Genomic DNA, 268,270 nt, shown 5'->3' with positions numbered 1-268,270 from the left:
ATTTTGGCTCATTTTAAAATAGGTTTTTAAAAGGGACGCTTTCATGGCTGGAATTTAAAAATCTAACTGCAACAAGAGAGAAACCAGCCAGGTTATCAAAAAAGGTTAAAATTTGAGAGCAGCAGAACTTCAATTTTTTGTAATCGCTCTTTGAGGAAATTATCGGATGAGAATAATTTAAAGAGCGCCTTAATTAGTCAAGCGTCGCACGTGGTAATTTATTGCAAGCGACGCATAAAAAAATTGTTGTGTCAAAAGAAGCGCAATTTCTGGGTCACAGCAACAAACAAGGTCACATGCAGCGTATTGAATGTGTCTACGAAAAGTGTAAATTGAGCAACGCGCGGATTTAAAGTCATAGCAATATTGTTTGTAGCAAATTCGGAAACTGGAGCAAATGCTTTACATGTCATGAAATTTGATACCTTGAATAAGGCGGAGGATGTTATAGAAATATTCTTGTGTAACTGGAATTTTGGCGTGATGACGTCAGGGGCCGAGGAAAAGGCTTATAAGTAAGGGTGCTCGGGAATTTTCGGGGTAATTGGTGTGATGGCAGAGCAGATTCAACAAGTGCAGTGATTGTGCACGCATAAGGACATTCAAATTGGACATTACGTGTGCGTTTCCGAGCTCCCTAGGGTTGATCCGATTGCCTTTTCCTCTGCCACAGACGGGCTGCAGCCAGGATGTTCAAATCAGCAATATAGGTCAGGTTTATTTAATTTTCTTGGTTTTTGTCCAATCGTAACCCCCAGCTAGAGGGACTAGATCTTGGTTTTGGAAGAGTCGAGTTCAGTTGAGGTTAGTGATTGAATGGTCGGACATGGGAAGTCTGTGAAATTAAGCGCCAAAGCGCAATCAGAATGCCCTGTAGCAAAGCGGACGGAGAGCCACTAAGCGCGGACGGCTGAGGAGAGTTGATGAGCGGCACCAGCGGCAGCGTTGGCGACCAGAAGTTAGCAGCCACCATCGGCGGCACCTCACACACTTTCAAATTCTCATTCATGCAGACGTTCGATGACAGCTAAATTGTTCCATTGCCGGTAGCATTAAACTTAAGAGGTTTTTTGTGATTTCAACTCAGTACTTGAACCGGCGTTTTCGTTCGAAAAAAACTGGCCGATATGTATAGTCGACGCTGTGGTAGGACCCCACTGCATCAACTAAGGGGTGAATTGGATTGTTGGCCGCCAATCAGCTCCTTTTATTTTGAGAAACAACAAGATCTACTATCTACCATTAGATCTAGATTTATTAGCAGCACGTGTGACCTCTAAAAGTTAACGCACGCTGCCTTTATTTAGGATCGAATCAATAATTACAACGTTTTTGATTTAATTATGATTTGCCAATAGTGCAGTGGTCATCATTGCTCATATTCTCATTGGTAATTAAGTGTAAAAGATTGCGAACGATTCTTGGTACTGGCCAAAGAAATGATAGTATAAATAAAAAAAATAATTTTTATGGAAAATAAAAGTAAAATAAAACTTTTATTTATATATTCAATGACAGGAACCATAACAAAAATCATTCACTTTTTCTGTGATAAGCCTTTTCAGCAATCTTTTCAAAAAGTTTCGCTTCACCAGAATCATCAACCATTTTCCTGAACGCACCACCTTTCTTTTGTTGCAGCTCGTATGGATGACCATATTCCTAAAATGTTAATTGATAATTTCAATGCTGACGCAAATTAAATAAACGTACTGAAAGCTGTCCGTCAGCCATAACAAGCACCATATTTGAATCCATTATAGTATTCAATCTGTGAGCAATCGTCAGCACGGTACAGTCGTTGAACTGTTTCCGTATCGTTGCTTGTATCAGAGCGTCAGTTCTGTAAAGATTTATTTATTGCTTAAAAAGAGCATAGAAATGAATGGATTATTCTTACTTTGGATCTACATTAGCGGTCGCTTCGTCCAACACTAAAATTTTATTTCTCCTGATCAGCGTACGCGCTAGGCAGAGCAACTGCCTTTGGCCAACACTCCAATTCGTTCCCCCAGCAGCCACAGGACTGTCCAGCCCAGATAATTCAGCGACCGCGTCTTTCAATTCAACCTGCAATGAAATGTGTTCAAAAATAAGGAAAGTCAAGTGGGATTACTTCTATATTAAAATCAATGAGACTTGAAAATTTTTAATATAATGAATTTCAGCAAAGGAATATTTTATCTGCTAAATAAATTTAAAAATAATTTTCCAAGATATAATTTATGAGTACAGCTATTTGGTATTTTCTTAAATAAATTAAATTGCCCTTGTGTGAGGTTTCCTACAATATTAGAATTCAACTTACGTCTTCAAGGGCTTGCCAAAGTTGATGATCAGGATATTCACCAAAAGGGTCCAGATTATACCTGAGTGTTCCAGAAAAGAGAACTGGGTCTTGTGGAATGATGGAAATCTTTGAACGCAGGTTTTCCAGAGTAATCGTGCTTGTGTCAACGGAATCGATGTCGATGGTTCCCTCGGTAGGAGCCAAGCGAAAGAGCGCGTTGATCAGAGACGATTTTCCCGCGCCTGTTCGTCCCACGATGCCAACTTTGTGCCGCGGCGCGATTTGTACGTTGAGATTTTTCAGGACGTAAGGCTGTTCAGGATTGTATCGAAGACAGATATTTTTGAAGGTCACCTTTCCCTCTGAAGGCCAGGACTAGAAAATTTAATATTATAATATAAATTATACTATGGAGAATTGAATATATAGATTTCTCAAATCACCTCTTCTGGCACAAAGGCGTTTGAAGGGTCAGGCTGCTTTTCTTGCTCTAGTTTGGTATATTCAATCGATCTCTCCACGGAAGTCATCTGATTTTCCACCTCGGCAGATTGCCGCACGGCCCAGTTAAGGATTCCTGATTCAAATATTATTTTAAAATTTTTATCAATAAATAAATGGGATATGTAACGACAAAATTTGATTAAAAATATTGCCTGTGAACGTCATTGCTTGCGTGATCGCCAAACCAGCAGCAGCACCAGTAATTTGGGCACTTTCGGGCAGGAGAAGAACACCAAATGTAATGAAAGCGATGGAAAAGAGCACCAAAATGTCCAGCAAGAATCCAAACGCCTGTCCAGTGGAGAGAAACATGTACCACGCGGATGTGTGTGTGTCTTGGTAGTCCTCAACTTTGGCCCTCAGCATCGCTTCTGCTTTCAGTGCGCGGACTGTCGACAGGTCACTCAAGACATCAGCAAGGAGGGAAAATACGGGGCTCCTCGCTGCACTTTCCAGGCGTTTGATTCTCCGAGAGGTGATGAGGTATGTGTTCCGAATTTTTAAGAACACCAATCCAGTAATGACAAACGGTACGAGAAATATGGGATTCACGATGCCCACAAGGATGACGCTACCAAACATGTATGAAAAATACTGAAGCGCATCCAGCGTAGCTTTGGGCAAATTTTCATCAACTCCGCTGAGATCTCGTGCGAATCTGTAAAAATTAAATGTATTCAGCTGTGGGGAACGCAAATTTTACAAAAGATAAGACTTTAACTTATCATTTACATTTTTTAGGGCAGATTAAAATAGTTTTCCGCGAAGGGTTTGTCCCCTTGTCGGCAGCTCGCGGGCTTTACAACACGTTTTAACAGTCATCATTATTAATTTTAATCGGGGAAATAAAATGAATTGAATTTATGGCGTTACCTGTTTAAGATTCTGCCTGCTGGGTTCCACGAGAAGAAATGCATGGGTGCGTGTACGAGGGATTTAAACATTTTGTCGTGAATCCCTCTCGAGGATCTCATTGCTACGATGTAGAATGTAATTGATCGCAAATTTCCAACGATGAACAGAAAGACAAGGATTCCTGTGTAGATGGCCACGCAAGTGTCGGTCGAGAGCAAGTTTTCATATTCCTCGAACAAGACTAAATTTGATTTTTTAATTACAATAAACACTTTTAATTTCAAAATATACCTTCGTCCGAGGAGTCCTCTGTTTCGTTCAGATAGAGATTGATAGCTGTTCGCCTTTGTTCTGTCCTTGTCCAGAACGCGACCCAGTAGTCGGCGGCGCTCACAGCCACTTGAGTACAAATGAAGAGAGCGGTCATGCAGAATAGCATAAAGCAATTTCCGCCCATGAGGAAGTAGTTTTTGTACACGGAAATGTCGACCGAACCCATCATATTTTTCTCAGCTTCAAGTTTAGGCTTCGCATGGGCTTCATCATTAGCTTCCTCCTGGTTCAAGCTATGTTTGGAGCTGGTGGAATTTTGTCTGGACATTGAGTTGAGTGGCGTGCAAGCCCTATCACCATCTTCAGATTCCAAGTCGTCATTGGCCCGGTCTCTAGCAATTTCCGAAAATTTTCCCCTGCTATGCAGTTCCTCGTAAGTGCCCTTTTTAAAAATATGAATTAAAATTTTGGTGATAGACCAGATGGCGCATACTCACCATATCATTGATCTGTCCCTTGTCAAAATAGATGATTATGTCTGCACTCTCAATAAGGTCCGTTCGGTTGGTGACTAACACTCGAGTGGTTCCTTTCAGGAGTTTTTCCACACAACCCTCGTATACGTCTTTGGCAACTTTCACGTCTAAGGCGGCAAGCGGCTCGTCGAGGAGAAAAGCGTCGACTTGAGTGGCGTAAGCAGCCCTGGCAAGGGTGATTCGCGCCTTTTGGCCACCGCTCAGCGCACCGCCGCGCTCGCCGACCAATGTAGCATCACCGTCTGGCATCCTATCAAGGTCGGGTTGCAGACAGCATGCTTTCAGCACCTTTATAAACGATATTAAAAAATTAGACAAACTAATCAAATTTAAAAATAATCGTGGTATACTAAAATATTCATGTTTGATCTATCTCAATTTGTAAAGATTATTATTTTTATACTTTGTGGTAATGACGCCTGTCAAACGCTCGGCCAAACAAAATATTCTCGCGGATGCTGCCGGAGAAAATCCAAGGCTCCTGTGACGAGTAGGAGACGGCACGTGCCTCCACGCCGCCCTTCCCTGAGCTCCAGGGTAGCTCACCCAGCAGGGCCTGAATCAGGGACGATTTCCCTGCGCCGACCGCGCCGGTCACTGCCACTAGTGTCCCTGGCTTCACTTTCAAATTGATATTTCTCAGCGTAATATCGCCGCCTTGAACCCAACAAGCAGATGCGTTTTCTATGAGGATGCGGCCTGGCTGAGGCTCATTCGAGTTTGTTACTCCTTTCGTCGGATTGCGATCTGGAAAAAACGAATTTTTATTTAAAAAGAAATCGAATGCGCTTAGTAATCTACCTGCAATTAAGTTCAAATCATACTGGCTGTCATCGATTAGCGGTATATCCTTTAATGGGATGCCGTTTGACTCTTCAGGTAGCCCCTTCTCCTCGCATATAGAAGTGCGAAAGAATGACTTACCGTTCCCCTCAATTACACCTTCTTTGATCTCTACAACAAGTGCCATTTAGAGAAACATAAAATCAAGATTTTATCTCAATACCCGCGGGTCGTCCATCAAACTCATCTCGCAGCAGGAAAGTCTCTATTCTTTTCGTCGATACCCACGCCTCTAAAAACTCCGCAACTCCGCGCACAAAAACGCCGGACATTGTTTGTGACAAGAGTCCAAAGTAGGCGGAAATAACAAAAACGTCTTCTGGTGCCAAACTGTTGCCGGACAGTGCGTAGGAGAGGAGCGTGCAGAAGAGGGCCATTCTCGTTGTGAACAAGTTAAAAGTCATGTACAGGCCTCGCACAAAAGACGCGAGGCGTATCCACTTAATCTCCACTCTAAAACAGCCGTAAACAATTATCACGTTGCAACTTGAAAACGCAGTACTCACTTTCGAGCCGTTGAAATCAGGACCCCAAAAGGCTTTTCCCAAGCGTACAATTTAATGGCCAGGATTCCGTTGATCACTTCATTCATCAATCTTACTCTGTGGTCCGTTCTCAATGCTGTTTTGCCTCTGTACCTAGACGTCAAGGTGCCGGTGTATGCTGAAATTACGCATATAAAACAAATTATTAAAATAATCAATTTTTATAAACAGCATCCACTCGAGGTTGGCTAAATTCTTGTTAGTAAAATAAACAAAAACAAATGCTTCATTTGTTGATTAAAAGTTTTTTTTTCATTGATTTTTAGTCAGCGACGATGAAAACTTGTTATTTTTATCTCACTATCAGAATAATTAATATAAGCTCACATTGGAGCGGGCAGACGACCAAAACGACTGCGACTCCGTAAAGTCCGGCTGTTCCAATCTGTCTATAAATGAGTGCACTGGCGACCACAAAGACGACCACGGACGTCCACATCAAATTTGAGAACATTGAAATCATGTCAAATCGGCTGACGTCATTTGCGAGCAGGTTTACGATTTGTCCAGTGGCTGTTTGCCCAAGACTAGTTTTGCTAAGTCTCAACGCCTTGCATCGGCAGGATTGGAAATGTGTTAATTTATCGTTTTCTGCAAAAATTAATATAACTAAATACCTTTCTAAAAATCAGCGTGCACGTCGAAGCTTTCATTCTGGTTCCATTTTGCACAGCAATAAACAAATGGTGATTGAAAAGGAAAACGCTGAACGTCTGCAGCAAGACAATTATGCCAGCCAAGTACCACGCTTCCTCGTAAGTCACTTCCGGTGACCCGTCCTTCGGCGGCCCTTCACGGAAATACATGAGCAATTGGCCCAAGAATAACGGCTGAATCGTCCTGTTTATTTTGTACGTTAAAACAAATATGAACAAAGAGATCGGTGCAAGAAAAGTAAATAGACTGACCTTATCACTACGTCATTTGTGAAAATCACACAAGCTGCTAAGAGGAACTCTTTCCAAATGGTTTGCAGCAGAACAAACAAAATTCTCGGTGGATTATGAGGCCCTCTCTTTGCAACAGCTGCATTCCAGTTCCTAAATAAATTATTGTACTTCAATATAACTAATTGAAAAAATTATTTTTGAATATGCAAATTTAATTTATGTACTACCGTAAAATATATCAAACACTTTTATTATCTAAATACTATTTATTTTACCAACTTACCTTTCTAGTTTGTTGCCGAGATAGTTAGCCTCGTGCTCTGGCAGTGGAAGATACAAGTCTTCCAACTCCAGGACTTCCTTTTCTTGCACTCTTTTGAATATTGGCAGTGTCCACCAGTAGACGAGAGCAGAGAGAACGTTGGCGCCAAGCCTTGGCATCTCATCCCGCTTGCCCTTCTTCTCGTTCCTTTTTCCTTTCTTCTCATCTGGCTCCATTTCGTCGGTTGGTACGCGGGCCCTTCAAATAGTTGAATTTTAGATTTTGTGGAGAAGCATTGTAGTCGTGTGTGGGAGCAGCGTGAACCGTCTGCTTTTGATAGTGCGACTGGAGCAGCGAGATACATTTGTTTGACGACGAACTAACTAAAAGGCCGTGTCTTGTCTTGAGCAAACAAAATTGCTCCAGTCATAGGTTAAATGGAGCACCAATCTCTTCACGTCATAAATAATCAAGCGTGTCTTGATTAAAATGCATTGGGCATTTATTTTTAAATTTGAGCCTCTCTAGTTGCTTCTATTTATTTTGAAAGAAATTCTTTTTTATTGTGATACAAACTAATGACGATGAAGACAAAATTTATAAACTTTATTTTATAAAAGGTTTCACGAGAATATGTGATGTAGTGTTTGAAATAATGAGTACATTAAACTTGAAACGACCTTTTAATCCTTTCAATCAATAGAGGCCAGAAATTTGAAAAAAGATGTTGCGTTCTTATACTTAAAACAGTGGATTTCAGATGTTATTTTTGGATGGAATATTTTTAACCGTTTTTATAAACTTTTCTTTATTGGTTTTAGACTATATCTTTATCATCGATTTAGATGTTTGTTTACGCAATATTTGGAGACGATAGTTTGCCATTATAATTGATGCTTTTAATGGCAAATTTTATTCCGTAATTATTTTGAAAATTTAATTTCTCTCGGAGAAATGTCACGTTGGAAAAGTACCGGTAAATAAAAATATTTTGATGCATAATGGTGACAAACAATCTGCCTGACACTAACTTTTTATCAGTTTATTTCCTCTGAGATGGGCGCCTACTGATAACGATCAACTCGCAAAAACTCGCATCCCAATAAAATCCGTGGCCTCAGTTGGAGTCGCGAAGTTAATAAAAGGACCACCACGTTTGACCCTATATACACTAAGGTCTTTTATTGAAACGCTAGATACTTTTTCAAATGACATCAAGTTCCACAAGCTGGAAAGGCGCGAAACGGGCAAAATCCCCCGAAATCCTTCCAAATCTGATTGATCTAGTCATGGCACTTGAGTGAGCCAGAAACATAGGTATTTAGCCCCTAACATTGCTCAGATTCTCACATATTAACAAATATACTCCTTCCATGCTCTCAAAAGTGCTAGCCAAATGCTAAGTTCATATATAACTACAATTTTAAAAATCTTTAGATAACTTAATTTCAAAATTGGAATGTTAAAGAGAAGCTACAACAAGTAAGCTGCTTCTAATTTCAACTGAATTGATAAAGAGAGAAAGCACGTCTGAAATGAATGTATTCTGCTTAATACCTCACGCAGCCCTTGAGAATTAATTTTATTTGATTCCATTCAAGTCAACTTGGTGGTCTGCAGTTTTTCAAAAATTGTTGAAAGAAGAAAGGAACCTTTTTTTTCAAACTAAAAACTACAACATGCAATGGTTTCCTTATTATATGACTAAGAATGTGAAAGTCATATACTTGTAATATTGTGAAAATGTATTTTGTTTAAATATTTTTGGGCTGGAAAATATTCTCCTCGGCCAAAATGACATATGGCGTTCCCAGTTATTAATGCGGTCTATAACGTTTTTAGTCAATTTAGATTATTGTTTTGGGCTGTATTTAGACAGTTAAGCAGAGTTACGTATAATTTTTAAGAATGGTTAAAAAAATTCAAAAGTACACATCATTTCATGCTCGCTCATTTGAAGGTCCCATGATGATTAGAAGCATATGTAAAAAATTCAAGGCTAAAATTCAAAGCCCTCTATCTCAATATGTTTTGTGATTTGTCCCCTTGAATACCTTTTATAAACTAGAAACCTGAATTATTATAAACCCGGTTTTTCTCTTTCTTTAAAAAATTAAACCTATAAGACTACCGGAAAAAATTAATTTGAAAATTGGAACGCTAATATTTGCATCTTTAATATTTAAATTATATGGATTTGCGATTGAATTCTTGTTTGTGAGCAGAGCGATGAGCTTGAGATTTCGTGTAAAAATTAGCGGAAATAAAACAAAATGTAACCAAGCAAATAAATTAATTCATGAGGATTATATTTTCATTTAACTAAACCGAAACTCGTGTGCAATAGGCAAACTAAATAGTATAAGTTTTTAATACTATTATAGTCAGTTTCCAAAATTTTTTGCTTTACGAGCGCTGCCATTAATTGTGACTTACTATGGTGTTATTTTTTTGTAAATTTTAAATTTAAGTTGAAATGATTTTTAAAATATTTATAATTACGTGCTTGTCTGTTGGGATACTCCTTGGTTGTCTGAACTGTCTGAAGAGACTTAAACTATCATCTCTGCTCCAACTATCTCAGTGCTTGTAACGCATATTTTAAAGTGAAAGCCAAGGAATAAGTGGTTGTGGCATGCATTAGATTTTTTGTAAGTTCCATGGATTTACAAGTCATGCGTAATTCGCATTCTAGACGACCCAGGAAAGCATTCAATGAAATTGAACGCAGAGGAGGATAATATTTCGGTATTTAAGATGAATGGTCCGAAAATAGTTGTTAGAAATTCAGCATTGAACTTAGTGCGTTTTTTTAATAGATCTTTATTTAAACAATACATCTGCCAGACATAACGGCGTACATTCTGCCTGTCCCCTATAACCTTTCCAGCTGCATTCACGTGACAGCTTTTATTGCATCCTATGTTGCATACAGTAAAGAATAAAGGGAATTCAAAAAAAGAAATTATTTAAAATGGACCAGTTGACTGTGCAACTGTATACCATCATGAAACAAGATACATTGTTTATGCTGCTTCTCCAGTTAATTAGTGAAACAGCGCTCACTGTGGGGAACTAGAGTGTGTTTATTTTATCTCGGTGCTAACACAGATAATGACGTAATGCGAGTGGCAATGGCCTTGCAGCGCGAAAAATCAGTTGTGTCTTTCTGCTGGCACCAAGGCCATGTGCCAGGCGGCGCTTAGATTTGGGCCACAGCCAAGCAGTGAGAGACGGTGTGCGTGATCATATAAAATCCTAAACCCGCAGCGTTGCAATGAATTGCAATACAATTTTATCGGTACATATATAAAGCTTGAATAAATTTAAGCAGAAAATTAAGAGATGCGCATACCATTTTGTTCCATTTTTGTCCTGCATCGTAGCTGGCACTGTTTGTCACTTTTTGATGAGCGTGTTTAAAGATTTCATTCAGCTTTTTAAATAAGAAAAATGAGCTCCATGCGTGCTCACATGTTGAGCTGACAATTCGCACACAATGACGGAGCGACTGGTTTGCCGGCGAGATGAGCTCTGCAGAAGGCGTGCCGCGGAAAACCGCAAATCAGCATATAATCCCCACTTCACGCGTGCGTATTTATACCCGCGCCTGGTATTTTTTTCAGAGACACCGCGCGGCACTCTAATGATGAGGTGTGCCGCAGATGCTGCACCTAATCTCGACGCTCAATAAATATTTATTGCATTTTCGCAAGATTGGGCCCGCCGATATGTGTGCGTGCGGTGTTGGAAGAAGCCTCAATTTTTCGACTGCAGTAAGTTTTGTTTAATGAGACACCAGTTAATTGACATAATATAACATCTCCCTTATTCCACCGTTCCTTATCGCCACTATTTACTTTGTGGCTGGAAAATTTGTATCAGTCTTGTCATAATTATCACGGCGACAGCGAGCCTGTGTTGGCATCAGCACTTTCATTCACCAAATCTTTCTCGAATTTCTGTTGACATAAATAATCAGTCCATGTGCATAATTCAAGATTTCTAAGATCCACCTCTCTGGCTATTTTCTCCAAGGTCTTGGCCGAGTGAAAACCGGTTTCGTCAATCATGCGTCGGAACATTCCGTTTTCCACTTGCAATAGTTCATAGGGCGCCCCATACTCCTAAATTGTCACAAAATATTAAATTACACGTGTGTGGTGAGCTTGATCGCATTCTCACCATTAGTTTCCCATCAGCCATTACTAAAACCCTGTCTGAATCCATTATTGTGTTGAGACGATGAGCGACTGTCAGAACAGTACAGTCTTGAAATTGTTTCCTTATTGTTTTTTGGATGAGTGCGTCAGTTCTGGAATATTACATATAGTTAATATTACAGGAAATTTAATAAAAAAATTAATTTTAGAGCGTGCTGATATTCATAATCACGTAATTCTGAACACATTACGTCTCTAAAAAAGCGTATTATTGAGGAAAGAATATTTGATAATTAGTTTTTTTTTAGAAAATTTGACGATCTACAGAAGGAATAATAATTAAAAAATTATTAAAGAGACTCACTTAGGATCGACATTTGCAGTGGCCTCGTCCAGGACCAAAACTTTGTTTCTCCTCAAAATTGTTCTTGCGAGACACAAAAGTTGCCTTTGTCCTACACTCCAATTAGATCCACCAGCTGCGACTAGACTGTCAAGCCCAGCGATTTCAGTTACAACGTCTTTTAGCTCGACCTTCAAAGAAAATTTCAAACTAATTTCACACAAACGCACGTGCAGCTCATTACGTCTTCCAGTGCTCGCCACAAAAGGTAATCAGGGTACTCGCCAAAGGGATCAAGGTTGTATCTGAGCGTTCCTGAGAAAAGAACTGGATCTTGCGGAATGATTGAAATCTTGGAGCGCAAGTCCTCCAGTGTGAGGCTGCTCGTGTTGACCGCGTCGATTAAAACTGCACCCTCCAAGGGTGCCAATCTGAACAGGGCGTTTATCAGGGAGGATTTACCGGCGCCAGTCCTGCCCACGATCCCCACTTTGTAACCGGGCTCTATGTTCAGCACTAGATCTTTCAGCACCAGCGGTTGGTCAGGGGTGTATCTCAGACTTGTGCCATTGAAGTTCACCCCGCCTGCAAAGGGCCAGTTCTGGAAGATTTTTTTTAATGTATTAACTATCATTATATAGCTGTTAATAATTATGTTATCAAGAAAATGCTCATCCAATTGATTTATTTGAAATTAATATCACTTAATTTGTGTTACAAGAGCGCAAGTTTTCAGGGAGTCACCCCACTAAAAAAAGAAAATCAACACCTAATAAAATAAACAATACTAGTTATAATAATTGTATGCATATAAGTTTTATTTTAAGGTGTATTATTTTTTGTTTTAGCATGAAATCTAGAGATTAAATATGAATAACCAAATATTTAAATCTGCATTTTTATCGTAAGGCGGAAGTAATTGATTGTGGTGTCAAAGTAATAATAGCATTTATATATTGAGGTATCTTGTTATCTGTATAATTTTAACCTGCCTTATTCCCATGTAAAAATGATTGTCTCTTTTAGAGATAAACGCGATTGTGATTGCTGACAATGAGTATTCCTTTAACAAACCTTAGGCACAGGATCTGAAATCACGGGTTGCGGCTCTTGGTCCAGTTTAGTGTACTCAAGTGCCCGCTCCACTGAAGTCATTACATTCTCCACCTCAGCCGACTGGCGCATGGCCCAATTCAAAAGGGCAGTCATCATAATTATTTGAGTAATGGCCAAGCCGGCCATCGCACTTGTATTTTCATCGTTCTGGTCGGTTAGTAAAAAGCTGAACGTGATAAACGCGATGAACAAGACCACAAACAGGTCCAGCGTGAAGCCAAACGAATGGCTGATAGAGAAATACAGGTACCAGGCGGCACTGTGGGTATCCTGGTAGTCCTCCACCCGTTGAATTAACATTTTCTCTGCCTTCATTGATCTGTTTCAAAAATATAATTACAGCTTTGAAATCAAACTCGGGATTTTTACCTGACGGTGGGCAATGCATTTAAAACGTCAGCGAGCAGCGAGTAGACCGGACTTCTGGCCGTATTTTCCAGCCTTTTGATCTGTCGGGAGACGGTCAAATATCGCCTCCTCGACTTGTACGAAATAAAAGCCATCAGTGCGACGGGAATGAGGAAAATAATATTGACGTAAGCAGCCACCAGCATACACGCGGCCATTGCAATCGAGAACTGGATTGTGTCCAGCGATTCCTTGGGCAGTTTTTCATCTATGTTGCTCAAATCCCTCGCGAATCTGTCATTGTTATATTTGTATTTTAATTTACATTAATTAAAATGCAAACCTATTCAATATTCGGCCAGCGGGGTTCCAGGAGTAAAAGTACATCGGTGCCCGCACCAATGACGTGAACATTTTTTCATGGAGGCGAATTGACGATCGCATGGATAGAACGTAAAACAAAAATGACCTGCTCAACGCAGTAATAAATAGGATCACAATGATTGACCCGTAAATTAAAATGCTCGTGTCCGTGGTCATTAATCTAGCATCGGCTCCTTCTTCCTCCTCCGTCAGAGATGCTCTTTTTTGCTCCGTGGTGGTCCAGAAGGCTACCCACATGTCTGCTGCGCTGGCGGCAACTTGGGCCGCAATGAAAAGAAACACGACGAACCAAATCGCGAAGCAAGAGCCGCCCATTGAAAGATACTCTTTATACGTTGAGAAACTGACTGCACCCTCGTCCGTGATTTCTTCGTTCGCCTCCTCCTCTTTTTCCGTTTCGCTCGCCTGGTACAAGGACTCATCGTCCTTGATGGCCTGCAGACTCTGTTGGGATGAGCTGGAAATCTGTCTTAGAATGGACTTGAGCGGCGTTTGAGCCCTTCCCTCATCGTCGCAGCCCAAGTCGTCGCCGGCAGGCTCGCCAATCACTTCAGAAAATATTCCCTGGGACTTGATCAGTTGGTCAAAGGTGCCCTTAGTCAGGATGGCGCCGTTGTGGAGGACCAGAATGATATCGACCTTCCGCAAGAGGTGCAACTGGTTGGTTACCAGAATACGAGTCGTACCCCTTAGCAGCCCGTCAATGCAGTCCTCGAACACGTGTTTCGCAACGTTGACGTCCAAGGCAGCGAGTGGCTCGTCCAGCAGATAAGCGTCCACGTGAGTTGAGTACGCAGCCCTGGCCAAGGTGATTCGCGCCTTCTGACCACCGCTGAGGGCACCTCCCCGCTCGCCAACCAGAGTGGCGTCGCCGTTTCGCATGCGTTTGATGTCAGGGAGCAAGCAACATGCTTTCAACACCTGAAAAGGATTTTTTCTTGTTAAATAACAATGTTAATCGTTTGCGATTTTATTGGGACATGGAGTTTTCGCGAGTTGTTCGCTATCATGGGGTCGCTCTTCTCGAAAGAGGTAAACTGATTAAAAAATTTCATTTCAATCGTGAAAAAAATGCTAGCGTGAAAAATAAAAATTAACTCAAGTAGTTTTAGCCTCTTACATAAAAAAAAAATGTTAAATAAGGCTTGCCACAATTTCGTTGTATTTATAAATGCGTGAAACCTATCGCATGTCGCAAAATGAAAAGGCTTAATTGTAAGGTAATTCTTCTATAATTAATAATGGTACGATCTAGTTCTCTATCATTTAAATATCTGTTTTCTGCTATAATTTTTTAATTTAACCATAAATTAAAAAAATAAATTTTAATTTGGCTGTTAAATTTTACGCAGGGGCTTTTAATGCGATACCTGATTATAGCGGCGTCTGTCGAATGCACGGCCAAATAAAATATTTTCGCGGATAGTTCCAGAAAATATCCAAGGCTCTTGCGACGAGTATGACACGTCACGTGCCTCCACGCCGCCTCCACCTGAGCTCCAAGGCAGCTCGCCCAACAGGGCTTGGATTAGGGACGATTTTCCCGAGCCGACGGCGCCGATCACCGCCACCAGTGACCCTGGCTCCGCATGTAGGTTGATTTTGTTCAGCGTAACATCGCCTCCTTTTACCCAACTGGCTGATGCGTTTTCAATCAGCACTGTTCCAGGTTCAGGGTTTTCACTCGGTGTTTTGTCACCGTCATCTAGAATTCCGAGATCTTCATCTGTTAAAATTGCACTGTTGATGATTTTCTCCTCTTCAGGGCTGAGTTTCTCTTCACTGATCGAATTATGATTGAATGGTTTCTTCTCTATCTCAAAACGCATGGTGTGAGATAAGTCTGAAAGAATAAATGTCCGGTGTGAAACTACGTTTGCATCAAATTGGATTTTATTTTACCTGACGGACGTCCTTTAAATTCATCCCTAAGGAGAAACGTCTGGATTCTGTTTGTGGATACCCAGCATTCTGCAAATTCGGCCAACCCACGAACAAACACGCCCGACATGGCGTGTGCTAGTACTCCATATAGAGCCGAAACCACGAACACTCTATCAGCCGATAGTACGTTTCCAGCAAGCACAAAGGCCAGAAGTGTGCAAAACACTGCCATTCTCGTAGTGAACATAAGGAAAGTCATATACATTCCTCTAATGAATGAAGATCTTCGAATCCATTTGATCTCGTCTCTGTTTAAATTCGTGTTTTATTAAATACAGACAAAAATTGCCAAAACAATTATACCTTCTGGATTGTGCTATCAGTTCTCCAAAGGGCTTTTCCCAGGCGTACATTTTGATTGCCTGTATTCCGTCTATAATTTCACTCATCAGCCTGACACGATGATCCGTTCTGAAGGCTGTTTTTCCTCTGAACTTTGAAGTAAGCCTCGCAGTGTAAGCTAAATCCAAAATGAGTATCTGGTGCTTGGCCAGCAAGTTAATTTACACTGGATGGGGCACACAACCAACACCACCGCGACGCCGTATAGACCAGCCGTTCCCAGTTCTTCCACAACAATCCAACTAACGATGAAGAGGATCAACACGGAAGTCCACATGAGGTGAATGAAATAGGCAACGAGATCGAATCTGCTGACGTCATTTGCCAATAAATTGACTATTTGTCCAGTTGCCGTTTGTCCCAAGGCTGTTTTACTCAGCCGCAGAGCCTTAAACAAATACACGTGTAATTTAGGTGAATCAAATTAGAGGTAGGAATTAATTAAAACCTTTCGGAACATAAGAGAGCAAGCAGCGACTTTCATTTTCAATCCCGTGTGCCACGCTTTATGCGAATATTGATTGACGAGAATCGCGTTGGCAGCTTGCAAAAAAACAATCGCCGCTGCTAAAAACCACGCTTCTTCATAAGTTACTGTCGAGCCTTCTTTGAAATAAAGAAGCAGTCGGCCGAGAATCAAGGGCTGAATTATTCTGAAAATTATTTCAAAAAATTAATAGTGCTATTTTAACTTTTTTAAATAGGACTAACCTGATTACTGGTTCGCTTAGGAAATCCAAAACGCCAATTAAAATGAATTCTCGCCAAAACGTGCGGAACATCACGAAAATCAACCTTGGTGGCTTTTCTGGAGTGCTCTCTTCTACCTTTTTCGCCCAGTGCCTGAAATGCAATTATACAAATTAAGCGCAAAACAGAATTCAAAAGTTAATTTAATTTAAGAGCTAACGTTAATTTACTCAAAATCCTCAAATATTTTTAAGTAAAAAGGTGCGTTGGTATATATTTTCTCATCTCTATTTATTTTAAAGTATTTTATTTTTTATGTTCAAGATCTGCATAAAATACAAAAAAAAAAAAATATTTGTGCAGTAAAAGCTGGAGTTGAAATTTGTTTCTAAAGTTTTAGCGAATAACTAAAAATTAATTAGTTAGTCCAAATTTTCATGTACCTATCCAGTCTATCGCCCAGTGCCTTAGCTTCATCTTCCGTGAGCGGTGCGTACAAGTCTTTTAGTTCCAAATGCGTGTCTTCCTTCACCCTTCGAAATACAGCCAGTGTCCAAGCAAAAAACATGACGGACAACGGATTGGCATCTTGCCGAGGATTCGGTTCGCGAAGTTCGTCCTTCATTTTCTCCTTGGTTGGGACTTGCGTCCTGCAAGCATGACACAAGTTGCACGAGTGCTGAGGGTGTTGCTCTACCAGAGCATTTGAAAGTGTTTAAAGATTTGTTTTTACGCATTGCTATTTGGACGGGAGACCATAAATTTTGCCTGACGCGATTGTTTAAACAAAAACAGATTGCACACAAAGCTACGTGCTGAATGAATTGTTTGAGCTGGGCAAATATTTTTTGCAAAGACAATGATTTTGTTTGTTTGCTAAATATAACATTAATTTTTTTGATCATAGATTGGCAAAAAATTATTTTCCAAAGAGTCTGGGACACATTCCATAAGAAATATTTCAATTTTAATGCATGTTAAGTTTGTTGTTTAAATTTATCTAATACAATTTGACTAATTTAAAATAATTGAATATTTTTGTGTGATTTTACTCTTGCTAAATAACTTACTTTACGTTAAAATTTTTGAGTAAATAAATAAGCTGTATATTTATTGTAGATTAAAAAATGTTAGTTATTTAAATTCCAATATTTTATCCTTGCTAACAGGCTATTGATTTGCTCAAGCGAATGATATTAAAATAGAGACATCAAAAATGTAATCACTAGGTGTTGTCGACAAGAAAAAGATAAACGATCTCTGTGCACCGCTCAAGGTCTCGAGCCGTTGCGGCAGTGTGGCTTCTTTTCAGCATTTAACCCGCAAACTGACAAGTCGGATGATTAAAACCTCTTAATTACAGTCTAGGTGGGAATGACCACTCCTGTGTCAGATGCAAAATTTATGGATGTTACGTTATGGGTGATCTATGATAACGACAGGCGTGGAAACAAACGGAGCGAAACTGAACCCTAAATCAACGGCTCGTTAGCAACTCAATACGCACCATTTCTTTTCGTCTTTTTTCCTCTCCATTGCTCACAACTACTGCTTCTCCTCTGTATGCGGGCTGAGTGTTGAGATCACATTTAACTGGATATGGTTCGGCGATTAGCATCCGTCGCTGATCACTGATCACGTGCTCCAAAAAACAAAACAGCTCTCACAGGGTAACAAACATACACAAATACGCTGATCCTTCCGAGCACCGAATCAGCTGCTGGGAACGAACGCCGGCTTGGTGTGCCAAATACGCGTGCGTGATTACTTGCGAATTACCTATCGAGCGATTCAGCAGATAATAATGCCTTTAATTAAAAAGCATATTTTAAGATAATAATTATTATTCATCAAGCCGATAACTAGATATCACATAAATGCAGTTTCATTGAACTAAAAATAAAAATGTTAATAAAAACTTTTTATTTTTTTCGCATAATAGCATAAGATTTATGAATTTTAATTTTAAAAGAAATTTCTTCAAACAAATTATATTTTATCTTTTATCAAGCCCAGAGACTATTTTTATCGATTCCTACACAAGGCCGCATGTAGCCAAATATTTGGTTTGCGAGTCTCCGAAAGATGTCAGACCAGAATGCGTGCCCAGGAGACTCGTTTCGCGACTGCCAGAGAGAGGGCTGAAGGGGTAGCAGATCGCGAATAATATTTTTGGCAGTAGCACACTATAATTTTACGGTTGTCGCACTTTCACACCCTAATTATCGCCAGTTACTGAAAATCCTGATTCTGCTGAAAATTTTAATTTCAATATTCGTCTAATTTTTCCACAAAAAATCTGTTTCGTAATTTGCTGATGAGCTGAATTGAAATTTCAGATAAATCATCCATTTAACATTTTGTCAAAAAAATTACCGATAAAATAAATTTATTGAAAAGTCAACGAAATTCCGCTGACGATTGCACTTCGCACAACCCAATAGGGGCGAAGCAATCAGCGATTAATTGCGGTCGGCAGCAGATCATCTGACGACTGGATCAATTGGATATTGCACCATATTGCTGCTGGAATATATACGGTCCTATACTCATATTTGTTCCTGGGGCACGGAGCATGTGTCACTGCAGTAATGAAGCCTCATTAAAATGATGAGGAAACCTGCTCGGGAAAGGCGTGATTGATTTTAGGCGGCCCCAAACGTGACACGCCGAAACTGGTCGGCTGTCAGCGCAATTAACGCAGATCATCCGAAATTTGCTATGAAATTTATGAACACTGTATTATACATTTCTGTTCCTCATTAGTGGTTTTGCGGGCTTCCATATTGATTATTAATTAATGGAACGAAATAGCTTATAGAGATGATGATAAAAAACTAAAAGCCAAACATTTTACACGAAATATTAGTCACCGTGATAGTTTTAAATGTTCAAAAGATAATAGAAAACGTGGCTCTTTTGTAGCGTTCTGTTTAGTTATAAAACCTATTTCGTGGATTTTAACCATATTTTTTTTATTGAGATTTAGTAGCGAAGTATGAATTTCAATTTATTTTTTAAAGATATGCCTGGGCAGCCGTTGCATAACAAATATCCCGTGAGAAATTATTTTATCTTTATTTTTCCTATTAGTTGCCATTTACTATCAAAGAGAAAAATTGAATGCTACTCAAACACAAACTTTCTTGACCTTCGGCATTAGCAGGTCAATAGTGAGGTAGCGTGTGCTGCACAGATGAAACAACACAGTCAAAAATTTATTTATGAATATTCGAAAATGACAAGGAGCGAGTGTTTATTTTCCAAGTCGGCGATCACGATCAAACGGCATGCAAGCGAGACACAGCTGCCGCCCTCTCCCGCCCCAGCAGCTTATTTCCGAAAATCTGGATTTCGTGTTAGGAATATAAAAACAGTTTGAATAAATTAGGAGATATGCCGGAGATGATATAATTGAATATTAAATGAGTCTCGTTGGCCTTAGTCGCGGGTCAAACGCGTGTATGTGTGTGCTTTTTCGCTTTAATAATAAAAATAAACGCATTCTGAGATCATGGCTTTTGGACATGAAACAGCCAATTCCCGCTTTACACACTATGTAAATTGCGTCAGGAAATGACCACAAATGAAATCAGCCGGCCCTCTCGCGCGCGCTCTTGCTGTTTCGCCATCACGCGATTCCATTAAATTTGCTCACCAAAACGCCTCCCTCATTATAGGCACACACACTAACAAGCACTTGCCGACCGTTTATCAGCCCATTTCACTTAAAATTTTACGTTTCGAGCAATTAAACCGTATACTTAAGATATTATTTTATGTTGCATGTAGAGCAGAAGAAATTTTAAACCACAGATTGGTATATATAATCCACAAAAGCATTATTTTGTTGAAGGTACTATGTTGTGCTTACGTGCTACATTACGTCAAGTTGGATTTGACTTAAAATTTAAACAGAAAAATCAGACAGAAGAAGATACAGTTTTTTCAGTCGTCAAATTATAAAATTCGATATATTAAAAGACTATAAAACTAATCGTATGGTATAGAAGCAATTTGGTCTCATTTATCTCTGAATGATCTTAACAAGTTGGAATGTGCTAAATCTAGATTCTTTAAAAAAGCCCTCAGCGTAGACAAGAGAATGAAATCCAGATTTGTCTATGAATTGGTTCAGACTGATTATTTTGTTAATGACCTTAAATCTAAATACTCTCTTCCCTCTACAATTGCCTATGAGAAGTTTTTGAATAATATGAATGTTAAACGACAATCTATTGACCCAAAATTTTTTGAAGCCCCTGCTATGTGTAATTTGGATTGGACTAATACAAATTGTAAAGACAGGGCTATGTTAACTAGATATTCTTTTCATGGCTATCATTTCCTCGTCTGTTCACATAAATGTTTTCATCTCGAAGTCACCGCTAATTGTAAATGTATTTATTGTGATTCTTTGCTTTCTAGTATGTACCATTTACTAGACTGTGTCAAAAAACCTTTAACTTTATCACAAGCATTCCGTTATAATAAATAAAATTGTAATTGACTTTAGTTGTACACCGATGGTATCCAATAAAATGAATAATATAAAACTAATTGATAAATGATTTACACTTTTATTTTAAAATGAAAATTGTATATTGTGTCTACACCGTATTAGCATGAATCTATATAATATTGAACACTGAATTTTGCAACTCAGTGAAATGATAGGTAAACTCATTGTCAGATATATCATGTCACACACGGGAGTGCCACAAGATTTGATTATAGGACCAATTTTGTACAGTACATACGTGAAAGATATTCCGTTAAAAGTGATAGTAGTGACATTTATACTATTTGCGGATGATTCTTCAATCCTCCTTGTTAAAGGCTCCACTTTCGAGGAGGATATTCTTAAAACCGGCGACGAAGCGAATACAAAGATTAGAAACTTTTGCTAAAGAAAATTTCCTCCATTTAAATGCAACCCCACTTTATACAAATTCAAGAACAATCGGACTTTCCCCTAATTTTTTTTTTAAATAGTATAAAAATTAAATATGTTCAGTGTGCTAAATTAGTAGGTGTTCAAATAAGCAGTAATTTAACCTGGCAAGAACAATGTGAAAAGTTGCAAAAAAATTAAATTATGTTTTTATTCCACTGTAAGAGCCACCACAGGAAAAATGTAAGCGAATTTTAACTGAAGCAAGTTTATTTTTCTTATGCTCACAGTACACAAGAGCGTCTGATATTAATTTTATTTTACAATTTTTACATTTGTTCGCATTCAATGTCTATTTTTTGCTTGTGAGAGCAGTTTAGCCATTCTAAAATAATGTGAAACTCATAAACTTGTTCACATTGATCCACTTCATAGGATTTTCATAAATTTTCTGTGTACATTTATACTTCCAATAATAAAAATAAAAAAATTGACGAAATGTGGAGTTAATATTTGTGATAATGATATAAAAATAAATTGTACCGGGCTTTTTTAATTATAGAGGTTTAAAAGTCGTTTCTTGAAATTAGGCGCTATTTAAACCCAAAATCCCAAGATAATTGAATGAATAATGAGTTGATAAATATACTTTATGATTAACCCTCTGCCTAGATTATATCTTAATTCGATTTGAGAAAATCTAGGTGTAATTTTATGCGATAACCACCAAAACAACTCAAATCTGGGCTCATATTTTTACATATCCCACCATCTGTTCACCACACAAACATAAAATTATTATTTTTTAATTGCCTAAATAATCCTTTAAGATGCACATAGAGCTGTAGAGGTAAAGCTAGATTATTTGGATTTAAATCTTTACTCTGTGGCCCCTAGAGGAAAATTAAATAAACGAAATTGAGGCTAATTACGATTTCCTGAGCCTTACATACTTTGTAATGTCCGCCGCGCGTGTTTTAGCGATTGTAATAATCCGAGCGTATTAATTCAACTTTGCATTACTTCCTGGACCCTGCAGCTATCTGGCAAGAAAGTTTTGAATATTACAATAAATGAAGCAGTGAAGCCGCACACACGGGCTATGAGATAAGAGCGGCAATTTTCCGGGGGGGCTCTGCACCTGATTGCTCTCCGCACAAGCGGGGGCACGAGGAGGCACTTTGGACGGGATAAGCCAAGCGGCGGGCACAGCCAGGAGTTAAATTTTAGTGTGCGGACGAGTGGAGCATTGCAGTGGGCCATATAATACACGGGAGCAGTGAGAGCAGGCGGCGTTTTGCTCATTACACAGGCTGCTTCATGAATAATGAGCGAGAGAGCAGGCGGCTTCGAGTCCACCTTGTTTTCTGGACCGGGGGGCGTGTTGTTGCCGGGGTAATTAAGTGTAAGGAAGGAGCAAAAGCAGCCAGCCAACAGCTTAGTGCCGCCTAATTAACCGATATGTGCTGCAAAAGGAGCGAGTTGGCAAACAAAAACTATTATTAAGGGATTTATAATGAAGGAGAAGGCTGCGCGGCTGTTTGCTCTGCAGCTAGCTTTTGCTTGCGTGCGCGCCACTCTCTACCAGCGGGTCACTGATCAAAGGCATTAATTAATATGTGTTTTAACTTAATTTCGTGCGAAACTTTAGCCAGATGCAGATGTTTGTTATTAATTAATTCGCTTGTGCACACACGCTTTGCACGCCGGCAACGCTTCTCAATATAGGCTTCCTAGCATCGGGTAAATATCGATTTCAAGATTAAGACACGCTACAAAATCAAACTGTTTGTCATTTCAGCATCGCCCAAGTCCATCCACTCGACAAATACAAAAGCCGGAGCTAGGTTGGTGTGTGACCCTCATTCACTGCGCTGCAGAGGTCTAGCTTAATATTTTATAGCTTGAAATATTACTGTTAATTTTTCTGAATTCTAGTTTTAATTTACAAAAAAAAATCACTTTTGTCTTGTCTATGAATATTTAAAACATGAAATTTACCACGTTACCTTATTATGAGCATCAGATGCTTTTAAATTTATTTGACACATTCAAAAATTCATCTTAAAATAATCACTCATTTGATCAATAATTTATATTTGTAATTTCAAAATTTAACACTAATTGATTTTATAGGCAGATTATAGGAATGGAAGGTTACTAAATCGAAAATCACAAAAAAATATTCACCTCGTTTGGATTTATCATTTTTGATATTAATATTCAATTTAATAGAGCAAAATTTTAGAAAGAGTTCTCAGAAAAATGTTCCTCATTTAATTGGCAAAAAGAGAGCGTTGCCAAGGGCGAGCGGGCAGGAGCATCCAACGCCGGAGAATTAATGCAGAAGCGCATTAGTACTACTTTTTTTAAGTGTCGCTGCTCTTTAAAATTGTGTCACTCTCCCCAAAGAATACATTTCTCGGCAGAGATCTGCGCTTTTAAAGCTTTTCCCTGCGTGCTCAGCAATGTTTTCCTCTCTTTTCCAGAGGCAGCAGTCGGGCTAATGGCGGAAATAAAAAGTCCGAGCAGGATTAAGGAGATGTGCAGAGTTTTTATTGTAATCGCAGCAGCTGGCGTCGCAAAAAGGAGCAGAGCCGCCGCTCTTCAGGGACTCGCTGGCGAGACAATAATTCCACTTTTTTCTGCTGTGAAAATGCAAATTAGCGCGCGGCAATCGGTGGCCAGAAAGAGGCTAATCGGGCCGAAAAGGCGGAAAGCCGGCGGAGCGTCGCGCGCGCGAAAAGGCCAACTTTGGGGCCGCTTGAGGATTCGAAGTAAAAAGCTTGTTGATGTAGCGGCGTCATTCTCTCTCTCCGGGCGGAGAAGAAAGTTTAAAATGCAAAAGCTCTCGCCACGCTGATTAAAAGAGTGCTCTTTTTCGTAGGTAATGCATGTCCATTTATCCCGGGGCCGGCAGAAATGTCCGGAAACCACATGAGAGTGCGAGAGGAGAAACAAAAAGAAAAACTTTTAGCGCGCGCGAGCGAGCGAGTGAGCGAGCACTCTCTCTGAGTGAGTGCGAGCCAGTGTTGAGTGGGTTAAGGTTTTACATTAGGCCGGTAATTGAACCTTATTGCTAATTCCTGTTCCCTCAAGCGACGTCTAAAAGCAAAACCTAGTCGCACTTTGACGTCGCAGAACAAAGTATGATCAGCTTATTAATACCATTTGTTTTGAATCACTCAGCCGGCGCCTCACACTCTCTCCTCTCTCGGTGGCACACGCTGAGAGAGAGAGACCCTTTCGATTCGGAGGGAAGGAATGAATGCACCCCCGAAAAGCGAGACCAGTGAGGGATTGATTTACACTTTCTGGGGAACTGGTGGAATCCCACGGGTGGGATTTGTTATTCAGATGACCGTTGCAATCCTTTCGCCCCCTGATTTGAGTATTGTTCTAAGATTATTAATCAACATGTTTTTCAATAAAATCAAAATGTTACTTCTACGGTACAGATAGAAGGTGCACGTGAAGAAATCGCATAGAATACATTGTTATAGTGCAGTCGAACGCTGCAATCAAAGACAGTCTCAATTAGCCTACGTCTTTATTTGTCTTGAAACTATCAAATGAATTTTGTGTGAAATTGACAAAGAGTCAAAAATCTATGTCACATTAAAACGATTAGGGAACAAATTTAAAATCAATCAAATCACTATTTATGTGAAAATATTATGCTCTTTGATTTAAAGATGGTCTCGTAAGCCAATTTCGCTGCTTATTATTTATCTTTTTCATTTTGATGGCATAGATGTAAGGCAAAGAACAAAAAATATTCATTTAAAAGATATTAAAATATAACAGAAACCTTTCAGAATGATTATTGCGTAACAACAAGCGTGGAAATAATGTGAAAATCTAATTTAAATGATAGCCAAAGCAAAATAATAATAATATTCCAATGAAAAGAATAAATAAACAATGAAATTGTCTTACGAGACCAGCTTTAAATCAAAGAATATATTTGATTTTCAGATAAATAGAGATTTTTGGATCACTGTTCTTCTCTGAGATTGTTAAATTGGTAATTTTGCAGATCTGTTATTTTTCTTTCCAAAGTCATGAGAAGCTAACTCAAACAAAAAACTGAAATTTTATTGTTTCAAATTCCAGCATTTCTATAAAAGGCCACTGCTTTGCATAGCTATTTCGTCACATACCACGGTTACTTCTAAATAAAAAAGCTCAAATGAAATTATAAAATTATTAGCGCAACTAGAAAACTGTTGTTTCAGTGTTCTCAGATTAATTTACAGCTCAATGTGACAGGATATTACCCTCCAATTTTTGTTTTATTTTCTAATTTTTTGCTCGGTCTATTCTTCGTTTCGTGAATTTATTTTCTTCTAATTTGAAGAACACAAAAATCAGTACAATATTTGTAAAAAGCAACAAATTTCCATTATATGTGTGGAGACAAATATATATCGAAATTTATACCGGCACAAATTGGTGGAAATGTAGTGAAATTCGCTTTGGATTTATCGGCGAGGGCGTCGAAGAGGGAAGGGGGCGAATAGGCTGCGATAAGTGTGTGACAGGCTCTCCATTAACGCTAATGCACCTGAATCCATTCTTTCCGAAAAGGCGGCACACTCATTATGAATATTGATTTGGCGGAGTGCGCGGCAAATGTATTCGCTGCTTCTTTTGCACTTGCTAGAGCGCATTAGGCGCACACTCAGCATCGAAATTCCCCGCTTTTTCAATGAAATAGTGTGGCTAAGTAAAGATCCATGTCAAGCGTTGCGCTTTGCAAAACAACGCAGAAACTCTCTTTATGCGCGCGCGGAGAAGGCACGCGCGCGGCAATACTCTTGAGGCTTTTCCTTCCATATAAATTTATGCCGTCGTCGCAACGAGAAAGAGAGCGCCTAAAAATAAAGTTTTTTCACGTCAATTTTCATATCTGCAGCCGCGCGAGAGTGCTTTCACAGCGCGCGAAATAAGGAATTGCTTTTAGGCCGCAAATGAAAATAAATTAACCCGATATTGACGCCTGGCTGTGCAATTCTAATTGAATCAAAAGAGTGAGAGGGGAGAAAATTTCATGCCCCATGCATATTTTCGAGCATTTATTTATTAATTCTGCGTTAGAAAAAAAGCCCTTCAAAATTACACAAAATGCCATGGTCTATTTAAAAACATGGACTAAACAACACACATCATTTTCTCTTCTTTCGCCCGGGTAAAAATGTACTGATTGGTAAAAAAATGATTTTTTTTATTAAGATGTAACCTAAAAATATCAACAGTAGCGTAAAACGTGATTTATCTTTGCAAATAAATCCCTTGTAGTATCTTTGAAGGTCTCATAAAATGTATTTTTTTCATTGATTAAACTAAAAACTGCTTGAAAATTCATAATAAATATTTGAAATCATGATAAATAAACGACAACATAGATATCAACTGTAAAAAAAAAACATCAGAGCTAATTTATAGTTATAAGAAGCAACCTTACAACAAAATATATTATTCAATTTTTAATTTAAAACGGTACAAAGTAAGTGTATATTTATCCAACACTAAAAGTAAGTGAATATATAAATGTGATCTGATCCCCCAACCATGATCCAACAATTATTGCTCCCAGTATTGAGTGAATTCGGGTTGCAAAGGGGGCATTTTTGCTGCGGAATTTATCGACGGTGCGGTCAAATTTATGTATCCGCTGGCACCGAGGCAGCGAACGTGTTTGTGCAAATAACAATATTATGAATATTCAATTATAAAACAAGGCGCGAGTGATGGTTCTAATAAACGGACAACAACCAACACAGCTCGCACACATGTGTGTTTGGTTATTGCACGCCATTAAATTATGATAGACGTGTATTATACAAAACACGCTTTGCTGCCAACGAAGCTCAGCCGATATATCCACGATAAATATTCTATGTTAATGAGACCATCAGCCCCCAAACCGCCCAACAAAACATACACAAACATGCTCCCCTGCTTCTAATTTATTGCCGCGAAATATTTAAATCGGGGGAATCGACGGCACAGCGCGAAAAGTCGACCAGCAACTGCTGGCTGCATTGATTCCACGCACACGCGATAGTCCAAAATTATACTAGCTTCATAGTATACGAACAAATTGTTTACTAAACACAAAAATAAACAGAATAGATAATTCCAACATGACTTTAAAAAATAAAAGAAATTAAATCGGATGTTAAAAGTAGGATTTTTTTAGATTAATTAAAGAGCCAAAGAGGAGGGGATTTTTATTGATTAAACTGTCAACCAGTGTTTTTTTTAATTAAAAAATTCGAGCTTCAAAAATCGTCAAAAATAGGTTTGAGATTTAATTTGTCAAAATGGTATCTCAATTATTAACCGTACCAGTTCAATCGAGGTCAATTCTGGACCATTTTTTAAAGACCTATGTATTTTAAAAGAATTTCATCGTAATTTACAGGCGTGCTGCTTCATGAGTCAACTCAAATTTGCTTTTAAACCTGAGCACTTTTTAAAATTCAATGATTTTTTAGCAAAACTATTAATGAAAATGAACTTTGAAGACTGGTGAGTCATATATAAGATATCTTACATTTCAATAATATACCAATATTATATTCTACCAATATTGCAATGCACAAAATAAAAACACAGAAATTGTAAATCATTTAAAAAAAAATCAAAAAATTCGGCAGCATCGCCATCATAAAACGTTTTGAGGTACAAAAATTATTTCAAAACACTCTCGAATTGCTCATTCAATTTGTGTATAGATATTTAAAATTGGAATGACTTTATACATATAGATGCAAATTTTAATATCATCTGGAATTAGGCTGCAGCTAGGTCAATAAATAAATTGATGTGGAATATATCTGAATTTTGATTTTTGTTCTAATTAGTATTAAGGTATAATAGATGTTAATTTGTTCATATTATATATTGTATACATTTTTAAAACAATATTTAAACAAAAATTTCAAACGATTGTTTAATTATCTTAATTTCCCAATTTTAAAAAAATATGAGGAGTAATTTTAGCTTTTTTCGAATGAGATGAGATATAAGGATGAAAACTTTCCCAAGGTATTCATCATGCTTTTAGCACGAGATGAATGCAACGAGCGGCTGCTTATGCAGCACGCTGGTCGGCCGGACGGAGCGGGTTGCATGCCTGCTGGTCACGTCCTGAAATCCGGTGTAGCTCCCTCAACCCGGAATTATTTATTCAGAGAAATATGAGCGACGACGAAACACATCAAAAGCCGGCCTCTCTATTGTGGTAGTTTCGGCATCTGAAGGAGCGCGCGCACAAAGGCATCGCCAGTGCATTTGGGGCAGTTCGCGGCCCCCGAGGACGGCGGAGGGCCTTTGCATCTCGAGGCCGCTGACCGCACAATACATTAAACACAAGTGGCGTAATTCGGGTGACGCTGCGCCATTTATTCGGAATGCAAATAATATACCGAGAGCCGAGCGGCTCCGCTGCTAAATAATTCCCGGCGTGCCACATTGTTGCCTGCATACTTTCTGCCAGAGTGCGGTGGGGTGTGCATGTGCTCATTGCGCGGCCGCTATAGGTCTTACTCACAGAAAAGGGTTGCTTCTGCTTGCTCACGGTGACACTAACCCGTGCGGCATCAACTCCAAGTTTAATGGATTTGGATTTTCAATGAAAATTTTAAAATGTAAATTTATAGAAGACGTTAAATACTCAATGCAAAGTAGCATCGATGATTTATGCTTTTCGACTAGAGAAATCTGTGTTTTAAAGTGGATTGATAACGGACAAAAATAAAAAAATTATATAAATTATTGGATGCAGTTGATTGATAATTAATTTGTTCTAACAGTTTGCAATAACCCAAACAAAAATTCAAATTTTCTCCCAAATTTACAGCGCTTGACCACATTTTCTATTTGGCAGATTTCGATTTTCTCTTTGTTGTGAAATAAAATAATATTTCAAGTAAGGAGACAGTACGCACCATTGGAGACACATGCTAAACTTTGCACCTAACAAATTTACGGTGCTACTTGGGTCAATTTTGGCTTCAACTGGATCCTAAGGGATGATGAGTTCATGCACTGGCAGCAAGGATTTTCCAGGATAATCCTTATTAATTGCTGGTTAAAACGCAACTTTTTGTATCCCTAACTTATCTATCAATAATTAATTCACTCTATAATTAAGATGAAATTAAATGCAGCTTCCTTGGTGTATTTTTCCGTATTTCTACAGAATTGTGTTAAACAGCACTAATGAACAAGAAAGGAGAGAATGGAGGGAAGTACATTCAAAGAAGGCCATTAAACTTTTTAAAAATATTTTTTTTAGCCGCGAATTAAAAAGATGTTGTTGATGGGAAAAGTTTGTTTTGACTTTTTAGCATTTATTTTTCTCTCTGTTGCATAACATAGTCTTCAATATAAAAACACATAAAAATATCTGGGCGGGTAAAATGCGTTGTGAGTGCCAGAAAGAACTCCCTTTTCTATTACCTTTTTTAGGACTGATTATACTTTTTGCCCATCTCTATGCCCGAAACACATTACCACAAATTCCAAATGACCAACGGGAAAGTCGAGCAGCAAAACATGCATGCCTGGGGTTGATGTGTTCGTGCAAGCACTGCATGCACACAATTTCTGATCCCAGTGTGATTTATTTATTTTGAAATAGTATTGACCCCGCGCGCTCGCTCTCTGTTATTGGAAGAACAACATATTTACATAAAACATCATTTGTTATTGTTGTTATGCATGCAAATTTAATCAGCGCGCCGTTGTTTGCATTCAAAATAGAGCAATTATTTTTCATACAAACACGATATTTGAGCGAGTTATGGAAATTTAGCCAAGCGTGTCGCGCGCAGAAAAATCTAAATTAGGCATCAGAGAGGCAATTTTACAGCTCGCTGATCGGTTCCGCAGTTAAACGTTACAACAATTCCAGCTCTCTTGATGGTAATTTACTAAATTAATGCAAAAATGAGGTACACACTATGCAATTTTTGAAGCACAGAATCGATTGGAAGTATTGGTTTTAGCGATTAATATTATTTCAGAGTTGAGGAGAATTTGGTTCCGTGGGCTCGAAACTTTAAAGTAATGAAGCTATGAGAAGTGAAAACTATTTTAATGTTACTAATTTTTTATACATTTTGAAAAATTCACGAGGAACTGACAAAAGACAAAGAACAAAGATAAAATATTTTAAAATTTCTAAAAAATGAATTGCAAGCTACCAGGCTTTTTTGGAAAATGAAGTCACGACATTGTATAATAATATCAAAATAGTTAATTATATTTCTGATATTTTAAGTTGAACTGCTTACGATGATTAAATTACCAGTTAATGTTCGAATGAAATGGGCTTCTCACTGCAGAGCACCGCTCATTTCCAGACGTGTTTTGCGGGTTACCAGAAACTCGTACTTGCCTCCCGTGAATCGCAACAATAATTTAGGAAGCGAGACACAAAAGGCATTAAACCGCACAGGAATGAGCTATTAAATATTCCCACTGCAGTGTGAAAGAGGATGCCGCTTAAATAATTAAGCAAGACGGACCACGCATGCAGTGGCATAAACACACGCTCATTTTTCTTGGCAAAGAGAAATGCGCGTTCAGGTCGGCCCGCATACGCGGTGAGAGAGAGGGAGGAAGAGATGAGGCGGCACAGCATCCGACAAACACAATGCGAGAGAGCGAGGCGCTCGCCTGGCGCGCCAAGTCACCGAGTAATAAATGGCGTAACTGGCAGCAGCAATTAGTGTAATGATAGCAGGTGCTACTAAATGTAAGGACACCGAGTCTCTCTCTCTCTCTCGCTGGCTCTGACATCCCTCATGTGCTTCAAATTACTGCGTGTAAACAGTAATATACCTAAGTGCTCGCAATTACATCAAAATAATACAACGTGGGGATGACGCAACACCATGCAGTGCTTCGCAACACATCACACGCCGCGCGCGGCGCAAAGAGCGGCCCCGAGTGCGCGAAACGAGCCGACGCTGCGCTGCTAATTCCTTGTAGCTACCCGCCCTCGCGTCTTAAATATTAACAACGCCATTCGGAGTCATTAAACATATTGCAACCAGACGCGCAAAGCTTTGGCGCTTGACGCCGGTTTTTTTCTCCGACTTCAAAGAGTGCAGGTGAGAAATTCCTTCTGTACCGCCGCTACATTTACTTACTCATCTGATCAGATTTTTTTTAAAACATATTTGAGAACATTCTTATTTTGATATACATCTGCTTTTTTATTTTATTTTTTCACTTGGCCCTAGCAATAATTGTTTATGCGCTTATAACAATATTTACTGAAATGTTTTGAGTTTATAAACATGCTATCAGCTTTTTTGTTTAAAAACAAACAAAGTTTTCTGGCAAACAACTTGATAAAACGCTTTTAATCTCTTTTTAATTCCAAGATCGTTTCATTTCACTTTATTGACGATTACCCAGGTCCTTCACCACTCATATCCGCCCTTGAATTTTTATCTGAATCGGCTTTTGATTTTTTAATCAATTCAATTACCATAATTACCCTCGCTCTCAGCGACACGCTGCACTTGATCTGGCGGCGGGGGAAATAAAGATTCCTTTAACGTGGCGGAGATTTCGCCCGCCGCGTTTTACTTCCTTAATTATAGATATCTGGTGACGGAGATTAAGTAAGAAAAGCAGCTCGTAAAATTAAGCTTGAGTCTTTCCCTAATTTCATTTTCATCCAAGGGTAAAGTAAATTGAAAACTCACCAAGCTCATAACAAATTTGATATTTTAATACTTTTTGTAACAACAATGTACATTTTAACCATACGCTTATTAATGTTACTTATGTTTAATCAGAATCACTGGAGGAACTGCTGGAGGACGACGAGGACTTGTGTCCGTGCTTGTGTTTGTGGCCGTGTCCGTGCCCGTGGCCGTGTCCGTGCCCATGTCCGTGCCCATGTCCGTGCCCGTGTCCATGGCCGTGCTTCTTGTTTTTCTTTTTCCACTCCTTCACCTCCTTCTTGAACTTTTTGCACGTTTTGGTGGTGCCTCCGCAGTGGGTGCAAATTGCTCCGATCGTTGCGCCAACCGCCGTCCCTGCAACCGCGCCCTGGACGAATCCATGCTGCTGTCCACTCCCATGAGGATATCCGGGTTGAAATCCGTGCGTTTGAGTGGGGACAAATGCTCCTTGTTGGCCGACAAACCCGGCGTTCATACCTGCGACATGTCCAGGTTGGTAAGGAGCTCCGATCGGATATCCAGGTTGGGGCATGTACCCGGCTTGGGGTGCGGACGGCATCGGCACATGGGCAGGCGGGAACGGCACACCTGCTGGCTGCATTGGCACGTGTCCAGGGACGTAGTGCGGAACTCCGTCTGGTCTGAGGTTGCTCATCGCGGAAATCGAAGTGGCCTTAAATAGGAATTGCGACTTTTTGTTATTTTGCTGCCCGACACGACACAGGGAAAGGCGTTGCTGTGCGGCGTTATCGCGCTGCCGGACTTACACTAAGCCGCTCGCCGCTGGAGGTTTTTAGCTGCGGGCACAATAGGCGATAACGGTGAGAATGACGCCAAGGTGCTGGGCGAGTCATACACACGGGCAGTGACGTGTGCACTCGACTTATCGACGACGGTCGTATTGCGCACTAGTTTCCTCAGAATGGGTAGTGGGGGACGCTGAAAATATTTTTTGTTTTTTTATGCTTGATTGAAATAGTGGCATTTGTTTAAAATTATTTTTCACCTCTTCTCTGACTAAATATTACCCAACTTATAGATAACTAACAAAATTACAAAGGAAAATAATTTTCTGTAGATAATTTTTATTCGGAACTGAGCGAAAATGTAGTAAACTTTAAAGGCATTGACTTAGAAAATAATAAAGACGAAAAAATATGAAATCAGTCAGATCACCATGAGAATTTTTGGTACTAGCCGCCACCGCGGTAGCGGAAAGCGCCGGACAAAGGGAGCGCCTGCAGTACGTCTTTGACTCTTCATCAAGTGTCAGACTGAATAAGATTAGAACCTGTCACTCTGATTTGATTGTTATTCAAAAAATGTCTATTAACCTTTGATTTCCATTTATTATTACCAAACATACTAAACAAATACTCCAAATTAATTTGAGAAATCATAGCTCTATAATGTTTTTTCCTTTAACAAACCTTATCAAAAAAATCATATTTGTACGCAGCTAAGTAAAATACACATTATTTTGTGATATTTTACTAAGATGACGTTTTCCATCATTTTACGTGGTTTAATGTTAGCCAAATTACGTTTTTCATATCAAATGTAACAAAAGGGGTTTGTCAATACAACTGCATACCAGCTAGTCTGTTACCATGGTATACCTATTAATATCATATTTTAAAAATTGCTCGACACTTTTTAATAGAGGTGCGTGAGAATAATTAATAGAATAACGGGTATAAAATTAACAAATATTTTTATTTCAAATTATACAATGAGGAAACTTAATAGTTTTCACAGTGTCGTACTTTGAACAACAAAAATACTTTGACTTTTTCACTTCTGGAATTTTCTTCCATTTCTTTTCAGTGAATGACAACTATTTTTCCTCTTCGCTGTCTGACGAGCTGCTGCTGCTGCTGCTGCTGCTGCTCCGAGATCCAGGTTTTTTCAGCTTAGTCTTGATTTTTCCCACCAACGATCCGACCTGTTCTCCAAGCTTTTCTGTTTTCTTGATTTTCTTCTTCTCCTCGGGAGCATCTTTCTTGGAACTCTCCTGTTTCACGATTTTCTCTACCGCAACCTCATTTTGCTTCCTGATCTGCTCTGGAGTTTTCGCAGTTTTCGTGCCACACCAGTTCTCGATTTTCAAAACTTCGTGGTGTTGACCACCACTGCTAGCGACAAAGAGCTCTTCTCTAGTCGCGCTGGAGGACTTGCTGGAACTGCTGGAGCTGGTGGAGACAACCCTCTGGGTCACCTGCACCCCCGACTTGCTGCTCCTTTGGTAGCTGGACTCGACTTTCTTTCCGACGAACTGCGAGCTTCCGGACGAAGAGAAACTTTTGAATTCTTGGTTGGAGAAAGACGACGAGGAAAAGCTGTTGCTTGACACTTTGCTGCCTTGCTTGGTACTCAGGTTTTGGAAAGCTTCGCTCAGTTGCACTTGTTGAGTGGCTGCCGTCACCTTAGGCTTTGCCTCTTCATCGCTGCTACTGCTGCTGCTCGAGTTACGCCTCGGTTTGCCAATCTTTGCAGCACCAACAGGCGCCTTCCCTTGTTCAGGATGGCGGAGGTCCATGTTTAGAGAGGGCAGCGACAAAACTGTTGCACTGATGCGTTATCGCCGGCAATATCTGCACGAGTTTTAGGTGTGCGTGTGATCCAGTTTGGTATTATCTCGACGTTGAATTCCATGTACAAACAAAGATAGCGCGGACGCATCTGAGAGTCAATCCGTCTTTTTCTTTATTTTCCTTTATCAGTGCCTGCAAAAGAATGCAGTGGCCATCAGGAACATCAGGTGTCTCCTTAAATGCGGCTGCCACCCCCGTTTTCTCCGCCGGCGTAATGTTTTCCATCAAGTGGCATTATTTTAATGCGCGCCAGCCGTCGCTAATAGATGCGACGCGGCAATAATAAGAGCGAGCGAGCGAGCGAGCGAGGCAGTGTTTTAAGAAGTCATTTGCATAGCAGCTTCTTATCAGCATTGAAACCCAACTTTTTAACTCGAATGTTTTCGCTGCGAAGCAAAGTTTTGCATTGCTGTTCATGGAGGCACCATCTGCGCGCAATCCAGCATCCTGCCTGTGTCTCTGCTTAACTCCAAAAGTACACAGCGTGCCGCTTAAACGGTGCCACCCCCTTCTTAAATATACACTCGCTCTCTCACACACACATACAAAACAGCGCCGGCAGTTTAAGCTACCGACTTTATGGAAAACTTGTTTCAACTCGGTAATTTATTCCAAAAAGATTTTCTTGCCGAGCAAGGAGAGGGAATAAAGAGCGACGGAATCGCGAGAGATGTGCCTGGAAATTATACATACGAATAGAAGCTGTGTGCTTTTGTTTACACGGCGTCGTCGAGTGAGAATAATTTAAATTACAAAAATATGCTGCCTGCTTCCTGCTTGAATAATAGAGCTATTTAGTTGGTATAATATAACTGCAAAATAAATCTCAGCTTAACATACTCTCTTTGTTATATAATAAAATTGCACTACTATATTTTATTAAAATAGACTGGGAAAAAATAGGGAACTTTTTGTTGGCTGCCGATTCAAATATCAAAGAAAATACGGCGCTGTTTGAATTATTTTAATTTAAAATTGCAATGCTATGAGAGAGTACTAAAAGTTTTTAAATAATGTGACTATAAAACTACAATCCTTTGACCCCAAAATTATGAAGCCCCTCTACTTTGTCTAATTGTAAATTTGATCGGTGACTAATACAAATTGTAAAGATATAGGGCTATGTTAACAAGATATTCCTTTCGTGCGGCTGTCATTTCCTCGTCTGTTCATAAAAATGTTTTCTTCTTGAAGTTACAAAATTTTTTAATGTATTATATCTATTGTGATTCTCCGCTTACAGTCAGTATGTTTCATTTACTCTACAATATCAAAAAACCTTATCCCAAGCTGCCTGTTATAAGGCACAGAAATTGTAATTAAGTCGTACGCTGATAGGGTTCAATAAATAAATATATAATAGTAATGAGAGAGTAGCAACAGAGTCAGATTTAAGTCGTAAAATGTCACAAGAAAAGGAAAGGTCACAAGAACGAACTCATCCCCCAAAGTGCAGCTCTCGGGTTTCATAATTAATGCATTCCTAAGAGCGATGCAGATGGGGCGCGACCGCTCAGCTCTCTTTCACAGTTATACTCGGTGAACTTTTCCAGTCCCGCAGGAGTCAAAAAGAATCATGGACTCTCTTCTTCGCGTTTCACCTCGCTTGCCAAATGAAAAGCACACGCGCGCTGGGAAAAGCGCGAGTGTAAAAGATTTGTTACCAAATTAGCGACGACAAAATGCCCGGAAGGGTCTTTTCCAAAAGCAATTAAAGAAAACGCTTAATTTATGCAAATTAGATTCGGATTTTGTGCGCCACGAGAAACAAACAGCAATAAAACGGAGAGGCGTTTATTCCTCTCCGCTCTTTGCAGCACGCGGGAATTTTCGCAAGACGAGCTCCTCGCGTTTCATTAATGCAACCATATCTGCCGGGTGAATCAAAGATTTGCTCTCTCGCATAACTTGGTAAATTTTATTTACATGCAGCAGCGAGTCGTTAACAAGAAAGAGCCAGCCGTGCACGCGAGAGAACCGCACACACCCTCCGCGCGTGTAAAATAATAACGTTTATGCAGTCTTGCCGGGGTAATAAGGTTAAATTTAATGTTTATAACTCTTCGTGTGTTATTGCAGCCGGTGTTCAAACATACCTGCCAGCTCGTACAAGCGAGTGTAAATGTGTAGTTATTGTAATTCAGCTGATACGACTGCTCAGCACACACACTCGTCTCTCGCTGCGCCCCCAGACGTTCAGAGAAACGGAGCCGGTGCCCATTTCACTCCTGAGGAGCTCCGCTTGAATAATATCATCGCATACATAGCATGTAAGATGTTCTTGACTGCAATTTGAGCACGCACGCAGCTGAAATTTGCGTTCTGATTTTCCACGTCACGTGACAGAGAGGAACGTCTTACAAAACTTCGGCTCAAATCAACAAAGATTCATGAACTGAAATTTTCATTTAAAGAATCTGCAGATTAAAAAAAACATTACCGCATCATTTATCACATCACTGCATATTTTCAAATTTGCAGCTCCAAAAAAGTTATAAATTGTTCTACCATTGGGATTTAATTTGGTGCCTATAAATTGATTTTCTTGCTTTGATAAACACATTAACTTAATTTAAAGATTTTAATTTAAAAAAAAGTATACTATTATCACCTGTGTAAATAGCGCGGCAGAGCCAATCTGCATTTATTGTCCAAATTTTAAAATTAATTCTCATTGAAGGTGGACGTCCTCGGTTAGGTTTAGCCTTTGTGTCACTCACGCGTTTTGTCCGTTTTATTTAATTCCATTTTTGGTTTAAAAATTGAGTACCTCCCTTATCTGTACTCTCCCTTATTCACAAACATTACCTATTTTTACGGCATATGTATTTCCAATCTTATTATAGTCAATTACAAATAGTCGTCATTACAATTCAATTAATTATAACTTAGGACAGTAAATGCATATTGGCTCTTGCCGCGCAATTAACACTTGGAAATATTCAAATATACACGTTTTAAAAATATAGTTTATTTTCACCTGCTAATTTTTTAGATTTTACGTATTCACTATTGCAAGCAGACAAGCAGAGCCCAGAGTGAACAAATTGAAATACAATTTTGTATTAACAACTCACATTTTTATGAAATCATCAATTTTATTGATGATTTCCGCTCTAAAAATTATCTCTAACATTAAGATGACAAAAACTATTGGGTCGTACAGGCCGCAAATTTTTCCTGAGTTATCAAAAAGTAAATTATAATTGAATGTTTTTAATCCAACCTTTAAGTAAGCCGCCTTGTTGCAGGTGGCATTTAACGAAGGTATAAAACGTTCACTTCGGCCGCTGCAGGCGCATTTATCAGGCGATTAAACAGGCAGTTTGCTCCCTAAGCACCTCCGCTTTACGCTCTGCTTACTCGCGCGTCGAATTTTCTTCCTTTCCACTTTGATTGTTCCGCTGTGACATTTGGAAATGCCGCTGCTCTCTTTATACGTGATATTATTTTCCCTCCACCCACGACGCGAGCGAGCAACACTTTGTTACAAGAGCTCGGGGAAGGGCTTCGCAAGCTGCTGGCCCCCAATGAGGATATAATAGTGACAATGCCGAGTTTAATATCAGTCGGACCAAAATAATATCCCGGCATGTGCGGTGCATTTGGTCGAATCACAGGTCTAGCTAGCCAGCAGCGGCCAAACGATTTGCCCAGTCAAAGTCAATTAGGCAGAAATTTAATATCGCGACACGTCCTGCGTCTGACCGTGTTCGATTATTCACGCCAGTTCTCCTCCTTCGCCAGATGGCGCAAGCTGATCCTTGTCCGCGAGCGTGATTTGCACCAAGTGCTGTCATTTCGCTCCCTCCGCTTGACAGCAGGTGCACACGCAATTTTATCTCATATAGATCTGCCAAGCTCAGTTCCTATAGATTTAATAATTAATTTAGGCTATGAATATTGTCCTTGATATTTAAGTTTTTAGAACACTCTAATTGATTAAAACTAGGAACAGGAATCAAGAATGTAACGAATGATAGAACTATTGCTATGGAATATAACTGTCTGATTTGCAAACGATTGCAAAGGGCAATATATTTATGCAATTTTTTGGTGTTTTGCAAACAAGTATTTCAAGTAATAGTTTTCAAACATAATGAAAAAATAAAAGATATTTGAAAAAAATAATAAATAATAATTAAATTTAATACAAATTAAAAAAGATTACTGAAAAAACAAAGATGCTAATTTTTAATATAATTTTTTTTGACATTAATAGAACTAAATATAGTACATACAAAAATTAGTCTAGCCATTCACCAGAAGAAATAATACAATAGAAGAAGAATACACAACAGCTGGATTGAGTGCTCTAAAATCAAAAGTCTACGGCGGCGCCATCTGTTGGCGGCTTCGAACACTAAAGGGCTTATCCAATTGGTGATTAATTGAACTACGTGTTGTGTACTTATTCAAATCAAAGAGTAAATTTACGTTTTATACTCTCCTTTGTAATCTATTTTAAACATAATCAAAAATTCAAGTAAAAATCTGACCAATGCTGCAAAAGTTGGTACAAAATAGACGAGGGTTGAAGCTTTGTTGGCAAGCACCTGCACGCCGCAACCATTCAATGCTTTATTTGCTTCACCTGCAGCCACACAACAAACTCGCGGTCTGATTATTTGATTAATTAGTGAAATAATTAATGACCGCGCCGCATAGTCGTGTGTGTAGAATGAATCGGAAAACAAAATTTTTGCACCGCGCGACTGATGCATTGTTTACGGGCCAGTGAACGATTGCACGGCGGGTTGCATGCATCAGGCGCAGGCATTCATCCCTGCGTTCTCTCCGCTCTCACCCATCCATCTAGCCAGCCGGAGACTCGATGCTGCCTGCCTGCCTGCCTGTTCGTCGACGGTAGCAGCAACGGCAGCTTCAATATTGGCGTTGAGTCAACATCAATCAAAATATGTGCCTGATAATTGAGCCTTTCTAACGAACTTGTGTTTTATAAAGAGGCAATTATGAAAAGTAAACTCATTTGCTGTCCAAATATTGATCGAACCCACCCACCCCTTTTTGCAGTTTTCATATTACATATACACACACACACTCGCATCGCAACGCAGCGGCGGCGGCAGTCGAGGCATCTCACTTGCTCTCTCTCACCCGGCGCGTTCCCTCTGTGAATGTGTTCCTCATTATCTTTTTATCGGCAGTCCTCGCCTCAAAGAGCTCTTGCGCCAACGTTCTGCTTAATTAGCCTGAGCTGATAATTATGCAGCACATACACGACCCGCCGCGTCGACTCGGTTTATTGGAAATTTTGAGGGTTTACTCATTGCGTACTGCTCTGCTCAAAAAGCGAACTCTCGACGCACACTGAAATCCAGAATTGCAAATAATGTGTGTTACATCAAATCACGGTAAAGATATTTCAAATACTTTTAAAATCAATTTTATGCCAGCAATTTGTCGTCCCAAATGGATTCTCTTGCTCGTTTTGATTAGAAAATTCAAAATTCTTGCAAAAAAGTTAATTTTTACCATTAAATGGTCGGAATTTGGCACGAATTTGTAAATATCTATTGTTTTTTGGTTTGATTTTGATGAATTTAATCCCATATAACTTCTTTCCTGCTGCATAGTGACGATAAGCAGTGCCTGTGTTGCCAAAAGCGATTCTAAATTTTAAATACTGTCTAGAAAATAAACCATTAATGAATGCACCAAGTTGCCCAAACCTTTGCAATACAACTTTGGCAATTAAGACAATTATCCAACTGGTATAACTGTCTGCCAAAAATAGGAATAACTTGGATTAATTGAAATTTCAATATTTTCCCATAGTTTGTACAAACCGATCGCTAGAAAAATAAAAGCAAAAAGTATTTTTACATTTTTTTTTAACAAAGCCAACATAACTAAGAAATTTATTATTAATAAACTTATAGGAAAGTAACCATCGTCATAGATGGTTACCTATTTCATTAATTTATTAAATTAAGCGATAGAAAATTTCCCTAAATAAAAATAAAAATTTACTATTTGATTTTGCAATTAGGAAGTGAAATTAAAATATTATGCAACGAGAACGATAGCTGAAATGGATTTTATTGATTGATTGATTTACATTATTAAAAACCAACGGCGTACAACTATATATATATATATATATATATATATATATATATATATATATATATATATATATATATATATATATATATATATATATATATATATATATAAATTACAACTTTTTATTGGAGGCGGCCTTGGAAAGAGTCACAGGTTTTTTGTCACAGTCCAATAGGTGATACAGTGCTAGATAATGTTGAATTAAAATATGCACATTTACATTTATCACAAGCCTCTAGATGAAAACATTTGTAGGAACAGATTAGAAAGTGATATCCATGAAAAGAATATCTCATTAACATAGCTCGGTCCTTGCAATTGCTCTTTTAACGGATTTTATGAAATTACTTTTTAACTTCTAGGTTTTTTTACAAACTTGACCTCCCTTCCCTCGTCCTCATCCATGCGTTGGGGTTCGCGTGGCACTAAAGGCGGCGGGAAAAATTTCGTAACTGGCGCAATTAAGTCCCCAGGTCCGTGCGTAAAAGAGTTTTCCACGTTTGTAAGTCGCGCGTGGCAGCATCGCAGCTGAGCAAAATAAAAAGGGATTCCCGGCCTGCAGCGTGCACAAAAGCGCGAGCGGCGGCATTTCCTCCTTAAAACAAACAAAGGCGAGAGAGGGCTAAATTGCGGCCAACAATGCAGTCACAGATTAATGGAGGATTTAATCAGTAGGAGGAAATTTGCTGGCAAAATTAATGACCCGCATTGTTTCTGCCGCTCTGATTTGTGTGAATGCTGCCGAGCGGCAGGCTGCAAATGCATAATATAATAACGGCGCGGCGCACAAAGGAGCCAGGCCAAGCAACGCCGCGCGCGTCTCGCAGATATTATATAATTGCTCCGGCTCTTTTCATGTCAGCGCCGTTAATTGATCGGTTTTAATTTGGCTCCACCACCGCGGCAAGAGTATTATTTTTCCGCACAAAAGACGCGCTCTTTGAAATAAAAGCCCTCTTTGCTCGCGGTGGCGCGTTTCTAATTAAAATTCATTTGACGACACCCACAAATCATGCGAGCAGACACAATTTTCGCCAGCTACCGCAATACTCTGCAGCCACGACCAATTGCGGGTGCTCTTGGTCATGACTGAGTTAGTGGGAACAAAATGTTACTTGACTTTTGAGATTGAAGTCTTGTGAACATTAACTTGTTGAAGATTTTATCATTTTAAACCCTAAATTTGAAAGTTTGAAATTAAATAGATCCATGAAGACTATTGTGCTTTTTTAAAATGGCTTGTTATATGTTATAATGGTGTTATAATATAATTATTAGACATAATTTTGTAAAAAAACAAGCACTGACGAGGTTTCAATTTTTGGTTAATTTAGCCTTGGATGCTCAGTTTAAACTCATATTATGTTCTTATCACAATCCAAGGAAATAGTAGAAACTGATTACTTTATCACAGAACTAGCAGATACATTGGCTTAAATATTAAATTAGCTTATTAAACGCTATAAAATTATTTAGCATTGCTGAGTTTCGTAAGTCATTATATTAATGAAATCAATAATTAAAATAGAGTACTTGCAATAAGAATTAGCATAAAGAACTATATAGCAAAACACTGCCAAAATGATTGATTGCAGGGTAATTCCTTGCCCATTGAGCCTCCGTCTTTAATTTGAGACCAAAGTTTCCGTGTCAAGCGAAGTATTACAGATTAATCGTCGTTATGTGATTGCTGATCTCTCTATTATGTTTGTTTTAACATTCTATTATAATAAAAAAGCGCAGATGTACGATTATTTGACTAATGTATTTTAATGCTTCTCATAATCGAAAAAATTTACTGTACAAAATTACAATTTGTGCAAAGTGATCTATCTATAAATGTTAGCAGATTTTTTTATATAAATGTGTTTAACACGTGCTTTAAAAACTTATTTATTATCCATCTTAATAAAAAGCCATTAATTAAAAGTAAATTTTTATAAAAAAGAAAAACAAATAATAATAAAACTGCCAAATTTTGTAATCTGTAAAATTAATAAACTTGAAATATTTTTAACTAAATAATTGTTTATGGTAGACAGAAATCGTTACAAAACCTATTAAAACTGACAGAAAGGCAAAAAAGGTAGCATTCTAAACAAGCAACGGGATAAGGTTTTATCCAGAGGGGCAAAACAGATATGGCCCAGACTACATATAATAGGACATCCTAATACACTTTAAAAGCTGAACTTAGTTTTGTGGAAATCAATGATTTGCTGACATGCAACCTAACCCAAAAGCCAGCATCGCTAAAAAAAACAGCCAGTCTAATTTATATAAAAAGTACATCTAATTATAAGATGGGAATTGCTGCTATTGCATAATTATATATTCTTACAATCAAGTCGAAATACTATACATGTCGCTTCATATCGTATCAATGGTCAAAACTACAAAGCATTTGAGAAAAAGCGATACTTCTAGTTACTGTCTATTAACCTTTTTTCAGTTCATATCTTCTGAGAATGAGACTGGTGAGCCCATGAAAGTAACAATTAGTGGGAATGGAAGTAAACTGTTATTTAAATTTTCGTTTGCAGTTATCTGCTATAGTATATAGAAAGTTTTCCTGGGTTTTCCCTTGCCTTGTGCTTATTTACATTGAATAATTTTTAATTTGTCTGAACAAATTTGAATTTAGTCCCATATTTATGGAAAGGCATTCTCATGTAACAAACAGGAATAATAAAATATAGAAAAAAAAATCTTGACATCTTTAAAACCGAACCGGAAAAATTGGATTTTCTTTTTACGCGAGCACCCTGATTAATACAGTAGGTTTCAGGTAATTAACCCTCGTCATGCAGCTAGACTATTTTCCTACACAGATGATATGTATGCTTTTAGAAGAAAGAAAAGATTAAAAAAACATCCAATCAAATATTAAAATTTCCAGTTATTGTCTCTTTGATTTCTGCAGTGAATTTGAATCCTCTTTGTTTTACATGTGCTGATAATGCCTGGGGAATCAAAACATTTCGATTGCAAGACAACTTTTCACTTTTGCCGCCCATCCTGATTTAAAAGATAAATTACATAGAGCCATTTTTTAATATTGTGAACTCTTTTAGTAAGAGTTTGTTAGCTTTCAAGAAATACCTGCTGAACCGATCAAAAGGAAAATAACCACGCACCGCAGAGAAGGAAATAAGGTATTGTGTAGCGCGGAAGCAAAAACATAATGCAAGCGGCGTGCACCGACTTACTGCAGATGTCTCTGCCCAAGAAGACGCGAACGCACACACCGGCAGAGATAAAACCATAAATATTTTGCGAATCTCTATTATTCAGCGCGCGGCTATCTCGCCACAGCGAGCAGTGTGTCAGGGTGGGTGGCCGCCCGCCGGCCGCCCCGTTGCCCATTGTTGGCTGAAGGTACGCAGGCTCAGGGTGGGCGAACCTCCCACCGGGGCGTATCTCCGGCGCTCGGTCCGCCCAGCACCACTTATCCGTTGGAGAACACATGCACAGTCGAGCGTGGGACTCAACCACCGGCACCCCCTGTTCGCTCTGCCCGCTCCCGACCCTCTAGCACGTGGTCGTCGACAGGTGAGTGAGACGCGACGGGATATCGTCCGTCATCCCCCTTTGCCACTCACTGCGGATTGATATTATTAACCACAATCTGTATCGGACGTAAATCTTTTCCGCATGGAGACACGGTGGGGAATCCATTGGCCGTATTCTTCAGTCTATCTGTGGAAATATCCGCTGCACTATATTTCCAACGAATTGGCGTCAAATTTTTAATTGTTATTAATTTTGCCACCTATTTTCTCTAGTTCAAAATAAATAAAGTATGCGGTAGTTCATTTCTTATAAAGTTGAGCTGGCATTGCAGTGCAGTTGGTGGATTTTCAATTATTACATTAGCAAGAATAAACAAGCTCAAATAATTTAAGGAGTTTGCAACCACTTCAGTAAATTTTGTTGATGGAAAAACGTCTCTTAAGTTTGATGAACAAATTCTAAGTACTTTTGAGAGAATGAAATCAAATAGAAAGAAGTTCCATGGAAATATTGTTGATTAATTATGCACTAGAATTATTTTTATCTGATTATTATTTATTTTGTCCAAGTAGGAGTAGATTTCTGCTTGAAGCAAAATTTCTTTGAATAAAAATATCATGTCTGTAAAGCGTTTTTAAAATTTTTACTGGGAATAATTAACTCTTACATTCAGCATTTTATTTAGTGGTAGCAGAAGCAGTGTAAAATTGGCCCATTTACGTTGAAACGACCAATTAAATTGAAAATAAAAACAATTAGAAACTGGTTACTTCATTTCTATTTTGGAAATGTATGATTTGCAAGGTGGCAAAATTAACTTCATTCCCAAAATTAAATTATTTTTGAAAATTTACAATACCAAAATATTTTATAAAATATATAACCTATAATTTACCAGCGTCAATCAACATTTTAATAAAGGTTTTCAATATGAGTTAACAATAAATTAACGAGACGGCTATATTATTTCATTATCTTTTTCTAAACGGTGATCTGAAGACGCTTTATTTTCTAAATTAACAAACGATTCACGCCATTTTTCCATGCAATTGACAGTTTTCCTCTGTTACAAATAATGCTGAGTAACACCAAAGTAAGTCATTTCAAATATATTCCTAAAAATTTGTGGGACGAACATAATATGAAAACACACAAGGCACAAGGCTCAAAAAAGCTAGTTATTTTGACATGGATGATTGTTTACTAATTAATGCATCACCCATAATCCATAATGTATAAAAATTACTTAAGAATTTTTCAGCTAAAAATAATATAAAATGAAACAAAACATCATGACTTTTAGTCAAAACATAAAACTAAATTAATTTTTTGAATTATAAATTTTCACATAATTGAGTCAAGTTACTCCATTTTATTTCAACAAGTTTAAATCTTGTTGAACAGAAAAATCAAGTGCTAACAGCGTTCTCTCCCCCCTCTCTAAACGTTTCAAGAGATCATGAGATTATTGATTTAAAACAATTCGAGAGAATTGTGGCGTAATATACTCTCGAATTTTCAATCCCATTTTATTTGTTTAGCTGGCCATATTTGCGAAGGAACCGAAACATGACGCAAACTTGACACGCGTCGATATATATTCCGATTTCCACTGTCAGTCTCGCGCAATGACGAGTGACGAGCACGCAAAACGCTGAGCCGTGTGTGTGAAAGGTAAAGGCAATCAAATCAGAGCCTGCACACCCCCGAAACGCAAATCACCGCGAGCGCGGACGGCCGCGACGTCTGATAAAACAAACGCGAAAACTGGGCAAAAAACGAAATCAAAACAAACAGGGGTTGAAAACATGCGCTAGTGAGATATGATAGGATTCGCAATCGGCGCGGTTTGCGGCTTGTCGACTCATCAAAACGCACACAAGCTGACACGGAGAGGAAACGCGCGCGTGTTGCTGTCAGCGCGCGAGCGAAAAAGAATCAAACTGCCGGCGCTGCTTTGATGGCGGACGACGTGTATACGCGCGCGTCTGGCCGGAATATTTGCTCTTCATTTGCGAGAGAGAGAGCGAGAGAGACAGAGTGACAACCCAATTATCGAGTGTTTGCCTGCGCGCGTTATGTAATTCAATTAAGGGGCGCAGCGGCCCAAATGTGTACACAAACTGCCGCCGCGCTGTGCGATGGATGCACTTGCTGGAAGTAATGCGAAAAATAATTATTGTCCGTCCCGGACGACCCACCTCTCTCAGTCGGTCGGTCTGTATATGTGAAAGTGAGCGGCGGCGGCGGCAGTCGAGTTTACTTGCTAATTGAAACAAGTATCGTCATATGTATACGCACACACATTATTAATTCAGCAGACCCTCCAATTTTCCGCATCATCTTTCTGCCCCGTCGGGATTACTGTTTTGCCATTCGAAAGGGTCGCAAAAATGTAATGGAGCCGTTTGTATGTTTGTGCCGCGCAAAAAAGCCGGAAAATGCAAGATGGCGCCGTCTGTTTTATTCGGGCCGCTTTCCCCAGCGGCGATGAGAGAGGGGATTGATCTTAACGCAATTTTCATTAATGCATGACGTGCACTTTACATATTAGAGTTTGCAACTTGCATTGGCAAAGCTTGCATCGTTCAATCCCTCGTTGATAAAATAGGCTCATTAATTGAGAATTACACGTTTCTGGGCTTCTACATAAATCACAACTAATTCTGGCACATCTGATTGTGAGTTATGTGTTGAAAATAATCGTGTTAAAATTGTCCGCTCTCAATATAATATTCCTAGATGCGAAATCGGAAAAATTCATTTGCCACGCATTTATATCTTAATTTAATAGATTTAAATTCCTTCTGAGGAGAAGAAATTTTCATCGCGGAAAATAATTTTATAAGTTTTAAACATATATTGTAAAAATAAATTAATTGCTTCTGACAGCACTAGCGGAAATCGAAATTTCAAAGAATTTTATCGTTCTTTCAACAACTATAAACGAATAAATTGAGTTTTTGGTTGCGGATTAGTCGGTTGTTACCTCAAAAGTATAATTTGAATGGATCACAAGAAGCTGATTTTCGAATTAAGAATTAAATGACTCGCAAAGATTAGGAACCTTAGGAAAAATTGCTGATTAAATAAATTTCCCAAGTCTGAGGTTGTTTCAACGAGGAAAATTTGCTTCAAGTGATTATCACTTCTATTTTATTTTGCTGTTTAAATCAATAATAATTGTCACTATTTGTAATTCATCCTCTATTTAATTCGTTTTGGAGTATGCTATACTTTGGAGTAGAGTAAATACATTAAAACTGTTTACGAATGCTCTTTGCAGTCTTAAGTGATCACGATATTCACTCACGTGGTGCTCAGCGTTTTAGCAATTTATTTCACAAGGAGAAATATTGGAAAGAGGGGTAGCTTTGAATTTACACCAGCCGTTAATTCTTCTGAATTGGCTGGACTTCCAAACATTCTAAATAAATATTAAAAAATCCCATTGTTTGCGTTGCATTTGATAAAAAGGCCTGGAGTTGTGACAAAATTTTGGATTTATATCATTCTTTCCAGGTTAATTGCTTTTATGAATGTCAAAAGGACAAACAGGACACACCAGGTAATCGTTCCAGGCGCGAAAAGTAATTTGCAAATAGCCATGGGCTCAATGAGCCGTTGATTGGTTCGCTTTCACGCAAAGTGAATATAAAATTCGCTTTGTACGCATGAATATATATCGAATGAATCACAGCGAACAATTTTCAAAGGATAACAAAATAGAGAAAGCTTTCAGTTTATTGATACGAAACGGTTTCGAAATCGAGCCCGGCGAATTCGGCATGAAAGAGAGAGGGAAGCGACGACAGATGAGAAATGACCGCGACGAAAATGACACAGCCAGATTGGCGGTAATTATAAACGCAAAGCCAGATTACTGGGCAGGATGTTGCCATGGCTTAATATTGGCTAGGTCTATGTTTGGCCATGTGTTACTCTGTCGCCGAGTGCGCCCGGCCCGGCCCGGCGCGGCACCGCACTTTGTCTCTGCACTTCACCAGCACACGCCTGCTCTCATGCAAATGTGCAGCACGGGTCGAGGCGAGAGCTGGAGAATACGTATATATTTGTACACATGGCGCACAATCTGCGGAACTAATTAAATCTGAATTATCGCGTCGACATCGTTGGCAGCGGCATTTCATCGAAAAAGCGTGTGCAGACGGGAGCGTGAGAGGCTGTCATGTAAGGCAGGGGAAATTGAAAAGAGCTACTTATCTTTAGAAATTTACAGTAAATTGAGTTTAATTTGAAAGGGTTTCTGCATTTGACAGCAAATCTGCACGAGAGAGCTAAATTCGCCCGCGCTCGCTCTCAGCGCGAATATCTTGATTGAATAAGTAAGTAATGAATTAGCTGCTGACTGAGAGAGCGAGAGAGAGAGAGAGAAGGGCCTATTCATTCGAGCCGTAACAAGCAGCGGTAATTAGCATCTGTGAAAAGAACTTTGATGCCAATTATTGCCTTATAATGAGATCTCCATATTCATAACATGCACGCACCCCGCATGCTTCGCTCTCTCTCTCTCTGCTCTTTCGCTCACAATCAGCACAAGCAGACTAATCAAGAAGAGACTGCCTCTCGTCGCTTGTTTGTGAGTGAGAGAGAGCACAGCACAGCACTGTATTTACTGCCTCTTTCTGTGCGCACGCCAGCAAATCGCGGCGCGCGCTAATTACCTAATTAAAAACTCCATTGATTGCCACTTCTCCCGCCCTCCTATCCCAGTGCACACACAAAAGGCCGTTTGAATGCTTGGCAAGGAGTAAGAAAAGACGTAAAGACGTCAATAACACACTCAAAGTCTAAGCAGTTTAACATGCTTGTCCCAACGATCGAGTTTTTATGCAGCCTCAATTTCTGAAATCGGAGTCACTGGTGTACCAGTTCGAGAGTCATACGAATATGCTCGCTACCAGGATATGGGAAATTTGACTGTCAATGTTATTGCTAAAAAGTAACTCACCACATTTTTAATTAATACTTTTTTGGAGTTGTTGCAATAAATTGCACAACAATAAATAGCCATATATATTATGGGCTATATGTTATTTATATTTAATTATTTGAATTTTAAAATGAATAGCTAACGAATGAAATCACTCAGAAAACTTAAAACGAAGCATGGATTTCCCTGACTTACGAAATGGTAAAACCAAAAGCAAATTTAACTTTGCAATCCTAGAGGCTGGAGCAAACAAGGAGTGAAAAGTAACGAAAGGCCAAAAGAACTGACACCACCGTCTTAATGCATTGTACCAAATTTTCCCTTAAATATTTAATTTGATTGTGCACTCTGGTTTTACGCCTGTAAATATATTTTTTAAATTATTGCGCCAAAGAAGGTTCGATACTTTTTTTTAAATTTTTCAATACACAAATAAATTAATTTCATTTCATTCCAAGCACTCCATAATGCGAAAATTTAAACAATGGCAGAGTTAAGAATTCGTGAGTTTTTAAATCATATTCAATTTATTTCAATATTTTTGGAAAGGTTTTCAAGTTTTAACTGCCAATCGCAGTATTCTAAAAATTTCCAATGGTTTACAACGAAAACTTCAGAGAGCAGTCAAGGTAGGCTGCTCTTTGAGAGCAGGCACGCATCCTCTGGGTTGTTTGGCGAATAATGTAATTAGCGTCACGAGTGGAAACCTGATTAGCGAGCACGTCGAGAAATATCAGCAAGCCGCTCTCTCCCCTGTGTCGTGATTTTTCTTTGAGTGTTCCGCGCCATCGCTGCCAATCTTTTATCGCAATGGCGCTTGGGGCTGGTAATATTCATTGACGTAGTTACACAAAGGTATGCGCGAAGGGCGGCATTATTATTATTACATGCAAGAAAGGGATTTTACACGGTGTGCGCGCACGCGGTGAAAAGTTATGGCTGCAGAATGTTGTACTTTGCTTGATAAAGTTTGTCTTTTCAGCCGGGTACGCTCCTGTTCGCTCACTCACATTCTCCTCGCTGATACATGCATAATGGTGAGATACATACACACACATTATCAAGTGTATAAAGTCGCCCTCTTTTACATAAGAGGGTTGGCTCAGTCAGGAGCACGAGGCGGCGGCGGCGGCGGCACTTATTCTTATAGACGCGACTCCTTTTTCATTTCATTAGCACCCTCGTTGTTCCTCCGTCAGCCGTGTTTAACTTCAAAGTTGCTTGCGCTCAACACAGTGGAATAAGTAATCAGCCCGCCGCCCACATTTTTCATTCAATCTCGGCCCCGCCACCGCCACCATCGCCGCCGCCGCCGCTGCCACCATACCGCCGAAGCTGCTGAAAGGGCGAGAAAAATGCTCGGCCCGCTTTGCCTTTTTAGAAAGAAAGAGAGCGAGCGAGCATCATCATACCGACAACAGGTGGCCACTACTAGCATTTTTTCGCCCTCCAGTTTCAGTTCGTCTCAATGTGTGCTCAAGACGATGAGCACGCTTTCGCCCGGTCGTACTATCTCTCAGTGAGAAGTCTCGAAAACGCCGAAAAGAACGTTGCAAAGGGAGCAGGTATACGTGTGCCCGTTGTGTTTGAGAGAAAAATTGTATAGCCACTCTCTAGATTTACTTTACGGCTTATGCAACTTGATAAGCAGTTTTGCTCAACTAGTTGCATAACTTTTCATAATTAGATTGCTTCGAATTAAACGAATTAAAGTAAATGCTTTGGAGAAAATTTGCAAAAAATCCTTTTAACCTCTTCTGGATATACCATGTAAATATTTGGAAAAAAGTTACAAATTTCCTCAGTCGTTTTAATTTTTGAGGAAATCGGTTCAAAAGTTTGCATGTTAATCAAGCGGCAAGCACTTTGTCCCAATTGTTAAATCACGATTTATTTTTCAATTATTGAAGGAATTTTTCCTCCTAATTCGCACTCCATTGGATTGATCACGACGAGAGGGATTGAAATCAAGCGAAAAATCCTATATTTTTCGAGATATTTTGCGAAATCTGATGATTAACTGTTCCTAAGTCCTGATTTCATTGTTTCACATTGTAGAGAGAAACTGTTACTAAATTCCACAAGCAATAAACTCAATAAGAACCAATAATCAAACCATCTGAAATAAATAAACCATCTTAAAGCGTCCCTCAAATCCGTTTAAAATCATTCAAATTTGTCAAACGCTGTATAAAAACGACATGTTTAGCTTTATTTTATATATCCGTAAGAGAAGAATTAAAAAAATTATACTATATATAGTAAAAATAATCGGTTTTCTCCATTTGATTTTAATTTTTGATTTAAGCCAATGTGGTTAAATAATGTTAAAAAATATGCAGCTCCATGAAAAATGACACAAAATGAATTATTGCAAACGATGCCCCGAAATATTTTCTATTGTGCTAAAAACTCATTTTATTTGACAGTCATCTACATAAATTTTCTTTTAAATAGTCCAAATAAAATATAACAACCATGTGTTAGATACTATTTAAATGAAATTTTGAAAGTAAATTTTAAACAAATATCTAAAATTTGAATATTTCTAGTACAGAACGTTAGTTGATTCAAATTTGTTTCAAGATTTGTCCAAAAGGGTTTCAATTTATTGCAGCTTAGACTTTCATGCGGTTTCTTCCAATAAATAATTCTTCTTCTTCCTATAAAGACAGGTCTAAAAAAATTGGATCGTTTACGTTGAACTACCCACATTAAGAAGGTTGTGTCCGTCATTTGTCTGATATTCACATTACGTGACTTTAGTGCTACTTCGCGTCTTAACTGATACATTCTTCATAAAAAGATGAATGAAGCCAGACGATCATAAAAGGAACAATTTGAATGGTGAATTGAGGTCGGTGAACGGCACACACAGGGGCTATAGTTGTTGCAAAGTAGCTTCGGCCAAGGGAGGTCACGGGGAGGCAGGGTTCGTTCTCCTTGCTCCCGCGGCGTGCACATTAGAATACGTTTTGTTGTGCTCAGAAATTCTGCGGCTGGAATTCGGCTCCTTTGAGTGACCGAAAGCCATTTGGCGTTGAATGCCACCGCCGCCTGCTTGCTGCGCACATTGAAGACGGTATAGCGTGACCGGCTACACAGCGCGCGGCAGGCTTATGCATGCATGGAATAATCAGGCTCGCTGGACACCAGAGTTTAACTGGCCTCATTAGCACATGGCTCGTCTTTCTGCGGTTCCGCCTCATCTTTAATGCAACTTGCCTCCGAGACAGCCTCTGCTCGCTCGCTCACTCGCTCGTCCAGACTCATTTAACAAATTCCGACCACCCCGCAACCCCTGTCTGCCGGGGCTGCAACAACCTCTCCGTGTCACCCGCCCACCAACTGCTACTATGCCATTTGCATATTGTGCACGCAGAGGTCACAGATTCACCGACGATAATTTCATATTTGAGTTTTCTTCCATGCCAGAGTAGATTTGAACTGATTCGTTCTTGCGATTTGACTTTAAATATTCATTAGTCCTCAAAGTGTCTTTGCGTAGCCTGCACGAAACTCCCTTGGTGCTTACGTTGTTGATTACCTTCCAAATAAAATGGCTTCGAATTTAAAATGTTTTATTTAGTGGTTAAATAGATAGGTTTAGGTGATTTCTTAGGCAATTCAAATAATTTTGGCACTCTCTCCTATTTACTTAGGAGGAGGGTATTAAAGAATATTATGGCTCTAAGCCAGTATTGGGTTTTTGGTAGTTTCAAGCTCTGCTCAAATGACTTAAATTTCATAACTCGTGTTTGTTTCATGTTTTCTCGACGGTTGGAAGCTCTATTCTACGGAATTTAGTTCCATATCTTAAATCCTAAAAAACAGGAATTACCGTTATGTTTGTCGCAACTAGTTTTAATCTCATCATGCAGCACAAGTGACTCATTGTCAGTCTTGTTGTGACCCCCAAAAAAGTGTTATGGGAATAATCCGAAAAATAATAATTTTTTTAATATTTTCCGATATTTTCATAGCACGAGATGCTGTGATTCAAGCAACGTGTTTAATTTTTCTTTCCTTTATATAAATTGAATATTTAATGATCCAATTCAATCAGATCCTAATTTAATACTTTTGTCTATTATAAATAATTAAAAAAACTAGATAAACATCCAATTTGATGTTTAGATCAGATCTCCGCCAGAATGCTCCCCCAGGGAATATATTTTTACGCCTTTTTTAGGGTGGTTAAAGGGTATTTATTTAGTCCATTTGATTAATCGAAACAATTACATTATTCACAGTACAAAAAGAGTGCTGAGGCGGAAAAAAAGCATCCGCTTTGATCAAAATAAAAAATGCACACACACACACACACACTGGTACCCACCCGTGTTGCCGTTAGGGGTAATGGTGGAAAAAAGAACACGGGAAAACTTTTAAAACAGGACAGACAGGGCTGTCAATTACCATTGGCCGGCGTCATTACTCATCGCTGCAAAATAAATGAATAATTCTGCCTGCTGGGGATTTGATGGAAATAACTGTTATTTAAGTAATTAATTGGATTAGCGCGCGTTTATCTCTAGAGCCTCTCTCGCTCTTTGCAAAAGTACCTGCCGGCAGGCCGGCGGGCGGAAAAACAAATATTGCGCCAACGTAAATAATATCTAATTAAAAGAGACGCGCGCGCCAACACGGCGGCGCGTCCAGCGACGAGAGAGAGAGAGAGAGAGAGAGAGAGAGCCCGGTCGGCAACACTCGCGCCTCTGTGTGATTGATGTAACTTAATAGTGTCATGATGGAAATTAATTACAAGCGAATTGAACAGAGAGAGAGCATCACGCTTGATTAGCCAATGCTTGCACTGCAAGAGCAAATAATGCCCTGCTGGTCGGCGGTGCTAAATATCGGCGCTTTCCGACATGGCAAACACGCAAGCACCGACCAGCCATTTGTTGCAACATTTTGCTCAAAATTTAAAATACCCGGCAGCGTATCCATACAGAAATTAAAATATCTGATAATTAATTTTAAGTGCATATTCTTCGACTGGCTGCAGAAAATTTTGGCATAGTTATATAGATTAGCCTGGATTTTCAACTTCACTATACCTGCTGTACATCATTGGAAATTCGGAATTCTTAATCCCAATTACCAATTCCACCATTTATGCAAGAGAAACAAGAGAGACGTGCGGCACAATCGGCACACGTTGCTTGCGAGTGAGGATGAGTTTCTCCCATGCAGTACGCGTCGGAATTAAACGGCAGCGCGCCATTACCATAATTGCTTATATGAAAATGAACAAACACGGTGTGTGTGTGTGTGTGCGCGCGGAGCGCGCGGGCCAGACAGGCAGCTCTCGGTTGGCTGGCAGGAAAGGCATAATACATCCGAGCGTGTCACACGTAACAATGATTTACAACTTTGATTGAAGCCTTTATGTAATCACGCTGCTGAGCGAGCCAGACTTACTTAATGCCGCCAGTTAACTGTGTGTCTATGCCACACACTCGGCGCGCTGGCTGTTCCAACACACGCTGAGCCGCTGCCGCCGCCGCGTGTGCGCGGATGTGTCATTAATTTTGCAGCGTATTGTGTCACCAGTGACTAGGACAATAATTGCTAGCCTAAGCTGCCATCGTTATGCTCAGGCGGACGTTTAGCCGGGGGGTATAAACGGGGTTGTCTTGCTTGTGCGCGCTGCCCTGCTTGATGCACTTCGCTATGATACAACAACTGCTCCAACTATAGCGAACGGAAATGGTGTGGTCAATATGCTTTTTGTATTCCAAGATCTAAACATGTATGTATGATACACGCTAACACTGAACGAAATCATCTTGAACAATGAGTTTACTTAAGAGTTCAAGTGACCGGTCAGAATTATTCCGCTTTTTTACAGACTGATAATTTTAAGGCAGCAAACTTCCAGCATCGTAACCACTCTGGCACGTTTCCGGTTAGATTAGATTAAATGCTGTTGTTTATAAGATTATCCATTTTCAAAATATGCAAGGATGTTACTGTTCAATTGAACTTGAAAACGAATTGACTGTTGAATATTAATATAAAAGGTTGATTGTTTTTAAAGAAACGATGTGATTGGTCCTAAAATGTAAATTTTTAATGGTAAATTTTTAAAATATTGGCATCTATGAATTCATACTATTACTTTGCTGAACAAGTGGACTTTTTTATTCCTCCCGTTATCAAACCGATAAGCAACCATTTTCAAAAGTATATATGTAGTGAGAGTTTTAATTGCAAATTTAATTCGGTCCATTTCGGTCTGCAAGGTGTAAGAGAGTTGCTAACAACGTTTCTGTGCCAGTAATTAGGTTCACCAGGCCACCACACAGGAATGCTCAATATAATTATCAGAGGCAATAACAGCGGATGTAATTCGATATTATGTGGTACTATACGGTTAAATGGCGCGCCTCGTCTAATTAATTGTGCAGCCGTTGTAATAATCGAAATAATGTTCATTGCTCGTCCTAATTTTTCACCGTTAAATTGCCCAACGAGGAATAACAGAGGCACCGAGAGCTCAGAGGCCACTCGCGAATGCGGGAGTTGCAATTAAATTATGAAGCCTATTATTTAGAAATCTATAATTGGAGCCAATGTCCAGGAAAGGAACAGGGTTTTAGGTTTTGGCAGAGGACTGACGATCTTGATGAAAATTTTTAGAACCAATTTGACCGAAATGCGATTGAAAAAACCCCAAGTTTTCCATATTTCCGGCTTTTATGCCGCTTGAATTTCGTATTTTTTTTTAAATTTTCTACTAATCGGTTCAAATTGGTCGTAGTGGTTCAGACGCCGTTGAACTCGTCTCGTCAACAACTTTTTTGCTGACCACAAAGAGGTAGGTCAAGGACACTAAAATCGGGCATTTAAATAGAAGTGCCAGTATAACCAATTTTAAAATATTTAAAATTACGTCACTTAACAAAATAATCCATTTTTAATTTTGGAGCTGTTTTAATTTTTATCTCACAACTCGATTAGTTGCATCAAAATCGTTATAAGTTATATAATGTCTCCCAGCATTTCAGGCAACTTACGTTAAAAGAATTACTCTCAAGTTGATTAAATTCCGTCAGTACAAGCTTTAGATTTTTATGTAATCCCTCTCTATTTATCTATCTAGAAATCCCATCGTACCTCGAGTGTACCTGGGCTACCTTAGTGCTTTTATTGGAGTTTGTTTCAAATTAACACATCATGAGATCACTTAATAAGTAGTTTATTTTTTATTTTTTAAGACGTCTGGTCGTGAGTAGCAAGTATTGTGCCAAATTAGAGATATATTTATGTATAAATCGATAAAGACTTTTGTCTAACTTTTTCTATACGATACCACGGAAAATACTGAATTCGTGAAGCGATCCCACTAAAATGAATTCAATAAAAGACAGCCCAAGTAATATGCGCCCTATATAATATTTAGAATAAAGAGCATACTATCGCAATTGTATCGTTATAACCCTCAGTTTTGTTCAAAGACGAAAATTTAATAGAAAATTGCCTTACCTTTCGTTGCTGTCTCTACTGAGGAGCACTTGTTTGTGTGTTTGTGGTGACAGTAGGTGCGTGAGTGTTTACAGCATGCCACATAAACCTATTCTCCCAGGGACAACGTTACAACAACGTTCAAGAATGCACCGATGCTATAGAGGGATATACTAGTAATAGTTGGGAATGACAAAACTACATACAAGCGTATACAAGTACTTTATACAGCTATTCGAAAGAAAAATAAAATACAGCCCAACACACACACACAAGCAGAACAATTTTGAAAAGCCAAATTACGAAATGACAAGTACTCTCAGCACTGATTTCAATCATAATCGGGGGGTTTTAGTGAATTTTTTTAGTTTAGTTTAGTTTAGATCTTTTATTTTTGTTAAGTCAATATTTACACAGGCGACTTATTAAAATATGTCGAAAATATCTCGTGACACTCAGACACTTTACCTATTTGAAAATGGCAGCGGTTAAAAAAGGTAAATGAGATCAAGAACTACAGATTATATCTTTTCTCTGCAGCTAATTCCATAGTTAGGAATTTTTATTTGGAGGTAAAGTATTGCTGACGAGGCTTGCGAGTACAGTACAGAAATAACGGATGTTTTTTGCTTTATAAAATTACCAATAGCCCTATATTTATTAATATTGTCGCATAGAATATTATATTTCGTGATTATTTATTTTCATATAGCTGCATTACATTTTCTTGGATAGCTCATGCAGAAAGCTTATTCGACTCCCACATTTTCCGCGGACTTCCAAGATGACGTGGAGTGATTATAAATGAATTATTATCCAGCTGGGCGTCAGATTAAAGCCTTTTAAGCGTCTCGTCGAGTGAGTTCACTCGCTCGGATTGCCGCCTCTTGAAATTCATTGAGATGACAGCAGATTCCCTCTAGCCGGCGTGACAATCCAGCACTCATTCAAGATCCGGCAGATAGGCCGACTGCTGTGTGTGTTTTTCCTCTTCTCGTCGCCAGCTGCAACCCCCTTCCTTTTTAACCCTTTCTTTCCCAAGGCGTCTTCCTCGGCGTCTCGTCTTTCTTTATATTCGCTCCCGCCCCGCGGCTTAAATCAAAAAGCTCTCTCTCTCTCTCTCGCTCCCGCTGGATACACATCCACATTAGCATACAGCCGCATCTTTTATTAATTAGCTTAAAGATTCATCATCCAATTTAACCCCTTGGCAGGCGGGTGGGCGGCAAACTGTCATATCGCTCGCCCTCCTGCAATCTCTTATCAGCAGCCCATTATGCAAATTTTAAGTAACGTGAGAATTTTTCCTTCTTTCCGACGAGCGCACGAATAATTCCGCACTGCTGATTTTGAAAATTTATGAAGTCGCTTCTCTGTAGCGTTCCTCTGCTCCTTTCACAAGCGGAAACGAAATCTTCAAGACCAGCTAGATTTTTTTTCACAAAGCTTCTCTCCATGGTAACAAATTTTAAAAGATTTCTTCGACCCCGTTTTACACGTTATACACCTCATGACTTTTGCGAGCCAGACATGAAAAACGGGCAAATAATCCTTGAAAAATAGCAAAACTTGCAATTGCTACTTTTATTTTTAATTCATAACTATTTAAAGAAAACTATTTTAAGTAATAACAATAGTTGTTGGTCTCAATTCACATTATCTTAGACTCCATTATATTTTTTATTCTTTTATCCTCGAGCATGGCGTAAGAGGAAAAAAGCGCTGCTAAGACATGCCGAAAAGATGCTTTAGTTACAAAATAGCACTTTTTATAAAAATGAATCTAAGTATCTTAAGCGATGCTCTGCACAAATTTGAAGTTCATTAAAAAATATGATAGTTTCAAATTTCAAATATCTATTACAAGTTCAAAAATAGTCGCAAAACGCTGGAGAATATAAAAAAGCATTATCATGAAATTAATATTAATGCTGGAGTACGCTTGCAGAATCCTTTAATTCTTCTGTCATTTTTGTATAATAAGCGTGAGCATTTAATTCTCAACATTTCAAATTAAACAGATCTTGGAAAGCAATGCCACACACTCCCTGTACACGGATACAAAAGCAGTATAACGTGTTCGAAATTACAAAAGCATGTTAGTTAGAGTATGCTATCCTGCTCTACCGACGCTGCTGGAAAACAGGACAAAAATAATGCACGTCGCGCTAGCATGCGAGTGGGAGGGAGAAAGAGAAGCGTCTTTCTCGCATCTGATGAAGCACAACAAGCAGTGAGCACTCATGTTAATTAAGGCTGTTAATTAATTTTGCCATGTTGTTCCCCTTAAGGTGTTACACGCGGCGTGTAATTTTAATTACTCGCCTTGTGCAGCAGTTGAAGGCATTTTATGCGCCAAATATAATTTCCCGCTCGTCTCCTGCGCGATACAAAGGGCTGCGCGCGGCTTTTTCTAAAGACTCGGTATATTCACCGAGCACACGCGTCACTCGACTAAATTATACTATTATGTCTCGTGTGGGTGCTTACAAAGCCGGTAAACCTGCTGCAGATCTAGCTTCGCTAAATCTAAAAACATTCAACTGTGCCCAAATACGAAGCTCCTTTTATTAAACTTGAACGATCATTACGAGACACCTCATGGAAGAATCCGGGTTGTGTGAAATTCCCTTATTATGACGCAATATCTTTATAATATAGATGTAACTAAAAATATTGATTAAAAGTTAAAAAGTGATTTTCTATTCGGGAAAATTGTTCTGCTGACCTATTATTATTTGATAGTCTCTCGACTAGTTTGAGATTTAATCTTTATATATAACTAAAAATTTCTACTTAATTAAATATTTTCTAATTCAAATGAGTCTCTGTCGCTTTGAATATTTTTTACTGTTTTTCAATTACGTCTTGGTCTCTCGTGTAACGGGAGCAGCTCGCATCCCAGGACGCGCAACGAGTCTAATTAAATTGAATTCCAAAAGTGTCGAGCACGTGCACAACGCACATCATCTCCTCATTTCTTGCACGCGCAAACGAGACGCCGCATGCTTGGCAGGCAACTGGAGCACAAGCGCCGTCGACGGAATGCCTTTGAAGGCGAATTATTGCTGCCGAAAGAAGGTTGCAAAAATCCACAGGAATGCAGCTGGCACGTTGGCAGTTTATCTTGTCTTGCGTTTCACAAAGAGCAGGTTGACATTAGGGAATTTGTCGGTAGTGAAGTGAGTCGCTCGCTCGCTCGCTTGCGTGTGCCGGCAAAATCAAAACACTGCACTCGCGGCAGGGTTGATGGTCGCGGGCTGGGGTGGCGGGTGAACGTAATGAAAAGCAGCAGCCGCTTAAACACACGCCTTCAAAACACGCTCTCGTCCTTATTAATTTCATCATCATCATCAACGGCAGAAGCAGCAGCGGCAACGGCAGCGGCGGCGTTTTGTGAAAAACTAACTCATCTCTTGTATTAAAAGCTGCCTCCCCCTTTTCGCAACTCATCTCCTTTTACACGTGAAACGTTAATTAAAATTGTTAGCGAAATTAATTTTCTCTCATTTTAATAAATATTTCTCTCCGCACCTCCGCTGAAACGAAAGTTGCTCTCACTGCATGCGCCGCTTGCCGCCGCCACTGCTTATTTTATTAAAATTACTCTCATGATTAGCATTCTTTGCAGAGGCGGTGGATATAATCATCATTTCAAACGAGCGGTGGCATTAATTAAAAATGGACACCGCTCCAGGCGGATGCTGCGCGCTTTAATTTGCAATAATTGTGTTACAACATGTGCTCCCTGCCTCGCCGCAGGCCCTAAAGATGCATTCCAATTCAAAATATTTGCAGGTTTGTGTGTTTGTTGTGAATATTTGAATTTATGCTGCTTCCTGCACGAAGTGGAAAATCAAATATAATTATTATTTCTCGAAATTTCATTTGTTTTTCAATGGTATGAACAAAGCCGCCTATCAAAAACAGATATGATAAATGTACTGCCTTTTAAAACACACTTTGACATGGTGGCATTTTTATTGATGAGTTTTGTTTATGATTGTTTCATTTAATTATATGCCGCTATTGAATTTTAAATTTATCCAGAGGAAGTAAAGACCCGGATGAATGAGGAATATTTTATTTGAAATCCATCCAATGAAATGAAACTACAAAATGAGGAACAAAATAAAATCCTAATATATACTTACGAAACGCACAAAATATTCATATTATAAGTGTAGCATTATTAAAAAAAAATTGGCAGTAGTTAGCAAATATCGGAATTTGTAGTATGTTTAAAAACCGATCACTCTAAGAGCCTTTATTCTTGAAATTGATTTGTTTGTAGTTAACAACGAATTGCGGTTCCTAAGAGGGGGAAATACGTGGAAAGTTTTCACTCTGCAAGTTCAATGGCGACAGAGAGAAAACGCAGAAGCAGCAGTTGGCATGCCAAATCAGGAGCAACTTTTATTGAGATTGCTCTAGTTAGGAAAACTGCTGCTTCCTCTCTCGCCACTCTTTATAAGAAATATTGTTCATTTTCTTAAGTACAGCTTGAGCTTCCACCGCCGCCGCCGCCGCCGCCGCCGCCGCTAATGTATATTAGACAACAGGACGATGAATGGCCCAGGCAATAAAATAATCCAAACGACTTCAATACCACAGCGGCGCGCCCAATAAATTATTTAAGCTCGTCTGTCTAATCAATTGCAAAAAGCGCAGCATTCTCTCCCCTTATCGTTTTTTTCTCTGCAGAGGTGGATTACCTCGGAGGAGCGACTGATCTCTATATTGCCGAATTCGCACACTGAAAAAGGGTGATCAATAAAGTAGCAGCAAACCTGGTGATTAATTAAACTGAATCAATCCCTCCCACTCCTAACGTAAAATTATTTTTGGTAATACACGAGAAAACAAGTTAGATAGTAGTCAAACTTGACCATCCACTCGAGAGAGGTACTTTTTATTCTTATTCTGAAGGCAGATAAGATTTAATTTTGGCTGCAATCATTACAAATCATGCAATAATATAATTGAGTTTGTGTTTATGAGAGGATTAGAAGACACCATAATCATCAACGCTAGGGTAGCACATTTTTTGTTATCATAGAATTGTTCTTTTTGTCATTAAATATTTCATCAAGTTTTGTCAAAAGGCAACAATAAATATTTTTACAAACGAAATAAAATTAAATCATATTTGTATCGTAAAATTGAATTATCTCCTTCAATTTATCAATATTTTCCGCCCATCCTGATTTTACATAATTATCTATTCTGGATTTTCAGCTCAAATTTTATTTGTAATATGATTGATGGTTTTATCGCTGATTTCGATCGTGTTGTTCCCTCCAAGTCTTACGCTCCTGCTCGTGCTCTATGAATAAAACCAGAAACGAACCTTGGAATGTTGCACGATGTGATAAATAATGATTACACGGGTCTGGAATTAGAAACGAGCCAAGTGTGGGGCGTAGAATGCGTTTGGTGGTATAATTAGGAGAGCAAACAGCAGCATCAGCAGCAAAGCGCGGGCAGGCAGGTTATACAGACCAGCCGAGCACGCCGGTCGAGCAGGTTGCCTAGCACTGAATGCCTCAGCAGGCACACGAGTCATTCATCTTGCTCGGGGAACAAAGCTATCAGTGCTGGGCGGTTCATTGAGGCCGTCACTCGAGAACATCAGTCTTTAGCCGCTGACAGGCCGCAAAAAGAGAGATAATTTCATTATAAATTGACGTGTTTACCTGTCAGCGAGCAGAACACAGAGCAGAAATGCCCTCTTCTCGTTTGGCACGGCCACTATAATTGAAACTGTCAGCACGACTGGTTAAAAAGCGCTCTTTATTTGCATCGGGCGAAAAAATCGACTCCCTTTCTCTGCGGCAGAGCGGGAAAAATAGCCCTTTATTGTCCACTTGTCAGCGGTTGCGGATCAGATGGGAGGCTCTGTTCTTTTTGTTTGCACCGTTCGCCACCTCGCTCGTCAAGCAATTGCGATAAATCTTGTCGCATGCTCACTTGCTCCTGTTAAAATTTATTAATTAATCGCGTCAACCGCCACACAATGGAGTTCGGGTGACTGTGCATTCAGTCCGACGCCCCTTTGCGCCGCTTGAAAAGAATTGTTAAAGATCTGGTACGACATTCGGTTCTTTTGTCCCCACCTTACACTTGTTCATCAATTCTTGTTTTGAGCAACGCGAACCGGGCTTGAACTGATTGTCAGTAAAACTCATTCATTTCGACCAGGTCTCGACATTAGATATGATCTAAAATTCAAACAGTTTTATTTACCCTTCTGACAACATTTCAGATTGATGAATAAAGATTTTTTAAATAGGTTAAAAGGGTATTTAAAATGCTTGAGAGTTTATGGTTCACATATAAACGCTTCAATTTGATTTTTGTTTTAACTAATCCTTTCATTATAAAAGCTAGACAATAAAAATATATTTTTAATTCTTTTTCCTTATTTGAAGAGGAGAGAAAGGTATTGCAGAAGCGGGTACGCTACAAAATTTACATTTTATAGACATTCAAATAAAAAATTTACATCGATATTTTATGCAACAATTATTTACATATTCATATCAGTAGATACTTACTTTTAAGAACTCTTCTTCCTATCCGTTACAATAATTACTTTTTTACTTTTCATATGAAAATTGAACAGAAAACCTAAGATTCATTTAAATTTGAAACTAAGAGATAGTTTAAAATTTATTAATCTAAGAATTTTAAAGAGAGCAGTGAGGAAATTTTCGACATGAACTTTGGTTTGAGGGGTTGGAACAAGCGGCTGGCAAAGTTCACTCGGCACGTGTGACAAACGTCGGCCTGCACTTCGCTAATTTAGCAATAAAACGGCGGGGTCTGGGATTTTCGTGATTTGCATATTACACGAAGTTTGCGTCCACGCCTAGACAGTAGTGCGGGCTGCTATTTGTGTGTGTATGTGTGCTATAATTTACACGCCAGCAGGCAAAAGCGACCATCGTGGTGTGCTTGCCTGCCGCTCTCTCGCTGTAATAATAGTTTTATAACCTGGCGCAGGCCGCCGCTGCTGCTGCTGCTGGAGATATTCATCAGCGCTATCAGCATCTTAATTACCGACACGAGAAGAGCCAGCCAGCCAGCAGATAAGGGCTGGGAATGCAACCAACTGGCCACTCGCTACCCTGGCTCCAGGCCACCCTCAGCCGGCGCCCCTAAATGGGACGCAGCGCGTGTGCGATGTTTAATTAGATATATGAGAGCGAGCAGCGGCCAACACATTAATAACACGACGCACTGCACGTTCCCTCGGCTGCCAGTGAGCAATTTTTGCCACCGCAGTTATCACTTTTTCGTTCGAGTATGCACCAGCTTTGGAGCATGGAATTATTCGTTGCTCTGCAAACTTAAATTTTGATAATTTTATACTATTTTTTTATAGTATTTCATGTCCAAAGTGGCATCAGTATCGAAATATTTCTGCAAAAATAAAAATACCTTTAAAGTCAAGAGTTTATCTGTGATTGCCACCAGCACTTCTCCGGGCTGCCAATAAGGGAGAGCAATAATCAGCTTATGGATTTGATCTGGGCGTCGTTATTTAGACAAGAGCATGAGCTCTATATATATATACCCGCGCAGCGGCCAGGACGGCGAGTTGGAACGTCAGTTTGGCGGTTATCGCCACCTAAAAAACGCCTCCCCTGCCAAAGTTCAGTGGGCGAGGCTCGTTTTTCAAGTGCCACGGTCAGCAAAACGCGCGCACAACACAATAAATCCTTCATTAGTCCGACCCGCATGAAGACAAAGAACCTGCTGTGATTCTTCCACGGCATCAAACAGTATTTCTTCTCCTGTTGCCACGCAATTCGCAATTTAAGCCATTCGCATTCAACGTATATTTCGCTGACATTTAATTCCGAGCTCTCTGTGTGTGAATGTTTGTGCAATGGCAAAAGTTGCGTGTGCAAATGCTTAAAAATGACGATCGTCAGCACGCTCAGTCAGCCGGGCGAGTTCCATACAGCACATAGCATTCAACGCCGGCACACACATATACACGTATACATACAAATATATGTATAATATCATCACAGTCATTACGGGCATAATTAGTGTGAAAAGTTTTTAATGCCGTACGTGGCTCGCTTAATGAGTGCCGAGCGCGTTGGATGCCACCGTGAGTGAGTGCGCGCACACACACTGCAAAATGCTGTCGTTTCAATTCATTCCGGCAGGATAATTATTGTCTGTTTTTAACGAGCCGCGGTAATTAGGCTAATGAGCCTAGCGAGAGCTCTGCCCCCTCTTCCACCTGGTCTTTTTCCGTGCACAGCGCCGACCCCTCTCAAGCGCAAATCCGACTTGACGACTTTCATAAATTTGCCTCCCGGATCAAATTAACACGGTGAAAAGTGTGCATTGTTGGGAGGTATTTTCCACTCGGCAGACATGATTTCGTGGAATTTGGCCTGCCTTTGTTATTTGAGTGGCGCAAAAGATGTTTAACAAAACATGGCCATGATAAAATGTGAGGGTAAAATTTTCATTGAACATCTATATTATTAAAAATTCAATGGTGCTAGAAATAGAAAGTCCGCAGCTGTGAGGGGACTCGAGTAACCATCACCATAGCGTTCGCAACCATTTCACCGGGTGTGACCTACAACCTCATTAAAGTAAACCCTGACCGAATTTGCCTCTTTGCTCAAAGAGCGATTATAAAAGTGTAAATGTGTATTAAAAATCGACTCTCAATCAGCACGGCGTGAGTTCACGTCCAATAATATTTTTTCTTAAGTTTGTGCGAGCACTGTTTCCCTACTAAAAATCAAATTTTTTATTAAATAAATTTCCCTGTCGTGAGGGATGGAAAGTTATCAATTCCTGTTACGATTAAAATAGTGAAGCGCTCTTTATTTTCGAAATATATTTTTAGCTTTGATTAGGGTTAAATTTTTTTTAGTTAACTTTTAAATCAATCCAGACTTAAGTTTGACTCATGCTGAATTTTTTTCGAAGCTTTGACGCGCTAAACATTAATTGTTCGCGTTTGAGCGGCTTTTTGCAACTTTGTCCACGCACACGATGCTTCCTTGCACTATCACTTGTCTCGGCACGTGGAACTGAAGCATTTTAAAGCATTTTTATGGTTATTTACAAAGAATAACGTATATTTCGGTTGATTTCATGGTTTTAAAGTATGAAAATAGCATTGTCACCTAATTCTCGGATTCTAAGTGTCGCAATAATGCAAAACATGCATTCAGATCAACTCAAATTCACGCAAAAAAGTAACTGAAGGGATTTTAGGGTGAAACACACTTAACCCCATTGCGTAATATGCTGCAACGAACAAAAATGTTCGTTTTTATTGATTTTAAGGGGGTAGAAATAGGCTTGAAGGGGGATGCAACCTTAAATTATACTTATTTTACCTAGGGGACGTAAAAAAATCGAATGATATGTTTTTCTTGTTGATACGACTCTTAGACATCGAGATTTACTGTAATTACCATGTAAACACATCTTAAAATTATACAATTTTCGTGTTATAAAATTTAGCTAATTCATATTCCTTTTTTATGTCAGTTCTATCTTTGAAAAAAAAAATGTTTCGTAGGGAAAATATGAAACAATGAATGACCAATTTCTCTAATGGAAAACACGTTAGTGAATAAAACAATTTTTCTTTTAAGCTTTTCCCTCATCGATCTTATCAAATGCACAAATTCATTCTGGGATAGTTTTTTAGGGACAGCCGGGGCTTGAATAGTGCCTCAGCACAATAGTATTTTGCTCTGCTTTCATCAGAATTATCGGAATTCACAAACTAAACGAGATTTTTTTTTTCAGCCGAGGAACATTTGATGCTTACAGTCGGGCAGAATGCGAGATTCGCATGCCAGGGCCTTCATCAAACAAACGAGCGTCAGAAATACCGCGCCGCGGGTGATTTATTCAATAAATCATCCCTCCGCTCATTATACCCAATACATACCAGGGTGCAAATTTCAAAGCAGCACGCCGGCGAAACCGATATTCCAACTGAAGAATGCGGCCTTCACAAAAAAATAACTAATGATTATGGAATACCGATGAGATTCCAATGAAATTATTTGATACTGTTTGGCGCTCGCGTCCGCACGCGCGCGTCATTAAGTCGTTCGATTGTGCTTTTGTTTATTTGAAACACGATATTGTTGACAAGGTGTTTAAATATTGAATGTCCGGCGAAATAATAGCGTCCCTTTTGAACGGGAGGCGAAAAAAATCCGGCAGCCGCGTTCTCTCGCTGTTTTATTTAGGACTGTGAAGCGAGATTGATTTTTTGAAAGGGTATATAATGCCTCGGCTCGCGTTCGGCAGCGAGAACAAAACGGACGCATAGGCAAACAAATCACTTCACGCATGAATTAGTAATTAGCAAACTTTTTTAATTAACCCGCCCCAAAGGTCGGCTTTGCCGGCCGCCCGGAGTTTTTGTTTTTATTTTGCACCAGCCCAGCGATATTCTATTGAATCGCTCCCTATTGATTCCGCTTAATTATGAATTACGCGGCCATTCTTTTCAATGGCCTCCATAAACAAAGCCGAAAGCAGATCCCCATGCCACACCGCTTTTCAGTGCAGATATTATAATTTATTTATTTATAATGCGCGTGCGACATTCATATTTATGAGAGAGGTCATTGGAATAATGTTTATTCATATCGCGGAGCAAATGTTTTGAAACGGCGGCGGCGCGCTTTCAAAAGGAATTGTAAATTTCATTTGCGTGCTCCTCTCTATTTCAGGAAGGTGTTGTTTGTTTGTGCTCGCACCGCAGGATATTTCCATATTTTTTCCATCACCGCCGCTAACGACCCGCCACCGCGCTGCTTAATGTATATGCATACCGACTCATAATTGTCGACGCCACTTGTGTATTTTTTCAACCAAGTAATGAAAAAAGCGAACACAGGCGCCCAGCCAGCGCCCAGCTCACCTACCGTCATTGAATTAAATTATACGCTTGATTAATTCTGCATGCAAACCTCGATTACACACGTTTAATTTGAATACACTGACGCAAACTCACGGTGCTCGCTCGCACACCAAAGTCAGCCACTTTTCGATTAAAAGTGCTCTACATTTGGTGGTCATATACAATCGTTAAAAGCACCTCCCGGCGTATGAAGTTAAATCGCTCTCGCAGAAATTTGGGAAAGTCTCTTTCAGATTCAATTCATTCACCTTTAAACTAAGTTTAATTTTTAAAATCAGCAAGGGTAAAATACTAGCTCGTTTCAATCAAACTTATTTTCAAAATTGGTCTAAAAACCTGAAGAATATATTAATGAAATTAAAAATAATCTTTTTGTTGGTTCAAAGACATATTTTTTGAAACCCTGCTCAGCAAATCCCATGGGCTATGAGCTCACCGGGTTCCAATAACACTGCTGAGCGAATAAAATGGGGCCCGAGTGGCTGCACAAGAGCTTGGACCAAATGTGGCCACCTTTTCGCCTCCCCCCACCAAGGTATTTTATTGAAACATCAGACATTATTTGTCCCTAACGCCGCTGGAAAGGTTCGAAAACCAGCAAGTGGCGCCTCCTGCCAGCCCGTTGAGCTACTTTAGCATTTTGAGTGACTAAATCAACTTCCTTTTGCCATTTCTGACATTTCAGGGCAGCCAGTATTAGATCCCCGAACTGCTCAAATACCTCCCATATTGCTTTGACGCTCCTGAGAATGCGTTAACATTGCGAGCTTAACATTGGCTGGCTTTCATTTTGAAGGGGGAAAAAACGATCTCAACGTGTGTCTTAAAATCCTCTCACCGAGCCAGATCTATTGAACACTGAATTCAAAGTCATTGGTTAAGGAAATAGCTACTAACAATGTTAATTTCCGGTTTCATCTTTTTAAAATGCATTGCAATTTTTTATTTAAACCTAAAATACAATACGTTGAAACCTGTACAAAAATATCAGGTTGCTGTTAATTTTAAACAAATTTTTTACAATAAAACTAAAAACCACATTTAAAATTTAATTTTACAAAATATATTGAAACCACCAAATCTTTGGATCCTCCTAGAAACGAAAATCACTTTTGGGTCTACTTAAAAAAACAAATCTTCGCGATTTTAATAGCACCTGGAAATCCCAGATTTTTCCTCTTTCCCAAAGCAAGATATTTCCCGAATTTTTGGCGCCACCCAACATTTTTTAGGCATCTGGCTTTAGGAAGCTATGATGAAAAAGGTGGAAATAGGGCCGAGAGGACGAACTGTCTCATTGGACGGGTGTGGGCATCAGTTGCCGGTTTTATTCAAGGCTCTCTGGCGTCCATGTGTGTTTGCATGTGCTGCAAAAATAAGGCATGAGGGACTGCACGAGGACCGTATGTCGAGGCCGGACTGGAGAATGGACCTCGCGGGAGCTGTAGAGAGGCGGGTTGGCACGGCCCAAGTTTATTCCGCCATTACCTGCGAATCAATGGTCACAGGATGTAGCTAGGAAAATACGAATCGCACCCCCGAGACCGGCAAAGAGAGGAGAGCTTACTGTATTTTCACCTCCCATTTGTTTTCGGCGGCGCAGGAATTATATAGTCATCTAACTTGTCTCGTAAATTAAACCCGCTGTCGGCTTCGATCTCTAATCTTTTTTGCAATATATATGGACAAAAACTTGTTACACACGCACCAGGCCTTATCCACAGGAGGATTTGCCGAGAGCCGGCAGTCGAGGGGGCTGCCACGGCGCGTGCGGTAATTGCGAGCGAGTTGCTCCCCCTTAAATTTAAATAAAGCTCTCCATGATTCTTTTCTCATCTGGACAGATCGAGTTGGTAAATTGCCAATTAAAGTTGCCACAAAGAAGGAATCGAGTTGTGGAACCGCAGTCTGATTGTAAGGGCTTTTTTAATAAACACAAACTCTTTTATGTCAATCACTGTTTTCCTAATTTTTTAGGTAAATAATTTATGCTAAGAATTCAACAACAATAAATGGAAAAAAATATTTAAGATAGGATCAGTAACATTATCAAAAAATGTATACAACATAATGGTGTGTTTTTATGAACTGATTCAGACTCACGCGAATCTAAAATCAATTCAATCAAGTCAGATGGGTGGATTTGTTATTCTTTATTCGAGACACATTACTTATTAGGATTTCTATGTTTTACTATGAAAATGTTTATCCACCATAGCCCGAGAAAATTGAAAATTTCGATTTTTGCTATTTCATTAATATACAGGTAAATATTTACTTCTCTCATTTTTTCAGACTTTGATTGACGCACCACTCATTTCCAGTTTTTCTGAAACTTTAGACGAGAGTTAACTCCTCTCACGCGTGCACCATGATAAAGAGAATCAAAGGTAAAATCGGATCGCATTTTTCCTCTTGTCATGAGCAGCCGCGATTGGTTTTTTATTTGACGCGAATCGCAAAGCACGCGTCTGAAGGGAACGTTTAACCCTTAGCTGGTGGAAATCCACTTGGCAGCGAGGTAATCGTGTTTCCTTGTAATGGAGCCTGTAATCGATGTTAGCAGTAAATTAATACGTCAATTGCCAGCTCCAGAGCAGTGCAGCTCAGCCTGTTCTTTTATGGTTTTGTGCTGGGGCGCAAAATACGCGGGCGGTTGGTCGGAAACAAACTTACCTGCTGCTCGGCGGCGAGGGAGGCGCCAGAGATAGACGACCGGCATTGTTTAAAATGTGCTCTGGGGTCCCAGAGGTGGAAAATAGGACTTTAGCCGAACGGAAAATAGCCATCAGTTAAGGTCCAAACGATATTTACAACTGACCACTTCGCCTGGCCGCTCTGAACGGCCTCTCTCGTGCTTGTGGCCAACAAACAAATGTAAATAAATTCGCTGCATACGAGCAGCTTACACCAAAAGCAATTACCGTTCGACTTAACGTCGCAAGTAATAGACGCTGAAGCTATATAAACTCGTACTAAACACAGATATAGTAATTATGACCGAATAAGAAGTTATATTGAAGGATATTTAGCTCAAAAGCAAGTTCCAGAGGTTCCAAAGCAGTTATAGTTTTTCCATCTGTTATTATTTTAGAAATCAAAAATCAAAGACCATTTTTTCACCCTATACCAAAACAATATTTTCCCACTTGTCAAAATAATATATTTTGCATGATTGCTAAACATCCGTCTGAAAGGCACGTGTCCCTCCTCTATCTGGCCTTATCGTTGCGTCATGAAAACGGAGTGTCCGCCAGTTTCCAGATTTCGGGGAAATTTGTTTGCCGCTCGACGTGAGAGCCGTGATTTCGGAAATTCGTCTGTTTCGCCGGAAATAAAGCAGCGGCGTGTGTGTCAGAGGAAGGGAGAAGCTCATGACAAAGAGGTGTATTGACTGCTTAATGGCGGGTAAAATAGGCAGCCAGCACGACGGCACCAGCAATCACGACACCGTCCACATGCAGTCGGTATAAATTTAGCCTGCAATACAAATGGCGCAGTCAAATGCGGCCTAGAATGGATAAATGGCGCGGTCGTAATCCGCGGTCGTGAGAGATGCATGGCCAGTGTCCGGTCGGGTAAATAAAGTGGCCGGTATTACGCGTGCTTTAGGGATACACAGCAGAAATAATGCGAGTGCCAGAACACATTGATCACAAGGCCCAGTGGCCATGGCTATCTCTCCGACCAATGTCCACTTGAAATATATCTCTCTGATTACTGTGAAGTGCAAACGAGTTCACATTATTTAGAGCGCTTGTCAAAAAACCTTTTGGTGCCCATAGATGCAAAACATTTTAAGAGTATATATCGTATTTAATTTTAATTTTTACTCAATCATTATGACATATCAAATTAGGAAAGGTTTTTACTATCAACAATTTCAATCACATCATTTCTTCCTTCAAGCCAAAGGGAATAGGGTGCAGAGGAAGGAATAGGCATGGTAAAATGTTGCAAATGTCTTACAAAATATTTTCTATTGAAATTACAAACATATTAAGAAAACATATTATTGAGAGTGCCAAAGAGCAAAGCTGATTAAAATATGTAATGGTCCAGAGTTTAAATGAAGCATGAATACAAAAATCAAATTAAATTAACCAAATCGTAGATTATTAATCTAGCCAAAGAAGGATCTTTTAGTTGTTCGGCTAATGGTCTTCTTCGTACTTGATTTTGTTCTGGTTTTTTGAGGTGCAGTTTGAATATCTGTAGCAGAAAAATCTTCAGTGATGTCGGGGGGCATGAGTGCGATGTAAAAAAGGTCGTCGCTTGTTGTTGAAGTCATTATTGTCGTAGTACTTTTGGCTTCTGAATTTGATGTAGTATCTGAGCTTTTTAGCAGTGTTTTTGTATTAGATAGAGTTGTTTCAAGGGCAACTGTTGTTGTTAGAGTCGTGGATGTTAAGATAGAATTTAATGTCGAGGTGGATGTTGAGGTTATGGTAGAAGTTATTATTGTTGCGATTGTCAAAGGAGAAGGTGATGTTGGAGTAGTTGTAGTTGTCAATGGAGAAGGTGATGTTGAATTAGTTGTGGTTGTCAAAGTGGGGGTGGTTGTAGTTGTGGTGGTCCAGGAGAGAGTTGACGTCGAAGTTAATGCGGTTGTTGATGTCGTAGTAGTCGAAGAAGAAGTAGATGTAGCTGTAGGAGTCATGGTAGTCAAGGAGGAAGTTGATGATTTCGTTGAGGTAGATGTGATTGTAGAGGAAGTTGTCATAGTGGAAGTTGTTGTTGTCGAGGAAGAAGTTGACATCGAAATAGATGTGGTTGTTGAAGTCGTAGTTGTAGAAAATGAAGGTGATGTCGATGTAGATGTAGTTGTAGGAGTTGTGGTAGTCAAGGAGGAAGTTGATGATGTCGTTGATGTAGATGTGATTGCAGAGGTCGTGGCTGTCAAAGTGGAAGTTGTTGATGTTGTTGTTGTCGAGGAGGAAGTTGATGTCGTTAAGGTAGATGTAGTTGTAGGAGTCGTAGTTATCAAAGTGGATGTTGTTAAAGGAGAAGTTGATGCCATATTAGTTGATGTGGTTGTTGGAGACGCAGTGCTCGAAAAACTGCTTTCTATGGCACTTGTTACCATCGATGTGGATTCTAAAGGAAGCTCCACACTAGTCGTCATTTGGTTTGTCACTGGAAATATTATTTTGGGTCATTTTAAGAGCGACAAAGAGCAGAATTCAAATATCTACCGTTCTCTTCATCGATGATTTTTGGCAACAAACTTCCAGTTGAAGGCATTAGTGTTGTTATAAAGGTGGAAGGGGATTTTGCAGAAAATGCGTCACTTAAAGTTTGCCAGGGGGATATTGTGGTGCCTGGTGATGTCTGTTGGGTTTTATATTCAGTCGGGATAGCTCTTCTAGTTATGCTACTGAAATCTAGTGTCCCTCTTTTAGTTTGAACTTCTTGACTGCTGAATTTTGGTAGAAAACTTGCTAAAAAAATCAAGGTTTGAAAACTATAAATTCGATTAAATTTATGGAAAAAAATTTACTTTGTCTTTTTATTACAGCTGTTGAACTCTTAAAAGACTCCAGACTATTTTTACTGGATGTAATAGTAATAGGCTATTTTTATATGATTTTTTTGCAACATTTTAATGGAAAAAAATTAATCTCAATACTTTATGCTTGGTAATGATTTTCGTAGCAACGTTCTCTGAGCATTTTTCATTTCCACAACAGTCCGCTATGTATTTTCTCCTTGAAAATAAATCCAATGAAATTTGCACTAAAATAGATTTTAAAATGTTATTCAGTTTTATATTGGTAAAACATTCATTACCATTTTTGCCCTTAGCAGTTCCATTGTTGCTCTTGGTCCCTTTTATTGTAGGAGGCTGAAATCAGTTGAAATTTTATAGAGTTGCATAAAATTGAAATCCGTTACCATTCCAAATAAAATGAATAAAATTGTGGCTAAGCATATAGCTGCTACAGGCTGCATAGTGCTCTCAATGCTCTCTTTCCTTATAACCTGTTTGTGACTTTCAAACTGCTTCTGTATCGACATGGAAAAATTCCCACGGAACACAGGATATGACGTCATACTGGCCAGGGAAAATATGTTCGAAAAAATAAACGTTTCAGCTACACTGTGTTCGATGACTTCCTGTTTGTTGTTTCCAAACAGTTGACTTTTTCAAACACGTTTCGCCTAGATGGTTAGTATAAAACAATAGGTTTTACAAAATGTTGGGAAACAGCGCTGAGCAAAATGTTATAAGATTTTACCGGTAGAATAATTTCAAATTAATTTCACTTCTCAACATGTAGTGATGGTTAGAAAAATGTGGTATAAAAAATTGAATCACTGCAAGCAACAGTTTGCCCGCAGTAGCATTCCAATAATCGTGTATTTACTTTTAATTGAGTCCAATTAAACTGACAAATTATCAAAAACGTCAAATCTCTGCGATGCAAATTTATGCCTTGCTTTTTTGTTACAGATTGAAGACCTCGACTTGCTACTTTAGAAAATCAGAAATTAGACGCCTATCTACGTGCTCTTTTTGGCCACAGGTAAGTCTCATATAAATAGTTGTTGTGCCGGCCTACTCTATTAAAATATGATGGAGCAGCACTGGTGGTTGCTGCGGCGTAATTTATAGCCGAGGAGTCTGCGGTAAGAAGCGTGGCTGAGTGTGTGGTTATATGAACGTGATGCCCCCCTTGAACCCTTATCGCCGGCTCACGCTTCGTGGCTCCCGCTTCTCAATGGGCAGACACGCGAACTGCTGTCACTTTTCCCTGCCCTCGCAACCCTTTTGCGTCGTGTCCTCACCAGCCACAGTTATTGCCCGCTCTGTTCGCGGAAAAGGACGAGTGACGCACGCCAACACGCGCCGTTTTGATTATGAATGGTGGTCAGAATTCATAAATGTTTTACTTTTGTTCTGGTTTGCATTTCGCACGGACGGCAAAATTATTACTACACCATCAGACCAATTACCGAGAGTGTAAATGTAATCGCAAGATTTTCAACGCAGGAATTCCCGATTGAATGGCATATTGAATTCATAAAAATATCAGATTACGCTGTTTTATGTTGAAACAGGAAATGTCTTATAAATTTTAGGAATAGTTCACCTGCCGATCCATGTGAAAATTTAATTTACCAGAAAATGAAAAAAACAAATCAAGCAGATTCCGAGGTGTTCAATTGTAATATTTTCTTAAATGTGTCTTGCTTTGGAACAATAATGCGAGGAAGCATCAAGAGGGTGATGTGAAATTGATCTGCAGCGGACGGACCACCAAACTCAGCATTCCAATCACGTTTGCACAATTACTCACTTTTACGATGCGCACCTTTATGGGCCGCGCTGCTTTTGCGTTATGATTCATTACTTTCTAATAAATTTTAAACTTCCCACACTAAAACTTTAAGTGTGGTTCTAAATTAAAGTTGTCCTCCAGCGGAGCAAAACTTTTTATTGGCGCTTAAAGAGCAGTGTCGTAGATTCTGGGAATGGTGTGTGTGCAATTTGTCAGTGGAAAATGCCGTTTCACGCCCCAGCACTAACTGCACAAAAAAGAATACGGAGCGGACAATTGCGACACGCTCAATGCAAATCGCTTTTTTGCTTTTAATTAGCCACCGCTCTGCAACTCGCGCGTGTGGCATCATCATCAAAGGCGCCGGGAGCGCGCGAGCAAAAAAGCTGCAGGATCCCCTGATGAATTTCAGCGCAGGGAGTGTGTTTCCTCTTCAAACAGAGGCTAATTACCCGCGGTGCTTGTTACCTGCATATCAGTGCATAAAACGCGAGGCGGCTAATTTTGTTGCCGGCACTTGCAAAGTCATGCTCAAAATCATTCCAAGTGGTCGTGATTGTAATGTGTGCCATAGTGCAAATTAAGTCGGGCGCACGCCAACGACGAGGCGCAGCCATTCACTGCGTTCAAACAAGCATTATTCCATTCAGACCACTCGAGCTTCTTTCTCTGCTCATGTTATACTTTCACGCTTGGCGAGCTTCAAATCCTTGACTTCTACCGAGCTGTTGTCGCATCCTGCTCAGGGTGCTGGCTCAAATTACTAATTAATCCGCTCTTTGAGAAAAAAATGCATTTGCAGAGATTTTTAAAATGAAGCTGAAATTCCAATTTTATCCACGAGGGGATTTATGGAAAAAGACTGTAGAAAATTTCGAGATTTTAATTAGGAAAATAATCCTCAAATTTCTGCAACATCAATTTAATTATTTTTCTCTCTGCGTTAATTTTTGAATAAATTCAATAGTGGCTGCATGATCTTTGAAAATTTTGGAATATGAATATGAAGCCGGACGCACCAGAAGGAATTTTTAGTTTCTAGAAATATTTATTATGTTTAAGGAGGTCAACTGTGCTGATCGATCCTTATATCAATATATATCCGCACAAATAATTTATTTTTATACTAAGGTATTATTTTTTTTGCATTTCACGAAGGTATTTTTTTAACTTTTAACAAGTCCAACCTGATTAAATTTTGCAATTTTGGCACTGCTTCAGGGGCAAGACGAGAAAAACCACAGTCATTCGAGGATGCAGCCATGAAAGTTCGAGGACTAATTTCCACGTTCAAAGAGAGAGAATTTTAACCGGGAAACCTTAAGACCCTGAATAATGGGTATTTTCTGTCCCGATCGACAAGCAATCTTATAACAACAGAGTCTGTTTAAATGCAGAACTCCTTTAGTCACGTCGAACAGAGCGCATTAAAACGCACAAAAAGGGGGCGAGAGAGGCAATCAAACCGGCAATTAAAATGCTCGAACCCTTTTTGCACCGTGTCGTGAAACAAAAGCACACACTCAATCAGAAGCGCGCGCGCGGGAGAGCGAGAGCAAGCGATTAAAGAGAAAATTTACATGCTGATTGCAAAGTGCATAAATTCGAGGGTAATTGCCGGAGCGGCGCGGCGTCGGGCGTCGTTTTGAGTAACAAGCAAAGGCGGCAGCAGAAGCAGAAGCAGCAGTAGCAGCGTCGGCGGCGGCAAAGAGAAAAGAGAGGAGGCACACACCGTGTAATATGCTGCTCGTTAGTACTGCTACACAAACTTAACGCTAAGTTGACAGTCGCTAATTACGGACGCGAGTATTATTTCTTTCATGGCTGTATAAGCTTTTCACTGAGCCAGCAGCAGTTTTAAAAGCAAAAGGGAGGCTGCAAAGACGGCACCCATGGTTTCTTGGCTAGAATTTTAATTGCCTCCTTTTTAGCCCCTTGCACATGCTGATGATGATGAGGGATGAGAAGACACACTGCCGCGCTCGCCTGCTCCTGCTCCGTGCTGTACACACATACTTTATCGATTAAAACGGCGCCATCGCTAATTAGCGGCCCGACAGCATTTGCGGTTGCAAAATTATTGCTGTGTGTTGTTCTCAAGAGTTCTCCGGCTTGAGTAGCAGAACGCAGGCGGAATTTACTCTTGCGTCTCAGCCTGCCTGATTTGAAAGTTCAAGTGGGTATTAATTAAAATTTTGTCCCCCACTTTTTCCTCCACGTCTGCTGAGAACTGAAAAGAACGAAGATTTATAGTTGAAAAAATTACAAATATTTTTAATTATTAAAGACATCCTGCAAAATTAAAAAAATTAAAATATGTGAACAATTGAAAGCAGTAACGCTTGAATATTATTTAACGCAACGTCCAGACTAGTTTAGTTCCCTTTTTCCTCAGTCAAATAATATTCCAAATACAAGGAAAAGATCCAGGACAACATTAAGCTGGCTCCTGCCGTACATTTCGCGCGTGTGTGTGGGTTTGAAGTACTGTGCTGGAAATTCACAGGCTGCAACGAGCGCGGCGCGCTGCTTTTCCCTAATTGGACGCCACTCGGCGACGCAATTAAAATCCACCTCCTCATTGACTTTGCACCCAGCAATTTGCATGAATACACATTTTGCCCCCGTGATGTCTTTATGGCCGCTGGCTCAAGGCACTGCATGCGAGCATTCATTTCTAGAGCTTCTTTATTAGCCCGGCGGCTACACGTGGCAATTAGGAGCGACACGAGAGAGAGAGAGAGAGAGAGAGAGAGAGAGAGAGAGAGAGAGAGAGAGAGAGAGAGAGAGAGAGAGAGCCCGGTGCCGTGCTGCTGCCGTTTAGAGGCCTTTGCTTTGCAGCACTGATTATTTCTACGGCAAAAATACTCATATGTACACACTCGCCAGCATGCGAGCCTCTACATATGCTTTTGAACAAGGGACTCTCGACCGCCTTGCTCCACGCGTACACGCGCATTTGGCCCATACACGTGCAGTTTATGCGAGCGTATTGAAATCTGCTCTCACCCTTGACTCCCATACTTATTAATTGCGGCTTAAAAGGCGCTCTAATTGACAATTTGCTGCCCTGCCAACGCACCAGCCACTTAAAGGTTTTCCAACCGTTATTCCGTTTTCATTTTAATTGGGACTATTAATTAGTTTGATGGCTTATGGGAGCAATTTTTCAGACTATTCAATAGACAAAAATAGTATCAGCTTTTTGATGTGGGAGTATGATCAAAATAAAATAATCTGAAAAATTGGTTGAATAAATGGCTGTTTTTAATATGATGGAATATATAGCTTTGGCCCCTATACATTTTTGGCACTTCTCTTAAATCTTAAATTTAAAGTGACAAAAATTTATACTCTGCCAAAAAATGCAGATCATCAAATAGAATATGTGCAGAGCCCAATTCCCCTCTCATTCCTCCCGAATGGAAATAATTCTGATCGCGAGTGAGAAAGTTGCCGCGGCTGGAATGTGGAAATAATTTATGACCCGGCATATGAAATCAAATAATACACCTGCGACGTCAGAAATTCCAACAAAGAAAAAGTAATATCAAATTTATGCATTAATTTTCCTGTCCCCGGTGACTTTTTTATTTTCGAAATGGCTTTTCTGCGCGCTCCAATGCTGCGGCGGCAGTTATTCAATGGTGGCCGCGCCAGCCAACCAATATTATAACAACTACTGCCTTTATTCAACACGAGAAAGGTCGTAATGAAATTTGAAAATCTCGGCTGTAAATCATATTACCCGAAGCTATTTTCCTTTTTATAGCATCCTTCTGTTACATGACCTGAATGGGGAAATGTTTTTTGATGATACTTCTCCTCTCTTCCCCCTTTCTTCTTCTGGCAAGAAGAAAGCCGGCCAGGCGGATTCAAATTGAAATCGAAGCAGAACGAGATATGCGTCTCGTGCACTGCCGAGCCATAAATCTCCGGACGCGACTCTAGGGCAAAACAATGCGGCAGGCAAATAATGTGCGTGCGCGTCCGATTTTTAATTTTCGATTTGCCGCTTCTTTTTATGCTTCTGATGGATTTACGAGCACTAAAGAAAATTGCCACGTTTATGCTGCGGAGGAATAAAGAACGCGAAAGCCACTTGAATGCCTAAAACCCGCCGCGCGTTATCTGCGAGGACGTAATATTAATAACACCAGTCCCAAGTCAAATGATGGATCCAAAGTGCTATCTTACTCGGCGCAACCCTCCCTGACGAGCAAGCTATTTTGTTGCCGCTGGACATTATTGCGCCACAAACAGCTCAATCTGATAGCACACCCCTGATTTATGCTGAAAGTTTTGCAGCATTTGCTGTTTGCAGCGCGTGGAATAGGAGCTATATGTTAAATTGCTGCTGCTGCGAGATGACGTGAAACTCGCTTTAATTTTCCAAAGCTAAGTGCCAGATTGTTTCTTTTAAAAGCAGCAAAGATTTTTATAAAAACTTCATAAAACGAAATATTGGATTTGTGCTAGAAGTTATTAAATTATTTTTATCAATGATGTCCAAAGAACACGAGCATCATTGATGCTGGTTAAAATTGTTTGCAGATGTACATTTTTAATTGACTTAAGAATCTTGAAACATCTGAACTATTGAAACATCGTAAACTCATTTAAAAAGTTTACAATTTGAAATTTCTCTCTGTAATTTTTTTTAGAATAAGTTGGCCTCAAACTGTAAGAGATCCTCGAAGCTAATATACCTTTATTATAATAATTTACTCCTATTTGGAGCTATACGCTTCTGTTTATGAAAATCTGAGTATTTTCCCCACAAGCATTGTGCGATATCTGCGTGATGCAAAAGTGGTTATGCAATTTCTTGCGCCAAAGTAAGGAAGCGTTTCAACCCGGGTGCTGTTGTTGTAAATGGGAACGGGGGTGTTGTTGCCGTACGTGTAACAGACCTAACAGACCGGGCTTGCTCTCTTTTCCCTCTTTCTCATCAAGCGTTTCAATAGACCCGGAAATGAAGCTATATATCAGTCGCTGCTGGATGATAATACTACATAAATTGGCCGCGCACGCCGCCTCCGTCGTCGCCAGAGAGAGACTCAATCCGGTTTGCAATAACAATAATAGAGCAGGCACAGGGTTTTTTTTAGCAAGTAAGCAATATTGGTGTGGCGGCACAAGTGGATTTATTGTTGCTTTTGATAACCCACCCGCCGGCTGTCCAATTTAAACAGCACAAAATAAGTCCCGTTCCCTTCTTAAGACTCACCTTTTATGTGCATGCGGCTGCTTTTTTATTAAATAAACTCGGTCACAAAGAGCGCGGGCGGGCGGGGACGTCGGCGTCTTTTGTATTGTTTGAATTAATTTCCCTTTATGGCGCAGCAAAATGTCAAACGGCCCGCAATAATTTTCAGCGTTTTACAATGCCTGCTGCGTTTTCCACGCAAAAAAGAGCTAAACATCCCCTCTTTGAAGTATTTTTGCGCCTCTGATTGAATGCTTTTTCGCACTGAAAGTAACCTGCCGTGTGGTTTTTGTCAAAAAAGTTCTTTGGCATTATGTTCCCCCATAAATTATCAACCCCTGTTGACCGATTCACCTAAGTTGACACCTTTGTGGTCATGTTGAACAGGGCAGCACAAACACCGAGGCTTATTAGAGACTTACTTTTGAGTAATAGTCACAAAAACATTTAGTCAAATTCCCCAAATGAAAAATGACAAAGGTAAATGTAGTTGTTCCACTTGGAAACTAAAATGTTCCAAATATGAAGTTTTTCAAACCTTACCCGACTCTATCTCTCTTTGTCAAGTTCAATTATAATTTTAACTTGATGGCTATAGGATAGTATTTTATTTTCTTAAATCTTCCAAATATTCCGTCGATTTTTATTTTGTATTTGATCGTTTAGACCATCAACGATTTCTTTCCTGTTGAAACAAATCTAAAATTGCATCAGATTGCATGTGATTCATGCTAACGGACAACTTTTGCGAACGAATTCCACTACGCGCAGTAATCTAAAATTGCCAACGCGTCAGATTAATTTTCCATCTGACCAATCCACGTCGGAATTATGTGCAGTGGACCCCGTAGGAAACCCTCAACCCTTCAATCAGCGAATGATATTTCTCAGTAATTGGAGGGTGGCGAGAGAATTATTACGTCGGCACGCACGTAAAATGAGAAACTTAAATTGGTGTGCTAATGAATGAGAGAGCCCAGAGCAGCAGTCAGCGAGCGGAGCTACGGCCAACCGAGCCTTACTCGGCTTCACCATGGCTTTCACAAAGTGTACGGATTGGAGAGGTAGGTGATACATGCTCAAGATAATTGCTAATTAAGTCCAGCCAGCAACTCGATATGTGCTGCAGGGGATGCAATCTTGTCCGCTCTCTGGCTCGCCAGTTCGTTCGTCCGCCAGGCGTTGCTCCCGACGAGCCACTCAATTTCGTGAGATGATTATGTAATCGAAAAACAACATCACCCTTTCCGGAAAGCCTCGTGCTGGTTACATTTCGCGGCTTTCGGCTCACGCAGATTGCATTTATGAGCTTGGGGCTGTGCCCATGTCACTTTGTCTGGGCACTTCACTGTTTTTAATCGGAGATGAGTGATTAAATTTATTTATATCAGACGAGTGAGGTTTTTTAAGGTAAGTGCTCAACTTAAAGTCACAATTATGTATGTCCAGCATCTGTTTGATCATTCGGATCATTCAGAACAAATTTCTTTCCAAAGAAAATTAACATTCAAATTTTAATTTCAGACGAGAAAAAAGGCTTAGTCACCTTTTCAGCTACAATTTTCTAAGTTTAATATTATATGTATCTAAAGCTGTTTTGAAGGTTGATTATAATTTTTTTTTTGAAGTAGAGCTTTACAGGCCCGCAATTAAGAAACTTGTGCATTGCGAGCGATTCATTGAGTCTATTTTTTGTGGATTTAGCAACAGTTAACCTTTACCATGTGCATTAATCAAATCAAGAACAGTTAAATTTCAGAATTTGCCAAAAATAAATCGGTTTTGTCAGAGATTTTTTCGCTTGATTTCGTCCTGATCTAGCAATGATACACAAATTATGTGCTAAATTTCCTTGCTGGCAAAATAAATCATGAATTCCAATTAGGAGACAGAGCTCGCCGCTTGATTAGCATGAAAACTTTCAATTTTCTCAAACATTTAAACAGCAACCTGGGAATTATTTAGCTTTACCTTTTACTTTTAGATAGTATTTCATGCATAAGTAAACAGAATTTTAAAAAAAATCAGTTAAGTCTTACTTCAATAACTTTTATCTGTCAAGGGAAATTTAAATTAGCACGAATCAAGCAATTTAAAGCCACTTGAACCAAATTTGAAATTGTCAAGCTGCCAAAGCTGTCTAAATGCAGTCTTAAATCGTCAAATCAGCCAATAGCTTTTGTCTTGAATATCTCAGTCCAAATAGTTGGTTCTTCCATTGTGAAATATTTTTGCTAATTCCATCCCAATTTCTATAAACGTGTAAATTAGTCTCTTTTTATTCCGTGGGCCAAAAATCAAGGGTATAAAATGTTGCAATTAACTGCTTTTCTTTTTTCAATTATTTATAAACTCTTTAAAAATCTGAGAAAATGTTATTTACCAAAGTGTGTCCAAATAACATTAAAGGATTAAAAATTATAAGGAACTCAAATGAAAATTCTTACTAAAATGACAAGAAAATTTTCATGATATATTTTCTCATTTGCATAATATCTTGAAATCTTATAATCACTGATGTCACAAAAAAAGCAGTAAGTTACTTGCTACCAATGTTTATTTGTTTTTGAAGCGATTTAGTTAAGAAAGTAGAGCTCCTTGACATGAGACAGCAAAAGTGTAAACTCTATCCAATTCCGAACGTTTTCTAATAAAAACGTGAAATAGCTTATTTTCCAGAACTAGCTCTAAATCTTGTTGAAGCATTGATTTTTCAGGCTCCAAATTTTGCAAAAAGTGATAATAAATGACACTCTCTGGCTACAATTCCATTCTTCGCGGGCGGAGCGCGAAAAGTATAGACGACCATCGCACGCGAGACATGAGCTTCAAAGGGCTTCTCCGACAAAAGAGAAAAGCAATATTTTCCAGCAGCACACAAACACACATGACAAGACAAACCACGGGGAACAGAATTTGTGGGAATTCCCTGTCGGAACATGCAGCCAGCCGGTCTTGGGGGCCGCGCGGGAGTAGAATGCAGCCAAGGAAGTGGAGTAACGAGGTGGCGTGTTTACATATCATCAGGATGTGACTGCTGTGACATCGGCACCTGAGTCAATACGATATATAGGCTCGCCGTCACCGCCCTCTCCGTCTCTGGAATTGAACAAACACGCCGAAGTCCCCTCAAACGCGCATTAGAGAGCCGTAATTACGGCTTCTCAATCAAGCGGCTTTCCGCTGCATAAATTGAGCCAATCGTGAGGCATACTCACTCGGCAATAATTGCGGGTGGAAATCGAGCTGAAAACCGTCCGCTATCTCGCAGTCAGCCCTTCCGCGGAGAGGACATTAGAGGTAACCGTGTTATTGGGGAGAAAACTTGGCTCGGGCCGAGTGTGTTCGCAACACAGGCAAACCGAAATTGTGTTCACGTCGGCTTCATTTCATTACGCTCATTCTCTTTCATTCCCGTGGCGGTCGGGTCGCGATCTTTTGAAGTGCTGATACGGCGCCGAGGAGGAGTCGCACGCGCTCGCTCGCTTTGTGCACGGATTTTTCTTCTCTCTTTCTGCTCTCCGCTGAAATCACATTACGCGCTAAATTAGTCTTTCTTTCTGGTACGGCGAACCGCCTGTTTTACGTCGTTGCCTTTCATGGCGGGACGTTATTCTCATCATGGCTCAATCAAGGAACTCCCTGCCAGCCCTGCCCCTCGCCCTGTCACGCTTAACGACCTAATATTTTTTTACTGCCATCAATCAGCAGTTGCTTTTAATTATGGTGTGTAAAAAGGGCCGATTCGCCTTTTAAAATCACCCTTGTTTTGTGTCAAAGTGTTGGTTTGGTTTACAAATGAAAATCGAAACACTCATTTTGTTTGAAATTCCTTGCGTAAGATGTGTTTGCAAAATCAGAAAAACGCGAAACACGCGTCGACAAAGATTGTTTTCAATCCTAGTGCATCGTTCCAAAATCTTGTTTGACAACGGAAAAATATTTTTATGTTTTGCATCGAAATTGAATATTCCTCCCTCACATTGACGAGAAAACACAGGCTGGGGCAGGGGGGATGAAAGTTTAATTCGAATCGTCACAAAAAAATACGCAAAGCCTGTCCATTCCGTGCGTCTCCACCCCCGAACTCGATTTGAAGGGTCTTTTCTCGGACCATCGCCGGGAAAAATAAGCAATTCCGGCGGCGAATCGAAAAAAGGAGGAGAGAAGAAGAAAAAGCGGCGAGTTATTTGGCTATAATCTGGCCAGGAGAAATGGAAAACACACACACGACGCCTCATCTCGCTGGGGACCCGCTGCCCTACCTCAACGCTCTCTGACAAATTTAAAAGCCAATTTGCCATGTTGGCCGCCGCCGCCGAGCCACTTTATTTATTCCTGCTGCATATGCATAGGGGTGGGTGTTTGTCGAGGTGCGGGGGCCGCTCCCCTCAGGGCACTTCTGGCACGCCAATTTCTTGCCTAGCAAAACATCCGAGAGCTAGCTCAAGTCTCTCTTGTGCCGCCCAATTCTCCAATTCAATTCCTCTTCCGCCTGCCGCCGCAAATTTGATACATTTGTCTCTCTGAGATCAAATTTCGCCCCAGTGACGGCAGATGGATGAAGGTAGCCAGATCAACTGCACAGTCCAATTTTGAAAATTTGGTTCGGCAATGCCTCCGTCTCTCAGACCTTGATATAATTTATTAGTAAATCATGCAACAGAAATTTCCAAAACAATATTTCTCAATTTAAATGAGTTTTAAAATGGTCTTAAATTTTAAAAAAAATGTCTGCAACCGTCGGTGAAACTTAAGAGGGATAAATAAAACACAAAGTCCAGGACAGCAAACACGTTATGCAATGCAAATTGCATTTAGAAAAAACTTGTTCAAATTCTAAAGCTTTCCTGTTCTAGGCAAGCGAGTTAGATAGAGACGGATGCAAAATGCAAAAGTTTCGTGCCGTTCAGGTTCATAAACTAAAGCGGCAAAGCCAATAAATCCAGTGCAAAGTTGTCCCCGCGTTTGGTGCAGAGGAGCAAGCAAGCTGTTAGTTAGCAGTCTTATGTATCGCGAAACTTTTACTTTAAACCAACTGGCAGCTGCAGCCGTACAACTTGGGAATCAAATTTATCGGCGCAATCCCGCTTAAATGCACGTGCACGCGAAAATCCAGAGAGCTTTTTAATCTCATGATTTGCAGGCGCAACGCGAATTAGCATAGCGGCCGGAGAGATGCAATTTAGATAGCATTAGGGGCGTAATTGCCGGAATTTAAGCAGTGAGTGCGCTGTAAATTTTTAATCAGCCATTTGGCGGGCTCGGAATTCTCGGTACCAGAGCCAGAGTGAGTGAGCGACCGAGTAATTGATTTATTACATGCGGGGTTATTATTTTTTAATAAGCAGTTTACGATGCTAACAGCGGCCGAAAAGTCTGGTGTGCCGCTTTTTGGTGTGCGCGGCACGAGAGGCTTGTAAAAGGTGGTAAAACAAATCATTTTTACTGCCACGCAAAGATAAACAGATGACAGTGAGGAAGCAAATCTTGGCCGTCGGAATGAAACCGCAGAATCCACATTATCGCACCCGCTGGGCTATTTTTATAGGCGATAAATAACCTTAGAGAGTTGCTTAATAAATATATTGGTGCGCGTAATGTGAACGAATGGTCGCGTGGAGCAGTTACAAGAAAAGTGGCTGGCCCGTTTGTCTGAGTTAAATGCCGAAAGACACAAAAGGGAACAATTTTTCTTCGGGCTAAGCCGCGCTGCGCACACAAATAATAAATAAATAGCGCGGAAAAATGACCGTGCTGCTTATTTTCCTTATTTATAGTGTATTTCCTCCTTCAGGGGGATCAAAAGCGAAGCATTAAAATGCATGGGGAAATGATTATTTAAGCGCACAATGAGATTTGTCGGAGGAGAGTCTTTGAAAAGCAGCCGGCAGCCGATCCTTGGAGACTTGGCCCTATGCGACAAACTAAACGTAGGGCGGGGATGTGTAAAATGCTGATTTTCGCAGGCCAAAGTCAACTGTTCCCCTTAAAAATCTTTATGAGAAAATTATCGATATTTAGATAAGTTCACACTAAGAGGAAAATTACTTACGGTGAGATCGGTGCAATCTGCTGAATATTTTATATATCTAACACTATTTTGGAAATCAAAGCAATTAAAACAAGAATTATTTATTTGTCAACTATTGAAGGGTTTGTGTATTTGTGTGATGCACAAATCATTATTGTTTCCAATGTTAAGCCGTTTAACGAATTTTTTATAGTATGCGAATAACTAGTTTTTCTCTTTTCTTAGAAAATACATCAAATATTGTTCACAAATGTAGAATTGAAATCAACAGAAACAGTTTAAAATTATTTAAATACCTCTTTAAAAATGGCTATCTTAAACATTAAAAATAAAACCTATTTGCTATTTGTCACGTCCCTTGTAGGAAGATGTTCGTTTCTGATGCACACGCAGGTGGGGTTTATTTTTTTCCTTGCCAGTTTGTTTGCGACACGACGGTCTCTCTCTCTCTCTCTCTCGGGCCGAGTGTGCATGCATGCATGATCGCTACACGACGTCTTTGTCGTGAATTATTGAAAATATGAGAGCATTGTTATTCACAAGGGCTCAGTCATTTTCAATATGCATGCTCCTCAAGTGGCTATTGCCCGTTTTCCTCTCTCAGCTTGTGAGGGAATTGTAGCGGGAATTCAGTGGACTGAAACGGTAAGCATGACCTTTATTCTTTTTTTTTTTTTGCTTCGTTCTGAGATGCAGAGAGCCTATATTTTAAAAAGCTGACCGGAAATTCATACATATCGCGAGTGTAGGCGAAATGAAAGCCATATTTCGTATATGTTTTATGAAAACATGTACGCTTCTTTGAAGTTGCCTTCAATCGACTTTCCTTTCGAGCAGCTTTAAGCGTTTTCTTTGACTCATTTGTTGAATTATGCAAAATGTGAATGCTTGTTGCGACAGAGTCGGTCTAAGGACTTCAAAGACGCTAAAGGTAGTGCGTTTTTCTGTCAATCATGTTCAAATGATGGAGCAAAGTTATTTACTGTTAGTGATAGTCACAATGAAATCGTGGGTTTGAAGAATTTTGGAGCTGATAAAATATGAAACTAATAAGAAATTTTTTACAGAAGGAAGAGTTGAAATGACTTTATTCTGTAAGTTCAATTAAACTCTTGATTTTTTCACTGAAATGAATATCCTACTTTATTCAGTTGGCCAAGTTTTAATTATTAATTATAACTTTTTGTCACAAAGCTCCCCACAGTATATTTATGAAGCATTAGTGCAAACGATTCAGTTAAGATACGAAGGATGCGCAACCAAATAAGGTTGGCGATCAGGAGGAAAGAAATGGCTATCTATTAGTTCCTTTTGTAAGTCATCATGCAATCAGCATACCCTTGCGGAGTTGGAGACTTTGATTGCTCCACCAAAGCTTCATAGCCTCTATACCTTTGTCCTCCCTTTCACCGTGGCCGTGCTTCTGGCCGCTGGCAGCCAGCTAGAGTGAATCGATTCGATCGTACCAACTTATTATTAAACGCACAACATTCTGAGGATTCATTTAATTAAATTTTGAGCAATTCATCATCCTGAGAGGCGAATATATTAAATTTCAGAGCAGGCTCGGCTGAGGCAGCCGGCAGTAAGCAAAAGAAGAGCGATGAGTGGCAATCACTTAAAGATTTAAACATGATTGCTTGCTCTCCTTCTCTCTCTCTCCGCGCTCTCTTTTGTTGCTAATGCGAATCTCGAGACAGACTCGATGACAAATGATATCGGAATTGTGTTATGCGCCCGCCACACACACATAATGAGAATTCTCTGGCTGCTGCTTCCTGGGGGAAGCGAGTGGAGATGATTTCTTCTCCGCACACGTCCCCTATCAGCTAGCAAGAACATCTGCGAAGCGTGCTAGATTCAACGCTTCGCTATGACAGAGGCAGCAAAAATTCGTCAAGCAAATTCAAGTTGGAAATCCAATTAATAAATTGTAATTAAAAAAATCCAGGCCTTTGTTTGTAAAAATTCATTCGTGGTGCAAGTTGTTGAGCGCAGTACGCTTTACAAATGGCGTGCAACCCCTCGGAGGAAGGCATTAATATTGCTTTCATTTGTGGCTGCTTATCGATCTGCCGCTCTCGCCATTATTTGACCGTATAATGAGGTGGCCCATCAAGCAGCTCGCACTTCTTCCTCGACGACGGCGGTGGCGGCGTCTCCGCTGCTTAGCCCTCGTTAATTGCTGCGCGATTTGCGGCTGAGTGAGAGAGTGAGAGAGAGGGCGGTTGTGCGGGCAAGAGAGATGACGAGGAAACACGCACCAAAGCAGCAGCGGCAGCTCGCGGCGACGTCGGCACGCTCTCAAAGTCGAATCACGCGGTTTGGCACATGCAAAACGGAAAATAAATTCAACCTGACGAACTGGCTCAAATTAACTTAGCGCCGAGAAGCACGGTGAATAGCAAACATGCGCGCAAATTGAGCGTTTTTCTCTGGCAGCCGACGAGAAATTCTCTCTTCTTTGCTCCTCGCTTGGCTGGCTCTGCTGCGGGCGGAAAATACACCCGGCGAATTTATTCCGCTGCTTACGCGCCGGCTTTCTGTCAGAGAGAGTGCGCGGCAAATATTTTTCGCCCGAGAACTGGCTTTCGGGACCTGGCGAGGAATTGAATTATTTCATCCGCTTCGCGGTTCAAAACAAGGAGTGCACGCCAAGTCGTTTCGGGCACTTAATTCCAAGCTTCCCAGGGATTTTAGCCTCAAAATCTTCTTTATTATGCTTCCTCATGCTGATGATATATTTGATAAAACTTTATATTAGAAGTAACAAATATTTCCAAATACTGAGATTTGCTCTAGATCAGGCTTTTTGAGATTTATTTCTAACAGTTTACCGCATATTGTTTTAAAAAATAAACAGCTTCTCGTGAAATAGGGTGGAACTGGTTAAGTCAGTTAAATAACTCTGAAATCCACGAGGATGCACGTATGTTATTCATTTACCTCTCAAGAATGAATAGAACTCGAGTGAAATTTTTTTATTTTAAAAATCTACAAACTTCTGCTGATTAAAAAGCAATTTTGCCTTAGTTTTAACTTGTTGTTTTCTCTCTCTCCTAGCAGTTTACAGTAAACGTTTTACTTCTCTCGACGTTTACTGTGTCTTATTGTCCAGAGAGAAAACTTGATACCCTGGTCCATCTATCGCCGACCACAAAATTATTGCTGCTTGCCTTCACCGTGCTCATAAATATCCTCAAGTATGTGTGGGCAATAAAACTTTTCAAATAAACAAGACTATCTCTGTTCCTCCTTAGGAAGAGTAGCAATACAAAACGAAGTCGAGGAGCTCCCGCGCTTCTTTTATCGCCAACTTTTAGCCATAGCAAAGTTATTTATTTACCTGATACCGGTCGAATATATCACCGTGAAAAGGCCGATGGCCCAATTTTATCAGCAGGAAAGTCGTAAAATCGGCGGTCAAGACGGTGCTGATCTGTGAGCATGTATGTGCGGCGGCGGCGGCGGCGGTGCGAAATCTAATTCTGGCGCGGCAGAAAGCGAAGGGAAAGGCCTTCTGTTAAGTTCACTCTGGCATATAATGAGCTCTTCACTCGGCGGGAAATGGTTTTGAAAACAGATTTCCCAGCGAGAGCGCAGGGGGCAAGAAACCATTTCCGAGCGCAATAGAAAAATGATTGACACGGTAATCAAAGCACAGCGTTCCCTCTACCATTCCATCGATTAATAATATCCTCTGGTGTGGTAGCTGCGGCTCCGGCGGATCGAGTCTGCGAAAGTTTCGCTCCTTTGCATTTGGACCCTCTCCCCTCATGTCGCGGTCTTGGCATTGACGCCAACAATGGAATGCATGAAGTGCATTAATTTTTCTACTTCAAACGGCAAAATTTGAAATGCGCAGTGGAAATTAATAAGAACATTGTGAATATTTTTTGGACAAAACACTCTATGACTTCATTAAAATAAGACGTTTGGTAGTCTGTTATTCAGTCTAGTTCTTTTCTCTGAGTTTTCTTTCTTGAAATTTATTTGTCTATTTTGGATGGTGAAAATTATTGAGAAGGTGCAGGAAATAAAAAACTATCATAAATCAATTTCCCTGTTAAAACAAAGAAATGTTATCTTTTCCAGGTTGCAGTTCTCAAGTGGTATTTAAATTATTTTAGTTTAAATAATTAGGATACATTGTTTAAGACCATGGGCGCAAATGCCATGTGTTTTGCGAGCAACGTTATCAACATCTCCGAATTCTGTCATCCAGTAAATCATGCTCTGGAAGTTCACAAAAGGCGCATTGTTCAAACGATTTTTGAGCCCAACCAATTCCCCTCGGGTTTGCTCATTAGTTAAAGCGGGGCGAAGTCGAGTCTTGCTTGCGTGCAATTAAAGAAAGGAGGCGTGTGCTGCGGGTAGTCTATCCCGTCGTCGTACGTCCGCGTACCCACATGTGAGTCTGCTGCAAGCAAGCTGAAATAATTGTTGAGCACAGAGAGCGCGCCAACTTCTGTTAATTTCAATGTATTTCCAAGCAAGTGACGGGACGGTGGTTTGTGCGGCGCGGTGCTGGCAGTCCACCATTTCTAATTACATTTTGTTACACTTTGCTGCAGATAAATGTATTCCGGATTATTCACGGCGACATGTCAACTAATTAATTCTCTCTGCCTGCGAGCTAAATTAACTTGTCTCCTGCGTGCTCCTTTCTCTCCACCGCCGCTCAGCCCTCTCTCTTTCGGACCGTTGACTTGGAGCGACGGTTGCCAAAAGTGTGCGGGAAGAGTTCGGCAAAGTGTGAAAAACCAGCACATGCAGGCAGGCTCTGCGATTATGCTGACTCTTAACTAGCTCACACGAGTAGAAGCACAATGTTAATTTTCTCTGTGATAATTTAGAGTTTTTAATAAAAAATATTTACTGTCTAAACAATTCAAAAGGAAAATTATTGATGAAAGAGGAAAGGGAATATAAGTAAGAAACAGATAACACAAATATGGTAATTTATCAGGGCAAAAATGCACAAATTTGAAAATGTTTTGGATTGGACAAGTTATCAACTGTTCTGTTCATTTGAAAATTTGGGTTTGGTGTCCTGTAACTCACAAATCTACATCAATTAATCTTGTGGTAATTTTATTCTCATTTTCCAATTCCCGTTTCTATTTTAATTTGCCTCTGATTTTATTTTTTTTATTTTTTTTCGAATATCTGCCGCTTTAAATCATTTTACCAGCATTCCAAAATCTATATTTCTTCAAATGCAGATCAGTTGCGGATTGACTGTTATTTGAGAAAACATTGCTTTGAAAACAGAGCGGAACGATTTTCCCTGAATCGCAATTAACTAAGGTTCATGTGTGCAATAACTCTGCCGAATTCAGCTTCCACATGGCCGATCCAATTATAGTCGACCGCTGAAGCCTAGCGAGGCGATCAGGAAAATTTGACATCTGCTGGGTCGTGGGAACAAGGAATAATAATAATGTGGTGCCAGTTTCCTGGGAAATCGCGCGCGGCTGCGTCAGCTCCGGGGCAAAAGGAGAAAAGCAAGCAATGCTAGTCCTCATTAGAGAGCTTCCCTGCAAGTCTTTTAATTGTCCACTTAACGAGCACAATCCGGTGGTGTAGGAGAGAGAGAGAGAGAGAGAGAGAGAGAGAGAGAGAGAGAGAGAGAGAGAGAGAGAGAGAGAGAGAGAGAGAGAGAGAGAGAGAGAGAGAGAGAGAGAGAGAGAGAGAGAAAGAGAGAGCCTCTGTCTAATTGGGCGACCCCTTTTTAGTTTACCATTAAAAGAGGCCCGACTGGAGCGGCAGGCATGGTTATATTTTATCCGCCTTTCTCTCCACTCTCTCTCGCAGCCATTACAACACAATAAAAGTATGTATTATTGGCTATAATTTGAATTTTGGATTTCCTTTGTGGGCAGCGCGTGGCGGCGGCGGCGGCGAAATTTATTCCTCGCGTATAATCCAATTAAAGCGGCGGACCTCTTGCTAGCCCCTCGTTATTATTGGTTGCGGCTCGCGCGATCATTATTATTATTATTATGATTGCTCGCGAATCGATTTTGTTTCGCACAATGCCGCCGCCAATTTTCCGCGTGGATAGTTTCGCTAATTATGGCAGGTAAACGCGAGGCTATTTGCAGTTAATTAGATCATCAAATGTGCGCATGACTGATCGCGAACGTTGCGAATAATTAGCAAAGCAGCATTTTCAAAAAGCGAGACCAGCTTGTTAGCGTCAAAAAACTGTTTGGATTTGTTTGCGGTCTATATGCAAAATCGTCATTAAAAAGGTAATCAAGTGTCAAAACAAATAATTTACGAGCTACTCCCTTTCATTTTCATACGCAACGTGGACCAAATTAGAATCAAACAAACTCAATCACTGGAAATTTTAATTTATGCAAAAAAATTTATGTTTAATGCCATTCACGTGAAACGAGGAAACTCGTACAATCGATTCAAATTGATAATTAATCAGGAGCGAAAATAAACTGATTGATAACCCTCTACACAATTTATTTATTTGATGTTCAATTCTGTTCTGAACAGCTAAAATATATCAAACTTTTAGCAGAATATGGCAATGAGCTCAACATCCATTTAAAAACTTTAATTGTATTGATTAAAAATTTTGAAATTGTCAACTGTTGAAATTCTTGGTAGATTTTCCCCTGCGAATTGAGAGCACGCTGGAGAGAGACCAAAGTCCATTTTTTTCAATAAAAGAAAGCTTTTAGCCGCGGTATAATAAAGATATAAGAGCTGTCATTGCCGTAATGCACATACAGGCTGGCTCTCTCTTAAATCGGCGGCGAGCGAGCGAGCGCACGAGACGATACAATGCGGGCTGCATGCACACACAGTTAATTGAGTGATGTCTCCAAGTTAGCGATCTGCTTTCTGCAAACACGACTATCCACTCTCCTTAATCCCGCGTCTTATTAACTCGCGCAGTGGTTCGCCTCCCCCGGCATCTTGTAGATTAGCTAGGATGACCCTTGGGCTATAACTTATACATCATGAAACATAACTATCACATCAACACACAATGCCGGGCATTAAGAGTTAAGTTCAAGACGCTGTAAACCCGCCAAAAGTTTCGGGCACGCTCGATCCGCCACATCGGAAAAAGCATTCCAGTGTTTTCCTTTTTAAATCCCACCCACTTTGACGGATGGTCCCGCGCCGTGCGGAAAATTCGCTAGATCATCCGCGCAGACAATAATGAACAACGTGATCTACGTCTTAATGGCTTCTATTGTGATACTCCTCGCTTCTCTAGAGATCGCGCAGCTTGCAAAAGATGAGGTTTTCTTCTCAAGAGCTTTGATTGACCTCAAAGTTGTGATTCCAGACGCGGCTTAAGTTTCCCCTTGTTCTCATAGTGTTGAAATATTCCTGGAATATTAAAATTAATAAATGTTGCCCGAAGGCAAAAATATCAGAAAAATGGCCGAATTAAGAATATTTCGGATTATTTAATAATATATCCACGTGTCAACATGAATTACCTAATGCAGGAAACATTTGTTCAGTATGTTGTCTCATAAACCTTTATGACGGAACCAAAATTTAATTGAAGTTACATATTTCCTCAGGTTTTTCTGAATGCTCTTTAAAAAAGGCTTCTAATGCAAACCCTTTTCAATTTTGTATAACAAGGATCTGGCTGTGAAATTTAAACGATCATCGATTGACAGTTTTTTAACTTCCAAATGTCATAAGAACATTAAATAAACACGAATCATGGAACATGAAGCTTGACCTTAAATTTATCATTTTTGTACTTGGAGGCAGAACAACTTTTTCAAGATTTCTATTTTTTAAACAATTCAATAATTTAAATCACGAAAACGACGTTAAATAATGTAAATTGAAACAAAATTTAATTTCAAAAACTCAAACTCGGCGCTAATGAGCCATGTGTGTTGGTAGATATAAGCAACTATGGCTGCGCGTCGTGATCGTCATGGAAATTTTTAATGCTGCCACACACACACTTGGCATGCACGTCTCACCTCCTAATGCCGGGACATAACTCGCGCGCGCATTTCTTGACAACCCCGGGATTAAATAACTTTCCCCTCTTACGAGGCTTGCGTGAGGTGTCTAATTTGAATATTATGTCACCTCGTTCCGACTCGAGCAGCCCCACTCCACACTCTGTGTCTTCCCACAGAATATGAATATTTATCAGGCATAAAAATAGGCAAAGTTGCCTTACGACCTTGCACACTTTAACGTCATTTGTCACCCTTGATGAATGGCCCTTTACATAGAACTAATCTGGGATGTTTAAAAATTGATCTAATTTATAAACAAAAACTTCGTGCTTCTAGGTAGAAGAGATGATTAAAAGAAAAAAATGAACAGGGGAAAGAAAATCAAATCAATAACAAAAGAAAAATAAAAATTTAAGCTCTTTCTCTGTTGGCAAACCTTTGAATAGAGGACAAATTTAAATTTTATTGTAAAAATCGAACGCAGACGGAAAAACCTTCATTTATCAGCCGAGTCATTTCAGCTCGACGGGGAAACTACGTGCTTTCGCGATACGTTTGCTCCGGAGCCGAGGGGAAATCGGTATGATAGAGTGGAAAAATGCCTGGTGGTAAAGTGGCAGTGCTCGGCTTACACGTTGGCAATGACGTTCGTCACTAGGGATTGGAGGAGAATTGTGCGAGTGTGTGCCGTTATCATTACAAAGGGTTGGCTGGTTGTCAAACTGCAGCATCTCGCGTGACAGGAGACAAATTTCCATGCTTTGGGACGCGGCGCGTTTAAATTCAGCGGTGTGGCACTAGCGGCGTGCAGAAAGAGAAGATATCTCCGCAGCTCTCACTCTAATTACGCGTGCAAACATTTGTGCGCGAAGGCAAATGAGCATATAAAGACAAAAGTTGGCGGCAAAACTTTCAAACAGATAACAGCTCTCTCTTCCTCCTTTATGCTGAAGACAATTGAGAAATTACAAGAAGAGCTGGTGGTAGCGCGAGTGTGTGTGTGTGTGCGCGCGTCTCCGGTCTTATCGCCGAGATTATGTAAAGAGATATTCGCCGGGAGAGCAGTAAAAAATCATCGCCATGAATTTTCCTCCCGAGCTAGTTCTCTCTTGCATGTACGTAATTCACGCTCCGTGGAAAGCGTGGCTCTCTCTCTCTCTCTCTCTCTCTCTCTCTCTCTCTCGATTTTATTATGCGAGATGTAAACACTTGGTTAAGTTTAATGCGTTCTCATTAAAATTATTATGTAGAGGAACCGCACTCGGAATAATATCCCGCCCGAGAGTTTCCTTTTTGTTTCGAGCTAGCTAGCTTGCGAGAAATATATGTTTAAGAGAGGGTGTTATCTCGCTCGCTGGCGAGAGTTTCAAAAATTTTCTCTCGCTGCTGCTTCTTCAGCAAAGGCAAACAGGAGAGCAGAGACGAGTGAAAACATGGTGTTTGCCTCGGATGTAATTAAAATTAAATTTTACGCTTGTTTTCATCCGTGTGAGAGGCGAAACTGTGTCAATAAAACTTCTTATCTACTATTGAAAAATATTATCGCTGCCATCGCTGGGTAAACCACGCTAGGAATCTACAAAAATATGAAAGCTGAGCGGTTCTAGCATCATTCCATTCTAAATATTTGATTCTTTGATATATCCGCCTTGATTTGGTCCAAATGCGACTAATGTATTATGACTTTGGTCCACTTTTACCACAAACAAATTTCGTGGAATTTTGTTTAAATCATGTTTTCTTTCAAATTATTTAAATAATTATCAAAATATTTCAAGTTTCAAAACGGAAATCATAAAAATGAACAGTAAAATGAACTGCTTCAATTGGATGCAAAGTATTATTGTTGAATTATGCAAAAATACTTCCTTTCGACCTCTTGGAATTAAATTTTTCAATCACGTTTCATGTTAACTTTTTTAATCATCATCATCATCATCACAGAGACCGTAGCAGGAAATAATATCCCTTTGAAGTGACTTAAAAGGAGCACAAACGTGAAAAAACAGGGCAGCAGGAACCTTTGCTTTCTCTCTACAGAGATTTTTCAAGTTTTCACTCTAATTATCCAATTTACGAGTCGTGCAATTCATTTAAATTTGCACTCGCGCGGCTCCTTTCAGCACAGTCGCATTTTCCGCCCTCTCTCGCTCGCTCCTGTAAGCGGCAAATCTCATTTCATTACGAAATTAAAAGCGATGCATTTAGCCGTAATAAAAAATAATTAATTTAATTAAATCCTAGCACGCGGAGAGGGCTGAATTATAAATGAGAGCGAGAGAGAGAGAGAGAGAGAGAGAGAGAGAGAGAGAGAGAGAGAGAGAGAGAGAGAGAGAGAGAGAGAGAGAAAGGGAGATTTACAGTCGGCGGCCAAATATAAAAAAGCAGCCCCTCTCTTGTATGCAGTTTATAAAATTCCGGCAGTGCGCTAAAAATTACGCAGAGCGAGACACACACGCGGCCATTACTGATGTAATAGGTGTAAAAAGAGCACGCTGGCCACGCACACATACATGCACACAGTGATGCGTGTGCTGTAAAAAATAATATTAAGAGTCAGTCAGGGGATGTGTGCCCTATCTTGCTTTTTACAGCTCGGCTGGACGTTTTGACCGCCGCACACAACGCGCGAATCGTACGTCCCCGCTGTTTATGAGCTCCGGCTGTGCTGCAGATTGCGGAGCGAATTTGCATTTTTGCTCCATTATTTGCTCAAGAGGACTGCGGCGAAAAACGTGGTTGAAATTTTTAAATCATGCAGCATGAGATGCAGATCAGCGCGGGCGTTTCAGCAGACCTCTGCATTTTTAATTAATCCTTTCGCTCCGTATACAACCTGTTCATCTGCTCTCGTTCTCCAAAGGGAGTGGGTAAAACTTTTATTCCAAAAAATTGGGGTTGGTCCATTTTTTCTGCAAATTTAAATTTGGGCTTCGTACCCAAGCAGTTCCCGACTTGCACAAATCGTGTTCTAAAAATATAATGAAATGAATTTACGAGTTAATTCTAGCACTCAAACCTTCAAGTGTCTAAACGTTTAAAACAAATAACAGCAAAGAGATAATTATTTTTATTTAGTTTAAAATATCAAGCCGCTCGCTCACATTGTTGAGCGCATGCTTTGCTTGAACTTACTACGTGAGAATTCAAGCGACGTTTGATTTTCTTTCATTGCAATGACAATTTCATTCAAATTTGGGAGGGTTGATTTTGGCAGTACTACTTGCAGCTACTTGCACTGCAACTTTCCAGCAAGCGTGAATGAATTTAATTGGACAAAATCTTTAGCGTTTGACTAAAAGATTCCCGGTGCTGGGGCAGTAGCACGAGCTGGTTCTTTTCTGGACGGGGCTCCTTCCAATGACGCCCGTGAGCCCATAGGATATTATTGGGGCGCGAGTTTTCTCGAGTTGTTCGCTATCAGGGGGTCACCCATCTCAAAAAAAGGTGAACTGATAAAAAATATAGTTTTTCAGTTTTTAACTAATAAACCCCTAAAGAAATCAGCTGCCATTTCCACATTCTGAATAATTAGAATGACATGCTTTTTAAAATACAAACGGACGAGTTAACTAAATTGCGCAAGAAACATAAATTTAACTGCTTAGGCTACCCGCGCGTCACTATTGCTCAGCGGGTGGCCTAATGCGCTATGGTGCCTTTAAGTATAGTGTGAGATAGGAAAGCGTGTATGTATTTCCATTTCCAGAGCACGCAGATAAGTAATCGCTGAACGCGAGCCACGGTCCTCGCGTCGTTCTTTTTCTCTCCTTCGGCTAAGTCGAGGTCCAAAATGCAATTCGCGGGGTGAGAGCGGCTGGTGAACAAGAAAAACGGCAGACAGCAGTTAAGAAATGAGCAAATCTAAGTGGATCATCTGCGCGGCTGTAACCCAAATATAAAAATGGGCAGCGAGCAAGCAAGCAAGCGAGCGAGCGCGGCTCCATTTATATTTCCCCGGGGTCACATAATACTCGGTCGGTCTTCATCATCATCTTTCACAAAGAATATCTCACGGTTTGGCGGTGCTTACATGTTTCCGTATAATAATGTTTTCGTATTGATCAGCACAGCCCAAGGCGAAACCTTAATATCCTCTGAGCTGATAACCGGCATTTATACCCGCTCCGTGTTGTTGGAGAAAAACGACGACAAAGGAGAGAGATGCTCGCTCTCTCTCTCTTACAAAGGTTTTGGGAAATAATGTTGTCGCCGGATTAGAAAAAGAGCGCGTAATAGCGGCACACTCGCTGATAAGCCTTTTGTGTGCATTAAATATGCCCCCGCCTCGATAAAAATGCTCGCTCGTAAAAGTGAGCCGTTTCGAGTTTGCGTTCGCCACTTTCCAGAACCGCAAGATAGCGCCCGATTTTGCGAATATCCCCCTACCAAGAACTAACCAACAAAATTTTATGAAACCTACCGCTCACGAGATCCTAATTTTTTCTCTCTCTCTCAAATCAGTGGTAATGAAATATCCCTCTGCGTGGATTACATATCGTTCTATGGCTATGCATTTTAAAAATTTATATTTTTAAGATTCCGATTTTCCATGGTTTAACTCCACGAAACGAGATCAGAATTAAATTTAAAAAAAATACACACACATAAAATATCTTAGTAAACATTTAAAAGCCTTTTGCGGGGAGAAAATCTTTCTAGCAGAGGATATTGTAACATAAGCCTAAATTTTTACACCAGAACTTTTAAAAAGCATAGCACCACACAGCCACATTATTAGTTAACTTATAAATATTAGCATTTTAAAATTGTCCACTAACGTACCAGTAGGGTCCAGAAAAAAACAAAAAAGAACCAATTTTTCGTCAATATTGTGACATAATCTGCAGTAATTTCGTCTTTTGGATCGTAAAAACAAACTCTTGACACTCGTATAGCAATCACAAGAGAGCTTTTCTTACCCACATTCAGACGCCCTCTTGGATCTGCGCAGTGCGAACCAATTTTATTGCACATCTGGCCCCCGCTTTGATGTTCGTTATTGCTGCCATTTTTAATTCTAAAATAATGTTACAATTTAGTAGTTGTGAATTTCAAGTTAGTTTTATCACACACTTCAATGAGCTTTTAAAATCATCGGTATATTATGAAAAAGGATATGTCATTCAGAATTCCCAATCTTTCAACTTCAAATCGGTGGGTAATTGATTTTTGCATCTTTTATGAAACAGGTATCGCTTGGGAAGTACTTGGCATTAATTTTTACACAATACCCTTCTAAAAAATCCGCTCACTGAAGCTACATTTGACATTTGCGCCAAATAAAGCTGCTCATTTCCCGCACAATTAATATTTGAAGCCTAACAAGCATCACCCATGAAATATTTAAACTGCCTGCGGGTTCTGTTTTAATGCGATTAGTTGCAAATAAAAAATTTCAGCGGACCCCGGCTCTCTGTCATTATTTTTTTCCACCCTCTCCGCGTTCTGGCTCTATTTCACTGCTGTGGGCTCGCCAACCTCGCGCGCGGCGATGCAATTTTTTCATGCGTGGTTAATCTGACAAGCTGTTTGCTCATTTTTTAAGGGTAATTAGTTGTGGCAGGCCACGGTGAAATATGGATGCAAATCCGGACATGCGGTATGACCAATCAGCATCCCACCAGCCTGTGTGCCTGTCCAGAGATAAAAATAATACTGCACGCTGCTCCCTTGAAATTTAGTGACGTGCTTTTTGCTTCCGTTGCGTTTCGCTTCCTTTCGTTGTGCTTTTTTCACAAATTCTGCCTAAAACTATCGTAATTTTAAAATTTTCCGTTTCCTTCATTTTTATTTCCTTATATAAAATATTTTTTACCAATGACAGTTCAAATTTAAAATATATGGAATATTTCATGCAAGAAAAAGCCTTTTGTTGATAGCAATATGTTGAGTTGCCTGGTCCTCACAATGTCTCTGTCAATCAGCGTGACACCCAATGCGAGGCGTTGGTGCTGTCGTTGCAATAATATGAGCCGAGAAGTAATTCGTTTAGCTCTCGCCATATTCCCAAGCGTATGTGTGTGTGTGTGTGTGTGTGTGTGTGTTTGCCTAATATCTTAATGTGCAGCCCCATCAGTGTTAATGATCACCAGCAGTGGTAGCGCGCCAAGCCGAAACATGAATGATAATTACCGCGGCGGCGGTGGCGGCAGCGCTCATTTTTCAGAATTAAGCTCCCCGGCTCGCCTGCTGACACTCTCCCTCTCCACGTGATGACGCACACCTCTCAATCTCCGAATTTTGGCAACACACGTTGCGAACGTCGATCGCCATATTCGCCATAAAGGAGGCTTGTCTCCTGGCCGCGAGGGTGTTTTGGACGGCATCCAGAGCCGAATTTACGCCATTCTTCAAACAACTTTTATGGAGTCGCGGCAAATGCTATTAACGGCCATTTCGTCCACTCCCTCAATAAACGCGATATTTTTACTTTTATTTCCTTTTCATACACACCAGGCTCAATTGAATTATTTCGTCCGCTCCTCAGTTAATCTGTTTAATAGCCACCAATAAATTTTACAATAAGCCCGTAATTTAATATATTTCCCCCTGTTTTGTACCGTTCCACGCCAACATTCGCTTACATCCCGCGTCCACTACCATTTATTTGCTAGAAGCTTGTGATAAATTATTATTAGTTCGTTTGGATTATTTTACTATCTTCATCACAGAGAGAAAGGTGCTATTCCCTTTTTTGTGTGTATTTTACTCTAAAATGTTGGGATTTAATTCCGATCTTTACTACATGGCCGGAATGAGCAATAGTTAACCTCAGAATTTATTGAAGATATCAAGTTTATCCAAACTAAATTTAAAGTCACTTTTTATGCCTTACGTCTTTTGCGAAGAAAATAATTTTCTAGGTCAAAAGAAATACATTTTTATATATTTTTTGAGCAAATGTAAAAAATGGAGCAAATTTTAAAAATATAAAAACTACTCTGAAATGTTTGTGACTGTGATATTTTTTGTTTTGGAGATATGTTTGGTAAAAGATCAAAACCCGGTTTTTGTCGTAAATCAAAAAATCAACTGAACGCAATATCTCGGCTTCTGCTGGTCAGAAATGCAAAAACTGCAATCTGTTTAACTAGTCTTGATGCCCCCTTAATTGCCATGAACGTTTCAGGGTAGTAACTTCTACCCTTTTCATCCCTCATCCACCCAAAGTCATATAAAAATTAATTCATTCTAGCGTCATTTGCGCAGTAGCTGATTTGAATATATTTCGAATCATCCTTAACCCTCCCTCATCCACCCTTAACTCATGCCTTCAAAAATTAGCTCACGTAACTAAAAAGGAACGGTGCAAAATATGTGTGCAGGTAAATTTTCCATTTCGTTCCGACGTTCTTGATTTTATTTTATGATTTAGAGAGCAAAATTTAGGTTGTCCAACAAAAGCTCTCGATAAAACAGGATTTCCAACTTGGTCGCAAAAACGCCCCTCTCAAAAATTTTACAAGCCCATTAATCCCATCCACAGTTGCGTTGTATCAGAAATGCGCCCATCCCGCACATTTTTACGCAATTTTATTATACACGTAACGAATATATAACATTGCTACCTTCCCGTTGGATTAGCAGCAGCAGCAATGGCACGTTTTTTCCTGGATTCAAATGCATGAAAGCACACACTTATCTTTGGGTGGGCGATGCTTTTCCATCCAGGGAGTCGGTTTAAAATAACATTACACACGCGTATCTCTTTCCGTCCGCGTTAGCAGCAAAGCCGTGTGCCGAACAAAAGAATTTATCGCCGCACCAGAGAATATCTGAAGCAGTTGTTTTCGCAAACGGCACACAACAATCACAATAAAAATAATAATAAAACTGAGCGCTGGCTGCCTGGCTTTTATCATTTTTACCGTATGTATTTTTGTGCCCACTCGGTGTAAAAAGTTATTATTTACAACGAAAAGAAATTAATTTCTCTCTTACCACCGCACCGTTTTTTAATTAAACCGTCATGTCACACCAACTAGATACCGTCCTGGCCGCTTTTTGTATTTTTTATATGCACAATAATAAAATTTGCCCGCCGTGCAGAGGGAGCAGATAAATTATAACGGAGAGGCCACTGCGTTCTAGCAGTAGCCGACTATTTTTCCCAAATCCCTTTACGTTCACTGGGGGCTCTCGAGAATTCAATATTTACAAATTGGTTGTAATCACCACTACCACAATTCTCTTCTCAAAATTTATTTTAAAATTTGTAAATGTCTTTTTTACTAGATGTGAAATATTAAAAAAACACGCAAGCGTCGATTCAATATTTTTTAAATTTATTTTTCTCTTGGGAGTGTCTTCCATGGATCCAAAATATCTTAATTGCAACTATGGAATACTTCTCATGAATTTTTGATCAATAAAATAGCTCATTGGCACTTTTATATCAAAGGGCATTGTTACAAAAAATACATAACCTACTTTGGGATCAATTAAAAAAGCACATGCCCATTGAAATAATGCTCATCTTCAACTTCCATTTTTTGAAACTCCATTCCACTTCAGCCAGTAAACACAAGTCATAATGTTGAAAGTGGGCTTTGCTTCCCCAAAAATAGAAATAACATATACACTCAATTTGACAAAATTAATTTTTTCGTGTGGCTCCAATTAAAATTATTATTGTCAAAGAAAATAAAGAAACAAAATTGGCTTAAAATCTGAAAAAGAACGCATATTTAAAATGAAACAATTTCGGAAAGGTTAAAGTGCTTGATCCACATTGTGAAGAGCCCCAAGGGCTTAGCACATGGAATTTCGCGCTCAAGTTGCTCCTTGCTGGTGCCAGCGGAGAGGCTAATATTTATGTTTCGGCTCAAATGACCCGCCGCTATCTACCCTTTATCTGGGTGTGCACAGGTGTATGTATGTGCATGGTAATTCGCCCGGCGCGACATTTTATTACACGCGCGGCGCGCGTGCAAAAGTAAATATTCCGCACCGTACGTGAGACAGTCGAGCACAAAAATTAATCCTATTTTGCTACCTTTTTTCACTGTGTGTGTTTTCGTGCGCGCGGTCCGGCGCAAAAAGGAGTGCGGGGCGTTAAAAATAAATACCCGCCGCCCGACGAATTTGTATTCACGTTTGGTGTGGCGCCCGCCGCTCGCACAGGAGTGGATTTTCGAAATAAAAAAATACTATGCAAGAAATTTCCACTGTTTTAAAAATACAAGAAAGAAAAATAACACGCACTTGCATGCTTTTATTTTATTCCGCGCGCAGCTGAAATAATCAAAATGCAAATTTGGCCCGGTTGATTTGAATTTTTCCATCGGTTGCGATTGATAAGGGAAGAAACCGTGCTGCCAAACCTTTGATCTTCGCGTTCAATTAACTCTGCCTGGGGGCGTGTAACAAAGGTGTTTTTTAAAGGGAGTGGAAATTTTCGGGCTCTCCGTGTGAATTTTTTCTCTACTAAATTCAAGTAAATAAAAGTGTTAGGATCTATTTCCGGCTTGTTAATGGTTAAAACGGTAAAAATAATTCATTATTACATTTCGTTGATACATTTACAAAACATAACTTGTGTTTTTTGAAATTTTAGAAAACAAAAACTGCTTTCATATAATATTATCTTGCACAAAACGTTTGACGCTTCCCTTGGACTGAAGGAAATCCCCGAAATTTTCGATGAGCTTGAATTTACATAAATCTGCATTTGGTCTGAATATCTGAGTCCCATGTGCTGGTTGTGCACACTTCAGACGGCTCTCTTTTTGACGCTTTCCGCGTCGAGGTGAGTTGATAAAAATTTAAAATAATTCCAACAATGTGCTTGTAATGACAAGTCTCATTATGAAAGGCGGGAGGGAGCGACACCCGGCCTCGTTATCTCTGTTTTAATAAGACAGAAAGAGGATCCAGAAGATGATGACACGACTAGGGCCGACCAACAGATTGAGCCTATTACGGCTCCAAATGAGCGGCCTCACTATGTATGTGTGCACGGCTTGCTTTTCAAAAAACGCGCACACACCACTCGCTCTTCTCATCTCCTCTTTGATAATGATAGAACCCCTGTCCCCGCGCGTGCACGCCGTTGAAATAAATTATCGCTTTGAGGACCCTGAAAGTGTGGAGTAGTTGCAAACACATTGTCACTCTCCCTGTGAGCCCTCAAAGCTGTGCAGAATTTCAGGCAAAATAAAATATTTTGCACACAGTGCTGCGTTTTTTAGAAACGAATGGCGGCCTGGTCGAGCTGACAAAAAGAGTGACTTGGGAATAAATAATGAATTTAAAAACTTGAAATATATTTAAAAGGAATATGTTGCCTTTATGAAATTTAAGCAGGGATTGAGAATATATTGTGGTCTGACATGGGAAAGGACAAACATAAATATTGTGTGCAATAATTGAGAAAAAGGATATAGGGAAATTCTTTGATAATACATATCTTAATTAATTATTTTCCTGCGTGTGATAAATTTATAAAGCATGCTAAAATATTCCTAGATTGAAAATTGATTTAAAAATATTTTTATGATGAATATAAAAAAGCTTTCCGGTCTGAAAAACATAAATAATTTTCAAACAAAGACTCGCTAAAAGACTTCAAAACAGATCCTATGAAGTCTGTATGTGTGAATGCCTTCTTTCTGGCGTGCTGCTTCGTCCCTTGACGGGATCCTTTCATCCACTCTGTTTGTTATCACCCAGACAGATATAGGCCTAACTGACCAAGGGTCCTTCTGCTCCGCTCTTGTAACAATTTTTCTAAGAGTATGATGAAAAGAGCATATGTTGCGCATTCAAGGAAGCGATGGAGCGGGCGTAATTAGCACAAAGAGAATATAAATTTGATATTAATTCAATCTTGATGCAGCAAACGACCGAGTGCGGCCGACTTGATTTTAATTAAAATTTCATAAACCTTTTGAAATTGACCGACAAAGCGGCTGCGGCTGAATAATGCAAAAAGAGAGCGAGCACACGATCTCTCTCCTCCTCCCTCTCTCTTCACTGCCGCGTGCCAGGACTGTGTGTGCATGCAGCGCGCGCGGGGAGGCCGATGTTTCACCAAAGGGTTGCCACTTAACTGGATATGGAGTTTCAGCAAACACTATCGAGCCTCGAGGGCCGCTCCACAAAAAGAGATAACAACGCGAATTAGCAGCGCGATTCGCCTCAAGGGCCGTTTTCTCTTTGAACTCACGCCGCCGCCGCTTTTTATTTGACAATTTTTATAATTACCCCGTGTGTGTGCGCGCGCGAGGCACGCAGCATGTGCGATGAAATATGTACTTTTCTCTGCTCTGGTCAACGTGCTTTTTATCGCGTGTAAATGGAAAAGCGTGTTTTTGCGGCGTTGTTGGCTCTATTACCGCCAGTTGATTACCGCTGATCAATGGATGGACCAGCTTTTTGTTAACCTCCTTGTCATTGCTGTAAAAAGCTTTGCCATCAGCAGCGCCAGCCGCTAAAAGTGCTCTCTCGCTCGCTCGTCCGTCCGCTCGTGTGTAATGTGAAATCCATACCCAGCGACATAATATGCTACTCTCGCACTCTCGGAATTTCGCCTCGGTAAGGGCCGGTTTATGTCATTTTATTTTAACCGCTAATGGATCCTTTAATTATAACATTACAATGTCATTAGCTAATTAATAAGGGAAAGGGTAGAGTCGTGTTTTATTCGTTTATGCTCTGCACAGTGCGATGCCGCGGTGTGTCGAAGCAGACGCTCATCGTCCGTTTCCCAGTTGGCATTTCCGCAGACACGATCGTTGAGAACAAGGCTTCAAAGGATCGATCTCGAGATGCATATATTGGATTAAAGCTCTAGGTTGTGTTTTTTTAAATCCTGAGGATTTGCCAAATTAGTGTAAAAGTAGGCACGAACACTCCAAAGAAAAATAATCAAATGCGGTTTCTTTGAAAACAGTCTCATTGTTTTTCGTCTTTGGGTTTCATTTTGATCCTCCGCACTGTAAAATTGTATTGGCATGTTTCATCTGTTGAAAAATCCAATAAATTATGAAACTGGCCTCGTACTTCAGAGCCATTCATAAATCAATCACTTTAAGCAATGAGCCAAAACAAAAAGTGCGTGCGTACAAGCAGGGAAGTGAACCGATTCACGATTGATTGACAGCAAGCTGTTCTCTCTCGACGCTCGATTACGCGGCGGTTTACGGCTGTGTATGGAAATTTTTATTCGCTGGAAAAAATTTTGACAGGCATGACCTCGCAAATTGCCGCTGATGAGACGGTGAAAAGAGTGGAAAAACGAGGGGCGAAGCAGCAGCGCTCCGTCCAATGTCACCCGCAGGAGTGCTAGTCAGAAATGAATTTTTGTGACACGCGTCCATTTGTGACGAACGAGGTGGAAGCGAATTTCTGTAATAATTGTAGCCCCTCAGAGACGGACGCTTAGTAAAATACATGCATGGAAAAATACAAACATTTGTTTTAAAGCGAGAAACACTTAATTTTCTTAAAAGAATCGGCAAGAACTAAAGACTTAAATCATTGAAATAAAATGATTGGTTGTTTGCTTTAATAAATGAACCATGTCGTTGTCTGATCATAGAGATTTAATGAAAACAGTTTTACCTCAGTCTGCACTGTTGGACAGACAGGACTCAATCTTGGCCTGATGTGTAAAAAAGTAATTTGTTTTCAATGCAAAAAGCTTCAAAATTATTGTTTATTCTTGCAATGGTCAATACAATAAATACATTGAATAGAAAATTTAAAAGCAAGAAATGTCGAACAATACTAGCAAAATAAAGCTAAAACGATCATTTACAAAGTAATATCACGTCGCACTGCATCTTGTGTTGCAGTTTTCAATTTAAAACCGAACAAAAAATGCAAAATATTATATAGTGATCTTTATTTAACAGGATCAAATTATAGAATCTGATTCCATTAGAGGAGCAATATAATCGGGACGTCAATATTCAATGAACCAAAAGTATAAACACATGATTTCTCTATCACCTTTATCTATTTGTACATTTTATTTTCTACTTTTTCTATAAAACACTTATTTAGAGGTTTTAATTTTTATTAAGTTTCTTCTCTCGTTTGATTTGAAGTTGAAATTAGCACGCCACATTAGGGAATTACGGATTACACTCTAAATATGTTGAATAAACGAGCGTCGTGTTGTGTTTGTATTATTTTCCATTCACAATAACACACAATAATTTGTATTTCATGCTTCTGGACTGCTCTGCTCGCTTTTTTAATCAACCCTCGGACATGGAGCTAAAATTAAATTTCTAGCTGGCTTGCTCACTTTGATGACAATGACTGCTGATGTGAGAGAGCAGCGGCTGCCGTTGTTATTTTTTTAATTAAAAACGAGCGCAATCAATAAAAATATTGCCGCCGCGCCAACCGCGCGTGAGAGTTCTGAAGAGGCCAATTTTAATATGTTTTTGCACACGCGCGCGCGGGCCAGTTAATTATCGCGTCTGCGAGTGACACTTGTGCTAATTGTTTATTAATGCCGGTCTCCTAATTGGTCGGGCCTTCTGTTGCAGATGTGAAGCGAGGCCAGCATGACCATGGATGTCAAGGCAGAGCCCCAAACCAAGGCTTCGCAGGAGTGCGCCGGTTGTGGCAAGCGAATTACGGAAAGGTAGAGTATGGCATAATCTGGAATTTAAATATTTCTTAGAATTCCATCCTCATTGAGAGTGTATTTTTTGGGGGTAGACTCCTTATGTTCATTTACGTAATGCAACACTTCAAGGGACAGGAAGTTCAAACTCTTGTCTAAACTATTTTAATTTTTAAAATCTAGAGGTTTCAGCAGCGAGACTTAACGCGGCGGCTGACGGGACTGGCTTAGCCGAATTATTTGCCCGGCGGCTGGCGCGGCTAACAATAATTAAACGTGAATTATGATAGTGCTTAATGGCCCGCAGGGCCGGAAGACATTTATTTCTCTTGCACTTTTTAATTTTTGACCCTTCTTCATCAGCAGCTGGCGCAGCTTAGCCAGATTCATGGCGGCTGGCGGCTGCCCACTTGTCCCAAAATTTGCCGGCTGGCGTGCCGCATTCGCGGCTGGCTGAGACCTCTATAAAATCATATTAATTACTTGCATAAAAGTCAAATTACTTAATTTTGTTTAAGAGACTTAGCTGAATGAAATGATTGACATATTTAGCAGATGAAACTAACTATGCGAAGAGACTTAAGATAAGAAATTGAGAAATCTGGTATTCTCTGAAATATTTATTAATTTTATCTATTTGTTTCCAAATTAAATTAATTAGTTACGCTTGTGTAAGTAATTACATAGCATTTAAAATTTTTTTAAACAGTTTTATTCAAATATAACTATTTAATAATAAATTTATGAAATAAAAAATGTTATTAATTTATAAATTTATATGCTTTTAAAACCTGTATAAAAGATAGCATTTTAAATAAATTTTTAAATATAGATAAAGGCTTATAATATGTTGATTATCAAGCAAACATATTTGTAAAACCCTTTCTTTTTTCTAATTAATAGTTATTTTTGGGGGTTTTTAGGTTTCTTCTGAAGGCCCTTGACCTCTACTGGCACGAAGATTGTTTGAAATGCGGCTGCTGCGACTGTAGACTCGGCGAAGTGGGATCAACTTTGTACACGAAAGCAAATCTCATCCTTTGCCGACGGGACTATCTCAGGTTATTTATAGCCATTTCTTGTTCTCTCTAATTAAATTTAAAGTATATGCCTTTTAAATTAAATTTTAGAAGGTGTTTTTCATGTTAAATTCGAGTAAAAATAAATAAATGATTAAAATCGGTTTACTTAATTCACCCTGAACGCTGCTGTTGCAAGAAAAAATAAAGTTAATCAGGTGGATTTCTTTGAGATGAATAGCTAATGGTTTTTCAATGTATAGCATTAGCATTTCTTCGTATATAGCAATTGCAACGAAAGTACCCATATTAAACTCAGCTTTTGCAATGCACCAGGCTCTTCGGAAACACGGGCTACTGCGCGGCTTGTGCCAAAGTGATCCCCGCGTTCGAAATGGTGATGCGCGCCCGTTCCAACGTCTACCACCTCGAGTGCTTCGCCTGCCAGCAGTGCAATCACAGGTATGTAAACGCCCATTTGCTATCTTTGCCGCCGCATTGGCATGCAAACGTCCGGAAAATTCAAATGCGGCCGCCCGAAACGACGCCTAAATTGCGAATTTATTCCCGATCGACGGCGGTGGACACATTAAAATAAGAAAGACATTTGCCGCAGGAGGATTTATGCTCGCGATTATCAGCAGGCAGGAAGAGTCGTGCGTCCTCTCCCCAAGTCGCAGGTGTTGCTTGGCCTGGCTGCGAGATTGAAATTTATGGTCGGCGATTATTGCGAATGGAGTGTGTGGGCCAGCGGGCGATTCCTGCTGCCCGCCGGGCTGCATAAGTGTCCGTGTTTAAATCGCCAGGTGATGAATGGCCTGGTCTCTGCTCCGCGGCACGTTTAACTGTGAAATATGTCGAGGTATTAGCCGCGCCTAATGGATACTAACTGCGCCGGATCATTATAAATTGCGACAGGACCTCACTCGCGCTGCCATCCGCCGCTGATTTTAAATGCAGACGGAAAAATTTCACAGCTGAAAACGGCACATGCGAGATGTGTGGAGATTTTTTACTGTAGCATTTGAAATATTTAATCTGCGCTTCTGAAAAGTGACCGAATTTATCAGGGGTGGATTTTTAGGTTGTTGGCAAGTGTAAGAGTTTAGACGTGGCGGTTACCCACCATTATTGGAATGTTCGATAAAAATAAATGGTAGCATAATTTTTAAATGCTGGGCCACATTTTGAAAGAGCGTAGGATTCTGCTCATTTCAAGGAAAATCATCAAAGTTCTCACCAATAATTGGAATCAGCACGAAAAGTTTAAATGAACAGACAGTTTACCTTAAAAACCCTTGAAACTCTTTTTTAAAGGAAAATTTTATTAAATAAACATTACAAGTCCAGTCAATTCCGAACAAATATCAGCTGGTGCTTATCAGGTCCAACAAGGCTCATTAATTACATTTATGATTATCAAACGGAAGAAAGTGAGGGTTTTTTAGATCAGACTGTTCGTAACTCACGTTTTTGTAGCCTTTGTATCACTTAGATTGTTTAATTCACTTGGTAACATGATTCACGGTCTCGGAAAAAATTCAGAGGTTCTATTGAAATATTTAGAATGTAACATTGGTTCAATAACAGGAACAGATAGCAACATTGAAATTTGCATAAAAAGAAATATTAGTGTGTTTTATTGCTTTTACTCGAATTATCAGAAAGAAACAGCATCGTGGAATTTTTGAACAAATATGTGCCTAGAGGGACTACTTTGAAAGTATTCTACTTGGATAAAAATTTCGCTAGGTTGAAAATTTGTGAAAATTTACAACATCCACAGATGATGTCCTTAAATTTGATCAGGAATATAGCGAGAGGATTCGTCAAGCAATCCCTTTTTCTAAATGGATCACAAGTAGATGAGATATTGAGTTTTCAAATTTTCTCATCAAAATTCCTATTCATCATACAAAAATGAAATGAAAACTATTTCAACGAAATTTATTATTTACAGATTTTTTTATATTACATGATGATTAGTGTGAATGTGGATGACTTATTTTGTTTGACATAAGCAAAAAAACTATTGAATTCTGTCAACTGCGCATATTCCTTTCCAAATTTGATTATTTTTTTCCAAAGTTGATCCTTAATTCGACTGTTGGTTCATAATTTTAATTTCTAAACATGACTCTGATCCATCAAAATCTCACAAAAAGTTAAACCTCTCTCTGCATTAAACAATAAAAAAATCACAACAGTAGAATTTCAATAATTTTTGGCACGGTAGTTAGTCAATTTAAAAAATCCCAATGATATGCCAAGAGAGCAAAATGCGGGAAACTTTATAGCATTTCCACACACCCTCGGCGTTGGTAGGGTGTCAAGAGAATGAAATCACAGAACAGCCATAGACTTTCTGCGCAATAACAGCTAATAAAATTCCCTGACGAAATGGAAAAATGCAGGCAGATGACTCAAAAATGCATTAGCGGAGGCAATAATGGGCAAGAAGAGAGGCAATAAGAGAGATTTCGACTGCATCTGCTCCACGCGCACAGGGAGAGTTTTTCGCGTTATTCCACACGCGAGAGCGTGAGTGTGTGCGCGCGAAACCACGTGGGCAGATTACAAAAGATGAGGCGGCAGCTGCTTTGATATTGCACCAGCGAGCAGGCACTCCATCAATATTTATCCACTCTCTCAAGAGAATTGATCCTAAGGGGTGTATAAGAGGGTGTAACAGCCAGCAAGAAAGAGACAAAGCCACGTTAAGCATTCATAACTTTAGCGCTCTTTTAAGAAGACACATGCACACGCACCCGTCCGCCCGCCGCCGCCGCGCAGCATATATATTTCTTTTTCCGTCACGTACTGCGTGCTTCTCAGTAGGCAGATTTCCCCATCCACTTTCATAAAACATACAGAGACATGTGCTCCTGACACCACTGGAAGATGGGAAGAAATGTACAGGATAAACCAGGACTGGATCAACAGGGCTATTTACATCGTGATTTATTTCAGGTGCCTCCATTACAATAGTTTGCAGTTGCAAATCTTTTTACAAATTCTTCAAGTAACTGGTTTTGTATTTTGTTACGATTTGAAGTAACAACAAGCACATAAAACACATGTTTCTATATTTTGAGTTTTATATGATAAATTGCCTCTATAATGAACGTTTAATTATTTCATTTGGTTAATGAAGATGAGAAAACAAAGACCGAATTTTTAGGTATCTTTATTTTAACCTGAGTTTTGCCTGTTGCGGATTCCTTTCCTCTATCCCAAGTTCTTTATTTACGAACAGAAAAAAAACTGTTGAAATTGAAGAGCAGAAGGGGTGCACCGCATTCAATTAAAACTCTGGCGGAATTCCGCTCCTTATGTATTTCAGCCACAATGGAATCCAGCATTGCTAACTGAGCAGTTTTATGTTTGAATACTCACAACAAGCCAGGCAGCGCTCGCTCTGAAAATATTTTATATTGGCAAAAATGTCGCTTTTCATGCAGGCGGCAACGAGCTCGCGTCAATCTTTGCTCTGGTGTTGTTGTTCATTGTTGTTGCGTCTGAATGAAAAGACGAGGAAGACTTTCAATCACAAAACGAAACCCGCCGCCGCCTCTGCTCTCGTTGTTTATTTATTTTGAATGCGACAGCCGAAATCAAAGGCAGTCGCTCTTTGCGCCAACACTTTCTATTAATGCTGAGTGAAAATGACACTTGCTACCAAAACTCAATTTAAGCAGGCAACGATATTTCCCTGTAAAAGTAATAATTACCAAAAACCAGAAAGGGAGGCCTGCTTTAATTGATAAACCGACTGAAAATTTTGTTTTCTGCTCTGGGGTTTAGATTTTTAAAAAAATATGTCATCAGGAAGGAATATAATTTCTTTAACCATTTACAAATAACCAATTAAATAGTGTACTGGCATCAGAAAAAATTTAGCCAGTAATGAGTGCTTTTGGTAATTAAAAAAAACATTTGTACAAGCAAACGAAGTTGTTGTTTTTTTAGCATGAAATTCCTGAATATCGCATTTCACGCATAGATTTGCATTTATTTCACAATTCACATGCAGATTCTTTTTTTCCTCAGCAGCTTTTAAAACTCGTGGTCTCTTTTTAAATATACCGGGTTGCCGAATAAAAAAGAGGACATTTGAGTTGCAAAATTCCCTCCCAGCAGAAATCTCCAATGAATATTCATTATGCGAACTTGCTTGAATTCGAGAACATCTCCAAGTTTTCCTTCCGCTGCTCTTTGAGAGTAATTAAACGGCGAAAGGAGAGGGGCATTCGCAGCTGAAACGGAGCCAAAACAAAACGATTCTCTGGCTAATTTAGTTGGCGTGAATAATTCATGCGGTTGAAATTTATAACAATTTGGCCGCGAGCAGAAGTTTGCCTGCGATTTTCCCACATCGGGCATAAAGCCGGGCTGCTTGGGGTCCCAGAAGGCGCTTTAGCACAATGGCCGTCGAGTATACACGCCAAACTCCGGCAAACACACAATTGTAAATTACAAAACACGTGCGGAAAGGCAATGCATAACAATAAGTAGTGGGCTTGTGTAATGACACAAGAATTAGCTCGAGTTAGTCAAGGGGCTGCGCCGCTTTATATCCCGAATGATATATTAGACCTTAAGTTAACTTTAATTGCGTGGGGATTAGGGTAACTCCTTCATTAATCACATAGTCTGATAATCTTTTGCAGCGCCTTGTGTGTATTAACTTTGCTAACTTCATCATCTCTCGGCAAATTCTGCCGGCAAGCAATCCCCCGAGCCGCATTATGGACCAACACCTGAGTTTAAGCTCAGCCCACCCGTCTGATTGCGTTGCGTGCTGCCTAATTGCCAGGCGCGGATTAGGCACGGCTTTGGCCACTACATCTGCTGCGGACGCGTTTTCCCGGATTTTTGAATTTGTAGCAAGTCTAATTCGGCCAAGCCCACTAAAATTTACATGACCTCTCCTCCACATCCAACATGGAGAGTGAAACAGTAACCAAAAATATTAAAAATTTGAGAAAAAAAACTAAATAGGGTTCTAATCTGTGTGGAAAATTTGCACTGGATGGCTAGCTAAAAACATTATGAAAAATAATATGAAATTATGTCTCTAAATTACTTAAGAGGCACGCGAATGTTGTCTAATTTATGTGATAGACCCTTATTAAATGGAAATGATTGAAATGAGCAATGATATTGCTTAATTTTTATGTATTTACGCTTCGGTAAAATATGTGAAGAAAAATATTAATTAACAAACTCAAAATTGACGAGTTTTAGACGGTGTTATATGGTTTTGGCGAATTTAGACGGTTTTAAATTTGGTTAAATGGCTTAAAATTGCACGATTTGTGCTCATTTGATTGTCCCACAATGATTTGCAGCTCAGAAAAAATGGTCGATCGTCTACATTTCACAGGCCTATATAGTATGAGGGAAAATCAAACATCACGTTTTCGCACTGTGCAGCGGATGTTTCGGCCCTTTACCTCAATAACAAAACTCATAAGCTGCAGAGAATTTTGAATCCGACACAAGTTAACTGCTTTTCGTCTTCCTTTGAATTCTCTAGAAATTTTGGGCCTTTTCTTTGCTGCACCCGTGAATTATTATTTGATTAGCCGAGTGCAAGTTTCTGCGTTAGGTCGGCGCGCAGAGAGTGCGGAACATACGCGCATCGAGCAAGTGTTTGACTGTTGAAGGAGGGAACATGATAGCGCAATTAGGGCGTCCCGAAACTTGTATGCTGGTGGTACAAAGTAAGACAGGCTTCGCAGAAAAGGCTGACATGGCGTGAATGTTTCATACAGAGAGCTGTGCTCGTTCGCTCGCTCGCTCCCGTGCCCAATAGCTATATTAGCTCGACGGAAACTTGCTTGTGAGACGCCTTGGGCGGCTCGTGTCAATCAAAAAAGGCTGCTAATCAAACATTTAATGTGTGTCTGCCAACCGCACTGACAGATACGCACTGCTCTCAGCTTCATCTATTATCCATTTTCGGGCAGGCATGTGTGCGAGTTCGGTTCCCGCTGCATCCATGGATTTACTTGAGGACTTGAGAAAGATGATGAATATACCCTCTTCGGCTCTTCAGTTTCCAGGCACATGATATTTCCAAACCAACGATTCTCAACTCAATCGGCTAACAAATTCTATCCCGTTGATTTATAATTAAGAATCATGTGTACAGTGCGTAATACTGATTAAATAATTTCAAAATCATGGGACTCCTACGTCAATTTTATTTTTAGTTTTGGCTATTTAATCAATACTCAACAGAGCCAAAAAAAAGGAAAAATTCAGTTAAAAAATTATGAAATGCTGGGACATATTTATACAATTGTTAATTTCGATCAGGTAGGTCTCAGCCAGACCCCAACTGCTGGTAAAATTTGGGTCAGCCACCAACCACTGTGAATTTGGCTAACTAAACAGCACCTGACCAGCTAAGCCAGCTGCCATCAAAATAATGACCAAATTTAAAATTGCGAGAGGGAAAAATAGTTTTTAAATTAGCCATGTTAAACTGGCCAGATGTCAGCCGATAGCAATGGCAATAATGTAAAATCACCAATTGGTTGAAATTCAGCTGAGATGAAGTAACCGGCCACCGCTAAAATATTTTGTGGCTGAGATTATTGTATAATTTTAAGTGTACAAAATAAAAATCTGACTCTTTTGCGTTATTTTTCAACATCTGATTTAATGATGATATTTAAAATAGTATTTTAGGTGAGTAATTGTCGGGATATGACAGATTAAAAATGCTCTGCTGCACCAGACACCAGTAAAGGGGGACTATATTAACCCTGAATGACAAACCCGTGACCTCCAGTATTCACAGTAGAAATCCAATAGGCGGGCGCTCGGGTGTTGGATCCGTTTTGTTTTGTTAATTAAATATCTGAAAAACAATTTCCAGATATTTGGGAACGATCCTTTTACTATCTGAAGACAGAAAAAATAATCATTTTCCAAAAAAAAACTACTACAAATTTCAAAAGTCATAAAATCTAAACCTATCTTTTTGACCAATAATTTGAAAGGAAAACATGAAGTGGAGGTCCTATATAGGAGGATAAACCATCTGCCTCTAACGTTCAAAAATTGATCCGCAATGGAAGTGAAGTTGTGTAACATTCAATTTGAACTGCACGTCCGATGAATGGAATTTCAAATAAAACTCGAAATGCAATTTCACTCTGCCGATGGAACAAAACAACTTCAATATAATGGACGAAACACGTTTCGCTGGCATACACCGAACTCAATTGAAATAAATAATCCAGCACTCGAATTGATTGCAGAATTAATTAATCGGGGGCAATTTGGCCGGTCACAACGACGACAAAAGATCACTCCAGTAATTGCGCTCTAGCGCGCCGTGTAAACAGAACGAGAGAAATAAAAGCGAATTGGCCAAGTCGTTATTCAAATGGAGGTAATTTCGCAATTGCCACTGCAAACACGGCGCACGAAAAGCGCACACCAAGAGCTGCAATAATAATGATAATAATGGCCTGACGCGGGCGAGCACACATACACACACGAACCCATTCAAAATGTAATGGGTCTGATCGGCGGAGCCGTTTTAATTCATACGTTTGGCCGCCGACTAACGACTTGAGGGGCTCGCTTTTCAACGCAACGACCGACTGGCTGCCTTTGTTGTCCTGGACCCTGGACCCCTGTTTCTGCGTAGACGGCACTTTTGCCGAAATAATGTATTTCAATCTGAGTGCGCGGCTGCGGTTTGGGTTAATCGTTTTGTGGTGCAGATAAAGAAGGGGAATACCATAAAAGTTTGCTCTTTTCCCCGCCGAATAAAAAGGCAGTTCATGCCGAATGACGCGCGTAATATAAAAAGAAAAGGAAAAATACACGAGTTGAGTTCATTGCTCGCTTATTTTTTATTGCCTGGCTTTTACTTTACTTGTAAAAGTTTGATATGCTACAGATTGTAAAATTATGCAAATTTCGGATGTTATTTTTTGGCTTTATTGGCAAATGGTACAAGGGAATGCAGAAACAGGGGCTGATTTACCGTTTCCTACTTCTACTTGAGAACTAAAAGCACAGAAAGAGAGCCACTAAACAAATAAGGCATAAAGGCGAAATTAAATAATGTTTCTCTGCTTAATAATGTAAGAAAATGGAGAATAAATTTTCGGTCTTTCAGAATTTGTGTGCTTTTCAAATGAAGGAACACATGTGCATTTGTGTTGAGCAGAAAAATCAATCGCAACTCACACTGCGGGTGATTTATCCACGTACGTTTTTGATGGATCGGCCTCTATAGAACGCGTACGCGATAAATGGAGCCGACGCGCGTCTGCGATATCAGCAGTTAAGCGCTAATCGACCACTAAGCGTTGCAGCATCGCACTCTAAGTACTCTGCTGATAAGCGTGTCTATAAAGTTACATGTCAGGTAAATTACGGCGGGGAAAAAGACGAAGGGCCCTCCTGATAACAAATAAAACTACTACTTTACTGCTGATAGTGCCAAACTTTGTTAAAGTGAAATGTTTTTCGCCGCTCTCTTCCGAGAGTGGAACAACTTGAAGGCTGCCAGATAAAAAAAAATAAACGCAGCGCCAAAAAACACTCTCCGCCGAAAAGCTTCCTGATATTAAGCAGCCAAACTTTTCGCGTGAAAATCTAGCAGCACCGAAAACATATTTTTCCGGATACTTTCTGTTAGGGGATGGTCCGAATCAATCTGCAGCCGGCCAATGTATTGATTTGGACATTTAACTGCACCCACTGCTAACTAGATGAGTGTTAAATGAATATGCAATGACAGGCGCCGCATTAACGACGCTGATCCACCAAATGGGGAATCCTGTCTATTGATATAGTAAAATGATCATATTATTTGCTGTGGAAATTCAGACAGAAACACGAACAAACACAATGGACGATGACAGCGAGGGACTGAATTCCGAGCCATCGGAGGTCTGGCAACCCGCGCGACCAGTCTGTTGCTCACGGTTGCATATCTAACACTTTTTAGTGCTTTTTTAAATAACCAATTAAAGCAATAATTCAGAAACCAAAATAAACATAACCAGGTAGAAAATCAAGGATTTAAAACAAATGTCTAGATATTTGATTTGTATTGCAAATATGATTTCACTGCATACTTTCAAAAAGATAATCAGTTTTTTAAATTTTCCAACGCTAATATGACTCCCCAGAACTGTTTTTGACTGGAATTCCAGTCTCACGTAGCGCGTTTGATGAGGGGGGTGCGATGCTAATGAAAAGCTGGCCGTGCGGAGATGCATTTGAGCACATGCATATACACAACGGGAGCAGAGAGCGAAAGAGAGATAGCAGCATTCATCATCAGTCATGATAAACATTTGAATAGCCTCGTGCTGTATGTGGAGTCACGTAAAAATTACCACAATCATAAAACATTGTCACTGACGGCGAGAGCGCGCGCCAAAATAATTAAAAAATATGGTTTGAAATGTAATTTATAGACAAAAATGATGATGATGGCCCTTTGCGCTGTTTGTTTTGCTGCTCGCCAGCTACGTTCGTCCTCACTCACAATGAATAAATCTACAGCTGCTGCAGATTATTTGCGCTTTGTTTTATTTTTCCGCGTGCGTTCGTGCGGAAGGAATTCCTCTGGTGGAAAAAATCACGGCAAAAATTAAATTCCACCGCTCGTCATTGCAATCAGCGAAACAGGCGGCGCGTACTGAGGAATTTCAGCGCTGGAATTTCGCCCATTTATTTTCATATTCCTTTTGATTTTACATTTCTGCAATTAAATGGCTGTTGCAAGCAAATGCTAATGGCTGTAATGAAATGATGGCACGTACTCTTCAAATATCATTATACATTTTTTTAAATGAGTGCTCCAGGGAAATTTTTAAAGGTGCGGGTATTGATAATATGAAATTCTTCATGATTTATTTGCATACCGGATGAAACTGACTTAAATGTAATGAATTTAAACAGGATTGATACTGCACAATCCTGAAAAATACTTGTTGCCAATTCATGAACTCATCCGTAAGAATTCAGTTGAAGCCAAAATTGACCAAAATAAATTTTTGAGAAAAGAGTGGCTGCAGAGTCAGCATGCTTTTAAAATGGTGAGGACTGTCTCCATACTTGAAATCTGCTTGTATTTTAAAACAAAGAGTGTGCTTAAAAGATTTCAAACGCAGTTGGACATATCTCGACAAGGGGAATCGAAATCTGCCAAGAAAATGTAATCAAGCGCTGTAAATTTCGGAGAAAATTTTATTGCTTGTTTATTCTCACCAAAAGATGTACATACATGTTAAAAAACAATTTGTCAAAAATTAAAAATAGGAAGTACATAGTGAGAAAAGGCACCATTCCTGGCAAACATCTCGCTAAAACTCTACCCAGGAGGGAAGAGCCGGAATGGGCCTTGAAAGGAGGTTAATTAAGCTGCACTAGAAAGCACTCACAAACGCCTTACACTTGGAAGGAAACTGTGCCGCCGAACAGTCTTTCAATGCAGGTGGTGTAGCATTCCAAAAGGCGATGACTCGAAAATCAAACACACACTGGCCGAGTTCGGTGCGCGCTGGTGGCTGTTGCAGCCGCGGATGCTGCGGGTCGTCGCCGCGATGCACTCGGCCCTCGGTGATGCGCGCCATTGCGTCGTAATCTGTGAGGCCGCAAAGACTCTTCTTGAAGAAAAGCAGGTCGTTGAACATCAGCTGGGCTGGGACGGACAGCATTTTCTGGTTTTGCGGCGGCGGGACGTGGCGACCATAAATGAAGTGGAGGGCTTTATTTTGGGTTCTAGCCATCTTCCCGATGTTTGCCTTAGTCCAGGGGTGCCATGCCGGAGTCCCATAAAACAACTTGGGCTTCACGAGAGTCAGGTACGCCATTCTTTTCATTCTTTGCGTGCAGCCACGCAAATTGCGGGCCGCGAATCCAAGAGTGCGATTTGCTTTCTTACGCTGGACGTCGACATGGTGGTTCCAGCGCAGATCTCTAGAGATGTGGACGCCAAGGAGGCGCTGCGTGCAGACGTAGTCGAGCGCCACGCCGCCGATCGTGTACTGGGGCGTCCACGGCTGGCGCGCTCGCGAGACGTCCATCGCGACGCATTTCTTGGCGTTCAGCTGCATGCCGTTGTTGGTGCACCAGATGTCGACGAGGGCGAGGTCGTCCTGCAGTTCGTCGACGTCGTCTTGGCAGCTCACCACCCTGAACACGGTGCAGTCGTCGGCGTACTGAACCAGGTTGGTTTTCAGGGCTGCAGGCAGGTCGGACACGTAGATGTTGAAGAGCAGCGGCCCCAGCACACTGCCCTGGATGACGCCACTCGTGACCTCGCACGGTTCACTGCGTGCACCGCCGAAATACACGAATTGGCTGCGGCCCACGAGGAAGTTTTTCAACCACCCGAGGACCTCTCCGTCGACGCCGTGGTGTTGAAGCTTGGACAGTAGCCGCTGATGGGGAACCCTGTCGAAAGCTTTCGCCCAGTCGAGGAAAACTGCGTGCACGTGTTGCCCGCTGTTGCTGTCGAGGGCCACAGTCCAGTTGTCCAGTGTTTTCAGCAGCATTGTCGTACACGAGCGCCGCTCGCGGAAGCCATGCTGGCAGTCTGGCAGGGAATTTTTCCTCTCGAAGAAGGCTGCAAGCTGGTTGCGGACGTGCTTCTCCAGGAGTTTGCCGACGAGCGAGGTGACGCTGATAGGGCGGTAATTATTGAAATCATTTTTGTTACCTTCTTTTGGGATCGGCGTCACCGCTGCACACTTCCAGTCGGCCGGCAAGTCACGTGTCCGCAGCGAAAGGTTGAAAATGTGGGCGAGGCTGGGGCAGATCGTCTCGGCGCAGTTTTTGAGCAGCACTGCAGGGATGCCGTCTGGTCCTGCGGAACTTTTGGCGTCCAGGACGTGCAGCAAGGCACTGACCTCGCTCGCCGTGATGTGCAGCTTGCTCAGCTTCTCGTTTTGGACGGGCGCGCGGCGCACGAACGGAAAATCAGTGCCTGCTGCCGAGAAGTTCTGCTTGAAAGTGGCGAGAAATTGGCTAGCGACGGCTGCAGGCTCACTGAAAATACGGCCGTCAGCTGAAAAAGTAGTCGTGTTAATCGGCACTTTTGATTTAGAATGAATGAATTTCCAGAACACAGCTGCCCCTTGTGGTCCACGGCCGAGATTCCAAAACCAGCGGTCTTTAGCCAGTCTGACAGCGCCTTGGGTTGCCTTTCTCGCCGTCTCAAAAATGCTTCTCGTCTCATTGGTTTTCTCTCTCATCCACTGCGTGAACAGATCATCTTTAATTTTAATTAGCTTTAATTGAATTTTTTCTGTATTGAAAATTGTAGAACAAATTTTTTATTGATCAAATAATTTTCAATTGTCCCACTGCAATTAATAATTAACTCATTCGAACGTCCTCATTTCTCTGGCCAAATGGTTCTGCGATGGAGAAGCCATATAATATGTTTTGCATGTTGGGAGACAAATGAAATTACCAGGTTGTATGTTGGACGTGGATATATCGAGAAACAATGCCACTGACTGTGAGGGACACTGGGGGAGAGGATTATCCGCAGGAGCGCCAGGAGCACTGATGGCTCGAATATGTGTATTATTTGCCAAACGGAAACCATCAAAGCAGTTCGCCAAGTCTCTGTGGCCGGCTTTCTGCAAAAGACAAACAGCGTGGCGCCGGCGGCTCGTCAGTTGGTTTCTGAAACGGTGGCCGCGGGACGTTCGCTCATCTGTTTGTCAAGTACAAAATGCTCTGCTTGGATGGCTCGCTAAATTGCATGTAGATGAACTTTGAGTCAAAGAGCAAGATACTATTTTTTCTATGCCAGCTTCTCTGACAATTTGAAACGTGATTTTTCAGAGCAATGATGTTTGCAACAATTTCTAAAAAAATATTATCATTTTTTCTTTTATGATTTAAATATAGATAGGCAAAGGGGTTTCGGTCATCTTTTTTGGCCTAAAGGTTGACAGTCTTGATTTATTTTGACGAAAGTGGTCAATTTAACAGCTAAAATTAATCACTTTCAGGACATCAAATTTTATTCATGGTTCTGCAGCATAGTTAAAGTTTTTATAAAAACAAATTCTGCTAAAAACTGTAACGAGCATTTCGTTGAGCAAATCATAAAACAATTTGTTCTACACTTTGCAATAATCAAAAAGGCCCTTTCCACAGCGCTTATTGACCACATTTTCTTGGCAGATTCCTAGATCTGTCCAACAGCGTATGAAACCTTTTAGGGAATCTCGTTGATGTGAAATAAAATATAGTATTTCAAGTAGGTAGACAGTCCTCACCATTTGAAAATCATGCTAACTTTGCAGCCGCTATTCTAAAAAAATTTAAGCTGGTCCATTTTGGCCTCAACTGAATCCTGAGGCGTTAGCAACAAGCATTTTCCGGGCTTTTGCAGCGTCAAACCTTTTTAAAATAATTTGTCTTCATGAAAATACTCATTCGACCCCAACAAGGTTATAGATAAAAATTCTATGCTTGTGAACAAACTAAATTATTATTTATTTTCATCAATTGAAATTTTTGCACTTCACGAAAATGAACAAAATGTGACAAAAGTTGTTTGAGATATACGTGCGATTAGGATTATGTTAGGAGTTAGGACTGATTTTCGAAACGTCAAAAGTGCAAATTTAATCGCTTTCAAACGCATTCTGACATTGACATTAATGCCGCCATTGTCAATTATAAGCAAAGCGAGCGGATTATATTTCTGGCTAAATTCTCCCTTTGTTGCAAATGTCAAAACTATCGCATAACCAGATACTGTCGCGACACGCAGACAATGTCGGTGAAGCTCCTCGGCGGATACGGCCGGTATTGCATAAATGTATATCGCAGCAGGCGGATGAGATACCTGCCTCCTAAATGCCAGCTACAGACAGTGGCAAAGACAATGAAATGATAATCAGTTACAGCTGCTGGTATATATGCACCGGGCGCGATACTAACGGCACTTGTCGCGGCGGGGAACAAGCGTCTGCCAAAACTGCCGGTCTAATTTAGTTAATTAAAAATCATTACCCTCCTGCTCTTCCTGCACCTCCTCCTCCTCAGAGCGCTACTAAATAAGTTAAAAGTTTGGCAATTACTGCGTGCTTCTTTCGAAGATGATAGCATAAAACTTGTCCCCCGCCGAATTTCTGCATTATGCAAATCGTCCGAAAGTTCAATTACCATCGTAACGGGCGCAAACATAACTGCCGCTTTTTGCAGATAATTACACAGCTTGCTCGGCTGCGTGGCATAAATAATTTAAAAAATTTGCACATTCGCCTCGAGGCGCGGTGCGGTAGTGGCGACGGGAGAGAGTTTTCCTCTTGTTATGTCTGGCGCTAAGTGTCTTACAAATTGCACTGAAAGTAGTTAGTTTAAGTGCCCCCCGGAATGTAATAGACAGTGCGCGAAGGGCGGCAAGGAGGTAATTATAGCGGCGCAGGGCTGCTTTTTATTATTTGATACAATACGCCGTAAAAAGAGTCTTGGAGAAAGTTTTTCTTCTTCTGCTGCTTCTTATGGGGCGCACTGGGCCGTTCTCTCCCGCTAAGCCCGTTTGATATTTGCAGCGCCGCACTCGCCATCTTTTTACGAGCTGTCCGTAATCTCGGCCCTATTAATATAACGGCGCGCAGTGTCTTTTAAATGTCAGTGCCTCTTTATAGGCGGTCATTAGCATATTTTGCTACCCAAGTGGTGGCTCTAAAAAATTCACACTGTTTTTTTAGGATGATCTAATTGAGGGAAATTTTCTCAAAACGATTTTATGGCTCCGTTGGAGAAGTAAATTGTTGGAGCTCAACAAAACTTTAAGTTAAAATGCAGAATACAGGACAAATTTAGCGGGGATTTAATTTTGAAACTTTCCTGCTAGCTTTATTTGCCTTTTTTCTGGAGAAGGCGAGGCATTTTTGTATCTGCAAATATTTGTGGTTATAAGCAAATACGCTAATCCAAATATTTCACACGGTATAGAGAAAATTTTCATTAATTAATATTTATTGCCAAAAGAAAATTAATTTAAAGCTTTACAGAAAATTTGCAAAAAAAAATCCTTTTTACCTTTACTAGGAATAATATCTAAAAATTATGAAAAACAAGATTTTTCCGTTATTTAGGGAACTTTTTCTTTAAATTCGCTAACCATTGAATATATTGCTACGAGAGGGGTCGAAATAAAGCGAAACATCATTGACAACCCTTTTAATATTTCGAAAATTTGGAAAAATCTGAAATTAAACTGTTCTTTGTCCCTGGTTTAATTATTGCTCACCACATAGAGATAAGCTATTGCTAAATTTCACGAACAATAAACTCAAACGAACTACTTGCAATACATAGTCAACAATACAACATGTCCTTAATTGTTGGACTGTAAAGCTCTACTTTAAGTTCCGTCTTCTTTTCTATGGTAAGGACAACAACGTTAGCCGCAGGCATTCATGTCTCTCGCCCAACGTTTAAATGTGGGTTCAAGTGTAAAGCCAAGGTTTAAACACACGCAAAAGAAACTCCGATAGTGAGTTACATTCATTCATAGCCAATAGTATGAATTTTGGCGAAAAAATGTGTATCAAATTAGATTTCTCTCATTAAAGCCACCCAGAAGATCGTGAAAATTTTCCGCAGTGTGCATATCCTTTAAATTTAATCGTCTACGTGTTTGATAATAAGGACCAGTCGATAATTTTCTTCTGAATTTGCTGGACGTTTAACATACTAAAATCTAGTTACAATTTTCCTCATTCTACATGTCAATAGTAATAATACTCAAATTGATGTCGGTATAATAAATATTTTTAAAAATGAAATCCTCATTTGTTTCAGATTTTGCGTCGGCGACAGATTCTACTTGTGTGAGAATAAAATTTTGTGTGAGTACGACTATGAGGAGAGGCTCGTGTTCGCCAACATGGCATACAACCCCCCTACTTTGGCTCACCTGAAGCGCCAGACCAGCCAGTTACCTGTGAGTGTCTAATTAGCGTTTAAACCAACCGCAACAACTGCTCTAATTCGACAAACACACATATGTATGTACACGTAATTTAATCGAAAACACGCGAGGAAACACGCGCGGGTTTCAAAGCCGGGCCCAAGGGTGAAAACGCAGAGAATTGCGAAATTCGTTATTCAGCAGCAAAGAGACTCAATAATTCCCTGCATAATCGCCGCGTCGTTAATAAGCATTCGTGCCTGCTGGGTGTGCAGTTTGTTTAGGATGCATCAGCAGCGTAATAAAATAGATACGCGGCTAGAGACCGAGTGTGTGTGTGTGGCCGACGAGTGTGCCTAGAGCAGCACTAATGCGACGGAGGTGGGTTCAAACAGCGTAGGTATACATCCCCAGCGGCGCAAAGATAAATAGCAGGCTAATGTGCTGTATCGCGCAATTCGAGGCGTGTACGCGTTTGTTTGGCCAGTGTCAGCATTGCTGAGTGGGCATTGATAATCGTTTAACACAAGCCACCTGACGCACACAAATACAAATCCATCCATCCATATGCATTCATCAGCATATTATTGTGTTTTCCTCCGTTAAACCCGGTTAAACCATATTATCATTAGCACACGTTGATTCATCCATGCAAGCGAGCTGACGAAACCATATCAAAAGTTAGATTGCATATAATAATTCTTCTCATTTTCATTTGAACAAACTGCAATTTCGTATTTTTCTTTCGTGACATAACACCACTTTTAAATAATATGCTCACATTTCATTAGCAGATATTTTAACAGGTGAGTTTGATAGTCGAAAATTCAACAAAACCAAAAAAAATTGTATAGTTAGTAATACCAATGGATTTGTTGTATGATTAATACTTGATTAGCTTCACTGGCTGCCGATGGTTGATTTAATGCCTACAATGTTATTCCGAAAGTTTTTGTGCTGTAACTTTTATCGCGCTCTCAACACCGATATTTCGAATATACCCGTCGGGCTAGGGGCGATTGATTAATTTAAAATGCCTCCCATTGACGTTTAGGGAACAAGCATGGGCACAAATCATATTTTTTTGAGAGTTCAAAGCCACATCTGAAGCCGTCAAAAACCGTCTCGTTTGAGGGCATTTGAATTCCTTAAAAACGACCGGAACTCTCACATATAATCGCGAGAACTATACTTTTCTGCCGGTTTACTCGATTTTCAGATCAAACACTATTTATTAATCTAAATATATCTCCTTGCTCGAAGAGCAAAAGAAAACGGTAGTGTATTTTATGTCAAGGAGTCGTATTCATTTTATTCTCGCATTCGATATTTAATGAAAACAAAAATTCAGAGTTAAATTACCGTTTTTCAAAAATATAATAGTATTTTAACAATTTGTAAAATGTTATTTTTTCAAATAATTCAGATTTTAGTATAAAACTTGTCATTTTTTAACCTTAAGTATACTTACTAATAAACTTTGTTTGAAATGTTATAATCAATCATTTCCCAACTTAAATTAAAATAAACCTTATTGAAATATTTTAGATTCAAAATATTTTACTAATTGGACTGATTGATTGCAATTCTCAAGTTGACTTGATCTTTGTCTAATAAGAGGACTTTGGCAGTTAAACTAACAAATTTATAAACTGCTATATTAAATTAAAGCTCCGAAAGTTTATAGCCCCTGAAGATACGATAAATTTTGTTAACCTTATAAGAAAATGAGGAAACTTTTAATAAAATCCGAAATATAAAGCCTCTCAAGATGCAGTTTCTATCGAAATCATTAAATTAAAAAAAATACGTATCCTTCCCTATAAATTCCTGATTTGATTACACTGATTGGATCGATAATTAAAGCAGTGAGATTTTCGAGATTGAATGGCAGAAGTAATATAAGCGTGTTGGATCAATTCAGAAGATAATTTGGACACATTTAACGTTATAGTCGCAGGGATAAGCCCAGTTGCGACTGCAACTGTCATCGCAATACAATAACGTTGATCGTCTCTGCATCTGTTGTCATCTCACAAAGTTTCTAATTTCGATTGCCATAATTAAACACGGCAAGTGGAGCGTCGGCGGAGAGCAGGGTAATAATAAGCGGCTGACGCGGGAGAGATTCTAATTCCCCGGCCTCTTCATGCAGCACTTCGCCGTAGTTTGTGTGTCAACAGCCATACACGCGCAGCGCGCACTAATCCCACCTTAATTGCAATATCTCACGCCACCTTTTCCATTCTAGACCGAACTGTCTCGCAACACCTAATCCGTAAAGGAGTAATTAATTTTCTCCCTCGTGCTAATTAAACATACTCTTTGTCACTGACGAAACTAGCTAGCTTTATGAATGATGCGCGAGCACACAAATTACTATTCATGCAGCTCCCTTTCCCAGCTCAGCTACCTGAGACGTGCGTGTGTGTGTGAGACAGGGATGCAGCCGACGATTTTCATTATATCGCGCACCAAATTAATTCCCGCAGTCTGAATGATATGTATTTGTGACTTTCAAGCGGCGCGGCGAACGCTGACTGGGTCATAAAGCTGTGCACTTGCTAGTAAATCAATCCACGAAAACGCAGCCACCGCTGCTTGAACAATAAGATTGAGTGCTCCATAAAAATGCGGCCATTCATCAACTTCCACCCTTCCCGTGTATGATATCTGGATGAAGGAATGCAGATTAGATAGCCCAATTACGTATTCAAGGCCCCAAAAGGGCAATCATAAAAATTAAAGAGGAGTCGCGGGTGAAACGCTAGCTCTATTTTTCTCTCAGAGATTTTATTTCCATCAACAAATCAGAATAAGGCATAAACTGCTTTGGCAAGAATCCAATTTACTTTTACCCTGATTTGAGCTTCAATATTATAAAATAACTAGTGGTATCTACATTATTTTATTTTCATTAAAAACTATCATCGAGTCATCATCTATTATCTGTATTTAAAAACGAGTTGGTTCCACTCCAAAAACCAATTTAAATAAAATTACGACCCTGCCGTGTTTATAAATAAGTTTAAATGAATTAAAAGCAATTTATAAATTGATAACAATGAAAGCAGACAATTTTTCTGGTGATTTCTCATAAAGGAGGTCACTTTATTTCTGCTCTAACAGAATATGTAATTTTCATGTGAACCCAGAGCATTCTAATCAAATTGAATGATCCGATGGCAGCATTTAAATTAAAATTGTTCGCAATCTACTTTAACAACACACGTTTGCGAGAAAATTCAGACATGCAATTATTTCGCTGGGCCGTTTTTCGCGAGTCACGAGAGGATACTTTTCATTAAATTTGCATCATACGCCAAAACATTATTTTTGCCAGTGAATGACAAGTAATCCGCTGCCGGATTTTTGCTGCTGCCGCCACCGCTGCTCTCGGCAGCCCACCCTCTCTCGTCAGCTCGCTAGGGGCGGGTGGGGGGTTAATCGCGTGGTGCCCGCAGAGAACAAATGAGGTGAGAACCAGGCCGCGTGTTGCTCATTACGTGCAAAAGTACCTGAGTTGCTGACTGCTGTGTTCATTTGTCTGCCGCTGATATGTCTTGGGAACCGCGCCGCCTGCGCGCTTGTTATGTGTTTATGTGAGCCTCCAACCCCCTGATCACCCCCTTTATACAAGACTGCTGCACCCTCTCACTGCCAACGTCACGCTTTCTCTTTTAATTCGCAGAAAACGTTGGCAAACATTCCTTACGACACAGACATGCTTTGAGTAATTAAGTTGGATCTAATAAAATTTTATTTTAAATCAACACAACGCACTAATAAAGAGATTCTTAATTCTAATAAATACACGGTGTGCCAGGTTTTGTTTAATAGAATTGTAGCTTTTTTCGGCTGATAATTTGGGCACGAGTTGGAAAAATCATGCCGAATGAAGCCCGAAGCTTCAGTTAGGTCATATAGAGCTGAAGGAAGCAAGTTAATCCTAAAATTGACTAAAGATTTAATTTTCTCGGGGCAGAAAACACAGGGAGCGACACCAATGACGGTCAAATTAAGCGAAATTTGATAATTATCCAAAACTAACCCCCTGGGGTGAGGCTTGATTACAACCACCTTACCTTCCCGGTCCTCGGACATGGATAAAAAGCAAAAAAAGCTCATATTGCTATTCAAAAGGGACCACTGAAGGTACCGATTCTGACTGGAAAAGCGTGAAAAAAGTGGAATTGCAATAAGAACGCACAATTAGAGATTACACAAATTGGTGTAATCCAAACAGTCGATGTTTTTAAGATAGCTATTTTTATTAAAAAATAACATTATCCCCACCTTATTTGGTCCTTTTAAAATATTTCAGTGTAATATATTTAAAATTAAAAATTACCTCGACTTAATTTGCGAAAAAAAATCAAAAACTGTATCTAGTAAAAGATTCAAAACTTTCGTTTGTTTGAAAACAAAGTTTTGACATCGCTCGAGTCTCATGTTAGTTTCTTTTCCAGCCCCCAGGCGCGGCCTCCGTGGTCAACGGCTCGTCCGCGCAGTCCCGCCTACACCCAGGCATAAACCTGCCCGGCGGCCCTCTCGGCGGTGGGCCCCCTCTGCCGCCCCTCCACGGGGACTCCCTGCCCCCCGACCAGCAGCGGCGCCTTCAGAACGGCAACGACGGCGGCGGCATCTCGGGAAACGGATTCGTCAATCCCGGCGGCGGCGTGGACCACCTCGGCCCCTTCGATTCCAAATGAGACTTTCTGAAAAAGATAAGGAAACGGAACTAGTCGCATATCAAATTTGTCACAATTAGCAGCTGTGCAAAATTAAATGCTCTGAGAGTCTAAATGTTCAAGCAAATGGGACTCTTTCTAAGTCAGTGTGTTCCAGTAAAAATTCCGGTAGCCACAAATTGTGTGGAATGATTTTGTTGTTGATCTCGTTAATCACACTGTAAAGGGTATTTATAAATGTAAGCACTCTGTTTATGTTTTAATTCATTGTGATACTCAAATGCCAAACTATAAAGCATTAATTGCTGTGTAAACTCTAACTTTGATGGAAATGTAAATGAGAATTATGGTTATAGGCTTAAATAAATGGACAAACGTTATTAAATGTAATTAACACACACGAGTATTGTAAATGGCAAGCAAACCACTTATGTAAATTAAATATATCAAAAATACAAATGTTATATTTATTCCATCCTGATGGTGTCTTGACTTATGGATTTGCACAAAAATATCAACTCCCTAGTTGAAATTGGATGCAGATGTTTGAATAAAAGTCAAGTCATTTTTAACTTTGAGACACCCACTGTAAAGAACAGTCGTTATTTCTGCAAAAACCTGGCTAATAATAATAATTCCATGAATCACTCCCGACATATAATATAACTATCCTCGCATTATAAGCACGTGATGGAATTCCAATATTATTTCAAAGGGCTGAAGTGGCAGCTCGCAGCCTTAATTAAACACACATACACGGAATGTGCATTAAGCACAACAACAAGATGCGAGCGGGGGCACATAAGGAAAATGCGGGATGAGTGAAAGGAGAAACGCGCGCGGCGGCAGCTTTGGGAATCTGACAGCCAGTTTAATTAATTTTAAAACCTCAAAGCTGCTCGTTTATTGCGCTATTTTGTCAGCGCGGCGTTGCTCTAAAAGTGGCGCGCGCGCGAGGTTTCGTTATATTAGCAACGGCGCGGGAGAAATTAATTGAAAATTTATTTCATTCATTGTTCGCACGCTACTGCTGCTGCTGCTGGCAAAGGAAAAATGTTGTCTATGTACGTGGAAATTAATGGAATCGCATCTGAGCGGGTGAAAAAGGGGCACACGCCATTATTTCAGTTTGCGAACTGAATGCAGCGTCGGAATTCGCATTGTCCGCGTTCAGATTTTAATTGGAGCCTGTGATAAATCACTTGGCTGCTTTTTGTTATTAATCTAAAGTAATTATAGAAGCGGCGTCAGTGAGAAAACGAGAAAAAGCTGCTGAGCAATAATTTAGCCGGCGATAAATAAAAGGAGAGGAAAAACAGCAAGCTGGCTGCTCTTGTGCGCTGGAAAAACTGAGTGAACACGCCGCCTCCGCGCGCTGCAATGTTGATTGCAAATGGAAATTTAATCTCACAGCTCCGTCAAATGCGCGATTTATGTGTTGTGCATGATCTGACATGCTCTTTTAAATGCATGCATTAGCTTCTTAAGCTTCAAGAAAGCAGCGAACGTGTGCGACCTGATTTCCATCGTTGCCACACTGCATGCATAATGTGGTACCAGCCATTCAGCACTCCATCTAGAAGCAAAAAATGGTAAGTGGCATTGGTTTCCAGAGCTAATTGGTTGGAGAGCAAAAAAGACATCAAACAACTGGATTCGACAAGCAAGTTTCCAAATCTGTTGGGAATAATAAATCAAATATAGGGTTGCTTTCGTGCTTTTCCCTATTAATTTGTAGCGATGCTCCTACTCCTTTTTCATTTTGGTTCAGGATATTTGTTAGTGTTTATTGATAAATTATTATTAGGTGCTGTTTGTTAGAAATTCGTAATGCAACAGAGAGAAAATTTGGATTGTAATCAGATTTCGCCGGACTTTCTACCAGTAGCTAAAGGTCGCATTTCTTAAAGTGCCAGCGTTTAACAGCGATGGACCTGGATCAAACGGTTAAATTCCAGTTTTAATTTATGTTGCTCAGATTGCTCATAATTAAATCCGGATTGTTTTGTCAATTACGTTTCTCTGGTAATGTTAATCTGTTGAGTTCAAATTTGAAATTGTTGTTAAGAGTTATGTTCTAATTTTACGAATTTAATTTTGTTTAAGGTCCAATAAGGGTCCTATTATCATAATTCACAGTGACGTCATGTGTCATATTGTTCAACTTTAATTATAAATAAGATAATTCAAACTACAGAGAGTTTATTCATCACCCCTTCCCCAAAAATTAAAAATTTTTATTAGAAAAAATATAAAACTGTCATAAATCTTATAAATTTTGATTGGAATTTTCCAAAAAAGTATAAATGAAATTGATATAATATTTGATTATAACGCCAACAGACGGTTTCCATTTATTTATATGAGGCAGCTTTGGTAAGACTCATTGGTTTCATAGGTCACTCAAGTAAGTGGTACTCAGGACGGAATTACAATTATATGGATAGACAGGAAAATTATGCCCACGACGCAAGAGTTTAACATGACTTGGACTTCACAACTTGTTTTAGTCCAATTAAAATGACGTAAAATTTTGAAAAGAAAGAACTGTCATATCTCATTTAAATTTTAAATTTTCATATTGTTGAAGAACACTCAAATTGTTTTGTAACTTACGCTCAAAATTTGAGTTGAATCATTTTCAACACCTTATATTGTATCACAGATGACAGAGCAGCGGGAAAACACGTAAAATGTTGAATATCCTCTTTAAATTCGATTTCCCCCCACCAAATTGTGTTTCGTTAATTCAAAAATTTAAATGGGAAGAAGGAAAAGAACACCAACAATAATTCTTCTTTGATTTGGCAGTTGGGAGCAGGGTGCGTCGATAATGAGCGCTTTTTGTTCAAATGTCACGGAGTGAGAGCCAATTTGCGCCCGTATATTGGGCCCGGATAACGACTGAAGAGGGTTATAACGGCGGCGGGATTTGCAGGTTTTGCCAGAGCTCTTGAAGCATTCCGGCAGTCTCATTGGGATCAGCAGCGAGCGGAACAGTCAGCTAGCTATTTCTGCAAAGACAACAAACAATAATCAGCTTGAGCCACTTAGCGGCGTCGACGTGGCACGAGAAAAGTCGGCAGAGCGGGCAAAAGTACGCGGTGCCGTCTCCGCGTGTCTTTTTAACAAGATAAAATCGGAAGAGGGCAACTTTTCATCATGCTTTGACGTGTTATTTCAACGAGTAATTTATTTGTTTACACGATTTTTATTATTTTCCCTGTTATTACGTCGCGGCGCAGAGAGAAGCATCCATTTATTTGTGCCGATACATTTGTCTGATTACAACAACTTCTTCTACTACTTCTCTCCGCCTCTGATTTATCTACCAGCGCCATATATATGGACGCGCCAACGAATGTCCAATATTGCGAATTTCCAGCGAGAAACGACAGCATTTTTCCATATTTTCATGCGCGCGTGTACGCATTTTATCTTTCTGCGAGCCGGCATTTATTTGCCCCTTTTTTGCCATGCGACTCGTCGACACAAAGAAATTTAATATTAATAAAAAAGTTTCGCAATTCTGTCAGGCTCCAGTGGCTCTGTAATATTAAATAATAATGCGATGCACACGCTGAACTGCTCTTCAGGGGGCGAGCCGAGGGTATTGCCGTTTGATCAGCGCACGACTGGACTGGACGCTACTTTTCTCCACGCTCGCAATATCTCCTCCAATTTCAATAACAACACTCGCACGCTCGACATTCACTGGACCTTGGCATGTGTCGTACGTCTGCTACGGCGTTTGTTTGAATATTGATGCCAGCTGAACGATGCAACTCGTTCAAATAAGAATGAAATATATGGTTTCTAATGTAATATCATGATCATTCGTGCAGAAATATACCAACAAGTTTCGAAAATTTAAAATTAAAGATTTGATCTTCAATAAATTCTGTGCGTATTAATTCCCCAACAGTTGCGAAAGCCCCTTAGTGTTCTAAGCTGCTAATAGATGGCTCCAGCGGTTACTTTCAATTTTAATTCACTTTCCGCTGCGATTTAAGATTCGATCTTCTGTGCATTCTGCTATTCAAATGACTTCTTCTGATGTGCTGAGCTTAAAAATCAGTCCAGTCACTCGCCGTCAGCAGTTTTTTTCTTTTCTTTGTAGATTGGCTGAACCAATTTTGTTTTTCATAAAATCTATTCAATTTATTTTAAATTTATTTCCTTTAAAAAATCTCTGTACATAATTCCATTTTCGGATACAATCTAAGTTGTTATTTAATTTACAAATCTCGAACGTGATAGCAAATCAACTAGTATATCTAAGGATTTTACTGAAATTAACACATTTAAGTGATCCATATTCAAAGAACCAAAAAATAATACTCCTTACTACAGCCTATAATCAACTACTGCATATTATATGGCACATAAATATGTAATAGGATTTTAAGCTTAATTTTACTTTAAGATTTTGCTGGTATATATTTTAAAAGTAGCTTGATGAACATCCCATTAATCCCGCACACCACTTTTTTCCTCTTTCGTCCCACGGCCTTTTCTCGCGCTGGCGATATAGGCAGGCGGAAGGGTTTCTTAATGCTCTTAAGGGATGCATTATTAGATTTCCATGACAGATTGTGTCGCGCGGGAGAAAGACTAATGGCCGCTGATTTGCATGAGAGTTTTATAAAAGCTTAATTGCAAAATCCTGCCGCGCGGCGTCGCCTTTTTGATAATGTTAATTGCTCCGCTCTAATGAAGAACTTTATCAATAGCAACCGGCAGGAGAAGAAAATTTACGAGACGTACACACGAAATTACCCCAGCCCCGAAAAGAAAGGACACGAAAATCTGCAAGTGTGGCGCCCCCGGGGACGTGAAAAACCGTAATCAACGTGCTTAACTGTATCTTACGCTGAGTAGAATTGTGTGCAAAGTGTATGATGGTGTGATTTTAATTAGAACCTTTAGTTAAAGACAAGCAATGAAGTATTCGAAATGGAACACTGTAAATATTGCACCAAAAGTATTTTGAAAGTAAATATCATGGTTTTTCAATTTTCTAAAAACCTTACATGTATTTGTTAGCCATATTTTGTGCTTCATAATTAATTATCTGGTCGCCTTAATTTCGTAGGATCCTTAGTGTAGTATGCAAATAAATCACGAATTTTGGTTGACAAACAGTACTCGACATTCGTCGTAAAACTAATATCAACCTTAACTGCCCCAACGCAGACTCAAGAACCACCCAAGAACCACCGATTTATGTATAAAATTGGCTTTTCTTTATATAGCTCGTCTCTCTGATTTACTTATTGCTATTTTTCTCTAATTCCCTCAACGGCTAGGAGCGTTTCCATCCATTCTTATGGCGATTCACAACAACATTCAAAAAGCAACCAAATTTATTTTTCTCGTTCATTAAATCGGCAACCTTGTGAAATTTTTAGTTTTTATAAAATGATTAACAATGCTTTCCTAAAATATGCAGCATATCAACTTGAGTTGAAATTCCTATAGTCCCCCTGTTTCTCTAATTGTAAATTGTTCCATCTCTTTTATTTACCAAATGTGCATTGTATTTTTTATTTCAATTTGAGATATTATTTTTATTTTTTATTTTTTCCCTGATATCCCTGATCCCTGATGAAAAATTCCCATGTTCTATATTGTGAATAATTCGGCACGTAAACCATTTTTCACGCCCCTAATCAAGCCAGTAAGAAAGGAACTGATTGTGAGAGCAGAACTGCTGAGCAAATAATCTGAGAGATTAAACAAAACAAAACGAGAGACAGAGGCTGCTACTCGAATGCAAATTAGCAAGACGAAGGTGTAATTGCATTTGATGCTTGAAAGTTTCGGTGAAAACGCGATTAGCACGGAGCTCGGCAGAATCTGCTCGGTCGGCTGGCAACTTTTGGCTTCACACTCGGCTAAGTGGGCTAAATCGCGACCAAGTTGCTGACCAAATGCGTTGTAAATAAACACGAGATCATCCGAGTGGAAAGCGCGAGCGGTGGAAAACTCGCTCCCGTCCGGCCTCTCTCTCTCTCTCTCTCTCTCTCTCTCTCTCTCTCTCTCTCTCTCTCTCTCTCTCTCTCTCTCTCTCCCTCTCTCTTCCATGTATCCTGTGCTAACTTTGCGTGCAGAGCTCTCGGAGCCAGCTCTCTCTGCACGGCTCGTGTGATGGCGCGCGAATTTGTGTTTTTGCACGGCTCGCAGCTTAATTTATGCTCAATTACACTCATTTAGGTGCGCGTTATCTCGCCAGATGCGCGGAAAAAATCCGCTCGGACTACCCATGTGGAAAGCGCTGCAAGAATTTTTACGCGCCAACCACGCCAGTGCACGCAAAAAATGCGCCCTTTATGCGAGAGAAGGTAAAAACGTGCTGTTTCGCTGCGTGGCTGAAATTTGCAGGCACTTTGTCCGACCAATTATTTTTAAAAATGCTTCTATCTAAACTAAAAAATACACATGTCCGCACAGAATCTGCTTTTTGTATTGGAGGCTGCATTGAAATACAAATTTGCACAGTATTTTAAAACGAATTAAAAAAAATTTGCTTCGTTGGCAAATTCATATTTTGTAACACGATTTTAACAAATTAAAATTTATTCTTTATAAAATGTATATAAATTTCAGCCTTATGCCCATCGTTGTGGCCACGCGCTCAGCTGAAGTTTGCAACTTGATCTTTTTGGTAAATTTGATTGAACGTAGAGAACGTGAGCCGTCTGGCGCGCCTGGCAGAGGAGATGTCGGCAGTCGAGTGGGGCCTCGAAGGGCTGGCTGGCGAATTTGTCGGGGGCAGCAGCGGTGCATGCACGATATGAGATACGGGCCAGTGTTTTGTTAATTAAGGGTTAATTAAGCTTAACAAGTTATTCCAAAGTTCGACTATGATAGCAAGCAGCAAGACAAAAGCCCCGGCCATTCAGGGGCTTACCGAGTTAAATCCACGGGCTTTTCCAAGCCGCTTGCTCAATTATCCCAGCGAAATTGGCGGCATTAAGGTTTTGCCTTTGCTTGTGTGTGAGTGTGCCGGCGCGCTGCCGCTGCTGTGCAGCGCACGTATGCAACAAACAGAGCAAGTTTGCAGGCGGGCTGATATGATAGCCGGGATTAAGATGGCGCAATGTGATTCGCATTAGGCCGCGCACACTTTAATAACTTTATTATTCCGCGCAGGAATCATCGGCTTTGCCCAAATTTAATGCCGCACCACCACCCTTGTCACCCCCTGCAACTTGACGCTACGCGCTAAGGGAACTAAGCATGAAAAAAGGACGAATCGTGATAAATGTACCAAACAGATTTTTAAATTCGTAATGCGTGATCAGTATCACATCATTAAGTATTTGATGATGTTACATTCAAGTGGTAGAGTTTTAAAGACCGACAGTTAAGACCATTTTAAATTGTTGACAATAGCAAGTAGTTGATTGAGTTTATTGTTTGTGGTATTTATCAACAGTTTATCTCTTCTTTGTTCAATAATGAAATCAGGACCGAGGAACAGTTAAATTTCAGATTTTGCCTAATTTCTAGCAAAAAAAAGAGATTTTGTCAATGATTATTTCGCACGATTTCGATCCCTCTCGTCGTGATCTATCCAACGGTGTGCGAATTGTGAGTTAAATTTTCCTTAAGGCGAAATGAATCATGTTTTCCAACAAGGAGAAAATTGATTGGCATTCAAACTATATAGTCGATTTTTATACAAATTTAAACGGCAACTTGAAAGTTTTAGCTTTTCTAATTTTTTGATAGTATTTCAATTAAACGAAAAGATAATTTACTGTGACGCTTCAATTTAAAAGAGAAAACATTGTGTAAAATTCTTTGGTTTCATGAATAACCAGCTATTATTTTTTTTTTAATTTTTACCTTGGCAAATCATTTTAATGATTCTGATTTGATTGTTCATTGGTGGTTATGATAATGCAATGCGAATAATGATTTTAAGGAAAATAAAATGTCCTCAATGAACTAGGGCAGCAGGAGAAGTCGGAAACCAGGCTAATTTGAATTATCATTGATGTATATGATTCAAGTGAAATAATTAATAAACTATCAATTTACTTTTCCAACGAAGACAAATCCATTTAAAGTTATCCCCATAACTAAAGCCTCAAGTCAATATTTTTTTTTTATTCCAAATTATCAAATAAGTCTGATTTGTTCTTCTTTTTACAACAGTTTTTTTCTTATTGAAGATTAAAGAATTTTTAATTAGTTTAATTATAAAAATTGATTTATAAAATTCAGCGCCTTTTACAGGATTTATGATAATGAAGTTTATTTTCAATCTTGAACAACATACAAACTTTATATTTGATATCGTGTAGAAATGACATCCTGCGCTCCTCTCCTTTTGGCAATATTTGCAACCCCGCCAACAGATAATTAAAATTTCTGTGCTCCCATCCAAAGGCCATCAATTGCAGCTGCAGTGGCAAAAAGTTGGGAGAGGGTGGACTCGAGTTTCAATAAAGAAGTTATGCGTTGAGGAAAAAAATTCTGCCCGCGATCTTGGATAATTAAATCGCGTGTTTGGATTGTGGAATATAAATAAGGGTGGTTGGTGTACCTGTCGAATGCAGGCGCAATTAAAAGAAAACGAGCGCTGCTGCTGCTGCTGAAAGAGGGAGAGAAATATCCGCGAATCCAATCTTGTTTGTTTGCTGCTGGTGAGATTTTTCATTTTGAAATAAAACAACATTCCTCGGCTCGACTCACTCCCTTATTTTAATCTGCTGCCGCTTCTGCTGCAAATCAATTCAGCGCTAAAACGCTTGCCGCTCGTGATGAAGCTTATGATATAAATGATGAACCCGCCAAGTCTTCTGTTTTTTGTTGCTCCTGCCCGGCGCTCTCTCATTTTTAATAAAACAAAACTACACGGTTCACCGGCACGCAGAAATGAAATGAAACAATCACAAAGGAGAAGGATGAGGTTCTCTCTCCACTCGAATTCCATTGTTGGTAATCCTGTTAAGCCTCTATTTATACAATTTTAATTGGATAAAAATCTCCGCCGCTGCTTGTGCGATGAGAGCACATCGGGGGCCCTTTATTAGGCCGAAAAGATGAGAAAGATGAGGCACAAACAGAGGAGTTTTGTCAATAAAAACAGAAGCCTAAACTATTAATCTGTTAGCTATTTTTTTAAATGATTCACCGCAAAAGTTACACTCTCTATATTATGCAACTTGACAGACGCAGTTCTAATAAATATTCCAAAGGTAAAAATTAAATATCTTAAACACCGAAAGGAAAGTTGCCTCAAGGAAAAGGTCTTGGTCTGACCGAAATAAAACAAATTAAACCTTGAATACTCGTTATGATTGTATACTTTCGATCACTCTTAGAAAAAAGAAGCTACTAATTTAAAGGTTAGCAAGTTTTCTAGTTTTTCAAATTGACCTGCTTACTAACAATTGGAAAAATTTCATATATGACAAATATCCGATGGCCGTGTGCTAGAAGTGGATGGATTTGAAAGAGTATATATGCTTGACTAACTCGGAGTCTCATTTCAATATTGGCAGCGCTATTTACAGAGCCGCAGAATCAAAGTAATTTCGAGCACGGCGCGCCAGAGGCTGTGTTTCGGTCAAATGTTTGCTCTGGAAATTGCACACAATAATCTTTTTGTTTTGCAAACAAACATGCGCGCTCAGGCCGGAGAACACAGTCAAATTATTATTACTTTCCTATACAAACGGCAGAAGGAGGAAACAACAAAAAGCGTCACTGGGGGGAAAAGACAAATCCATTACCGGCGAATTGATTTTAAAATTCAAACCCGAGACACGCACCTGCCGCGCTTTCCGGCGCAAGCATCTATCGTTTTTATTATGGCGTCTGCACGCGGCTAGTCTAGTTCGGGGGCGGAATACAGCGTCTCTGCTGAATTTGAGTGATGTTTTCGTGGAATACCAAATCTGGCATTGCTTTGACCCGGCATCCAGATGGAGATGGATGGAGCGTTATTTGGAACATGTGCACGTCTCGACATCGGAATTATTACTTTTCCCGGCATGGAGCTGCCGCTGCTGGACGTTATATTTGACAAACAAAACTATATCTCGTCCGCCGCCTTTCTCTATAACTTGATGTGAATCAAATTTGTTTTCCCGACCGTGGCGGCTGATGTGCACCTCCGGGCTATTTTCCTGCAGCACGTTTCCAAATTCAGATGGGTTCTACCCGCAAGACGCAGCGAATATGTTTTCTCATCCACTTCTCCGAGCCGAGTTTCAAAAACATCCTGAAATAGTGTCATAGGCGCATAGAAAAAGAGAGGACGTGATTTAATAGAACGATGTTTCCGATCCGATTGGTTTTTTTTGAGTTTAAGAAAATTTAATAAAATATTTACAGCGTTTCGATTTCATATTTCGCAGCCTATTTTTAACCTCGGGGAAACTCCTCACATTAACTGTTTGGAAAAATAAATTTTATTGCCCGGTGGAGCATATTGAACTAGGAGTGACGATTAAAAACATCACTTTTTCAATTACACTCAGTGCTGAACAACACAAACACTCAATCCACCTTTTTAATAAATAAAAGGTATAGAATTATTTCCAATACGGAATCAGCATCACTCTTTCTATTTATGCAGCACAAAGAACAGAGTCGAACGAGAAAGTATATTATATATATATCCCTCTGCATACCTATTATCCGCGCGCGTGCATTGTTTTTTGCGGAGCTGCCCAGCAGGAGGGCCACATGTATTCGTTCGGAGAATAACTTTTCAATTTCCCAGTGTATCCAAGTGGAAAATTCTCTTTGTGAGTTGCAACAACACACACTGGGCTCGCTCTCGCTCGCTGCTTTTTTCCAATGATGTTATAGCCAGAGAATCGCCTCGGCTCTAGAACACGTGGGCATATTATATATATTTTCTGCCTGTCACTCATAACAACAATACAATTATACAATCGAATGAAAACAGAAGGTCGGCATTGCAGGCGCAGTCAGCTACAAAGGAGGGCCTTTTCCTGCCCTTTCGGCTTGGCTGACCAACCAACTTCTTCTCTGCAACCCCGCGCAAAACGTGATTTGATTTTTTCGATCTCGCTACTCCTGATTACACTTTTATTTAACTGGCTGAAAAATTCAATTATTTCGCCCGCGGTACAGAGAGAAAGAGAGAAAGAGGAAAAGCGGAAAGGGGAGAAAAGAGAGTGAGCCACGAACTTGGGCAATAAATCTAACTGGCCTGCGCGCAGCAAGCTCTTTTATTTCACTCGTCATTCTGTCCGAGGCAAGCAACTTTGCACTTAACATTTCGCCCTATTCGTGTGCAGCACGAAACAAGAAAAATATTCTTTATGATTCGACAAAGTTTGCTGGCTGGCTGGTTGGTTGGCTGAAAGAGAGTAAACACAACACACAAAACCGGCTGACCGGCGGCCGGCCGGCCGGCAACTAACTGCCTGCTCTGCTGAAGTGTGCGACACTCGAAAGGCAGCCGAGGGAGCGAGCGAGCGGGCCTTTTTAGCGAGATAAAGTTGAAGACATTGATGCTTTATTTCTGGCAAGTCAAACAAGACACACTCTCGGCTACTTAAGTGGCCTTTGTGAGCGCAAGAAGGCTTAAGTAAAAGTCACTCAAGTTTAGCAATTCGCCCAGCACGGTTTTTACAAACGTTCGTTTGGCCAGAATTGAAGTCCGCGTGGAAGTGCAATATTGGTATACGGAACTTATATCTAAAAAAACGAAGAATCCATTCAAATTAGAGCTGTTCATTTTCTAGAATTTTGCTAGAGAACTTTGAGGTAGCTTCGATTTAGTTAGAAGTGATTTATCGAATTCTTGAACTTTTTAACAATGTTAACTATTACGGCGCTGTCGAGCTATCGAGTTAAACCTTTGATATTCAACATGGAGACTGTTCTAGGCTCGAATTTTCAAACCAGGCCTTCTTGAATCATGATTATTTTCATTTGTTATTATATTTTAGAAAAAGAGATCAACCATAATTTGTCATCCTCCCTTGATTTTTTTTTATTTTGTACGGGAAAATCGCAAATAACTCAAATATCAAAACAAAATATTCTAAGTTGACTCACAGGTACCATGGCTCCATGAGAAAGTGTTTTACGGAGTTAAAGGTTAACCGAACGTAGATAGAAATAAATGATTAAGCAACAACAGCTTTGCTTTAGCGATCCGTAGGCTTGGGTGTCACCAAAAGAGTCGGTTTAAGGGTCGCGTTCAGATCCACTTTAAACTCACTTGGGCACCATCAGCCAGGCCGGCAGGAGCGAACTGATAGCGAATTAAATTAAAATTGCAAATTAAAGCGGGCGTTTAACAATTTGGGTTAGGCGATAAAGCGTCAGTGGCGTCGGCGGTGGTGGTGGCGCCCGTCGGATAAAAGGCGCGCGAGGCACGCCGAGAGAGAGAGAGAGAGAGAGAGAGAGAGAGAGAGAGAGAGAGAGAGAGAGAGAGAGAGAGAGAAGAGAGAGCGACTGCCGCTGGTAATCCAGTGGGCAAACGGCGCTTGCTTTTGGTTAGCACGGCTCTAAACAGGCAATTGTCCGAGATGAGGCAATCAGCGGCGGGCCCAGAGCCAGATAAGCCGGCGGAACGAGCGTCGTGGGACACATTATGTCGCTACGCCTTGTAAGATTATACGAGTCGGCGCCGCCAGCCAGATTATCATTATTTCTCGCTGAGGCAAAACTTTGATAGAGTCGTAATCGGAGATAATTATGGACAAGGAAATTAGCCCTGCCGGAGCTAGCCGAAATCTTGCTTTTTCTTTCTTGTCCCCTTTTCGCCGCCACGCGCGTTTTATTGTCCTGGCCGGCGTCTTCGCTCACTCTCATAATTGTGTGCCACGCGGATGCTGTAATAATGCTTCCGAGACACAACGGCCCCCGCAGGTGTCGTTCGCGCACATGCAAATTAGAATTATCGCCTTTTTTCCACGCAGAACGCGCGTGAAACATTTCAGAGTTGTTTTTTCCGAGTTGGGATAAATAATATAATTCAAGGGGCAATAAAGTTAAAAAAGGGCGTGGAAAAATATTTTTTTATTGAAAGCAGGGGAAGGAATTAAAATAAAATGGGAGATATATTAAGAATTTTTATTCAAACGAAAATCTCTCTTCAACTTCAATATACCGTAGTGCGAAATTTCGCAATAATTATTCAAGCATATATAAAAATATTTAACACGGAAATCCACTGGTCAATGATGCTGTACTTTTTGCCACCAATATCCGTTTTATAATAATATTTTATTGTTTCTATAATGATAACATTTGTTTATGTTACATTATGTGTATTTTTCTGCTGGGCATTTCCATTTTTAATCTTTGCTTCAATTGATTATTTCACAATGAATTCTTGTTTTTCCCGTAAAATAATTTAGTTTTTGTATAGGAATAGAGAATAAGTGACTAATTTAGTAGCTTGAGCATTCAAACCATCTTCCCAGGTATCATTTTAAGCTTTTTTTATTTAGGGAATTTTTACATAAAATAAAAATAATGTAAAATTTCTTTTTTACATTAATTCATCATCTAAGCACTTCGTCGACATTTGATCATAAGAAATCTCTATTTTACAGAGAGTTAATAAATATGATATTATTTTCAACTTAAAAATTTGCTAAATGCACCAAATTCAGTCGCATCACTGATTTTTAAACTTAAAATGTTTGATATCAGAAATTAAAACATAGCAGCGAGTTTGGACTGGAGTATTGATAAAAGCAGAACAATTTAAGCCGAAGCACATTGAAACGATCACATTCACGCTGCTTTCCTGCTTATTAGTAAAACAGGCGCAAGTAAGGAAAAGGGTTAATTGCCGCAAGGCGTGCGCTCCACCTCTTTTTCACACCGTTGGCAGTGGTGGTGTTCAGAATTACATTTGCAGATTTGCATTAAAATGGCTCTTGATGTATATTTGAACGGTGCGGAGTCCTTCGGATTGTATTTCGAGCGTGCGGCTGGGAATATCTTTCGCTTCTGGGTGTATAATGGGCCATTACTGTGATTTGCCACGCTCTGCCGACTTTTCTCCGACACCACAATCGCCAGAAATGTAGCAGCCGCGGATTAAATGTGTTGTGTGCTATAAAAAGAGAAAGAGAGGGCAACGGTTTCGTATTAAGCCTTTTTGCGCACGGCTCTTTGTATTTCTTTGGCGAACAAAAATATTGTGATAAGATTTACTGATGGCTACGTAAACTGAATTTTAATTCAGTCCGCTCTTAATGCAATAATAAAGTTAAACAGTCGTGATGTTTAATGTCTCTTGCAAACTTTCTACCCGCTTACTGACTTAACTCGAGAACGGGCGAACGAGAGAGTTTTATTCTCTTTTTGTCTCGTTCCACCGCCGCGCTGCGAAACTTTTCGTGTAATCGTGCGCATTTTATTAATTTCCCTAATTACTCATACAGCGCGCCGCGCGCCCGCAACTTTTAATTGCCCCTTATTCCTTAAACAAATTACACTCTGCTGCCTCTCTCTCTCTCTCTCTCTCTCTCTTTCTCTCTTTCTGCCGGCGCGCTTTTCTTCTGTCGATGCGCCGCCGCCGCGATTGGTTAGGCCACCCGCTGAGCACATCTGCGCGGCGAAATGCCTAATTGAATTTACATCTGTTAAACGCAGAGAATTCTAATTGGTTTGCGGGAGCTCCAAGAAAGTTAACATTTATTGTTCAAAAGGTTCGGATTTTATTTCAAATCTCACTCATATAAAAAAAAATATGTCAACTGTCATCTCTTGTGTGGTAACTCGGTAATTTAAGACAACTTGCACAATATTTCTGCTCCTCCGACTTACACTCAGGCGCCATAAAAGTACAAATCACGTAAAGCCATCTAAAACTGACTCCAGAAATCATAACCCACTTAAATCCTTCTAAGTCACCTGTGCGGTTCCTGTGGGTTTAAATTTAAGAAAATGAGAAAAATGTAAATTTTATTTAAAAAAAATATGGATAACTAATTTTAATTAACATTGTTCTTTGTAGAACGTGTTTAGTGAAAACAGCAATGAAAATACCAATGAAAATTTGTAAATATTTTCAATTTAATTTTTTACATCTCAAGCAAGTGATCAATGCATAAATAAAACTACGCATTTACTTCAGTATAAAGTAAACTTTAAGATTTGCATCTTTGTGAGACTTACAATTTCTATTATATAACTTCTTTCTTTGAAATTGATATTTAAATTGCATAAAATATTTAAGGGTGCACATTGATCAAACTTCTTGAATCCTTATCCTCGTTTTGTTCAATTTAACAGGATCTTCCAGACATAGGTCAAAATCAGCGCCAACATGAAGAGTCTCTGTTCAACTCGCTTACGCAGCAAAGCCAAATAGGCAAAATTACAGCGACGAAATCTATCCTATCAATCGAAGCTGCAACGTTGGCGAGCGTAGGGCGAAATTGCACAACAAGGGGTGAAATAATGGGGGTGGCTCTCGGCGGCGTCGAGCGGGCCCTGCATCTAGTGTATTCAGTTACCACGAGTGGCGTTGTTATACGGCCATTAAGGAGATATCAGATCAGAATGCCGGCAGCGGCGGCGGCTCACCTCCCCAAACCCACTTTCCAAACTCAATTCTCATTTGCGTGGGACAGTTCGCAGCATAATAGGAGCGAGAGAGAGAGAGAGAGAGAGAGAGAGAGAGAGAGAGAGAGATTCATCGTCGGAGCGCTTTTATAAGCCACATCATACACACAAAAGGCAGTTTCGCTCTCTCTCGCTCTCTCCGCTCGCTCGCTCGCTATACAACCACCAAGTGCAAATCTGCTGTCAACCTCTATTCAATTACGATCTTATCTGCAAAATAGATGACAGTTATTTCCGAGACTGGCGGCGAGAAGCGACGTAAGACACTGTTCCTCCGGCACTCGGTCTCTCTCTCTCTCTCTCTCTCTCTCTCTCATAGCACTCCTGCTCGCGGGAATAAAAATAAACTAGAAAAATGTACGTGCCAACCGATTATTTGTGTTGCGTCCTCGAGAAAAATGCGGCAAGTCCATCTTTCCCATTCACAATTTGTATATGCATGTGTATATAAATGCGCACCCGCCCTCGCGCTTATGAGTTTTTGCGCGCCTTTTCCTTCTCCTTGGCGAGAAATAAAGAAAGGCCTCCGCGCTGGCTGGCGTCGGGAGTTTTTAATTAATCTCTTCATATTATCTCCCATTCTGAATCACATTTGAGCAATTATAAAGAAATTTTAATTAAACGAAATCTCATTAATTTAATCTGCACAATCTCCATTATATTTTTAATTAAGATGATTTATTACGCGCTGAGCGCCTCTGTCTGCTTATTATATTTCAGCTCTTACCTTCAAACTACATTCAAACGTATTACCTCTGAACAAGCAACAAATTTTGGGAAATGGTCAACTATTTTTGCCTGCTTTTCAGTCCTTTATTAGACAGTTTTAGACGGTTTCTGAGCCGATTAAGATTTCCCAGTACATCATTTTAGACCAGTTAACACGTTTAACACGCCAAAAATTTAAAAAATTACTTTTTCTCCTAAAAGTATAAAAAGAAATTTCAATAAACTGAAACCGTGACAAATATTACCTAACAAGCTCAAGCAAAAAAGGCACTTTTTATGAATCTGAAACCAATTTAGACTGTTTTTTCAGTGTTAGATGGATGGTTCAAATGGATTAAAAATGCATGATTTGTACTCCTTTGATGGTCCCGAAACAATTGGAAGTTCAGCAAAAATCGATCGTATAAATTTCACAGCCCGTCTAGTTAAAAATTAACTTTTCCTCTCTTTAGCTCGCGAACGAAATTGCTCATCTGTAATGGAAATTATATTTTTATCAGCCAGCTGAAATCGAGTGCATATAATTGCTAAACGGCGGGCAGGCCGGAATTAATGAGCATCCTTCGTTTCGCGGCCTCCGCTGCGTGACTCACTCTCGACTTATGCAAATATGCAATGCTCCCCACGGCCGGTTCAGTCCTAGCTATTTTTCGTCAAATTTAAAGCTTAATTTTAATCTGATTAGAAACGGTGGCGGAGCCGGTCGGCCGCGATCAATAGCGCAATGGGAGTGTGAAAAGTGCGATGGCACTACCCTCCCCACAAAAAAGCAGTGACAAAAAATGAAACGACTTTTGATGGGTGTTCAACGTCATTAGACATTAGACGCGCGCGTGCTTTTCTCGCTCACTTTCGCTCTGGTGGCTGCGGATTCGGGGGTGCGCGTGTTTGTGTGGGAAAAACGGGTTCGGACGACGCGCGCGATGCTCTTTCCGAAATTAATTCCATCTCATGTGCTCTCTGCGCAGGAGAAGTCATGCGTGGCTTAATTTTATTTTAGCTGCGCTCAATTGATTACTGAGGCAAAGCGTCACAGCAATTTCGACTTTGTTTGTTACAGAGATTACAATTAAATTAGATATAACCGTTAATGAAAGTTTAAGCAAAACTATTTCACAATATGCTATTTTTATCAGAATATTTATTAAACGCAAACTGCGTACTTACTATTAACATTTTTTATTGGAGGCAGCTTTAGTAAGACAGTCAAATTAATGAAATATAGCTATTTTAATAATAAAAATTTTGAGTTTAAATAATTTTTCCTTGGTTTTTTCCATCGCCTTTTTTACCTGAAATGCTATAACATCTAAAATTGAGGAAACCGCTAAAAATTTCTCAGGTTGCTGTTTAAATTTTTGAGAAAATCGTAATTTTTTCACAATTTAGGGAAATTTAGATCCAAATTCGCATAACATAGGATAGATTGTGACGTGAAGGATCGAATTTAAATAAAAAAAATTCTGAAACCCCCTTTAATTTTTCGAGAAATTGAGCAAAACCTGCATATTCAACTGTTTCTCGATCTTGACATCATTTTTGCACATTGAAAAGATAAGCTGTTGCTAAATTTCACACACAATAAACTGAATGAACTACTTGTGCGACGATGCAAAATGTTCTTAATTTTTGGCCTTAAAAGCTCTACTTTGAAAGGAACGATACAGGGCGAAAATTGTAAGTTATTTAAATTGTTGGGATTCAATAGGTAGTTGATCAATTTACAATTGGTTTTACAAGTTCTGTTTATCACAAAAAAGACCTTGCTACAGGAACAAATCATATTTTTCAAATTTTCTCCAAAATTTACAGCGATTGATCACATTTCCTTGGCAGATTTCGGTTCCTCTCGTCGAGATCTGTCCAATAGCTTGTTAGGGAAACTCTCTGTTATGAAATATAAATAAAATTTCAAGTAAGGAGACAGTCCTCACCATTTGAAAAGCGTGCTAACTTTGCAGCCACCTTTCTAAAAAAATTACGGTGGTCAATTTTGGCCACAACTGAATTCTAAGTATTTACGACGAGGATTCTCCAGGGTTGTACGGTATCAATCCTCTTTAAACAGTAGTTAGTTGCTTTTCCGAAACTCGTGCATGAGAGGGAAGACTGGCTCGTGCTGCTCGTTGCGCGCTCTCCATTCTGGCATTTGGCACGCTCGAGTCGTCGTCCTCGGCGTCGTCATCATCATCAGCAGGGCCGGAGACCTATCACCGCAAATAGAAAAACATCTTCGTCAGACCATTAGAGGAGCACCAACAATGAGCTGCAGGCGGGCGAGCCGCTTGCCGCTTTTCTGCGTGCGCTTTTTACCCTCCGCACTCCACTTCCGTATATTGCCCTTAATGGCAAGTTGAAAGCGAGCCTCATTTCCGTTTTTAACACAAATATACTCTTTTACCGCTTCTGCTGCCGCTCGTTGCAGACATATACAAGTTCACTTTCTTGAGAGGCGAGAGAGACGCGATTCGCTTCAACCGCGCCACTCTGCGCACATTTAGACCCTCTATTTCGTGTTGGAGCACATGTTTGAAATAGCAGAAAGAAAATCACACTTACTGTCCTTTACACTCAAACACCTAAAATGATTTTAACTCACGTTGTATTGAGTATCAAAAATACAATCAATAGAATAAAAATAATTATTAAAATTGAAATTTTTAAAAGTTTCATCTATTTAACTTTTAGTAATAAATGGATGAATAATTATGGATGATGGCTAGACAATCTGACGAGATTCAAAGCATCGATCAATCTTAACTCGAATAGTAACAAAAAGAGATTTTAATTTTGGCGGGTTTTACGGGACCATTTTTTGGCGAATTTTAAGGATACCTCTTTTGTTTTTAGTTAAGGTGTGCGTTGAATGAAGACCAAATTTTAGGCCTGGTCAAAGGTCACCAAGGGTCATGTTTCCGGGTGTCTTTTGGGATTTTAAAAACCAGCGCCATATTTTAAAAACCCGAAATGACCCTCAAAAGTGGTCTCAGGTTACTTGTGAGCTTCTGAGAAATTTTCAAGAAGGTGTTCGGCTTCGTCTTCAAGAAATTTAAATTTGAATTTCGAAAAACAAAAAAATTTTCAATTTTTTTTTCAAATGTTGTGAGTGCCAAATTTCGGGTTCTAACCGTCAGAAATACAAATACTGTACACCGTTCCACGTGGATTGACTTTCCTTGATGAGCTGAATGGGTTTTGGGATTCTCACCCCTGAATTCACAACCCCTATTCATCGCTCGAGTTGAACAAAGAATATTTTAAATCTCGCGATATTTTGTTTTGATTTTTCTGGACTACAAAAATTTGACACTCCTCGTAGAGGTTAATCTGGCTATTAGGGTGTTTGTGACAAAATGCGAATATTTATTTGCAATTTTTATCCAAAAAGTAAGAGAAATGAAATAAATCCTCACGCGGGTGACAGAGTCAGGCATGTGTACAAATCGAACGGCGAGATGAGCAGAGTCACGATTAAATCATTACTCAAAATGCACACAATCTGATGGCACGTGCATGCGTCAGGGAAGACACGCAGAAAAAGGGGTGCTGCTGGGGATGACACGCACACACGCCGGCGGCAGCGCGTCCTCTGGCTCTTTTTGCCGTGGAGGGTTATCTAGTCTGCAGCTGAGTGCACTCAGTCAATACGCGCGCGCGGCAGAATAAAAAGGCAAACTCGCTCGCTTTCGCAGACACCACACGAGCTGTGAATAAGGCGCGTATTGGAATTTGTCTGCGGTGTAATGACGCGAAAATCCCCAGATAGGCGCAAACCAAACACTAATGCCGCCGCTTTTTCGCCGAATAAGGAAATGATTTCAATTCCAAAACTTTTCCACATTATACGAGCGCGAGAGCGGCAGTGTGTCTTTTTTCGGGATCGCTCTCGCTCCAAGTAAGTGTGCGAGGTTGTACGAAAGTTGCTGCGAGAGAGAGAGAGAGAGAGAGAGAGAGAGAGAGAGAGAGAGAGAGAGAGAGAGAGAGAGAGCATGCTGTTAAAGCTTTTATCTTTAATAGCAATGGTGTGTAAATTGAAAACTTTTATATACGATGACTGCCGCACCACTTCTCAAAGTGTACTTTTAAGGGGTTTAATATAAAAAAGTTTAAGCAAATATTATACCAAACTCTTTCACGTGGAATATATTGTGTGAGCATACAGCAGGGAGAACCATGTTAAATGGATCCGACGCAGCAATGGGGTAGCGAAAAAGCCATTTTTGCATCAGAAAGGACACCCTTTGCGATTTCGTGTCTGCTTTACGAGTTTGCTCAGGCTTTTCGGCTTTTATCTGGACCACTCACTTAAACCATAAAGAACTGTTAAAATGTTTGTTACGTAAATGCTAATGTGCGAAAAAAATGCATAAATTATTGGTAAATCCTGTGTGTACACGTGATTGGTATAACACATTTAAAGATTCGCTGTATTTTATCTTGAGACATTTTCATCAATTTACGGTCAGGACTATGAAATTGCAACTTTAAAAAAATGTGAATCTCCATTTGTCATGGAACTATCGAATAATGAGCACGAATTATGCAAGTTATCTTGAAACTATCTAAATCCAACGCCATCTAATCGCATATTTTGCAGTGTCTCGAGTCAGCGGTTGTTCATTTTTCAGAAACATTTTTCAATTGATTGGGTCCTCAGACCAAAAACGATTTTAGCAATTAAAATTTCGGGTCTGTTTGTATTTTGTTTAAAAATTTATTTAATTCCATTCCTTGGGTGTAGAAAAAATATGATCGAATTTTTTATCTTATCACTTTCAAATTGGAAGAAAAATGAAAAAACTTTGGCCTACTTAGCATATTGTTAAAAATGTGATAAAATTATAGCCAGACATGCTTTTTGTAACGGATAATAATACTCAATCTTTGTTTCCATTTTGCGATTTTGAATGATTGCTAGATATAAACTAAAAATAATCTTTCAAAACAGGGACATATCGGATTAATTTTTTCCAGACAAAATTTAATTTATCGTATTTCTTAGAGCTAAAAATGACTGATGTGTAGAAAAACATCCAAATAAAAAAACTAAAGTAGATTACTTAATTGCAAAAATTATTTCCTTAAAGAGATATAAAAGTGAAATAACTTCTGATTTTAAATTTAAATTTCATGTAACAGCTTTAGGGGTTTTCAAGAAACACTCCATTAATCGGATAAAGCAAACTTCAAACAACCATTTTCCTTTTGAAATCAAAAGACTTTATTCATAGTCTATGTCCCATATTCATAGACAACTCGACCTGGTGTTCGAAATCCGTTCTTCTTGGCTCGCATCTAAAGCTCATTATTGGCGTAAAAAGCCGACGCATTTTCCCTCTCCACTTATGGCGAACACAAACATGAGCGTGGTGAGTTTCGCCGCCGCTAAATTGATAATTCGTGCTGACAAAAGTGGTCCGGGCATCATTTCCTCTCGGCATTGGCAGGCAGTCCATTAGCTTTTTGCGGCACGTTTCATTCGAAAAACACACACACACACACCATCCAGATAGATAAGAAAAGCAAGCGGCGGTCGGCGGAGAGAGAGTGTGTGCCAAACTGCATAATTTAGGTTGGGGGGATGCTGCTCCGGCGGCGCGCGGATGCTGCCGCCCCAAATAAGGAAGGGTCGGCCGGCATAAATAGTACACGCACACATACGCGCGCGCGCGCGCTTATATATCTAAACGGTTCAAGTCGGTTTTGGATGATGGGTTTAGGGTATAATCAGTGGTCATGCTATCTACCACGCTGCAGGATATGACCGGCCGCTCAAGGGGAGCTTTTTCCATTAAATAATCCTCCACATTAATGCATGACTTATGAGATCTAATACAGATTGAAACAAAAATAATGAGTTGCGGCACACAATGCTCGCAAGCCATTAAACAACGTTGACAGGCGTGACTCAACTTTGAAGGAGACCCTCATTGAATTGGTTTTCCTTTTAATGGATGCAGACGTTGAAATGTTGGTTGTTTTAATAATTAAAAAATATATATCACAAAAACCAGAGGAACATTACGAATATTTGCAACGACCACCTGATTGGTGAACAAACGCTGGGCAATGGCAGCGGCTAGTACATTGTCCGACTTCATGAATTTCAGAGCTGCTAGAGATTAGGACACGCCACTTCTGCTGCTCCGAGTAGCGTAGTTCCTTAATAATTATGCCGATTATTTGAAATAAGAAAAGGAAACCCCAACAATTACTGTAATTTTACCACATTGAGCAGTGATGACGTCACAACGTACTACCGCGGCAACCAATAATTGCTAAAATTCCAATCGTGTTCTTATTTTGCGATTTCTTGCCAAGTATATCAAATATCTTTTAGATTCTGTGTCCTTCCAAGAAGTAGTATTTTTAGCTTCTGATTAATTAAATATTTTATCACATACAATTCGATGTTTTTTCTGGATGGCGAGACGGTTGAAAGTAAAAATCGTGGCTGTCATTTTCCTTGCGATTTGAGCTGCCAATAAAGGGAAAAAAGAACCACGTCTGCGAGGGCAGACGAAGGAGGAGGTGTAATGAAAGACCCACTCGAATCTCGTCTATTTATGTCCATTTATTTGATGAAATGATTTTCTTTCCACTGTACACGTAAAAGGAGCTATCACAGGTTCAAATTGCTGTCCTTTGCTGCGTATGGTCTTCCTCTATTGCAAAGCAACAGTGCTTGTATGACTTCTGGATCCACAGTGGCGTCACATTAACTGCCTATGCTTACAATCCTACGGCTCAACATCGTTTCGATTATGTACACAAACGTCTTTGATTAATCCTAGCAGGATAAGAAACTTCCCTTACATATTCAAATCGATCGTCAAAACAGCTTACTTTCGCAAACAAATGACATTTCCTCATCAATCACAAAGGTATTGATTTTTTTTTTTAAAAAAAAGGAGCTTTGCTTGCTTGCTTACTTACTACCTAACTGCGCCACTAATGGACCCATTTCATTTTAATCCAGAGCAAAACAAGGGTACATGTCAACAACATTGTGTTTTCCGCGCATTAAATTATATTACACAGTTATGGTATGATGGGCATGAAGGAGGACAAAAACGCAAATTGGCGTGTCACAACAAATTTCGCCAGAGGGCATTCATCTCGGGGAGTAATGCTGCGCACAATGAACAACGACGCCCAAGTATAAACACGACACTTAATGAGCAAGTTATTTATGCGTCGACTGCTTGATGAACCAGTTGCCTGTATTGATAAGTAGCTCAATATTCCGCTAAATGTGTTATGTAATATGTACACCTTTGTGTGTGATCGTTGGCCATAAAACCGACGGCTAGGCTGCCAAGACTAGCTGGAGGGGACTTGCAAAATCCATTCACGCGCTCACGAAACGATGAATTTTCATCATTGAACTTTGGTACACACACGTTCTAACGGAATTTTAATTAATTTTGACAGTTTCAGTACTGCCTGAAGGCGGGTTAACTATGTATTTTGGAGCTCAAATTTTATCAAAAGTTTTTCGAAAGGCAAGAGTCGGCTTCAGAGAGTACCGTATTGTACAAAATTTCGAATGGAAATTGAATTGTTAAAAGTCATTTCACTCATCACAATGAGGAACAGGAAAGTGCCGCTTTGCAGCCCCCGAAGCCCCTCCACAGAGCCGGAACAAAAAGCAGCGGGAAGCGAGAATGATCGTACGAAACACATATAATTTCTTTATACTGGCGGTCCAGGTGAGGAGGCCAGTGCGTCCTCCCGTCCTCCGTCGACTATGTACACACACGGCGACGAGTATGCGTTGGTCCTAGCTCTATTTACACAGAGGATGCGGAGTCCTTCCTTCGTCGTATACTTGTCAGGCGGGCGCTGGACTTCAGCGTCTTCAGCTCGCGGGGCCTCCCAGCTGCAGCGAAGAGCATCCCGCAGGACTCTTGGCCGCGCCGCTGCCGCTACCTGACGTGTTGTTGTTCATGTCCCCGAGGCCACCGCGCGGAGGCGGCCCTGGAGGCATCACGCCGCCGTTCAGCACGCCAGGGGGGGTCGGCTGCAAGCAAAAACAAACAAACTCCATTAGACGCACCGATTTCGCACGCCGAAGAGTGGTTTCATCTGGGTGGTCAAGGGAACGAGCTTTTGGCCGCGCTAAGGGGGTATTTCCCAATACGGTTTTATTTTATTTACTGTCCACTGCTGAGCGATGAAATCTCTGCACAGGCAGTATTTTGTTTAAGGTTCAGGTTAACGAAAAATTTGATGAAAATTTATTAACAGCTGATTGTATGTTTTTTAGCCTACGAAACTGTGATATTTTATAATGTTGAAACAGTTTGATCGTAGTTATAGCAGAATGCGTTTCTCAAACAGGCTGGTCAAGCAAGACTTTCTACCAAATTCAGATTTTAAATTTTCTCAATATAATATTTATATCAATACATTTGTTTTCAAGATCGACGAGGCAATTTCGCAGCTCAATTCCACAGGTCAGAAAGCAAATAATTATTTTATTTTGATTTGAAGGTGTTTTCACTCTGCAAATTATTTATCGATTTTGGTGTCACTTGAGTCCTCCCTACCGTTTCTTGCTGCAATAATTTTTAATGTAAAAATTAATTTCAAAAAGGGATTTTAAAACAAATGTGAATTTTTTGTTTCCATCTTCTATCAGACAAATGGGGTAGCTGTTTTCAAGTTGATTAAAATTGTCACAAAAAATCTGCACATCGTTTATTTTTATTTTGAAAGAGTGATATTTCAAGAGCAGAATGATAATGTTACATTTATTTTTGTTAGTCAACTGTCGGTGAGTTTTGTTTTATTAAATTCTTAACTTGTGATATGTGATAGGCATGAGTTTTTTAACTTCTGTGAATGTATAAAATATGTAATGAAAATCTAACTTTCCAACAACCCTAGTTTTTTTAATTAGGATAAACCTGAGCACCACTTCTTAAGAAGTAAACAAATCAGCGTATTTTTAAACGCTTAAATTTCCGATTTAATGGGAATTTATGGAACGAAGAATGACAAGAAGTAAAATTCTATGTCATAATATCTCTCTCAGCGTCTTTAAAAACATCTCTTTATGCATGCAATTTTAAATTAGTGTCGTGGCGAATATTTCACAATCTTGTTTGGAGCATCTATTTGAATCACTTCTGCGAGCTCGCCAAGCGAATCCAGCCGGCGAAAGGCGGCACGGATAATTGCAGGCGAGGATGAGTGATGGAGGCCGCCTCATTAAAATCCGAGATTCCTGTCCCTTTGTCGGCCGAGCGAGCTCGCGTTATTGTGCATTATAAAATGTGCCATTAATTCCTTTTGAGCTTTGTGACACGACTGTCTGTTTTGATACGGGTTTGCTGCGTCCTCTCTGGCGCGCGCACGTTCTCTCTCTCTCTCTCATCGTTTACCATGGCTGTTAGTGTCGGATAAATAATTACGGGCGCCTGTCGGAATGAGTGACACCCGATAGGCGCTCCATCTCGTTAGCGCGGTCATTATTATTGATGGTGTGTATAACTGTGCGGCGTTATTCAGTCCGGGGGTGGCTGGGGAGGGCGCGGAGAGGTGGGTGGGCGGCGGTTATTACACAGAGCCGACCGCACCGCCAGAGGAGCGAGCTGCTGCCTTTTTGATGATGAAGATACGCCAAATGACGAGACCTTTATGGCGTTTATAACAATCACCGAGAGAGCAGCGCGCGGCCGCTTTTTTAATCAAACCAATCTCGGGGCTTCCAATCTTTTGTACTCGAATTTAATTATTTTCCCTCGTAGGTGGGGGGCCGCGGCTCGCGGACCCAACGACGCTAAAGTGGATGATCGGCTGGCCTTCCTCCAGAGTAGCAGTTAGAAGGAAATAATGGAGCTACTTTTGTGGCTATGCAACCGGTTGGGTACTTGTGTGTTCGGGTTGCAGACTTATCAATTTTAAAGGGGCTCTTTCACGAACTAGATTAAACTTCCAAATCATTGATTCTCTGTTCAATAAAATAGTTTTGGAATTTCTAATTGTAAGTGATTTTTCTTGTTACGATTATGAAATGATTGCGGAAGACTCCAATTTGTATGAAACTGACTTGAAAAATAGATTTAACTTACCAGAGACTGATATGTACAAAAGGTTTTGTGAATCAAAGAAAACAGAGAGAATATTGATTTGCGCCGAATTCTTCGAGACTGAAACTATGATTAACGAAAACTGGCGTGGCCCAGATTTTCCTGATAGACATATTTTTACAAGATTTTGCTTGTCATGGCTATCACTATGTTTTCTGTAATAGTAATACAACGTTTCATTATGAACTCAATGATTGTATGTAGTTGAAATTTCTGTGGCGAGACTAATGAAAAATATCATATTTTGAATTGTTCAGCAAGAAAATTTATTTAAGAAGAAGCAGCAAAAATCTATATTAATTATAATAAATTATAGATTTAATGTTTCACGCTTATTGGGATTAATAGAAAATTGAATTATAAATTAAATCATTTTCCAAGAACAGCTTTTTCTCTAAATTCCCGTGGTTCTATTTTACAAGAACCAGAATTTCTGTTTCATTTGATTAATGTTGATGTTTTGACCTATTTCACGAGGAAATAATGCTTGTAAAATCCCAGCAGTTCAGTGTAAAGAGTACGCTTTGTTAATTAAATAACTTGAATTCCTACATTTGAGCAGTATCAAATTAATTCCCTCTTAAGTGAAGAGTTTGCTGGTTCGGTTGAAAAGAAACTCCTTTGAACTGTGCACATACGTTTCACTGCAAAACGTGTAACTGTGAATGCCAATGAGGCCTGCCTCTCTCTCTCTCTCTCTCTCTCGTGAGAGAAAGCGAGCTCTCTGCTGCTTCGGAGGCCCGTGGAATGCTCGGCGACTGTATTCAGTTACAAAGGCTGGTTTAATTAACATCCTCGATGCTGAGAGTATGATGTGTGTGTAGTGTAACACCCCCTGAAAGTTAGGCCACTAACATCCGGTTAGTGTTTCTAATAATGCTGCAGCGCGTTTATTAGTTTTCTTGCCTTTGCAACACTTGGCCAACAGACCATGCTGAAGTGCACTCGTGGATTTTGGACAATTTCATTAAAATTTGAGTGGCTAGCGAACGGGCTTCTGGTACATCGAGTAGAAACAGCTTCTCCTCGGTGAGAGGCCCAAGTGGTGGCGAGGATGCGGCCGTTTCAAATTATTAAACTTTCTTAATCTAATAAAGGAGTATTTTGGAGGTTATATTCTGCGATGCCAGAAGTAAGACTTCTCAAATTTCTTATTATATTGTAATGACGTGTTTAATTCATCAACGGACAAAACAATTAATTAAGATATTTAATGTAAAGCTGTACAGAAAATCGGTGAAAAATCGTTTTTACATTTAATTTTAATAATACAAAAAAGGATTAATGCTAGAATTTTCTCAGGTTGCCGTTTAAATTGTGAGAAAACCGGCTCAAAAGTTTTAATATTAATCAAGTGGTGAGCCCTGTATCCTTTTCGAAAAATCGGAATTTTCTTCATAATTCTCATCATTGGATAGATCGCGACGAGAGGGATAAAAATCAAGCGAAAAATCACTGACAAACCGTTGAATATTTCAAGAATTTTGGCAAAATCTCAAATTTAACTGTTCCTCGGTCCTGATTTCATTATTGCTCATCGTGTTTGCTCTATTTCACAAATAAAAAACTCAATGAACCACAAAGAAAGTAATTATTAATTGTTGGCCTGTAAAGCTCTACTTTAAAGTTATTAATCAGGCTTTTAACATGGATAAGAGTTGTTGTTCTGAAATTTCAAGTTCTATTTTTCTCCTCAGTCAACAGTTATGAGCATTCGCCGATGATTATTGCATCCCCGGCTGAGCCTCAAACAGCGCTGAGCGGCGGCAAGTGTCGCGAAAATGAAATATATCGTGCTGCTGCTCTCGTAATAAGCGCGGCGTAATTATCACCTTGATTAATATGCTGTAATTATTTTCGCTGACGGCAAGGGCATTTTATTAAAATTCTGGAGAATGCCTGCTTTTTTATTAAATCGGAATTTCATTAGACGGCCTCAGCAATGGGTGCGCACCCGTTTCGTGTAACGTTGCGCGACGACGAGAATTTAATTTAACGCGTCATCCCTCACGCTGCTCAAGAATTAGCTAATAACTTGGTGTGCTGTGTTAAGAGTGAGTGTGTGTGTGTATGTGCTAATATGACATGTTCCCTTTATTGCACACCAACCAACTTGTGTAATTTATGATGTGCACCAAAGCACGCGCTACATCGCAGCACTGCTTGCAAAATTCACAACTGGCTGAACTTTCCAATATATTTTAAAGTTTTAAATCCTTCAAACTGACATGTGTGCATTATGTTGCATTTTCATTTATGTACAGTATTATTTACAATTTCAAAATTTGTTTTCCTCGAACTCGTCCACTTCGGCAAAGTTTTTAAGAGAGCTGATTAAAAGATCGCGAAGTTTAAAGACCACCAATTTTGTCAACGAAAAATGTAAGAGAGGCGACAATTTTCATTGTATTGGTAACAAGTTAAAAATAAACGAAATTTATGAGTTGGAATTTTTTCCTATTTGATTTTACGGCAAGAAATGAACGAATTCAACCAAAAATTGAGCAGATTGTACTGCCCATCGCAGGAATTAATTCCATATTTTTCCAATACGGATAAATTTGCAATTACAATTTCACATTAAACCACCCACCCTTGTAACAATCAGCATAGAGTAGAGCGTCATATTTTAAATACAAAGATTAATATTTTTAAACGTTCTGACGATATCCAATTAAGGGACAGGGGAATGGTGACTAAAAATTCTAGAAAAGGAGAGTACCTTACCGGCAGTTGGCTTGCTTGTCGCTTCAAATGCGCCAGGCTGGAAGGGTTGTAGGCCATATTGGCGAACACAAGCCTCTCTTCGTAGTCGTACTCGCAGAGGATTTTGTTCTCGCACAAGTAGAAGCGGTCACCAACGCAAAACCTGGAAAAACACGCGGCGAAATTTTCATTAGCGCGTCAAACTCAAGGAATTAAATCGCAGAGCAAATATATCATTAAAAAGTTTTAATTAATTAGCGCCGCTGCGCGCAGAATAAACTGTGAGCGAGCTGAGGGCGGCAGTTGGAACAAAAGTTTGCTGAAATGTAATGAATAGCTGCCGCCGTGCCGAGTTTCCTTTTATTTTGCTAGCTAGGTGCTGATGTAAAATAATAATGATAATTGGATTTTTTGTGCGCGGTGCACGGCGCGCCCCGTGAAATGGAGCAGGCGAAAAAGGCGCGTTTTCGCGTGTGCCGCCGAACAAAGGTAGCAAATCCCCATTTCATTAAGATGGCTTTAATATTTTCCGAGCCTCGTAACTAATTACTTTGCTAACCCCCTTTGTTTGGCGCTCTCTGCATTTATTTTAATATGAGGCCGCGCGCGCGAGCTGCTTTTTATTGTTCTCGGCCGCGCGCGCTTGTCAAGATTTTTATTATTTCCCGCTCCACTTTTTTAATTTCACCCTTTTTATTTTTCATTTTGCATTAAACCCTAATTAAACAACGCGTTATTTTCCACCGGCGTCCCGAATTGTGAGTTTTTCATTCCTGCGCGCAGCTTGCTTGCCAACCCGTCACGCTTTTAATGCTTTAATATTATGATTAAAATTTTTTAGGCGTTACGCTGCTTATGAGGAGCTTAGTAATTACTAAAATTTAAAAAATGAGTGCAGTTAAAATTTAAAATTTAATGCAGTCTTCGTGACGTTAATTTTTTCCTGCCACACTTAGGATATATGTGTAACAATAAATTTTAGATTTAAATAATGGAAAATTAGCAAAATATTTAAATGATTAAAGTGGAGATCTAGAGGCCTACAATAAAGAACATTTTACATTGCTGACTATAGCTCATTGGATTTTTTTGTGAAATTTAGCAAGAATTTATCCGTGCAATGTGCAATAATGAACTCAGGACCAAGGAACAGATACATTTCAGATTTAGCCCAATTTCCCGGGAAATTAAAAAGTTGATCAGTGATTTTTTTCGCTTAATTTCGATCCCTCTCGTCGTGATCCAATGGTGTACAAATTAAGAGCTAAATTTCCCTAAATCGTGAAATAATCGTGGTTTTACTCTTAGCCTCGTGATTAGTATGCAAATTTTTTACCGATTAAAAAAAATAAACGGCTACCTGGTGAATTTCTGGCTTTTTTCGTAAGTTTTAGATTTAGTATTTTAAATAAAGGTAAAAAGGATTTTTCACATATTTTCTGTGCAGCTTTAATTTAAAACGACGAATATTTTTATACATGTAAATTTACGTAGCTATGCAGATAAAGGAAAATTTAAAAATAAAATAAATTCCAGAATGTTAGCTATAATGTTTGTAAATTCAATAAAAGCAGGTCTTTGTACCATCAAAAATTTGGCAAAAAACCTTAAGTTGGAATGAGGTTTTGGAAGAAAATATAAATATGTACTGTAATTTTGCACTATGTAATTTTAATTTCACAGTCAATCGCATGATAATTTAAAAATGTCTTTCATTAATTTGATATGAAAAACTGCAACTTTTTGCTTAATAGAAACAAAGTATCCTTGGTCTATTAGGCACCGATCATATATTGCTATAAAAACCGGGACACGCCACCTGCTGAACATCGCAGGCTCAGGAAACGGTTTCCGGACCTCCTAGCTCGAGCAATATAATATTACACAATAAATAATTCAGGTGTATTGATTAAATTTCTGACACACAATTTCGTTAAGTGCTTTTTTCGATATTAATTCAGAGGCCGGCTGAACCTTTCCCTCTCTGCGCAGAGAAAAGAAAGTTGGAGCGCGAGAGATCCGTATAAAGTAGTTTTGTGATATTGCTATTACCGGGAGATTGAAATGGATCTGTGTACAGAGGAGAGTGGAAAGCGTGTGTGTGTGTGTGAGCGAGGAAGCACAAGGTATGTATGTCTGGCAAAACATTTAGCGGCCTTCTGGGAAATCACACAAGACTTTGGGGCCGTTGGTGGCAGGGACACCTTTTGGCAGCGTCAAATCACCATTCGCGCGCGAATGTGCACTCACGCAATCGCTTTCGAATTAATCACTGCAGCGGCGGCGATAAAACTCGGCCGACGATTGAAATTATGCCATCCATAATGCAGGCGCCGGGTAATCGCGTGAGCATATCCGCATATAGTCTGCCGCTTTTCCACTTTGCCGGTTGCTCAGCAGCTGATATTAGATTTGTGTATTCAATATTCATGAAAATCAAATTGGATTTCTTAGTGCGAATCCGGCGGCGGCGGCAGAGGCAGCGGCGCCGCCCGAGTATGAAATGAAATCGAAAAGATGGCACGCACGCACTTCTAGCTCGGCTGCTCTCCTCCGCAGTGTGCTCGTTTCGCCGCCTTCAGCCGGAGATTTGACCGGTTCGCAGCTCATTAATAATCGAGCCGAGAAAATTGAACATGGCCCGGAACACTGACAAAAGATGCAATTGCGTGGAGCGTCCAGTAATACAAGTGTATTGATCAAATCCAATTCGTGTGTGGTGGTGAAATGACATCGAGAATATTGCTTTAGCAAATATTGTTTTTTTAAGCTTTGTACAATTTACTTTTTGTGCAGTGTGTAGTACATGAATAATAGCTGGTTAAAATTTTGGAATTTCTCAGGCGTTTAAAGAGGATCGATACAGGGCTGCAATTGAAAATTATTTGAATTGTTAGATGTGATAAACACTTTTGCAAAAATAAAAAAGACGTTGCTACCGTAAAAATTCAAATTTTTCAAATTTTTTCCAAAATTTACGGTGCTTGACCACATTTGTTTGACAAATTTCGATTCCTATCTTATCGAGATCTGTCCAACAGCGTATGAAACCTTTTAAGAAAAATAGTTGTGAGATAAAATAAGATTTCAAGTAAGGAGTATGCTACTAAGGTCAATTTTGGCTTCAACTGAATCCTAAGGGATGAGTAGTTCATGCATTGGCAACAAGCATTTTCCAGGATTTTGCGGCATGTGCTTGTTTCTTTTTGGCAATTTTGTTAAAGTAGAGTTTTACAGGCCAACTATTAAGAACATTTTGCATTGTGGACTATAACAATTAGCAATAAGTATAGTTCATTGAGTTTATTATTTGTGAAATTTATTTAGCAGCAACATTTTATCCCTACAGTGTGCAGTAATGAAATCAGAACAGAGGGAAAAGTTAAAATTCAGATTTTGCCAAATTTATTCTTAAAAACTAAACGGGTTTCGTCTATGATTTTGTACTTGATTTCGATCACTCTCGTCGGGATCTATCCAATGGTGTGTGCGAACTATGAGCTAAATTTCCCTTCTAGTGAAAAAATCATAATTTCCAATAAGGTGATCTGATTAATTTGACCCTAAAACAGCTAAAAGCAAAGTCGACTATTTTCCAAAAAAAAAACCTTGCTCGCCAAAATTGTTCAATCGCTTCCCAGACTAAACTTTAAAGTCATCCTTATCAAAAATGATGCTTCTTACCGAATAAGTTCAATAACCCTCCTCCTTAGCATACTTGACTGAACTTTTTGTGCATGAAACTTTTGGTATGTTTGAGATTGTCGTCGGAGAATGGCAGAAAAGGCAAAAGTGTGGTGTCAAAAGCAATATAGCGGGCGCAGAACACAGCACATGGCGCGTTAGTATAATTTTCATATCTGAAGGTTTTGCAAAAGCTGCACGGCATTTCGCCTCCTTTATTGTTCTCGGCCATAACCCAGGCTTAAATTGAAAATGTTCACAGAGCTCTTTATTTATTATTACACAACAACAAGCAGGGCGAAAGCTGCATTTGCGCGCACACAAGCCTACATTTATTACACTTTATGGCACGAGAGCACACTCACACACACGGTATAATAACGTCAAGTGATGCTCACTTAAAAATATTCCGGCCGATTGCAATATATGAAGCGTTTTATTGATTCCATCGCGCAGCAATTTATGTATCTGTAACCGTGTTTCCTTTTCTCCTCTCTCTCTTTCCAGAAGAGATATACAGCAAAACTTTTATTTCTAATACGTTTTTATATAACATAAAGAGCACCATACAGGCAGCCATAAAAGTTTCCTGCTCCGAGATACATTCTTTTTCTCTCTCTTCAAACTGTCTCCCATATATCTGATGAGAATGGCTCCTCCTTTTGAAGTCCAATACATTTGCGCTGAATGGACAAATGGAAATTTAAATCGGCCCAGATGCATTACTAAATCATGACGAGAGAGAGAGAGAGAGAGAGAGAGAGCGACTGCATGGCGTGCCCATAAATCCCGCCAAGACTCCATCAAATCAATGTTCCGCCGGCGTTCTGCATGCAAAGCCCCTGCTCTCGCAGCCGGACACTTTTGTTTTACGACGCGACGTTCGTCCTCCCGCAGACCTTTTAAATATTTCCCGAGCTCGTTTTTACGACTTTGCAGCGCAATCTGCACCGCAATTCAACTGTCAACCGGCCATTTTGCTGCGGTTTTAATTTTTCAGCGAGTCCATTATTCACAACAACGTTCCTCTGGAGGATTCGGCTCACCTGTGGTTGCACTGCTGACAGGCGAAACACTCGAGGTGGTAGACGTTCGAGCGCGCACGCATCACCATCTCGAACGCCGGGATCACCTTTGCGCACGCTGCACAGTAGCCGGTGTTGCCAAATAACCTGCAAATTAGGAGGAAAGTATTCATAAACTTGGGTTGAATTATATCATGCAGGCTGGATTTTTAGCATCAATCAATTTATGACTATGACAATCTAGATTTTTCTAAGAAAATATTTACCTGAGATAATCTCTGCGACAGAGGATAAGATTAGCCTTGGTGTAAAGGGTTGAACCAACTTCGCCCAATCTGCAGTCACAGCATCCACACTTCAAGCAATCTTCGTGCCAGTATCTGTCTAACGCTTGGAGGAGAAATCTGTGAAAAATAATTGAAATACCCTAGTTAGACAAATAATTATTCACAGATGCGCTAGACCTGAATATAATCGTTTCCAATCCTGATAATATTTTTTGTGCTAGAAAGAATTCGAAATACTCAATGCGCCGTCATCCAACCGGGCCGCGCATGATGGCTGCCCCCAGAATCTCTGCGCGAGAGTGTGTGCGTGACTTGAAGCAATAAAAATGACAAAATACCATACTAAGTGCAACATTCTCATATCAAAAAATATCGATAGCGAGACGGTCACTGCCCACCGCGACGTTGGCAAAATGTTTACATCTGATATTCACGGATCTGCCACCAGAGATGCTTTTGCACTGATCGAAATATTGCGCATCGAAGTTTAACTGTCGGAATGAGTGTTGCCATTTTCAAGCAATGAAAAGAAAAAAGAGTTTGTTTGCAAAGTTGAGATTCTTACTACTGGCCTTACTACTGACTCTGGGAGCTGCCATGTTTGAATAGGTTGCGCAAAGAGCACAAATCCAAGATTGAGCAGGTGACGGTACTTTACTGATTAAAAATTGCAATCAAGCAAAAAATGGCGAGAAAGGTGAGAAATATAAATGTTCACATTTAAAACCAAACTTTGTATAAATAAATCAACTATTGAATCGTATAATATATATAAGATTTTGTCATCTACTAGATCGAAAATCCGACTGAAATACTTGGGCCTAGTTATTTATCTTGTTAATATTTCTTCAAAATTGAAAAAATTGTAATATCACAAAGATAAACTACTTTTCTTAATCATTTAAAAGGCTTTTGTGTGCGTCCTCTGTCCTGCTTGCTTTCAATTTCTCTCTTTAACCAACGCGGTGCAAATCTTGCGACTGACCTCTCTGTGATGCGCTTTCCACACCCAGCGCACTCCTGGTTGCCTTTGTTCTGGTGGGGCTCTGCTTTCACGTCCATAGTCATCCTGGCTCCGCGGACACCTGTCAACACCATAGAAAGACACTAATTAAAGCGGCTGCTCAGAGAAACCTTGTACGAAAAGAGAAAAGGAAAGCCGCCACCAACACCCGGCGGCCGAGCCGCTCGACGGCAAAATCGCTTGTTCGCCTCATGTGCTGCTAATTTTAATTAAGCGGCACCAAATTTGATCTCCGGAGCAATCGGAGCGGACTGCTCGGGCAATAAAGCTCACTGCCGCTCTCCGGCCGGAGGAGAAATTGTATTTTTAAGGAAGGTGGCCGCGGCTAAATGGCCAGTGTTGCTCCATCAAGAGATTAAAAGTTGCCACCGAGAGTTGCCATGGAAACGCATCTGGGGTAGTGTAATGTCTTCCCCTGCTCACTGTATAGCGCGTGGTAATCGTGTGTTATTCATTAAAGCAATAGCTAAATCCCCGGCGGAATTGTTTGCGCTGCGCACCCAACATAGAGCGAGCCAGCGAAAAACAATGGCTGCTGGCCAATCGATATTAAATTTATATCCGTTTGTCCGGCGTCTCTCTCCTTGCACTTTTCCAGACCTTTTCCACACCTCCGATGCAGTGACAGAGTGCAGCGCAATTAATCGCATCTCCGTGTCTTCTGGGAAAAAGCGAGTTGTGTTTGTTCTTTTATTGCATCTGGGTTATCTCCCAGCCCTGGTTAATTTGTAGCTGCTGTAGAAAGTGCGCAATAATGGTTGAGATAGATTACAACTCATTGTAAGCCATGTTAAACGATCAAAATTGTTTAAATTTTCTTAATTGCTCTTTCATTCACGTTACAATCTAAATAAATATTTTATATTTTATTATTGCTCACTTGAAAATCTGGAATTTTTTTAATCATTCTAAAAAATCAACTATAGAAATTTTCTAGTAATTTAAACTACCGTCTGAAATTGATTTAATCATTTAAAATTTTGCAAAAAATAGAATTGTACGAGAAATATTGCCTTTTTTCTGTTCCAATCATTGCGTTAATTACGAGGAAATAATTCAGTCTAGTATACATTATATCTTCTTTTTACATAAGAAGCACGCTCGATATGAACTTGCAATTGTTGCTGTCGGCTGGCATAGTGGGTGCGGCGAATGGATTTCGTGCGCCGGCGAGAGGAGTGTATAAGAAAGCAAAATTGAATCCATATATCAAGCACATTTTTCACGAGCAGCGCCTTTTATAGATTGAAATTTCCATTAATGTTGACGGATAAATATGATAAAACAGCGCGGCGTTCACATAACTTTTTGTGCGCCGGCAGAAAAGGGGGAGACTTCATCTTTCTCTTTGAAAGGCACCAAACAGGGGCACGTCGAGATTATGCGGCCGACCACAATGACGTTAGGCGCCAGCAAAACAGTGCCTGCCTGATAAGAGCATGAATTATGGAATCGCCATACAGCCGAAAAGATGCTCGGTATCCTCTTTCGTCTGCCCCACTCGCTCATTGTGGCAAAAATCACCGCCGCCGGGCCTGTTCCATCATCCTGTGCCTCTGCACAGCACCAAAATCGAGTGCCGTTCATGAAAATGCATTCCAAATTTAATCTAAATTGGATATCAAACAGCAAAAACGTATCACTTGGTCAGCTAGACGCCACGCAGTTTGGCATCTCTGAATAAATCGCGATCAGCAATACTCTCCATTTTTTGATGACGATTGTGCGATTACCAGATTTCCCACAATTGTCAAATTTGTGACAAAAAACAAATTTGAAATATTAGTTTCTCATGCACTGAGTTTTACGTTAGAGCAAAAATAAAATATCATGTTTTTTCTCAAATTTTTCAAAATACACAAATTTATGATAGGTTGGAATTAAAGGCATGTGAGAAGGGCAATACAGAGATTTAAATATCCAAATAAAATGATGCAGAGATCGATAAAAGGAGGGATATTGTTAAGCTGGCATAATCCACTCAGAATCCTCGATTCACGCCGCGTTTGGCACTGATTGGCTGTGTCAAAGGCACAATTAAGCCTTCAAGAGCGGCGCTGAGAGCTGCTAAATTAAGGAAGGCACGACTTCAACTTCTTCTCCGCCGGCAGCAGCGGAAAATGTTTATTTAAACTGGTACGGGGAAGATTGCTGGTGCACTCGAAATGTCATTCAGCCGTGGAGCTCTCGAGTGGCTGTCACAAGATAAAGACCTCGCCCACCCCTGCATCTCTCTCTCTCTCTCTCTCTCTCTCTCTCTCTCTCTCTCTCTCTCTCTCTCTCTCTCTCTCTCTCTCTCTCTCTCTCTCTCTCTCTCTCTCTCTCTCTCTCTCTCTCTCGCTGATACACCCGGAACCACTTGTAGATCAGCTGAGGATGCAGCTCTTGCTTTGAGTTTTTTGCTTTGACGATTAGCAAAAATGTCTCAAAAGTGGACCACCCATGGGCCATGAGTAAAACAGCACTCGTCCTTGGCAGTCAAGATTGTTTTTGTTTTCGTAGGGTGGAGATAATGTGGGCACATGTGTGCAAGGAAGAGTTCTGGAAGAAAAGGGTTTTGTTTTTTGAAGGAAAACAGGAAACAGAATTTTTGGTGACCTATGGTCCAATAATTTCTTGAGTACTATGAAAAGCAGTGATATTTATTTTGTTTGGTTCAAATTTTAATATTACGCCTTAAAAATATTCTTGTTTGTGACTCCATTAGTAAGAAAAGGGGTTGAGCTAATTTTAAGACAAATTCCATTTAATTTCATTTCATCAACTCTCATGAGTCTCGCCGCTTATTCGCAAAATAATTCAACTCATATTTTATTTTGCCCTTTCCCCCTTCGGTTTGGCAACTGTTGCGACGTCAAACCCCATCGCACGAGCTTTCATTGCAGCGCGGAGCACAAAAGAATCTCTCACTTTTTAAATTTATATATAAAAAACGCTTTCTAATCAGAAAAGCTGGGGCAACGAGGGGGTTGCCTGCTGCTGGAATAAACGCAATTATAACCTTTATAAATGTGGTTTCAACAACAGCACGCAATTTCGATTACACCAGCATGTAGTCAAGTTTCATCTCAGCGCCACACTAACTGCAGATTGCTTTTGCAAAGTTATGTCCCTCCGAGCCGGTACAACACGAGAATCAATTTTTTAATTATACGACTGAATGGCGGCGCGCAAAAGAGCGAGCTAGCGAGCAGAGTTTCATTTCAAAGAATTACCTGCCGCTTGCTTTGTAATCCCCTGATAATTTTTATTGGTTTTGATTACATCGCGCCAAACTCCTTTTTTAATCAACTCGCCGACTTTTCCGGGCAAGAAGCCAATACAATTATTTGCTTTTACCGCGAAACTCTGTCCTAATCAATTCGCCGCCTCTGCAGAAATCAACTCCAACGATGAAATGAAACCAGCAGATGGGGTCTGGGGAGAAATTGTAATTATAATGAAACAGCAGCGGCGGTGCGGCGCAGCAGTGTTGGCGTGGTGAAAAAAAATTAATTAAATTCGGAGCCATTAGAGCGACAGTCAATTTGGCGAAATTGAAGTTTGCAATTAAGGAATGCATTTCATGACTCATTTTCCTAATCAGAATAATAATACGCGACGGCGGGTGTAAGTATATAAGCATGTCACGGCCGACGACGTCAGTTTAGTGCTGGGGACGTGATAAATGGCTGCTCGTACCATGGGAAAGTCGGCTTCCAGCTCCAAATAGAGCAAAAACTAATTTGCCAAGTAAATGGAGATTGCTAGCTTATTTGCACGAGATCAACATGAAAAATTTAGGAATTCAACAACCGTGATGGATTGTTTTTTCCTTGTATTCTAGGGGAAAATCTGTGGTGGTTGCTCCTCTTTTTTGCGTTAACTGAAAATAAAAGCGATTGCAAAAAGTGGTGCGTTATTGGATAGATGGGCAGCTACTTCTCACACCCCCGGTTGGCGTGCCGCTATAAAATAATTCCCATCAAGCTTTTAGGAATCCAGTGAGCAGCCCCTGAAACTCGCTCACTCTCGCTCGCTACCACAAAATTGGTTTTGTAACGTCACAATAGTCAATAATGTAATTAGTTTGGCGGAGGAGAAGCGACGGCGGCGGCGGTCGGCAGCGGTAGTGGTGGTGGTAGAATGATGCCTGGTGCGATATTAACAACGTGGGAGGACTGCAGCAGCCGCACAAAGGGGCTGCCATCCAATTTTCGTTGCTGCGATAGGGGAAATGAAATAAAAGATGATGCCCGCTCTGTATAATTAAACACATGCCCCGAATCTTAAGCGAATCAAAATTTCATGCACTTGATCCAAGCAATTAAATTCCACAGACCCCTCTGGTCTGGATCTCGCCTGCCGCCCGCCCATTTATCTCGGGGCCGTGTGGCGTGTGACCAAACGCAGAGCTCGCAGCCGGCTTCTAATTCGTGTAATTTCTTCTCCGAGACCAATTTCGGGCTTCAAAGGGATAGTTGATTAGATTAATTTCTAATTTTACTGTCGACTGCCGGCGAAGATCGCGGTTGGCAAAGCTCTAGTGTGATTTATACACGCAGGAATGCAGCTAAGAGAATCTCTTTTTCAATTTTTTTTTATTTTCAGGTAAATTAATTACTTCACCTTCAAGGTATTGAAAGTAAACAATTAGACAGATTAATCATGCCTATATTACACAGGACAAAATTTGTCTCCCTAGTCTGACTTATTATTTTTTACGGCGGATGTGCCACTTCCACGGTCGCCACATAAATGTGTTGTGATGAAAGCAAGGTGCTAACAAAAGATAATCTTAATTTTTTTAATCAACCCTCTGAAAAATTACTTTCCCCTGCACCTCACTCTCGGGCGTGGAAAGGCCAACCGCACGCAATTTTCACAAAGCAATTTTTCCGCCTCGGCAAAGCTAACGCTTTTGGCTAAAATTCATTTCGCACGCTCTCAGGGGGCGAGATTTGCCGCTGATAATAACGCGGATGGAGATCTTAATTGAAAAACAACTTTTCCCCGCAGTCATCTCCTCTCTCACTCTGCACAGAGAAAATGCGCATCACGGATTGAATCTTCATCGGAGAAGAGAGAGAGAGAGAGAGGAAGAAGAGCGGGCGGGAGGGCGACAAGTCTGCAGAAGCAGCGGCGCGGTGGCGGCGTTTTTAATTAAAAAGCCAATTAAACGAATTAAAACCGTGTAAATACAAGGGCTGCCGTGACTGCTACTTTAATTAACTAAAGACAACAAAAGTAGGAATTTATGGCTCAATAACAAAAGTATAAAATTGGCTGATGAAGGTTGGAGGGGGTTGGTTGACTGGGCGGGCGGGGGTGGCATGAATCTTCCTAATTTCCTCCTCCCCAGCCAGCTTCTTTCTCGGAGCGAAAGGGGTGTCTGTGCCACCGCCGCCGCCGCCGCCACTGAAAAAGAGGTGGGCGAGCGAGCAGCAGGCAATCTAAAACAGAGCGAGCGGCCCGCTGGATTGCAATTACTCGCCGAGTATACGCTTGATTGCAGAACGCGCCAGATTAAACGCGCGCGCCGCCTGGCTCGCCGCTCTCCTCTCTCTGGCTGCTAATATAATGACACCCCTCGCTCGCCTTTCTAGCAATATCATATTATGCGCGCGCAAAACCCAATCTCTTATTAATTAAAGCTTATTTTAATCCGACCGCCGCCATGTGTGCGTATAATTATAAAATATCAAGGCGAACGACCGTATACGCGCGCGCAGATAATGGAAACACCGCCAACCAATTTCCCATTTCGAGCGTTTAATTTCGGCGGCGGCCATTTGAGTCATCCCACCGCTTCATGAGTTCATTATATGGACGATATTGTCTATCGAGCTAAGTGCGTAATTGCGTGGTGCTTGACTGAATAAGCAAATTCAATCAGGGGATTCGATTTCACCGAGGGGCGGCTCTTTCTCTCTGGCTCGCTCGTATACTCTCTGCTCCGTGCATTCCCTTTGCTCGCGCTGCATGCGGCATGGAAACGTGTGAGTGTGCGATGCCGACCGATGAGGACGATCGAGTTTCAATAACCTAACACACATGCAGCGGGGTAACTCGATAAAGCGACGGCAAAGTCGATAGGGACCAACTTTTGATCTCCAACACGGCCACGGATAAATCAAATTTCATTGCAGCACTATTGTTGATGAAGCTAAAATTTAGAAGGCCTAACGTGAGGGATGTAAAGTCATTTAAAATTCAGTAAACTTTTGGCCTTATATGATATTTGGCAAAAAATTGTTTCGTTGATTAAACCTTTTTGATAAATACCATGAATTATTTGTGCACAATATTATTCTCAAAATTTGTCGATTATCACATTTTCTCAATTAATTGACATATTTGAGAAATACAAATTCTGGGTCAGTTTTTCCCGGCTCAATCAAGTTTTTGGTTAAGCATTTCTTATTTAGAAAAATATTTTAGCACTAAAATTTTTAACCTTTTTCAATCAAAGTTACCGTCTCAAGTTTGAAATTTACGTCCAATGACATACATGACAAATGAACTTATTACTAATGCAGTTGACAAACTATTTACCACTAAAATCAGGATGTGTGAGTGCACAAAGTCCACTGTAGCGTATAATCACCTCTCCAAACACACTCTACGGTTGTTTGCCATAATCGCCTTTGCACCATCTGCCGAAGAGATGTGCGTGTGCATACAACCTGGACAAACAAACCCGGGCACAAGGAACCCTATTTATTTTCGTCGCGTCTTATTCTTAAGCCACAAGCCAGCTAGCTGCCTTTGATAAGATTACAACATTGCACGACGGCGCTCTCCACACAGCAGTGAGGAAGGGAAAATACGCCGAGTGAGCATTTGAGGGCGCAAAGAGCAGCGAGTCGCGTACTCAAACAATCGCACACTAATTTTGATAGCTCCACTACTTCCGTTGCGCTCAAGTGGGCGTAATAGCAGCGAGCACTCTCTCGGCAGCGCAGTGCTCGAAAGTATACACACACACACAGACACACAGAGCGAGCTGGTACATTGGATAACCGGCGGGCGGCTCATGACATGACCCTCTCAGCTGTGAGGTCAAATTTGCATAGCGGCGCCGAAAGGCGGCAGGAATGGATAATTAAAACAAAGTGCTCCTCTTTCTGCGCGCGCGTTTTTATTTCCACCGTGCTGTGCACTTGAAACTTTTCTTTATGGAGCCGAGGATTTAAGAGCAAAAAGTTGTAAATCAATTAGCTCCTTCTCGCGCGCCCGTCGACTCTGCCTCTCCATGCATATTGCGGGGTGCCGCGTCGCTTTTATGGAGTCGCGCAAATAAAGTGGCAGACAGGTTGCGAGATACGGAGGTGAGGGCACAAACTTGACGTGGGAATGCTCGGCCCAAAGTCAACAAAGCCGCACAATTTACAACTATCGAACTTGCTAGCTCGCCGCATCAAACAGGATGATGCTCCACTGATAACGTCGGCCCGCGTGCTTGGGTAAACAGAACGTCGAGTTTTTCTGTGATTGTCCGCTTCCCACTCCGTCCTCCCCTAATTTTATATAGGATGTTTAATTATTCATTCGTTTGCATAAACTATTCGTTTTTACATTTTAAAGAGTCCACCATAGCTGAGTTAAAGAAAAATCATATTCCTCTTCGCAACTTATGTTTTGTTTAATGGTATATAGTTAAGCTTGAGAGAGTCTCGTTCAGATTGTTGAATCTACCAAACTGTTCCCTCATTATTTGCAAAATACCGAATTTTCTTTGTGTGGCCGAATTTAAAAGTAGCATCATTTAATGATAAATTTAAGTCTCCGTTTTTAGATATCATGAAAATATTAAATTCGAATGTTCTGAAAAATTGCTCAAATAAATTTCGACCTCTTGCAAAGTAGAGCCATTTGAACCATTCGTCTTGTTGGGTGTCTGCAAATAACCACGGTCAGCCTAGTCTCTGAATTTATTTTGCCAAGTACTTGTGAGCAATAAAAACTACTAAATTTAAACACATTGATTTTTTAGAACACACATTACTGACTTTATTGTGCCAAATTGCAGGCATATCCTGCGACATTGCTTGTACTAGCCAAGAAAGAGCAATTAAAACGCAAACTCCGAGTGTTGTAGCAGCCCACTGGGATGAGGGATCGGCTCATTCAAGTTCCGAAGTCACGCATGCAGGCGGCTTGCTTGCTGCTCTATGCACAGAGCAGCCATTGAAACGAGAGCAAACAAAGGCAGGCTGCGTCAATTAAGCTTGCGAGAGCAGCAGCAGCAGCAGCATGTTGTTTATTTTAAATTATAATTGCATGTAATGTACGGGGGGCTCGATTTAATTGAAAGTAAATACTGGCGCACACGACGAACGAGAGCTGCTTTTGCTATATGTGCTCTCTGACTCACGCACACACGCACCAGCATGCTCACAGCCGAACGACACACACACATGTGCGCGCTGCAAATTGACAAATAAATTATTGCGCCTCTCTCGCACTAATTATGGCGTGTATTTTCTCTATTATTTGAGAGCGACGCGCCACCGCTCACTCTGGCTAATAGGATTAAACTCTCATCCCGGTGGCAGTGTCACTTTTATTATTATATTTTTCCGTTCACTCTGTGTGACAGTCGAATAATTAGTTTGCTAAATCAAAAGTTGTAGGGATTCTTGCTGAATCAGAGCGGGTGAGCCCCGGCAGAGAGCCGCAGTGAGCGAGCGAGGCAGAGAGCGGCGCGGATACAATTCAATTAAGGCTTTTGATAGATTTCTGTCGTAAAAGCTGCAGGATAATTGATTTTTTGAGGGTAAAAAATGAGTTTGCTACCTCTGGGGCTGCGCTGGTCTCGTTTTTTATATATATCCTGCCCGCCAACTCTCCTCTTTCCCTCTCTTTCTCTCTCTCTCTCTCGCGCAACAATTGACATGTACAAAGGGAGGATTAAAGCCGCCAAATTAGTATTTCCATTATTGCGATATGCTGCAATCATAACCGATTATGATTCAATTTTCCCGGCGAAGGAAAACCCAATTTTCCGGCGAGCGATTTTCGATCCTTTCTTCACGAGAGCTGCTCGCACACACACACACACACACTACACAGGAAAGTTAGTTTAATACACTACCCGCCGCCAGCGCAGCTCTAATTTATCTCCGGCGGAATCGGCTGGAAAAAATAAGAGAAAGCGGGCCGGCGATGAGGCGTCAAAACTTCAAAAGTTGCACTGACAGAAAAAATAATAACGTTGGGCTGATGATGTAAGGCGGCGCAGCATCGCAGCCCCTGCCTTTCTTCGGCGCGCGCTAGCTCTATTCGCGTGCAACACTCGTTAGAGAGCATGAGTGTCGGGCTGCTGGCTCACTTTCAGCCGTAGTCAGCACCTCTTCTGGCGTAATCAACGCTTCAATTATCTGGCCACCCCACCCCAGTCCTCCCTTGACGTTGAAAATCAATCAAAAAAGTAATTGAAAACCTCGCAGCTTTCGCAAAGACTGGCGCACGTAGAGCCAGGCAGCCAGCGAGCCGCCCAGGATGGGACAGCTATTGCTTTCGCCGCCTCCCTTTCTTTCCCAAGCCACTTTGGTTCGATCAGAAAAGGAGACGACTCCAGCAAGCCGGGAATAATAATTTTCCAGAGTGCCATTTTTATATTAAAGTGGCGAATAAAAATTTACAACGCTCGTGAGGTCTGCCGGAGAGCGAAAAGGGCCGGATAGAAATCCAATTTCACTTTCCTGACAAAGCTGCGCGCTGCCTGCGGAATCTAATCTATAAATCTAATCAAGTAATAAGAAGGCGGATAAAAAATTTAATTAAATGGCTAATGCTTTTTTAGACCTCCCAAACGTAATTGGTACATTCAACCAAGTAGAAAATGATGTCTCTTCCTTCTGCTCCTCTCCCGTGTGCCCGAGCAAAATAAACCCCCACTCTCCCTGCGTCTGCACGGCTTCCACTCCGCGCGCGCGTTTCACCCTCGGTGGCGGCGAGCGCGAATTTGACGAATTTAATCGAAATAATTAAGGCGGCGTGCTGAATTATTCGGATATGGCCTCTCTCAAAAAGTGGCCGAAGGCGTTTCGTGCGCGCGCAGGGAAGAAAGGGCCAGTAATTGGGAGCCGCGAAGCAAATATTATCCCAGCAGGCCCCTTTTAAGTTACTTAAGTAAACAGCCAGGGCTCAGAGATTAATTCTTATTATGGAGAGCTAGGCACAAAGCGGCTGCAGCCTCTTTAGAGGCCGGCTTATTCAGCATGCTGTTGTTGAACTTGAAAGTCAATTACACAGTGTAAGGACACACGAGCAATAATAACACACACACACACAGCCGCAATTCTGCTGCAGAACCGCCTCGCTATACACACACGCTGCCTGCACGGGCGCCCGGAATATTCTCTTCAATACACGTTTCGTTCAGCGCCGTTACTGTGCGGAATGGGCCGCATGATTTTTTCATCATTACTTGGGTCGTCAATTTTAGATGGCGGAATTTTCTTAGCTGCGTAGTGCGAACGGTTTAGAAGATTGCTACCAATTTTACATTTGAATCAAATGTAAACAGCTAAGTTTTATTGGTCGAAAATAAGGGTTGTTTGGTGAACTGGTCAATTTTTCAATATTTCTTTCAAGTTAGCGATACTCAGCCTTTAGACGGGGCAGGAAGGTAATTCAATAGATATCTGACGATTTTTTTTCTACAAATATTAATCTCTTTCCATTGAATTTGAATCTATAAAAACTATACTTGAGCCAGGTCTTCAGATTTTGCTATTAAAGATAATTTGGATAATTTTATTAGAGTAGAATATTTTATTTATAATAATTCACTACAGTTAAATTAACAGCCAAACACATGCCAATTGAAGTTTTCTTTCAACTGTGGCTGATTATCTCAAAATGCTTTCATATTAACCCGTGCCTATGATTTGCAACCCCACACCATTACCATGTGCATATATACTCACACCCAGCAGCCAGTTTGATGGTGTAAACATTGCAATAATAAGTTCTCCCTTTCATAAATATTGCACGCGGTCCGCAGGAAATTAACTTTTTGTAGGAGCTGCTGCTGCTGCCGCCGGGGTGGCGATTGGAATCGCGTTCGGCTCTGCGCGTCGGGCAATCAATGCCGATGGAAACTATATCAAATTATTTCCCATCCCTCCAATAAATAAGGCATTTTCCATTAAAGTTATTGAATATTTAATGTGACTGCTCCACGTTTTTCTTCGCTCCACCTCGGATCTATAGCGGCGAAAATATTGAGATCGCACACTGCTCTCTTTCTCCGCCCCTTCTCCACCGCGCGCATACGGCGGCACTTTTAATGCGATTTTTATTTCACAAGAGCAGCCCGACGCAGATCGGGGGCCTTTAATAAAAACGCCGCAATTTCATCACTGGAGGAATCAATGACGATATTGCGCCGCAGAGTGATTTCTAGAATGGACGTCATCGTGTCAAATATACTGCGGCGCCATTATTCAGAAAGCTGCATTACTAAAATGTTCGTTGCTGGTGATCAAAATTATTATTGCTAAAATATATATATTAACTGATCACTGATGGAATTATATATCAGATTTAAATCGGGCTATTCTCATTTTGCAATGAAAATAATTTTCATTCCTAATCCAGTGATTAGCATGGTTGTTATTTTTTATTAAAAAATAAATATTCAACGAAAGCTATTAAATAAAATTTAGAAACAATATTTCATTCTCAAATAAGGCATGTCTTCAACATTTGAATTCGCGCTTTGGTGTCAATTTTGCCACCAAAAAATCCATTCAGCGCAAAAAGGTTTCTCGTCAGTGCTTGATCAGCCTTATAAAAAGTAAAGTAAGTTCACTTACTCGTTTCAAATGCTTCTGAGTGAGTGCAGCCTGAAATTAGATAAATTTAAGCTCTTTCCGACTGAGCCACTTGTGAGGCCGGTGCTGCTTAAAAGGTTTTCCAAATTCGTTGACCGCCAGCACGGAGCAACACCGCCGGCGCGCAGAAAGGGATAATGCGCACATTTCCCTTCTGCGCGACAATTCACGCACGCAAGACTCTCTTTCATCCGGAGTAAGGCGCATAATGCCCCGCGCGAGCACTAACAATCAAACGAGCCATTGTTGACGCCTTCCAATCAAGCCACCATTCACGCCCCGCGGTGAGAAATAATAATTACGCTAATGAAGCGGCCGCGTCTGCGACGACTGCGAATATTTGATGCAGCTGCGTTGTTTCGTGGGTCCGAGACTTTTGTGCGGCGAACGCATTTATTTCAGAGAAAGCTATAAGGGAACTCTGTCGGCGGCGGAAAGCTTTTCTTTTTGAGTGGCTCGCTTTCTTTCTTGCTTGCTTGCTGTGTATTTTTTACACGTGTTGTAAGCCGTTGACTGGTAAATGTAGTTACTTTGTGAGCCTCTTTCGCTCTCGGCTTCTTATTTAAAACATTTCACTTAAGCTTTTTTCAACTCCAGCAGCGCCGGATCTTTTGAAAGGCCCTCTGATGATGATGATGCCACTGCACGACACAAGAAGACGTTAAATCTTTTGGCAAACGATTCAGCTGAGCATTAGTTTCAACCGGCGGCTCACTCCAAAGAGAAAGACACACACGTAAAAACGCCAGCCACTGCGCCGATATACGTGACAGCTAATTAAGATGCAATATTAATTGCCATCGTCGTCTTTTACCGTCGGCGGCGCACGCACGCAGGGGTAAAAAATGCTGCGAGCCAACAAACGCGCTGCTCACCGCCACTAATGGCCATCAAGAAGATGAAACTGCGGAATTAAAGAGCCGAGGGAAAATGTGATTACTTTAAGGCGGCGGCGGCGGTGGCTCCCCTGCTCCTACCCCCGCCAGCCCCCGCAAAAATAATAATAATTCGGCCCGTGCGCGCTTCAATAATCCATTTCCTCTGCTCGAAACTTTTTTGGTAAACAGCATATCTCAAGGAGGAGCAGTACATATTAAAAAAGTTTGCACCGTGCGCTCCCACCTCGCTCTCTTCGTATAATATTTCTCACTCCGCCGCTCCTCTCGCACTCGGCCTCTGCTTATTTTCGCACACTCACACAACTCTTTCAACCGGCTAAACAAATATCCACTGCACATTAGCGAAATTAAAACGCAGTTCTCTCCTAAACAAGCAATTTCCACTCTGCGCAAACGCTCCGAGAGACTTTTTAATTACGCCCATTTTTAATAACTTGGATGGCGAGCACGGTCTGTGTGTATGCTAGGAAAATTAAAACGCTCTGCTGCCAACGCCGTGGTGGCTTCTGCAAATCCCATCAGTCTAGAGTAAGTGCTGCCTCTAGTTTTCTGCTTTTTTAACGCAGTCCCCAAGAATGACAGTGACTTTAAATTCAGAACCTGCGATTTTTAGAATTGCAAAATATCAGTATTTTTCTTCAAAATCAAATTTCACTAATGTTAATTATAGCAAATGCATCATTTGAACAAATCTGCACCTGTATTTTGGATTATTCAACAGTAGTTGTTTCTTAATAAATCAGGTAAATACAAAGTAAACTTTTTTTAAAAAAACAATAACGTTCCAGAGGCAATTCTATAAATATATCCCCACCGCAAAAAATAATTCTATAAACTATAAATGACGACCTGCTTACTTCAAGACCGACAAGACTTCATCTTTCAATTAGTTCGTCAAAATAAAAAATAATAAATAAAAATAAAAGGTAATTTAAAGATTTACAAACTGAACGTTTTTTGTTAGAATCATCATCTACCAAATTCATTAGGGATTGTCACTCTTAAGTAGTAGGGCATTCCAGGTGTACATGTAGCTTGGGTAGCGCAATAAATTTCATTGCCATTGTTGTTGTTGTTAACCTTACGCAGGACATGCTGTATTTGTTTGTTAGACATGAGCACGAGGGGGCTGCGCGCATTATCCGTATTATTCCTCATTCTGGCTCATCATACAAAGTTGTATAGAGTATTACGACAGAGCGAGCTAGCAGGTTGCCGGAATAGCAGCTAGCAGCCTTTTAGGGAAATTGAAACCTGCCATATCAAGAAAAAGCTCGGCGGTGCGGTGGCGGCGGCGGCGGAGGCGGCGGTGGCGTCTACTTAAAACAGATGCCTTAAACAAACCGCCCACATCGCAGGCTGGCTGGCTGGCTGGCACACACAACTTTCCTTTCCCCTTAATTCACTCTTCTATCCATTTGCAATGATTGCGGCGGTAAAATTGGCCTTTGCGCACACCATACGCAAAGCAATCCAATCACTTTTATTGATGGTAATACATTTATAATGGACGGATTAATATTTCAGCTGGGGCCTCGGCGCGCGCGATTACTCTGCGCTGCGCGCTCGACTTTTGGGGTGCCGGCCTGGCTGTTATTATTGCTGTTTTATTATATTGCCAAGATCACTACTCGGTACATTGAAAGCACTTGTGTGCGATATTTATTTGCTAATGGAAAAGAGCAAGGCGCGGTGGCGGAAGAGCCGCCGGTGCCGCGCGGACGCCGCACATCCATTTCTCTAAGAGGTTGATTGCATTAATCAAATTAATCTATTAGAGTTAAAAGTATTAGGAAAGATAAATCTAAAAGTCGGGCAGCTCTCAAAGAAAGGAGGCGGAGAGGATATAAAATGTGTTTTATTCACAGCGGCCGCAAAGAGCTGCCGGGCAACTAACTTTCCATCCAGCTCGGCTCTTTCTTTCTCTCCTTCCTGCTTTTTTCCATTGGAAACAACAGCTCTCCCATTTTCTTGATTGCATTTTCGTCCAATTTAGGTAATGGCCAGTAAAAGACAAACAATGCCATACAATGAGAGGTGAGATATATCGCGGCCTCCGAGACCGAGAGAGAGAGAGAGAGCGAAAGAGAGAGAGAGAAGCGAAAGCACTTTGCGCGCGCCACTCCTTTAGCGGGCTCGCCCCCGAGTCAGTTCATTTCTTGTGCGACACAGCAATCCACTTGAAAGATTATCTCGGCTCAACTGACACACATCAAAAAGTTATGGCAGTCGCCGCGATCGATTCTCGGCCGCCGTCTCCCGTCCCAGCCCCAGCCCGCCGTTTTTTTACGCTATTTCCCATTATTTTATTGCTCCTATACACACCCAAATTAATAAATTCCCAAGAAATTCATAGCGCTGGCTGCCGTGAGATGCTGGGCTCTGGGTATAAGAAAGATTTTCCTATTATTACTTTATATTGCCGCTTTCGTCTTTCATTTCTCACACACAAACCAGACCAGAGCTAGCAAGTTCATATCTCTCGTACGTCGTCTAGACACTCGCTGCAGCGCAAAAACTAATATTGCGCGGGTGTAACAAAATGGGAGGCCAAATATTAGGAAAGGAGAAACTTTCTTGATCTTTTTTCGACAATGTTACCCCCAGGGCGACTTGTTTCATATCACTTTTGTAATAAATCCTGTCAAATCCAAAACAAGTAAAGCGCAAAAACTACATGTATAAGGAGCTCAAGTTGTTGCAACACAACATAAATGTGGCTTATTTCGACAACGCGGTCTAAATATTTTTTTTCAGGATATTTAAAAATTATAATTAGCCAATTAGCTGGCGGATGAGTTCAGAAAAATTGCGTTCATTTTATTCTGTTTGGTGATTGCGAGTCGAAGTGTAAATTGAACTGACGACGAGACAAATTAATCTCACAGTCGAAAAGAAACTAACCCGTTCCAATTTATTATCCAGCATTGAAAAATATATTATCAATTTAAAAAAATCTCCACAAACTTCTGGTAATTTGAATAAAATGTAAACAATTTTAATTTTGGCAGATATTTGAACCATCGTCTTGGCAATGTTTGGAAAAAATGGTTTAATGCGATTATGAAAAATTGCATAATTTCATTAAGCCTTAAATTAAGCGAACAATAGGCGTTTTCAGGAAACAGACTCGAATATTAGTTGTGAATTTCTGTTTTGACTACAAGTCTTTTGTTGCCAAAAACTCGATTTTTTTTCTTTTACCAATGAGCTCATACCCGGATTTAAAATTTTACTGATTGGAAATTTATTTTAAAATTATTATAATTTTGGGTGGTTTTTAACACGTTGCTCATAAACTGTTATATATCCACTAGATTAAATTCATGTTATGTCTCATGAGCATCATTTCTTTTAATCAATTTTAAAGTATGATATTTACTGCCCAATTTAATCGAAAATCTTAAAAATCTAACCATCTGATAGTCCAGCCTTTTTCACCTTTTAACTCGCAAGCCGATCAGAAATATTTTTGATACTTCTTTTTAACCCTCGCACTTTCATATTCCTTTTTTCAACGTTCTAATCAAATTTTCCGCTGAATAATATACTGATTTCTCCCCTCTTCTATAACTATGATCGTCATTTGCATGAAATGTCGGGCAGGAATCTGTGTATATAGTTTTTATTGTCTCGAAAATTGCACAGAGACAATGAGAAGAGCATAACGGCCTCGGGGGATCAAGTGCGTCATTATTTGGCGACTTCATTAAAGCTAGAATAATTAGAAGAACGCTGAGAGGGAGCTAGAGAAAGAGCGGGCGACACACACTCACAGCTAATTACTGCTGCAAGCCGTGTGTTTTTGCGCGCGCACCATAACGAGCCGTCGAGCCAGCCAGCCAGCCAGCGAGCGCGAGCCAGAGATCGAGTTGTGTCAACGACAGGCCGTCTGGTGCAACTGCACTGACGCTGACAATAATATAATTGAAGAGCGGCGTGGACAAAGCGCTTTAATTAACTGCTCCAATCACTTCCAATTAGGGATCAATTATCGCGCCAAATGGGCCAAAACGGGCGCGCTTTTCTTTAATTAAAGAGTCACTTTCGAGCGGGCGAGCATGCGGACGTTGGTGGAGCGGGTGTAGGCGAAGAAACAGGCGCGAGGGATGTGAAAAATAGTCTATCAACCAAGAATGGATGAGGTTGAACGCTTTATTAAATCAAGTTAATCTCATCCGCGCTGGAATAATTTATTATTTTTTCGTGAGTTCATGAATTCAGAATTTTTTGCTTTGAAATATCAGATCATTTAATTAACTCTCGTATTTATAATATAAAATTAAAACTAGTTTTATTTTTTATTTTTGATAGAACTTTTGATGCCATTGCTTGGCCAACCAAATTAGAAACTAGCGTGGAGCTAAAAAAAGCCGCGAAAGAACGGTTTGAATTTGGATAGACTGTTTTTCACAACCCCAAGGAGGGCAGGCGAGCGAACTGAGCGAGAAAACTCGAGTCTGTGTGCTTCTTGCCTGCTTGTTTTGTTTTGTTCCTCCACCTCGTCTGCGCGCCCGTTATTACGTGAACACAAAAGTTTTAATTAAGGAAGTAATCATAGGAAAAGTTTTGTGTAATACGTGTTTCTTGGAAATTAATTGGACCCTTTCCCCATCACCGCTCCGCCAGCCATGATGGAATGCCTGCCCGTGCAGGGAGGGTGCGAGGGTGGAGGGGGGGGGGCCCGGCTAGTATCGCTTATAGTAATTCCATCTCTCGCACACAATGTAAGGAGGGTAGCATATTGGTCCAGCCGTGAGGGGGTGGCTTGACGAGATGATTAGTTTACCGAGCAAACAGCTGAGCGGTAATTACTAAAACGGGTTCTCATTAAGCCCTCTCGGCGTCAGCCACACGGCCCGGCGATTTCATTTAGGATTCCACTCTCGGCTCAACTCTCGGGGGCAGCAGACCCGTTTTATTGATCTTTCAAAAAATTAATTGCGTTCGCTTCAATCAATAACAGCGTTGATTAGCCTTATCAGTTTAATCACCGCGCCGCTCGCGTTCCTTTGGCGGAAGAATAATTCCGTTTCGCGCACACAAAGCCGCCGCCGCCGCGCGCGCGCGCGTTTAATTGCCTGTCAGTGAAAGGTGCTCTTTCCATTGTTTCTGCTGCGATTATTTACTGAAGTTAATTAAGTTCCGCACATTTTCTGTTGTATTTCAAAAGCAGGTCGATGCCTATGGATGTGAAAAATGGACACTTTCATAATTCTGCGCTTTAAAAACAATAAAATTAAAATTGACTAGAGATACTTCGTTTTGCTTCTGACATCTTTGGGCCCCTATAAATCGGATTAAGGAGGGTTGCGTGAATGATTGTATAGCGTTTCAATATAAAGACCCCGGATCGGGCTGGTCCCATTTCTCCACCGAGGCCTGTGAGCCCATTATGGATAAAAAAAATTAAATTCTGCGCGTGTTTGTTTTGATTAAAACTTATTCTCAGCAGTCAAGAACAACTGATATAAATTTCAAGACATTTTGTACGTTTTCTGCAGCTTAAGTGTTTTTCACGTAGCAAAAAACTAAAACCTCTTCCACACCTTTTACTATTCAAGACCGACTGTGGCTCCATATATGCACAGTTTTTCTACAAGTCGCGCAAAGGGCTCGGTTTTCATTTCAGTTGAGTTTGCCAGCTCTGCTCTCGCAAATTAGACACAACGTTTCTGCAAAGTAATTATCTAAAGCGCTTATACCCAAAAGTGCCTACGCGGCAAACAATCCGGCAGCAGATTATGAAAATTCAATTAAACACGCGAGTCTCAGATTTTCAAAGGCGGACGCGAGTAAAGAGGCAAAAATGAATTCGAGCTTATTAGAGCAGGAGCTAGCTGCTGCTGGAGCCTGTGAGAGCAAGCGCCGTGTGAGAGACAGCAGAACTGTTTGTAAATTAATCATCCTGTTAGTGTGCGAGAAAATTTAATTAAGTTGAGGAAGGGATTTGTGTTTATAAGAGAGAATGGTATGAGGAGCGAGAGCGGCTCTCGGGCTTGGCTGCTGCATTGGCTGGCGTGTGTATGTGTGTGCTGTGCTGTGCTGAGCAGACAGTTTAATGCTTTTGCTACAGGCAAAAGTCAACTCCAAATTCAGGGGAAGTGACGTTGATGGTGTATTTTGACTTCAGCACCAAATTCTGCGCTAATTACTTGCCAGCAGTCCATCTTCCCGGAAAGAGCCTAATGCAAATAGTGCGAGTGAATAAATCAAGACTAAAAATTTGTGCTATTCCAGCCTTAATTCGTTAAAACGGTTCAAACGGATTTGAACAGCATTGCGTTTCTTTAAATAGGAGGTTCTGAAACAATTCCAAAATTTTATTTATTTAATTTTGGATTTCCAACGACAAATAAAATGGGAATTCAGAACACGCATATATGAACTAAACAACCTTCGAAATGAAATTGAAAAAATGATCTGGATGAGTGGAAGATAAAAGCAAAAACAAGCGTCAATGCCTGGGGGGTGTTGTTTTCGCTGGCGATCATGCAATTAGCGGCAGGTCACTCGTCGGTTCAAAGAGACACCAAAACAATGTCCATACACACGCACGCACACATCAGCCAGGAGCGATCGCCAATGCGGATCAATAGGGAATGCGGGTGATTAACTGAGTGACTGCTTTTCAGTTGCTTGGCAGGGCGAATTGCTCAATCGTCGCTCAACCAATCAAATTAATGACAAAACACTCTGGCTCATTGGAACACAGGGAAAAGTCAATTTTAATTATAGAGAACCAGCGGCACTGTTTATTTATTTAATCACTAGCTGCTCTCTCGCGGTCTGCTTCCCTAATGCACTTTTTTAATTAATTTCTAATGACGGGCGGGGCGTGTGTGTACATGTGCGAGAGAGAGAGAGAGAGAGAGAGAGAGAGAGAGAGAGAGAGAGAGAGAGAGAGAGAGAGAGAGAGAGAGAGAGAGAGAGAGAGTAATTACATGGCAAGAATTATTTCGAGAGCACCGCGCCGATAATTACTTTCAATTATTCATGCCGGCCTGCCCCCGTTGACGTTGCTGCTGATTCCACACATCAGCTGCTGGCCACTTCAATCACTAATTGCACTGCTGGCAATCATTAGCGGAAATGAACTAACTGACGGGTTGTGGAGTGTGCGCGTGTTGGAACCAGGACTTTTCAAAAGAAACGCACACATTAATTAGGATGCGAACAGTATTGGCGTAATTGAGCGCAAATAATTAATCCCGGCACTGTTAATTCGCTTTTTGCCCTGATCCGCAAATGAGATTTGATTTCGCGGCGTAGCCTTTTGATTTGGATTTACAATTATTATGTATTCTGCGTTAATTGGCACTGGTTTGTGAGTAAATTAGCGATTTAATTTCACATCGAAAGCCACGTATTTTATCATTATTTTGGCTTCTGTTTATCCCTTTATATTGTTATGGAATTGCCAAAATGAACTGGACCAATGAAATAAATTTATTCTGCCTAATGATTTTCATATAAAATCTTTGAGGGCCATATTTAATTCGATTGCGAGAAATAAATTCATGAACGGCTTAAAATATTCGTCTGGCTTTTCATATTTTATTAATATTTCACCCACCAGATGGTTCCAACAAAATAAAATCAAAATCGTTGTTGTTAATAAAATTGTTCTGGAGGATCGTGCAAGCAGCCAATCGTGCATAAGACAATATTCAAATTCAGAGTAAAATCACGTGATGGTAAGAAATAAGCACAAACATCCAATTTAATAAATATTTTCCAGAAAGGACAATCGCTTCTTGAATATATACGTATATTGAGACTTTTGTAGGCCGAGTGTGTCGACGAACATCAGCGAAAATCAATAAGCAATAGAGGAGAACCAATTTCCATCACGCGTGTCGGGCTCACGCGCGTTTCATTAATAAAACTGTTCCATCCGATCCGCGTGGGCAATCGCACATCTTATGAATCCAAAATTGCATATATAACCCGGAGTGGCGCACGATGATTTATAAAAAGATCAATATCCAATAATACACTCGACGCCAAGTGAGCGAGCAGCCGAACGAGATGAAAAGCCGCTGCTTTGCACACGCCACGTGCTGCAGAGCAAAATAAATTTGATTTGCGCTGGCTGCCGCTGCTGCTATTGGGTTGATGGTGAAACTTAAATTGATCATATTATTATTTCCAGAGTGCGACCCTCAATAAAAATTCACCGTGTCCCAATATTTTCCCAGCCTGATGGAACAAAAATACACACTGGTGCAGATTCCAATTTTAATTATTGATTGGGGGCGGCATCATGCATGCTGTAGCGCGTGCAGAAAAGAGAATGTGTGTGTGTGCCTGCGTTATTACACTATCTGATCCCTTTTTTATTATTCCTCGTCTTGCTGCTGCGTCGTTATAGTTTAGAAAACGATATAAGCAACGTATTGAATAAAAAGGCAAGGGAGGGTGTGTGTGGTTTGAGAGGCGCAGGGGCAACACACGGGGTGGAAGGAGGAAAAGTTATACTAGCCAGCGTGATCCATTTCGCGGGGCTCCGGAGCTGAAATTGCTTTCCAATCCCCTAGACTTTCTATCAGCCGTTTTGATATTTAAGTTTCTCATAAGTTGTTCGCCTATACACAGTAGCAGCAGCAGCAGCAGCGGAGGCTGTGCGTCGAAGGAGAGAGAGAGAGAGAGAGAGAACGACGGGCGGCACTGGCGCTAGCTACTCCATCCATACATGGGTAGCCAAAAAAGTATTTTAGACGTTATCGCGAACCAATTCTTATTTCGTGGCGAAATTGCTTTACCCCTCTTGTTCATGTTATTGAGAGGAGATGAAAAAGTGACACATGCACAAAGGAGCAGTAAATTTAGCGCGCGATACATTTTCCTCGATTTTTCTGGCGCAACGGATATTGGCCGCAGAAAAACTGGCACGACCGTCAACTGTTGCGAAATTGGGTCTAGAAAATGAATTCCAGCAGCCGCTGAACGGAGAAAGCTAGAAGTGATTTAGTCGGTCAGCTCCTGTGAAAACTGCTGTAAAAATAATTCCAGCTTCGTTTTTGCTCATTCGTTCAATGATCCGATGTTTTGCAATAGCTGCATCAACAACCAATTTTTAAACAGCTTGTGAAAACTCAACACTCAACAACAAAATAAAAAATACCTAATATGCGGACTTTGACATGGACATGTAAAATTTAGTTGTTTTAAAAATGAAAATAAATTTTGCCACTGAGGGAATGTTTAAAATGATTGCCTTACCGGAAGTATGATATTTTTAAAGGAAAAAAATTTCTAAATATATAAATTAGCTTTTTTCGATTTTCTCATGCGGCAATTTTAAAAGAATTAATAATTTTGCAACGAGATGACAATGTTATTTTTTTCAAATAATGTCGAACCGACCGTAAAATCATAAATTGAGAATTTTTAATTTCTATAGAATGATCTAGGGATTTTTCCTTTAAAATCTTTCGTAAATAAAATTGTTGTGTTCTGCACAGAGAATTATTTCAAAGCAACACACGTACCTCATTTTTTGTTGTTTGGAAAAAGGGTGGCGAGACAGCAATTAAGGGACAAAGAGACAACTTACCGGTATTACCCAAGATTTGCAAAAAGCTCTGATCTCGCTCATAAAAATAAACGTCCACCAGCGCGTCTTTGTCGTCACGTCGCGCGAACTTTTCAAGTCGTGTCGCATTTTGAGCTCGGTGTGAAATATAAAACGGTGCTGAAAGAGCGCGGTGCATGGTCTGTGATTAATCTTTGACAAACAGCCAGCGCTGGGCTTTTTGTCTAGCACAACAAGAGGCGTCTGATGAGGCAGTCAGCGCCGCTGCTGCGGTTTGCAGTCCTGCTGCTGATGACGAGGTTTTATTATAAATGAACTAATTCAACCAGCCGGCAGCACATTTGCGAGAAAAAGTCAGCATCTCGTCAGTGCCAGCCGCATGGACACAAAAATCTCACCCCTTTGCTCCTTCGGCACGCACAATGGGTATCATTTGAAAAAGGTGCCGCTCCAGTTATTTACCAGCGTGAATGGCTACGAATTATGGGTGTGAAGGTCAATTCTTATGTGATTCGAAATCCCCTCTGCGCCTCTACAAAAAAAGCCGAGCGCCGAGAGACGTGTGCACACACACACACCCCACATGCCGCTGTAATGCCACCCCATTCAGCATCATCACTACCCCCATTGGTAAAAATTACCATGACAACTAGAGCTTGATGAATCGCGCAGCATTAGAAACAGATTGTGAATTCATGGCAGACCCGCCTTACCAGATTGGGTGCTTTATGCAGTGCACTCGACGGACGCGCGCGGTAACTTTTCTTTCTCTCCCGCTTTCTCGGTGCCGGAAAAAGAAATTCTCGCCGCCTTGATTGCTGTCCACTCGCTAATCAATCTGCAAGCGGAATGCGGGCCTCGCTCGCACAGATTGATTGAAGTTGCGCCTGCCGCAAACTGGCCGCTGAAACAAAATCCGCTCGGTTTTCTGCTCAATTATCTCGCCGGCATTCTGGGAGCGAAAATGCCATTATCTCCTCCCCGCTTGAATTTGAGAGGGTGCCGCCGGCAAGTTTCGTTTATTTTCCAAATCCCCAATCAGAAATTGATCCGCATCACATTAACTTGGATAATTGCATCTGCGGATGGAACAATAGAGTGTGTCCGAAACGACAGCAGGTCGGTGAGAGATGAGAAGATAAATCTGGCTGCAGTTTCCCGCCCATAGAGCCAATAAAATCAGCCGTCTATATCGCTCAAGAAAATTAGACAGTTCGATTTATAACTCATTGATATATTTCACCTTTCACGGCGAGCGAGAGCGGTTGGATGGTAGGAGGAAGAAAGAAGACTCGGCGTCAGCTAGCAAAATAGAATTATCTGCGAGAAAAAAGAGTAAAATAATAGGAAAAATCTCGACTCTCCAAAAGTTATTTATCGGTTCAATGGGCTCTAAAAACACCCCCTTATATCCTGAGCTGCTCCTTTTTGCTATTACTTTGATGGTCTCTGCTTCTTCCCTCCCAGCAGAAAAGGCGCGGCACACAGCATCTCTCAGCAGGCACCCAGAGCATCACTTTTATGGAACAGCAAATCGCACTCGCGGCACTAAAAGTATCAAAAAGGTGGGCATCTGCATAACCGTTCCCCTTGATGCAAAATTAATTGGGTTCGCTTTCGCAAGTGGTCAATTTCTAACTCGATTTTCTCGCCTATTTTCCGATGAACATTCATTTATTCTCCGATTTAAAATAGCAATGAACACGATTGAAATTTGTTTCACACATTTAAAAAATAATTTGAACTTTCTAAACGTAATTAAGAAATTAGATTAATGGTGGGAGCTCTGTGCGAAATTACAGAGAATAATTTCCTTTTAAGTGTGCCACTATAGATACATATGTAGCGACGGCACAAAAAGCAGCGCGAAATTCCCCAGCAGCAAATTATTTCCTGCGCCAAGTTATTGGCAGGCCAGTGGTAGCAGCGACCCGAGCGAGCACTTTCCTCAAGGTAGTAGCCGGCAGTCAGGCCCAACTTTAATAATAAGGGGGCACGTCAACAGCACCACACACAATTTACAAAGAAGCAGAGAGAGCACACAGAGTGTATGGTAATTAGGAGAGTTTTGCCTGCACAAGAGAAGCAAGGTATAGAGCGGAGCAGCCAGCAGCTAATGGCCAATTTGCGTGGTTCGCTCCTCGCCGGCAACAACCATTCTAACAACTAACTCGTGATTGCAAAGCTGCTCCTCAAAGAGGCGGCCCTTATGATAATAATAACACGGGGCGTAATAATAACCACGCTGAACAGCCCCTGCAGCAGCGGCGGCGGCGGCGGCGCGGCGGTGGTGGCGGCGGCGTGTGCATCTCACTCCACCTTTTCAGCCCCTAATTGGTTTTTGTTTAATTAAAATGATGAATGAACTCAATAATCGGCGCTGCGCACGTGATGGCATCCCCGCGCTCATATTAAAAGACGGCCGCCCATAGATCACAAACTATTTTTAATATCAGCAGAACGAGACGCGACGAGTTTTGTGGGTGCCGCTGCTGCTTCGGCACGGGGATGATCCCATAATAAAAAAGCAATGTAGTAGTAGTTGCAGCAGCAGCAGCAGCAGCAGCAGCCATTCTTTTCCGTTTTTTAATAAAAGAGATGATTTTTCATCACTCTTCTCCGCCGCCTGCCACGCGCTCTTCTCGCCGCTAACTGCCGCCACGCCGCTCTACTTTCATTAAAAAAGTTTTCAATTTTAATTTCATTCTCTCTGCTTCTTGCTTTCGCCGTCGAGCGCGCAATTTAAGTAAAATAAATTACACAAAGCGGCTGTTAGAATTTCATTAAACGCGCCAGCCAGCCAGCCAGCCACCCCGAGCGCCTAACACGAAAAAAGGCGGCACCACCCGGCGAAATTGCCTTCCCACTACTGACGCGCACGATTTAATTAATACGTCCGAAAACAACGCGCTTTTTAATCAACGCCGGCGCTTATCCGCACCCACGTGGCGGCCAATTAGCCGCGCGCGCCGCAAAATGCGCCTACACAAGCACTCACCGTGCGTCTTGGTGGCCGGATCCGCGCCGAAAGCGTACTCGCCTATGGTGCTGGCCGTCGAGGGTCGGAGGTCACACTCGAAGCTGACCTGGCAGTCTCGCGCTCGCTGGACGTCCTGAGACAAGAGCAGCCACTTCTCGACTGTGTTATCTCCTGTGCTTTTTCCCGCACACTGCCGAGTCCCGCTCGCGGTGCTCAGCGTGTGCCGCCTGCGCGCTTCCACCCTTGCAGCCGCCGAGGGTGACGCATGCGCCCCCCACCCGCCGCCGCTTGCGGACGCTGGCCGCGGGGTGGAAGTGCTGCTTGCTGCACCCCTGAACGTGGCCAGTTTTCAAACGCCTCGGATCACTCAACGACGTAGCCTTGACTGTCTCAAAATTCATTAAAATCAATTACTAAAATATATTTATAGAGTTAGATAATCTAGAAAGAGATAAAACTCGCTATTTTAAAAAAAGTTCTTGGAATTTGTAAGTTTAGTAGATCTCGTTACCTTTATGAAATGATCGCGAAAGACTCAATTTGTGTGTAACTGACTTACATAAATTTAACTTACCAGAGACTTATGTGTAATAAATGTTTTATGAATCAAAGAAAACAAATAGACTTGTTAATTTGTGCCGAATTTTTACGAGACTGAAACTATAATCTGATTATTGAGAACTGGCGTGGCCCAGATTTTCCTGATAGAAATATTTATTATACAAGATTTGCTAGTCATGGCTATCACTATATTTTCTGTAGTAATACAACCTTTCATTATGAACCTCTAATGATGATTTAGCAATTAGATTTAATTTCTGTTGAGAGCCATGTGAAAAAAATCACACTCAAATATGTGCAGCAAGAAAATTGACTTTGAGAGAAGTAGCAAAAATATATATAAAAATTGATAAATTATAGGTTTAGTGTTGCGCGTTTAATAAATCATTGATTTGATATAAAATATGTTTACAATTTTTTGAAAACGTACAGGATTAAACGATTTAATACAAAGATAAAGACCAGGTATAGAGTAATATTTTGTACGTAATAATATATAATTAGTACATACAAAACAACGTGCACTACTAATAAACTTTATTTTTAATGCACTAAGTAAGTAAAACATCTAGCAGCAATTACAAATTTGATTTCTCTCCTCACTGATGAGCTGCAGTTAACAAACAATTTGGATTTAAAATAAACATAATGGTAAATATTACGTACCATTACATAAAATAGGGTTTTATAATTCTTGGTTCTTCCATTGGGTAATATATATACATATTATGTATTTTAGTATACAGGAAAGACTGCCGATGTGCCGACATGTAATGTCAATGGAGCAACCACGATAGCAAACGACTGCTGAATTGTGATAAAGCGTCACCGCTATCAAGGACTGGTGTTCTTATCCCCCTAATTTCCTTTTCCTGCTGCGGTCGGTGTGTGGGCATCTTGTTTTGATCCCCAGCCTCTCTATTAAGAGTGAAATTTCTGTACCAAGCACATGTGCCTTTGATATCTTAATGACTAATTAGTGGTTTCGCGAAGCTGTTTAGAAATGAAGCTTTTCTTGCTCTTTTCCTTTGCATTGGCCAGTGTTCAACGCATTCAATCAGACGAGGAAACAATAATTCGTGATTACGAGAATGACGATGTAAGTATTTTTTTAACTGTGTTCCACCCAATACAGAATAATTTAAAGGAAAGCGGTTGATGACTACTATAACTTCATTGTCTCATCTATATATTTCGAAAATTATAATATAATATAGAATGTTCAAACTTTCTATGTCTAAAATCAGTAAATTCTACAATTTTCTATGAATTACGTTTCAATATTTAAGATTCCTTTTAAATTAGTTTCCTGTGTTTCGTTTCAAGAAAAATATTTAGGTTTGTTAAATTGTTTTTAAGGTGGACGACCTAACAATCTTAAATGCACATAGCATCCATAAAAGGTATGAATCAAATTGAAAATTTTCCGGCTATGACCTCTATTCAACATTTTATTGTAGATTGTTTAATTTAACACCAAGTGTATTTTTTAATTCTTATACAGCTTGAATGAGATAAAAGATGGAATTAGAAGCCTGACAATAAAAGACACCCCCTCTAATACTGCAGGCTTGGTGGAGGCACTGTCAGACTTCAAGTAATGAATTAGTTGAATTATTTTTATTCTATTATGATTATAAGATATTGTGCATTATGGCATTTCAATTCATAAAATCAGGTCTGAAGTACAATTTTTATTCAACGAAACTACGATTAAGTCCTGCCAGTCTGGAATTGAGGAAATTAAACTGAGTTATGAAAATCTTCAACAAGAGATAAAGGTATGAGAGACGACACAATTAGTTTATATTTATGAAAATTCAATGAAATCTTTGCAGGCGAGTCTCCAAAATTCGGAAGAAAAGATTTTATCCTGGCTCAACGATTTTAAAGCGTTGCTCACTACAAACAAAGTAAGCAAGGTAAAAGTTGTCCACCACTGCTCCTTTCAATAGCAAATTCACGCGAATTTGGCAATCTATGGATAAATTGATTATTTGATTAATTATTTCTAGGCTTCTTCGCAGGACCCACGATGTACAAACCGAGCAGGTATATAATCATATTTTTCTTACTTGTTTTAATAGTAATGATTTTAGGTATAGTTGCTTCATATCAAACCAATTAAATTAATTTTTACAAAATCTAATTTTCCAGGCGATGTTGCTAAACAAAGCATTTCTGTTGGCACATACCACATCTTTGAATCTAAAGTAATCCAATCATGCAACACAGCTTTGTACAATGTGTTTTAATAAAATGGGTTTTGTTTAGAACGGGCAAAAGGCGGACAGGATAAAAGCAATTGCATATTGCAGCAAACGAGGCATGGTCATGGCATCGTTTGAGAGGGAAGAAGAACTAGCGGAATTCAGCAAAATCTATCCTAAGAACGGTAAATCAAAGTCCAGTTCCAATCATCAGGCTGACTGTGGCAAAACACACTCACGCCGCGATCTGAATTCTTGTCATAAAATGCTGCAAAATGATTTAATACTATTAGTAGTTGTAAGCAAAAATTTAATAATAAATAAAACATCGCATGACTTAATATAGGAGTTGAATGCTGCACTTCCGGAAGAGATCGCTCCGGCACCAAAAGGCAAAAGGCATTCGTTTGGGAATCAACTGGGTCAGATATTAAGCAATCAATGCTAGGCTCAGAAGATTCTGCAATAACGAAATTTAATCCGACGACAGAATTGTGTATCAGTGTTGCGGGTATTGTGCCGATCAGACTTATAGAAATTGATTGTAATTGGGGTTGTTCTTGTATTATTTGCGAAGTGCCTGATTATTGCGAAGCTTAGCACTTATTTTATTGTGAGTAAAATGTAACATTTTGTGTTCTAATTATCAAGATAAGCAACCACTGTGTTAAAAATTGATAATATATTTATATCTGATGATCACAATTTAATTATGTATCGAAGCGAATGAAAAGGCAGAAATGATAATTTTTCAACTAAAAATAAATTCAGCTCCCTTTGGTGTTTGGCGAGATTTTTATTTTCCCTTGACAGAAATTACCTGCTAAAGCAGCTTGCAACACCGAAAAAGCTGCATTTATTTTCAATGAAAAAAAAAACGTTTTTTTCTTCGAGTTAGTCACAGCAGAAGAAATGGGAAGTAATGAAGATATTTGAGTTATGTTTCAAAATAAAGTTTCCTTTTTTTATGAAAATGTTTCTTGAATCAAAAACCATATAAGCAACTTATTAAACCATGAATGTGTAAAACAACATTTAAAAATTGATTATAGTTAGAAAAAAAATCTTAAATCAAAATAATTATACAAAACTTTGCCAAAAATGCAAAACAAAATCCTCACAAAGAAACTCTGTTTTATTTAAAAATAATATTCTTTCGAATATAGGCTTCAAAATAGTTTAATTTTTAATAGTATGTATGTCGTGGTAAGGTTAATAGTATAGTATTATGCTATGCATAAATTTTAGCGGTGTAATTCGTTAAATCAGAAAAAAATCATTTTTTGCCGTTTTTATTCAACCCTAAAAACTAGTTTAAAGTCTTAACTGCATTTTTGAGACAGCATAATTCAGTTTTTAATACTCAAATGGGTTTTTATGTCTATAAGTTTGTAAAAGTCAGTCAGACAAACAGCACGTGCTGAGAGTTCAAGCTAAAGGGAAAATTGGCGGGTTTCAATGGCCTGCTCTCTTTGGCTGATCTGTCCTCCCTCCAGAGAGTCTGGAATGGACACGCCTCTCTTCATTTATTTTGTTTACACGACAGTCACGACACACTACAGTATCATCCTGGTCCATCCCTGGTCCATCCTGATTGTTTTTGTTGTTACTGTTGCCACTGATCCTAAAGTGTAGGTAGGTAAATGTGTTCATTTTTCCCATTTTTCAAAGAAAAGCTCTCCATATCATAGTTTTAAAATTAATTTTTTACTTGTATCATAATATACAATCATAATATAGTTTTTATCCAAAAGTGTACAGCAAGAAAACTTACTTTGAGAGAAGCAGCGAAAATGTGTAAAAATTGAGTAATCTTTAGACGTAGAGTGTTGCACGCATATTTTGCGTTTAATAAACCATTAATTAATATAGTTTTCAAAAATACATGTTGTGTTTGAAGAAGTTTGAATTATAATATATGTAATTCATATTAATGTTTAGAGAGTTTTGCATCTAAATCATAATTTTCATATTCAAGGATATGTCATAATGGACCTCCCTCCTTCAAATAAGAGCTACCAGGATGTTAACTACTGGAATGAACGGTACTCGGTTGAGGAAAACTATGACTGGTTTAAAACCTACAAGGATTTCGTTCATTTATTAGAGCGGCATGTCAAGAAGACTGATAGAATCCTAATGTTGGGTAACTTTTATAAAAATTAATTGAAAAAACCAACCATATTATTTGCACACTTAAATTTAGGTTGTGGCAACAGCTCTCTTAGCGAAAGTATGTACAATGATGGATACAAGCATATCGTCAATGTTGATTTTTCGGATATCGTTTTAAAGAAAATGAACCAAAGACTCCCTAGCATGGAATGGATAACAATGGACATCAAACATTTGGCGTTCTTGGCTCGTTCTTTTGATGTCGTCATTGAAAAGGGCACTTTGGATGCGCTGCTTGTGGATGAAGATGTGTGGCACATTTCTGATAAAGGTGCAGAAATGATGTCCCAGATAATGGAAAATGTACGAATTTCCCTTACCAATGAACTGTAAAATGAATAAATTTTTTTCAGGTCCATCATGTGCTTTCTCAGACTGGAAAATTTATATCTGTTACTTTTGCTCAGCCACACTTCAGGCTGCCTCTGATCAGGAAGACTTTTTGGGAAGTTAACTATGAAACATTTGGAGACGGGTTTCATTACTTCTTCTATGTTGCCAATATGAAGACAGAAAGCCCTGAAGGAGAAAGGTGACATAACAATTAAAGTATAGCGTCAGGCAGGAGACCTCAGATTTTATGCATTTATAATTTCACAATAAAATGCAAATTTGTGTTATTAATTCTTGTTTATTTTATAATTTTATCCCATTCAATCGTTTGGCAGAATCAAAAGTTTTTATAATCGCCTATATAAGCTTTCACATTAATACCTATTACAAATACAATGGTGTATGAACTTAATTCATAAAGCAATCCATAACCAAAGACGCAGACTATAGTGAGACAATAATTGAGGCAGAAACGAATTTTCAATTCAAAGCAGTGCGTTAAATTCATTAAAAAAGCCTGTAACATCTATCTGATGAATGTTGGTGCAAATTTTTAATTTGGCGCCCTAATTCAGTCTTAATAAAAATGTTCCCATTTGACTTGCTACCAATTCTTACAGTCGTCACTTGCTTCAACAGTCATTCCAATAGAAAAATACATATCTCCTCAACAGTAACTAAGAACATTGTCCTCTGCGTACAGGTTGGTGAGTTACTTAAAAAGGCTAACATAACAATCATTAAGTGGTGAATCAGTGTTGGAATCAGGAATTTGCACGAAAATAAATTAACAGTCCAAGAATCGGGTTGCTTGCTTCAGAAGACAAGACATATAAAAGTACTAAAACAAATATATATATGGGTAATTTAAAATTTGGTTTATACTCATCACAGATTTTCAAATGACAATGAACGAAAGGGTGAGATTGTGATGACAGATAGATATGCAGATATTTCAACAAATATTCATTCAAAGCAATCTCTCTAAATCATATTAACACAGCTACTCACTCATTAATTTTAAGGTAGTTTATTTCCACCTGCACTAGATATGACCAAAAGCAAGGCGCTTCGCCCACACATGCATGGAAAGGTTCAAAGTTGGCAATTCTCTAGTATTCACTTATAAGTGAGAAAAGGGAACACCAGCCTCGCACCCTCACGGACAACTAATTTTAAGTGCAAGCCTCAGCAGTAAGACAAGAAAGATGGTTGACTTCCATTGGCAACACTAAAAAGCAATGCAGGACAAAACTGAAGAGTGTGTGTGTGTGACAATGGAATCAACAAGTGCAAGAGTAAAGGAAAATCCGGCACAAATTTGCAGGGGCGATCCCTGATACGAATTGAGTGCTCACACGCATTTGCCAGCAGCAGCACACACAGCGATTAGGATTAGATTCAGAGAGGCGGTTCGTGTTTCGTGACAGTTCACTTGGGAAATACTTGGTTGTTAGGGGCGGAGATGATTTTCCTTCTTGGCTTACAGTTTTTCATTCATCTTTGGATTTTCCCTCTGGCTGCTCTTCCTCTTCGTCAGAATAGTTGTTGTGTTTTTCTCCTGGCTTCAACAAGCGGCCAACGTATTCATATTTTTCTGAAAATATCATTTAATCAGTATTAATCCAAGTACACAAGATACTTCTTATCAAATACAAAAAATTGATTTTGTACGGTTTAATTATTTAAGTTTGAACTACCATGGTTGGCTATTAACGCTATTAATAATGATTTATTTGTATCTACTCCAATTTGAATTTGAGGTTTAAGGTAAATTAGTTTAATTTTTTATTTGTGTTTTTTTCTCGTTTTTACTCTTTAATTGCCAAATCTAAACAAACCCTTAATAAAACAAGCAAAAACAATAAAATGATAATTAGTTTATAGTAGAGGTCTCAGCCAAACGCACTGCGCTGCGCTAGCAGGAAATTTTTGGGTCAAGTGGGCAGCTGCCGTAAATCTGGCTAAGCTGCGCCAGCCGCCCGTGAAAAAGGGTCAAAAATTAAAAAGTGCGGGAGAAAAAAATGTATTCGTTCAGCACTATCAAATTTCACGTTTAAAATATTTGTCAGCCGCGCCTGCCACCGGTGAAAATGGCCGGCTACCACCGCCAGGCAAAAAAAAAAAAAAAAAAAAAAAAAAATAGCCTAAGAATGGTCCTGCCAGCCGCCGCCTAAAATCTCGCGGCTGAGACCTCTGGCTAGTAGCTTTTGGTATTCAGCAAGATTCCAGGAAATTATCTTAGAAATGAACAATCTTTTTACTTTTATGGAAACAATAATTTAAAGGCAAGCACATCGACAGTAAAAAGCTTTAAATTATTTACAGTGCTGTCAGTGCTCAACCATGTATGCTGAAGATTTGACTCGTCAAACTTGAAGTTGGTATTCTATTTTTATCTTTTCACGTGGGGTGCGGTGGAATGTTGCCTGGACCGATTAAGAATGAAAAAATAGAGACCAATTCAGTTGGAAGTGAAATATTAAAATTCTTAAATTCTGTTACTGATCTTGTAGTACAATTTTTAAATTCCCCTTCCTGACTGACTGACCTTAAGCAAATGGAAAATTTTCCCCTCCAACAAGGGAATTGTACTTTTTAAAAAAATTTCATTCATCAAGGTATGCTAAGGAATTTCATACTGAAAATCACACAAATTTAGCAGCTACTGCTTGTAAATAGTGCGTCCTCGGTAAATTTTGGTTTATCATCAGAATCAACTTGTTGTTAACAAGAAATTTTGAGGCATCAATAAATTTTAGAAACTCAATAAAAGGAAATCGCCATTATTAAACAGAGAAGAAAACATTTAATTGCGCACCAGTTTTGAAAAGATCAAAATTGGTAATGGATTCTTTCCTCATTCAAACCTCCAGATGGCGAAAAATTGATTTCCTTTTTCTACAATCTACAATCATATTTATTGGAAACCGAAAGGAATGCGTTGTTGTTTCCTTCTTTGAGTGAGCATGTGAGCAATGTTGTTTGCGGCAAGAAAATCTAAACACTTCCAGTTAAAGTAACATGAAAGATGTGTGGAGAAATGGCAAAAGCAAACGGAAATTGTCACACTTTCTTCCTGTTGCCCACGGTCAGATTGCCATTGGCGGTTTGCAGATTGATAGGCGTCATTGCAACGTTAATAATTACTGTTATCAATATTGCTTTACTATCACTTTCTACAGGATCTAGTATCTGCCCAGATCAACTGAAAATTAATTTTTGTTTTGAAATGTCGTTACATAATAAGGCAGGTGTCACTGTCCAAAAAACAATACAGACAAAATAATGAGTGTTGTTTGTAATTTAAGACATTAGAGCAATTAAACTAATGAGATTTTAAAGTTTGGTTTCAATTTTGCTTAAGAGTCAAAATGAACTTCATTAATCTCTTTGGATTTTATGTCGATATTTCCGTCTATTACTGGGTAGCAAGAAAGAAAGGCCAGGCTTGCACAGTTGACTTGGCACTGCCTGCCATCAATGCGGTTTCACTTTTGAGCTGCATGCTTTCATTGTCTCAGCAATCAATGAACCGTACAACATAGAGATGTTTCCTTCTGAATTTTACTTGCCTTCTTGACAGCAAAAATTGTTTTCAAGTTGGCTCTGATCACTTCACCGACTTATCTTATCTTAACTACCAAAACCCTCAAATCTGCACGGTGACCTGCCCACATAATGTTTATAAGTTCCTACGATAATTTTACTGCGTCTTTAAGTTCGTGCGCATTATATCGCTAATTGTAAAAATTCGTAGTTCTCCGAGCGAATAAGTGTCAGGTCAGCGAAACACCAATAAATATTTACAGATGAATGCTAATTGAGTGAAAATTAACGAGCTGTTGAAATATTTATAAATCCGCTCTGAAGGTGACTTTCACTTCAATGAATTAAATCAGATTAAAATAAACAAAATTGACAGTGAAAGACCACGCGACTCCAAAACTGCCATGTCACGTGGAATAACATCAAGAAGGCGAATGCAAATTACCAGTAAACTGCATTTCCCATTCACGGACCGACTCCATTTCAGTCGAGTTAAGGTCACTGAGGTCGTCCCATTCATCCTTGCCAGGACCCACCTGGAAGGTGGCCAACCCTCTGCTGGCATCTCGGCCTCCGAAAGCGGCATACGGACCACCTGAAAATCAGTTGGTGCTCAGTTTGGAGCTCGTTTTCGGGCGAATATCGGTCAAACCAGGTCCGTAGAACCGGCGGCCTTTGGTGACATCGAAGACCTTGCCGTTCACAGCGATCAGGATGCGGCCGTCCGAGCCGTCGCCGGTGTACTCGCGCATCTCTTCGACCGTGAAGTCGCGCCTAAGCTTGGGCAGCTCCGGCTCGGGTTCGGGAGCGGCCGAGGACGTCGAGGACTGCCGGCTACCCCAGATTTTGTAGACCAGCACGAGGATCAGACCGACAAGTGCGATGTTGAGAGGGCTGTTGATGATTTGCAGTAACACTTCGACCAGAAGGCTGCCGCCGTCGGCCTCTGGGGCCGCCGTCTCGGGAACTTTCTCGGCCATTTGCACCTTTCCTTACGTGGAATGAGATGTGTGGCTGCTTCTGCTTTTCGCTACGCTCGTCTTTTCGGCTTTTTGTGTTGGATGTGAATGCGCTCAAGTGATGTGGGAATGAGGAGAGCGGGCGTCACGCTTAGCCACTAACCAGCAGACACTTTCTTGTCTCCACTGCCACAGCCAAGCGTCCTTCGAGTATGCGAAGTGTTCGCTAGATGGCGCGAGCGAGGTGTAATTTGACTCCCCGTGCTGTCGTGCGACTAAAATAAATTGCCTGCCAGCAACAGCAACCAGCAACCTCCTAGTGAGCAGGGAATGAATGAAAAAGTAAGATTAAAATACGAAACACCGAAACAGCTTTAAGTGGCGTGGCGGGTGCGAGTGCTTGTGTGCTCTATGTCACGCACACCATTCATGCGTGCAAGAATGCTAAAAACATAAACAATATTTTATTTTGTTAACCCACAACTAACAGCACCTGAATAATAATAACGATAATAACATGCAAAAATATTTAACAGGAAAAATAATATGTAATAGCACAGTATACGCGCATACATACATATTTATGCGTGTATTATATATATAGTTACTTAGGGAAAGAGTGATGAATAAACTTTTGGGGGTTAGGAGGTGAAAATGAAACCTTGCGGGATCTTCAACAAATAATCTTCTCTTTATGAAACAGTCACTTGGCGACTAATTCTAACAGAATACAAGGACCTTTAGACAGAATTCATAATCGACTTTAGTATTAACAATTTAAGAGAATTGACTTGAAGAACAATTTAAATTAGAAAAGAATTTACCCGATTGAGCCGGGTCCTTCACAATTAAACGCTCTCGGAACTCTTAAGATGCGACTTTTTGGCTCGTGTGTCCAGCGAAAACTAATTTAAATTCAAAATCTCTCTCTCCTGTTGCATTAACGAATTTCTAACAAACATTAATAACAATACCCTAGACTAAAAATGAAAAAGGAGTGGGAGCTAGGCTCCGCAACCACTACAAACTCTTGGTAGTTAGGACATATTATTTATGTTCTGCATATAAAGTTGAACTCAAAATGACACTTGACGTCACTATGATAAAATTTAATTCGCAATCAGAGCGAAAATCTCAACAACCGACTATTTAAATTTGAACTTAACTGATTAACAATATCAGAGAAACGAAATTGACAAAACACGAATTTGGCCATTTGATCCGGGTCCGTCGCTGTTATACGCTCTCCGGATTTAAAAGAAATTTAATGCGACCAAACTGCGGTCGAAAGTCCAGCTGCAGCGAAATGTGATTAAAATCAAAATTCTCTATTTCTGTTGCATTAAGGACGCATAGTTCGGAATTTACCAGAATTTCATATTTTTACCATACCAGAGGGGTAATTACCGGTATTTACCAGTTTTTTTGCTGCGGAGCACACTTTCACCTATACTATTTATTGAACTATGATAAAAATTTCAGTTTTCTGGTATTTACCGTTAAATACCATGCTGGTAAATAAATACCACTACTTGGTAAATACTTGCGAACCCTGATTAAGGAGAGTGCTACAAATAGAGATATATTTTTTTATATTATTCTTATATTTTGTTATACTTTTACTCTGAAAATGAAAGTTAATTAATATTTTGAGAATTCTCTCTTTAAAAGTATATTTTGTATAGTCCTCATTTTGATTCTCACAGTGAGAATATATATTGTGAGTGTGCAATTTAGCTCACAAGCATTCTAAATAAAGCTCTAGTGAAAAATTATTTTAACTTTATTTTACTTGAAATACCCGTATCTAAAAATGAGGTAAAATAAGTTATAGAAATTTCCCAGGCTGCCTTGCCGTTTATATGTTTGAGAAAATCAGCTCAAAAGTTCGCATGCTGATTAAGTGGCGAGAAAAGTGGCTGCGAAGGTAAGCATGCGTTTCAAATGGTGAGGATGAGGACTGTGTCCTTACTTGAAATCTCATTTTATTTCACAACAAAGAGTTTCCCTAAAATTTTTCATTGCGCTGTTGAATAGATATTGACGAGAGGAATCGAAATCTGCCAAGAAAATGTGATCAAACTCTGTAAATTTTAAAGAAAATTTTAAAAGTTTTAATTTTTATTAGCAAGGCCCTTTTTTGATTATTCCAAATTGTAGAACAAATTGTTTATCGATCAACTGCTTATTGCATCCAACAATTCAAATAATTTTCAATTGTCGCCCTCTATTGATCCACTTTGATGGCTCTGAATTCTCACAGTAATTAAGCTCCATTCAGATTTAGTCATACCATCATATCATCTTTTGCTAAACATAATGTGCTGATCTCTGTATAGTCTCTAGAATAAAAAGAAACAAAAAATATCACAAAACCCGATAGACTTGAAAGATTTGCTTGGATTGGATGTCCTACAAATTTATTTTTATGCTGAATATTTTTTCCACGGGGTTGAGCACAAATTTTTGCAAGCAAAGCATTTTATAAGTGACATATATAATGTATGGTAAGTTTTCTCGTCCATCATGCATATTGAAAAACATCTTGGACGAGTTTCATAACACCTTAAGAAGGGCATGATGGAGCGATATCTTTTAAAATATCCATTACCAAGTGTGCAGGTTACATAACTACTGTAGATTGAGCGCGCGGCACCGCTCCTGGAGTGTTTGACTATAAAACAAAACATATATATGCCATCCTGATGAGAAGTAAAGATCCTTTCCAAGCTTTGTGTCTCGTTCCACACACCCGTGGGCAATTGCTTCTCTCCGCGCAGCAGCATAAAATTATTCTCATCCCAGTGATCATTCCGGTGCACACAAAACTTTATCCATCCTCACCTCGCAGCTCACCACAAATGCACACACACGCGCGCGAAGGATATCGTTTTCCACGTCCGCAGCGGATTTCGAGCCGGGATTATTTGCAACACTCTCTCTTGGAAATTGCTTTTATTTTATATCGTGTTTAGACTACTTTTTCGGTTAGGGAAAATAATCAAAAGAGATTTCTCATTGCAGAATTGAAACTGCATAATAAATAGGGAGGGAAATGCAAGTTTTGGTGCAAAATAGAGGGAAGCACAAATATTGCGATATATGGCTTACTGTGAGACAATTCAGCGTTTTAAGGGCTTGGACGTGAATTGCTGAAAAAAATTAAGAGAGTTTCTACAAATTTCTACGTATGGAACGACGATCTAAAATCTTCCAGAATGTAGCAATGATCAGTAATGTTTTTTTATAACCTCGCCTGTGTGATATGAGACCGCTTTTTTTCACCGCTTAGCGGATAACGCGGGCGCCCAGCACAAATTTTATTTATTTATTTCTGCTTATATAAGGTGTCCGGATGGGGTTGAGTTTTAAGTACTGGTTTTATTCCAAATATTGTTTTTAATCATAGCATATCAGGGAAGGATGCGTCACACGCCCGTGGATTTAAAAAAACATTATTTAGCATTAAGTTGATGAAATCATCTGGCTAATTGTAAGCTGCGCCAGCCACGCCAGCCGCTGATGAAAAAGGGTCAAAAAATTAAAAAGCCCAGGAGAAAAAATGTCTGAAGCACCATCAAACTTGACGTTTAAAATATTGACAGCCGCGCCAGCCGCCGATGAAAATGACTAGCCGCAGCAAGGCAAAAATATGCGGCTAAGCCATAGTTCTGCCAGCCGCCGCCTTAAATCTCGCGGCTGATTGTGAGACCTCTAACTATTCATGAAAGAATTTTTATAACTCCTCTTTTTTATGAGCTGTAAAATTACTACTACTAATTGTTTTTATCCTTGCATAACATACAAAAATTTCACGCCTCACCTAAGTAGAGATGCGGATTAAACTTTCACTGCTTCCGGATAGGCACTTTAATGCAAATGTACGCGCCAAAATCACAGCGCCATTTGAATAATAAAGCTTAACTGCTTTTAAGAGAGAAAGAAAAGCCGGGCCGTTTTGTTTGTTTTCTAAATTAATAATTAACGCAGCCGCGTTGGATGAGGCCGGGGTATATATGGGATGTGGGGACCGAGAGTGCGAATGCCGTAGGTTGGGGACCGCAAAAATTAATGAATGACGTCGGGCGAGTGAGCAGCGAGCGCGCATGGAAACACAAACTGCTATTCCGTGTCACGACCCAAACTTTTCGCCCATGCATTATTCCCAGCCTTAAATCCGACTTAATTGAGCCACTTTTGGGAGGAACGCAGAAAAGCTAATTATCATTTGCACGGTGCGTGAATTTCTTCCTCCTCTGCGCCGGGCGGAGAAAAGTGCCGCCGTTCATTTCCGCGTCTAGAGAGAAATTGATTACGATGTGGAAGCTGCGGAGAGTATTATAAAGCGGCACATTCTTCTCGTGTGTGGTGTGTGCCAAGCGGACCGTTTTTAATAGGAATGCACTCTCGAAATTCATGTTCCGTAAAGATACTAAAATTTGGGCTGCTAACCTAACTGCGCCATTTTATGCTTTTTCAATTTTATGCAAGTAAAAAGTTTTACAGAAAATTTGTGAAAATCCTTTTTACCTTTATAATTGAAATACTATCTAAAAGTGAAGAAATAAACTAAAAATATCTTAGGTTACACCGTTTAAATTTTTAAGAAAATCGGCTCGAACATTTGCTTGCTAATCAAGCGGCGGGCATAAGTTGTCTCTATATTGTAAAGTTACCATTTATTTCTTAATTAAGGGGATTTTAGCTCATAATTTGCACACATTTGGATATATTTTGACGAAAAGGGTTCAAAATCAATAGAAATTTTTGAAATTAAACTGTTCCTCGGTCCTGATTTCATTATTGGACATTTTAGAGATAAACTCTGGCTAAATTTCACAAACAACAAACTCAATGAACTACCTCTATAGTTAACAAAATGCAAAATATTTTTAATTGTCTGCCTGTAAAGCACTCTACTTTAAGATAATGTATTCTCAGTACAATGAAATTTTAGTGTTCTCGTCACAGTGAGCTAAAATAATCATTTTAAGTCCAATTTCATTTGGTGTTCTCGTGCAGTATTAAAAGCTCAGGAGACCGTTATTTTAATTATTAAAACAATCCACAGCAGGCAAATTGAAAAGAACGCGTCAACAAAAGCCGTGCACGCTGCTGCTTTTGTCATAAACCCTGTATGTACACACACACATAAACAGAGAATAGCAGCGCAAAAGAGGCTGTGTTTTAGCAGAGCCCGCGCGTGCAGTGCAAAAAGGTTTTCAATTTTTCAACAAGCCGTTCGACGAGCGCAAATTTTGCCTCTCTCGCGTTTTGCTCAAACGCGGCGGCGTTCGTTAAATTGATTCGCGCACAGCCAAATAAGCTTTTACTTCGCTCTCCAGCTCTCCAATTGCTAGCTGCGCAGCAGTAAAAACAGCAGCGAGCAATCAAATGCCTCTATACGCTCGCATGCACCACCAGATTGGGTTCTCTGGACGTGGACGGCGATGGTGATGGCTCAAGTGACGCAATAAATTTATGATCACGTCGACGGATTCAACCGGCGGAAGTTTTTCATTAAATTCGTGTTCACCGCGAGTAGGCGTATCAGATTTAATGCATGCTCGCGCGGCCTCGCCCGAAAGTCGATTTTTGCCACTTTCGTTAATTAGCTACGTGCAGCTCCCCGTGAACTGTATCGCACGCAATAAGCGCCGCAATTAAACGAACATACAACAATTATTAATTCATTTCTCAACCATGCTCTTTGTAACATGAAACACGAGCTAAAGTTAAATTGCTTATTAATTATGTTTTCATGTATTCTAACGGTAGTTAGTAAATTTCAATGAAAATAGCTTCTTAATCACTCTCAACTTTATAAACAACATTAGAGCTTAACATAACTATTTCAATTCCCATACATCCCAGTTCTCCTTTTCAAACGTATATACACCATAATATACAATATTAGTGGTACAAATAACAGGCATTCAATTTAATCCCTCATTTATTTCGAAATTTGATCTTATTTCTCAATAGTACCATAAAACGATAGTTGTCATCGAGGAATTAAAAAATAGACAATATAGAATTATAAATAAAATGTTCCAACTTGATTTAAAATATTCGTCTACCCGTGTAGGTCATTACATTAAAATAAAAATTGGCGTGCGTAAACATTATTGTATATACAAAAAGCTTGTAGATTTCTTTTTCGTTTTTGTCGAACGGATATAGAGTAGAGAGTGCGCTGCTTTTTCGTGGTTATAATGAGTTTGGGTTTTTCATTAAAATTACACAAGAAGAAACTAGTGGCTGCTATGTGAATTGAAACGAATATATATCTTCTTAGGACTTTCAAGTTTAGCATCGAATTAATTAAAAATGCACCTCGCTTTTAAACCGGAGCAGTAAGCAGTCACCAAATCAGCAATGTGTCACCGACAGTGTTTTAAAGTGGATCGATATACAGCAAGATAATTAAAATTATTTGAATTGTTGGATGCAGCAATTTGTTCTACAATTTGCAATAATCAAAAAAGGACATTTCTACTATAAAAATATTTACAGCCAGTGTTCGCCATTTCGACCAGCCGGTTTTTGCCGGGGCGGTTAAAACCGGATGAAACCAAGCAATTTTTGCCAGGCTTTAATTGGCATTTTTTAAATCAGTCGAATTTTAAGGCATAAAATGATAAAATGAGCTGGATACTAGTTCTGCCATAAACCACAAAATTGTTTTTTGAATATTCTAAATATAAATTATGGTTTGTTTTATGTATGAGAAACCATACCGTTGCTCTAGCGGCTCTAGCCTAGCGACACAAGTTGATGGTTATTTTCTATTCGATCTGGTCTCCTGTCTCTGGTTTGAGGGAGGGAGGACGGGAGGAGAGAGAAATATTATACAAAGTGGATTGAAGGCGCGGACGCAGACAAAGCGGAACATGTTCGTAGCATACTCCTCGTTGCATTAGAACACGGTTTCATAGAGCAATGCAATGCACTTAAGAAAGGGAGGGAGAACAAAATATTACCAATTTCAGTCAGTAGTTTGTCTTTCGCTGTATTAGGTGAACACTGTTTAGTTTGCTTTTTGCATAATAGAATATCACCGGGGTTATATTTTACTGTGCAACATAAGAATGCCCAAAACCTCTCCCAGTGGCAGTAACTGTGGAAGAAAAAAAGATCTGGTATGGACCCATCCCAGCAGAAAATTCTGAGCGGCTTTTTGCCGCTCTTTCTTGCTCGCTCATTTACACACGTATTTGGGACATTCTTGCTCTTTCTTGCTCGCAACCTAAGTTCGGTTCCTGGCTCGTTTCTGCTATTTTTCGCTCAATGCTGCTTTCTGCTGCCCTTGCTGCTCGCTCAAAAACGCTTTTGTTGCTCGCTCATTTAGGCACGTATATGGAACATATTGGCTCTTTCTTGCTCGCTAGGATTTTTCTGGCTCATTTGTGCTTTTTATCGCTCAAAGGTGCTTTTATCTGCTCAAGCTACTCGCTCAAAAACGCCTCTGTTGCTCGCTCATATATAGACACTTTTTTAAACATTGTTGCTCGCAACCTCAGTTCGTTTCTAGGATTATTCTGGCTCATTCATGCTCACAATTGCAGCTCTGTACTCCCTCCCGTTTGATTCAAATTAGTTTTTTTTAATCCCATTTACTGCTGAAACGCGCTAGCACTGACTTGACAGTCAATTCATTTTTATTGCACATTAACGCTTGCATTATTGCAACAATATGAGGAGGCAATAAAAAGCAAAAAGCGTTTACATGCAAGAAATATGCACGCCTTAGCCAGCAAATCACGAGAACTGAGGTGGAGAGCAGGAATGTTCCAAATAAATGAGCGATCGAAAATAAAAATGAGCCAGAATGGCTCAAGTATGCATATTTCTTGTTCGTTAATAACTGCAACCAAAAAAGAGCATGTTTTTTATGCAATAATGGAAGTGGTAATGAGCAAGAAGCAAGAAATATGCTATCTAGCCAAGCCAAGCGCGTTATAACTGAACAGGGGATTTAAATTCACTAATACGTTTTTAAGCCTTGTATTAAATTCATAAAAGCTGTGTGTTAATTACATGATCTAAAAAAGCTCATTTTTTTTCTCAATAAAAGGAAATGTTTTGCTGCTTTAAAGTTTTTGCCTGTCTTAGGTGTCTTTGCTCTTACAGAAAATTCCAAAATTAATGAACTCATGAAATGCAAACGAGAAAATAATTAAAGAATAAATTAATTAAAATTATTAAATAAGATTGAGCGATAATATTGCTTAAACATATGAAACAGCTTTGCTTGAAAACCATAAATGGCAATATTTTGAATAAAATTTGCATTTTTAGGAACCTAAATTGCTGTATTTTATTGATACCGATTTTCAAAATACAAAAATAAACTTTTTGGAGTAACTTCTCACCTCATAAGCTGCGGATCATTCTGTGTCTGTGTGGCTAGCTAAAAACAAATCAATTGAGATGTACATTAATTTAAAAAAAGTGCAACTCGCGTTTTCCTGATAAATTTGCCATAGCCTAATCCCAAAAATTAAAAAAAAACAGGTTCATCTTTGCCATCCAAATAAACCGTCACAGAAACCAGAAACAAAATCAATGATATGCATCTATCTCGACGATTCAATGATGATTGGCCGGAAAGTATGATATTTTCGGCATAAAAACAATTTGTTAAAAGGGCTCTGATTTGTTTACGATATTGTATCAAATTAGAAAGGCAATTTTTAAAAAATTAATTAATGCGTATTTTAATGTGGTACTATTATTTCTACTTTCATTGAGCAATTCTAGTAATATATAGATTTAAAAGAAAGGATCACAATTTAAATAATTACTCACCATCATCACAGTCAGCAGTGGGAACAACTTCTGTCAACTGTCGATAGCCATGGCTGGTCCACACACTTGTGTTGGGATTAGCACGCTGACAAACATTCGAAACGATTCTTCTGGTTGCTGCCATAGTCAGTGGGGTGAGATTGTTCATCTCGCAGTACGCTCTCTGGCTTACTAAAATTAGAAAAGTTTTGCAAGATTACCTTTATGCTCATATGATTTAATATAATCAATCACCTCACAGAATAAATTCTTTCATGCAGCAAAACAGAAAAATAATAAACACGTAAAATAATAATTATCTTTATTGACTTTTCGGTTTTTTTTAAACTCAAAGCATTTTAAAATTTAAAACTCCTACACGTGATTTAGGATAATAAATGGCAAATGGTGAAATTTTCAAAGAAAAACTACGTGTTTTGCGCTCTCTCAAACTGTACAACATTAATTTAGCCATCTCAAAATTTCTCAGACCTGAAATTAGCTGCATATTTTTGCCTAAAAAATCTAACATATAATAACCACAGTGAAAGCAAGCTCTAAAGAATTAAGTATTCAGATAACCAAAAGGAGAAGAGAGAGGCACTTACGGAAAATGCACTCAACGAGCTTGCAGTCAAGTGCAAGGAAGTCTCCTCGCTCAGCATTCAGACGGGACCTGCTCAAAATGTCATCTCCAAACACGGCCTTTGTCATTTGAGTGACAAATCTCGCAGGACGCTGACTCGTGTACATATCAACCGAAGCGTATCTTCCTCTCAGGAGCACGTAGCCATTGCCGATGTAGTTCTGTATCATGAAATTTGGGATCAAAATATGATATGAAAACTGAAATTAAAATTGACTTACGTAATTGTTGCACACAATCTGTAGCAAATCAGGTTCATCGGAAGCAGCTTGCGTTCCTCTCATAGCAGCACTGGACTTAAGGAGCAGGTCAATTTTGCTATCCAGCACGTGAATTAACTGTAGCATTTCCACTGAGCAGCAACAAGATCGGTCTAAATTTGAGATTTATTATATACATAAAAATAAATAAAAAACAAAACTTCACCTTCACTGGCCAGACTTGGTTTTTTACCCACAAACTGAGACGACCTTGATGGTAAAGGGTCAACCTCGTGACTGCTCTCACCTACAATAAAAATCAATTAAACAGTTGGGTGAATAGCCCTTATTTTGCCCGCTAACAGATATATATTTATCGCACCTTGAACGACAGCGTCATCCCAATCAGAAAAAAGGCCATCAGATGACCACTCTAAGAATTAAATTTAAGTGCATAATATAAAAAATGATCATTTATAATTTTTACCTCTTTGAATCTGACGCCGTCTTTCTTCGGATGAATGTGTCTCAACTTCACGATGATCTGTGCTGTCAGCATCTTCGTCATGCTCCTTCTCAAGCCTGTGACATGTGTAAAATAGAATTACCAATTGAAAAAGCTAAATTTTAATAAATAATTTTATATCATTACATCTTAGACGATCCAGCAGTCGACCTGTAATTTCCACGACCTCCGTCCAGCCTCATGGAATCACCGGATTTGGCCAGAGGTCTGCTCCTCTCTTGGGAACTGTGAATATTGACTTTCTGGGTGGTGGTGTCCTTATTAGCAGCTCCAGTCTTAGTCACCGTGTTCGTCTTTGGCGCCCTTTTCTCTTGAGTACTGCATTTCTTGCTCGCTTTCTTGCTTTCTTTGCCCACATTTTCTTGGGTTGCTCCTGGACCATCAAAAGAGGTGTCGCTATCTTCTCCATCACCGGTTCCTGCTGCTAAACTCTCAGTAAACTGAACCTTCTCCTTTCCTTTCTCAGGCCTTTCATTTGTAGAAACAAAATTACCAATTGCAAAAATCAAATAATTTGATATCATTACATCTTAGACGATCCAGCAGTCGACCTGTAATTTCCACGACCTCCGTCCAGCCTCATGGAACCAGCGGATTTGGCCAGAGGCCTGCTCCTCTCTTGGGAACTGTGAATATTGACTTTCTGGGTGGTGGTGTTCTTAGCAGCTCCAGTCTTAGTCACAGTGTTCGTCTTTGGCGCCCTTTTCTCTTGAGTACTGTATTTCTTGCTTGCTTTCTTGCTTTCTTTGCCCACATTTTCTTGGGTTGCTCCTGGACCATCAAAAGAGGTGTCGCTATCTTCTCCATCACCGGTTCCTGCTGCTAAACTCTCAGTAAACTGAACCTTCTCCTTTCCTTTCTCAGGCCTTTCATTTGTAGAAACAAAATTACCAATTGCAAAAATCAAATAATTTGATATCATTACATCTTAGACGATCCAGCAGTCGGCCTGTTATTTCCACGACCTCCGTCCAGCCTCATGGAACCAGCGGATTTGGCCAGAGGCCTGCTCCTCTCTTGGGAACTGTGAATATTGACTTTCTGGGTGGTGGTGTCCTTATTAGCAGCTCCAGTCTTAGTCACAGTGTTCGTCTTTGGCGCCCTTTTCTCTTGAGTACTGCATTTCTTGCTCGCTTTCTTGCGTTCTTTGCCCAGATTTTCTTGAGTGGCTCCTGGACCATCAAGAGAGGTGTTGTTTTCGTCTTCATCGCTTGGCAAATTCACCTCTTTAGCTCTTGATATTGCATTTAACAGATCAATTTGCATGTTACTGGTTCCATGCTAGAAATTAATATAATGAAACATGCAACACAATTGATAAAAATATATAGATATATTTATATATACCGCTTTTTTCCCCATTTTCTTTGACGGAGATCTCGGTCTATCTTCCTCATCGGCAGTTTCTAAATTTTTGGCAGGCAACCTTCGGATCCTTTTGGGTCTCTCTCCAGGGAAAACACAGTCAGCGTCAAGTTTCCTCAATTTTTCCATCTCTTGCATTTCACAAAAAGTGCCTAATTTAACAAATAATTATTAATAAAAACAAAACTTACTTAAGAGATGGTTAAAAACTAAAAATTACCTGGGCCATGTAAAATCAGAGCTGGTTTTGTTTCAAGCCTGCCACTTTTATCTTTTCCAGAAATCACGTTGTACTTCTTGGTTCCTTTTTTTGGGGGATCATCCATATTGTTTACTTCGTCAACCAAACAAACTTGCGTTTTTTTCGACTGGAACCATTCAATAACGACGTAATTACGTCCTTCTTGATTAGCCTTCTCTGGTGAAGGTCGAGATTGGCTCGTCATGATTAAAAGTTTAACTGGAGCAACCTATGAATTAGAAATAAATAAAACATATTCATTTACAAATGAAATTGACGAAATAATTAACAAAATTTAAGTATTCATTATTGCTGTTTCTGATTCTTTTTTGCACTGCTGAGCAAAAACATGCACACAGAATAAAATCAACAAAAATAACAATCCAATTGAGACTTTTGGTCAGAATTCAGTGCTTTAATTAAGTATGCATATTCATTCATGCATGTAAATGTATGTGCAATATTCATGCAATATTATGTACACATGCACGTGCATTCATTATGTACACATGCATGTACATGCATTATGTACATATTTACATGCATGTAAATGCATTATGTACATACATGCAAGTAAATAATGCATTATGTACATGCATGTATGTAAATGCATTATGTAAATACATGCACGTAAATGCATTACGTACATACATGCATGTAAATGCATTAATGTACATACATGCACGTAAATGCATTACGTACATACATGCATGTAAATGCATTATGTACATACATGCATGTAAATGCATTATGTACATGCATGTAAATAAATGCAATATGTACATGCATGTATGTGCAATATGCATTTTTTGTGCATATCTATGTCATTATATAATTATCCATTTACACATGCACAAAGTACATGCATTTACGAAACATGCACAAAGTACATTCATGCATGCATGTTCATGCATTATCATGTGTGCATGTACATACATTTACACAGTTTATCTTCAATTATTTACATGTGTGACTTCGCAAATATAACTGCGCGCACTTAAAATTCGGGACATGCATTGACACAAACAAAAAATACATAATCAACACTTATTTAGGAACTAACCTTGCTTATTGTGTTTCCAACAAGAGTCGGTAATTTATTATTAAGAAGATGTAGTCCGTTTTCTTCTACATTCACTGTCACGACTATCTCGTTGTTTTGATCTCAAGAGTGATTTCGGCGAATATTTTAGCCGGAACAGAGTGCGAGACAACAATAATGAAATTACCGATCGTGAGGTAAGGAAGCAATGCAGTAGTGTGCGGTCTGCGGTGGCGTCTGGAGACCAAATCGACACTCAACGCTGATTGGCTTCTGTGTGTGCAACGCTTTGCCCGCTAAATTAATTTACCTAGAAAGCGCGCGCTGGTTGTTCGTGCATTCTGCCTGGGCTTCCATATGAACGAATCTGCGTATGGATTATTGTTTTGGTTTTGAGTTTGCCTGTGCATATAGCATATATACTGATCTACATTTTGGTTTCCTTCTGATAATAAAAGGACCAAAATGGATCAACAACTCGAAAGCAGTGGTTCAGCAGGACCACGAAAAAGGAAGAGTTACCGTGTGTTGCACAGTAATAATAAATTGCCGAGGCAGACAATTTATAACTGGAGGAAGAAAGCAGCCCAAGCTATGGATCAAGCTTATGCAGAAGAGACCACTAATAACATGTCATCACCGGTAAGTGAAAAAATAATTTTTCATAATTTTCAATGAAAATACAAATAATATTATAATGAGAAAATATTCTAATATTTATATAGGCCTCTGACTGGTATGCAGGAGGAATTTAAAAATTTAATTTGTAAATAAATATTAGTGATGATTAGTGTGCAATGATTGATGAGTCTGTTGAAATTTTTGGGGTTGTGGTTTTGCAGTAATTATACTTAAAAAAATTATTTTCATTTCACTACTTTAAAATTTTCAATTAACTTTTTGCAAAATTTAAAAATCTATAAAATTTAGAAAAAAATTAATATGGAACTACCGTGAAGGTAACACAATTTTATTTGGCACATTTTAGAATATTATTTGGAATTCCATTTTGTAAAACTACTATGATTGTATTGTTATAAATGTTTGTTTTTCCTTTTGCATTTTTTTACATTATTGTTTTCAATAATCAGAAAGTGTGCATTTTGAGAAGATCATCACCTGAGAAACAAACAAATAAATTGAATCGAAAATGGTTACAATACATGACTTTTTTGTTCATATTTTTGAAATATATTTTAAATCAATGTTTATAAATGATAACAAAAAATGAAAATACCACAGTAAATTTAATATTAATGTGTTTGATAAAAATACAAACAAGAAAATCAATTTTGAGACGTTAATAATAATAATATATAATTTATTTAAAAAAATTTAAGGGAGATGAATATGACCGTGAGGCAAGTGAAAATGATGAAGATTCTCAGACTCGTATAACGCATGATGAAAGAGGAGTTGATAGATGCAGTGACAACGATGACCAACCATCACCAGAAAGCGATGATGGCCATTATGAAGAAGAGCCTGAATGTGAAGTAATACAGTTGCATTTAATGTTTAAAATTAAGAAGAAAGTATTTATTGTGATGTTTTTCATTATTATTATTTTGCCAAGATGGAACGACGAGCTTCTCCCTCCTCCGAGATTGACGCCGATGCTGATGATTTTACAACGACGTCTGTTTCCTCTCTCAATGATTCTGAAGTTGATGAGAGCGACGTCGACGAGGATAATAGCGACGAAGAAATTAATAATGGGCAGCAAGAGGAGGTACTTTAATAGCTAAATGCTCACCTTTCATCATATTATTTTTGCTTTTATGGTACATTTTAAACTGGGAATTTAAACTTTGCTGGGAAAATGCGTCAATTAATATTAATGAATTTTCTTTAATTATAATCTTTAGTTTCTCATAAATTATATATTTCCCAAAAATTAAAATTTATGCCATGATTATTATTATTTCAGGAGTCAAATGAGGACTCACTACCAGAGGAATTTGACAAAAACGAGAGTTTCGCTGCTCCTTTTCTGAAGTTGCCACAGGTCCCCCTTTACCCTCCTGATGGTCCAAGTGTGGCAGATATGACGCTTGTCATTTTATCAATACTCATTAAACACAACTCTACTGACTCTTTGAAAACCGAGATTTTCCGCGGACTCAATCTTCTCCTTGGAACTAATGACTTTCCGGACAACCAGTATAAGTTGAAAAAACTTTACAAAGCAACCAGTGACACAATGGAATGTCATGTTTTTTGCAAGAAGTGCATGAAATATGTGGGATTGAAAGAAGAAAAGTTACTCTGTCCATCATGCAATGAGTTGATCAAAAAATCAGAAAAGGAAGAAAATTTCTTCTTTACCGCCAAGCTGAAGAATATTTTGTCATCAACACTTGAGAAGAATAGCGAGAGCTATGATGGAAACTTTGCTGAAATGCCATTAGTGAGGGCAGATGGAGAAGAGAAAGTCTTTTCTGATCTCCCAGATGGAAGCATCCACGCTTCGCTTCGTGGAAAATTCGGACCGTCCATTCATAGTTACAACATTTTCGGGGATGCTGCACCTGCTTTCGAAGCCTCGAAGAAATCCATTTTTGCTCTGATGTTGGCTCCAAACTTTATTAAAAAATCGGAGAGGTAAATGTGTATATATATATATATGGTTGAATGAATATGGCTAAATAAATATGACTAAGTATTTCATTAAATTTTATATATATACATATGCAGGCTAATAATAATAGGGCACAACTTTCTGAAAATATAATAATTTAACGACAAAAATACAAATACTCGCAGATCTAGAAGCTGATGGTCGATTTTCTGCGCAGCAGCTTTATTTAATAAATCTGAATAACTGCTTGATAAATATATTACATGCTTTCGTTTATAAAGTTCTAAATTTAGTAGCTACAGAAAAATATTATTTGATCCCTCTCTAATTAATAATTAATATATGCAACTCTTTTATTTATTCCCTATCTCTAGGTCTCGAAACGTGAAGCTAGCAGCAATCTGGGTGGGCCGAAAAGAGCCTGATATGAATGTTCTTCTACAGCCTTTTGTTAAAGAGGCTAGGTATATTGCTGAAAAAGGAATTCAGTGGACGGACCACAACGGAGAAGCGAGAAACTGTAAAATTTTCCCACTCACAGCAGTCGCAGACTCGGTCGCGAGACCCAAGATGATCGGGTCATGCGTACACAATGCTCAATTTGGATGCACTTGGTGTTATCACCCCAACGACGCCATTGGGCAGTCGTACAACAGGTACGTAGAAAATGAGAGAACATTAAATATTTTAATATTTAACCACTACTTTGTGCATCTCTAGTAAATTCATAAAGCAATTAATATATTTCTATTTTTAAAGCTGCGCGCTTTTCAGTTTTTGACTTTTTGTGGCCCCTCTAGCTATTTTATATATATATATATAGCGTTGAAATTTATACACCAGTTAATTATTGCTTTTTGCTTCTATTGATTATCATTCATAAATACACGATATTTGCCAGGTATACTTTTCGAGAACCATGTGCGCCACTACGCACTAACGTATCCTGGAAAGAGGATTTGGACACTGCCTTAAGCACAGGTGAGCCCTGCAAGGGTGTTCAAAATGAAAGCGTTCTGCTGGATCTACCAGGGTTTCTCATCCCTGAAAATATTGGAGTTGAGCAGATGCACGCGGGTAAATTACTTATTTAATTATAGAAGATTACACTTTTTTAAATTGATATTCTCTTTTTTAGCTGATGTAGGCCACTCAAAAACAGTCCTGAAATTGTGGACAAGCAATTTTCGCCAAGACTACTACATTTACACTCCTGCAAAGCGAATGCTCCTCGACAAAAATATGTCTGAGGTGCGACTGCCGACTCTGAAAAATGCAAGATTGCTCACAAAATTTACAGACTTTAAATCATGGAAAGCTAGCCAGGCAAAGTTGTGGACTCTTCACTTGAGTGTGCCATTGCTCATTGAGGTACAGAAGCCAAAAGATGTAGCGGTTTGGGCAAGGTAAATGTTTTTTCTAAAACTTATTTATAATTGCAAATAATTAAATAATACTGTATTTATGCGGCAATCTGCCCAAATACTTAATAATCTTCTAATTATATCTACTTAAATTTTTAATTATGCAAGTAAATTTTTTAAATTTTACAAATTAAAATTAATCGAAAATTGTTTTTATCTTCAAAACTCTTATTTAAGTAGAAAAATGAAATCTCTTCCCTGAAGTTAAAACGTATATCTTTTGTCATTTGATTTTCTCTTAAATATAAATATTTCCAGCCTGTTCTATACTTTCACTTTACACCCATCTGTATTATTATATTTACTTGCTTTACAGATTTGTCGCTGCATATTGGCTCCTTAATCAGTCCACGATTACGGAGACTGATCTGATTACTGCTCAAACCTACCTAGAGGAGCATTCTCAAGGATATGTGACACTCTACGGAACTCTGGTCATGACGTCAAACCTTCATCAGTCTCTTCACTGGCCATTGGCTGTTGCTCGAATGGGTCCGTTACAAAACTTTTCGGCATACCAGTATGAAGGAAAGTTCCCAGACATCAAAAAAGACATCAGCAGCACGAAAGCTACCGCACAACAGGTAATGGAGCGTGCAATCATGAGAGAATCGCTCCCTCACATTGCACAGACAGTGCTCAGGAGGCAACAAACAAAAGAGTACGTTTCCCAACTCTTAGAAGGCAAATCTACCAAAGTCGGACCACCTGAGACAAGAGGCCCACCAACGTCTGAAGATGCTGAAGGGAAGCACTTCAAGAAAGCACTGTGGTCAGGATTTGTCCTTCGAACTTTTGAGAGTCAGAAGGGTACACGCAAATGTGACTCTTGCGTGCAACTGAAAGACAATACATTTGGTATCGTCACAGATGTCATGAAAATTGTTGAAAACAACAAAGTCAGATTAAAAATTTTATCTTTGAACTGCACGCCACACATCATCAAAAAGTGCACAATTAGGTCGGGCGATCGTGAACTGAATATGGAAGACCTGAAGCTCCCTCATCTTTATTCAGCAAGTGTGGCGCACCAGCGATTGAGGGTGGTAGATGCCGAAATGGTCAAGGGTGTTTGTATTTTGATGGAAATGACAAATGGAAAGTTGTATGTTAGTGTTCCACCAAATAATGAAGAGGCCCAGTAAAAAGCATAATATACAGTTTTATTTATCTATCATTCATAACCCATCCTCGTTTTGGTCTCATGCATGCATGTTAATCTGAAGCATTCAATTTGATTCGTAAATATAAAACCAAAATAAATCATTGGCGACTGTCTATATTTTGGCAAATATTTTCGCAAGCCAGTTTAATGAGCGAGAGCGAGCCGAGCGTGAAATGAGCCGAATTTAGCAAGACACTTTCAGCTCGAGCAGTGTCAGCTGAAAAAAGCAAGTGTTACTCATGAGCAAAAGTGAGCAAGAGCGAGCAGAGCATGAATGAGCAGAAAATTAGCGAGTTCAATTAAGCTCGAGCAGGTTGAGCTGAAAAAAGCAAGGGTTGCTCATGAGCAAAAGTGAGCAAGAGCGAGCAGAGCGGAAATGAGCCAGAAAAAACGAGCAATTTACGCTCTTTTTTAATACAAGCCGCTCGAGCAAGAAAAAACAAGAATTGCTCGCGAGCAATTTCTGCTCTTTTTTGATGCGAGCCGCTCGAGCAAGAAAAACCAAGAATTGCTCGCGAGCGATTTTAGCGATGAGCGAGCTGAGCATGAAAAATGCCTAAAAAAGCAACTCGAGCAAGAATGAGCAGCCTTGCTCGCTCATTAATGCTCAAGATTTTCTGCTGGGCATGTACGAGAAGAAAAGGTTAAGTCAGCCGATTGGGAAGACAGTGACAAATATTGTATGCAACCACTGTGGAGATAAAATGAGTGGACGTCCCCAGCGTATTAAAAAACATTTAGCGGATTACTGCAGGGTCTTTAAAAAGGACAATAGAAAAAGACGGGAGCTTATTACAACTACTGATGAAGAGGAAGTCGAAGTCGTGGAAGCTGAGGAAGGAATGAAAGAAGTTCAAAACTTGGTGGAGAAGGAGCACCAAACAGAAAGTTTAAGTGGTTCGGGATCTTCAAAGCAACAGAATTCGTTAGCTTCTTTCGTTTGCAAAACAACGCCTTCCATGGCTCGGGTAGGTGATTCTGTTTGTAGCAATTGTACGTAAAAGACGTGAAAGAGAAAATATAATATAAGTAACAGACGTTTTAAAATTAAATGAAAATGAATTGATACATACATGCATGCATACATTGCACGTACAAATAGTTACAAAATAAAATTGAATCTGACGTCATCCATGCAGAACTTATATTGTTCACGTTGTTATTTATTACATATTATTACATTGCTTAATTTTAACTTTCCAATTAGATCATGGACGAGAGGGTTGCCGAATATGTTTTCGGCAACGCCATCCCGTTCAATACTGCAGCGAGTGAAACATACAAGAAGATGTTCGAGGTTATTAGACCTGGATACACACCACCTTCTAGTAAAAAACTCAGTGGACCACTGCTGGACAGGTGTGCTGAGAAAGCTGACGCAGCGCTGGAAGACCTCATGAAGAATACAAATCTTCCGTATTCTATTAGCCAAGATGGCTGGACTTCAACGGCTCATCAGCCAATCATTGGCTCATCTATTCAGGTCAAGGGTAGATGCTTTCTACTCGCACTGGACAACGCAGGTTCCGAGATTAAAACAGCTGAATACTGCACAAACGTTGCAGAAAATATTATTTCTACCTGCAACGAAAAATATGGTCGTATGGTAAACATTATAAACATTGATATTATGAATTGCAAATCTTTATCAATCAAAAGAACCAAATGAAATTTTAAATTATCAATGAGTCTACATTAAAGATTAAGCGTGATTAAAAATTTTCATTTGCCACTTTTCCAGCCCTTTGCTTTCTGCTCGGACTCTGAAAACAAAATGAAGGCAGTGCGTAGAAAACTGAAAGAAAAATATGATGGCCTTGTGGTATTTGGATGTGGCGCCCATCTTCTTGCGAAGCTTGGTGAAAAAATCTGTCAGCCAGTCATTGTGAAGCAAGTAGTGAAAATCCAGAAATTTTTTAAGTCAAGGCATGCGATTGGGGTAAATATAAAGATTCAAGTTTCACGATATTATAAATTTATTAATTTTATAATATTTGCAGCAAAGACTGAAAGAAATGGGAGGTACCATGCCAATTCTGCCTGTGGAAACTAGGTGGTGCTCCCTGGATGACTCGCTGAAATCATTCATCTCAAACCATAGCAAGTACTTGGTCATCATGTCTGAACGGCCCAATGATGTCGAACGCGACATCCAAAAACTCCTCAGGAATGTGGGACTGTTGGCCGAAGCTATTGCGCTCCGTACGCAGACGAACGCTGTCGCAAGGGCCGTTGATAGGGTACATATTTGGTGTAATTTGTATGAATATTTCCAGAATTTGTATTTAGTCTTTACAGGGTGCTTTCATTTCAATAGATGTTTCTATATAAAAAATTTTCATTTATAAATTTTTCAGGTTCAGTCCAACAAAGCCAATCTCTCTGACGCAGCTGATGCCTTTCTGAGTCTCCTTGATTGTTCTGAATTAGAACCATATGAGAAAGAAATTGAAGAAAAGATGGAGGGTCTTTCCCCAGCTCATTGGCTTGCATTCATTCTTGACCCGCGAAACAGAGGTGAGCTGGCAGATCGCATTTATTTTCTTTAAATGTAAAACTTCATAACAATTACTCTAATTAAATTGATGTGATTTATTCTTCTAAAATATTTTATAAAAATCTATATGATTGATGACAGTTAAGTGATTGTTTTAAGGATCATTTAAATATATTGAGAAATATAATCGTGAAAAATAAATAAAATAAAATTTAAATTTAATTTCGATAATAACATATTTTTCCTGACGTTTCAGAAAAAGCTGAGAATTTGGATGTTAAATACAGGGATGCAGCTGATTCATTTTTGAGCCAAAGTGAGCAAGAGAGCTCTGAACCTGCCCCTCAAGAAGAAGAAGAAGCTGGTGGCACTACCTGGTCTCAATATCTTGCACTGTGGGAGCTACAAGATGCAGATGTCTTTCACCCTGCTACCCTACAGCTTAAGATCACCGAGACTTTGACTCCATCAAAATGGTGGCTCGTCATGCAGGCAAAAGTCTGCGCACGTACAAGAGAGGGACAGCACCTCAAATCCTTCTGCCGCTTTGCTGCAAACCTTTTAGGAGTACCTCCATCGTCAGCAGGCATTGAGCGTGAGTTCAGTACTGCTAAAAACATCTGGACTGACAAACGCAACCGCTTAAAACCCGAGACGGTGCTGAAACTTTGCAAGTGTCATAGCTACTTGAAGTCTCGGTGAGCAAGCAAAACCGCATAATTGATGAGCCAAGTTAATGAAAATGATGTACTATATTTTTCAGTAACACAAGCAGCTAAAGGATAGAAGATTGTACCTTCTACATTCTTGCGTGCTTCAAGGTCTGCTCTGCTCTTTGCTGACCATTTATTTTGTTTAAAACGCAAGAATATTCATAATTATGATGTTTATACGTGTTTTCTAATAAATTAAAAGGATAATAATTATGAAAAGCAACATTTAACCTCTTAATTAATAAGGTCATTAATTAAATAAGGGCGTTGGAGAATTGAAATGCGGCTTCAAAATTGATATTAGGGGAGAAATTGTTTCATTATACTTTAAGTATTTCAAAAGAAGAAAATCTAATTTCAGCCAATTTTTGCCAATTTAGCCGGCTAAAAACCGGTTAAAACCGGCTTGGACGAAATTTTTCTAAAAAAGCCGGCTTTTTCCGAACACTGTTTACAGCATTTGACCACATTTTCTTGCCAGATTTCGATTCCTCTCGTCGAGATCTGTCCAAGAGCGTACGAAACTTTTAAGGAAACTCTTTGTTGTGGAATAAAATCGAATTTCAAATAAGGAGACAGTCCTCACCATTTGAAAAGCAAGCTAACTTTGCAGCTACTTTTCTAAAAATATTTCTCTGCTACTTAGGTCAGTTTTGGCTTCAAATGAATCCTAAGGGATCTCAGTTCATGCATCGGCAAACAAGGTTTTTCCAGGCTTTTGAAGTATCAATGCTCTTTAAAATCATGAGGAAAAAAGAGGAACCGGAATATCCGAAACCAGCATGTGAAAAGGATGATTTCATTTTCGATGACGTAGATGAAAAACCTCACACTCGGTGTGTATCTGGAGAAATTTTCGAGCGGAGCACCCCTGAGGCGGGCGCCGGTCGTGAAGCAAAAAACTGGTAATACGCGATCGTGGCCGAAAAGACGGCGGCGGTCAGCCGGCAGCAAACTCACGTGTAGGCAATGAGATTACGTCGCGTGTGTAGAGGGGAAAGTGGTCCTTTTTGGTGCGAGGTGCGTTCTTCGGAGGTCCACGCGCACATATCTCAGTCAAGTCAGTGCGGTACTACTCTCTCCTCGGGAGGAGCGAGCACCTTTTGCATTGTGTGTGTGAGTGTGCGATAGGAGTGAACTTCGGCTATGGATCCGCCGCATGGCTTCGGCATTTGGATGCTTTGCATTCTCAGCGGATGGCCCGGTGGTACGTTACAACTTCTGATTCAACCCTTTCGATCCCTTAATTATTCAAGCTGGGCCAGATCAAAAAGATAATATTGAACATTTATGGCGCCCGCGCGCACCGCAGCCGGGATAATATTATGCATTATTCAGATCTGGCAGACGAAAGAGGTGCATTGTGCGTGCCAGCCGCCTCGTTCCCTCTGCTTTCTTTCTTTCTCTCCCTCATTGGACCTTTCGGACTTGCCTGCTCTCTGCGGCAAAACTTCTTGTTCTTTTCACCCGCAGCCTTAGAGCTGGCGAGAAGCAGAGATGAAGATTTATGGTGTCTTTTGAATCTGAAATTCGTACGTCAAAACAATAGTTAACGGGGACTGCAGTGTTTATATCGATTCAGCACAAACCTGAGGAGAATGAAGGAAGAGCCTGCTTTATTACGTTTGCCGCAAGGCATTTTTTTAAGTCAGTATAAATTAAAAGTAAACATCCCTTTCGTTGTTCCGCTTTTCTGGAACCTTTGCGAAAATAAATCTGGAAGACATTAAAATATTCCTTTTCCGTTTTATTTTTCATCATATGATGGGGACCATTAATATTTATTAAGTTCCCTTTCACTATTTATCAATTATACTTAGTCTCGAGGCCAAACTTGCATGTTTATTAGTTTCCTAATCAAGACCCATCGACAAGCAAATTTTAGTGAATGGTTTCTTCAGGTACCATTAAAAAACTCGTTGCAAAAAGTCAACAAGAATCCAAGAACTAGTCAAGCTTTTCTTAATTGGGAAGTTGCCGTTTAAATTGATTTTCAAGGTTGCTTGCGCTGCAGAACAAGCACTTGATCATTGCTTGACCTATTAATTCCCTCTGCTGCAAACTCCAGCCGCGAGATGAAAATCCATACATAGGGGGCTCGAGAGCGACTGTCAATATATATTCTTGCGAAATTCAATAATTAGTCAGTCGAGGTGTCAGTTTTGCAAGCCGTGATTAATTTGCGCCTGTTGGCAGTGCAGACATCACTGCGGAAACTCACCTTTGACCCAACGCGCAAAATCGCCGATCCGCGACTCTTTTCCGTTCGCTTGAGATTGATTGACGGGTTAATTGGCCACGTTGAGAGACTATTGTAATGCAATTACAATCAAATCACGCCGGCGTCAAGTGGCCCCTTGTGATAGTTTAAAGCTGCCGCTAGTTGTATGGTTAATATAGTGGCCAAAATGAGTAAGCGAAACTATTCATTCATTCATTCTTTATGTATATGTTTTGTTTGTTGTGTGATACTTGCATTCCTCAGGCTCCTCACGCAGCAATTAGTAAAGAGTTCCTCTGCCTGCCGTAACAAAATGTTGCACTGTCACTTTGTGTACCTACAAATTCATTTGTTACGTGATCGGCACAAAGAAGAAACTAACGAGACGTAGTCAAACAGAAAGTCTCATTTTGTTCTATAGCTCACCACTGCTTCTTCTACGGAATCGTAAAATCTAAGGCTGTGCGGTTTAATAATAAAAACAACCTTGCAGCGAGAAACGAACGTGAGACGTGCTGCTCAGGTTCCACGTGTAAATGGTTTCTTTTCTAAAATAAACCCACTTTGAGGTAGAATATCTTTTAATTATGTAGTAATTGCAGTGCTGCTCTAGTAGCGAATTTCAAAACATGAGCCGACACTCGTCGTTACACGTTAAACTCGCACTTTCACTGAAAAAAGGTTGAGATAACGGAGCCTTTGTTGTCGGGTTTCAAGCTTGTCCTTTTGCCGTAAACGGATCGACGCGAGCGTTATTTTGCATGCGCAGATCGTATGAGCGCAATTGTGCTACACTAGCCAATTTAGCGCGCAGCTCATCTTTAGTGCGCGCCGTAAAATGAAAGCAATGAAATCAAGCTTTAGAGGTTTCTTGTTCACGTGTGCGAGCAGACAGATATCGTGACAAAATTGCAGGAAAATTATTTCTCTCTAAGGTCAGATTATGAAATTATGGAAGTTTTGATAAATATGTGTTGAAAATTTATGTATTTACTCATAGATATACAATTCTGAGAGCAATTAAAAAAAAATAAAAAAATTATGCATGAAATAATTCAACCACACACATCCGCTTAGAAACATTCAAACACAATAGTCTCCTTAACCTTCAGAGAGAAGCTTATGAATTTGCGAACAAATGAAAAAAAATAAATCATTCCTCGTTTTTGCCTTTAATTTTGATTGCACATTATCGCAACAAGAAGAATCGCAGATTTTGAATTAAGCTGTGAACTAATTATAACAATTATTATAACGAACGGTAGTCATTTTGTTTTGCTCTTTGCGTTTGTGCAAATTGTTCGTTAATCGTTTACAAATTTTTAAATTTCCAAAGTAAATATATTTTGCTTTGGCACTCACTCGCCACAAAGTGCTGTGTTAATTTTCGTTAATATATATACGTGGCAAAAATGCACAAAACGCTCTTTCTTGATCAAAAGCAGGCACGTAAAATGTGTGTATAATTTTTGGAACGGGCTTTTTCCTGCGAGGTAATTTATGCCTCGTATAATATGTGCTTGGTAGACTGATGTAAACCACACCATCGAAATTTGGCTTTCCCTTTCATAAGACCAGCAGCAGCTGCAGCTCTTGGTGGCACAAAACGCTGGTTCCTCTGTCGTTTCAGATTTACGGCCTGCCCTCCTTTTTGTGCCTGTGAACTACGCTGGTCTGTGCGTGTAATTTTGGTAATGACAAAATTATTAGCCAATTACGACAGATTATCACCTTGGAGGGTTATTGTTGTGAAAGTTTTGACATTTTATCTCCGGAAAGAGAATGGAGAAGGTGCCGACAGACGGTTTTATGGCTGGTTATTATTAGTCACTCATTCACATGCACGTGTGGCTCAAAAGGACGCTCACAGACCAGCTTGTTTGAGTTAGTCATTGTCAAGAAATTTAGAAACTTCACCCGTGAATTCTAAATGCTGAAACAAGACTTTGCATAAATCTAACATTGAAGAAAACGACAGTGAAATTTTCTTTCTGGATTTTATAGAAAACTTTTGCCATTGAATACGGTATAAAATGGTAATTTTCATACAATTCCCAGACCAGCTCGATAAAATGTGTGACACTTACTGATAATTCTGTTCATTCTTGATTTGATTTTCAACCTTTTTCATACTAAAAGCACTCAATTTATTTATGCTGTTGAATCGTACGTGGGTCACGTCGCACGCCTAAATTGTTCTCATTCGGTATCTGCTAAGCAAACATTACAGTTTTTAAAGGGCCTCATGGAGTCACGAAGATGTTGAAAACACGTAACGACATTTTCTTCCCTTTAAAATACGTCATGTAAAGCACGCACCTCTCCTTCTAGCGCGAGATAATTGGCTTAAAAGTGAGATAACACGATATTTCAATCAGCGTAATACTATGATAAATTGTCATGTCACGAGTTGAGTCTGACAAGGAGCGAAAGAATGATTCCAATTAAGCGTCTTGCACAGCGATTGCCTTAAGAAAAATGGTCTGGGTGGGATCTGCTCTCTCGCTCTCTCTCAGTCAGTCTCCGAAATGTTGTGCGCTCTATATGAGAAAAACAAATATTGATTGTGATATACAAAAGGCTCTCCTTGTGAGGAGAAAGAAATGAGAGAGTTCTCATTTTCTCGTTATTGGACCAGCTGCTCTTCTTTCAGGTTATGTCACAATTAATGTGCTCTCTCGGTTCCTTGCAGGTCCTCCAGGCCGTCTGCTCAATGGAGACGCGTGGGTCCAGATTGCTCCTGTGCAAAAAGGAAGCGGCGTCTGCCAAGACATCAGGCCCGGCATAGACATCACCTTTCACTTGTACCGCTTTTACGATGGGTCAGTGATTCTTCCGCACGTTTTTTTCTGCATGTGTTTCTAATTAATTTCGTTTTCTTGTTTTTATAAATTAATGCCAAAACCAAAAGAGCTTGAGTGCTCATGTTCAATTTAACTCCCAAAATGATTGGTCAAAATCGATAGGTCAAAATCGATATCTATTTTTAATTTGGAGAAAGTTGCCGCATAAAAAAAGGATTAGGCGTAATTTACGGCCATGCTTCTTTAAATTTAAATTACACAACGTTAATTATTTTCTCCATATATGAAAGAAAATCGGCGTTTTTACGACATTTTCAAGGTCTTTTGCTCACAACAAAATCGAACCCTGATCATAAATCAAATTGTTCTGTGTTGACTGTATTTCATTCTTGGCATGCTAACACTCACAAAAACTACTATTATTTATCGCTGGGACCATTAAAGGCCTTTAGCAGAGTGGCAATAATAATTACAAAATAGCTGACATTAGTGTGCCGTTATGCAAAATTCGAAGTGCATATCCCTGTGGAGAAAAGGTCAGCGGTTTCTAGCAGTTTTATCTGATGGAAGGCATCCGCCGGCGAGAAAAATGAAAGTGTTTAGGCGCCCGCGTGGCTCGACTCAAGCCGCCAACATTTATCTTTAAGAGCAGCTCTTTTAAAACAGAAATGAGGTTCCTTTTTTAATTAGATCATCAGCGAAACGAGTGCTATCTCGTCATAATGACTTTTAGGATAACAATTTTCTCCGTTTTAGAGCGCGCCACACGCACGCTGAAGCGAGAGAGCAGAAATTGATTCGTATCTAGTTGATGCGTGTCTATATATTGGAAATTGCAGCATCGTCCTTCAAACGCCGCATTTTCATTAACGGGCAAAAATTGATCGCGCTAGGCGATGCGGCATTTCTGAAGTTGCCGCACAACCAACCGATTCCCCCGTGGCGAATAAAATTACAACAATGCTATGTAATTTGCATGCGTGTTCATAATTCAGAGAAGAGTGTAACTCGCTAAGCGTGCGATATCGGAAATTTCGCAGCTTATGGGGTCGACCAATTTGAATATTTACACTTCTCATATCAACAATGAACCGAAATTCAGGTTGCGCATATTGATAAATAGTTAAGTTAACTGTATTTTAAGTCAGTCAATTTTTCCTTAAAAGTTAGTACTCTTTAAGTCACCGGTTTTTCGCAAATAACTGCCATCTTAAAACATAAAAAGAACACAAAAGCGGGAAATTATAAATGAAATCAAAATTACTAAATTTCACTCAAAGCCATTCATCCTGAGAAAACTCTGCGCAAAGCCGAGCTATTACGTAAATTCTAATTTCATAACTTTAATTAGTTTCCACGACGTGTGTGAAGCATAATTCAAAATAAAATATTTTCAGGAAATACTTTCTGGACAAAGGCTTTAAGGTTTTGTAATCGAGCATGATTTGTATTTACTCAATTATGGTGCATCAAAAAAGTCAACGCTGTGGAAAAATATAACAAATTAATCTTACCAGGCTTTAATAATAAAATTCGTGAGAGTATTTCTACTCTTATAAAATTTTAAATATTATCATTCCAAATACATCAAACAAATTTCCAGACACAAATATCGTGTATTTAGAGGGGTACTAGAAATTGCACTCAATTTGAAGTTGGAATATCTATAAACAATTTAGAGTTATAGAGGCACCAGCTGAAGCAGCTGGCACGTGACGGCAAACTTTGTTTGGCGCACGAGGTCAGGTGCCGCAAGTCGTGAAAATATATTTATCTAGCCACAGATGGTTAGCCGCGCTCTCCACCGAAGCAAGCGCGCACTATAGTAGAAAATCAGGCAGGAGAAAAAAATCGATTGGTGACTTCCGGTGAGCCAGGTTTTTGTCTCTGTAGCCACAAGGATGTATTTGTGGCCAGAAAGCCAAATTACGGAAATGTCTATTATTAGTGTTAACAACCACAATATATATTTTTAACTTACAAAGTCATAAATGAAAGCGTGCAGAAATTGTGCACTAGAAATTAGCAATACGCACCTGCGTTTCTGTTGATAAATTATGTTTACAGAAGTTAACGAATAAATAAATACTTTGGGAATCTTTATAAATTCCTATGTGAGACGAGTAAAATATTACTACGGAGAGAAATTATATGCAGATTCATTGAAGCCTCAATAATTAGTTCCATTGCAATTAGTGCAATCGGCATATAATACTTTGATCTGGATTAAAATCGCAATCGAAATTGCCACCATTATATATACACATAGGTTTGTGCTTTGCAAAAATTGATTTGAATAGAGCGTTCACTTCTCTTTTTAATAGAGCAGCTCACGTCCAAGGCTTACTAGGATGATACAGTGCAAATAATGTGCTCACTTACTTAGTTAGTCGCGCGAGCAAATTTATTCAACTCTTGCGCGGCGCTACTTACAAACGTAATGAATAAATCACCATCTCACGAAACCACCCTCAGCGGCTGCTGCCGAGTGTGCTTCATATCTCATGTGCTGGGCGCACGTGTATTTTATTGTGTTTCCGCTGATGGGCGCCTGCTAGCTTGGCTATCTCTCGTTCTCTCTCACTCATACTCGCCACACCGTGTGCGCCTTGTAGCTCCAAAGAGCACGTCACAGCAGTCGTGACGGGATAATCTGTTAACTCCATTCAAATCAGATGCGCCAGCCAGCCAAGCAGCCATGGAATATATTTTTCTGCCTCTTTATTGCGCTTTTACGCTCTAAATTCACCACGTCTCTCAACACGCTGACTCTGCTGCTTGCTGCTGCCGCCAGCCTGCCTGTGAGGGATGTGAAAAACGGGCGATTTAATATTGAGATTCTTCTGGGAAACGACAGTTGCACACATATTATAGGAAATGGGCATGTACGCGAATGGCGAATTTCTAAGGCCGTTATCGAATTCAGTTTTGAAAGGCATATAAATTCAAATGCCCTCCATTATTTCCAAAATATACCTTTTATTTATTTTGTGCATGATGTCATTGTTATTGCCGCATAGAACGTGAACGCATGATTTTTTCATCCCTCTTAAGTTCAAAAGAAATCTTGGGCATCTCGCAGAGTAAAATACATGTTCTTTATGTCTATCAGCTCTCTTTGATTAAATTAAATCAATATAGGTCTCCATTGATATTTTTAGAGGTCTCAGCCAGCCGCTGCGCCGTCACATGGGTCACATGGGCAGCCACCGTGAATCTTGCTAAGCCGCCAGTGAAAGAGGGTCAAAAATTAAAAAGTGCAGGAGAAAAAAAATGTATTCCGGTCCTTCAGGCCGTTAAGCACTATCCAACTTCACGTTGGAAATATTGCCAGCAGCGCCAGCCGCCTGCCAAAAAATTCGGCTAAGCCGGTCCCGCCAGCCACCGCCTAAAATCTCGCGGCTGACAATGAGACCTCTAATATTTTTACTACGTTAGTTTCTTGAGATTTGAAGTTAATTTTAAGTCTCAGATTTTTCCATATATATCAGTAAGACAATGTTTCACATCCCTCAGCGAGAAAAGCTTTTATTGACCACACTCGGCTCTTTTCCATCGTTTATTTTTCAACCGGCTGAGCTGTGTAATTTTCAATCCTCTGCAAAATCACGATAAAATAAGGCAGCAGGCAGCTACCAAGCGCGTTCATTTTTCTTTTCCGGCTCGTCGGAAATTGCGAAATACAAGCCAGTTGAAAAGTTTCAAGAGTGCGTCAAAGAGGAGAGGAGTGTAAAAGCGACAGAAGGAATTAATTTAACTGGATCCGCGCGACGCCAGGACAGAGACCAATAAATTTATAAGCCCAGTAGCACCGTGCTCGAAATCCTCTTGGCTCTTTTGATGAATAAAAAAGGCAAGGCTCCTTTTTGTTCGCCATGGTATATATGTATCCGAGAGATACAAAGGCTGCCAGAGGTGAATTTTATCAGCAGCAGCCAAAATAAAATTGAGGCTCGGGCCGCGCTTTACAATGCGGCTGCCGCACAATTAACTTTCTTTTTTGGAAAGAGCAGCCTCGCCGTACGTGTCGACGTACAAACCACCTTGCGGCTGCGGCAGCAAATTTCACGCAGGCCTAAATTACACACTGCATGCGTTTCGAACCTCTAATTAGGCGAACTTGCTCTTATATTTGATCAACCTCGCACACGTTTTGCGAGTGTAGCTGCTGCACAAGGTCACTAAAAATGGCAGGTCAAAACACTATACGATAAAATGCATGCTACCGCGTTGGCTTATATCGGTGGCCGATCGAACAAATTGCTACTTATTTTGGAGATTTAATCTGGAGCATGTCAGAAACCAATAAAGCTAGTTGTCGAAATTGCCCAACACAATTTTGAAAATGCTCACTTTGCTCTGCTTGATAAAAGTAATTTCACCTGAACAGACGAGTATGCATTGTACAAAAGAACACAGAATTTTCGTACAAATTGGTGGTCGTGATTTTCTAACTGTGCGAATCATGAAGTCGTGGTGCGGCTTCCTTGATTGTTGGCTTGTTAGTCTCTCAATGAGCCTTTTTTCATTTTCTTTACGAGTGAAATCCGCGTTTTAATTAAAGCTGAATAAAGCATTACATATATTTCAAACAGCAGAATTATTCTGCTACTAAACATTGTGTGATGTGTTTTTGAAAGTTGGGAATAATTAAATGTTCGTAATTTTGATGACTTTTTACCAATCCATATTTTTTTATAGGAATGGATATCTTAACAAGATTTTTTGAAGTATATAAAATAACAATCTTCTAAAAGTTGCATAATAAATTTTAGTCTTTTTTTTGCTATCAAATTATCACCATCATATATCGCGACAATCTATTTTTGAGAGACATCTTCTGTACAACCACAACGAGTAAGTGATTTCAATGTTGTCACTTTTCGCAGCTATTCTTCTCGTCCCTCAGGATTGTGTCCGTGAGATTTTTCGTTGTTCTAGTTATTAGATTACTGAAAGCACTTTCATTTTTTGCCCGTTATTTATGGGCTGCCGGCGAATCATGATGCACGATCCATCCCAGGCAAGGGAAGCGAGTCACCGGAACCGAAAAGTGTTTTAGCCTCTTTAGAGCAGCGGCAAACACCGCCGCCTCGCCCCTAGGGGTCCATATCGTAGTTTTCCTAGGTGAACTCCATTCTGCTCAACTCTCCAAGTAAAAAGGCCGAGTTATGAAATGGGCTTTCGTTGTTCCAGCTGGTGCATTACACTTCAGTGCCTCGCGGCATCAATAATTCAGCTTGTCCGGCAAAATGAGGCCTAATTTCACTATGTTAAAACGGCGCTTTGCGTCAATAAATAGTTCATTACGCAAATGAAGATTTTGATCACACGAGACGGAGGCAGTTTATTGTGCTTTGGGAGGTCATTTGCATGCGTGTTATTTGACCTCCCGCAGCCAGCCAGGCTGACACAGTCAGTGCGCTTGCTTTAATCAATATTCTCTGCTCTTCTTCCTTGATAGACATGACGCAGAAGACTACAAAATACTCATCACGTACGACAAAGAAAACTTGACCGCCGCAGGCATCAACCCCGATTACCCGACCGTATTCTACGCCCATGGCTATTTGGCCGGGCCCGATTCCATCGAGTCGAGGACCATCAGGAGAGGCGAGTTGCGCCACCGTGCAACTGCATTGTTCCCAAATAATTAATCAGTTCACTTTTTTTCTCTGCAGCCTACGCCGCCAGAGGTGGTTACAATTTCGTCACAGTCGGATGGAGACCACTCGCAGGTGAGAGCAAAAACTGCTGATGAAAATTTGTGCACATAAAAATATCGTTTCCAAGTTTTTCCTCCAGTGCTTTTTGCTGCTCTCGTCTAATTCAAATATACATAGCTATAAATAAATACTTTTTCCGCTGCGGTAAATGAGTTTTCCGCGTCAGCATTATTCGTGACGTACTTTGTTAAATAGCGTGAAAAAATGTGACAGGAGCAGCGAATGAGTTATGATCTCCACTCTAATTTGGGATGAGCTTTAATTTTTTAATGTGCACGTGCAGAGTTTAATTAGATAATGTGGCGAGAAATTTTTCATCAAAAAAAGCGTGGCGTACTCCCGTTGTTATAATCAATCAATTCAGATTTCTATGACGATCGCAGCTTGAATTATTATAAAATCGAAGAGATGATTCTAGATGACGCGCTAAGTTACAGTATATAGAGAACACGCTGACGTGATTCAATTCTTTGCCGCGAATGAAATTACATAACCTTCAATAGTAATATGATTTGAATATCACGTCTCCATTAAATTGAACTGTAATTAAACTGAACTTACGAGTAGTTATTCTCTGAAAATAACTTTGATAAGGATGAATATCATGTTGGCAGGTTTTAACCGTTCCGTTTAATCTAATAAAATAAATATCTTTTACTTAATATAAGCCAAGCTTACGTTATACTTGTGCATACGAAAGTAAGAGTAAAATGGGCTTCTGCTGAACTTGCAACTAACAATAAGCAACTAACTATCTTGCATGGAAGGCTCCCTTTGTTAGGCGAGCGATTTTAACAAGGAAGCACAAATGGCTTCAGAACTCTATATTATATACCTTCTCAAATAATGCTATAGCGAATTAAACCCATCAAACACAAGTTGGCCCATTTCCCTTGTGCCTTTTATTACCTCAACAGTTTGTTTTCATGCATTTACAGCTGTTTTATAGAATATATCGATCTCGGACTTTGCAATGTATGATCATTCGCGATAGGTGCTCTTCCGTACTGAATTCCAAAGCATAATCAGCAGGCTATTTAAATGTTAATAAACCTCGGGTACGCGACTTCATTATACAGGGATACTGGCACTGGTCTCGTAATCTCATAAAGGCCTCACTGTGCAACCTGCTTCTCGTTTTTATTCCCCGGAATATAATCGGGTTAATTTGAATGAACCAGCAGCTAGCTGCGAGCATGAACAAGGAGAGAGAGAGATACTATCCGCCGGGCGCGGGTTTCCTTGGGGCTGAATTTATGTTTCTGAAGCCCAACGGCCAACTCACTTGGCACACTGGTTGCATATTTTGTTCCACGGGCACTGCAGCCCTTTTTTTATTTGCATGCATATAAAACACACACTCACTCTTGCCGGGCACCACTGTCAAGCAGGATTTTCCAATTATAACGAGTGAGTCTTTGTTGCAGGCGGTCCGTTCTACCACTCGGCCGTGGAAAATGTGGGCCCCCTGGGCTATCAGATCGCGCAGATGCTCGACTTCATGGAGAAAAACGCTGGGCCTCTGAAGGACCTGCACTTGATTGGGAACAACCTGGGTGCCCACGCGATGGGGGTGGCAGCCAGAAGGACCTACGTCGTCAGAGTGCCCAGAATAACAGGCGAGAGAGGAAATTCCATCATTCCATTCCATCCTGTGCATGGAGAGCATACAAATACAAATATATATATATATATATATATATATATATATATATATATTCAAAATTATTCACAAATGTTTGGGACAGCAGCTCTGCCTTAAGCACGCATAAAAGCTTGGCAATGAACCTCACAGCTCACAGCATTAATTTTAAATATTTGAAACTCACGTTTTTCCTTTGCAAACCCGGTTTGTTCAAAATGTATTTTTGTGGCTTGCAAAATTTTAACATATTAAATGTTAAAACAAACTGGCATGTGTTTTAGTTTTATAACATTTTTGTAATTTTATTTATTTACCTTTGTAATGATTTTCTAGTTCATATTTCCTCACCAAAAAAGACAATGTTTTGAGTGTTATAATTTTGGCTCCTCATCTTGTTTATAATGGTCTCGAATTGTTTTCCACTGCACGCAGGTTTCGACCCAGCGATGGCAAATATTTCAAACTTCCCCTTAGAGCAGCGGCTAGATCCAGGAGACGCGTATTTTGTGGACGTAATCGACACCGACAGCCCATCAGAAAAGAGGCCGCACGACTTTGGGCACGCCAATTTCTACATCAGCAGAGCAAAGCCAACTAAGTGTCATGTGCCCAGAATTCTGCGCTTCCCTTCTAACTACTACCGCAGAGGTAATTAACCCTTTATCTTTTCCTCCGCCGAGGCCAGATGTCTAATAATCAGCCTAAATTTAGCCCAAACACATGTGCAATTTCAGCCCTCTTTGTTTGTACATCAGAGTTTTCCGGGCATTCAAGCGCGGAAAACGGATGCTTTTTAGGAAATACGAAAGGGCAAATCACTTACTCGTTTACGTCACGCTTGCCCTTTTTACGCCGATAAATGGAGATAATTTGAAATAACTTTTGACATTTGTCCGCGCATAAATTTAAATATAAAGGCGCATCTCATCCACCTGATCACCTCCAAAAAAAAAAAACGTAATCAATGCCTGACGCAAACCACTTTGCTGTTTTATACTTTGTAATGAGGGAAAACGTGTGCTAGAAATCGCATGATACCCTGTGATCGATCCATTCAGCAAATGAAACAGTTTTTCCGCTTGCCTCGTCAAAAACCGTGGATGAGAAGTGAATCCAATAAAAACACAATTTACGCAAATCAGCAGGCGGCCGGTATGTGTGTTTGCAGCTCTTCCGGAAATAGCCGCGGGTGGTCTATTTCAGGGGAAAATCGATCCACTCATATCGAGGCTCGTGCATTTTAGGCAAAAAGTTGGTAATTTATTTTGCTGAGTGGAAACGAAAGGCTCCGTGTTTTTGTGAATACGCGCAATCTCACTTTTCCAGCTGGAAGAAGCACACAAAAAATACTTTCAGCATTAAATTTATAGTTGAATAGAGATTGAACTCATTGAAATTTTCTTTCTTCCAGCAGTTTCCTTTTTAATCAGTTTCATATTCTAATTTTAAATCATTTTAAATCTAATTCCAGATAAATTCAATTTCGGACAAATTCTGAATCAAATTTTCTAGAGCGCGGTCCTGCCCTTTCTGTTGTGAGCCAAAAATTATCTACGGTTTTAATTATTACAATTTTGCTTTCATGTTGAACAGTAGAGAGATTGTTTTAAAAAAAGAATAAAATTCAGTTCTCACCCGTCACTCCCGTCAGCCACATCATTCTGCTGTTAAACAATAATTCAAACCGCAGCAAATTTTATGAGCTCCATTCTTTTCTAAATATCGCAAGAGTATAATTTTAAAAGAGATTATTTGTTTTCCTGCTCTATTTCACTAATAATGTTTATTAATTTTTCTCATTCAATAATGAATAGTAAAATATTTTATTTTCTTTATAAAAAAAATCAAATAAGAAATGATGCGATATAAAAAGTCACATTATTTATTAATACAAATCTATACTGACCGATGTTTTGTGTGTTTTCACAATTGTCTGGCTCGAAAGTTACTTTGATTTAAGTGAAGTCGTTTTTTTTCATTAAAGAGTGTTTCTCTGTTGCAGCTTTCTGCGGCCACGGACGTGCCTTCGAGGTGTACGCCCGCAGCGTGCTGCACGAAAACGCGTTTCCCGCGATGCACTGTGCTAGCTACACCGCCTTCAGACAGGGTTTGTGTCGCGATCCATCAGAAGCTGTGCCCATGGGATTCAAGGCGCCGAACAGGTAGGCTACCAACAGCTGTCGCTTTTATCAAATTATTCTTACGTGTATAACAGCAAAAAACGCTGTGTTGAGGGGCCCTGCGTGGCGCAATCTCGCACAAAAACGATGGCTTTCACGAAACCTCTTTGCTCCTTTGAGGAAAACGTGTTCAACGTGACGCCTTTCCTCCATCGATTGCGATGAAATGTATTGAATAATATGGCATGGAAGCAGAGCAATATATTTTCAATCAAATTTTCAATCTTTTGGCTGGTGAGCGAACTGCTTTCAGAAAAGTTGTAGAAATGGAGGGGCCAAATTCTACGATCAATTAACCCTTTGACACGCACGCAAAACTTACTGGGAAATTGGCAGTTCCAGCGCCGTTGGGCTGCCGGTTGACCTTGACCTCAGCCAGCCTAGTGCTCAAAACAACCGAACGCTTCCAGGCTGATCCACACCTTTTTAGCTATTCCCGCTATTCCAAAACAACGTGTGCAATTATAATGATTTGTTTTTACTCTTATATGCAGTTCGTACAATACATGTCCATTCATTGCAATATTATTGAGACTCAATTATTTTGCTCGCGATTAACACCAATTTTACATGATATAACAAACGTGTTTAAATTTAAATACTTTAATTTTCCTATGATTTCCTCAACGAAAGAGACTCAAGCAAAGGAATTTCCTGTCAAGTTCGATCCTCTAAGATGGGATGCGTGTTAAACTTTCCTCAAAAAGCAGATTACTTTTTCAATTAAAACAAAAGACTGCTCTTGGAAAGAGGCGTGCTCGTTTACTGATTGATTCCCAGCGCTTAATTAATCTCGATAAAAACAATTATGTTACAGCGCCCGAGGCAACTACTTTCTTTTTAACGAGAAGCAACTGTTTGGCCTGGGAAACGCGCTGGGAGCTCAACAAACATCAAATCAGATTGGCCTGCGCCGCTCCGCGCCGCCGACGTCAGCTTCCACCAATGGATACCTCGTGAAGCAAATTCAAGACTTTCTTGGCTTTCAACGCGCGTGAGCTCAGGGATCAATTTAATTGCTTTTTAAAAACAAGCAATTCGAGAGGCGAAAACTGCGTTTATTAACAGGCCTATTAATTTTGTATTTATTTATCACTTTTCAAAATGCAGTCTTTCCGTATGAGTAAACTGCGTTTATGAATATCAATTAATATCTCATATCTGCTGCTGACGTTTGACCCCAGCGAACGCGCTATCCCGTGCCAAATGGTGGAGTGTGAAGCCCGTCTGGCAAATTTATCAGATGCAGACTGCTGTGACAAATTATTGTGTGATGCTGTTTGCGAGGCAGATGCTGTGAATGGCGCTAAAATTATTCATCAGCATCAGCAGCTATAGCTTTTAACTTGATATACATTCAAACGTGCTGAGCCCTTTCTAAATATATGCACGAGAAATGCTCCGAGTAAACATAAACATTTGGCTGCATGTGTACTTCTGGGCTGGCAAATGTACATTTATATGTGGATATGTGTGTGGTTTGTTATTCCGCTGGCAAATTCTTGTTCGTTTTAGCAGCTCCGTGCTAATGCAATGCATCATTGTGTATTTTACCATCAACATGGACATTCAGCGAACCAAAATTAGCCTTTGTGTGAGAGGTAGAAAGGTAGTTTATGTTTTGTAATTGCCATTGCGAGTGCTATTTGTTGTACCTCTGCAAAATAAACATGTTTTGATGAAAATATCGCTTTTTGCGCTCAATCAGTGTGTTTACCTCTGTATTTCAATATTGATTGCTGAGCGTTTATTTTCAATTTGGAACCAGGCAAATAAATGAAAGACCGCTTTGATACCACTAAATCATAAATTTATTATCATTCTCACAAAAAGAATAAAATTTAACCCTCGAATTGTCCCCGAAACAGACTTACTTACATCTTCTCACTCATTAAACTTGATGGGATGATTAGTTATCACACAATTTTCCACATCTCTCAACAATTTTATAACTTCAATTGAACTAGTATTTCTTGAATAAGGTTTTTATAGCACTTACCAAATTTTTCTTTATTTACGTCCATTGCATAGTTTGGATTTCAATTATAGTGTGAATCCGCCCTCTATAATATCTGATTCAAAGTTTATTAAATTTTAAAGACTATAAATTTAGTAATTTAAAGCTCTATCGTTTCTCATCTCTTTGTAAGCTGCAGTGAATTTGAAGTGACGATCATTGATAAAAAGTGCCTTTTTAAAAATACGCGTTTACGTCAAAGTTTGAAGCCACGTGAGGCCCATAGTCGATCAAATTATAAATTAGTGTCAACGTCGATTCAATGTATTTTGATTACTCAATGAAGTTGTTCACCCTCCCGATAAAATGCATTTGAAATAACACTTTTGACTATTAATTCTCATCGCACTTGCTCAGGCGTATTTGTACATCTGGAACATCGAGTATCATCTATTACATAACATATATATTTAAGGTGTAACCATTTCCAACGAAACATTTTTGATTTGTTTTTTAATGACGCTTAGATTAATAGTTATTGTTTCTGGTCATGCAGACAAAATTCACAGGAGAGTGGCAGATATTTTTAAATGCGTGAACAAAGTTTTGTCGAAAATAGTTCAAAATGAATGCAGGTATTGCATCAAGAAACAGTTTGGTTGGCGATAGGGCAGCGAAATCGGACCTCTATTGTCGCGATCGCAATTTTGAAACGTTATTACACTCGAAATAAAAGTGTTTTCTAAAAATTATATTGATATATCTCAGGAACCAATTGCGCTATATTTATGAGATTCATCAGTCTTTCAAATGCTTTCAAGTTATCAGACAGAAACTGAATAATTCGCCGTTAAATTGCTTAATGCACGAAACTCGCGTTTCACTGCCCTCAAGCTGGAAAAGTACAAAGAATAAAAATATACAACAAACGAGTTTAGAATTACGCGGTCGAGTAAAAATTTTAATTATTTACACCAAACGTTTATATTATTAGTTGTTTAAAAATTTGTTTCAGAAGCTGATGACCAAAGGTGTCATTAAGTGAGATAATTTAAAATCAGATGAGCCAGAGTGATGATTAAAAACGCCGACAAATGCAAGAATGAACCAGATGACCCGTCACGATGTGTGTTGCAAGCTGAATATATTTAGAAATCCGCGGTTTTTCCCTTTTCATAAAGCTCGCGAGCTGGTTCCCTTGGTAACTACTCTCTGATGCTATCTCTAGGCTGCACACACTCAAAAGGGTCCACTCATCCGCACTGCTTTTTACAAAAGTAATTTTGATACCGTCCGTGTTCTGTTCAAAAAGTGCTGGTAGCGAGGCCGAGCAAACGAGATGTGTTTATGGCCCAAGGACCGCCTCTTTTGTGAGTATATAGCCATGAATTATTTATCATCTCAACACACCGTCCGCTATTGATTTGTCGAGCAGTGTCGGCATATCATTTTATTATTCATTGTCCATAAAATGCGGTGGCTATACCTTGAAACGTGAAACACGTTGCTCACCGGCTGGTCAAACCACGAAATAGAATTTTCGAAAGGGACGACCGCCTTTCGTTTGATAGTAAAATTTTACGACTTTCCTCAAAAGCGTCTGGGTGTTGTGCCATTTCACGATGATAGTATGTAAAGAGGAACGAGCAGTCCCCAAAGCAAGTATGTTCCTTTTAATAAACACGGCGCGACGATGTACACTTACTTGTTACCCAGCATATGCCGCGATTTTCGCAAAATTCAAAAATACAAAGCTTATCAAATTTGGTCGAGTATTTAAACGTATTTCAGTCAAACGCGGAGGGTTCTTAAAATCAAGTAAAAGGCAGAGTCCAGCACAAGAATGGACCACATCAAGGGACACTGACGAGTCGCATTTGAAACAGAATTACACAATATAGATTCGAGTACTGTATTTTATACGGTGAAGCGCTTTCCCAAATCATCCAAATATATGCATATAGTGTTGAATGATAATGTGTGTCATACGTGCCAAAGAACAACCGAGGAATCCTTATTTTCATACAATCTGCCGCGAGTTAAGCTCGTCATCACGCTATAAAGGCTATGGTGCCGCACGTACGCCACGATAGTCAGATCTGCGTCTGGCGCGACGTAGTAGTGTCTTTGTTATTGTTCTCAAAACTGCTCGACTTGCAGTCCAACGAGATGAGGGCGCAGTGGCTGCCCGTGTCCGAGTTGTTGCCGTCCTCGACGCAGCGCAGCAAGTGGTTCGGCAGCCGCGAGAACTGCGACGGCGAGCTGAGCATGTGCGCCTGCAGCGAAGTCGGCGGCGACGATCCAAACAAGCTGTCCGACTGCTGCTGAGGCGGCGGCAGCGGCTGCTGCTGCTGTTGCTGCGCAGGCGCAGGCGACTGCGCACTGCGCATCGGGGTCGGCTGCGTCGCGGGCGCGTGGTTCAAGTGGTTCATGTGCACAGGGGAGGGGGGCAGGTTGGTCGGCAGGGCCTGATAGTGGTTGGCCAGGGTCAGGTCAGCGCCAGAGTTGGCGAACGCCTCTCGCTCCTGCTGCATCAGCTTGATCTTCTGGATCATCTCCCTGATCTCGTAGTGCAGGATTCCGAGGAAGCTGAGCTTGACGAACGCCACCACGCAGTAGCCGATGACGAAGAGCAGGTCTGCGTTGGTGCGCAGCCACCTGAGCAGGTGCTGCTCGCAGCCCGACGAGAACACCTCGCAACGCTGTCTGCTCTGCAGCAGCAGCGTCTCGTTGGCCAGCGAGCCGGCGGTGGTCGTCTCCACCATCACCGGCCTGCAGCAGCTCTGCGGCACCAGGATGCTCTCGTCGCCCTCCTTGCTCCACCCCCACCAGCCCTGCAGGTTGTGCGGCACCACGATGGTTGTGTTGTTGCCCCCCTCGCCGGGACTCTGCGGCGTCAGCGGCAGAAAGTCGCGTGGGCTGGCCACGCCGCAGCACTTGGCGCTGCGTTGCAGGCTGTCCCACACTTCGGTGAAGTCGGCGTTGGACGAGTACTCGTCCACCAGGCGCTGCTGTAGTGTTGGTTTGATCTCGGCGCAGATCTGCAACAAGCGAGTTAGAAGTTAGTGCCGCCGCTCTCAGAGGGGTGGGGACACATTGGGGCTGACAAAGCAATTTGGGCTGATCGCCAGCTTTCGCGCTATGTAGAGGACGCGTCTTAAAGGATTTGTGTGTTAATCAAATAGGATTTTCATTCGAACCGGGGGCAACAGCATTGTGCCGAGGAATAGCTTTAATCTATTTATAACTCCGATTTTGTCTCTGTGCGCTCTTATTTTAATTTTACCGTCAACAGGATGACAGTGAAACAAAAGAAGAGCATTGAAAATGAAAAATCAAATTTTCGATCGTTCGTAATCCCTCATCCATCAACTTACACGCAATGGCACACAAAATTGACCGTCGTTAGTATTATATTAAAGATTTTTAAGTAAAGCTTTACAGAAAATTTGTGAGAAATCCTTTTTAACCTTTACTTTGATATACGTTTTTAAAAAAATTGGAAAAAGCTAAAAATCTCCCAGGTTTCCGTTTCAATTTTGGAGAAAATTGGCTCAAAAGTTTGCATGCTATTCATGCTGTCTCCTTTTTGCAAATTATCATTTATCTTGCGATGGAAGGGATGGAAAATCAAGCAGAAAATCATTTAATATTTCGATAAATTTGGCCAAAGCTGAAATTTAACTGTTCCTCGGTCCGCGAGGATTAATTCAGGATGGATTAAATTTTTGAGAGGAAAAGTTATGCATTAATCCGCATAGAGCTGAGCCACTCGATAATTTTTTTTAATTTTATAAAATTACATAAATGTGTATTTATTTCTGTTGTCGTATTTTTTTCAACTGTTTTTTTATTTCATCCGTCTAGATATGTTTTGGCCATCATCGCTGTCGAGGGAAGTTGCAACCATTTGGCTCCCAAGTAAAAAATTGGAGGCATAATCCATTGTTATAAATTTGACAACCGAGGACAAATAGATTCGTATCATAGTCTTTTTATAGAGCTTTCAAACAATAAAATCAATTCAACCAGCATTGCACTGACTTAAGTACATAATGATATTTTAAGTATGATTACCAACTTTTAAAAGTAATAAAGTTTCTCATGCGTTTTGTTTGTTCTGTTATAGCTCATGAAGGCTATAACGGTTTTCGTTTAGATAGAGTGCCATGCTGGAACAACGACTTGGCCATCGCTCAAAATGATAGCGCGTTGATTGTGCAAACCCTGAAAAATTGCACTCTCGTCATCGCAATTTATTACATCTAGCGCTCAGCGGTGGAGGCCAGTGTCATTTCCGTCTCAAAGTTATCTCGGAAAATCGATGCCATCTTGTGCCCAATCTTGGCAGCAGGCAGAGAAGTGTGTTTTTCTTTTTTTTTTAGCCGCTTTCTGCAGGGCAATTTTTCAACAAAAGTTGCCGGCTGACAGCCATCCCGTATGTGACTAAATCAAGATAGGCCAGCTTTGGGCACGCTTTGAGAGCGAAGAGAGCACCACAAGACGCACTCAGTCACTCACTCTCTTTTCAACTCCCAGAGCGAGCGTGCCTGCTGGAGTCGTCTTTAATTGAGAACACGAGCTGGACCGAATGAAAACTGTCAAGACTGCCGCCGCCGCCTCTGCTGCCTGCCACTGCGGTAACAATGGCTGCAAATAAATCCCGTTGCCGCAGCAAACACTTAAGCTCATTACAGAAAACCGCACATTCGCCGGCAATGCTGCTAAATCTCCTGCTGGTTATGCTGTCCGCCTCGCATTCGAAACCACCGCGTTGCATAAGCACCGAGCGGCAGGCGCCGTGTCCCTCTTTTGTCTATAATTAAACGGGGGAGCGTGCATAGCTCGTTGTTTGATCTGTCTGAACCCATGCCCGTTAACTTGGTTTTGGCTTTCGCATATAATTGGCTTCAAAGCTAATTGCATTACATGCATGAAGAGGCGTATAAAAATAACATGAAGAAAATCTATTTTATCGATTGTTTAGTGCGCGAGTTTAATGAAAAACTTACATTGTGGAGTTTCTAAAATACAGCAAAGCCATTTCGTTGCATTTAAACGGAATGTATATTATTCAGTTACATCTTTCAAGCACAAACTTATTTCGCAATCCTTTTGAAAGTATTGCTTTTGAACGCACTAAAGATTCTCTTTTACTCAAGTTTCTCATTCAGTGCAGCTCAAATGAAGAGAGCGTTGTAATATTTAGAGAGTCGTGAAGTAAGAGACGCGTCTTTTGTGTATTTGAAAAGTGCCTGTTTCTTTGCGAGCGTCAATTCCTTTCATCTGCGCAAATACAGTTTCATTAAAAACCACTCACTAGATAAAGTAGTTTTTGCGATGCCAGAAAAAAATTGAAGCTGCGAAAGAAGCGTGACATACGTGCCCGCAAACCACTTGGTGCAATGCGATAATTTGCACGGGCAATCTAGCTTGCTCACACCTCCTTCGTCGCATCAAATTTGCAACGGCGGATTGGCATGTAAATTATTCATCAGGCCTGTTTGTCTGCAGGTTGGTCGACGGATCTAATTTCTACAGGGAATTCCTTGCTGTTCCTCGCCGTTGCCACGAATCCCGACTGAAAAGTGGAAAGTCACTCATTCGCCTTGGCAGCAGCGTCGGCAATGTAAATAAAAATTCCATTTGCTTGGCTTCCCTGCCTGCCTGGCCTGGTGTCGGGCAAAGTTAGCAAGACGCAACAAGACGCTCGGCTAAATGTTCTACTCAAGAAGAGAGCCGAGGCAATTCTGCTCTGCTATCAAATTTTCCCTGCGCCAGAAATGCGCCGAGAAAGAGATTAAACTTTTTAAACAAAAACCAGCGGCAGCAGGATGAGGCAAAAGTTTGTGCTGAAAAATGAGCGTCTCTCTCGTTTTGCGGTCGCAGTCGAGGCAGACCAATTTCGTGTTAATTTATGCTCGCATGCCCTTTCTTCTGCTTCCGTGAATGCACTTCAATTATCATTCCGAAATAATTGCGCTGGAAACATGCGAAAAAGTTGGTCCCAGAGATAAAAACTTGGTGCTGCTGGGCTCTGCTTTTTGTTTATTTTTCAGCCAACCGCATATATGCATTGATGTATTTTTTCCCCTGCGCGCCTCGCCAGGGAAAGACTCGTTGAAAAATCTGCAATCACAGGCATTCCGTTTGGCCTAATTAATGGATTGCCCGCGGGATTGACGGATTGCTGATTTAATGGCCGCTTAAAAGGGGGACCTCGGGCGAGCACAATGAAGCGTATGCGGCCAGAGTCCATTGTCTCGGTTCCAAATTAATGCCCCTCTATATTTAGTGCTGCTAGCTGAGGCGCGGCACAGTTAGTTAGATGGAACGAGCGGGCGACAGTGCCCCAGGAAGTTTTTGCTCAAACCTCAATCGGGATTCTGCAGCGGCACCGCTACTATTTCAAAAGTCACACGAGTAGCAAACTTTGGAGGTCAACTTGGTGTTGTTGAGTTTGACGTCACGCGAATGAAGTGCCCACGAACGTGTCGGTGCAGTTTTGTAATAATCTCGCGCGGGAAACGAGTGTATTTCATACGATGGGAGCTCTGCGAACTCAAACTAGGCCAGAGAAAATTTTCATTGAAAGTTTGCGACATTTATGAGAGGAAGTTGACATCAACTACGTTTAGTTTGATTGCACTTGTCATTTATAAATCTAAATTTGCAGGAAAATGTATTTGAAGAAATTTTAGGATATCAATTTTTTTTTTAATGGAAAATTTTGGCTTGATACGGATAGCATTGAAAACCTCTTACGCGTACTAGATTTTCTAGGTGAAGTCAAGTCCCAGCATAACATCAACACAGATGATGCAATTTTTACAAAAAATATAAGCAAATAATAAATGGCCAATTTTGCCATTGCCATTACAATCTATAATTTCTGATGATTGTAAGCTGAGATTTGGCCGTTATCATTAGTTCAAACTTACCTAGTACAATTATGATAGGTGGGAATTGTTTCCAATTCTAGAACTTTTCAAATTTAATTTAATTTAATTTGACAAAGCATCATTGAACTAAGAGTACAGAAGTTGGAAACTTTATGAAGTTGCATTGCAAGAACTAAGGAGCGATAAACCAAAAGATGAGATCCTTTTATTCTCCGCGCATCTCCTTTCTCAGGACCTTGCTGTAATTATTACTTTTCTCTCGGGTGTTTTAATTACAGCTATGTACTTTTTCTTTGAAGTAATTGCAGTGGCGCAAACTCTGTGGTCGCGTGTCAAATGAAGAAAACACGGCTTGTTTTCTTTTCCAGAATTGAGATTTGACGGCGCCTCTGAGGCGAAAGAAGATACACAAAGCGTCGCCCGCCGCGAAATAGCGAGGCGCCGAATATTTACTCATTAAATGTGAATGTATATGTAGCTTTCTCCGCCTGCTTTATATTTTCACGGTTGTTTGTTCGCAACAAGCACAAACAACCCGCCAAACATCGACAGAGTGTGTGTGAGCATGCAATACGGTGGATTCACTGGCTGATGAAAGACGGCGCAAAAGTGTGCTAAACGTTCTTCCAATTTATAAATATTCAAAAGTTAAACGCCGGTTCTCCCCTGATGGTTGAAAGGACTGCTTCGACATCAAAGGATGAATTTGAGTGTACTTTCAAATGCGGACGCACGTGTGCGCTTTTTACAAACAGTGTTTTCCAACAGGTACAATGAAAGGAAAATACCAGAAGAGCGAATAGTTCCATTTGTTACGTTTAATGCGCTTGCTGCTATTTTTCCAGCCCTTATACTCGTTCCATGAAAAGATATATATTGCTATGGAAGGGAAGTAAAATGTGCGACCAGCTTTTTATTGCCATCTCTTTGTTTGGATTTAGACACGCGAGAGTGAAAGCAGCGCCACAGTGAACTACAAGGAATAATATAAATCAAAATATGAATGTTCATCGAATTGCACATGGAACTGCGTCACTCTTTTTAAAAATGAACCATTTTCTGCTTGCAAAATAGTACAGAAATTGAAAATGTCAATAAGTAACTTTAATCAAACACTCTTTAAAAGAATAAAAGTTGTGAAAGGTTCTCGTAATTAAAATTTTTGACTGAAGTTCCATAAATAAGAGCTAACTTTCAAATTAAAGCCCGACTATAATTTTTATATACTTTCATAGCTGCTTGAGCTATAAAATTTCACTAGAACCTTCGATGAGGGAAATACACGTTATAATGAAAATGGCGTTTATTTGACATTAGAGACTGGCTTCTGTGTTTCCCGGAAAATTCCGGAAATAGCCTTAGCAACCCATTTTAACAACTGGCCTTTGAAACGAGTAAAAAGAGGAAACACACTTTTCCGCAAATTTAAATTAAATGGCAATTTTGCTCTCAGCAACGAAATTATTCAGCAATGCTTGCGCATGTTTTAGACGACATAGAAAACTCTAAAAACATTAAATCAAAATTGAGCTCAATGTAATTATGGCTTTTCCATTTTTTAACATCTGCACTTGTCAAAAGGTAAAATTCATACGCAGGGAAGTTGTATCAAACATTTTCCCGCAAGTTGCAATTTTATTTAACTTTTTTCGACTTCTATTTTTAATCTTGAATGAAAGTTTTTAAGCTCATAAAATAGTTAATCTGACAAATGAACCCAATGTTTTAATAATTGATTTTTGTCTTTATTTACCACATGACTTTAAAATAAATCAACCTCCTTGAAAACAATCTATATCCCCCGAAATTTTGATTTGCACTCTTTTACCACAAGAATTGTGATAAAAATTAATTCCAGTACTTGCTTTTTATTAATAGAAGTTGGTAGTGGAATTCTGTCCTTGCACACTTCCCACTATAGAGGGAAACCTGGTGGAGAAAGGACCACCTTGCACCAAGGGCTTAGATTAAAACACAAGAAATAATTCTATGAAGCCATATCACGCACACTTGCTTGGCAGATTTAGCGTAGCAAGTAGCGTATCATTGCAAAGAAAATGTTATTTGTAACTGCGGTGTGTTGCTCACGTTTTGGAAAACAGTGCCTAAAATAATTCCTTTGCTATTACGAGCCCGAATTTATTGCAAAATTTACTGTACCTGGTCAAATCTAAGGATCCAGCTGAGTCCGATGAGGACGTCTCCGCAGAGGAGGAGGAACAGGAAGAGCCAGTAGAGCTCGAGGAGACGCTCGTTCAGTCTGAGGGCGCCGAGGCAGCCGAGCACCTGGACGGCGCCGCACTGCACGATCAGCGCCAGGTAGGCGTACAGGAAGGTGGGTTGGTAAAGGTAGCGCACCGCAGGGATGAGGGCTCGTCGCGGGTCGGCCAGCGTGCGTCCGGCGACGCACGCGAAGCCCACGACGCTCGCCAGCAGCGCCACGTTGCACGCGTAGATCCAAAGGCGGTAGTAGCGCATAGCCCTCCTTAAGAGCATCTCGCATATCACAGGCTGCTCCACTTTGTGCGACTCGTGGTTCACCTTGCAACCAAATAAATGTTCCAATCCATCTGCAACAGCAATGTACATTTATTAGTTTAGTGCTCGGGTACATATGTCAGAATATTAATAAAAAGGTTTGTTTAAGGCGAAAAGAAAATGCTCAATGGAATGATTAATTTTCTATTTGATTTTTCGGCCAGTTTTATAAGAGTTGAAAACTCTTTGGTCTTTAATCTCTTTAATTTTGTTTGAATTTTCTTAAACTGGTCATTCAATCAAAGAGTATATAAGAATTTCAATTACGTAGACTTAAAATATTGTTGATATATGCCAATGAAATGCCAAAATCGACTCTTCTATTTATTGATTTTGAAAAGACTGTACAAAAATCTCGCAATGCAAATGGCGAAATAATTCACTATGTTGCATTTTAACACGTTGATGCAAAATAAATATATGGAAATTTGTTAACAAACTCGTGCTCAATTGTAGCTCATGAATTAAGGCTGCAACCATAAGCCGAAACTAGAAAAGTAGGACATTTTGCTGTATAAATATGGAAAAATAAACAGCTTTTTATACACCGAGGAAACTGCTTCAACTGAAAACTTTTTAATTGTGTTAGCTATTTAGAGTTCGCTTCATAAATTTCCTTGCGATTACGATGTGATTTTAGCTTCAGTACTATAACATGTAAAAGCCTTGTGTCACAATTTTAATTTAGCGATAGCGTATGATCTTTTGTGCAAATCGACGTGGAATGCGTGCAACAAACTAAAGCAATTGGGGTGGCACTATTGGGTTGTAAATTATCTGTTTCAGATTAATTCATGAATATTAAAAAAGATGCTACTTGATTTTAATTAAAAAGCATTAGCGATTAACACTTGTGAGAGGTATTGGTTTTAATTCCAATTAAATATTCATTTGACTCTAGGTCTCACTCTTCTGTTGAGAAAAAGAGGGGATTTGTTAATTTGAAGTTTGAAGCTGAGTTGCACTCTCAGTATTTAATTAAGATACTTTAATTCCTATTCTAATTTTCAGGAAAAAATCATAAATCGCGTAAATGCTCTGATTCTTAATACGACGTTTGAACATCTTATCAAAAAAGTATGTATAATTCTTTATATGCTGCTTATGAATTGCAAATCTAGTAATAACTGTAAAGAGTGGATACCAGATATAAAAAAGTGTCTTCTTTCTTTAGAAACTAAAACGAACCGGGAAAAAGAGATCCCTCGTCTTTCCGTAATTTGATTTAACTTGAATGACGCGACAAGCAATTCTTATTTCATATTCATTTTCTTTGTAACTCTAGAATCAAATGACTTTACATTTCAGTGCATTAAGCGTCAGCACTAACGAGTGGCGCTCTTCTTTTAGCATGACAAAAGGTGAATTCGCATTCACGCGATGAAGGCAACTCGTCATGAGAGTTTCAGCGGACAATTGCTGTAATTAGATCAGCCTACAGGAAAGCACAAAACAAGCAAGCATTCACGTTTCGTCAATAAGTAACAGTGACATAAGGATACCCGACTACAATGACTCCATTATCTCAGTGGCCGTAATTTAATTAGCAAACTTGGAACTGTGCAGCGCTGGGAGAAGCGCCGAGTGCGAGCACCAGTTTCAAAGTTGCCGGTCGACTAAACTTGTGACAACGGCAGAGAGGAGACGAGAGGAGTCTTTGAATCGAAGAGAGCACCTCAAAATTTATTAACTCCCACTCTTGTGTGACGGCACAAAAGTAAATTCCGCACATCGCACCATCACCATCGTTGTCGTCGCCAGTCGCTGCTAGTGCAAAAAAGCCACCCGCCTCACCCCAGGGGCGCGAATTTTAGTCAGGAAACTCAATTCCACGAAATATTTAACATCAATTATTTTATTCATCCTCTTTTTAAAGAAGAATAAATTCATCTTGTAGCGGTTCCCTCCACTCACTGGCATTATAAATTTAGTTTGTGCCATCACCGCTTCGATTTATATGTATCGCTATTACCGTGTGATATGCGCTTCACTACCTTCCACCTTGCACTGGCCTGACAGCTCCACCACCGCACGCAATGTCAAGTCGCTTACTCGGGAGATTGGGTCGCGCGTAAGTATTATCTAGTAGGTTCTGATGAAATGTAATAATAGACCGGGGCCTCACGGGGTAAGATAATCTTATAATAATGTTTATTATTTGACTCGCTAATTTAATACGTATATTTAACTGTACTCGTACGAGTGTAATTCAAAGTATGACGTTACAATCCAATTGCTACGCGGACCAGCAAATGGAATTCAACGCATTTCATCCCTTTGGCTTAACGTTTCCACAATATAAACAGAGCATCGAGCAAATGATGTTCCTAACGGTATAACAAGGCGAATTATCAAACAGACAAAAATAACAAAGGCAGTCAATAAATTTAAATCTGTAAATCACTTTGATGGGTTTTGGTAGCAATCCCAGAAAAGCTTTATGTGAGAAGGAAATTAACTCATTCAACTAAGATAATTAATTGTCAATTCTGATTATCCTATATTTATATATAATAATTATATTTGTTGATAATTCTATTAAATTTCAAAGCTCCTAAATTATTGGAGAGATGTGCTTTACTTTATCAAAGTTCATTTTACATTTCTCCTTGCCATTATTAGATTTATAAATAAACTAATTGAACTTCATTAATAGTGTAGCAGTTATACAAATGCTACACAATTAAAATTTTTATGAACAAAAAGCGCCTATAAATATCAAATTAATTTACAAATTTTGAAAAGAAGGTCTTTGATTATACAACATTTTATTATTACTTATCCGCTTCCTTGATTTGTGCAAGTCTTTCTTTTCTTATATTTGTTAAAAAGTGACTAAAATGCAGAACCCCAATCACTCCTCCTCCTCCAGCATGCCTGAGGCTGCCATCCAACACGTTCGTGAGATCTCAGAGGCGGCTAGGGTAGAAAAGGGGCTGTATATGCCACGTGAAAATTGATCTCACGAACTGCCACTTCATGACTTGCAAAATAACCAAAAAGAAACCACTTCTACGAATTCGGCATTTGCAGAGGAGTAACCAGCTTTCGCGCTCGGCTTCGTCACCGTAAATTCGCGTGATAAAGATTTGCATCAGTGAGTTTTACTGCGGACCGCAACTCGTTTTGCTGTCGGCAGCGACCAGTGGAACGCGCGTATTTCACGCCACGGGAACAGTGGATTTGTTGACGGCTGGGGCACAGCGAGCGGAGTCAAACAATAACCGTGCATCAACCTGCCACTCGCGTGAAAATTGTTACGGCTTTAACGCTGTATTTCTCGGAAAATATCACAGTAAAACTATGAATTAGCACCAACTTTTAGAGTCAAAGGTGAGAGTGAGATTACGGAGAAGTGCGGGTGAAATTTGATGGTGGAGGCTACTTTTAGTAGCAATTTTATTTTGTTTGTGTTTCATGAATTTTAACAGTCCATTTGTCTATAATTAAAATATGGTCCATCTATTGAACTTAATCTAAAAATATATAAAGAGCAATTATTTAAAATATCTAAAACCATGATTTAATCGGCTGAAATATCATAACCTATTTTAATACTGGTGAGGAAGAAATGAAAATCTGACTTTTTGACAGCAGTACAAAGAATTCTCATCTCAGAGGCCCTTAGCGGAGATTTATAGGCGGCAGTTTTCGGAAGAATAGCCTCGCACACTATTCTAGGAGTTCTGGGAATTCCGGGAGATGATACAAAGTTTCGGTGTGTTTCTCGGAAAACACACAACCCGTCTCATTCTCATATACGCCTCCTCCAGCAGTAATTGGAGCGATAAATTTAACCGGAGCAGCATGGAAGCCGGCACTTCATATCCAGCGCAACGAAAGGAGAGCGAACGACGTCTCGAGATCTTTTTGAAGAATAAGTTGCAGCAGCAGCAGCAGCACTCGCGGTCGAAATTATACGGAAATATATTCTCCTCTTGGCGAATAGGGTGATGGGAAATCGAGTGGAAATAACACATGTAGAGCGAATTAGAGCAAAAAGAGTCTTTTTATTTGGTATAATCACGATAATAGCATCGGCAGCAGAATTGGATGGATCTTCTTGGAAAAGGAAAGATCTGTGGCAAGGCATCTTAAAGTAGATCCCCACCCTTGAGCCGAATAGCCTTTCGTTCCTTCTTACAAAGCAACATAGTTGGCAAATCTTGTGCATTCTACTACTTTAATAAGACTTAGAGACTTACAAAATAATTCGAGGGATATATATTTTTAATCCCCCTATTTTTAAAGGCTTTCAGATCACTTTTATCACTTATCTTTTTCAACTTGATATGATGTTTGAGCAGGGACAACTTTTTGCGTGTTATTATCTCAAGAAAAGTTTAAGCTTAAGTAAATGTTTCTAAACCAAAAGAGGAATTTATTTTTAGATAATACCCTTTTTAAACCTTATAAGTATAATAATATATTATATGCATGTTAGATCGATTTCCTAGTTTCCTAAAGAAATAATTTTTGTTTTGTCTTTAAAGTTAAGTGTAAATCTTCAAGCAAAACAGACTCCTCTTTAAATAAAATGAAGATTGCGGCAGCGACCTTGCTGTCTGTTTGCTCTTGCTTGGGGAAAGAACAGAAAAATTATCGTGGATTTGCGTCACGCTTTTTGTGCTTTATGGCCCCTGCAGTGAGCATGTGGAAGCCCTGCTTCGAGGGAGGCGGACGGAAAGTATCCTGCTAGCTGGCCTTTTTTTCTCGCAACTGGACTGCTTTTTTCCACGGCTTTTCCTGCGTCACCCTACATTGCTGCTCTTTTCTTCGACGATGGACCGCGTTCTTGCAGCGTGGCGCCAAGCGGCTGTTAAATTTCGTCGAAATTGCTTAAAAGTTTAGTCTTTGTTCAACACGCCTATTTGCATTCGTACCCTTTTGAATTCTGTTTGCCTTGCTCCTGCAGATAAAATGCAAATGCTGCAAACACATCAGCGCATAAAACTGATGATTTGAGTCTACTGTTGCGTTCTTGGCGAGCGTTTCCGATCTGATTTGAATTTTCATCTTGTGAATTGAATCAAAATCCCTTTGTCGCCGTTCTTTTTTTTCTTAGAAATCTGGCGGAAGCTATAAATTTTGTGCGTTTCATCCAATTCACGCAGGATTAATGCAGCGGCAGCGTTGTCAAGTATGACATGAATTATGAAGCATTGCATAAATCATCTTCGCGACTGCGACATTTAAATAAGCATTTCGTGGGGAGAAAGCTGGGGACGACAGAAAAATCTCTAAAATGTTCAGGAATTTTACATAATGCACTTTGCCAGATCAAAAGTAATGAAACGCGTTAAAATATTCCCAAATTATTTTGTGATATCGCAGTGTCAAACTTTGTTAGAAATGTTGAGGTATGAGTTTCAAGGGAGGAACATTTGACAATTAAGAAATTATGATTTGGGAAAAAATATAATACTTTTTATAAAAAAACCTGAAACCATTCGAGCATTTGTTTCTCCTGAATTAGATTGATGTTGTGGATCATAATTTACTACACTCTTGTGACCTATTATGAAGACGTCTTTTAAAAATAAAAATGTCTCTTACCCACGACCCTTTCAAATAAAGAGGGTAAAATTCTTTCTTATATCACGGAAGAAGAGCCCCAAAAGAAGTTCCGTGCGTCACGCAGAGAGCCAATTTGCTTAAATCGATTCCAAATTGATGTTCGGCTGGAAGGAGCAATAAACAAGTAGTAAAATTACCCTTTTTATTCGCCCGTTATCTAAACGCTAGGAAATTTTCATTTTCAGCCTGGCTAGGCGCGAGGATAAGCACTCCAGACTGATAATAGTTTTCGGCACAAAAAAATAGCATTTACTCAATGGACGCCACTATGGCGCGGCAAGAAAAAAAAAATAAAAACGCGAGCTGCAGTGCAATGAAAAAAGTTTTATGTCCTCTTCCCTTTTTGCACCAGAGCTGCTCTCACGCCAGAGACGAAAGTAATTTGTAAACCTTCATTACGCTGGCGTGTACACACACGCGTTCGTTTGAGCTTCTGGGTCAGGATTTATCGCCCTCTCTAAGGATGGTGCGCGCACATTTCTTTAATTCCTCACGCTTCCATTTCTTTGCCCTAACTTGCTTTAATTTCACACTCTCTAATTGCAGAGCCCCTTTTTTTACCAAGGACGCAGCACTGTACGCTAGAAGAAATTTACGACATCGTCGTGATGAAAAAATACAAAAGCAAACTAAATCATCAGCTTAAAATTATTCTGCGCTGCTATTTGAGACCTGTTTACTGCTGCTCTCTACAGTTATCAATAATGTAAAAAATTTAATATGCCTGCATGTTCAGCCAGCATCACAAACGTGCATGTCTTCAGCTTTTGCAACATGACATTCCCAAGGGGTTTGTATTTTCAGATCATTATTTTTCATTGTAAATATAACACAACAATTTAGAAGGTCTCTACTTGACATTTTATACATTTTTTAATAAATATTTAGAGATAAAGCATGTTCAGCATGGATGAATAATCAATATGACAAAAACAGTTTTGTCCTTGCACCCTTCACTGAAAACAAGGCCGCCCACGTAGTATATCAGGAGCGGGATAATTGTTTTGTATGAGAGCAAACAAAAACGAAGAAAGAAAATCAATCGCGCTATTGTTTCTACATTGTGCATATGATAAGGAATATGTATTGTATATATTTCTATTACATTCACAAAGCGCAAACTAGATTTTGGATTCTCCTTTTGAAACATGACATTTGTAGCGGATGCAGAGCTCCAATTCCTTTTTCATTTTTGGATTCAGGGTATTGTTTGTGTTTGTTGATAAATTGATATTATATGCGTCGTTTGTTGGAAAAATGGTAGTGATATAGAGAGATTTTTAATATGAGTTAGATTTTGCTTAACTTTCGACCAGTTAGGTCGTTAAAGTGCCGACGAGCGTTTAATTAAGAAGGACCCGGATCAAGCGGGTCGATCCAAGTTGTCAATTAAAAAGAAGACGACTCAAACATCCGAGCATCCGCGAACTCTTTTATCATTCTTTCCCCAAACATTTATCATTCATTTTTTATCCTGGAAATATAAAAGAAAAATAATCTTTCTTGTTCCATTATTCGTCACAGATGTTGTAAGAAGAGTGAATTTTTATGTTCTCCTGATTGGATTTCATTTATACCAAATAATTTATTTCCCGCGAAAGACATTGGTGATTGGGAGTTTCAGGGGTGAAACTGACTTGGTCATATCGTTGATTGCAAGGCTTCAAAATTATGTGTATCTAACAGGTGATTTATCAATAGCGAGACTATTTAAATAAGCGTTTAGTGACATCGAATAAAAATTGCTACATTGAGGCTTGACTGGGCAATGCGTAAATAATGGGCTCTGTTTAACAGTGTTAAGATTAAGCGGGAGAGTAAACGCTAAATTCCCAAAAAGCACAACAAGCCTTCAGAGCTCTACAACGATTTTCGCCTTCCCTGAAGTGGCAGTAATCAAGAGGGCGGTTCCGAGAAGTTATTTTGATATTTGCAAAGGTCCACTTAACAGAGGCAAATTTGCATAGTAAAGAGGGAAGCAAAAATATCAAAGTTCACCTGTGCCGCAGAGTCTAATAATTGCAGGCCAGAGAGTAAACAAGTGGCCCGCAACTCATAATTTAAACAAAATACCGGAGATATAATAAAAGTTAATGACGCAGAAGGGTGGGAATGAGACGGGCGTGCAATTGGTGGCGAAAACGCTCGGTTTAAAGGGCAATATAAATGCGAGAAGCGTGCGCGCGCGGGCAGGTAACAAGCGAGAGCGTCGAGCGCCGCTTACCAATAACCAAGGGCCAAGTAGATTTCATATAAATAGAGCTATTTTCAGCAGGGACTGCGTCAACACGAGGTGCCTATAGAAAACAAGCTGCGGGTCGGTCAGAAAATCGGCAAACGGCTTGTTTATTTCTCTACGCTGTGGAATGAATGGACCGCCTCTAATTATGGAGCAATTTTATTCGAGCTGTCAAACGCAGAGATGAGTGCGATCGACCTGAAAAGAGAAACAGAAGCTGCGAGGCCCGACGGCTCGCTCGCTAGGCAGCCGGCGGATTTGCATAAAACCGATATTTGGCCTGACTGCCTTTTTTCGCATCTGCGCCTGCTGTGTATGTGTATTTCGCTTGCTGCTGTGACGCACCATTTCCAAAACAGAAGCTTCGCTTTAATGGATGCTGCTAAGCCAGAGGCTTTCCCAACCAATTGGCGAACTCTGGTCCCAACTGCGCACGCGGGATTATTATCGATGCATTTTGTAATTAGTGCTTGATTGAAACTGCTGTTTAGGCTGATTTTGCGTTTGTTGTGTGTTCCGCACCACTGAGCAGAGGATTTAGTGCCCAAAAGGGCGAGAGAAAGCTGCCCTCGCGTTGCGGTCTTGTTCTTCTGAGAACTATAATAATAGCTGCCTGTGTGCTAATTACACACAAATTTCCGCTTTGAAAATGGCTAGAGAAAACAACTACCATACACTAGCTCAAGCGGAAATGTTGATGATGCACGCAAACTAGAATTAATAGTATAATTTGAACCTATTGTTAACCTCAATCTGAGATATTTCATTATGCTTTATTGCTAATTTAAATCAATATTGATGATTTTGACCTCCGTGACAGCACAAGTGTAGAGTTATTTATTGCGTATCAATAATTCATTACTCCTTACGGTAAAAGCCTCTTGTGGGAAGCACTGAATATCTCAATTGAGAAGCTTAACAAAATGATTTTCATTGCCGGAGGCTAACGCATTTAATAAATTAATGACTATGATCAGCTCTTAAAGGTCTTTGAGTTGTTCTCCATCCCTGCTATATGGTCAACTAAAGTTGTAAAGGGATCCTTTTTTGCTGACAGACATTCACAAGACACAGTAGTCACGGGTTTAAATTGTAAAACGTTTCCTATCACTCTTGTGCGAGTAAGGAATGTGAATGCAAATATTGTGAAAAACGAGTCAACTTCTACCATTTCCTTGACTGAGATAAGAGCAATCAAATTTTTTCTCAGGCTGCGAAGCAAAGCGTGATCTCTTTATTTTGCCTTTTCCGTTGTACATTTTTATTACTTTTAAACAAAAAACGTTTACTCATATTTACAAGCATGATTTATACATAAGACCGAAACCACTGCATGCGCTGCCAAGAATTTAGAGCTCAAACTGTCCGCAGTCAAAAGACCGAGCACATGTTACTTAACGTCCGGCGTTGAGGAAGTTAGCCCATTTCCACAGCCGAGGAACAGTGAATTCACTTCTATGAAATTGGCTTAGTTGGCACGTGGATTTAGTGCGCCAATTAATGACGGGAATCATCCACGTCTAGCTAAGATGCGTGAATGCTCATATTTCCTGACGTTAAATTTGATAAATAATGGTTTTTTTTTAAATAGCTCACTGGGAGTTAGTTTTGTTGGAAGTATGGTAAAATAAAATAATTTTACTTTCATTAATTCTCTCCAGACCATTGATAAGAAAAAACATTGTATGAAATTCTCTCAATAAAACCTTACAAATTATTTATTAATTCCAGTGGATTACTTGTTTAACCTTTGCAGATTAAATTGTTGAATTTTTACACTTTGCCAGTGTCTTGCAGTCGCCCTTTTTTTAGTGGCTTGTCTTGCGTCCTTGAATGAATTTAAGTTCAGCACTTCCTTGTAAAATAATATAGGAAAGGCAATAATACAATCATTCCATATATTCAATTATGATCCACTCAGCTTGGCTTCGGTTATGACGAACCATGTGCAACTACTGTCACAAAGGACATGCAAAGTTTCGTTTGAATAAAAAATCATCACACTGCTGAACGAGCTTTGTCAAATGTAACAAAAAGCAATGCTGAAGAGCTGTCCTTGCAACCCTCTGCTGACGACACATAAAAAGTGGAGGCAAACAGGCGTCTTATTTACACACAAAAGTAAATAGGAAATCTCAATATCACTACCAATACCAAGTTCGCACAGCGCGAAAGTCGGGCTAGAGAGTGTGGGACACCTTCCGATTTTTTGCTGGCTTCTCACTAGCTTTTTTCTGATTCAGGCAAGTGGCACCAAATCGAATGGGAATCTCACAAGTCTGAAAGGCCAACAATTGGGTGTGAGGCTCAGTCTCAACAAAATAAATAAACTTCCTGAACTTTCCACCGTGCAGATGGACGTTTTTCCCAACAGAATCGATCGAGACAATATGTGTGTATGTATGAAATGTTGTACTGACAGTGAGTTTACTTTGCAATCGATTTCGGAGAAAAACACAGCAAAAAATGGTCCCTATCCACATTTTCATCAAAACATTGACTTTTCTTTTGTACCAATTTCGTGGCCGCAAGGGGCACATATCAATTTCAGGAATTAGTTTAATTGTGCTTGCTCAGCGGTTAATTGAATAATTTTTAATACATATTAACTGGCACCCAGTGCGTTGAAAATTAGGGAAATTGGTCTCCATGCGCTTGACTTGGATGTTATCATTAAACATGCTCGGCGCCAATTACAATTTGCGAGGAAGCGCCTCTAAGTCTGTGTTTGCTAAGAGGGCTGCTGCCGGCGAAATTTTGTGTATAGTATCTGGAGAGCGACGGCCGGGCGAATACTATAATAAATCATCCCTCGAGTGCGGCAGCGTTGGCGACAATTTCAGAGAGCAGAATGGGGCTGCGCGCTGGTTGTATTATTGTCTCTCTCTCCTCCCCAAGGCTTTAACGATGTTAGCAAAAACCCGATTGAGAGCTGGATTATATTAACTGCTGGCTGCTGCCGCCGCCGCCGCCGCCGCTGCAAATGTGTGGAAATAGATGGGCGGCGCTGAAATTGATTTGCTTAGGGCAGCAAACTTGAAATTGACGTGTCTCGGGGCAGACTATTTGCTGGCGACGGCTGTGTAGTTTGAATATTAGTCGGCCGCGCACTCCCGCCAATCGGGTTATGCCCAGTTTGCTGGTGGATTAGTTTAGAGGACGTGTGCGCGTATGTACGCGAGGATGCAGTGCACAGGCACTCTCAGTCAGGCATGCATATTCATGTGAGCTCGCTTGCTCGCTCAACGCTCGCTACCTGTCTCGCACGAACACACGCTCCATTCAGATGGAAAAGCAATAAATTTGTCATTTTAATAGGGTTTACGCTGACAGCCGCAGAATTCAATTCGAATTCAATCCGTTAACAGGGAAGAGCGAAATTTCTTGAATTATTCACTTGAAAATTGAAATTTACAGGTACGCGCGCCCACGTGAAATTTGTCGCTCTTGTTTGCAATTTGTAGCTGCTCTACCGAGAGAGGAAAATTTTGCTTCCCCTAACAGCATATTGTATTTCCTGCTATGATTGGAGCACACCGGAATAAAGGCAGCATCCCTGCTCCACGGGCAGCTGAGGAGTGACGCGCGGAGAGAAGTTGACCCAATTTCCCTGCGGCGTGTGCCATTTCTCAGTCGATAAGTGTTGATCTTTGACCTTTTTCGAGAGGCGACGAACGTTGCATGACACCCGGTCAACACTTTGATTAATTCATAGTAAAGTCAGCTGTTCCCGGCTCGCGAGTAGAAACCCGAGCCTAATTTGTATGTTCTATGGGTCATTTTTCACTGCCCCGTGGATCAAATTACTCATTAATTTAAAAGGCGGCTCGCAAGGACGAACACCAGTAATCCGCGGCTTTAATCCAAAGTATAAGTCAGCTTAAAACTTGAAGTGTGTCGCATTAATTATTTGCCTTGGCGGAAGCAGCGAAAAATCATTAAGCAGTCGTTTCAAGCGGCACGTCGCACAGCCGCTCGGGAGACAGCCCCAATTCGTCCGCATAGAACATGAAGGATATTCATAGCTACAGTTATGCATTCGGTGTCTGACAATGAGGAAACAGCAGCAAACCTCAACTGCGCTGTTCTGCTAATTAGTAGCAACACTAACTTTGGCAATGTTTCATTAGATGAGGAAATGTAATACGCATCATGAAAATATCCGAAAAATCAGTCATTTTTTATTTTTTATTTTGTATGTATATTATTATTACATCTTTCCTGCCAACTGGAAAATCTTAAACACCATGGCATTCATTACTTTTATTCATCAGTTTCTACTCTGCAGAATTTTTCAAGATGGATAAAATTCATATATATTCTGATTTTTGTTTGTTTTTCTCGTATTTTATATTTTAATTCCAAATGCGCTAATTATTATTGATCGTCATTGGAACTTTGCACTACCCACCGAAAAAGGAAATTGTCATTGTTATAATTGTGGAATCAGTTAACGAAGAAGCCTATCATTGTTATGACAGCTCCTTGGTTTTTCATGGTTCTTGGTATTGGCAACGAAAGACGTCGTCTTCCACGAATGGCTTGGTACTTGATAGACATAACATGATTATGACAGCACCTTGATGGAGCAGCTAATATCTAAATATATCTTGAGAAATTCACCACACAACTTTCGTGTTTTCTGGGAAACGCTTGAACAAACATAATTCAAAACAAGAAGCAGTAATAACAATGATAGGTTTCCTCGTTAACTGTTTTCCACAATTATAACAGTGAAAATTTCATTTTTATGTATCAAAATTAATTGGCAAATTTGTAAAATCAATTAAAAAGCGGAAGGATGTGTGGATAGAATTTTTGTAATGTTCCTTTTAAAATTTTATAAATGCATCAACATGCATTTAAGTTTTGGGATAGGCCGTGAAAATGTAACACCGTGCGCATTTTTGCAAACTATTCTTTTAAGGCTTTTCAAGGCGACACTCGGCCGCTGCTGGCGAAAAAAGGTTGCGGAGGAAACAATGAATAATTCAGCGCCGTGTGCCACCGCAGCATTATGCCACGCGCGTCGTTCATGTATACACACGACACTGTGTATGTGTGTAATGAGAGATAGCAGATGAGCCAGCAGGTATCGAATTTCAATAGCGCACGTCTGCGGAGCGCGTTCTAATTGGAGCATCATCGCAAATAATGCCAATTTGCAGCAGTCGCGCGCGCGGCAGCTCTGGACGCCATTTCTGCTTTTCTTTCTGCGTTGCGTTGCCGCCGGCGCCTCGCGTTTCTCTCTCTCTCTCTCTCTCTCTCTCTCTCTCTCTCTCTCTCTCTCTCTCTCTCTCTTCTCTCTCTATCGTTGCAGCCTCTCGTATTGTTATTGTTGCCTGTTCGCCCTGTCCGCCAGCACTGCCGCTATCGCGCACGCTTTCGGCCTTTTTATTACCGACGGGGATAATCCTTTTATTCTCCTTCGCCGTGCCGAATGGAGAAATTGCCGCGGAAATTTCGCTCGTTCAAACACTCGGGACAATGCTGGAGATGAGAGGATAATGAGTTGCTTTTTTCGCTCCTCCTCTGCAACAATGCTGCATATTTTAACCACACTGCTGCGCCCGCCCAGAGTGGCTCGAGAACAAAGATCCCGCTCTTTTGTACAGGCGCATATTACATGTTCAAATGAAAAGCATGTGACGGCACTGGATAAATAGCATATAAGCTGTATGTTGTTATTTTTCTTCCAGAGAGAATTTCCCAGTTGAACTGTCACTTCCTATTTTAATGGATTTCTTTCCTGCTGTAGTAAAAGAAATAAATAAGCAACACAGTCAAGAATATTTAACTTGGTAATTAACCTATACTTCAGGGAATGAAAGTAACGCGTAAAATATTTCTAACTTGCACCGTCCGATAAAAACTCCATTGCAGCTTTACGCTGAGCCTCAGATTTGCTGTTAACTGGAGCATGTGTGTGTGTATGTGGCGCTGACCAACACTAAAAACGCATATTAACCTGGATCGTGCACCTCCCCAACGAATTGGAAACCACGCAGATCAGCGAGATCAACAATGATAACGGTGTCAATTCCATTTTACTGCGCGGCAAATGAAAGGACTGACCGATGACATAAAAGTCTCCAGCTGTATGGTTTCGTGTCGAAACAACCGCGGAGGGAAATTCAGACGGCATAAATAAACTGAGTCACTGATCAGTCGGCCGGGATCACGGGAGAGGTTATGCAAATTGCAAGCACAGCAATCAAGCTGGTTGCATAAGTAATCAACTTTTGAGCCTCACGAACGGCTGAGATCGACCGCTTTCCAGGCTGCTTAATTCAATATAACGTTTATTTCGGATCTACGAAACTTTGTCTTCTCAATTTGCGCAGACCAACTTTTGTGACCAGCATGAATAGGTCAAAACTCGGAGCGGCACGTATTTGTGGAAATAAAGCTGGCCAAGCCTAAGCAATAAGTGGCACTCGTCTTTATTGTGAGCTTTTCATTAATGTTCAATGAAAGGAGCACTCTCTGGTTGTTTGCCAGCGAGCCGGAGAATAAAGAACGTTCCAAAGGGGGCCGAGAAACGTGTATGATCGAGTGCTTGGGCAAATGCGGCTCGTTTATTTTCTTTGGCGATGATAAACCGGGGATATTGACAAGGCTATCGGCGAGACTTTAGGACAACGCGCGATCATGCAGTAAATGCGTTTAGGCATGTACACTGGGAATGGCATAACGATTTTTTTGTTAACCTCTCTGCTCAGCACATGCCGTTGGCTATGGGCTCACCGGGTCCCAATTCCAATAACAACGCCGAGCGGATAACATGGGGCCGAGTGGCCGCGTAGGAACCCAATGTGACCATCTTTTTGCCTACCCGCACCGAGGTCTTTGATTGAAACACCAGACATTTGAACCAAAAGCCGCTGGAAAGGTGTGAAAAACCAGCAAGTGGCGCCTCCTACAAGCCTGTTTAGCTATTTGAGCATTTCATGTCACTTAACTAACCACGCCTTTTGCCATCTCTGACATAGTGCAGCCAGTATATTAGATCCTCGAACTGCTCAAATATCTCCCATTGCTTTGACACTTCTGAGAATGCATAATCAATGCGAGCCAACGAGCTAGTTTTTGCGGTAGAGAAATTTCGAGATTGATATTTTTGTTAATCATTCTGTTGAGTTCTGCAAATAATCCTAAAACCTTGGTCAGCCCTGGATCGATTCATTTAAAATATTATGTTGTGTTTTTCATAAGAAAAAAATTGACCAATTCCATTGCCACACAATTGGAATTCATTTTTGCGACAGTTTTACCTCACCTGTAAACCAGCTTTAAATTATACACCATATGGGAAATTGCAGGCGCGCGGTGATTCAATTTTCGCACTTGATAAACAGCCACCGTTTAGCATCGTAAAAATCGACTTTCACGTCGACGCATGTATCGCACCTCTTGCTCTCTATTTTTACGCCATTAAACAATTCACTTGGAACACTGCTTGGAGACTCTCTTGCCGAAAATGAGGCGATAAAAAGCGGCTGGTCGTCATTTCTCGTCTCATTTTGCACTTTACTGCCAGTGGAGCAAATACCTGGCCGTGTAAGTACATAATACGCCGCCATCGTTGCTGCGGTATATGAAGCCGTAAAAGGGGTGCGAGAGTAATAAAGAGATATTTTTCGCCGCAAGGAGTTAGCAGTATTAGGGTATTAAACGTGATTTATAAAACAACAGCTAGCAGCGCATAGTCAGCGCCTCGGGGAGTAAATCACTGTCATTTATAAAAGTACATACAACAGGGCAGAAGCAGAGGAGCCAACGGGACACTATGGGAACGAGCAGAGCTGCGCTGTACCCACACATACCAGAACAATTCAGAACAACCGACCTGAACGAAATCGCTATCACTCGTCGCAGAGAGGATCGGCCAGCCTCCAAGGACGGGTTGCGAAAACATCCCATTCCTCTGACGAATGTAAAACTCTATTCTCACACGTGTTTTTTTCGGTCCAGGGCAGTGAGCGATAGGATTGATATTTTTTATCCAATTCACATTTCGAAAAGAAATGAATGATAGGAAAAATAGGCTTCCTGTGACAACCTTGTAAGTTTCTCTTGAATTTAATAATGTTTTTGGCAAAATCATTAAGCTGACGCTCATAAATATTATGTATTGACGGTAGCTGAACTAAATGTGTTTCTGTTTATGGGCGATAAAAGTTATTAACTGCACTGTATCTGTTTATGGCCCCATATCTAGTAATTTATTTGCTTTTTATATCATCCATGTCATCCAACGGGAATATTTTATCTTTTCCTTTGTTTTTTAAATAAATTATGAACAATCATTATTTCAGAGACAATGCAAATTAAAATTTTGCAACTGCCTATCGAAAATTTTTGGTGTGTTTTTGAGCAATTTCAATAATGTACAGAGTCACGTTATATCAGAGTATGACTCTTCAGACCGATTTGGCAAGTGTATTTTATCTCATAGCCTTGGAGGCAATTATTAGTTTTGAATTAACGCATTCAAACAAACACTCAGCATTTCTCACGTAAACAAAAATAATCGTAGAACAAATATTTTTCCAAGATTGATCACTTGGTTGGAAAGTTTGCGCCAAGATAAATTCAAGATAATGCGCACTTCTCCCACGCAAACGCCATATGGTGGCAGTCGAGAAAAAACAAAGGGCGTGCTCACTCGGTTGCTTTGCTTTATTGATATGTCTGGAAATTTCTCGGCCGCTCTTACGCCAGGCCGGACTATCATCAGCATCCGCCGCGTTCCGATTCAAAGGCAGGAAATGAGGAGTAAATTTTTTACCCTCCGCGTTTTCCTCACTCCCCCGCCGACTTAGCAGCCAGCGGACAGACAGACGATCTCGTGCACTTGCTGCAACATACATTAGTCTCCATTTTTATTTATTATTATTGTCGTGTGGCTGGCTGGGCGCCTTTTTCCTTAATGTCAGCCTGAGAGCACAAGCGTGCATTCATCAATAATGGAGTATCAACAGCAGCACAAATATACATTCTCCGCCATGCAACACAAAAACAAAAGCAGAGAAAGAGGGAGCGAAGTTGTCTCGTATATATACGCGAACGTGCACCGTACGTACAAACACACAGCCGCTCCCTTTTCCAGCTGCAGAGCTGGGCGAAGGTCGAAAGTTTATCCTCGAGGCGTTTTAAATTTTCATTGCGCGTCCTCAGCCGCTATAGGTGCCACTCAACCTTATGTCTCTCGCAGTCTGATGGTGCGGTTCACAGCTTACTGCAGCTGCGTGCCGCTCTGTTTTGCGCCCTCTAATTAAATTAAAGTTTCACGAATGGAACAGATTTGAATGTTAATATTTCATGCGCCTCTAGCACTGCACTGCACTACGGGGTAAAACAAAAGATTCTCGAGACTTATTCACGGGGGAGACCATTCATTCCAGCTGACTTTCATACTTCTTGTGCTTCCCCTTTGCACGCAGCGAGCTTCGAGAAAAGAACGGCGTTTTTTATTATTATCTTTCGTCTGATAGAACGATAAAATTTGAAGAAAAACTGCCCGTTCGCGAGCAGTACATGTGCCTAGCTTTTATTGATACTTGGCACGGCGCGTTCGAGAAAGCGGCTCCATGTGCAGCACATTGCTTGAAAATTTCATTCACTACACAGCTTACCTTATATTTAGGGCTCACGAGCACTGACATGAGAGCGTTTATCAGCAAAATCATTGTTAATGCGCGCAGACTGTATTGGGGGTAAATTTTCTGCTGACTTTGTTCGTCAAGGGTCCCATTACCTTCCTTTCTCTTGAAAACCAGAGTGCCCTCTTCCACCTCTGTTGCAATATCAACGCTTGAGAATAAACTTTTAGCTCTGGACGGCAGCTGCAAGTTACGTGTAGATCTTTCCAATGTACGATGTTAAATAAAAATCTTAAGAATGTTAATTATAACTTTAAACCTGTGCAGCCATACTACCGCACTTACTTTTAATATAATTATTAAACCTTTGCCAAGGCTTGTCTATCGTGTTACATTCAATTTTCTTTATTTTAACCAAAGTTTTCACTCACCTGAGCACTTTTCTAGACTTTGTCACGAAGCTTGTTAGCAGAATTGGAGCCAAATGTTCGTAATACTTAAAAGTTTTCAAAGGAGAGCACGTTCTCTCTTCTACGTTCCGCGGCAATTTGCAAATTATTATACTTTGCTCTTGAACACATATTTACATACTCGCGGTAGGGTTAGCATTAAACTCCTATCTTAATTAAATCACTATTAAAGCTTCTACTGCTGTTGGGCTGCATTAAACGGGGCTACTCCACCGCCGTACAGAATGCACGCTAAGCTCGCGGAACTTGTTATTTTTCAGCATATAACAGTTTCAACTTTCAACAGACTCGTTCTGCGAGACTAATTGCGCTCTTTGTTAATGGAGACTCTTCCTTTTATGAAAATCTTTGAAATGTGCACAGAGCCGCAGAGCCGCTCTTCTATTATACGTGCCCACGGAGCATCAACGCGGACAACTTTTTTCGCAATTTAAAAACAGCTTTCTAATTATTTCCATTTTTATGGCTTCTATAGCACCCTCGACTCTTTCATTTCTGCGGATTTATTGCGGCATTGGCGGGTGAAGGGTCATTTTTATTGATCTGCATAAAACTCATTCCGCAGAGCAGTAAAGAGCTATACACATAGCATTCGATTTTTTTCAGCTGACCGAAGCAGGCGAATTTCCACCACTCGAGCTCCATTCGAATAAAACATTACTTGGAAATGCCTTATTGCATATATGCCGGCCTTTTAATATTAATGGGGCTTTGAAATGCCACGTACGTGCAGCATTAGGAATCAGGGAGTACGCCATAAATAAAAGTCCATTGTTGTATATTTATAAGTATAGAGCGCCGTTCAAGTTTTCCTTCAGTTAATAAGCGTGAGAATAAACCGACTTTTTTCGTTTTAGAATTTATCTGCTGTAATCTCTGTAATATTTCAACTTCAAAGGATGCATGACTACACTCATTACTCAGTGTAGTTCTGTCAAAATTAATTTACATACCGGTAGAGCGGCAAAAACCGTGGGATACGGGCTTAAATTCACAACCCTTTAATCTAATAAAGCTGGAAAAAGTTTTTAATATAAAATGTTGAGGTCGGCCACCGCTTTTCCCTACTTCGCCCAGCCAGCAGTCTTTCCCATGGAAATTATAAAACCCTTTTCCGACATTCGCACACAACGGTAGGGTCCTTTAATCTGCTTCCATTGGCATGAATATTAAAAACTGCTAAAAACTTTGAGCACGTCGCAAGAGTACGACCCATAGCTATACAGTTGTGCGTTAGTGACGCGCACATGAGCGAAAACCCCCGTTGGCAAGAGGGAAAGAGAGCTGAGCGAAATCAGAAGGCAGCAGCGCGCTCTCGTGTTTTGTTTATTCAGCACGTCATTGTGTTTTCAAAGGCTGCAGCAACAAAAAGCCTAAAATATTGCAGCATTCTTGACGCAAGAGAGAGTGGAAGCGTTGAATACGACTCAGCTGGCTGGGGCCGCCAGAGCAACACAATTTCTTCGTGTCAGATTTGGAAAGCTAAGTTTTTCAGGAAAATCCCGCGGGCGGTTCAGAACAGGGGCTTCTTTTACTCCTGAAGCGAGCGCGTTCCCGTTTTTACTGTCAATCATTCCTGCAATGCGCAGGTCAAAACTGGAGATAAATGGCCTGGCATGAAAAGAGAAAAGAGATGATATATAAGGAAATTTAAAAAAGCACCTATATTTAGAAAAAAAAGAACTCGCAAATTCGAATTGAATTTTCGCAAGGTTTAAAAATTTTCATATAGTTGAATTTTAACGAGACATAATTTACCCCACTTTTTTGAAATGTCAAAATAATCCCTTGTACAACACAAAACTTGCAATTTTTAAGAACGCAATGGTACGAATGCTATAGCTAGCCCTAGCTGCTCTGTCCCGAAAATGACACCCACGTTGCACGAATCACTTGCGCTTCTCTGATCAGCCAATTATGTGTGTGCTAATCCAATTTGCGCCGTGCTTTGCTTTTCTTTCACTTTGATGCGTCCTGCTCTACCAACCGGCATTGTCTTGCAAAGCCGGCGTGGGCAGAGCAAGCGGCGCCAGGCAATTTTTGTAGTTTTTGCATTCATCCAGCCCGGCTAAAAATAGGTTTAAACCACTCATAATCAGCTGATCGGGCCCGAGGGGCACGCGTACGTGACAAAGAATGCACGTAACGGAATGGATTTTTCTATTTCCACCGATCCAATCTGACGCCATATCACGGTCGTTGATAGATATGTATGGTAAAATTTACTTAGCGATTCAAAGGCTCTGCTACGGGAAAAGCATAAACGTGGCCTGACGAGTATAATGGCGCTCGGCAGGACAGGTATGCATGCATTATTTCCATTATTTGTCTGGCCATGCACTTGTGATAAGAGGCACATTCTCATCCGTCCAGCAGCTAGTGTTTGAATAATAAATACAAATCTATATACAGTCGCCCAAAGACCAGAGTTCACGCGAATCTATTCTCCCGAAGGTTCGTGCCTCGCTTCAAACCGGAAAGCGCCTTTATTTTTTCGTGAGAATAACATTGGCGCAGACACACAAAGAAAATGCTCTCCAGACACCACAAACTGCTGAACAAACAATTTGCCTGACTTCATTGTTTCCAAATTCCATCAAAAGGGACAAGATACTTCACAAGAGAACGCTTTTGATGTATGTGTTTGCAAAAAGGGTGGCTATAAAATCGAGGCGCTCTAGGAGCTATGCTGACTATGACTTTATCGTCAAGATTTAAAGTACGTCGAAAAGGCTTCTTGAGAAAAAAATTGCCATCGAGCATATTTAAAGATAGGTTTTATTCCATTAAAAATTAATATTCTTTTAAATTTAAATGGGGGAAAGGCAGCCTTTTGAATGCACACGACTCTCTAATTCCCTTCTGATCTTTCATGAGTAAATAGTTAATCCTTTATATTATTATTAATTTTTTTAAATTGAACGCCAGATTCAATCCCAAGACATGTGCGGGTTGCTTTTGCACGCGGAAGGCTCAAACATCTGTTTCCTTGCATCACGCTAGGAAATGTTAACCGAAATGATGCGTGGCTCGACGCGAGTGACTAAAAATGAGGGAAACGACCTATTGAGCGATTCGAATGCTGTCTGGTGCAAAATTCGCAGCCAACCTCAACCCCGTGTGCGAAGATCGACTCACCTGTTCGCCTACGTAGTGGGTGAGTGAGTGAGTTTGAGTTGCGAAGGACCGGTGCGCGAGAGCACAAATCAAATCACTGGCAAAATGCACGCGGGGGTGTCAGGCGCTCACACTCGCCGCTCGTGTCCGGCAGCGCGGTGGCTTTCGGCGGGGCAACTAACACGTCGTGGTCGTCGCACCTGGCGGACAGCGGTCATGTCGGGGCCGAAGCGGCGGGGGTGGCTACGTCATGGTCACAGGCCGGCCAGCGGAGGAGCGGCGGGAAAGCTGGGCCAGCGGCGCGGCGTCTCCGACACAAATGAAGGCCCGGCTCCGGCTGTGCTGGCCATAACCACACGGAAGCTCGTGTGCTGTAACCTATAATACATGCGCCTTGACGTCTTGCCAGGCAGGCTCTGCCCCTCGCGCTGCGCTCGCGCTCGCTCGCGCGAGCGCTCGATAAATTGATAAACACACGCCGCCACCCCATCCATCTGCTATCAATGCCTCCTCCAAGGGCGCTTCCTGTCACCGTCGCCAATTAGTAATCTCGCCTGCTGTCCGCCCTTTCGGCCCGAATCGCCGGCGGTGGGCCGGGCCAAACGGGGTTCAAGGATAGCAGACGACGGAACCCCCGCTGCGTTCTCTCGCCTCTCGCTCCGCTCATCCCTCTTTCTTTCTTTATTTTTCCTCCCTGGCTCCACTCAATTT

General features: G+C 40.0%; 13 protein-coding genes across 19 annotated transcripts; 5 read left to right on the top strand and 8 right to left on the bottom strand.

Moving 5' to 3' along the window:
* Positions 1 to 1,464: 1,464 nt before the first annotated feature.
* LOC135934957 (probable multidrug resistance-associated protein lethal(2)03659) lies at positions 1,465 to 10,609 on the bottom strand. Its single transcript, XM_065476956.1, has 18 exons — positions 10,354 to 10,609; positions 7,020 to 7,256; positions 6,755 to 6,886; positions 6,464 to 6,686; positions 6,174 to 6,396; positions 5,808 to 5,964; positions 5,465 to 5,754; positions 5,260 to 5,412; positions 4,862 to 5,205; positions 4,420 to 4,746; positions 3,941 to 4,364; positions 3,668 to 3,890; positions 2,947 to 3,452; positions 2,734 to 2,867; positions 2,309 to 2,665; positions 1,901 to 2,070; positions 1,714 to 1,843; positions 1,465 to 1,662 (listed from the first exon to the last, which is right to left on the bottom strand). Exons 1-18 carry the CDS (start codon positions 10,377 to 10,379, stop codon positions 1,534 to 1,536), a joined length of 4,185 nt encoding a protein of 1,394 aa, XP_065333028.1. The 5' UTR covers positions 10,380 to 10,609; the 3' UTR covers positions 1,465 to 1,533.
* A 152-nt stretch (positions 10,610 to 10,761) lies between these two features.
* LOC135934958 (ATP-binding cassette sub-family C member 4-like) lies at positions 10,762 to 18,043 on the bottom strand. Its single transcript, XM_065476957.1, has 16 exons — positions 17,836 to 18,043; positions 16,772 to 16,978; positions 16,350 to 16,481; positions 16,087 to 16,291; positions 15,804 to 16,026; positions 15,600 to 15,756; positions 15,255 to 15,544; positions 14,723 to 15,195; positions 13,312 to 14,273; positions 12,990 to 13,262; positions 12,579 to 12,939; positions 11,749 to 12,105; positions 11,526 to 11,695; positions 11,184 to 11,313; positions 11,015 to 11,125; positions 10,762 to 10,960 (listed from the first exon to the last, which is right to left on the bottom strand). Exons 1-16 carry the CDS (start codon positions 17,862 to 17,864, stop codon positions 10,898 to 10,900), a joined length of 4,143 nt encoding a protein of 1,380 aa, XP_065333029.1. The 5' UTR covers positions 17,865 to 18,043; the 3' UTR covers positions 10,762 to 10,897.
* A 13,916-nt stretch (positions 18,044 to 31,959) lies between these two features.
* LOC135936865 (annexin B11-like) lies at positions 31,960 to 32,788 on the bottom strand. Its single transcript, XM_065479853.1, has one exon. It carries the CDS (start codon positions 32,590 to 32,592, stop codon positions 32,041 to 32,043), a length of 552 nt encoding a protein of 183 aa, XP_065335925.1. The 5' UTR covers positions 32,593 to 32,788; the 3' UTR covers positions 31,960 to 32,040.
* Positions 32,789 to 33,774: 986 nt separating this feature from the next.
* Positions 33,775 to 34,476, bottom strand: LOC135937499 (uncharacterized). Its single transcript, XM_065480652.1, has one exon. The coding sequence runs from the start codon at positions 34,474 to 34,476 to the stop codon at positions 33,775 to 33,777; it is 702 nt and encodes a 233-aa protein (XP_065336724.1).
* A 9,586-nt stretch (positions 34,477 to 44,062) lies between these two features.
* On the top strand, positions 44,063 to 129,869 carry LOC135936947 (LIM domain only protein 3-like). Its single transcript, XM_065479965.1, has 7 exons — positions 44,063 to 44,173; positions 73,949 to 74,021; positions 107,496 to 107,593; positions 108,499 to 108,636; positions 108,931 to 109,056; positions 124,420 to 124,561; positions 128,998 to 129,869. Exons 3-7 carry the CDS (start codon positions 107,514 to 107,516, stop codon positions 129,238 to 129,240), a joined length of 729 nt encoding a protein of 242 aa, XP_065336037.1. The 5' UTR covers positions 44,063 to 44,173; positions 73,949 to 74,021; positions 107,496 to 107,513; the 3' UTR covers positions 129,241 to 129,869.
* Positions 129,870 to 152,090: 22,221 nt separating this feature from the next.
* Positions 152,091 to 189,819, bottom strand: LOC135934970 (LIM domain only protein 3-like). Of its 3 annotated transcripts, none has more exons than XM_065476988.1 (6): positions 189,620 to 189,819; positions 164,321 to 164,420; positions 163,315 to 163,452; positions 163,070 to 163,195; positions 158,361 to 158,502; positions 152,091 to 153,559 (listed from the first exon to the last, which is right to left on the bottom strand). In XM_065476988.1, the coding sequence occupies exons 2-6, from the start codon at positions 164,401 to 164,403 to the stop codon at positions 153,398 to 153,400; spliced, it is 651 nt and encodes a 216-aa protein (XP_065333060.1). In that variant the 5' UTR covers positions 164,404 to 164,420; positions 189,620 to 189,819; the 3' UTR covers positions 152,091 to 153,397. The 3 variants fall into 3 exon arrangements, with proteins under 3 accessions (XP_065333060.1, XP_065333061.1, XP_065333062.1); XM_065476989.1 differs by lacking the exon at positions 189,620 to 189,819 and adding an exon at positions 176,167 to 176,751; XM_065476990.1 differs by having other exon boundaries at positions 153,396 to 153,559; positions 158,356 to 158,502.
* Positions 189,820 to 190,891: 1,072 nt separating this feature from the next.
* LOC135934968 (uncharacterized) lies at positions 190,892 to 193,157 on the top strand. Of its 2 annotated transcripts, none has more exons than XM_065476986.1 (9): positions 190,892 to 191,261; positions 191,522 to 191,565; positions 191,667 to 191,759; positions 191,841 to 191,943; positions 192,001 to 192,084; positions 192,178 to 192,214; positions 192,320 to 192,375; positions 192,437 to 192,557; positions 192,719 to 193,157. In XM_065476986.1, exons 1-9 carry the CDS (start codon positions 191,166 to 191,168, stop codon positions 192,970 to 192,972), a joined length of 888 nt encoding a protein of 295 aa, XP_065333058.1. In that variant the 5' UTR covers positions 190,892 to 191,165; the 3' UTR covers positions 192,973 to 193,157. The 2 variants fall into 2 exon arrangements, with proteins under 2 accessions (XP_065333058.1, XP_065333059.1); XM_065476987.1 differs by having other exon boundaries at positions 190,895 to 191,261; positions 192,001 to 192,075.
* A 760-nt stretch (positions 193,158 to 193,917) lies between these two features.
* Positions 193,918 to 195,167, top strand: LOC135934971 (EEF1A lysine methyltransferase 4-like). Of its 2 annotated transcripts, none has more exons than XM_065476993.1 (4): positions 193,918 to 194,007; positions 194,351 to 194,518; positions 194,579 to 194,850; positions 194,901 to 195,167. In XM_065476993.1, exons 2-4 carry the CDS (start codon positions 194,362 to 194,364, stop codon positions 195,081 to 195,083), a joined length of 612 nt encoding a protein of 203 aa, XP_065333065.1. In that variant the 5' UTR covers positions 193,918 to 194,007; positions 194,351 to 194,361; the 3' UTR covers positions 195,084 to 195,167. The 2 variants fall into 2 exon arrangements, with proteins under 2 accessions (XP_065333065.1, XP_065333064.1); XM_065476992.1 differs by having other exon boundaries at positions 193,918 to 194,011.
* MSBP (membrane steroid binding protein) lies at positions 195,159 to 199,600 on the bottom strand. The gene is made up of 3 exons (XM_065476994.1): positions 199,082 to 199,600; positions 198,875 to 199,024; positions 195,159 to 196,477 (listed from the first exon to the last, which is right to left on the bottom strand). The coding sequence occupies exons 1-3, from the start codon at positions 199,407 to 199,409 to the stop codon at positions 196,374 to 196,376; spliced, it is 582 nt and encodes a 193-aa protein (XP_065333066.1). The 5' UTR covers positions 199,410 to 199,600; the 3' UTR covers positions 195,159 to 196,373.
* A 7,853-nt stretch (positions 199,601 to 207,453) lies between these two features.
* On the bottom strand, positions 207,454 to 212,823 carry LOC135936345 (dentin sialophosphoprotein-like). 2 transcript variants are annotated; one of them, XM_065479121.1, is made up of 13 exons: positions 212,220 to 212,823; positions 211,136 to 211,385; positions 210,898 to 211,067; positions 210,476 to 210,831; positions 210,078 to 210,416; positions 209,677 to 210,018; positions 209,512 to 209,606; positions 209,407 to 209,457; positions 209,251 to 209,331; positions 209,046 to 209,197; positions 208,787 to 208,985; positions 208,200 to 208,370; positions 207,454 to 207,801 (listed from the first exon to the last, which is right to left on the bottom strand). In XM_065479121.1, exons 2-13 carry the CDS (start codon positions 211,359 to 211,361, stop codon positions 207,779 to 207,781), a joined length of 2,205 nt encoding a protein of 734 aa, XP_065335193.1. In that variant the 5' UTR covers positions 211,362 to 211,385; positions 212,220 to 212,823; the 3' UTR covers positions 207,454 to 207,778. The 2 variants fall into 2 exon arrangements, with proteins under 2 accessions (XP_065335193.1, XP_065335194.1); XM_065479122.1 differs by lacking the exon at positions 209,407 to 209,457.
* A 344-nt stretch (positions 212,824 to 213,167) lies between these two features.
* Positions 213,168 to 217,356, top strand: LOC135936312 (uncharacterized). 2 transcript variants are annotated; one of them, XM_065479070.1, is made up of 7 exons: positions 213,168 to 213,694; positions 213,775 to 213,930; positions 214,129 to 214,802; positions 215,154 to 215,435; positions 215,681 to 215,856; positions 215,918 to 216,185; positions 216,520 to 217,356. In XM_065479070.1, exons 2-7 carry the CDS (start codon positions 213,775 to 213,777, stop codon positions 217,346 to 217,348), a joined length of 2,385 nt encoding a protein of 794 aa, XP_065335142.1. In that variant the 5' UTR covers positions 213,168 to 213,694; the 3' UTR covers positions 217,349 to 217,356. The 2 variants fall into 2 exon arrangements, with proteins under 2 accessions (XP_065335142.1, XP_065335141.1); XM_065479069.1 differs by having other exon boundaries at positions 213,168 to 213,930.
* A 4,265-nt stretch (positions 217,357 to 221,621) lies between these two features.
* LOC135935445 (pancreatic lipase-related protein 2-like) lies at positions 221,622 to 236,839 on the top strand. Its single transcript, XM_065477768.1, has 8 exons — positions 221,622 to 221,785; positions 225,492 to 225,621; positions 231,068 to 231,216; positions 231,285 to 231,341; positions 232,757 to 232,948; positions 233,407 to 233,622; positions 234,977 to 235,136; positions 235,972 to 236,839. Exons 1-8 carry the CDS (start codon positions 221,725 to 221,727, stop codon positions 236,150 to 236,152), a joined length of 1,146 nt encoding a protein of 381 aa, XP_065333840.1. The 5' UTR covers positions 221,622 to 221,724; the 3' UTR covers positions 236,153 to 236,839.
* Positions 236,840 to 236,942: 103 nt separating this feature from the next.
* LOC135935444 (uncharacterized) lies at positions 236,943 to 267,900 on the bottom strand. The gene is made up of 3 exons (XM_065477767.1): positions 267,581 to 267,900; positions 246,174 to 246,583; positions 236,943 to 240,152 (listed from the first exon to the last, which is right to left on the bottom strand). The coding sequence occupies exons 2-3, from the start codon at positions 246,507 to 246,509 to the stop codon at positions 239,205 to 239,207; spliced, it is 1,284 nt and encodes a 427-aa protein (XP_065333839.1). The 5' UTR covers positions 246,510 to 246,583; positions 267,581 to 267,900; the 3' UTR covers positions 236,943 to 239,204.
* Between the last annotated feature and the right edge of the window lie 370 nt (positions 267,901 to 268,270).

Source organism: Cloeon dipterum, chromosome 2 (genome assembly GCF_949628265.1).
Source record: "Cloeon dipterum chromosome 2, ieCloDipt1.1, whole genome shotgun sequence".
Taxonomy (NCBI): domain Eukaryota; kingdom Metazoa; phylum Arthropoda; class Insecta; order Ephemeroptera; family Baetidae; genus Cloeon; species Cloeon dipterum.
This window is presented reverse-complemented; position numbering and strand designations above follow the sequence as displayed.

What these genes read in the sequence shown, in the direction of transcription:
- LOC135935444 (XM_065477767.1), bottom strand. Translation starts at nt 246,509, where the DNA reads ATGCTCTTAAGGAGGGCTATGCGCTACTACCGCCTTTGGATCTACGCG. An exon ending in GGATCCTTAGATTTGACCAG is followed by an intron (nt 240,153 to 246,173) that starts GTACAGTAAATT and finishes CGCTTGTTGCAG; the next exon opens with ATCTGCGCCGAGATCAAACC.
- MSBP (XM_065476994.1), bottom strand. Translation starts at nt 199,409, where the DNA reads ATGGCCGAGAAAGTTCCCGAGACGGCGGCCCCAGAGGCCGACGGCGGC. An exon ending in CCGCCGGTTCTACGGACCTG is followed by an intron (nt 199,025 to 199,081) that starts GTTTGACCGATA and finishes ACTGATTTTCAG; the next exon opens with GTGGTCCGTATGCCGCTTTC. An exon ending in ATGGGAAATGCAGTTTACTG is followed by an intron (nt 196,478 to 198,874) that starts GTAATTTGCATT and finishes TGATATTTTCAG; the next exon opens with AAAAATATGAATACGTTGGC.
- LOC135936865 (XM_065479853.1), bottom strand. Translation starts at nt 32,592, where the DNA reads ATGAGCAACCTCAGACCAGACGGAGTTCCGCACTACGTCCCTGGACAC.
- LOC135935445 (XM_065477768.1), top strand. Translation starts at nt 221,725, where the DNA reads ATGGATCCGCCGCATGGCTTCGGCATTTGGATGCTTTGCATTCTCAGC. An exon ending in TCTCAGCGGATGGCCCGGTG is followed by an intron (nt 221,786 to 225,491) that starts GTACGTTACAAC and finishes GGTTCCTTGCAG; the next exon opens with GTCCTCCAGGCCGTCTGCTC. An exon ending in TTGTACCGCTTTTACGATGG is followed by an intron (nt 225,622 to 231,067) that starts GTCAGTGATTCT and finishes CTTCCTTGATAG; the next exon opens with ACATGACGCAGAAGACTACA.
- LOC135936947 (XM_065479965.1), top strand. Translation starts at nt 107,514, where the DNA reads ATGACCATGGATGTCAAGGCAGAGCCCCAAACCAAGGCTTCGCAGGAG. An exon ending in TGCCAGCAGTGCAATCACAG is followed by an intron (nt 109,057 to 124,419) that starts GTATGTAAACGC and finishes CATTTGTTTCAG; the next exon opens with ATTTTGCGTCGGCGACAGAT. An exon ending in GCCAGACCAGCCAGTTACCT is followed by an intron (nt 124,562 to 128,997) that starts GTGAGTGTCTAA and finishes TTTCTTTTCCAG; the next exon opens with CCCCCAGGCGCGGCCTCCGT.
- LOC135936312 (XM_065479070.1), top strand. Translation starts at nt 213,775, where the DNA reads ATGGAACGACGAGCTTCTCCCTCCTCCGAGATTGACGCCGATGCTGAT. An exon ending in TTTATTAAAAAATCGGAGAG is followed by an intron (nt 214,803 to 215,153) that starts GTAAATGTGTAT and finishes CCCTATCTCTAG; the next exon opens with GTCTCGAAACGTGAAGCTAG. An exon ending in ATTGGGCAGTCGTACAACAG is followed by an intron (nt 215,436 to 215,680) that starts GTACGTAGAAAA and finishes GATATTTGCCAG; the next exon opens with GTATACTTTTCGAGAACCAT.
- LOC135934971 (XM_065476993.1), top strand. Translation starts at nt 194,362, where the DNA reads ATGGACCTCCCTCCTTCAAATAAGAGCTACCAGGATGTTAACTACTGG. An exon ending in TGATAGAATCCTAATGTTGG is followed by an intron (nt 194,519 to 194,578) that starts GTAACTTTTATA and finishes ACTTAAATTTAG; the next exon opens with GTTGTGGCAACAGCTCTCTT. An exon ending in TGTCCCAGATAATGGAAAAT is followed by an intron (nt 194,851 to 194,900) that starts GTACGAATTTCC and finishes AATTTTTTTCAG; the next exon opens with GTCCATCATGTGCTTTCTCA.
- LOC135937499 (XM_065480652.1), bottom strand. Translation starts at nt 34,476, where the DNA reads ATGGACCTCCGCCATCCTGAACAAGGGAAGGCGCCTGTTGGTGCTGCA.
- LOC135934958 (XM_065476957.1), bottom strand. Translation starts at nt 17,864, where the DNA reads ATGGAGAGGAAAAAAGACGAAAAGAAATG. An exon ending in CTGGGCGATAGACTGGATAG is followed by an intron (nt 16,482 to 16,771) that starts GTACATGAAAAT and finishes ATTGCATTTCAG; the next exon opens with GCACTGGGCGAAAAAGGTAG. An exon ending in TGGCTGATGGGAAACTAATG is followed by an intron (nt 11,126 to 11,183) that starts GTGAGAATGCGA and finishes GTGACAATTTAG; the next exon opens with GAGTATGGGGCGCCCTATGA.
- LOC135934957 (XM_065476956.1), bottom strand. Translation starts at nt 10,379, where the DNA reads ATGCAGGACAAAAATGGAACAAAATG. An exon ending in CTCGGCAACAAACTAGAAAG is followed by an intron (nt 6,887 to 7,019) that starts GTAAGTTGGTAA and finishes TAATTTATTTAG; the next exon opens with GAACTGGAATGCAGCTGTTG. An exon ending in AGGGACAGATCAATGATATG is followed by an intron (nt 4,365 to 4,419) that starts GTGAGTATGCGC and finishes ATTTTTAAAAAG; the next exon opens with GGCACTTACGAGGAACTGCA.
- LOC135936345 (XM_065479121.1), bottom strand. Translation starts at nt 211,361, where the DNA reads ATGACGAGCCAATCTCGACCTTCACCAGAGAAGGCTAATCAAGAAGGA. An exon ending in TCTGATTTTACATGGCCCAG is followed by an intron (nt 211,068 to 211,135) that starts GTAATTTTTAGT and finishes TTGTTAAATTAG; the next exon opens with GCACTTTTTGTGAAATGCAA. An exon ending in AGATTGTGTGCAACAATTAC is followed by an intron (nt 208,986 to 209,045) that starts GTAAGTCAATTT and finishes TTCATGATACAG; the next exon opens with AACTACATCGGCAATGGCTA.
- LOC135934968 (XM_065476986.1), top strand. Translation starts at nt 191,166, where the DNA reads ATGAAGCTTTTCTTGCTCTTTTCCTTTGCATTGGCCAGTGTTCAACGC. An exon ending in GAGGCACTGTCAGACTTCAA is followed by an intron (nt 191,760 to 191,840) that starts GTAATGAATTAG and finishes TCATAAAATCAG; the next exon opens with GTCTGAAGTACAATTTTTAT. An exon ending in ATCTTCAACAAGAGATAAAG is followed by an intron (nt 191,944 to 192,000) that starts GTATGAGAGACG and finishes AAATCTTTGCAG; the next exon opens with GCGAGTCTCCAAAATTCGGA.
- LOC135934970 (XM_065476988.1), bottom strand. Translation starts at nt 164,403, where the DNA reads ATGACTATGGACGTGAAAGCAGAGCCCCACCAGAACAAAGGCAACCAG. An exon ending in GGAAAGCGCATCACAGAGAG is followed by an intron (nt 163,453 to 164,320) that starts GTCAGTCGCAAG and finishes TATTTTTCACAG; the next exon opens with ATTTCTCCTCCAAGCGTTAG. An exon ending in TGTCAGCAGTGCAACCACAG is followed by an intron (nt 158,503 to 163,069) that starts GTGAGCCGAATC and finishes GTGTTTTTCCAG; the next exon opens with GTTTTGCGTTGGTGACCGCT.